This window comes from Rhinoderma darwinii, chromosome 1, assembly GCF_050947455.1.
Source record: "Rhinoderma darwinii isolate aRhiDar2 chromosome 1, aRhiDar2.hap1, whole genome shotgun sequence".
NCBI classification, from domain to species: domain Eukaryota; kingdom Metazoa; phylum Chordata; class Amphibia; order Anura; family Rhinodermatidae; genus Rhinoderma; species Rhinoderma darwinii.
The window spans coordinates 363510566-363784884 of NC_134687.1; the positions used below are offsets into that span (position 1 = coordinate 363510566).

Genomic DNA, 274319 nt, shown 5'->3' on the forward strand with positions numbered 1-274319 from the left:
TTACAAACGCGTGGGTTTGATGAAACATTTTGGGGATGTATCAAGCACCAATGAGAAAAAAAAGAACTCACAATTCATTCATTTTTTTTTCCTGTGTTCATTGATACCCTATATAGGACCTTTTTGTATTGAGGCACACGGTGAGGCCCGGAAGTGAAGGTGTACCATGAGCCTCTTCAAGGCCTAGTTTTTGCTTGGGTGATTTTGGGCCACCATGGTGGTATTCATCTAGGGGTATAATGATTTTTTGTTTTGTTTTATATATCCAATTGGTGCACAAGTGGACAATTTTTAAATGAAGGTGACATAAAATTTAAGATGAAGTTTATATGGACATCCTGAAAATGGCATGAAAAAAATTAGTAGTCCACTGAAGAATGGTAAATTCTGAAACATTCTTTCATGCAAAGCCCTGGTTTGGAGGGGCAAGTGCTGCATTGATATATTGTATCCTTTCGGATACCCCTCTTCGCGCACACGCGACATCGTTTTTGTGGATGGCTCTTTTTTTCGGTTGGGGGGACTTCACTGGGGAAGTGCTGGCCAGGGACAATTCTATTTGCCTCACTTCCTGAAGCCCTGCTACTCGCTCCTTCCTCTTGGTCTTTAAAAATTAATTTTTTAATTACTTTTTCAAGGTACTCGAGGTACCTAGAACGATTGCCAGCACTTCGGTACAAAATAAAAGAATTGAGGAGGGCCATTTCAATTAAATATACGGACAGTTTTTTGTACCATACTTTCGTCTTTCGCATGGCACAGTATGGCTTCATTAGTTGATCTCCCAAATCCACCCCTCCCATATGCTTGTTGTAGGCCTGTATGCATACAGGCTTTGAAACAGTGGTGCTTGTTCCACGCACTGAAACTGGGCTTGTGGTGTTGCCATGCATGGTGGAGAGCATGAGGACCTCTTTTTTGTCCCTGAATTTTACCAGGAGCACATTTTCATCATATCGTGCCCTGGTTTCGCCAACTGACAGTTTCTCAGCAAGAAAAGGCTTTGGGAGGTATTTTAGATTCCTGCGAGCAGTGCCACAGGCCATTGTTTTCCTTTCAACAAGGCACTTAAAAAGCGGAACGCTGGTATAAAAGTTGTCGAGGTATAGGTGGTACCCCTTATCCATCAGAGGATGCAGCAGGTCCCACACTATTTTACCGTTTGTGCCAAGAACTGGGGGGCACTCTGGGGGACTAATCTGTTTGTCTTTCCCCTCGTACACACGAAAGGAGTGTGTGTATCCAGACTGGCTCTCGGACAGTTTATATATTTTTATGCCATATCTGGCTCTTTTGTTTGGCAAGTATTGTCGGAAATGAAGCCGTCCTTTGAAATGGACTAACGATTCATCAATGGCTATGTTTTTTTCAGGAACATAAACTTCTGCAAAAACCAAATTAAAATATGTGATGATGGGCCTAATTTTGAACAGCCTATCAAAATTTGGATGATCCGGGGGGGGGCACTGCTCATTGTCAGCAAAGTGCAAAAACTTTAAAAGGGCCTCAAAACGTTTTCGCGGCATCACAGCACGGAATACAGGTGTATCGTACAAAATATCTGTGGACCAATACGATTTGATGGTGGGCTTTTTTACAAGGCCCATGTGGAGCAAGAGCCCCCAGAAGGTTGCAATTTCATTTGCATTGGTTGGGTGCCAAGCTTGGGTTCTGGCATAATGGGATGTCGGATTTTTGCCTAAGAATTGTTGTGCATATAAATTTGTTTGCACAACCATTAGGTCAACTAAAGTATCCGAAAAAAAACATTTAAAAAAATCTATTTCCTGAAAGTCAGTTGGATTTATTTTTATGCCAGGGGCAGAGGTAAACGCAGGAATTTCAGGTGTGTAAGAGGTAGGCGGTAGCCATATGGGGGTCACTGGTGCTGGGGTCACTGGTGCTGGGGTCACTTGTGCTGGGCTCATTCGGATCACTAGCCCTGCTTCGTTTCTGAGGGGGTTCCTCATCACTGGAGGAGGATAACACAAACTCAGATCCACCCTCACTGGCGCTATCTGTATCTGAACATAAAATGGCATATGCCTCCTCCACGCTAAATAGACGAGACATTACGGGTGTGTAATAACACTGCACTAACCCTGACGTGCAAAACTAAATTCCTGAACAGTATTGGCAAGGAAACTGTGACGTGCAAAAGTAGCACACAAAATTACTACTAAATTACTAAAACTTTTTTTGTATTTTTTATATTTTTTTTATGAAGAACTAAAGGATAGGGCAGTAAAGAGGGCTGATGGGCACTAAAGGGGGCTAATATACTGATGGGCACTAAAGAAAAGTATTATATAGGTTTGATTGTTACTAGGGAGGACTGATGGGCACTATAATGAGCAGCAAAGGGGGCTGGTGGGCACTAAAGATTGCTGGTGGGCACTAAAATGGCTGATGGGTACTAAAGATGGCTGGTGGGCACTGGAGAGGGCTGCTGGGCACTAAAGGGGGCTAATATACTGATGGGCACTAAAGAAGCGTATTATATAGGTTTGATTGTTACTAGGGAGGACTGATGGGCACTATAATGAGCAGCAAAGGGGGCTGGTGGGCACTAAAGATTGCTGGTGGGCACTAAAATGGCTGGTGGGTACTAAAGCTGGCTGGTGGGCACTGGAGAGGGCTGCTGGGCCCTAATGGGCACTAAAGAATATTATTAGTTATATTCTGAGGGATGATGGGCACTATAAAGGGCAGATGGGAACTATAAAGGGCAGATGGGCACTATAAAGGGCAGATGGGCACTAAAAACGCTGTTTTTCCACTGTTTTCAACTGTAGTTCTGTCACTCTCCGATCTCCTCACAGTTCTCACAGAAATGAGGAGATCAGAGACGCTGACAGGAGCTTTCTCCGGTTTCCTACATCATAGATAGCTGTCATTGGTCAGTCTCTAAAGACTGACCAATCACAGCAATCGCCGACATCGGGGCATGCAGATCTGTCCCCAGCACGGCAACAGAGGCGGTCAGCTATCACTGACAGCTGCCGCCATGTCGCTATCACTTTGTGATTTCACAGAGTGACAGTTTGATCCTTCGACGTAATAGTACGGCGAAGGTACGCTGGCATATGCGGCCAGCGACGTACTATTACGGCGAAGGTACGCAAGGGGTTAAGCAGGCCACAGGTTTCAAGCAATATGGGAAAGAAAAAGGATCTCTCTGCTGCTGAAAAGCGTGAAATAGTGCAATACCTTGGACAAGGTATGAAAACATTGGATATTTCAAGAAAACTTAAGCGTGATCATCGTACTGTGAAAAGATTTGTGGCTGATTCAGAGCACAGACGGGTTCGTTCAGATAAAGGCATAATGAGGAAGGTTTCTGCCAGACTAATAGGATTAGGAGAACAGCTGCTAAAATGCCATTGCAAAGCAGCAAACAGGTATTTGAAGCCACTGGTGCCTCTGGAGTCCTGCGAACCTCAAGGTGTAGGATCCTCCAGAGGTTTGTAGGTGTGCATAAAGCTATTATTCGGCCACCCCTAAACAATGCTCACAAGCATAAACGGTTGCAGTGGGCTCAGAAATACATGAAGACTAATTTTCAAACCGTTTTGTTTACTGATGAGTGCCGTGCAACCCTGGATGGTCCAGATGGGTGGAGTAGTGGATGGTTGGTGAATGGCCACCATGTCCCAACAAGGCTGCGACATCAGCAAGGAGGTGGCGGAGTCATGTTTTGGGCTGGAATCATGGGGAGAGAGCTGGTAGACCCCTTTAGGGTCCCTGACGGTGTGAAAATGACCTCTGCAAAGTACGTAGAGTTTGACGGACCACTTTCTTCCTTGGTACAAAAAGAAGAACCGTGCGTTCCGTAGCAAAATTATCTTAATGCATGACAATGCACCATCTCATGCTGCAAAGAATACCTCTGTGTCATTGGCTGCTATGGGCATAAAAGGAGAGAAACTCATGATGTGGCCCCCATGTTCCCCTGACCTCAACCCTTTTGAGAACCTTTGGAGCATCCTCAAGCAAAATATCTGAGGGTGGGAGGCAATTCACATAAAAATAGAAGCTCTGGGAGGCTATTCTGACATCCTGCAAAGATATTCAATCAGAAACTGTCCAAATACTCACAAATTCAATGGATGCAAGAATTGTGAAGGTGATCTCAAAGAAGGGGTCCTATGTTAACATGTAACTTGGCCTGTTCAGTTTTTTTTTTGATTGAAAGAGCTTTTGATTTCTGTAAATATGTCGTCCTGATGCTGCAAATTCAACAAATTACCATTTTAGTTCTCTTTACAACCTTTAAAATGTTTTGATCTCTGTTGTGCATAATAATGTGAAACAGTGCATTTTGAGTTTTTTACTTCTAAAAAAAAATCTGTTATCATTAGGAGATTTGTTCAATAAAATTTGCATTATACTCCAACGGTTGATGGCTTTAAGATAATACTGACTGTCATTTGCATCGACTATTTAGGAAAATCAGCGAAAAATAACATTTGCATAATAATTTGGAACGCGGTGCGTACACTGCAGTCTGATGTGGGAGCCTGAGAATATTGAGGGGGGGGGAGGGAAGCGGAGGGGTAAGTAAATGTTTCTATAGAGGAAAAAAGTAGGATCCAGCGATGTGTATATATAAATAGGGAAACTCTGTTTCCACTTTATTGATCACGAACAATAAAAGGTGAACACAGGAGAGATGACAAGGTGGTTGAATTGGCAAATGAAAGGAAGCCTACGCGTTTCGAGCACAGTCTGTGCTCTTATTCATGGCTGATTCATGACAAATATTCAGGGGACTGTTAGGCTGCTGATGGCATCTATGATTCACCGCCGTGAGCCGTAATAAAGATGAGGCCACTCAGGATGCTCTGCCTCTGGAAGTCCCATCTCTTCCCAATTTTGATAAAACCGGGATAGACTACCCCCACCATGCTTCTTCTGTTGTCATTGTTGGTGAGTCTTGTTTTTTGGGTCATTCTGAGGCCTGAAAAGGAAGCCTTTGTTGTTCATAGAAAACTTTGAGGCCTTGAAATCCCTTCGATTTTTTTTTTGTTTTTTTTATTCATCCTCCTGGGACGAAAGGATTCAGTTTGTTTTCCTTGACTAGCCCTTTTTCCTGTCTGAGGCCTTTTCTAATTAATCGTGTAGCGGGGGGGGGGTCTAAACACAAAAATAGCCAGAACAGGGAATGGAGCATAGCCTCCCATTTAAGCCTATTTCCTCCGTCCAAGTCTTCAACCAGATAGCCCTCTTAGCTGAATTTGATAGGCTACCGATCTAGCAGAGAGGCTGGACAGAATCTACCGAGGCCTCAGCCCGAAATTCTGCAGCCTTTGATAGAACCGGGAGGGCACAAAGGATCTGCTCTCTGGAGGTTTTATCTCTGATACGTAGATCTAACTATGTAAGCCAGATTTTTAAAGATCTTCCCACACAAGTGGCTGCAATACCTGGCTTAAAAGCTCCCGTAGAAGCTTCCCAAGTTATTTTTAGATAGTAATGTGCCTTCCTATCCATGGGGTCAGAAAGGGAAACTAGATACTCCAAAAGGTAAAAGCATTCCTTCTTGAAATTTTGGCAACTGGAGCATCAAGTCTAGGGGTACTATCCCAATCTTTACAGATCTCCTCCTCAAAAGGATATTTCCTCTTTCAAAACTTGGGATACTAATCTTTCTGTCAGGGTTCTTCCATTCCCGTTTAATGAGACTTGCTATATTTTTATGAATAGGAAACGTTCTTTGCTTTCTAGGCCCTAAACCAGGGTATCAAACTCCATTTTCACCGAGGGCCACATCAGCCTTAGGGTATGTGCACACGGTAGCAGGCTTTTACGTATGAAATGGCACTGTTTTCAGGAGAAAACAGCTGCCTCGATTCAGACGTAATTGCTCCTCCTCGCATTTTGCGAGGCTTCTCTGACAGCCGTGAATTTTGAGCTGTGCTTCATTGAGTTCAATGAAGAACGGCTCAAATTACGTCTGAAAGAAGTGTCCTGCACTTCTTTTGACGAGGCTGTATTTTTACGCGCCGTCGTTTGACAGCTGTCAAACGACGAAGCGTAAATGACAGGTTGTCTGCACAGTACGTCGGCAAACCCATTCAAATGAATGGGCAGATGTTTGCCGACGTATTGTAGCCTTATTTTCAGACGTAAAACGAGGCATAATACGCCTCGTTTACGTCTGAAAATAGGTCGTGTGAACCCAGCCTAAGGATTGCCTTTAAAGGGCTGATTGTAATTGTAAGACTGTATAAATGGAACAGCTCGCTTAGGCTTTGTTCACATCTGCGTCAGGGCTCCGTTCCGACGTTCTGTGAGTTTTCTGTCGGAACCGAGCCCTGGCTGATAGAAACGGAAACCTATGGCTTCCGTTTCTATCACCATTGATTTTAATTGGGACATGATACGGTGCCAATAGTTTTCGTTTGTCTCAGTTATGCAAGGGTTCCGTAGTTTTGACGGAATCAATAACGTAGTCTATAATGGTGTTGATTCAGTCAAAACTATGGGATCCTTGCACAACGGAGACAAATGAAAACCTATGGTTTCCGTTTGTGTAAGTCAGGGCTTCGTTCTGACGGAAAGCTCAGTTGGAACAGAGTACTGATGCAGATGTGAATGAAGCCTTAACTGTTAGGGTATGTGCACACACACTAATTACGTCCGTAATTGACGGATGTATTTCGGCCGCAAGTCCCGGACCGAACACCGTGCAGGGAGCCGGGCTCCTAGCATCATACTTATGTACGACGCTAGGAGTCCCTGCCTCGCTGCAGGACAACTGTCCCGTACTGAAAACATGATTACAGTACAGGACAGTTGTCCTGCAGCGAGGCAGGGACTCCTAGCATCGTACATAACTATGATGCTAGGAGCCCGGCTCCCTGCACTGTGTTCCGTCCGGGACTTACGGCCGAAATACGTCCGTCAATTACGGACGTAATTAGTGTGTGCGCACATACCCTTAAGCAGTAGTTACATTTGCAGTTTTACAATTACAATTAGCCCTTTGCAGACAACCATAAGGCTGAAACATATTGTTAAATAACCTGGGACGCCATATCACATACCATCCTCATCCATTGATCATGTTCTGAAAATAACAACAAACCCAAAACAAAATGCAATTACAACTATTCAAAGTAAGGTTTTTAAAAATGCTTACCTGTTTTGTTTTCTGTCCGGATGTCTGACACCAGTTTCCCGTGTTCAGTGTGTCAATGTCTGGTTTTAGGTCTTGTGCAGTAGCAGTCCGTAAAACAGTGTGGAGTTTGTCATCGGTGATGTGTGATCTGTGCTTAGTCTTGTTTAGATTCATTATTGAAATGTCTTCACACAGATAGGTGCTCTTAAACATGGACAGAGCACAGCCACCATGAAGTCGGAGCTGTGGCATCAAAGCAGAAGGCAGTAGATAAAAAAAAAAACAAAAAAAAACGAGGACTTTTACTAACATCCTCGAACTTTGCTCTCAGGCCACTATGTCTTTGAATATCAATTAACTCCATCTGAAGGTGATGGGGGTGCACGGTCTACATCAACAATGATAGGATTGGCAAAGCTTGAGTGCTGTGCTCTAAAGTTAGAGACGTGTCGATTAAACTCCTTAATTAACTAGCTCACTTTGATAGCAAACTGAAAGCATGAAAAAGCACCGGGAACTGAGGTGGAGATGCTCTGACAAATAGGAAAGTGGGCAAGATTGCCTTGATCGAGTTGGGACTGCCATAGGTGAAGTTTACACTGGAAAGCTGTGATCATGTCAGACTTGTGATGACTTGTTTGCGTCCCTACAGCCTCTCATTCAGTTGGGTGAAATGCTTGGTTATATCACATAACATAGCACAATCACATAGCCAGTTTGGATCTTACAGTTCAGGCAAGGGTTTTCCTTTATTTTGCATGAAAAGTGCAATTTCTTCCCTAAGCTCAAAAAATAGTTTGAGGACTGTGCTCCTGCTCAGCCACCTTAGGGTATGTTCACACGGCAGCGTCCGTAACGGCTGAAATTACGGGGATGTTTTCAGGAGAAAACATCCCCGTAATTTCAGCCGTAACGGCATCTGCAGGCGCTTGAACGCCGCGTCCATTACAGACGTAATTGGCGCTGCTTTTCATTGTAGTCCATGAATAACGGCTCCAATTACGCCCCAAGTGACAGGTCACTTCTTTGACGCGGGCGTCTATTTACGCGCCGTCTTTTGAAAGCGACGCGTAAATAAATGCCTCCTGTGAACAGACAAACGTCAGCCCCTTGCTTTCAATGGGCAGATGTTTGTCAACGCTATCGAGGCGCATTTTTCGGACGTAATTCGGGGCAAAAACGCCCGAATTACGTCCGTAATTAGTGTGTGTGAACATACCCTAACTTCTGTATGGTATGTGACGTCTTCATGCTCAGAGTCCATCTCCTGCAAAAAAAACAGCTCAAACTGCTGATGATTCAAGCTACGCGCCCGAACGAAGTTCACTGTTTTCGTGACTGTGGTGATAATATAATCTAGTTCCAGAACCTTTCCACACAGCTTCTTTGTGGATAATGCAATGATACGTTAGAATAGATGTGGCAGTTACTGTTTTGCATGTTCTCCTTCTTTTCTCCACACACTGCAGGTGCACCATCGGTAGTTAGCCCCACCAACTTTTCCCAGGGTAATTTATGTTTACTTATAGACTTCTCGACTGCATTAAAAACATCCTTCTCTGTTGTCATCCCATGCATGGCAGCTACATCCAAGAGCTCCTCAGTGGCAAAGAAGTCCGCCTTAACGCCACTTCTAAAAAAAAAATGGATAGATGTGCTGTATTAGTGTTTTCTGTGCTTTCCTCAACAGCTAATGAAAAAGTCATGTAACGGTGTGCGTCTTCCGGCAGCTGTGTTGTTAGATTTCCTGCTAGTTCCTTAACTCGGTTTTGCGATGGGGTTTCTTGACAAACTGCCATTTTTAAAAGTCTGTATCTGATCAGGATACACCTGCTCACACACCTTCAGCATGCACTGCTTCAAAAATGCACTATTAAAAAACACTTTTTTTCTTATTTTTTTTCAGCCACAATAAAGCTAGCTTCCACTGCTGCATCATTTTTGGCTGTAGCTTTTGTGAACATATTCTGCTGTAATTGCAGTCAGCCTTTTAATTCTTGGACAACTTGTTGTTTGGTTTCTTTAGGCTAAGTTTTGCATACATAGCTCCGTGTTTGGTCTCAAAAAGCTGACACTGCCTCATAATGCAAAAGACATACCAGATTTTCTCCTTGAAGCACAAACATGTATTCGCTTTCCCATCTTTCATTAAATTGCCTTCCTTCTGCATTAATTTTTCTCTTTGTGGACATTTTGGGATTCAAACTGTTCCACCAGAGATGTTATGGTGCGCCACCTAGGTAAAAGACCAAGATGTCCTTTAGGACCAGGTTAGATAAAAGACAGGCCCTTCCACCTCTTCAGCACTGAGCTGTGTCCCAGTTTTCATACATGGAGCCTCAGGTTATTGGATTCTGTAGAATTCCTGTATCCAGGGGTGGGTTCCGGCCGGTTCTCCCTAACCGGTTGTTAAAATGACAGCCGGTTCGCAGAACCGGGTGAAGCGGAAAGCCGAGACCGGTCCTCTGCACTCAATTGTATCCGTGTCCTTAGGACGCGGATACAATTGAGTTGACTAGCGCTGCCCTGGCGAGGCACATGATGCCTTGCCATTCGGCGCTTTAGTGATGATGCAGTCAGGGCGATGACTATGAGGTCATCGCGCCACTGCATCTTTCCGATGGAGGACGGATGTCGCTGGAGGATGGTGCGGCAACGGGACAGGTAAGAAAATCCGTTTTTTTCCTTCTACTGTGGGCACTATAGGGGACTATACAGGGAACACGAACTACAGAAGACTATATAGGGAACTAACTACAGGGCAATATATAGGGAACAATAACAACAGGGGACTATATAGGGAACAGTATGTACAGAGCTTGGTTCTGGAGTTATATTCATCATAACAACCAAGCTCATACACATATACAGCAACAGAACCAAGCTCAGAACACAAAATATATATAAAATATATATTATTTTTCTCTCTCTCGCTCTCTCTCCTACCTAGTCCTCCTCAATTAATTAGTATATCAAAAAGTTTAATTTATTTCAGTAATTCAATTCAAAAAGTGAAATTCATATGTTATCTGGATTGGTCTATTTCAACAGTTAATGAAAACCCAAAATTTAGAAACTCAGAAAATTGGAATATTAAATAAGCCCAATTTCAAAAATGTATTTTAATACCGAAATTTCGTCCTACTGAGAAGTCTGTCCAGTATCTGACCTCAATACATGGTCGGGGCTCAGGCTCTGCATGAATTACTGCATCAATGCGGCATGGCATGGAGGTGATCAGCCTATGGCACTGCTGAGCTGTTATGTAAACCTAGGTTGCTTTATCACTGACTCACAAAATAAATTTTGCATTTCATTTGGAAATCTCAGTCCCAGAGTCATTTTCCAGCAGGACTTGGCACCTGCCCACACTGCCAAAAGTACCAATACCTGGTTTAATAACCACAGTATCACTGCGCTTGATTGCCCAGCAAACTTGCCGACCTAAACCCCATAGAGAATCTATAGAGAATCTATGGAGTATTGTCAAGAGGAAAACAAGACACCAGACCCAACAATGCAGACGAGCTGAAGGCCGCTATCATATCAACCTGGGCTTCCATAACACCTCAGCAGTGCCACAGGCTGGTCACCTCCATGTCACGCTGCATTGATGCAGTAGTTCATGCAAAAGGAGCCCCGACCAAGTATTGAGAGCAGATACTGGACATACTTTTTAGAACATTATAATATTATATGAGTCACTTAAATTTTGGGTTTTCATTAAAGAGGCTCTGTCACCAGATTTTGCAACCCCTATCTGCTATTGCAGCAGATAGGCGCTGCAATGTAGATTACAGTAACGTTTTTATTTTTAAAAAACGAGCATTTTTGGCCAAGTTATGACCATTTTCGTATTTATGCAAATGAGGCTTGCAAAAGTCCAAGTGGGCGTGTTTAAAGTAAAAGTCCAAGTGGGCGTGTATTATGTGCGTACATCGGGGCGTGTTTACTACTTTTACTAGCTGGGCTTTCTGATGAGAAGTATCATCCACTTCTCTTCAGAAGGCCCAGCTTTTGGCAGTGCAGATCTGTGACGTCACTCACAGGTCCTGCATCGTGTCGGCACCAGAGGCTACAGTTGATTCTGCATCAGCATTTGCAGGTAAGTAGCTACATCGACTTACCTGCAAACGCCGATGCTGCTGCAGAATCAACTGTAGCCTCTGGTGCCGATGTGTCCTCGCTCGTCTGACACGATGCAGGACCTGTGAGTGACGACACAGCGTGATCTCTCGAGAACACGGCTGTGTCTGCACTGCCAGAAGCTGGGCGTTCTGAAGAGAAGTGGATGATACTTCTATGCACAACACCCAGCTAGTAAAAGTAGTAAACACGCCCCGATGTACGCACATAATACACGCCCAGTTGTACTTTTACTTTTCAACACGCCCAGTTGTACTTTTGCAAGCCTCATTTGCATAAATACGAAAATGGTCATAACTTGGCCAAAAATGCTCGTTTTTTTAAAAATAAAAACGTTACTGTAATCTACATTGCAGCGCCTATCTGTTGCAATAGCAGATAGGGGCTGCAAAATCTGGTGACAGAGCCTCTTTAACTGTTCCCATAATCATCAACATTACAAGAAAAAAATTCTGGAAATAGATCACTCTGTGTGTAATGAATAATATATGAGTTTCACTTTTTTAATTGAATTACTGAAATCAATTAACTTTTGATGATATTCTAATTCATTGAGAAGAACTAGTGTATATACTGAGACTTGTTCTGGTGTCGTATATATGTACCGAGCTTGCTCCTGGCACCGTATCTGTGCATTAGCCGAGAGAGTTGTTGCGTCTTACTGCGCACGGTCTTCCACCCTTCTCATGTGCACAGCCTAACTAAATGTGCTGAGCACGCTTAAGATATTGAATGTGCGCATATACGTCTATACGTAATGGGTGAGTTTAATAATGAGCGTCGGTAGGTATGTTAGCTTATGTAATTATATACATAGTGTGGCAATCCACACTAAAGCATTCTGGACAGGAAATGTCTTTATTTAGAATCCACTTTAATGTAGGGGTAATTGGAATATCGTAGTTGTTTTATTTTATTATTAGAATAATTTTCAATGGCGCGATGCAACGCAAAACACTGTGGACCCCCAACCCCCCCCCCCCCCGCGGCGCGTATGTCTTTGTCTGCAAAACAGGTAACCTGTTAAAAATTTGAATCCCACCCCTGCCTGTATCTGAACTTACATACAAACGGGTACGATCTCATGTAGCAGAAGCTGCACGGCCAAGATACAATCTCGATGTGGGAGTAAACATTGCAGACGTTGATGACAGCAGTGCGCTGCAGCTCCACCTCCACCTCATGGTGTGGAGGAGAGGACGGGGGCTGCTGCGTCACAGTGGATTGGGGGAAGACTGTGCTGCCGTGCGCAGGGACTCCTGTCAAACTTAGAAGTCCTTCTGTTGTGGCACTGCATGTAAAAGCCAGATTCGGATTTGTACATGCAGCGGAATTCGCGGGCCACATAAAATGAGGTGGCGGCCCAGATTCTGCTTGCGGGCCTTATGTTTGACATGTGTGCCCTAAACCCTCAAACGTTATGTCCTGGACATGGTTGCTCTTACAGTTTTAACCCCTTAACACTCAGCGACGTACTATTCCGTCACGCTGACCGCCCCATTCGCGCTCAGTGACGGAATAGTACGTCGCGGGAGTAACGGCCATTTCGGCCATCTTCCTGACACATACAGGAGCTGTGACAGCTGCTGTCTTGTACAGCGGTTGCCGCAGCTCCTACAGCGGGGACCGATCGCTGTGTCCCCTCTGATTAACCCCTTAAAAGCCACGTTCAATAGCGATCGCGGCTTTTTAGGGGTTAAGTAACCATCGCCCGCCTGCTACATGATAGTGGCCGGCGATGGGGACTATGGCAACCGGACACCTAACAATGGCGTCTGGCTATGCCATCGACCGAAGCCTAGTGGGTCCTGACAAAGTCAGGACCCACTATGCTTGCTGTCAGTGAGTAGCTGACAGCTCTAATACACTGCACTACGCATGTAGTGCAGTGTATTAGAATTGCAATCAGGGCCTCCTGCCCTAGTGGGACAAAGTAATAAAGTTAAAAAAAAAAGATGTGTAAAAATAAGAAAATAAAAGTTTTTAACCCCTTCCCGACATTTGCCGTACATGTACGCCGAATGTTTGGGACCGGCTCAGAAGCTGAGCCGGTCCCATCATCACCGGATCTCAGCTGTATCTTACAGCTGACATCCGGCTGTAACGGCGGGGACCGAAATTAGCTTCGATCCCCGCCATTAACCCCTTAAGTGCAGCGCTCAAACGCGATCGCTGCACTTAAGGTGTTTGCAGCTCATCGGAACCCCAGTAATGAAATTGCCGGGGTTCCGGTGGCTGCAATGGCAACCGGAGGCCTAATACTGGCCTCCCGGTCTGCCTAGCACCGAAGCCGGTCAAGATCCGCCCGGCGGCGGAGCCTGATCGGCTTCCGTAGCTGCCGGCAAGATGGCGCCGGGTCAGGAGCTGATCCGGCGTCATCAGCGGTGGAAGTCAGCTGTACTGTACAGCTGACATCCACCTGTAACGGCAGGAACCGGAGCTAGCTCCGATCTCTGCCATTAACCCCTTCGATGCAGCAATCGAAAGCGATTGCTGCATCGTAGCGGTTACTAGCAGATCGCCAGCCCTGACAGGCAATCAGGACTGGCGACTGCTGTTATGGCAACAGGAGACACAATTGTCTCCTGCTCTGCCATTACGGAAGCCGATTTAGGCCCCGCCGGGAGGCGAAGCCTAATCGGCTTGCTGTCAGTGAATGACTGACAGATCTAATACATTGCACTACATAGGTAGTGCAATGTATTAGAAAAAAAAAAATCTGACCGTTGGACCTTCAAGTCCCCTAGTGGGACTTGAGAAAAAGTGTAAAAAAAGTGTAAAAAAAAGTGCAAATAATGAAAGTTTGAAAACAATAAAAGTTTCAAGTAATCAAATAAAACACAACCCCCCTTTTACTCTTATCAAGTCCTTTATTATTGAAAAATAATAATAAACCATATGTATTTGGTATCGCCGCGACCGTAACGACCTGAGGTATCAAAATATTATATTATTTATTGCACGCGGTGAACAGCGTAAAAAAAACCTTAAAAAACGTTACCATAGTTTCTGTTTTTTAGTCACTTTGATCACTTTTTATTCTAACATTTGTAGGGCAAAGTGATCGCATGTATCCAAAAATGGTACCTATAAAAACTATAGCTCGTCCCGCAAAAAACAAGCCCTCATACACCTCCGTCGACAAAAAAATGAAAAAGTTATGGTTCTCACAACTTGGCGACAGAAAAAATACATTCTTTTTACAAAAGTAATTTTATTGTGAAAAAAGTTGTAAAACATAAAAAAGTGCTATAAATTAGGTATCGCCGGAATCGTACTGACCCGCAGAATAAAGTTAACATGTAGTTTATAATGCGTGGTGAACGCTGTATAAAAAAAAAAAAAAAAAAAAAGCTGTGCCAGAATTGCTTTTTTTTGTTTACCTGGCATCCCAAAAAATAAGATAAAAGGTGATCAAAAAGTTGCATGTACCCCAAAATGGTACCAATAATAACTACAGCTCATCCCGCAACAAACCAGCCCTCATACCGCTACGTCTATGAAAAATAAAATTAGTTATGGCTCCAATAAGTCAGGAAATAAAAAAATATGCCCAAACATATCCGCTGGAAGCGACGGTGCCCGTATTATACCAGGACAACACTTCCTAGCAAAATTCCCCAAACTACAAAGGCGCGGAGTGTGGACCAAAAGGGGGATAATAAAGGACGCCATATATCAGTGCGACACCGGCCTGTGCAGAAAGGATTGCCTCACAGCGTAACACACATCTATGGATTATTTTATTGTTTTTTTTTACCCCATTATTATACCACCTGACTATGCCCCTTATTTACTCCGCCCGGCTTACATGTACCCCCACATTATAAACGGAAACACCAGTAAGACTCCAAACAAAACTACTACCAAGCAACATCCACGCTCCAAAAGCCAAATGGCGTTTCCTCCCATCTGAACCCTACAGCGGCCCAAACAGCAGTTTCCTTCCACATATATGGCACAGTCATACCCGGGAGAACCCTTTTAGCAATTTTTGGGGTGTGTGTCTCCAGTGGCATAAGCTGGGCACGACATATTTGCCACTGAATGGCATATCTAGGGAAAAATATAAATTTTTAATTTGCACCATCCACAGCGCATTCATTTATGGAAAAGACCTGTGGGGTGAAAATGCTCACTACACCCCTTAATAAATGCCTTGAAGGGTGCAGTTTCCATAATAGGGGTTTATTTTTATTATTTCACATCTGAGCCTCTGCAGTTGTGAACCAATACTTTGTAAATCGCCAAATTAGGCCTCAATTTGACATGGTACGCTTTCACTCCTGAGCCTGGTCGACTGTCCAGGCAAGAGATTAGGGCCACATGTAGGGTGTTTCTAAAACCAGGAAACCCAGCATAATAATTAGAGAGCTGTCTTGTTATGGTGGCACAAGCCGGGCACCACATATTGTCCACATATCTGTGGAAAAAATCCCATTTTCACTCTGCAACATCGAGTTCACACTAATTTCTACAAAACACCTGCAGGGTTAACATGCTCACTACACCCCTAGGTAAATGCATTGAGGGGTGTAGTTTCCAAAATTGGGTCACTTCTGGGGGGTTTACACTGTTTTGGGCCCACAGGTGCCCAGAAACCAATCCAGCAACATCTGCACTCCAAATGGCGGTCCTTCCCTTCTGAGCACTGCCGTGTGCCCAAACAGCAGTTTATGACCACATATGGGGTATTGCCGTACTCGGTAGAAATTGCTTTACAAATGTTGGGTTCTTTTTTTTTTCCTTTATTTGTTGCGAAAATGAAAACATTTGCGCTAAAGCTACGTCTTATTGAAGAAAAAGGATTGTTTTTATTTTCACTGCCCAATTCTAATAAATTCTATGAAACATCTGTGGGGTCAAAATGCTCACTACGCCCCTAGATGAATTCCTCAAGAGGTGTAGTTTCCTAAATGGTGTCACTTTTTGGGCGTTTTCATTGTTTTTTCCCCTCAGGGGCTTTGCAAATGTGACATGGCTGCCGCAAACCATTCCTGCTCAATGTGATCTCCAAAAGCCAAATAGCGCTCTTTCCCTTCTAAGCCAAGCCGTGTCTCCAAACAGCCGTTTATTACCACATGTGGGGCATTGTTTTACTCGGGAGAAATTGCTTTACAAATTTTGTGGTGCTTTTTCTCCTTTAGTCCTTGTGGAAATGAGTAAAAATAAGCTAAACCTACATTTTCTTTGAAAAAAATTTAGATTGTCATTTTCAGGGCCTATTTCCAATAATTTATGCAAAAAACCTGTTGGGTCAAAACGCTCACTATACCCCTAGATAATTTCCTCAATGGGTGTAGTTTCCAAAATGGGGTCACTTGTGGGGGGTTTCCACTGTTTTGTCCCCTCAGGGGCTTTGTAAATGTGACATGGCCTCCGCAAACCATTCCTGCTAAACTTGAGCTCCAAAAGCCAAATAGCGCTCTTTCCCTTCTCAGCCCTGCCGTGTCTCCAAACAACCGTTTATTACCACATGTGGGGTATTGTTTTACTCGGGAGAAATTGCTTTACAAATTTTACGGTGCTTTTTCTGCTTTAGTCCTTGTGGAAATGAGAAAAAAAAATCGCTAAACCTACATTTTCTTTGAAGAAATGTTGATTTTAATTTTCACGGCCTACTTCCAATAATTTCTGTAAAAAAACTGTGCGGTCAAAATGCTCACTCTACCCTTAGATCATTTCCTCAATGGGTGTAGTTTCCCAGATGGGGTCACTTTTGGGGGATTTTGACTGTTTTGGCACTGCAAGAGCCCTTCAAACCTGACATGGTGCCTAAAATTTATTCTAACAAAAATAAGGCCCCAAAATCCACTAGGTGTTCCTTTGCTTCTGAGGCCGGTGCTTCAGTCCAGTAGCACACTAGGGCCACATGTGGGATATTTCCTAAAACTGCAGAAACTGGGCAACAAATATTGAGTTGCATTTATCTGGTAAAACCTTCTGTGTTATAAAAAAAAATTGTACTAAATATTTATTTCTGCAAAAAAATATGAAATTTGTAAATTTCACCTCTACTTTGCTTTAATTCCTGTGACATGTGTAAAGGGTTAAGACATTTTCTAAATGCTGTTTTGAATACTTTGAGGGGTGAAGTTTTTAAAATGGGGTGACTTTTTGGGGGTTTCTAATATATAAGGCCCTCAAAGCCACTTCACAACTGAACTGGCCCCTGTAAAAATGGCCTTTTGAAATTTTCTTGAAAATGTGAGAAATTGCTGCTAAAGTTCTAAGCCTTGTGAGGTCATAGAAAAATAAAAGGATGTTCAAAAAACGATGCCAATCTAAAGTAGACATGTGGGGGATGTTAATTAGCAACAATTTTGTGTGGTATAACTGCCTGTCTTACAAGCAGATACATTTAAATTGGGAAAAATGCTAATTTTTGCAATTTTTCGCAAAATTTTGGTGTTTTTCACAATTAAATACTGAACATATCGAGCAAATTTTGCCAGTAACTTAAAGTCCAATGTGTCACGAGAAAACAATCTCAGAATCGCTTGGATAGGTGAAAGCATTCCGGAGTTATTACCACATAAAGTGACACATGTCAGATTTGAAAAATGAGGCCCGGTCAGGAAGGTCAAAAGTGGCTAAAGAGGGAAGGGGTTAAAAGTAATAAGGGAAAAAAATATGAACAAACAAACTATACATAATTGGTATCGCCGCGGGCGTAACGGCCTGAACTACAAAATTATTTTGTTATTTATCCCGCGCGGTGAACACCGTAAAAGAAAATAATAATAAACCGTACCAGAATCACAATTGTTTGGTCACTTCACCTCTCAAAAAATGTAATAAAGAGATCAAAGTCGCATGTACCTAAAAATGGTGCTGATCGAAACTACAGTTCATTACGCAAAAAATAAGTCCTCGCACGGCTTTCTTGATGGAAAAATAAAAAAGTTCTGGCTCTTAGAATATGGCAACACAAAAAGTAAAATGATTGTTTACAAGTATTTTTATTGTGCAAAACGCCATAAGACATAAAAAAAACTATAAACATATGGTATCGCCGTAATTGTATCGCCCCGCAGAATAAAGAGAATATGTCATTTATAGCGCACGGTAAACGCTGTAAAAAAAAAAATAGAATAAAAAAACAATAGTAGAATTGCTGTTTTTTATTCACCACGACACCTAAAAATAGAATAAAAACTGATTAAAAAGCCGAATGCACCCCAAGAAAACTACAATAACTTCCTCAAGGGGTCTAGTTTCCAAAATGGGGTCACTTTTGGGGGGTTTCCACTGTTTTGGCACCACAAGACCTCTTCAAACCGGACATGTCCCTAATAAAAAGGAGACCTCAAAATCCACTAGGTGGTCCTTTGCTTCGGAGGCCGGTGCTTCAGTCCATTAGTGCATTAGGGCCACATGTGGGATATTTCTCAAAACTGAATAATCTGGGCAATAAATATTGAGTTGCGTTTCTCTGGTAAAACCTTTTGTGTTATAGAAAAATGGTATAAAAAGGATTTTCTGACCAAAAAAAATTAATATGTAAATTTCACCTCTACTTTGCTCTAAATTCCAGTGAAACACCTAAAGGGTTCATAAAGTATTCACAACAGCATTTAGAAAGTTTAAGGGGTCTAGTTTCTAAAATGGGGTGTTTCATAGGGGTTTCTAATATATAGGCCCCTCAAAGCAACTTCAGAACTGAATCCTAAAAAAATTAATAAATTAGGCAATACTTCGCTTCTTAATTTATACTGATAATGAGCAGTGCCCACCCCAAGCTGACCCCAGTTTTGACCGTTTGTATAAACGGAGACCCCCTATTAGACCATTTCAGTGCCCGGTTTTGCCAAGCATACACCCCGAGAATTATATTTCTATTGAGGAGTCCTTGGTACATTTTAAAGGGAGGCTTCAATTCCGCCAGTACCTGCCAGGTAAGAGGGCAAGGTATGGCATGAAGCTGTATAAGCGGTGCATCAGCGTATACCTACAAATTTAGGATATATGAAGGAAAGGACACCAGTATTCAGCCCCCAGAATGCCCCCACCCCCTTACTGGGAGTTAATGCAAAAATTGTGTGGGATTTGGTGTAATCCTGGAATTTCAAGAAGGTGGTTATCAAGAAACTCATTTTTAGGGACCAAGAAGGGGGGCACCCAGTACTTTTGGAAGCGAGGCCACACGCATCGTACCAGGGCAACACTTTCCATGACAAGTTCCCCAAACTGGCAAGAAGGGAAAAAGTCAAAAGAGGTGCGAAGTCTGCTATAAGAGGGGGATAAGGGAGGACACAATATATCAATGTGACACGTGTCCCGCAAAACTAAGGCTCTGTATGAGTGTTTTAAAATGTATCATACATCCCTTGATTTTTAATCTACCCCAGTTTCTTAGCCTGATGCACTCCGAACAGCTTAGCCCCCCTCGTCTTTCCCTTCTGAGCCCTGCTGCGTGCCAAGGCAGCTGATAACAGCCACATTGAAGGTATTGCCATACCCGGGAGAACCCACATTACAGTTTATGGGGTGTATGTCTCCAGTCAAAATGCTCACTACATCTCTAGATGAATGCCTTAAGGGGTGTAGTTTTTAAAACGGGTCACTGCTTGGGGGTTTCAACTGTACTGGTACCTCAGGGGCTTCTGCATACATGACTTCGCACCAGAAAATCCCCAGTAGGCTAAATGGTGGTCCTTTCCTTCTGAGCCCTCCCATGGGCCCAAACGGCAGTTTATCACCACAAATGTGATATTGCCGCACTCAGGACAAATTGGGCAACAAAATTAGTTTTTTTGTTCCCTGTGAAAATAAGAAATTTTGATGAAAAATTACATCTTATAGGAAAAAATTTAATTTTTTTAATTTCACAGCCCAATTCAAATACGTGCTGTGTAAAAACTGTTGGGTCAAAATGGTAACAACAACCATAAATTAATTGTTTGAGGGCTGTAGTTTCCGAAATGGGGCTACTTTTGGGGGATTCCTACTGTTTTGGCACTTCAACACCTCTTCAAACCTGGCATGCTGCCTAAAATATATTCTAATAAAAAAAGAGACGTCAAAATGTACTAAGTCCTTCTTTGCTTCTGGGGCTTGTGTTTTAGTCCACGAGCGCACTAGAGACACATGTGGGACATTTCTAAAAAACTGCAGAATCTGGACAATACATATTTAGTAGTGTTTCTCTGGTAAAACCTTCTGTGTTAAAAAATGTTCTGTAATACAATTGAAATTCAGCAAGAAAAATGAAATTTGCAAATATCACCTCTACTTTTCTTTAATTCTTGTGAAATGCCTAAAGGGTTAAATAAACTTTCTAAATGGTGTTTTGAATACTTTGAGGGGTCTAGTTTTCAAAATGGGGTGTTTTATGGGGGTTTCTAATACATAGGCCCCTCAAAGCCACTTCGGAACCGAACAGGTACCTTAAAAAAAAAAAAAAAAAAAAAGGCTTTGGAAATTTTCTTAAAAATATGAGAAATTGCTGTTTATGTTCTAAGCCTTGTAACATCCAAGAAAAATAAAACTATGTTCAAAAACCAATGCCAATCTAAAGTAGACATATGGGAAATGTGAACTAGTAACGATTTGGCTGGGTTCACACGACCTATTTTCAGACATAATGGAGGCGTTTTACGCCTCGAATTACGTCTGAAAAAACGTCTCCAATACGTCGGCAAACATCTGCCCATTACTTTCAATGGGCTTTACGATGTACTGTGCCGACGACCTGTCATTTTACGTGTCGCTGTCAAAAGACGGAGCGTAAAATTACAGCCTCATCAAAAGAAGTGCAGGACACTTCTTGAGACGTTTTTGGAGCCATTTTCTCAGACTCCAATGAAAACAGCTCCAAAAACTACCGTAAAAAACGCAGCGAAAAACGCGAGTAGCTCAAAAAACATCTGAAAATCAGGGGCTGTTTTCCCTTGAAAACAGCTTCGTATTTTGAGATGTTTTTGACTCTGCGTGTGCACATACCCTCTTGGGTGGTATAACAATCTGTATTACAAGCAGATGCATTTAAATTCTGAAAAATGCTATTTTTTTATAAATTTTCTCTAAATTTTGCAATTTTTCACCAATAAACACTGAATATATCGTCCAAATTTTACCACTAACATAAAGCCCAATGTGTCACGAGAAAATCTCAGAATCGCTTGGATAGCTTTAAGCATTCCGACGTTATTTCCACATAAAGTGAAATATGTCAGATTTGAAAAATGGGCTCTGAGCCTTAAGGCCCAAACTAGGCTGCGTCCTTAAGGGGTTAAAGAGCTAATCCACGTCCTCCGCTAAAAACAGACACCCCCACCCCTCTTCAGAGAAATTTTCTCTTAGGGACTTAAAGGAATTCCTAACTTCGGCCCTTACGATATCTTTTATGCTAGATGGCAAGCTTGTAGATTCTTCAGTGAATTTTATGTAAACAATTCTGACAGTCTTTTATTGTAGGCAGCTTCTAACTTCTTGTTACAAACAGCACATTCTTTATTGCAGGTTTTATCCAATTTCTTCCTGGGGCCCTCTAGCGTTCAAGAAAAGGTACAATATTAGCCAAAGGTTCATGGTCTTACCATATGCAAGTCCTGCGGCCATCTACAAGTACCAGAGTAGATCTCGTGGCATTCAAGCGGCCAACGCATCCTGCTGCTTCTCCTGGCTTTCCCATCATGGAAGGATGTAGTTCCATGTTCTCTAGAGCTAAATAGGCCCTGGATTGGCTGGGAGGCCCCCTGGCTTGGATGCTGTAAGCCCCTCCTCCCCACTATGGCTGTCAGAACCACCACTTCCTGGGACGTAGGGCGCGTCACCCTGCCCAATGTTACACACCACAGCGACCAGAAGTCGTCACAGAGTGGGCCTGAAGCTGCCAAGCGCTGGGTCATGCGGTCCAGCTCCACACCAGGGAACAGAGCATGACAAAGGTAGACCGCTCTCCCTCCACAGGAGATCTCAGCTCGTGAGATCAAAAGCCACCTCCAAGGAGGGAAGTGGTGGCCGGGAGAAGAGGGAGTAACCGCCCAGAGACTCAAACCTTCAGAGCTCCCCTAGGGAGAACAGGTAAGAACCTGCTAGGGGGGTCTGCTACCCAGAGAGAATGGGATGTCTCACCATGCACTGCTTCAAAAATGCACCCTCTGAAAAACACTTTTTTCATGATTTTTTTTTTCCAGCCACAATAAAGCTAGCTTTCACTGCTGCAACACATCAGAGAACATATATGGCATAAGTTCTAATAAACTTAAAGAAATTGGGATGGGGGGGCAGGGCATGCACACCTGTCTGCAAAAGAAAGCCTTTTGAAGTAATCTCCCATTAACGGAGCCTGCTGGAGGCAGGTTTTTGCAGGAGGACCAGGGCTCTATGGATTATGGGGGATCTGGAAGATAGTAGATGCATACAAAAAGTATGGTGGGATTGCCATGTAGAATTCCTTCAAGGATGATGTGCCTACCCTGTGGGTTCTAGAAAGATCAACAACATCAAGAACACAGAAACGAACAACACAACAGGTCTTGTAATTCCCATGAATAAAATGTACTGGATCGGAGCAGCTGTCAGCAGGAGGTGTACATGCTGAAAGAAAGGTAATCCAAAACGTCAAGCAGCAGGAGTCCTACCTCTGCAGCACTTTGTAAGAGCAAAATTAAAAAAAATTGATTCATGAAGCAATATCATGATATAGGCCTAGCAGCAAACCAGGGAAGAATTACTCTTGGGGACATACTACCATGTGGAGAGCAAGAATTTGAGCGCTAGGATGGGAGTCTACACCTCTTATTTACGGTGATGGAGGAAGGGACGGACACTTCCCAGTCCATAATCTTGGGACAGGCTACATTCACATGACTGTGAAAAACGGCCATGCGATGGCGGTTTTTAGAACAATGACGTTTTATGGGTGTATTCACATGGCCTATTTTTTTTTTTTTTTTTTTTTTTAAACAGCCTGTGAATACTAGAATCACAAAAAAAAAAAAAGACACCTTTTCTAATAGTTTGGGCGTAACTAATAGGCTGTATGCCAGCATGGTGCACTACATGTAATCATCTGACTGGCACACTTGTAGAAGCTATATCTGTGTAATGAGAATACTAAGCAGCCACCCCCCTCTTGAATAGTAGGGGTGAGAGCGCCGGTCCCATCAGTATTTTTGCACCTGTGCAATCTCCCTCGATGTAGCATTGTAGTGTCTGCGCCTTCATGTGAATTGGTGCATGCATCTGCCATTGTGAGTAAGTTTGGCTTTTTTCAGTGATTTTAAATTAATATTGCTCAGTTTTGTGATTTGCCTGTGAATACTAGCCATCAAAAAATAGGACATGTCCTATTTTTGGCCATTTTCACAGCCAGACGGCCCCCCATAGAATTTAATGGATCCGTTTTTACCGGCTGTTTTTTAGGACTCAATCCTTGTGACGTACAGTAAAAACTGATCCTGGCCCAGGACAGTGACGTCATGGGATTCACCTGGAGTAGAATCCCAGTCTAGCTCATTGCAGATGCTCTGGCCGGGCATCCCGCTCCTGGAGAAGCCCCTGGCGTCACTATCCATGCATGAACAGTGACGTCAGGGGTACTCCTGGAGCGCAATCCCAGCCAGGCGTTGCCGACACTCTGGCCGGGGATTCCGCTCCTAGAGGGAGCTACAGTGGCAATATCTACAGAGGGGTGGTAGTACTGCTATCTTCAGGGGGAGCTGAAAGTGCTCCATGCTCGGCAGGGCGACCGCTGTGTTATACAGCCGACACCTCACTCCAGCAGGCGGAATCAAAGTTCAATTTGATTCCGCCCGTTTAACACCTTAAATGCCGTGGTCAATAGTGACCGCACCATTTAAATGGTTAGAATCAGGGGGGCACCCCCTCAAACACGCTATCTACATATGTAAATTGACAACTGGGTGTTAGCATTCCCACTATCAAAAAGGTGTGCTACCCAATCCAACACTGTTTACAGTATCAGACTGCGTAGGGACACACCCTGTTGACAAGGGAAATCATAACATCTATTTATTCATACATTTTCAGGAGGAATAACAGAGGTGCTACAGATTTATTTCATAGGGAAAAAAAGAGCAATATCGATTTATGTCGAAAAAAGACAGAGAGATGCAGCTGCAGTTTCTCTCTTGCCCCTCCTCTGTAAAGCTACATGTACAAGGAGTCAAAGTGAAGAGACCGTTACGTTTAAAAATAAATAAATATGAATTAAAAAAAAAAAAGCTTTCAACACTCCACAATATTGCGCTGTACTTTGCCACACCAAAAATCTGCAGCAAATCACCCGTGACCCTACAGCTGCTGAGTGATTGTGACTATGGGATATTGATAAAGGCTGCCTCACATTAAAAAGGGTCCATGTGGGGATAGATACCATCTTCCTGAATGTTTGAATATGATGTGCTCTCTACGAGCAAAACCAAGAAAAGATGGTGAAACCAGGGTTAAACCGTAATAACCACAAGTCAAATATGTATGTAAAAGCAAGTTCCGATAGCTTTATTACTTTAATAATTTATTGCACTTATTTGAATTAGTGTGTGACAGAATTGTGCATTGAGCAATGTAACAAACTCCAGGAGATGTTTGTCCCTAGACTGTAAGAAAACGCATAAATGTGTCTGGAAGATGCCCCTTTTATTTGAATACCATTTTGGGTTAAGAAAAAATAAATAAAAATTAAACACAGGTTTCAGAACTATTTTCCACTTAAAAATATAGTCCATATTTTTTTACATAGCTCTTACATGACATTTACTGGGGTTCTGAAACCACTAATTGTTGTAATTACATTAAAACCTGCACCCCAAATAACTGTACAAAATTTGTTGTTTTTTTTATTTTGTGTGTCCTGTGACTTAATTTCTCTTGACCGCTCCATTGGCTTAATATCACTGCACAAAGTGGCACGTACAAACACAACCCGACAGAAATCCGATGTGTAGTCAAATTGTTGTTAAAGAGAACCTTTCACCTGCCCGTACATGTGCAGCTGAGTGCAGCATGTAATAGGCAGGGCTTGAAAAACCCTGCGGCACTTTTACATTTTTTTCTACCCTACCCCGTTATTTAGATATTGGTGCCGTTATATTTGGCGCCCGATATTTAAATAACCCCCTGAACGGTCAATGGGGCGTGTACTGGCAAGAGCGCGTGTAACATCGCTGTGACACTGTCCAATCAGCTACGGACAGTGTAACAGCAAGAGCTGGAGAGAGGAGAACATATGCTTGCGCACGCACTCACTCTTCAGTTCCCGGCAGACAAGGACAAGACTGATCTCTTGCGAGAGATCAGTCTTGTACTTGTCTGCCGAACTGGAAAGGGGGCACGTCACTGCTACGGACAGTGCAAGAGCCTGCTATGGACAGAGCAGTGCAGTGCAAGAGCTGGAGAGAGGAGAGCGTGCATGCGTAGCAGTGACATGCCCCTTGCCAGTTCGGCAGACAAGTACTAGACTGTGTGATCTCTCGCCAGAGCTCAGTCTCGTCCTTGTCTGCCAAGAGCTGAAGAGAACTGGTCTTAGCTTTCTCCTCTCCCCAGCTCTCGCTGTAACATGGTCCATAGCTGATTGGACAGTGTCACAGCCATGTTACACGCCCCCTTGCCGTGAAACACCCCATTTGACAGTTCAGGGGGTTATTTTAATATCGGGCACCAAATATAACGGCACCGAAATCTAAATAACAGAGAAGGGTAGAAAAAAAATAAATGTAAAAGTGCCCCAGGGTTTGTGCAGCCCTGCCCATTACATGCTGAACTCAGCTGCACATGTATGGGGAGGTGAAAGGTTCTTTTTAAGTGTGATGGCATCCACACAACTTATGGGCGTATGGTCATCTTTTAGCTGTTCAAAATAGCCCCAATTTCAGCCTGAGCAGCCCCAACTAGAGGGCATACACATGACCTTATTCAAGATCAGTGTGATACAGGTCCTGACTACAGTGGTAATGCATTCTCATGAAGGCATGCATCCATCAGAGGTCATATGCTGTACCATATTCGCCTCTAGAAGTACTGCTTCAGTGCTAATCTTGAGGGCAATATGTGGTAACAGAAAACTGAACATCTGTAAGTGACATGGCCTTTGGCTGCGTTCACACTATTGGATGGCTCGGTTAACCTGTTCGGACGTATTTTTTCCCCACATGGTTTTGGGGGCATCTATATTCTCCCGGCTTCCATTCCATTGAGAAATGAAAGGGGAAACTGACCCTTCCTATACTAATGTGAATTCACCTATATGTGAGCATATAAGTACAGTGATCCCTATATCTGGGAAAATTACATTAGCATCAACTGTTACTTGTAAATGAATCCTAGCAACCAATTCCTTATTTCAGGTTATTATAGTCCCTTGTATAAAGTGTAGTATAAATCTGCACAATCCTGTGAGATCTGTCTAACAGCTTAGTAGTTAAGGCTTATGATGGTGGATACAGTATCCCAAGTGTGCCTGCCCAAGGTAGAATACCTTATTTTTATTTATTTTTTTAATTATTATAGGGGATCTACCATATTCCTTGCAATCCTTTTTCAAATAAGATACAGTTATTTTGAGCATTTTTTACATTTTAGGTAGACTCCAGTATGAGGAGGACTAGATATGTTCATATCAGAGCCAGCTCCCCCAGAGTCATTGTGAAACCTGTGTTGTTACAATCACCCTTTATCTTCCACCACATTCAGATGTTGCTAGAAACATTTGGTCCACATAATAATCAAATAGATCTATTATAAAAATAAACATGTATGTCTTGTATAAAATAATATGTATGCTTTTTTTCCTCCTCGTTACAACTGCACAGTACAAACAGACAGATTTTTATATCGTAATACTGTAATGTAAAGATATCAGCCTTAGCTTTCAAAATTTGGGGACATCAACAATGAGAAGAAATGGAGGTTTGACATGGAGGTTTGACAAAGTCCACATGTACTTTGTTTTCCATCCAAACACACACTTTTTGGAAGGTAAAATAAAAGGTCAAACATAATAAAATGGTCAAAAACACATTTTTGTCTATAGTTGAAATTAACGTTGCAGATATTATGAAATATAATTGCTGACTTTATTTACAAAAAAAACCATGTTCAAGTGAATTATTGTACAAAGGTAATAAATAAAAACCTTATTGTACCGTATTTTAAAAATAAGCTAGACAACAGAAAGATTTGTTCTGGGGTCAGTCACAGTAGTTGAAATGCTGATTCTGTAGATGCACAGTGTAGTGGATGAACTGATATTATAGAGCATCGTGTCCATTGCAAAGTGCAAAAAAATGGCTTTCCAGCTACTGACAGGCTGGCGCTGACGGACCTGCAACTTTTAATCTTACAAATTTATAATAATCTTTATAATGTTTAGAGAAGTATTCACAAAAAATACACATTATTTACACTGTCATATCAAACTTTTTTAGATGTATGATGGAAAGATCATAGCACCCCAATGTTCGGCAATGTCGAAATCTGCTCCGCTGATCCAGCAAAGTGGATAACACAGGTCAGATTATGTATTCCAAAAGCCTACACGTAACTTCTATCTTACTCCTCCCAAAAACGAAGGAGACCCAAACATTAAAATTGATACTCCTGCAGTTGTTGGGTTATGAGAAGATTAAATAAATAGTTGGATAAAGCCGATACTCTGTAACAGCCACAACTGGGAAATAGCCGATGGAACCACATAATAAGTAAGATTAAAATAGGGATTACACCGTCACACCAATGGGTAATTTATAATCCCGATTCTCTAGTGGAGGTCTCCTTGCGGTGCTTCTACACACACTTGTAGTACATTTATCCTCTTACCATATAGCTCAGGACAGTTTTTTGTCCAGGATATCGAAGCAATTGATTCCAAATGGACAATGCCATGAGTTCTTATTAAGAAGACTAAAAATGTATTTAAGTAAAAAAAAAAATATATATAATAATAATATACAAACAAAAACACAAACATAAGGCTTCAAATTTGCTGAGTGATGGTTTCTTGGAAACCACTGAGAAAAAGTCCTTTCACACCCATTAAAACGGTCAGCTATATGACCCGCCACATGTAATAGATTCAGTCTATAACACTGTTATGATTTCAGCCTGAACAGCTCTCGGCATTAAGCGATAATACAGTCATAACTTCCCTCTTGAAGAGCTTCGTCTTGCTCTTGTCTCGACACATTCTCCTCGTGTCTGCTGACGTTACAGCTGCCCGTGTCACTTTGAGGGCTGGCACTGTGGCTGGAGGAGCTGCGGCTGTCCTCTGCCCTGGGGCTGGATTGCTCTGCGACCTTTGAGATGACTGTGGGCTGAAAAGCTTCAGGTTGCGCTTGTTCCACTGTAACTTCACTCAGCTTCTGAAGTTGAGGTTTTATTAGGTTTAGTAATGGCTTGTATCCAGGGCTGCAGAATAATAGATATTGTAACTTGAAATAATACTCACATAAGGCATATAAACACAGTAGACAAGTAAAGCCTGGATGAGAGGATGGAAATGTTATTTAGAGATTATGAGATTAGCTGCATGGACATGTAAAACGGCCGCCATCAGCATCTACTGTTCGTAAAAAGTAGCAGATCATAAAGGTTACCTAGTTTTTACATTTATATAGACGTACACCTTAACATTTTTTTAAATTTTAAATTTAATTTTTTTTATCAGTCCAAGTAACAGGACATCAACTTTTGATTTGTGAAGCTCAAGTTTCGCACTATAAAACCCCCCCTTGGCAAGCCATAAAATCTTAGTGATCTCGCGGGCACAGGAGTTGTGTCGCAAGATCACCCGCGGAGGCACAGTTGTGGTTATCTGCTCCGACAACTGGAGAAAGCCCCCTTCCTCCTTTGTTTACACCCAGTATTGATCGCAGCAACATTTACAGAGGTTAAAACGGCTCACGGATCACCATAACTGTATTGAAAGATGCATTAACCCCTTAAAGGGGTTGTCCGAGATACCATCATATTTAAAAATAAAATTTCATACATTTACCCTTATACAGACATAAATAAAGCAGTATTTAAAAAAAAAAATCCACTTCCCACATATCTTCTTTGAATTTAGCGCCGTTTGTTTACATGCACTCCAGGTCCGGTTTGTTGATGTTTCCTTCTGATAAAACGTTTTTTCCCTGCATGCATTGCAGGCTGTAATGAGCGTGCATGTACAGCCTACCAAGAGTTCATGTGAGCTGTCCTTGCTTGTCCCCGCTGACATCCACTTTGCGCTGTGAGGAGTAGTAATTTTTTTGGCACCCCAACACCTCCGTAAAGGTCATCCCCCACCTCCATAGGAGGTCACACTCCCCCTCTCCCCACCTGTACGTAGCGCTATTGTACCTCACCGAAGGAGCGGAATCCCACTGTGGTCGTGGATTCCGCTCCTGGACGCTTCGCTTGATGTCTCTGTCCATATATGGACAGAGACATCAAGCGATCCGTTCTGGACCGGAATCACCGGCCACAGTGGCGCTATGTACATAAAGGCGGGGGGGTGTCTACAAATGAATGTAGTTCTAAAACAAATAAATGTGCCGGTGCTGACATTATACCTCGTAGACCGGGATAGTCATACGCTGGTGCCGTCCTTGTTCACTGTGAACACGCACAGGCGCACTCACAGTGAACAACTACATAGGCTGCGCGGGGACTAAAGAACAAGCAACAGCAGAAACGACACATCATCAGTGACGGGTCGTATACCATCCGAGGTCTCTCTGGTCCGAGACCATGTGATCAGTATACGACACGACAGTGGAGGAGGCAAAAAACGTCACGTCGGAGCTCATGTGATGAGCAGGAAAAAAGCAGCCGGAGTGGAGAACAGAAGCAAGATTGCAAGGGTAAGTATATTATGAAATTGTAAATATCTGCAATGTGGTTTTAAATGTAAAAAAATAAATCAAAAAAATCTCGGACAACCCCTTTAAGGACCAGATTATATTGGGCCTTAAATAATAATTGTGGTAAAACCCCTTTTATCACTTATCCACAGGATAGGTGATAAATGTATGATCACTGGGAGCCCCCCACGATCTCTAAAACAGGGGTCCCGACCCCGTCCCTCCTCACTGCACAATCGCAGTGAGGAGAACTTTAAAATCGAGCGGCCCCGCACATTCAAAGTCTATGGGAATAATAGCAACAGCCGAGTGCTGAACTCAGCTGCCTCAGTCAGCCCCATAGATATTGAATGGAGCGGCAGGGACCCCCGTTCTACTAATCGGTGTGTCCCCTCGAGATTATACATGGATCCTGTGGATAGTTGATAAAGGCGTTTTCCCTCAATTAACATTTAAGGACTAAGCATTTTTTTAATTAATTTTTTACACTTTTCATTGTCCCATTCCAAGAGCCAGAACTTTATTTTTTGGTCAATGTAGATGGCTTGTTTTTTTGTGGGCAGAGGTGTACAATTTTGGGGTACATATAATTATTAGCTTTTATAAAATTTTCTTCTTTGGGGTGGGGGTGAAAAAAACCTAGCAATTCCACCATAGCTTTTTTGGCATCTTTGTTCCGCCGTTTACCGTACACTAAAAATAAAAAGTTACCTTTATTCTACAGTTTGGTATAAGTAAGGCAACACCCAATTATAGTTTTAAGTTTTAGTACGTTTCCAGAAAAAAAAAAAAAAAAGGCTATTTTAATGGAAGAAAAAAAAAAAAAAGTTATTTTTGTGTTTTGATGGCTTTCCGAGAGCCATAGTTTTTTTTTATTTCGTTTTCCGTCTATGTAGTAGTACGAGGGCTTAATTTTTTATGGTAGGGGTTGTAATTGATATTGGTACCATTTCGAGGTAAATACAATTTATTAATTTTAATTTAAAAAAATTGGGGGATGCAAGCATTATCGCATGTCAGTATTACACTGACAAACAACAAAAATAGGCCATGCCTCTGGTATGGGCTACTAGGCAGATACTTATGGCCGACCTGGGGACTTTTTAGGTTGCCATGGTAACCCATCAAAACCCTGCGATCGTGTCGATGGGCTGGCAGAGGAATCCCCCTCACTTTATCAATAGCGACCGGTACATTTAATGGTTTAAACGGTCAGGTTCGGGTTTCTCTGATCCTGGCCATTACACTGAGAGTCTAGCTGTCAATCACCACCGGGCTCCACTGTAGCTTATGGTGCCTCAATGTAAGGCAATTCATGATGTACAGTTACGCCATTGTGCGTTAAGGGATTTAGGCACAGCAAACAATGACATACATAAGGGTGCGTCAAAGGGTTAAGGTGCAATGTAAGACCATAAACCGGTTTTGCAATTATGACCAATTAAGAGGTTTGACGGATGGTTATGTTTTTAAACAAGTGTTTATAGCCACTAGCATTCACATGCGGGCAGGAAGGTGATTGGTAATGGGACACCCTCAAGAGTTTACAGGTTGGGAAAAAAGATATATTTTTTTAAAGTGTTCAAACTCACCAGTTATTAGTGGCCCAGGCATCCACAGCCTGTATTCCGTTCTTCATGCCCTGTAACATCTCTTCGGCAACTTCAGGGCATTGCAAAAAGTTCAACACTTGGTTAATGACTGAAGAATCTCGCAGTATAAGACCAATAATCACACACCACTCCAGGCAGCCTGCCTCCATGAAAACATGCAACAGGTAACTGTAGAGAAAAAAAACCCAACATGTTAAATCACATGCAGCTCTACATCAATGCCCACTTAACCTTACCGCGCTATGAAAAGTTAATCCTAGTGTTCACAATATAGTGATCATAGGAAACTAAAAACATTCATATACACAATATGGGTGAAATGACTCACAGTATACATGTGTGTGCCTCTATCATCCCCTTTATATAAAACACTTAAAATAAATCCTTTGTGACTTAAATTTTTACATAACTAACACATACCGTAGTTGGACTTGAGATTTGTGAGGTCCCTTATTGGCCAGTTCCATTGAAATATGTTCTAGTTCGGACTGTGTCAGACTTAGGGTGGAGAAGTTCTCATCCACCATCGTCCAGTCCCCATCCACCATGGAACTTGTTTCAGTGAGGTCAGTTGCTGAACCAATGCTACATTCATCGCCTAGAAATACAACATTCAAAGAAAGAAAACAATTATAGTCTGCAACAAGTTAAAATATGGAGGGGATTTGATCCAATACACACTTGAGGATTAAAGCTAAGGAGCTCTGGGATGTGTATTAAACAAAAGTTTCTCTGTCCTGTAAATTTGGCACTCAATTTCTCATATGTGCTCCTGTACATTTACAATGCATCATTGGTACATGACAGTCCAAGACATAGCATATAATATGCGATCTTTGTTGTTAATCAGACACTTGTCGTTTTCTCCGCTTAGACTTCCACTTCCAACGTGTTAAGACTTCTGACCGTCATGAAGTTCTGCGCTAGAATTCTGGAACGGTTAGACTAGAAGACAAGAGTATGAAAGGAACATTTGTATGTATACCTTTATTTAATAAAGGAAAAAGGAGTGCATCCTGTGTGTGCAGACTGTGAGACGAGGCCGTGTCCATTTCTCGATGAGCGGCTCCAATACTACCCATCCAAGTGTGACTTCGAGGAACGCTTGGAACATCACTATCCACATCCAAAAAGTTCTCAGTAGACTGGGACTTCAGGATCTGCTCTCCAATCACTGCATAGAATAGCAACAGGACAATAGTTTTGTCTTTAAAATTCCAGACTAAAAATGTGTGTTTACCCCAGGCTGACTATTTGTATGGAGCAAAAAACATCTTATAAGGGAAAAATGATAGTAGTCCCTGCATCCAAAAAGCACATTGGAACATTCAGTTCAGGATCAGTCATATCAAACCATGCTTTCCACATGTTAACAACAAAAACAACTTTTTTGGGAGTAGTCTGCAAGTTTTCGCTGTCAGAAGACTGGCATTATTGCGTAAAAACTGATTTTTCTGCGTAAAATTAAGACTTTTGCCAATCCTCTGTAAAATCTTGAATGGAGTAGCTCAATCATTATTATGTTTTTTTTTTTAGGAATTAACATATCTAATTTCCACTTGAGCTGTGAAGGCAAGACTGGGGAACCAAAATAACTTTTGGATGATGCTTGGTAAAGAATAGAGGTCATACCCTTATAGTTATTGAACCTAGTTATTATATTAATCGTGGCACCAACCAGATACACCAATCTAATTTTTGTTATTAGTAGCCATAAAAGGCACGTCTAAACTGGTAATGTTGAAATAATGCATTATTTGGTAAATTAAATGTTTTTCGTAACATATAAAATGTTTTCATTTCACCCTCACGAATAATATGCACAGCCAATTTGATAATATACTATAAAACCTTTACTTAAAGGGGTTATCCCATGAATCATGTTCATACCCAAATCCAGAAATTATGTTAATAGCTGTTTTAGGCAATGTTTTCAGACTGAAAAATTTGAGGCTGACCCTCAGGTTTCTACCAGAGATTGGCAGTTTCATCTGCAGCTAATCTGCGCGTGACTACCAAACATGGTTTTCGACATGTTACTTTTTCTGCAGTGTGGAAGTCAGCACAGAACGCGTGAAAACTTCTGTCATCTGCACACAACATTAAATTAACTTGTATTTGTTTTATGATAAAAACACGCTTAATTTTTTTGCTGCCCTGTGTCCCCCCTGGTGCTGCTGGGGGAGGGGCTCTGAGCTGAATCAGTCTCCTTTCCGCTCTGGTAGCCCACAATATAGTCCCTTCTTACTTTCCCTGCAGATAAGTAACATGGGATCCAGAAAAGTGAAGATATATACTGTGTGACATCCATAGTATGAACTCCCTTACTCTTTTTTTTATTTCATTACATTTTCCTTGGTTTCTGAGTGGGCATTTCAAGGGTTCATATCAGATGTCAGGATATAGAGATTTACAGTCCTAACAAGCTGAGAAAAAGATGAAGTCTTCTCATCTATACTGCCATGCTACTGCAGAGGCTCTGCTCCTTCCTGGACAACTATGGCAGAAATCTATTCCTATTGGCTACACTGCAGTGAACAGTGGAGCCTTATGTAGAGACCTGACTGAGGGGAGAGTGACTGAGCATGTGTGTCCACCAGCACTCGGCGCATTAGGTGGACGTGCGCATTGCTATATGTCTTGTATGTAAATAAATGTCAGAACTCTTCGCTGGATAATTATTATGTTTTTTTTTTTTGGAAACCTCATGTAAATGGCAAACAATGTTAATTATTTTATGACCTATACAATGATTATTATATGTAATGGTGGAAAAAAACATTATAAAATTATACCTCCAGCTACAGATCAAAAAAAGCCATTGTCAAAAAATGTGCTGCATATCTTTTTCATGCCATTTGGCGTTTATATTTTATCTTCTTCACAACATAAAATATGATTTTCACCAGTAAGCAAGACTGCATCTGAAATTTATCCTGGGAGGGTCCTAGAATAGCCCTTAAAAAATCATAGGAAACAAACTCTAAAGGGGCAGATTTACCGAGGCTGGCATTTCATACGCCAGTCATAGTTATCTGCTTATTAATACATTTATTGCATCTTCCAGCGGGACATGCGGCGCAAGGAACTCTGCCTTGTGCCATCCATTCACCTTCCCCTATCATTGCACATAAAATAAAAAATAATTACACTCAACCTCGCCGCTCTTCTCCTCTCTGGCTCCCTCAGTGCACACCGGCTTATACAATGTCCTAACTCCGGGCAGCGCCAGGGCCTTATATGCGACACAGCACTCAACTTCATCAGCGTTGCTTCACACACAAAGTCCTGACACGGATGTCCGGCGCCAGCACCGTGTATGAGCCACCACACCCGGAGGATAAAAGGGAGCATTCATTTTTTTCAATTATTTTTTATTTAATTGACCGGTGAGGGGTGGGGGAGCAAGGTTCAGTGCCCAGCCCGGGCCTCTACCTTGCTACATCTGACAGAGTGAAATCTATGCCAGCTAGGACATGGCGTAGATTTCCCCTTTAATTTACGCCAGTTTTCTGGTGTAAATTATAATAAATTTGTTGCCTGCTGTGACCCTGCAAATTTTGTCAAGCCACTCCCCCTTTCCACAAAAGTGACAAGGACAGTGGAAAAAAAAAAAAAACACAATTTTTGGGCCCCTTTTGCAACCTTTCTATGCCAACGTTTTATAAATTCCCCACTAAGAGTTTGTAGCCAAGTACAGCAAACACACCTGTCCGGAACTTGCCATTCTTAAATGGAGAGCTAATGGAAGAGACTGGTATTACTGGAAAAGGCCAAAGGAAATCCTTATGAAGCTTCTTCAAGGCAGTAACAAAATCTTCCACCCGTGCGGCCCGTGTGCGCTCCTTGCATAGCCAGCCTATGAGTTCAAATCCGAGCTGAGCAGAGAAACAGCCAAGGTCTTTCAGCCGGATTTCTTCCAGCAGTCGCCGAGCATGCCGCCACAACATCATGTCAATGTACATGTTCTCTGCGCAATCACTGTCTTTACTCCACCTAAACACAGACAAGAAGATACTCACAGCAAATAAACCACCATCAAGTCACCAAAGCAACCTCCGCTTTACATAGCATCTGTATTTATACATATATTTGATGCAGGAGTTTGTCCAGAATGGTTTCATGTATGTCTTAATATCATCAAGGGGAAATTCTGGGTATCGTCACTGCCCAATAAGAAAATGCATACCTTCCCGTAAAATATTCCACAAATCAAGTCTTTATGGATGCTCATGGCACCTGACTGACAGAAATGTCTACTTATATAATAAAATAGTTATGTAAAAACATGTAATAAGTAACAGTAATAAGAACAACCAGTTCCAAGGTGTTTATTGAATATCCCCTCACAATGCTCATGAAGCTTATGGAAAAAGTTCCAGAAAACGGCATTGTAAGCGTATAGTCTGACGATATGTTAGGAGTAAGCCGGTGATATAGAGTCTGGTTTGGAGATGTCAAGAATTCGGTTTATACTCACCGTTTACCAGCAGGGCCAGAAGGCATGCTCAGCGTTTTCTGAAGGCTAAACTTGCCAACAGGAAGATTCTCAGCACATTGGGACAAACTTATGCTGCGGTTTCTAAAAAATTCAAAACCACCGGCAGAGGTCGGCTCCTGGACAAAAACACAGACGACATCAAAAACTATTTTTCTTTCACATGTAAGAGAAACCAGCATGTTCACTCACAATCACATATAAAACATATATGCAGCTTTGACCGATACTAATAGAGACAGACAATTTATTGAAACGATGGTTGTCAGAGTAATGCGGCAATCTACAATGTGCCAACGACATCCATTACAACCAGCGGAAAACTTGGAAACATAGGAAAAATATATGTACTACAGAGTAACAGGCTAAATAGATGTATGGAAAAAAAAATGTAGATAGGGATTCCTGGTACCCCCTTGCAGAAGTTTATATGGTTTCCTTTATTTATACATTCTGACACACAAAACAGAATTTCAAGAGGCTATTATCAAATCCTAACTGTTATTATTATAGTTAATATAGATGGCCAGTGATGTGACAATATAGATGGCCAGTGATGTGACAATATAGATGGCCAGTGATGTGACAATATAGATGGCCAGTGATGTGACAATATAGATGGCCAGTGATGTGACAATATAGATGGCCAGTGATGTGACAATATAGATGGCCAGTGATGTGACAATATAGATGGCCAGTGATGTGACAATATAGATGGCCAGTGATGTGACAATATAGATGGCCAGTGATGTGACAATATAGATGGCCAGTGATGTGACAATATAGATGGCCAGTGATGTGACAATATAGATGGCCAGTGATGTGACAATATAGATGGCCAGTGATGTGACAATATAGATGGCCAGTGATGTGACAATATAGATGGCCAGTGATGTGACAATATAGATGGCCAGTGATGTGACAATATAGATGGCCAGTGATGTGACAATATAGATGGCCAGTGATGTGACAATATAGATGGCCAGTGATGTGACAAGTGGAAGCGTCAATGGAAAACAAACTATATGGTTACACAATCTTGGGTGAAGTAATAAGGAAATTCCAGTACATTATTGCCTTTTTTGTGGATAAGATTTTAGTCAAAAACTCACAAAATTATAAACTTGAAAAAAAATGTGATGTGTTGGAATTTTCTTTTCGCCGTACCTAACCATTGTGTAACCATGAAGTAGAATTACTATGAGGTCTCCAGTCTCATAAGGCCCTGCTCACACAGAGTTTCTGCAGGCAGAAAATTCTGCCTCAAAATTCCGTTTGGAATCTTGAGGCAGATTTTGATCTGCCTGCACGCCATTTGCTGCATCTTTTGCTCGCGCAAATTGAGTGCCACGGGCAAAAACGCCATGAAATACGCTTTCTCTGCCTCCCATTGATGTCAATGGGAGGTCAGAGACGTAAACGCCCGAAGATGGGGCATGTCGCTTCTTTTTCCCGCAAGCGTTTTTTTCCGCTGGCGGAAAAAAACAGCCTCCGCCGCCCATTGAAATCAATGGGAGGCATTTTTGGACGTTTTTGGCGCTTTTTCCGACGCGGTTTCCACGTAAAAAAAAAAAACTGTGTGAACAGGGCCTAACAGTTCCTACTGACAACACTATCAACCTAGGGCTTCAAGCAAAAAGGCATATAATTCTTTAAATTATACAGATAATCAAAATTGAGCCTTAGGTGCGGTGTGTGATCACTTGTAATAAGGGACAATTCTGGTAATTATTGTCTCGATTAATATCATCCTGACATAATAGTCAAGTCTTTGTGTAAAAAGATTGCAGAAGAAATGAGTGCTTTAAACGGATGTCCCAAGTAATGTTTACCTGCGAAGTGGGAGTCGCTGGAGGGGTGTCACATTCACCTGATCCGATAGCCTTCAGAAACCGTATCATGTGCCTGCAAAGATCCCACTTGCCCTGCTCCAATGCAGTGTTAAATAGGAGAGTTGCATGCTGTCTGCTTACCGCTGCTGCCTCCATGTTCTGTAACAAGACATAGATACTTTGATTTCAACTAGTAATCGTAAACAAAAACTAATATCTATAGTATGTCAATTTATAGTATAAACAGATTAAAAGTTTTCATTCCCCCTCCTGACATAAAAAAAATTACAAAATGTTTTTTTCCCCCATGCAGCTATGATATAAGAAATCCTGCATGCAGACTTAATTGGTCCAACTGAAATGCATGCTCAGATATCCAACGCACTTGCACAATTTTTCTAGTGCCAGAGGTTCACTGATAAACACCCCCCCCCCCCCCAACGGCCCAATTATTAATATTAAAAAAGAAGAGATAAAAAAAATTATATATATATATATATATATATATATATATATATATATATATATATATATATATTTCTGGGATTCAAGAATTTTCAGATTTCAACAGTATATAATGTATAAGCTAATAAAGGAGTTGTATACTACATATATATGGCTACCTGGAGGATGATGAGATAAGAAGCAGCTGTGTCAAGGTCCTGAGCCATTAGGCACTCCTCAAATAAGTCCTTAGGGTTGCCTACAGCAGCAAACAGGTAATTCCAAAGGGCATACTCTGTCTTCCGAGCACAATGCACCACTGTCTGAAGAAAGAGGGGGAATTCCGTGATGAATTTAGCCACGGTGGGGAGAAGTGGGTCGGGAATGGGTTCCCGTGAGGTAGCTTCTTCTTCCAATACTTCATGGAGCATGAGTTCTAGCACATGTGGGAAATAAGGTAAAGAGGCACAAGAGTGGGCTAAGAGCAAAGCTTGCTCTCCTAAATTCCTGACTAACAGCTGTCTTAGGATGTGGTGGAGGTAGATCTGGGAGGTCCTCTCTACAATACAGTAAGGGAACTGAACCTCCAAATGTTCAGCAGGAGAGCCAAGGTTGTTCAAACAGTCATAAGCCACAGTTTCATTAATGGCTCCAAGAACCAGAGCATCTTCAAACAGAACTGCAAGTGGGTAGATGTTGATGTGAAAAGGCAGCATTATCCGTCTGGACAGGAAGGAATGTGGTTTACGATGATCTCTGGGGAACAAAGGAAGCCAAACCTTCATGCCTGCTCCACCACAGCTAAGCCACAATGCCTCCAGCAGATGCCGCTTTTGCTTGTTGGCCCGACAGGTGCTCCAGACATTTTCCACAGACTGTGCTAGAACCACCGGAGCACAAAATGGCAGCTTAAATAAAAGGAAAAAAACATTAAAACAGATAACTCAACATTCGTAAATCTTGCAATTCAGGTCCAGTCTACTGATACTTTAGCACACCAGAACGAATATAGAGGAAAAAAAACAAAACTATTCCATTGGAATTTCCAGTATTGCTTACAAGATTTTTTTTCTTTTATTACAAAAAAAAATAAAAAAAAGTTATCTACAATCACATGGGTAAATTATTCGATGTAGACACACTATCGATAAATAGTTTGTTTTAAAGTAAAGAGAAGTCAGGAAAATAATTAATTAGCCAATGCCGGAAAGATCTCCAGGATGTACATCTAAGTCACAATGTGGGAAATTAAGTCACATACACGACAAACATGTCTGTCCGAATGCAATAAGGGATTAAGGCCCTGCTCACATCTGCGTTCACTATTCCATTGTTCTGCCCCATCAGAAGAATGAAAATGCTGGAAGCGACAGTTCTGTTTAACAAAGGAGACACCGGCACTCAATGAAACCCATAGACTTTGGCTCCGATCGTTTCCCGCCTGAATGTCCGTGATTTTACCAGAAACCATAGCGGAGCATGCTGCGATAAGGTTTCCGGTAATCTCTGCCAGATCTGCGACGCAGGCCCCTAACGAAGCCTCCAATGCAGAGGTGAACAGAGCCGGAGACATTTGTCTATCACATTTTACAACTGCTTCTCATACCAAATATATCGAATATTATTTCAGGCAGTTAAATTATGTAGTAAATCTAGCTAAACACAGGATCAGAACTACAAATTCAGGTCTTAAAGCCAAAACACAAGAAGGTAAGATGATAGCGTGGATCATAAATAAAAGATTTATATAAAGTATATATATATTTCGCTACAATCCCATAAATGTAGACAAATCTCCAACATTTACCATCTCTACAAAAAATGTTCCAACTTTAGATGCTAAACCATAAATGCTGCATAGGGTGCGAAGCACTTGTTTATACAAAGTCTGTATTGCTAGATTACCTTCATTTGATCATAAAAATGCCATAACTTATTTGCATGATGTGGAGGACTAGAGGATACAAATGGATCAATGTACATAGCAGGTCCATACATTACTACATGGACACGTGTATACCAAGTTTTGACACATAAGCCACATGACATGCACATGATGCGGATTTTCCACAGCTTAAGGCCTTATTCACACAAACGTGTGAGTTTTGCGCGCGCAAAAAAAGGCAGCATTTTACGCGCGTCGCAGTTGCGTGTGTCATAAGTGTTTGCTGCGTGATTTTCACGCATATGCCATCTTTATGACATGCGGTTTTGATGTTTAGAAAAAGAAATAAAGGAAGTGCTTTTATTTTTTCCTACATTTCTTTATCTACTGTTGCGCGAATCACGCGCGTCACAAGGAAGTGCTTCCGTGTGCTGCGCACGATTTTCACGCACCCATTGACTTCAAATGGGTGCGTGATGCGTGAAAAACGGCCAAGTATAGGACATGTCGGGAGTTTTACGCAGCGGACATACGATGCGTGAAAATCACGGACAGTCTGCATGGCCCCATAGACTAGCATAGGTCCGTGCGAAGCGCATGATTTTCAGGCGCGTATCACAGCCGTGAAACACGGTCGTGTGAATAAGGTCTAATACAGTACAAGCAACGTTGTGGAAATTTTCTGCATGTAAATTGACCTGAGGTGCGGTTTTTAAAATCTGCATCATGTCAATTTATCTTGCAATTCTGAGACAGAAATGCATCTGAAAGAATATGACAAAAAAAAAGAAACACACTAAAATCCACGGCATAAAATCTGCACCTGCTTCCGTATCAAAATGTGAAATCCACACCAAAATCTGCATAAGGAGGACAGATTTTACCGGTGTTTTTCTTCGGATTGGATGTGGAAAATTCTGCAATGTGTGCATGTAGCCTTAGTGAGACAAATTTGTTAACTATAGAGCTTCTTTAAACTTGAATTGCTTACTTACAAGTTTTCGCTGCTGTGTGTTGGCATCTTTTTCACGGATTTGAGGACCTGACCGATCCCGTTGTAACATTATTAGCTGGCCTGCTAGATTCAACATAATGCTTTCTGCATCACACGCCTAAAAGGATAAATAGATCTTAGCAATTTTTTAATTAACCTTAGGCTCTGTTCACATCTGCATCCTGGTTTCCTATATAATGTGCCAGATTAGTAATATAACGGATACCACCGGCAGCCAACTGCAATGACTTTTAAAGAGGTCCGTAGGGGGGGGCGTGGCCTAGCGGTGAATGTGAGGACGACGCGTGTGACCTGAGCTCCTGCTGTATTCATCCTGTCAGTCCTATATATCCCGCTGAATTCGGGGAAAACGTTATCCCCTGTGACTTACCTAGATCTGGAGGTGGCGGTGCACGAGTGCCCCGCCGTAATAACACGCTCGAAGAAGCAGAAATCGCCGCCAGCGAATCCCAGGTCCCGCTCTCGAGATGGCGCCGGCGAGAAGGATGGCCGGACTAGAGGCCTCAGGCAGGAAGCAGCAGAGAAGCTGGAGAGGTTCGCCCGCATGCCGAGAGCAGGGGGTGCGGCTGCACTGCAGAGAACATCGGCTGGTGATCAGGCAGCTGGAGGCTCCTCGTATGGATCAAGGTACTCACCTTTGGCAGGGGACATGAGGAGGAGGAGGAAATGTGCAGTGCCATGCGGGATCAGCCAGGTGCTGGAGGGCAAAGTGGAGCAAGGAAGGGGGAACCCTCATTACAGGACATTTTTGCTGCAGTGAAGCAGAATTCCATGGTCCTCACTGCCTTATCATGCCACATGGGTGGATTGAAGGAGGACATTTTGTTGCTCAGAAATGATCTGCAAAAAGTAGCGGAACGCACCACTGCTGTGGAAGGGAGAGTATCAGAAATGGAGGATGCTATTCCTAACATAAGGCTGGATGTACAAGCGCATTCTCAGGCGGTGGCTGCATTACTGGCAAAGACGGATATGGGAGAACCAGCTGAGACGGCACAACGTTCGCCTAGTGGGGGTTCCGGAACGAGTGGAGGGCACGAATCCGGATGACTTCTTTGAAAAATGGCTGATCGACACATTTGGCAGAGAGGAGTTGACTCCTTTATTCGCAGTGGAGAGAGAGCACAGAGTGCCGACCAGACCCGGTCCTCCGGGGAGACCGCCGAGACCCGTTCTCATAAAGATTCTACACTACAAGGATAGAGATAAGATTCTGAGGAAAGCGAGAGAACGTCAAGATATCTCCTTCAATGGGGTGAGAGTGTCCTTCTTCCCTGATTTCTCTATGGAAATGCAACGGAAAAGATCGCAGTTTATGGCTATAAAGAGGCGCCTCAGGGCGTTGCAAGTGCAATACTCCATGATGTATCCTGCCCGCCTAAGAGTGATGACCCTGGGAATGACTTCCTTTTTCCTTATATGTTGAAGGGGTGGCTGTTTATTTGCAAAGGGCAGTGGGGGTAATGGTCAGTTGAGTATGATGAGTGGATTGCAAGCTATGGTATCGCTGATTGTGCGGTGGGCGGTGTTGACCTGCCGATGCCTGTCGTTATGGGCTATGACAGATTTATTGGGGTTGCTACAGGGGGGGGGGGGGCAACTCAGCCGGTCGGATATTCAAGCTTACGGATACAGGGTATGATGTATTGGGTTATGTTGATGGGATCACTAATTGTCTGTCCTGGAATGTTCGAGGCTTGCGTGACTCCAGGAAAAGGCAGGCGGTATTTGAGTTTATTAAGCAGCAGGAGGCACGTGTGATTGGACTACAGGAGACGCATAGGACTAGGGACTCGGCTTCCATGATACATAGGGCTTGGATAGGCCATAGTTTTCATTCCTACCACACTACTTATTCCAGGGGGGTGAGTCTTCTCATACATCGGGCGGTACCATTTATTTGTCATGATTCCTTCCAGGATCGGGAGGGGCGGTATGTTGGGGTACACTGTTCTCTCTATCATTGGGAATGTATGTTGGTGGTGTTGTATGTTCCTCCTCCCTTTTCAAGTAGGTGTATTAAGAAAGTAGTGGAAGAATGGTCTAGATTCCCAGAGGTGCCTTTACTTTTGATGGGGGATTTTAATGCTGTAATGCATACTGGTATGGATAAATTTGGCACGGTAGGGGGAGGGATAACAGCGTTTGGTCATCTGGTTGCTGAAATGGGTTGGCGGAATATATGGAGGAATAAGCATCCAAGTCAGTTTCAGTACTCTTGTGCTTCTTCAACATATCAGTCTCTCTCCAGGATTGACTTAGTCTTGTGCTCGCCTACAGCGGTGCCCTTTGTGGCCCAGATAGAGTACCTACAGAGAGCTTTATCGGATCATTCTCCTTTGTTAATGAAGGTAGTGATGGAGGGGAGGACAGGGCGGGGTCAGGGGTGCTGGAAGCTCAATGCCTTTTGGCTCAAGTTGATAGATAATAAACAGATTCTAGACCTAATAAAGGAATATTTTAAGTTCAACTCGGGTACAGTGCCGCAGGAGATACTGTGGGACGAGATGAAGGCTTGGTTGAGAGGGGTGTTCATCCAGCACATTTCGGCAGTAAAAACCAGGTCTAGACAGTTAGGGGACGCGCTGTTGGAAAGGGTGTCGGAGACAGAACGGTTACATATCGCGGATAATACACCGGACACTATGAAGCATTGGGTAAAGGCACAGAGGTCGTTAAAGCAGCACTTGTTGGAGAGGGCGGATAACAAACGGATGTCTTTGAAACACCAATATTATGAGGAGGGGGAGACCACAGGACAGTTGTTGGCCAGAATGGCACAGGCCCAGAGGGAGAATAATTATATACATGCCATTAGGGGGAGGGGGGAAGGCCAGAGACTGATACAGGAAGGATATTGAAAGTCTTTCAGCAGTTTTATTCCGATTTATATGCCTCAAGAGCAGAGCACACAACACAACAGTTGGAGGAGTATTTAGGGGAGATTTGTCTTCCCAGGTTGGGAGGGGAGGAGAGACTGACATTGGAGGAGCCTATCTCTCTGGAGGAGCTCCAGGCAGTGAAAAGGCTCCAGGGCCGGATGGTCTTCCGGTGGAGGTTTTTAAGGAATATGGGGAGGAACTCACACCTCAGCTACTGGTTACTCTGCTGGAAAGTTTTGATAGGGGGAGGCTCCCGGATTCAATGTATGAAGCTACTATAGTGGTTCTGCCTAAGGAGGGTAAGGATCTTCAGCTGCAGGGCTCATATAGACCAGTGTCCCTATTGACGGCTGATATTAAAATCATAGCGAAGGTCTTGGTGCTTCGACTTTCTAGAGTAGTGGCTGGGGTGGTACATGGAGACCAGGCCGGCTTTATGCCATCTAAGTCGACGGCGGTGAATCTGAGACGGCTGTTCTTGAATTTGCAGGTTCTTCCGGATAATCCTGGGGGGAGAGCCATTCTTCCCTTAGATGCTGCTAAAGCGTTCGATTGCGTGGAGTGGGGCTATTTGTGGTCAGTTCTGGAAAAAATGGGATTCGGTCCTAATTTTATAAAATGGGTAAGGTTGTTATATGTAGCCCCGACTGCAAGACTAAGGGTGAATGGGGCCTTCTCTGATCGGTTTGCGCTGGATGTCCCTTGTCACCTTTATTTGCGCTGGCGGTGGAACCACTGGCGTGTGCAGTACGCCAACACAAAGACATACAGGGGTTGAGATATGGGGGAATGGAGGAGCGAATTGCATTATACGCGGATGATATGCTGTTGTTCATGGCGGATACCGAGCACACCCTACCGTTAGTTATGGCCCTGATCAAACGTTTTGGGAAATATTCGGGATTACTTATTAATTGGTCGAAATCGGCTCTTATGTTCATGGATCCGGGGGTTATCCAGAATGGGGAGGGGGACGCTGTGATACCGGTGGTCATGGAGTTTAAATATCTGGGGGTTCAGGTGACGGCGAAAGTGCAGGATTATATGTCCCTTAATGTGGTGCCAATGAGAACAACGATAAAGGCCAAAGTGGAGGCTTGGAACAAGCTCCCACTCTCTGCTCTGGGTAGGACTAATTTGATCAAAATGATCCTTATGCCTCAAGTGCTGTACGTCATCCATAATTCCCCGGTATGGATCCCCAAATATTGGTTTAGGAGGCTGCATAACCTTTTTAGAGACCTGGTGTGGAAGCGGGGTGTGTCCAGGATTAAACTGGAGAAGCTACAATTGCCTAAGGATGAGGGGGGCTTGGCTCTGCTCAATGCGTGGGTGTATTACTTAGCTGCCCAGTGTCAGCATTTTTGGGGGTGGGAGCGGGAGGAAACCCGGGGGTCCTGTGCGCGTATTCTATCATATCTGGAGGGGGGGGGGCATGCTTGAGGAGAATCTGCTGGCAGGACTGGAAGCACGCAGTTATAAGAGGTTGGCGAGTACTCAACCCACCCTGCTTCGCATACATAAGGTGTGGTGGCAATGTAAGCACTTGTTGGAGATAGGGGATTGTACTAAATATACTCCACTCTGGCGGAATCCATATCTGTGGGAACTGTGCAAATTGGAAGGGATGCAGGGGTGGGAGCAGCGAGGCATTATCAGACTGATTCAGTTGTAGGAGGGGGACATACTCAAATCCTTTCAGCAATTAAGGTATGGGTTTCAGTTGGATTCCCACATGTTCTATCAGTACCTGCAGATTCGGCATGCTGTGCAGACACAAGCTGCTAGTGTAGACATGACGATTCATGCAACGGGAGTGTTGGAACATATTGCGAAAGCAGTTACGTCAAGGTGGTTAATCTCATTGGTCTATCGCAGGTTACTGTCGGAACATCTGGGATATCTTATGGCACCAGTCAAAGCTAAAAATGGGAAAGAGATGTGGGTCCTATTCCTAAGGACCACTGGGAGGTTGTCTTGGCGACATCATGTACTCGGTCTATTAATGTAGCGCAGCGGAGGTCCCAATTATTTCTGATACATAGGGTGTATAGGACCCCCTGGGTTCCGGAAAGGATGCGATTACGGGTGGATGCCATGTGCCCTAGATGTCCGGCAGAAAAGGCAGACATCTTTCACATGTTTTGGGCCTGCGGGATTTTGTGGACCTTATGGAAAGAAATGTCAGAGTTACTGGGCCGAGTGTTTGAGGTGCAGATTTCGTTGGATCCCGTGGTAATGCTGCTGGGGTATGTTGGTGATCTGGAGGGGGATAGGTTGTCCTGTTTGGCAATTGTGAAAATATTATACCAGGTTAGGAAGGGAATGGCAAAACACTGGCTAGATGCGGAACCACCCTCGAAGCAAGAAATTATAGGTGCGCTTAACTTTCAGGTTCTGATGGAATATAGGATATATTCCAAGAGGGGGTCCAGGAACAAGTTTGAAAAACAATGGGCTAGGTGGATTGATCACTCTGGGTGTGCTTCCTCGGAACTCCTGGCGCTCCGCGCGGTTGTTTCAGTCTAAATGGTCCTGAGGTTCCAGGGAATACTACTGGCACATGGGGCACTGGAGCAGGGGTGGCGGGGTCCCACATTCGGGAATGGTGGTACTGATGGGGGTGTGCATATAGGGAGTTGGAGGGGGACGGGGAGTGGAACTGGGGAGGAGAAGGAGATAGGGTATGGAAGCCTGTAACGAGTCGGCCGGCTGGGGTTTGCGTGGGGAGGGGGGAGTTGTGGAAAGGGGATTGTTTTGTTGAAAATACACGCTTGGGTCTTTGATGCTCTGTTTTCACAGCTTATCAGATTGTATAATGATCTGTACTGATGTGGAGTTTGTTTAATAAACTTGAACTCATTAAAAAAAAAAGGAGGTCCGTAGGGTTCCGCCATGCTGTTGTTTATTTTGACAGGATGAATAGCGCTGCGTGCAGCACTATTCTTCCTGTCAAAATCGGAAAGAATCTGCGATGAAGGCTCCAAACAACATCCCAATCAGATGTGAACAGAGCCTTAATTTTGCTTTATATTTGTATTAAAAGAAAAAGTTCCCAAAAAGAACAGAAATACACAGCACAGGTTTTATTTCTGATAAGAAAGCATAGGTACTGCACCTGTTGGGGCATTTTTAGTGAGATGCCGGTCTCTGTCCTCACAGACGTTAGAGTAACGGATACCACAAGTGAAGGATGGGGAATGTACCGAGACATGGACACTTCTTGAAGGACTTGTAAACAGACCAAAGGATGAGGACTGCAGCAATAAAACCAAACAAAAAATTATGATGGCCCTAAAAATTAGGCACAATATATAGCAAAAAGATATATAAATGTGATCGAACATTATACATGCGCATACATATCACACACACATTTATCTTTGTAAATATTTCAGTTTAGTAGACAAGGGATAGGAAAGCCAGTAGTATTAACCTCCTTTTGGGAGTTTTCTGAATTACAAATACCACAAAACACACAGTATTAGGGTCAGTTCACACAGAGTTTTCTCACACTTTGACGTGGAAACCGCCAAAAATGTCTCCCATTGATTTCAATGGGAGGCAGAGGCGTTTCTTTCCCGCGGTCAGTTCTTCGGGCGTTTACATCTCTGACCTCCCATTGACATCAATGGGAGGCAGAGAAAGCGTAATATTGCGGGGTAGTTTGCCTGCGACGCTCAATGGCCGCAGGAGAAAAACGCAGCGAAAATGGGAGTGCAGGCAGAGCAAAATCTGCCTCAAAATTCCAAACGGAATTTTGAGGCAGATTTTCTGCCTGCAAAAAACTCTGTGTGAACCCAGCCGTAGAAACCTGATTTGATGAAACTTTTTCTTTAAACAACTCACCCTTCAGATTTTCTTTCAATACTGTAGAGGCAGAAAGAACAGTCAGCACGAAAAATGATCAACATATCTCTGAACACGCTAAGAAGCAATGTATCCAGCTGCACTTTGGTCACATGTGCAAAAGCATTGTCTAGGTTGGACGTACGAAGATAAAGCCGTAGCTGGGAAGAAAAAAAAAAAAAAAGGCAGTTAAAAAAATCTTGGGAGGGTAAGAATTTTTACAATGGAGACGGAAAGAAAAACTTACTATATAAAACTTAAGCAGTGAAGATACTAAGTTGTAGCTTTATTTTATGGATTTGTAAACAATACGCACCTCCTCTTGGCGATCATTTAAATTATAACATGCCAGAACAATGAAGTCATTCCACCAAGCCAGGCCTCCCGTCACCATCATGTTCTGTTCCTGAAAACATATGGTATATGGGATTACTGCTCGTAGCCCAACACCTCTATCAGCCAGAGTGGAGAGTCACTCCAAAGGGTTGTTCACCCTCTGGAGGACTATTACACTGTAAACAATTCCTTAGAATGACCACCATGTAATACCACACAACCAAACAAAATGTGTGACCAGCCGCAGGCTGTCGCACTAGTGGTGATCAGCTGACTGACAGCAGGCCCTCATTTAGAAGGGGTTGACCAAATTAGTGCCAAATACAGGATCAAATGCGGCTTTCCTAACCACGCAGGGTCCAATCCCGTCCTTTACACTAAATATACGGCTCCTGCACAGAGCCATGCTACTTTATTTTTCTTCTAGTGGATTTTAATTCTTTTAGTGCTCTTACTTGAGTGATATTCCCAAACAGCTTCCATTTCTTAGTAAGCAAAGAGTAGTGTGCAAATCCACATTTTCCAGAAACCGCAACATTTTGGCCAATCTGGTCTATGGCAGAATACTGTAAAAAATGTAAATAGTTTTAACTTACAGCACAAATAATAATATAAAAAAACACACCATGCAAAGATTTAAGTATAGTAATATGCATAACGGATGAAGAACTTGTCTTATGTACAGGTCAGTCGGGAGTACAAGCAATTGCTTAATGGACACAATAGCAAACAGAAGTTCTTCCATGCCCAAAATACGTATTCATTAATGTTAACAAACCATCTGTCTTCAGAGGCAGACCGTGCATGTGAAAGGGGGTAAAATATTATGGGACTCCATTTTGTAAGCGTATAAGACTCCATCTTGTATGAAAGAATCCATTTTGTATTTTGAAGAGGCACCTGCTTTTTTCAGAAAGTACACTCATGCTAGGATTGTTTGAACAATTCTATGTTTTTGTTCCGTAGTTTATGTTTAGTCTTTCTCGTTAACCCCTTAACGCTCCATGACCTACTATTAGGTCATGCTAACTGTAGCGTTCGCGCTCAGTGACCTAATAGTAGGTCATGGAGTAAACACGGCGCCGTTCGCGCGGGGCGCGTTCATGAGCTGTGATAGCTGCTGTTTCCGACAGCAGACTATCACTGCTCAATGTGCCGGGACCGATCGCGGAGCTCCCCCGCCGATTAACCCCTCAGAAGCCGCGTTCAATAGCGATCGCGGCTTCTTAGGGGTTAATCCGCCATCGCCGGCCTGCTATGCGATAGCGGCCGGCAATGGTGACTATGGCAACCGGACACCAAACAATGGCGTCCGGCTATGCCATAGACGGAAGCCTAGTGGGTCCTGACAACGTCAGGACCCACTATGCTTGCTGTCAGTGAGTAGCTGACAGTTCTAATACACTGCACTACGCATGTAGTGCAGTGTATTAGAATAGCGATCAGAGCCTCCTGCCCTCAAGTCCCCTAGTGGGACAAAGTAATAAAGTTAAAAAAAAGTTAAAAAAAGATGTGTAAAAATAAGAAAATAAAAGATTTAAAAGTAATAAAAGTAAAAGTCCCCCTTTTTTCCCTTATCAGTCCTTTATTATTAATAAAAATATATAAACAAACAAATAAACTATACATAATTGGTATCGCCGCGTCCATAACGGCCTGAAGTACAAAATTATTTTGTTATTTATTCCGCACGGTGAACGCCGTAAAAAAAAATATTAATAAACCGTATCACAATCACAATTGTTTGGTCACTTCACCTCCCAAAAAATGGAATAAAAAGAGATCAAAAAGTCGCATGTACCTAAAAATGGTACTGATCGAAACTACAGTTCGTTACGCAAAAAATAAGTCCTCGCACGGCTTTATTGATTGAAAAATAAAAACGTTCTGGCTCTTAGAATAAGGTAACACAAAAAGTGAATGATTGTTTACAAAACGTATTTTATTGTGCAAACGCCATAAGACATAAAAAAAAACTATAAACATCTGGTATCGCCGTAATCGTATCGCCCCGCAGAATAAAGTGAATGTGTCATTTATAGCGCACGGTGAACGCTGTAAAAAAAAACGAAAAGAAAACAATAGTAGAATTGCTGTTTTTTAGTCACCACGCCACCTAAAAATAGAATAAAAACTGATCAAAAAGTCGCATGCACCCCAAGAAAACTACAATGAATTCCTCAAGGGGTCTAGTTTCCAAAATGGGGTCACTTTTGGGGGGTTTCCAATGTTTCGGCACATCAAGACCTCTTCAAACCCGACATGGTGCCTAATAAAAAAGAGGACTCAAAATCCACTAGGTGCTCCTTTGCTTCGGAGGCCGGTGCTTCAGTCCATTACCGCCCGAGGGCCACATGTGGGATATTTCTCTAAACTGCAGAATCTGGGCAATACGTATTAAGTTGCGTTTCTCTGATAAATCCTTTTGTGTTATAGAAAACAAAATGGTATAAAAAGGATTTTCTGACAAAAAAAAAAAAAAAGTTAATTTCACCTCTACTTTGCTCTAAATTTCTGTGAAACACCTAAAGTGTTCATAAACTTTCTAAATGCTGTTGTGAATACTTTGAGGGGTCTAGTTTCTAAAATGGGGTGTTTGATAGGGGTGTCTAATATATGGGCCCCTCAAAGCAACTTCAGAACTGAACTGGAACCTAAAAAAATAAATAAATGAGGCAATACTTCGCTTCTTACATTATACTGATAATGAGCCGTGCCCACCCCGAGATGACCCCAGTTTTGACGGTCTAATAGGGGTCTCAGTTTATATAAACGGTTTCAGTGCCCGGTTTTCCCAAGCATACACCCCCGAGAAGTGTATTTCTATTGATGAGTCCCTGGTACATTTTAAAGGGAGGGTTCAATTCCGCCAGTACCTGCCGGGTAAGAGGGCAAGGTATGGCGTGAAGATGTATAAGCTGCGAGAGTGCATCAGGGTATACCTACAGGTTTAGGATATATGAAGGAAAGGCCACCCCCAAACCAGACTGCATCCTGGACTACAATAGGTACATGGGAGGGATGGACTTGTCAAATCAAGTCCTGAAGCCCTACAGCGCCATGCGGTGTGGTATAAGAAGCTGGCCGGGCACATCATACAGATGGCTTTGTACAATGCGTACGTGGTACGTCGATGTGCAGGCCAGAGGGGAACTTTCCTGGAATTTCAAGATCTAATCTTTAGGGACCAGGAAGGGGGGGCACCCAGTACTTCTGGAAGCGAGGCCACACGCATCGTACCAGGGCAACACTTTCCAGGAGAAGTTCCCCAAACCGGTGGAAAGGGAAAGAGTCAAAAGAGGTGCAGAGTCTGCTATAAGAGGGGGATAAGGAAGAACACAATATACCAATGTGACACGTGTCCCGAAAAACCAGGGCTCTGTATAAAAGATAGTTTTAAAATGTATCATACATCCCTTGATTTTTAATTTACCCTGATGCACTCCGCACAGCTTACCCCCCTCATCTTTCCCTTCTGAGCCCTGCCGTATGCCCAGGCAGCTGATAACAGCCACATGTAGGGTATTGCCGTACCCAGGAGAACCCACATTACAATTTAAGGGGTGTATATCTCCGGTGGCGCATGCTGGGCACACTATATCGGACACTGAAATGGCATATATATATATATATATATATATATATATATAAAATTGCAAATCTCACTCTGCACCATCTGCTGCGCATTATCTTTTACACAGTATGTCACGAACACCACTCCCGGCACACGTGACTTGGATGCTACTGTAAAGGGGAACTCCCCTTGTCCACTCTCACTATTACACACACCTATCGCAACAGGCTAATAACGAGTTAAAGCGCACCCCAAAACCAGTTCACACATCCACACAAAACGCTGCCACCACTTGCCGTATTAGGCCGACAAGAGCCTCCTCCTGGTAACGCACACGTTCACCCAGGCACACACTGAATCTAAATAGCATTCAACAGATTATGCTTTTCCTCTTCGAAGTTGTGGGTAGGTTTAGAGCAGCAAGGAACAAACTTATTAATTTTAAGGTTTAATATACGAAAGTACAGTGCTTACAAAAAAGGTTACAAAAATGATGTAAATAAAATGACATACGTATAAGCAAAACAGTTACAAAATAAAAGGGAATAAAGCAAAAGAATAACAGACCTCTTACGTATTGGATAGGTTAGAGATCCCGCTGAGGAGAACAGCTTGAAGGTGGACAGAACTGCAATGTGGTCGCATCTCCTGTGGTCTGACACTGTGTATTTCTTGGTATGCCACTATAAAGGGTCCAAACAAGACCCCTCACCCCTCCTCCTGGTCAGGTGGAAGGAGGATGGCTAATTACATGCAAAACAGGGAAAGTTGTCGGACACAATTCTAATCGGTCATAACTCTTTATATGAATCTCGTAGCGAGATACCATGTCCGACAAGTTCCCGGGCATATTTTAACCAACCCTGGCATACCAAACACGACTATGAAATATTAATAATTGTAACCAACATTCAGTTCTGGGGTTTCTCATGGCCGAGAATCCCTGCGCTTGAGACCCAAGGAGCGTCTGAGGTCCTGGATCATATACACCTAGCTGGGTTATATACAATATGAATTATGACAGGGGGGGCTTTGAAGGATTATATTTCTTTTGTCCCATACAGCCATTTCTGTAGACATGTGGGTACTGGAGTCTCTCTGTCTGGCTTCCAAAGTATTGATTAGATTAGCACCCAGGTGTGATGGGAGCCCCACAGAGACAAAGTTGGTCCTTGTGTTGTCATGCAAACTAATTTGATTATGTCTCTGGAAAAGGACATCCTGATTATCCCCCCCACCGTCAGGGACATTTACCTGATGCATGGGTTTTAAAACATAACTCATGACACCTCTCCCTTTTATAGATGGCATGGGAGATTTATTCACAACCTGAAAATAAGGAATATTACATCCCCCAAGGACTGGTTTATCACACCTCCCCCTTTATGATGTGCCCTGGGAAATTGACTTACAGGTCATTTCCCAAGCACATCCCCTTGGCGGGATAACCCATCTGCGTTCCCATGTTCACTTCCCTTCTTATGCTGGATCGTAAAGTCATACTGCTGTAGAGCTAGGCTCCACCGCAGTAATTTGCTATGTCAGTTCCCATTTTAGGCCAATAAAAGTTATGAGCAAGCCTGGCTTTTGTCTTCTGTACCCCTAAATGTCCAGCTAAGGGGATCTCATGGGCAACCCTCATTAATTGTTCACGAAACTGGTGGGGTACTATGAGCTGTTGCTCTGTTAACCATGCCTGTTGGTGATCACAGGGAATAGTCTCCCTATACAGCCTGCCTTGATCCCAGAAGATCCTCTCCTTGTCAGATTCGTCAGGTGTTTTTCCAGCAAGGTCCCTTAGCTTGTCTAAGCTGGCATCATCATGTAAAGCGGCCTGGAACTCTTGGCTCTGGGTGGCTAGGAGGGAAGTAAAAGCGACAGCCTCGCTGGGCTCCTCTGTGGCACTTTCTGGGCTGTTAGCTGGCAGACAGATATCTAAGTTATGGCTATTTTGACTGCGGGTCACGGCTGATATGTAAGTCCGCTTCTGGCTAACTAGGGTCTGGGGGTCAATCTGAGTATATACCATATTACCGTTATCAGGACATATCTCTAGAGCATCACTGGTTATATGACTATTACCGATTACCTTAGTAGCATCCCCCAATAGTATGGCATTACATGGTTCCACATGGTCACATAGCACATTAACATCATTAGACAGTTCTACATGGCAGGGTTCAGAAAGATCAAGAGGGGAACATATTACCTTATCATCAACATCACACATTTCAACAGAGCTTGCGGGGTCATCAGCAACATCTGATGCAACATACTGAGATACTAACCGTCCCAGGTCAGTACCTAATAAGACATTCGTGGGAATATTTTCAGACACCCCCACTTCTTTTAACCCCCTCCCTGTACCCCAATCAAGGTACACCCGTGCCATGGGCAAAGCGGGGTGGACTCCCCCAATCCCTGTGACAGTCAGGGTTTTTCCAGGAATAATGTCCTCCATAGACACAAGTTCGGGACGGACCAGAGTCATCTCAGCGCCGGTGTCTCTCAGCCCCACAGTGACGGTATTGCCCACAGTAACCGACTGTAGATTGTCACTGGGTTTCCCCTGAATCCCACCCACACACAAAACAGCTGGAGAGGACCCAGGTGGCTTGGGCAGGGGGGCATTCTTCTTTTTCTCAGGGCAGGTAGTGCTGAGGTGGCCCAATTTGTTACACACAAAACACCTGCGGGAATCAAATGCAGGCCTGGTGGGGGGAACAGGGCCAGGACCCCCTGAGGGTCGGTTGGCAAAAGAAAATGTGTTTGTAGTTGGCTTACCCCCTTTCCAGTTGGCAATAGAAGGTTTCCGCACTGCTGGTTCCCGGTTGGCAAGATAGGCATCCGCAATGTGTGCTGCCTGGGCCGCATCCTTGGGCTCTCGGTCCAATACAAACTGTCGCACTTCCACAGGGCAAATGTGCAGCAATTGATCTTTAATAATCAGATCCTCCAGGCCCTCAAAGGTAGTGATGGAAAACCCTCGGATCCACTGCTGGAGGTTGATTCTCAGGCCATCTACCACATCCGAGTAGCTGTCATTAGGTCCACGTTGTAAAGTCCGGAATCTTTTGCGGTACACCTCTGGGGTGAGGTTATATTTCCGGATCAAAGCTTGTTTGATGGCATCATAATCCCCATCCTGGTCTAGGGGAAGAGCTGCAAACACTTCCAAGGCTTTGCCCTTTAACCCTGGGGTTAGGTACCTGGCCCATTGCTCACTGGGTAACTGGTACTGTCTGCAAGCCTTTTCAAATCCTCTTAGGAAAGTGTCCAGGTCCCCATCCTTTTCCATAACAGGAAAGTGCTCCAGACGGGGTTTAAAGGTGGTTATTGTATCCCTGGACTCTCTGTTCTGTGGTGTAAAAGTGTGCAATTGGAGTCGTGCTAACTCCAGCTGGTACTCTCGCTCCGCCTGGCGCTCTGCCTGGCGCTCTGCCGCCTCTCGCTCTGCCTGGCGCTCCGCAAACTCTCGCTCTGCTTGGCGTTCTTGTAAAATAAGCTGCATACGCATTTGGGGGTCACATTCACTCATCTGTTGAAGAATTAGGGGCAAACAAGAGTCCACTCCACTCCGAGAACTGCTGCTGCTGGCACCCTCTGGGTCTGCCAGTTCCGGAGCCATATCCATTGCTTGATCCCCATGTGCTGTATAGGTCCCTGGCTCAGGTACCACATGGCGTTGGTGCTTGGCATCATCCTCTACCAACGCCCGGATCAGCATTTCTTTTGTTTTGTCAGTCCCATCCAGACCTCTCTGCTCACAAAGGCTGATCAAAACGGCTTTGTCTTGCTTCTTGTAAGTAGCTGCCATCTTAGCAGTTACTTGCCAAATAAAAATAGAAAAGAAAAACAAGAAGGGAGGGGAACTGTATGCAAGTATGTCTTAATTAATAAAAAAAAATAAGCACTGAGTTTGTCCTTATAGACCGGTGAGCTCCTCGCAAGGATTCTGCCAGTCCTTAAGTGCAAGGGTTAATTACTTAATCCAGGCACTTAATGCTCTAATAAAAAATAAAATTATCCCACCGCTGCCACCACTCTGTCACGAACACCACTCCCGGCACACGTGACTTGGATGCTACTGTAAAGGGGAACTCCCCTTGTCCACTCTCACTATTACACACACCTATCGCAACAGGCTAATAACGAGTTAAAGCGCACCCCAAAACCAGTTCACACATCCACACAAAACGCTGCCACCACTTGCCGTATTAGGCCGACAAGAGCCTCCTCCTGGTAACGCACACGTTCACCCAGGCACACACTGAATCTAAATAGCATTCAACAGATTATGCTTTTCCTCTTCGAAGTTGTGGGTAGGTTTAGAGCAGCAAGGAACAAACTTATTAATTTTAAGGTTTAATATACGAAAGTACAGTGCTTACAAAAAAGGTTACAAAAATGATGTAAATAAAATGACATACGTATAAGCAAAACAGTTACAAAATAAAAGGGAATAAAGCAAAAGAATAACAGACCTCTTACGTATTGGATAGGTTAGAGATCCCGCTGAGGAGAACAGCTTGAAGGTGGACAGAACTGCAATGTGGTCGCATCTCCTGTGGTCTGACACTGTGTATTTCTTGGTATGCCACTATAAAGGGTCCAAACAAGACCCCTCACCCCTCCTCCTGGTCAGGTGGAAGGAGGATGGCTAATTACATGCAAAACAGGGAAAGTTGTCGGACACAATTCTAATCGGTCATAACTCTTTATATGAATCTCGTAGCGAGATACCATGTCCGACAAGTTCCCGGGCATATTTTAACCAACCCTGGCATACCAAACACGACTATGAAATATTAATAATTGTAACCAACATTCAGTTCTGGGGTTTCTCATGGCCGAGAATCCCTGCGCTTGAGACCCAAGGAGCGTCTGAGGTCCTGGATCATATACACCTAGCTGGGTTATATACAATATGAATTATGACAGGGGGGGCTTTGAAGGATTATATTTCTTTTGTCCCATACAGCCATTTCTGTAGACATGTGGGTACTGGAGTCTCTCTGTCTGGCTTCCAAAGTATTGATTAGATTAGCACCCAGGTGTGATGGGAGCCCCACAGAGACAAAGTTGGTCCTTGTGTTGTCATGCAAACTAATTTGATTATGTCTCTGGAAAAGGACATCCTGATTATCCCCCCCACCGTCAGGGACATTTACCTGATGCATGGGTTTTAAAACATAACTCATGACACCTCTCCCTTGTATAGATGGCATGGGAGATTTATTCACAACCTGAAAATAAGGAATATTACATCCCCCAAGGACTGGTTTATCACACAGTACCTGTGGGGTCAAAATGCTCACTACACCTCTAGATGAATGTCTTAAGGGGTGTAGTTTTTAAAATGGGGTCACTTCTCGGGGGTTTCAACTCTACTGGTACCTCAGGGGCTTCTGCATACATGACTTAACACCAGAAAAGCTCCAGTAGGCCAAATGGTAGTCCTTTCCTTCTGAGCCCTCCCATGGGCCCAAACGGCAGTTTATCACCACAAATGGGGTATTACCGCACTAAGGACAAATTGGGCAACAAAATGGGGTATGTTGTTCCTTGTGAAAATAAGAAATTTTGATCAAAAATGACATCTTATTGGAAAAAATATAATTTTTTTCATTTCACAGCCCAATTCAAATAGGTGCTGTGAAAAAACTGTGCGGTCAAAATGATAACAAAAACCATAAATTAATTCCTTGAGGGGTGTAGTTTCCAAAATGGGGTCACTTCTGGTGGGTTTCCATTGCTTTGATACCTTTGGGGCTCTGCAAATGCAACATGGCACCCGAAAACCAATCCAGCAAAATCTGGACTCCAACAAACACATAGCGCTCCTTTCCGTCTGAGCCCTCCCATGGGCTCAAACGGCACTTTATCACCACAAATGGGGTATTGCCGCACTAAGGACAAATTGGGCAACAAAATGGGGTATGTTGTTCCCTGTGAAAATAAGAAATTTTGATCAAAAATGACATCTTATTGGAAAAAATATAATTTTTTTCATTTCACAGCCCAATTCAAATAGGTGCTGTGAAAAAACTGTGCGGTCAAAATAACAAAAACCATAAATGAATTCCTTGAGGGGTGTAATTTCCAAAATGGGGTCACTTCTGGTGGGTTTCCATTGTTTTGATACCTCAACGCCTCTTCAAACCTGGCATGCTGCCTAAAATATATTCTAATAAAAAAGAGGCCTCAAAATGCACTAGGTGCTTCTTTGCTTCTAGGGCTTGTGTTTTAGTCCACGAGCGCACTAGAGCCACATGTGGGACATTTCTAAAAACTGCCGAATCTGGACAATACATATTTAGTAGTGTTTCTCTGGTAAAACCTTCAGTGTTACACGAAAAAAATTGAATAAAATTGAAATTCAGCAGAAAAAATGAAATTTGCAAATTTCATTTCCACATTGCTTTAATTCCTGTGAAATGCCTGAAGGGTTAAAAAACTTTCTATATGCTGTTTTGAATACTTTGAGGGGTCTAGTTTTTAAAATGGGGTGTTTTATGGGGGTTTCTAATACATAGGCCCCTCAAAGCCACTTCAGAACTGAACTGGTACCTTCAAAAAAAGGCTTTTGAAATTTTCTTAAGAATATGAGAAATTACTGTTTATGTTCTAAGCCTTGTAACGTCCAAGAAAAATAAAAGAATGTTCAAAAAACGATGCCAATCTAAAGTAGACATATGGGAAATGTGAACTAGTAACTATTTTGGGTGGTATAACCGTCTGTTTTTCAAGCAGATGCATTTAAATTCTGAAAAATGCTATTTTTTGTAAATTTTCTCTAAATTTTGCAATTTTTCACAAATAAAGACTGAATATATCGACCAAATTTTACCACGAACATGAAGCCCAAAGTGTCACGAGAAAACAATCTCAGAATCGCTTGGATAGGTTTAAGCATTCCGACGTTATTACCACATAAAGTGAAATATGTCAGATTTGAAAAATGGGCTCTGAGCCTTAAGGCCCAAACTAGGCTGCGTCCTTAAGGGGTTAAGGAGAATACAGATAAATATTTACCCGTTTTATTACAAAAAAGACATATGCCGACCACTACCATCTGGGAACATGGTTTTGTTTACTACAGGTGTGGGTCGTGATGACCCACCCATCAGTCGGGTGACGTAACATGTTATGGGAAATTCTGTTCTTACACAGGCCTTACTTGTTAGTGATTGGTTCAGCCAATAGCGTACAATGGGGAGATGGTTTTGCTGAACCAGAGTCAATGTCACATTGTGAACGATTGGCTGAAGCCAAGCCTACTCCCTTTTCGAAAGATATTACTGTAACACATTTAACAATAAAATCCAGAGAAGTATTTTTGTGTATACAAGCATTGACTGTCTTACTTCTCTCCGATATAACTTATGGATCTGGATAAGTGTACTAGTGGGAGTCAGTTGATACACCCATCTAAAACCCTCAGTCTAATATATTTTGGCCAGGATTGCGTCACAGTGACAGTGCAGGTGAACAACACATAGCTAAGAGCAACTAAACATTAGGGTTTTAACCAAAGCCTAACTCCAGTATTGCGGTGTACGGATTACAAAAGACGTAATATGGACAATTATTTTGCTATGTTGAAGAATAACTCTGAATTAGAGAGTCTGGAGGGGCTTATGCTAGCTCATGAAACAAACCGTCATGTAGAAATCTGGCATAAAGCCATCACCCCCTGGTTTTCGTCTTGCTGGTGTAAGATTCACACGTTGCATAAAAATCAGACATTTTTACGCATCTCAAATCTGAGGCTTACCTTCGGGTTTCTGCCGTGGATAAGCAGCAAATCTGCAAGAGGAATAGCCCCATTGTCATTTAATGGGGATAATCCCCTCCTTTTCCATGCAGAATCCAGGGAAGCAAGTAGCATGCTGATTTTTTTTCTGCGGGGCACACAGAAATCCGCACAAAAAAAATTCTCTAGCATGTGAATAGGGTTGTGGAAACCCCGTTCACATACATGTGATGGGGATTCTCATAAGATTTGACGCAGATTTTAGCGCAGAAACCGTACCGAAATTTGCGTTGAATCCGACATGGGTGAACGGTGCCTAATTGGAATGTGTGAATAGCAGTCAGAGAAATAGGGGGAAGGTTCCTATTGTCTACAAATCAGAGACACTACAGCCTAATAAGAAGGCCAAAAAGACTGTATGCTTGTTCGGCCCACAGCTATTTTGGAATTCAACATGCTAAACCTTTGTTTCTTTCAACAGTTGCCATTGGAGAACAGTTGTTAGGCCCCCATACACATTATATTGTCTGCGTACTTGCCAATAATAATCTAATGTATATGGGCAGTTGAAGTTTCACCACTTTCCACAGAGTAAGATCCGACTACTTTATTAATTAATAAATTTGTCGCATAGTCAGCTGTCCGCGTGCCACTGAATAAAAGCTACACCAGCCTGGAGCTGGCATAGATTTCCGATATAATTGATGCCAGTTTCTGGCGTAAATTATAGTAAATGTGTTGGGCCGCAGGTTGTCACGCCCACTTTTTATGTGTGCCAAGAGTGGTGGAAACAACCTAAAAGTTGCACATTTTGAGGAAAACGGACGTAGAAATGTTCACTTTCCCCTATTATACTTATAGTTTAGGAGGGGGAGATAAAATGGATGCCCCAAGGAACAAAAAAGACAAGGATAATTTAATAATAGTATCAAACATGAGAAAAAGATCATGGTAAGCTAGGATTTTTTAAGTTGTGTTCCAGGCATTGGGAAAAAAGAACAAATTACTCACCCTAATTGGCCAATTGCTCTCAAGGTAGGTGCTGTGTATCTGAGAGAAAAAAAAAAAAAGATGATTGTATTACAATAAAAAAAATAAACCTTTTTATTGAAAGTTTGATGGGTAATGGTCCAACGCCCAAGATCCCAAACATTCAGCAGAACGAAGGGGCCATGGAGTAGCCAAAGTGTCGAACATTCGAGGGTGGCTGTGCTTGGTACTGCAGGTCCGTCTCATATTCTGATCGACTGGAGTCTCGGGTTTGAAACCACCACCGATTAAACATAGATGACCTACCCCTATATACAAATAGCAGAAAAGGGAAGCAGCACCACTCCATACGTTGTGAAAAATCAAGTGATTTTATTCCAGAGATGCAACGTTTTGGCTAACATTAAACCTTTGTTAGCCGAAACGTTGCATCTCTGGATTACAAGCACTTGATTTTTCACAACATATGGAGTGGTGCTGCTTCCCTTCTCTGCTATTGGTCTATTGTTGAGGCCCTAAAGGGCAGGACCTCTTGGAAAGCGTGCACTAGGATTTAAAGAGTACCTGACACCTGCCCAAAAAAACTAAATCTCAGTTAGATTGCAAGCGCCTCACAGTTTATGACATTTCTTTCTTCTAGCCCCCACCGTTCGAGATATCGGGGCCGTTCGATCAGGTGTCCGAAATGTAAATGAGGCCTTTGATTGTCAAGTGGGCGGTTATCCCTTATCAAGTGACTGGTGTTATCCGCTCACTTGACAGTCAAAGGCCTCATTTGCATATCGGGCACCAAAGCCAACGGCACAGATATCTCCGCAACGGAGGTGGCTAGAATAAAATAAAAAAAGCGTCAGAATCACAGAATCTGCGAGGCACCTGCAATATTACTGAGATGTCAGCTGCAGTTTTTTGGGCAGGTGACAGGTTCTCTTTAACTTACTCTTTGGTCTGGAGTGCTGTTCTAATCTATGTTTTCTACCCCAATATAGGCACATCAATATTTAACTCCTGGAAAACCCCTAACATAAAAAAAATAATAGTAAAAACACCATTAACTGAAGAAACACCAAACCACAAATCTGACAAGTCTAACACGTGGCACCTTACCTGTAAATATAGCCCCACTAGGAAGAAACTAAAATTCAGGATCATAAAAGTTTATACAGTACTTTCTACCTATATACACCAAACATTCTATAATTTATTTGAACAATCCCTGCTCTTTTATATCATCTTATAGAAAGGTTAACCGAAGTTTAGTACATAGGTCCAGGTAGGTAAGCTGGCAGCTTTTGTAGATTTCATGACATAACTATAGATACCTATTGCGGATTTGATCATATCTAACAAACAGATTCAAGCCAGTGGCGTTTTGGCGCAGTTGTTGCATGCGGTTTGCTTTGGATTCTAAAAAAGAGAGAAAGGGTTCTCCGGGATATATAGTTTTTTATTTTTTATTTAGACCTCTTACTCTTGAGGAATAAGAGGGCTTTGCAATATGAGGTTTATTGAAATGACCCCCTCCCTATGGGACCTACTGACCAATGGAAACATTGCAGCGACACTCAGGTCTGTACATGCCCCCCCCTTCAGGTTGTGCAATGTACAGGACACTTTTTTCTGCAGCTGTAGCACATATGTGACATGGCTGCAGCAGAGAATGCCTCTATGTGCAATGTATAGACTTTGCAGTAGTGCAATGTTTATGTGGGAGCCAGTTTTGGGCATTTTTTTGCTAAACATTATATTGCAGAATTAACCCCTTAGATGCTGCGGTCAATAGCAAACACAGCATCTAAGCCATTAGAAAGAGAGGAGCGACCCCCCGTCCATCACTGCCTCAGAACTTTAAAAAAATTCCCAGCTTTCCCCAAAAGCAAAATTTACATAACTGGTATTGCCGCATCCATAAAAATCTGAACTACTACGATATAACATTATTTAAAGAGGCTCTGTCACCACATTAGAAGTGTCCTATCTCTTACATAATGTGATTGGTGCTGTAAACGTTGGATTACAGCAGTGGTTTTTATTTAGATGAACTATAAATTTTGACCAAGTTATGACCTATTTTAGATTTATGCAAATGACTTTCTTAATAGGCAACGGGGTGTGTTTTTACTTTTTGACCAAGTGGGCGTTGTAAAGAGAAGTGTATGACGCTGACCAATCAGCGTCATACACTTCTCCATTCATGTACTCACACATCGTTATCTGTTACTTACTCACACATTAACGTTACTGAAGTGCCTTGGGAGTGAATAGACATCACCTCCAGCCAGGACGCGATGTCTATTCACAATCCCGACACATCAGTAACGTTTGTGTGAGACTTAAAGCACAGCACATCGAGATCACGTTGTGCTGTCATTTACAGCGTGATCTCGCGAGATCACGCTTGCGGTCATTAAGTCCCACACAAACGTTACCGAAGTGTCGGGATTGTGAAAAGACATCGCGTCTTGGCTGGAGGTGATGTCTATTTACTCTCAAGGCACTTCAGTAACGTTAATGTGTGAGTAAGTGACAGATCACGATGTGTGAGTACATGAATGGAGAGAAGTGTATGACGCGGATTGGTCAGCGTCATACACTTCTCTTTACAACACCCACTTGGTGAAAAAGTAAAAACACGCCCCATTGTCTATTAAGAAAGTCATTAGCATAAATCGAGAGTAGGTCATAACTTCGTCAAAATTTATGGTTTTTCTAAATAAAAAACTACTGTGATCTACATTATAGCGCCGATCACATTATGTAAGAGATAGGGCACTTATAATGTGGTGACAGAGCCTCTTTTACCTGCACGGTGAACGCAGTAAAAAAAATAAAATGTAAAAAAAAACAAAAACTTTTTTTGGTCACCTCATCGGTGTACCCCAAAAACAGTACCATTAAAAACTAGCACTCATCCCGCAAAAATAAGCCCTCACACCACTCAATCGAAGGAAAAAATAAAGTTATGTCTACAGAAAACAAAACAGGATTTTTGCACTTACTAGTAAAATTCCTCGCTCGTTGAATTTCACTGGGGACACAGAAGGGCAGAAGCCTGATGCCACACCGCCCAGGAGGCCCCAACTGCCCTAGTAGAATGAGCAGTGACCCGGAAGAGAGCTTCACTACCCTTTGTACAGTAGACCTTTTTAACGGCCAACCGTATCCAGCTAGAAATGGTGGCCTTTGAAGCCGGGCCACCCTCACGAAGGCCCTCAGGAACAATAGGGAGTCAGACTTCTGGAAGAGCCCTTCAAATCTACATTGCAGCTAAAGTCCTAATGACATCCAAGCAACGTAAGGCACGTTCTTGTGGATGAGAAGGTTTAGAAGAAAACGAAGGAAGGACAAACCGTAAATGGAGATTTGCAGGACAAGGTTGCCAGCTCAGAAACTCTACGGATAGAGGTGATCGCTACAAGGAAAACTACCTTCCAGGATAAGATCGTGAGAGACTTGCCGCAAAGGTTTGAAGGGTGCAGCCTGGAGAGCATCACGGACCAGATTGAGATCACAAAGTTCCAGAGGCGTCTGATAAGGAGGAGCACAATGTGCGACTCCCTGCAAAAAAGTCTTAATTGTAGCACGGAAAGCCAAAATGCATTAGAAAAGAATAGATAGGGGTGAATCCTGCCCTTTTAGAGTAGCCAATATGAGTCCCTGATCTAAACCCACTTGGAGGAAAGACAGAATTTTTTAGGATGGAAAAACGGAGGGGGTGGAACTGATGGGATACACACCACCTAAAATAAGCCAACCAAGTACAACGGTAAACCCTTCGGGATTGAGTCTTCCTGGCCTTAATCATGGTCTGAATGACCAGATCAGAGAAACCTTTGAACTTCAAAACCGCAGTTTCAATAGCCAAGCCGTCAAATACAGCAAAGGTAAAGCAGAGTGGAACATTGGACCTTGGGAAAGGATGTTGTGCTGCAGAGGAAGCGGCTGCGGGGTGTCTGCTAACAGGAGCAAGACATCCGTGTACCAAGCTCTGCGAGGCCAGTCTGGGGCCACCAGAATGGCTGGGGTTCCTGCATCCTTAACCCTTTTCAGCACTCGAGGCAGGAGTGGAAGGGGCAAGAAAAGATAGAGGTTGAAGGACAACCAGGGAAGGACCAGAGCGTCGGCTCCTTTAGCCTTGGGGTCCCTGGTTAGGGTGACCAAGTCCGGGCACTTGTGATTGAGGCGAGAGGCAAAGAGATCTACGTCTGGGAAGCACCAGCGAATATAAATGCGGTGCAAGATCTCTGAAGGGTCAGACAATTGGGACGCTAACTGCTGAGGAAGGTGTTGTAAGGCATTAAGGGGTAATATGCTCTCTAATCATGAGAGCTGCGGAGTTCTGTAGTGGTTTAGGCAGAGGGTATTGAACACAGACTGGATCAGCCTGCCCGCATGGAAACTTAGTATTGCACCACGTACACGCAAAGTGTGCTACAATGGGGGGGGGGGGGTGTCTTAGGAGCTTATCCCTTTGAAGACATATTATGAGCCTTTTACAAACAACATTATAGCCAATGGCTATTCTACCAGACCACCTAGGTGCTGTGCCCCCCGTGGAGCAGGAATATTTCCAGTGCTGTATGACTTCTGTACACTGCTTCACTGTACCAAGGAGTTTATTACCAGTGATCGAGTGAAGAAAAAAACCCTCCCCATCAGCCAAAACCCACACGCTGGCTGGACATGTGACTCAGGTCTCGTCTTGCGACCAATCAGAATGCGGAAACTGCGCGGGAAGATGGTGGGGCGGGGAGGACATCGGGAGGGAGAGCGGGCGGGAACGCGAGGGGTGTGGCCAGCTTGCGGCCTAGCAGAGAACCAAAGACCAGGGCTAAATTAATGATTCCGCCGGTGGAACGCCGTGGTTTGTTCTGCAAGGCCAGTCTGAAGAAAACAGAAGATAATGCTGAAGAATGTATGTAAAGCTCCATGCATATGACCGTAAAAAAATCTCTAATTGCGGACCATAATACAGTGCGCAATTACGAACCTGCCCGGTTCTATTGGACGCGGACACCTTTCCGTATCGCTACGGATAGGTGTCCGTGCCGGGAATCATGGAGCATGTCCTACTTTTCGCTTTTTACGGGCCATGCTCCCATATGGGAGCACGGCCTGAAAATGCGGCCCACAAACGCGGGCACGGACGGCCGTCGACTGCATTTTCGTAATTAAAGGCACGGCCGTGTGCATGAGGCCTTAGAAAACACCTCAGAATTTAAAAAAAGCCTCTATATAGAATGCCGCAAGCCCGCTGACATCGTCTCATTTGCTCCACCACCACAGCAACCCCCAAGTGGGGACACTTACCGGACAGTCGTGTTCATGGCACAGCCTTTCACCTCTTCTGAAAAACGCACACACACACGTAGTGTGGCTGTCCGGCATTCTCGACCGCCGTTGTGGTAATAATAGCTTACTGGGCGACCAAGACAGGAGGAACATCCACCATAGAGGTGGGCATCCACTGAAGTAGGAAGAGTATGCGCCAGAATGGCGGGCATCCACTGAAACAGTGGGAATTCCTTCTGCCCAGTGCCCGCAGGGGAGTCACGAAGTAGAACACATGAGGTACTCTCACCCTGCACCTGAAAAGAGAAAAAAAAAAACAAAAAAACAAAAACAAAAATAAAAATAAAAAAATCTTGCAGAATTGCCTGCAAAAATCACCCCAAAAAGGACCCCATTTTGGAAACTACACTCTTGAGGAATTAATCTAGGGGTGTAATGAGCATTTTGACCCCACAGGTGTGTCACAGATTTTATTAGAATTTGGACATGAAAATGAAAAAATTTATTTTTTCCAATAAAATAGTTTTAGCTAAAAAAAAAAAAAAAAAAAGGCCCCCCCCCCCCCCCCAACATTTGTAAAGCGACTTCTCCAGAGTACGGAAATACGCCATACGTGTTCCTAAAATGCTGTTTGGGCACATGGCAGGGCTCAGAATTGCAGGAGCACCATTTGGCTTTTGAGCACAAATTTTGCTGGAATATTTTAGGAGCGCCATGTTGTGTTTGCAGAGCCCCTGAGGTACCAGTACAGTTGAAACCCCCAAGAAGTGACCCCATTTTGGAAACTACAGCCCTCAAGGAATTTATCTAGGGGTGTAGTGAGCATTTTGACCCCACAGGAGTTTTCCAGAATTTGATGCAAAGTACAAATTTTTCACAGTTACGAAATTTCAGTACCCCATATGCTGTGCCCAGATTTTGTTATTGAGATACTTCCACCATAAATTGTTACGCAGGTTCCCCAGAGTACGGCAATACCCCACATGTGGCCATTGTCTGCTGCCTGGGCACATGGCAGGGCTCAGAATGGAAGGAGCACCAGTTAGACTTTTGGAGCTTCGATTTTGCTGGAATGGTTTATAGTATAAAAATTTGTATAACATTTATACTGACAAGTCTATATAACTTTGTATAAGTTTGCATAAAATTTGGATGAAAAAAGTCACTGATTAGCCACAGGAATCCAAGACTAAAATATGTGCAGCTGTGTTCAGATGGTCTTTCCGGGTACGGCCTAAGCACACGGCAGGGCTAAGAAGAAATTTTATTAGAAAGTTTGGATAAAATTTTGGAGAGAAAATCCTGGATTAAAAATCAGTCATAGCAATGTCACTGATTAGCCAGAGGGATGCAGGACTGATATTTGTGCAGCTGAGTTCAGGTGGTCTTTCTGGGTACGGCCTAGGCACGCGGCAGGGCTAAGAAGGGAAAAAGTGGCATGCGGTATAATATTACTATAGCTGTGCGAAGTACATTAGGGTAAATATAGAAGGCGGTTCAAAAACCAGATCAGAATTTCAGCGACGTATGTTTTTTTTCTTTCTAAATACTCCTTCGTGCACAGTCCTGGCTTCTCGGGGCACGTGTTGCACTGATGGATGGTATATTTTCTTATGCCGTTTTTAACGCATACCTTGCACCGTTTTTGGCTCTTTCCCATCGTAACATTTTGGGGAACTTCACTGGGGAAATGTTGCCCCGGCACAATGCGTGTGTAATGTCGGTGGCTGCAGGCTGTCAGCTCCAACCTCCCCCTGACAGCCGCAGCCACGCGTCGGCAAGCGCTGGCCCTAGCCTCCTCCTCAGGAGACGCCAGCGCTTGCGTCCACTTACCTCTGCCGGATCACGTAGGTTGAGCGCACGCACCGGACCTCATGGATGAACTTTGACCCGTGAGTACCCTGGACTATAAGAGGGGTCCAGCCCCCTAGTTCTATGCCTGAGCGTTGTTGTGTTCCCTAGTTTGTCTGTGATGGCATCCTAGTGTGTTTCCTGTTCCAGTCCCTGCCCCTGTACCTATACTTGTTTCCAGTTCCTGTTCCTAGCAATCCATACCTTCCTGGTCTAGCACTGTGCTGTGCCTAAGTCATGCCGTGCTGCATCCACGTCTGACCTGCTTCACCTCGCCTGATGTCCGCCTGCTACCTAAGTCCCAGCCGAGCCTGCCCTGCTGCTGTCTGAGCTGCCATAGGTACCTATAGAACTATAGACATTCACATGCTCCCTGTTGGCCAGCTGCCTTACCGCCAAGGCGGTATGGCCCAGTAGGTCCACAGACCCTTCGTGACAGCGTGCGGCCTCGCTTCCAGAAGTACTGGGTTCCTCCACTTCCTGATCTCCAAATATAAGGGACTTTATTACCACTTCTTGAAATTCCAGGAAAGTTTCCCACTGGCCTGAAGATCTGAATAGCACGTAAGCATTATACAATGCTATTTGCATGATGTGCACGGCCAGTTTATTGTACCACACCCCTGATTTCTGCATGGCATTGTATGGCTGCAGCACTTGATCTGAGAGATCAATCCTTCCCATGTATTTACTGTAGTCAAGAATGCAATTGGGGTTGAGGGTCTCTGTACTGGTACCTCGTACAGGGACGGGGGTTCTGCCATGGCCATGGATGGTTGTCAATATATAAGGACAAGATCTCTCTTGTCCTTATAATTGACACACAATAGGTTGTCGCTGCATTGTTCCCTACTCTCACCTCTTATGAGTTTTTTGGCCGAGCAGCGACTTAGCGAATTGTGCCGCATGCCACTGTGCTTCTGAAAGCGAGGCTCTTGAAAAGTATTACGCTGGTATAGTAATTAGCTAGGTAGAGGTTGTAGCCCTTGTCCAGCAGTGGATGCACCAGATCCCACACTATCTTGCAGTTAACTTCCATGAAGGGGGGAGGGGGCATTCTGGGTGATGAATAGTGGTGTCCTTGCCTTCAATTATTTTAAATTTGTAGGTGTACCCTGATGTAGCTTCGCACAGCTTGTACATCTTCACGCCATACCTTGCCCTCTTATTCGGCAGGTACTGGCGGAATCAAAGCCTTCCTTTAAAATGAACTAGGGACTCGTCAACAGCAATGCACTTCTCGGGGGTGTATACCTGGGCAAATTTGGCACTGAAATGGTCTAATAGGGGTCTAATTTGAAATAGGCGGTCAAAGCTGGGGTCATTTGGGGTGGGCACTGTGTATTATCGCAATAATGCAAAAACCTGAACATTTTCTCAAAACGAGTCCTGGCCATCGCCATGCGGTACATGGGGGTGTGGTACAGTATATCTGTGCTCCAGTCTGTTTTTATGGATGGCTTTTTCAGAAGCCCCATACTGAGCACAATACCCCAGAACTTCCTCATTTCCATGGTGTCTACAGGGGTCCACCTTTTGGGCTTGGCGTAACTAGATGAGGCATTCCGGGCGATAAACTGTTGGGCATATAGGATAGTTAGGGTCACCATTAAGTCAATACATTAGTTAGTGAAAAACTTTTGAAACGGCAAGGTTACAGGAAATATACTTTTTTAAATGAATCCCTGGGGTGCCCGTAAACCCAGGGACCTGGGGCTTGTAGTTCTCGGGGATTTGGGTCCACTACTCTCGGGGGCTGGTGTAGTAGACGACCGTGGGGTGACGTCTTGACGGTTCTTCATCCTCACTTGATGAGGAAGAGGAGAGGTAGAAGAGGGTTTCTGTGTCACTCCCAGACTCGCTGTCCGAAGCAATGGTGGCATATGCCTCCTCAGCCGTAAATACTCTATGGGCCATTATGCGCTTTATCAAATAGGTATCTTGTGCAAAATCCTACCTAACTAACCTCTTAATTAAAAAAAATATATAAAACTCCAAAAAAAATATGTCTTTTTTTATATAACAAAAGAAAAAAAATCAAGTGCTCGGAAAAAAAGTAGAGCAAGGCTTGTATTAGGCAGTCTGTTATGGCGAGGTCACTGATCCACCAGGGGTCACAGAAGGAGTTGGAGTCACTAGCAAAACCTACCTAACTAAACGCCTATATGTATTTTTTTGAGTTTTATATTTTTTTGTATTTTTTTTTAAGTTTTTTATTTTTTTAGAACAAAAGAAAAAAAAAAAAAAAGCTCTGATCAAAAGTCAATGATCAAAACACAGGACAGCAATACTCGCCCCAGGTGTTTACAAAATAAGTGATGTTATATATTATAAATGGCAAAAAAGTAGGAGAAAAAAAAAAAAACATCCTGTAGCAAGGGTTTTAAACAGTGATCAGCAACTTATTCAGTTACTGATCAACTACAACAACAAAAATTACAGCACAGTGAAAGTAATCACCAGGGAGAGTGATCAGGGGGTAGTGGTGTATATATATATATATATATATATATATATATATATATATATTTATTTTACATACACACCTCTCGACACAACCGCTCTGCTCCCTCTCAAGAACTGCAATGAGGGGCAGAGCAGAATCATAATGAAAAAAGCCACCAGTGTAATATGATTGGTCTGTCACGACAGACCAAATCATAGCAATTGCTGACGAGGGACCAGTCTGATTGGTCCCTCGGTGACCTATAGTGATTGGCTGCTGTCCGTGACAGCAGCCAATCCGTTGTCTTCACTCCCCCCGAGGCCCGATCGCCACCTCCAACATGGCGACGGTCAGTAATGACTGACCTGTCGCGATGATCGCCGATGAGGGACCGCTGCGATGGGTCCTTCAGCGTTAAGCAGTGATAGTCTGCTGTCCAGGACAGCAGCCATCACTGCTCTAAACCGGTGTCTGGAGACACAGGTGCCTGTTAACCACATCACGTTATAGGCCGTCAGTTTGAGTTAACAGGACAACACCTGTGACTGACTATTACGTCACATAGCGGGAAGGGGGTCAAAGGAAAAAAAAAATCCAAAAAAAATAAAAACAAACAACTTGTCCCGGAAAAAACAAGCCCTCATACGGCTACATCAATGGAAAATGTAAAAAAAAAAAAGTGGGGAGGGAAAAACGATAATGAAAATCAGAAAAATGGCTGCGGATGCAAAGGGTAATGTATGGATATTTCTTTGGCCGGATATATTCCCACCTGTAAGTGATATTTCCCTGTTTACTTATTTATAGTGGAAAAAGTTTCTCTTCAGAAGGGCTATTAGAGAGGCCAAGAGCATTTATAATTTATGGCATGCAGCTGTCATTGAGAGGTGAGAAGATGGAATAAGTGATGTCAAGCTTTTTCAACAATCCCGGCCTTGATATAGCCAAGCTGCACCTCCACTGATCATTTTAAAAAGTAAAGAATGAAAACACAAATGGGAAATATATCTGCAAAAGTATATACCTTTCCATCTGACAGTTAAAGCGTATCTCTACTGTTGCTGAGACTTTCAAAATTCCCTACAGCTTTGCGGATACCCATCAGCAGACGACAGGCTGTTTTGTGGCAGTTTGTGGTCTACATCACATGAACAGTCTATCTAGAATTTCCACAACTGTCCTACTGTATATCTGGATCCAATATCTGCTATTTAAAGTGAAGCACCGCTGTTGGAATTTCTTGAATATATTACAGAACTGAATTACTAGCAACTGCCTTATTAACGAATACTTAATTCAAGATAAATCTATCAATTACAAAAAAAAAAAGTGAATAAACTTGCATTACAAATAATTTTATGAGACAAAGTTGCTCTTTACACTGAGGGATGCATATGAAACCTGGTCTATGTTTTCACCATAACCAAAAATCGACAAAATCTTACGAAAACTGTGAAAGGCAAAGCTGCTGAAACATTTTTTGCCATTAGACTCAAAAGATAAAACCCACTACCTTCAGCTCTATGTAAACACACGTCACAAGTTTGCTTTTCACTCAAGCTGAATTTTACACATTGCTTCAGTAGACGCTTCTAGACTGGCCCAGGCCTAGACAATGTTCTGACACAACAACTATGAATCAACATTAGAAAAATGTATTGCAACGCAAACTCTTTCATATGCAGTTTGTCACCCAGAGCTGTGCTCCACGGATCGACTCTAGCTAAAAGGCTTTATTTCACACTAGGGGCATTGTAATGGGGCATGAAAAAACCCCACGATAGGAACGCTAGAATGCTGCAAGCTCCAGTTAGATAACATGTAAACAGCACTGTCAAAAATGTTAACTTCAAACATCCCCTAGTCTTCTAAACTTCATACATGTCTGAACACATAAATGCTAAGAAAGACAGGGGAAGGACAGAACAAGTATAGCTGAATTCATACATTTACATACAACTTAGCAGCGTTCATTACAACTCATCAAATGGAAATAGACACACAATGGCAATCGCCCGAACTTTGAAACTGATCCCAGCAATCAATGGTGTTCACCATGCTGTGAATTCACTAGAATGGAAAAAAACTTCCATTTTCTACGTTCTTTGGCGAGTGCTGCAACTTCTTCCCTCATTAGACTTTATTAAAACTCAGTGTTCCACAATTTATAACATTTAATCCTAATACACTTTCCCTCTCGGAGGTCAGTCATTAGGATCAATACTATATTTCAAAAACGTGATATGTCAGAATGATACTAGACACAATGATTTATTTATTTCGTCACATTCCCACTGGCTCAGAAGTTTACATATACCCAGTTGACTGTGCCTTTAAATAGGTTGGAAAATTCCAGAATATGATGTCATGGCTGTAGCTTCCGATAAGTTAATTGACATAGTTTCAGGTAATAGGAGATGTACATGTGACAGAAGTTTAGGGTCAAGGTATCAGTAAGAGAATAGTGGACCGCCACAAGGCTTGTACATCCTTGGGGACAATTTCAAAATACCTGAAGGTACCATGTTCATCTATTAAAAATTATAATATGCAAGTTTAAAGCACCATGGAATCACCCAACCATCATACTGTTCAAGGAAGGAGACGGTTCTTAGTTCTAGGGATGAACATACTGTGATGCGAAAATACAAATCAATCCAAGAACAACAGCAAATGACCTTGTGAAAATACTGGAGAAAACCGGTACAAAAGTATCTATATCCACAGTTAAACGTGTCTCATACGGACATGACCTGAAAAGGCCACTAAGCAAGGTAGAAGCCACTACTCCAAAACCACCATAAGAAAGGTTGAAGTTCGATTTGCACATATGGACAAAGATCTTACTTTTTGGAAATGTTTTCTGGTCTGATGAAACCAAAATGACGATCGCTATGTATGGTGGAAAGAGGGGGAGGCTTGCAAGCCAAAGTACACCATCCCAAGAGTCAGGCGGTTGAAGCGTCAGGTTGTCGGAGTGCTTTGCTGCAGGAGGGACTGGTGCAGTTCATAAAATAGATGGCATTATGGAGGAAGGAAAATTACATGGAGATTTTGAAGCAACATCTCAAAACAGTTAGAAAGTTAAAGCTTGGGCACAATTGAGTCTTCTAAATGCACAATGACCCAAAGCATACTTCCAAAGTTGTAGCAAAATAGCTTAAAGAGGCTCTGTCACCAGATTATAAATGCCCCATCTCCTACATAATCTGATCGGCGCTGTAATGTAGATAACTGTGGTTTTTATTTTGAAAAACTATCATTTTTGAGCAAGTTATGAACAATTTTAGATTTATGCAAATTAGTTTCTTAATGCCCAACTGGGCGTTTTTTAACTGTTGACCAAGTGGGCGATGTACAGAGAAGTGTATTACACTGACCAATCAGCGTCATATACTTCTCTCCATTTAAGTCCATCTGTATTCACAGCACAGCGTAATCTCGCGAGTGCTGTGTGAGTAAGTCCCACAGAAACTTTACCGAAGTATCGGGAATGTGAATAGACATCGCGTCCTGGCTGGAGGCAATGTCTATTCACTCTCAAGACACTTCGGTAAAGTTACTGTGGGTGTATGTGACAGCATAGCGTGATCTCGCTGTGCTGTGAATACAGATGGACATGAATGGAGGGAAGTGTATGACGCGGATTGGTCAGCATCATACACTTCTCTTTACAACGCCCAATTGGTCAAAAGTTAAAAAACGCCCAGTTGGACATTAAGAAACTAATTAGCATAAATCTAAAATTGTTCATTACTTGGTCAAAAATGATCGTTTTTCAACATAAAAACCACTGTTATCTACATTACAGCGCTGATCAGATTATGTAGGAGATAGGGCACTTATAATCTGGGGATAGAGCCTCTTTAAGTACAACAAAGTGAAGGTAATGGAGTGGCCATCGGAAAGCCCTGACCTCACTCGAAAAAAATTTTTATAGGCAGAACTGAAGATGCGTGTGCGAGCAAGTAGGCCTACAAACCTGACTCCGTTACACCAGTTGTGTCCAGAGGAATGAGCTAAAATTCAAGCAGCTTATTGTGAGGGGCGACTCCAAAATGTTTAACCCAAGTTAGACAATTTAAAGGCAATGCTATTAAATACTGACCACAATTATGTAAACTTCTGAGCCACTGGGAATGTGATGAAAGAAATGAAAGCTCAAATAAATCATTGTCTCTAGTATTCTGACATTTCACATTCTGGAAATATAGTAGTGATCCTATCGGACCTAAGAGAGGGAATATGTACTAGAAGTAAACGTCAGGAATGGTGAAAACCTGATGACTTCAACTGTACTAATCAAAATAGCACACAAAGAAGAAAGCGGCCCATACAAATGACATTAAAATTGGTCAAACACAAATTTTGGCCGACAACTATTGTGCATGGGGGCAGCCCGACAGTTACCCAACAGAAGATATTGGATTTCAAGATGCCCAATCCTTTGTTCAACAGGGAGATAAGCTGCAGTCAGGGGGTTAATAGCACATTAAATATCCAGACAGATTTCCCTACATGGAGCTGCAACAGAACAAATGTACGGCACAGCTATTTTTGTAGGGATCTGCGGTCTTTGGCACACACAAGAAGTTGAAAAATAATTTCTATCCTTATTTCAAACAAAAGTACCTGAACAACGTGCCAGTGTCTATGTCCCAATAAAGTGCTTAAGCCCTGAGAATCTACATTTCCTACAGGGAATTGACTTCTGTCACGTATAGACTTGTTCTCAGGATGTGATGAGGAGCTTCTAACACGTTGTGTCCGAGTTGCATCCCCGCAGTTCAAGTACAAGCGATCTTCTCCTTGAAGCAATACTTGCTCTTGGTTGCTCTGCAAGAGAGTAAGATTGTACTTTAATAAAAGAAAAACTTTGTGAGAATTTGCTATGTATAGATTACAAAATACAAACCAGATATAGGACTGCTGGAAATATTTAGGGAAATGCTGCAATTTTAGTGCAACAGTGATAGGTGAAGCTATGGAACAAACGCTCTTGCAATTGTGGTACAGCTAAAAAACTCATTAAGAAATGGGATGCTGCTATGTATGCGAATGTTGTGAGAAAAACCGTGAATTGTAGCTTGCCCCTTATGTACATTAAGCAGTACACTAAATAGCCCAGTTTAGTGATGCTTGCAGTATTTTTATACTGAGGTTTTTGTTCTTTCTATACATGTGCTGTCTTCCAAAAAGAAAAGTTGAATACTGCATCGGATGCAAGTCAATAGACACTGAAAAATCTGATCTGTGTATACAGTTCTGAGAAACCTCCGTACAAGTACAGCATAAAATACAGGCCAATCAATGGGGGAAAAAAATGAATTGGAACCTATGAGTTCCTGAGGCCTTATTCACACAGCACAGATGTCGCCTCATTGATTTCGATGGGAATCCGGGTGTCCGCTTAGACATTGCTGAAATTGTGACATGCCACTTATTAATGTGGAATTCGCCCAGAAAATTTAGCGAATTCCTACATATATGTGGATTAGCCATATTGAATGCAAATCTGAGGCAGAAATCGACAAGCACAAGCAGATTTCTGATGCAGATTTCCCTTGAAATACACATCAGATTTTTCTACCTCTAATAAGAGACTTGTGAACATCAAAGTGCACTGGGTGCTAGAGAATTTTAGTTGTCCTGCAATTCTTTGCTTTTGCTGTTGGGGTGCTGCAGGGAAAGCAAACAATTTTCATTGTGATACCCCCTATGAAACTAGCTGTTCTGTAATCAGCTTGACTCCAATATGTTGCAAAAATTTTGTAGTTCAACCAGAGGTTTTTTTTCTGCTCGAAGTAGAGGTAATGATAAAGCAGAATAGGCAGATTTTATACTGGCTATGGATATTAAAAACAATTGTTGTTAACAGCAGTCCTTAAGAATACATTTGAAGGCTATGTAAACTTTTATTTTAGGAAATGGATGTGTTGTGTTAGGTGTTTTTAAACATGTTTCAAATTGATATTTAAAAATGTCTTTGTCTTTTGCGATGCATCTTCTATGTATGCACTATACATAGAAGCTGTATAGTGCCGCTATAAGCCAAATCAGTTAGTCGGAATGACTATTTCATGAACGTATAGGTGATCAGTATTAGGCTACATTTACACGAGTGTGACAGATTTACACGCATAAAAACGCGCATAAATCTGTCAGTGTGCGCTTTTGCATTAGTGTGCTTTGTGTGTGGCATGTACTTTTCACACACTTGCAAGCGCTTTTTTTTTTCTTCAATGTAATAGATGCGTGAAACATGGACAGCACATGGATGTGTGTCCGTGTGCTGTCTGTAGTTTTCACGCACCCATGGACTACAGTGGACGACTAGGGGTGTGAAAACGCACTAATATTGGACATACAGTGAGCTTCAAGCAACGGACACTCGCTGTGTGAATTGCCCCATTGAAATCAATGGGTCCGTGTGCGGTGTGTTGTTTCAACGCACAGCACACGGACGAGAATCACGCTCTTCTGAATGAGCCCTTAGGGTTAACCGGTTATCAGACACAAACAAAAGCTGCTGTCAGCTGAGCCGCTGGTCCAGCAGACTGGCTGGGCTTACAGCGGCGCTATGCAGCTTCTATAAATAGTGCATACATAGAAGCTGCTTCGCAAAAAGAGGAAAAACATTTGTAATAAATGTAAATTTGAAACAGGTTAAAAAAACACAACAAATACATTTGCTAAAAAAATTGTAAAAAAAACAAAAAACAAAAAAACAAACAGATAAACACAAGAAAAGACAAAAAAAAAATAAATAAAAGCTACAGAAATGTTTACATAGCCTTTACACAAAAAGAAAGACACCAGACATTAGCCACAAACTTCAAATTAAATTCAAGACAAATTAGCGAAATAAATGTTGAGGTCATATCACATGAGACGGCAAGCGTCACAGAAGCTCAAATCACTTACCATGCATGGGTTCACAGTAAGAGCACTCTTAATAAACTGAAATTGCAGTATTCCAGACTGCTTGGGTACAGTTTTGTCACTTGCTGCATGTCCGATGCAATCTGATGCAATTGCCCATAAGTGATAGCCTTCAGGTCCCCAGCTCTGCAACAAACAAGAAACTTAAAGCGTACCCTATGATTTCACTTATTTTAATCTAAGTAGTTACAAACAACATCTCCTTATACTGGCTCCTGTCATATCTCAGACCCTGGACATAGGTTTGCAAGCACCACCTTAAAATAACCTCATCCTCCTTTAGAGACAATTTGTTTCAATCCAAAGTTTCCACTCGGATCACAAAGACAGAATTTTCGGTGGTGGATAAATAACGGGTCCTATAGGATTTAAAGGGGTTTTCCAGTCCGTAAAAATTGATGGCCTCTCCTCAGGACAGGCCATCAATAGCTGATCACTCTCGGTCCGACTGCCGGGACCACCGCCGATCAGCAGTCGGACCCCGAGCGATCCGCTATTGATGGCCTATCATGAGGAGAGGTCATCAATTTTTAGGGACTGCAATACCCCTTTAAGGCTTCGTTCACATCTGCGTCAGGGCTCCGTTCCGACAGAGCTTTCTGTCGGAACGGAGCCCTGATTGACACAAACGGAAACCATAGGTGGATCCTATTGATTTCAATAATGACGGATCCGTTGCCAATGGTTTCCGTTTGTCTCTGTTGTGCAAGGGTTCCGTCTCTTTGACGGAATCGATACCGTAGTTGGCTGCGCTATTCATTCCGTCAAAACGACGAAACTCTTGCACAACAGAGACAAACTGAAACCATTGGCACCGGCTCCGTCACCATTGAAATCAGTGGTGATGGAAACTTATGGTTTTCGTTTGTGTCAGTCAGGGTCCCGTTCTGACGAAAAGCTCAGATGGAACGTCAGAACGGGACCCTGGTGCAGATGTGAACAAAACCGAAGTATTTTTTTATTTTTTGTAAGCGAAAAAAAATAATATAAAGTGTTTTTTTTTTTTTTTAATATAGATACGGACCCCCACATTCTCCCACTCCAAATATAGGAGAACAAAAGCAGACATTTCCTTATCACATGGAAGAATAGATTTGAAGATATCTCTACGTTAACGTATCTACAGAGGTTATGTTGGTCAACTTTTCTTAGGGGACAAGATATCATTTACTCTGAACTTCTCACTCCTCATGATAAGTTTCATTGTAGGACTAGATGAGAATTTGAGATTAGGATGGAGTAAAGGCCCTTTTACATGGGCCAAACGAGTGTTCAAAGAACGCTCGATCCCGATCATTGCCCTGTGCAAACAGGGCAACAATCAGCCGACGAACGAGCAAACTCTCGTTTATCGGCTGATTGTATCGTATATGCAGCAGAAAATATTACCGTTGTCAGCAGCACATCTCCATATGTAAACATGATAGAAATGTATGGGGATGAGCGATAGTAGTAACGAGCGCTCGTCCCCAGGCATAGCTCCTTGTGAAAGGAGCAAACGAACGCCGATCAACGAGCTGACTCGTTGAACGGCACTCGTTTACACGGCTCACGTCACGTCGGGCCGTGTAAGAGGACCCTCAGAACTAGAGAGATGGCATACCTGATATCCAAATGATCTATTAACGGTCTATCCTTAAAGGGGTTATCTGGGATCCAAAAGTTGCATTGCAATAATTTATTTATGTGAAACAAAGCAACTTCCCAATATACTTTAATTTAAAATTCTGTACTAAACGGTGCAGTTCAAAACTCACGAATTGTTCCCGGAAGTGCTGGAGCTTTTCCAAAAATGATGACGCTCCGACACTGCCCCTCGTGACTGAGGGCTTGCTTCATGTGCTGTTCGTGAACATGATCGCAAGGGGCTGTCACATCGCTTGAGTTCCGAGCAGAGCAACAGCTAGCGCTTTGCTCGGGACTCCAGATCTGCCCCCAACGTCCATATTTGGTCAATTCAGGATCTTCCTATCGCTGGAGTTCACGAGCAGAGCATCAGCTGAAGCTCTGCCCGGGGACTCCAGCACTTCTGCCAACGTCACTGTCCATATATGGAAAATGACGTCGGCAGCAGTACTGGAGTCCCCAAGCAGAGCATCAGCTGATGCTTTGCCTGGAGACTCCAGCACTTCTGCCCACATCGCGGTCACTGTCCATATATGGACAGTGACGTCGGGAGCAGGCCTGGAGTCCCCAGGCAGAGCATCAGCTGATGCTCTGTTTCGGGACTCCAGTACTGATGCCGACGTCACTGTCCATATACGGACAGTGACCGCAATGTGGGCAGAAGTGCTGGAGTCTCCAAGCAGAGCATCAGCCGATGCTCTGCTCGGGGACTCCAGTACTGCTGCCAACGTCACTGTCCATATATGGACAGTGACTTCTGCAAAAGTTCTGTAGTCCCCGGGCAGAGCATCAGCTAATGCTCTGCTCGGTGACTCCAGCGATAGGAAGATCCTGAATTGACAAAATATGGACGTTAGGAGCAGTGCTGGAGTCCCGAGCAAAGCGCTAGCGGATGCTCTGCTCGGGACTCAAGCAATAGGCAATGTCACAGCCCCTTGGGTTATGTTCACGAATAGCACATGAAGCAAGCCCTCAGTCACGAAGGGCCGTGTCGGAGCGTCATCATTTTTAGAAAAGCTCCAGTATTTCCTGGAACAATTCAGGAGGTTTGAACTGCACGATTTAGTACAGAATTTTAAATTAAAGTATATTGGTAAGTTACTTTGTTTCACATAAATACATGCAACTTTTGGATCCCGGATAACCCCTTTAAACACAGGACAATAAAATCGGGCAAAAAAGTGATCATATGAACGCTCGTTCCTGATCATTGCCCTGTGTAAAACAGGGCAAAGACCGGACAATGAACGAGCAAACGCTCGTTCAATCGGCAGCTTATACATTTTATGCAGCACAAAATATTATCCTTGCTGACATAATGGAAACGCATGGACAAGCGATGGTAGTAAGGATCGCTCGTCCCCATACATTACTTATTATAGTACCTTGTGAAAGGAGAAAACGAGCACCCATCAACGAGCTGTCTCGTTGATCGGTGCTCATTTTTATGACCCTCAGCACTTTTAAGGTGCTACGGGAGAAAACTAGGGTTTCTATTTATGTTATTTGTCATATGGGTGAAATATAGCATTAACAAGTTTTGTTCGCATCTGTATTATATCATATCAGACAACACACTTGTACTTGCTAGTACTGTATTTATTACCAAAATTACCTGTTTGAAAAACAATAAAAATTAAGTGAACACTAAATAGTTACAACATTTGTCTCTCTTAATGTCATATCTTTGGAGGACTGTTCTTTTTTTCTGATACAGAGCTCAAAATCTATTGCTTTTATTCATTCAGCCACTAGGGGCGCTTCCTGAAACTCCCAGTGCGTGTGACCAGCAATTTGACAAACGTGGTAGTGATCCACATATCCATCTTATTAAAACCATCTTAAACAAGTGGAGATCTTGCAATGTCACAAACAGACGATGTAGTCTGATGCTAATCATTAATCGAAACGTGTTCATGCCACACTAGCAAATCGCTCAATCTTGAACAATCACAAACAAAAACATGAAATAATTTGGAGCAGAACTGTACGTGTCAATGGAAAACACATGTGAGACCTACATAGATATCTCTAATATGTCGTAAAATAGAATTTTGAGTGGAAAAACAAAATAGAGAAAAAAAATATGTAAAAAGTATAATAAAAAAAATAATATATGGAGGAATCCTAAGCAGAACACATTCTAATAAGTGATGCATACTTACCATTGAGCTGATTTTTAAAGTCTCTTTCTTTGTGCCATCTGCTCTGTATCTAAAAAGACAGTGATTTGATGTTAAAAGGAGACTCCACTTAAAATGCAGAATTTCCCTATTTCCTTCCACAATACAGAACTGTACGATGTAATATAAGGCGGGATTCACACGACCAGGTCGGGTCCGAGCCCGAGTGCCGGCCGGTAAAATCGGCCATTCTGCCCGGCCGGTTGGCATAAAGTTATGCATCCGTGCCGGGCCGGGCAGATCCGGACAGTGACATCAGCGGCAACTCCTGAAGGGGAATCCCCATGTGTTCGGGGATTCCGCTTCAGGAGTTTCCCCTGATGTCACTGCCCAGATATGGACAGAGACATCAAGCGCTCTGTCCAGGAGCGGAATCCCCGAACACACGGGGATTCCGCTCCTTCAAGGAGCTAAAGTGCGGCTAGCACATAGCAGAGCGGGGAGATACCTCCCCGCTCTGCTATAGTGGCGTCGCTACAGTAGTAGCAGCCGCAGCTGCTGCTGCTACTAGCGGCGCCATCAAAGGTGTCGCCGGGCCAGGGCGCTTTTAAAACAAGCAGGAGAAGGGAGCCAGCGCAGCGCTCCCTTCCACCTGCTGTACACCCCGGCCCTGCCACACCGTGTACAGCGATGCCATTCGTCAGAATGGCATCAACTCCTCCTCCTCACATGCACTCTGCGCTGTGAGGAGGAGGAGATAGAGCGCAAGAGCCGGAAAACCCGGCCGTCACTCGGGACACATCCCGGTGATGGCCGGGTATTACCCGGCCCCATAGACTTCTATGGGAGCCGGGCGGCCGGGTACCCGAGCGAAAATAGAGCATGTCCTATTTTTTGACGGGCGGTTTTCCCGGCCGTCAAAAAATCGGTCGTGTGAATAGCCCCATTAGGGGTCTATTATTCCTAATGCAGCCGGGTGCCGGCCGATTTATGAACGGCCGGCACCCGGCCGGGAAACCCTGCCGTGTGAATGAGGCCTAACAAGCGGATGAATGTCCATTCTGTAACTGCTGAATATACATTTCAGAATGAGAACCTGATCTTAATAATAGGTACTTGTGAGGACAAATGTATTAGTAGATAAGCTTAGGTAAGACAATGCAGGGAGAAGCAGCCTGTGATTACTTACGCAAAGTCTCCTCCAAGAGTACAAATCAGATGTGCCCCAAATACGCTCCACAGGGAAAGTCCTCCACATTCCCAAGTCACCATGACAACGCTATAATCAGGTGACCATCGTATCAGCTTCACCGATCCAGTCTTGTTCCAGATATCTAATGTTACCAGATAAAACAAGTACATTCCAGGATTTCTATGGTGGTTCCAGACAAACCATGTACATAATTATGTAGAAGAGAAATAAAAAATTATACCTGCTACAAGCCTTTGCTGCCAACGCACATACTATTTTTTGGATTTTAAATCTATAAGGCCCTGTTCACATCACGTTTGTGATGTAGGTTTACAGTGTACTTAGGCAAAACTCCCGATGTACACTTTAAAACGTGCTCATAGGGCTCCAGAAGAGTGTCCGTCGAGCTGGTATTGACATCAGTATAATGGAACAAAAAAAACTATATGGAATTGCTTAGCGGTATACACTATTCCAGTTAACAGAATTCTGGGGGGTGGGGGGGGGGATGACCGTATTCCACGCAGTACATTGTTTTTTTTTAGATTTTAAATGGGAGTCTATGTGTGAGGTATGCAGCTTTATGGCATCCGTCAAAGGCCTCCATCGGACAGATACGTCTCCTCAGAGCCCAGCAGCAGAGAGTAGTGGGCAATGTTATAGACAGGAGGGGGCCATTGTGGAGAGGCAGCAGAGGTCGGCTCCTGTTCTGGTAGTCTCTGCAGAGAAGCTTGTTTGTGTTCATATGGGGGGATGTTATGTGTGTAAGGGGATGGCAGCTTTCTGTTGTATGAATATTGCCATGGGCCATATATGCCATCTCCCCATATCTCCCCCCATGTGTGGAAATGAGAGAGGAGGGGAGGGAGCTGCACTACTGTAGTTCCCCCTCCTACCCTGAACCTCCACTTGCCCAGCTGCAGCTCTCCCTTCACCTTTCTCCTCCTCATCCCTCAGTTTAATGCCTCCTCTCTCCATCCCCTGCCAAACAGGCTGGAGTAGTTGGCCGTTTGCTCACAGCAGCATCAAAATGGTGGTCTCAAACTGCTTTTTTATCTTTGCCAGCAACAACTGTCCATATATTGGAATTTGGACAGTTACTTTAATAGAGTTTCCCCAGGCGGAAATGAATGAAGCTCCAGTGACGTAACTGTTCATATATGATTAGAGCTTCCCCAGTGGAAATAAAAAAAAGCAGCAGAAGAGTCTCCAAAAGGAATAGTTTCTCAGATTCTGCCTGCGGATACTGGCCACATGCTAACACACAAAGACTCAGCCCTATAGATCAGCCGGCCGAGTCACTGCAGAGAGGCAGGGAGTCAGGGAGTCAGGCCAAGGTACATGGGATGGGAGATATTTGGCAAAGTATTAAGGGGGATGAGCTGTATAGAGGAAAAAAAAAAAGCTTATCCCAGTGTATGCCTTAACATTATGTGAACAGAGCCTCACACACCATCCCATCATGCTATTTTTCAGGTTCTACAAAATATATTTTATTTTACTTTTTGTTTTTTTTTAATATTTAATAAAAAAAAAAATAGCAAGTTCCTAAAAGAAACCAACTTCTTTTAAAAATAGTGTACACAGAGTGAAGAATTATTCTGGTCTTACCTGGGTACTGCTTAGGAGTGAGCTCCAATTTATGAGAAAGCTGCATAGCGCCAGTTGTGTTGTCTATCGTGTATACAAGTACAGAGCTGCTAGGGAGATGAAAACAAAAAGGCACAGTGGGTTAGGACTTTCTAAATAACCGGGACAAATTACAGCTAGCCATTTACTTTTAGAGAGAGCCATTATCCTGGTTCACCCACATACATGCATGATTGACACACAGAGAAAACATAGGATCTGACAGGTTAAAAACGAAAGATCTGCTCATTTCTATTAACCTGGCCATAGACACGAGATAAAAGGTCAGCCAAAAAGACAAAAGGGTTTGACCATTTTCCGCAAAAACATTCTTTCATCCAAGCAATAATCGATCTGTTGAAGTTTCCATCTCTTGTTTGCTAGTTCGATAAAATGTTAAGGCTTGTGATAGGTGCAGCCAGTCAAGAACTGACCGGAGGTTATAAAAAGGTTTCTTTCCCCCTCTATCTTTACTTCCTACTGCAGTTGACAATCCGACAATCTTTGAAACGATGGCTAGATACGTGCTAAATACACACGTTATTAACATATGTACCCGCAACTCTATGAAATGCTGTCGAAAAGGGGACCATTACTTTTTCACATGATAGAGGCATTTAGACATTTTTTTTGCATAAATCAAAAAAATGTCATAACTTGCTCAATAATAAAAAACAACAAAAACTAGTGATCTACATCAAAGCGCCTATTAGATTAGGTAGGAGATAGGCAAGTTATAAACTGGTGACAGAGCCTATTTAACTAGTGGCATAATTTTACTTCATGGATTTGAGCGCAACAAATCTACTATAAAATCGGTATGTTTTCCATGCGGATTTGGATGCAGATTTGCTACGGACTGCTGCGGATTTCACCCACAGAAACCATCTGACTTTTACAGAGTATTTCTTGCAGTCAAATACGTTAAGTAAAATTACGCCAAGTGTGAATCCCCCTTATAACAAAGAAGGCGGCTTGTCGCCTCTGGAGCTTGAACCTTTTTTTTTTTCCTCCTTTCTGTGCGAAAGACCTGCTCTAGTGTTAATATCCTGGCTACACTTTCTCTACAAGTCATAGCATAAACAGACTACATCTTCCATATAATACAACAGTAAATAATGTAGTTAATAGGCTATAAAGGTCTGATGGAGGACCTATAGGTCTCAGAGTTCAATTTAGCACAAGACATGTGTTATGATTTCAGATTTATTTATTATGATTTATGTATCATCAATAAATGGAATTGGTTAAATCAGGTTTCGAATAGAAACAGAATTAAACATTTTTGTTTTCCACAATTTGCACATGAAAAAACAAACACAGCCCTTGCAATATGACAGTTTTAGCACTGGCTACTAGAGCAGTCACAATAGGCTGACACTTCTTGTTTTTTGTAGCTCGCTTGTTAGTGTAGCTGTATAGTATATAGTGGTCCTGCAGTGCAGAGGAATGGCGGCTCGGGACCCCCGTTCTAGTAATTGGTGGGGGTCCAAACGATGAAACATTTATCACCTATCCTTTGGATCAGAGATAAATGTCCTTCGTGGGATTACCCCTTTAAGCATATTCTATCTATATAAAGCCTGATACTTACTTGCCACATCCAAATGCCATTAATCTGTATTTATTGTTTACTGCCACACAGGTTCCATCGAAAACATCCTGTGCCCAAACCCCATGAATCTGCTGTTGGCAGAAAAAAATATTGCTTTACTACATGCTAAAAAGAATCGGATCATTTTACACAGCAAGCAAACTCTACAAATCAGTAAAATACATTGGAGTTTGTTACCACAGGGAAACACAGTTGTCTAGTCAGTTGAGGGAATCTATTTTCTGAATTGATGCACTAGCACCAGAAAGTGAAATGAGACTTGAACAAGGAGATCATACATGGATAGTAGGAGACGCGCACAGAAAGTCATCAATCTGATAGTGTGACCATCTACAAATGCACAAGAGACTATTGCCATACAAAACGGAATTCTGCAGATTTAAATGTAACAAGAGCGTTTTTATGCTAAACACATTGCAATAGTTGACGTCCTAAATGAAATGCTGCCCTTCAGCTCTACTTATATGCCTTGTTTTAGGAACAATTCCCTTGTTGATAAATATTAGACATATTATATATAAATCTATGTTGCAATGCTTTCCAATGACATTTTTCTAGCAAAAAAAAAGTAACTCAGATCTTCTGCTGTTCGGCCCCCTGCATTTGCGGGCCGTGCTCCCATTAGAAAAGTATGGGAGCTCGGCTCGTAAAAATCAAAAAATAGGACATGTCCTATTTTTTACGGATCATTTCTACGGCCCGGACACTTTCCCGTAAATATACAGGAAGGGGTCTGTGGGCAATAGAAATGAATGGGTCTGTACTTTGATCCGCAATTACGGTCTATAATTGTGGCTCAAAATTACGGCTGAGTGCATGCGGCCTTAGTAAGTAGATTTGTGTAAATGCAGACTACTAGTGTACAGAGTCTATACTTTTTATATACAAACTATGAGCTATGCACTTCAGCATAGGCACTATTGTGTATATGGATCTTCCGTATGGGGCACTGTAATGAGTACTCTGTGGCAATGTTACAGTACTGTGCAAAATCTAGAGGACCAACCTTTGGTTTATTTAATGCCCAGTCCAAACAACCACTATATAGTAATTATTATATTTGTAATTTTTTTTTAACAAAAAAAAAAAAGTACATATTTAACCCCTTGCGTACCTTCGACGTAATAGTACGTCGCTGGCCGCTTATTCCAGCGTACCTTCGACGTACTATTACAGCGCAGGAATAAACTGTCACTATGTGAAATCACATAGTGACAGAACAGCGGCGGCAGCTGTCATTGACAGCTAACCGTCTCTGCTACCGGCCTGGGGACCAATTAGCAGTCCCCAATGCCGGTGATTGCTGTGATTGTTCAGTCTCTGAAGACTGACCAATCACAGCCGTCTGTGACGTCGTCTGCAGGAGAAAGCTCCTGTCACTTTCTCTGATCTCCTCACTTCTGTGAGATACGTGAGGAGATCAGAGAAAGCGGTGTAAAAAAACAAAACACTATTTTTATTAACCCCTTCCCGAAAATGGGCGTATAGTAACGCCCTGAGGATGAAGCGGGCACAGGAGCTGTGCTCGCTCCATCTTCATCAGATGTCGGCTGTAATATACAGCCGACATCCCACTGCAACTACAGCGATCACTGTCCTCTCCGATCGCTGTCGTTTAACCCCTTAAATGCCGCTGTCAATAGCGACAGCGGCATTTAAGTGATTGATACAGAGGGAGGGGGCTCCCTCTGCACCCCATTGCCCCCCCCACGAAAAATCGCGGGGTTCTGATGGTTGCAATGGCAACCAGGAAGCCTAGCAACGGCTTCCTGGTTGCCAGGTACGGGAGCCTATTAGGTCCTGCCCAAGGCAGGACGTAATAGGCTCAACTGTCAGTTGTAAAGTGACAGTTACAATACATCAGTACATACAGAAGTAGTGCAGTGTATTGTATAGGGGATCAGAAGATCAGATCTTCCAGTCCCCTAGTATGTGTAAAATAAAAAGTTAAAAAAAAGTTAAAAAAAAGTTTTAGATAAATAAATACAAGTTTTACGTAATAAAAACAATAATCGCCTTGTTTCCCTGATCAAGCCCTTTATAATTAGAAAAAAAATGAAAAAAAAAAGACAAAAACTAGACATAATAGGTATTGCCGCGTTCAAATCGGCCTGACCTAAAAAAATATCATATTATTTATCCCGCACGGTGAACACCGTAAAAAAAATACCATAAAAAACAATGGCAGAATTTCCTTTTTTGGTCACGTTGTTTCCAAAAAAATGGAATAAAAAGTGATCAAAAAGTCGCGCGTAGCGAAACATGGTACCAATAAAAACGACAGTGTGTCACGCAAAAAATTTATGTACTCCGCCCAGCTTACATATGCCCCCACATTATAAGCTGAAACACCAGTAAAACACTAAACAAAACTACTACCAAGCAAAATCTGCGCTCCAAAAGCCAAATGGCGCTCCTTCTGGGCCTGGCAGTGTGCCCAAACAGCGGTTTATGACCACATATGGGGTATTACCGTACTCTGGAGAACCGCTTAACAATTTATGGGGCGTATGTCTCCAGTGGTGCAAGCTGGGCACAACGCATTGGGCACTGAAATAGCATATATGTGGAAAATGTCAATTTTCAATCTGCAACATCCAATGTGCACTAATTTCTGAAAAACCTTTGGGGGTCAAAATGCTCACTACACTTCTAGATGAATTCCTTGAGGGGTGTAGTTTCCTAAATGGGGTCACTTCTCGGGAGTTTTCACTGTACTCGTACCTTAGCGCAATGCAACATGGCGTCAAAAACAAATTTTGTAAAATCTCCACTCCAAAAACGAAATTGCACTTTTTCCGTTTAGACCCTTGCCGTATGTCCAAATAGCCGTTTACAACCACATATGGGGTATTTCCGTAATCAGGAGAAATTGTGTAACACATTTTGGGGTGTCTTTTCTCCTGTATTCCTTGTGGAAATGAAAAATTCTGAGCTAAAGCTACAGGTTATTGGAAAAAAAAAATGTTTTCATTTTCACGGACCAATTCTAATAAAATCTATAAAACACCTGAGGGCTCAAAATGATCACTACACCTCTAATTTAATTCTTTCAGGGGTATAGTCTCCAAATTGGGATCACATCTGGGGAATTTCTACTGTACTGGTACTTCAGGGACTCTGCAAATGCGACATGGCCCCCAGAAACCAATTCAGCAAAATCTGAGCTGCAAAATCCAAATGGTGCTCCGTCCCTTCTGAGCCCTGCCATGGGTCCAAACAGCAGTTTATTACCACATAATGGGGTATTTCCGTAATCAGGAGAAATTGCTTTACAAATGTTGAGGTGCTTTTTCTCCTTTATTCCTTATAAAAATTAGAAAATTCTGTGTTTTTTCCAAAAAAAAAGTCTCTTTTCATCTTCACAGACTAATTCCAATAAATTCAGCAAAAAACCTGTGGGGTCAAAATGATAACTATACCACTAGAAAAATTCCTTGAGGGGTATAGTTTCCAAAATGGGGTCACTTTTGGGGGGATTCCACTGTTTAGGTCCCTCCAGTGTGTTGCAAACGTGACACGGCACTGAAAACTATTCCAGTAAAATCAGAGCTCCAAAATCCAAATGGGGGTCCTTCCCTTCTGAGCCCTGCTGTGGGTCCAAACAGCAGTTTATTACCACATATGGGGTATTTCCGTAATCGCGAGAAATTGCTTTACAAATGTTGGGGTGCTTTCTCTCCTTTATTTCTTGCAAAAATTAGAAATTTTTACGTTTTTCCAGAAAAAAAGTAGATTTTCATTTTCACAGACTAACTCCAGAAAATATAGCAAAATACCTGTGGGGTCAAAATGCTAACTATACCCCTAGATAAATTCCCTGAGGGGTGTAGTTTAAAAAATGGGGGTCACTTTTGGGGGTTTCCACTGTTTTGGCACCACAAGACCTCTTCAAACCTGACATGGTGCCTAAAATATATTCTGAAAAAAGGAGGCCCCAAAATCCAAGAGGTGCTCCTTTGCTTCTGAGGCCTGTGTTTCAGTCCATTAGCGCACTAGGGCCACATGTGGGATATTTCTAAAAACTGCAGAATCTGGGCAATAAATATTGAGTTGCGTTTCTCTGGTAAAACCTTCTGTGGTACAGAAGAAAATGTATTACATATGAATTTTGTAAAAAAAAAATGAAATTTGAAAATTTCAGCTCTACTTTCCTTCAATTCCTGTAAAACGCCTAAAGGGTTGAAACACTTTCTGAATGCTGTTTTGGATACTTTGAGGGGTGCAGTTTTCAAAATGGGGTGTTTTATGGGGGTTTCTAATATATAGGGCACTCAAAACCACTTCAGAACTGAACTCGTCCCTGAAAAAAAATCGCTTTTTGAAATTTTCTTAAAAATATGAGAAATTGCTGCTAAAGTTCTAAGCCTTGTGAGGTCATAGAAAAATAAAAGGATGTTCAAAAAACGATGCAAACATAAAGTAGACATATGGGAGATGTTAATTGGTAACTATTTTGTGTGGTATTACCATCTGTTTTACAAGCAGATGCATTTAAAATTGGAAAAATCATAATTCCTTCATATTTTCGCTAAATGTTGGTGTTTTTCACAAATAAGCAATGAATTTATCGACCAAATTTTTCCACTAAACTAAAGTACAATATGTTACGAGAAAACAATCTCAGAATCAATTGGATAGGTAAAAGCATTCCGGAGTTATTACCACATAAAGTGATACATGTCAGATTTGAAAAAAATGGGTCTGGTCCTCAAGGCCAAAATGAGCTGGGTACTCAAGGGGTTAAAACCGGAAAAATAAATAAAACAAAAGCCTCCATCAATAAGTATCATATAAAATGTATTGGTGTTTAACCCCTTTGCTGCTGTGACCAGTTTCACACTTGACATGTAATCATAAAACCTGAATATTTAATTTACAAAAGATCCTATTATACCACCGTACACCATACCCATATTTTCTGAAATTAGACACCAGGCGCATTGTGGAAACATAACCCAGCCCTTTACACTTATGTACGCCTTTATGCAATTTTACATCAAAACTTAACGTCGTGTAAAAATACATACAAATTCATGATTGTGGCTAAAATTCGGACTCAAGCAGAGCCTGGAGACACACAACACCTTCCAAAAATAAAAAGTTCAGGATGGGCAGAGATCAAGAAGCTACAAAAGTGGGCGAGCACACTAAACATATACGGAGGAGTGCAAAACCGTTGCCCTATAAAATATAACTAAATATTGGCAAAAAGAACGGAATTGGACATCCAGCGAATAAAAAATAAAACAAAAAACAACATTTTATTTAAACCAGAAAACGATCAAACATTGTAACCAAAAATACATACAGCAATCCATAATAAGATCTAACATAAGGTGTGTAGAAGCACCCAAAAAAGATATGACGTGTCAGACTAAACAGAAAAGAAGATACATATAGATACTCCACATCAAGTATCCACTACAATGAAGCACATACCCAGCTAAAATTTAGGTCTGAATATCTGTACAGGTGCGGCAGCGGGTCACACACCAAGAAAACCGAGCCCCACGTATATTGCCGGAAAGAACTCGGCTTTTACGTTGTGTAAAAAATGCATACAAATTCATGATTGTGGCTGCAATTCTGAGCTAAGCAGAGCCCGGAGACTCAACACTTTCTAATAATAAAAGTTCCGGATGCGCAGAGACCATACATGCCACTTATGTCTACACACACATATCAAATCACCAGAACTGAAGAAATCAAATCTCTGCGATTCAGATGTAGGTAAATACCTAAGTTACGGAGTCAGTACATGGTCCGATTAGATGTGCAACTGCTCCTCTTCGTACCCCTGTAGTAGGGGAAAAAAAAAAAAAAAAAGACCCCCTAAATGTGACAAAGCACATATCCTCTCTAATTGGTAAGGGGGTCATAACATGAAGAAATGTTCCTGTATCACCCCTTGGGAGCGAGATTACAATAACAAGCTGTGATCTTTCTTCCCAATGTCACCGAGGCAAAAAAACAAACAAAAAACACGACGCATAATTTATCATGCCGCTCCTTGACTTCAAACAAGTGCTGCTCCCCAAATATTGCAACTAGAGCTTTGAGCCTGGTATCATTTGAAAGCTCAGATTCTGTGCTTCAATATACCCAGATCTAAGCTCCAATCCACCAAAGTTAAGGGCCAGGCAACTCCATGTTTTGGATGGTGAGTGTCCGATATTAAAAAAAAAAAAAAAAAAAATTGAACTGAGTATGTGTTGTATGTAAGCAGTGGTGGGGGATTAGTACAAGTTTGGAGAATTAGCACATGGAGTTAATAATTTCTTTGTGACTGAAGGTGTCAAATACATTTTAATATGTTACCTTCTGAAAAATATTTGACTTACAAAAATTGATTCTACAGAAAGATAATGTTCCCAAGCACACACCTGCGAAGATCACTTCTGCTGACCAAACAAAGACGTTCGTTTGAAGATCAGTACAATGGACAGGACGCCACCGAGCTCAGACTTCAACATCATTGAATGGGTTTGTGAATACTGCACCCAAATTTAGACACTGAACTTTGGTGAGGTTTACAAGTATCAACGTAAATATATCTGTAGATTTAGGCTGCGCTCACACCGTTGTCTGGCTTTTCATTGTTCTTCTTCATCAGAGGAGCAGTACAATGGAAATCCCAGAAGCGGCGCTACGGTAGCACGATGAACACTACCGGCGGCCAACGGTTTTACTGGAAATCTTAGTGCAGCACGCTGCACTTTTGTTTCTGATATTTTCGGGTGGATCTGCAACGAAAGCCCCTACCAGAGCCTCCAAAGTAGATGTGAACTAGGCCTTATGTCTCCCAAAAAAGAATGGAAGCTGCAATAAAAGGAAAGGGTGGACACACAAAATACTAAAGATTGATATTACATTTAGTTGTTGAGGCCTTGTGTAATCTTCTACTAAATATTGGTTTTCCTTTTCATTTGCTGACACTGAAGAACTGATAATTCATACTTTCTTGGCCACTTCGGCGTTAGGGTTCCGTTGATGGGTTCAGTCAGAACTTTCCATCGGAGAAACCCATCAACGGAAAGGCCAACTGAAACCATAGCTTCCGTTTGCATTACCATTGATTTCAATGGTAATGCTCCGTTGCAAATGGTTTAGGTTTGTCTCCGTTCCATAAGGTTTCAGGTTTTTTTGGTGGAATCAATAGTGCAGTCGAGTATCAAGGGTATTAAAGACATGAAAAGGAGGTATCTGACTTCTGCATAGTACCGTATATGGATACCATAATGCGTCTCATCTGGAACAGTCTGGTTTGTGGCACCATTTATTAGGAACTATATACCATAAATCCTAATGGATACAATTTGGACTCATGCATCTGCTTACATCTGCTGTACTGGACACTGGTGTGATGAATCCAACACGACCATCGTTAAAAACAACAGCAAACCCATCGAGAGTTACACAGTACTCCATATCCCGGATGTGGACACCATCAAAGTCTAAGAATGAACCTGCTGGGGAGAAAATAAAACAATGATACACAGTACAAGTTTATTTGAGGTCTTATACTGGTAAATAATACTGTTGGCTTTTCTGCTTTAGTTAAATTGGTTGTCCAGGATAAGAAAAACATGGCTGTTTTCTTCCAAAAACAGCACCACACTTGTCCACAGGTTGTTTGTGGTATTGCATCACAGCCTGATTCACTTCAATGGAGCGGAGCTGCAACACCAAACAATTTATGGACAGGAGATGGGCTGTTTCTGAAAGAAAGGAGCCAAGCTCTCATCCTGGACAACCCCTTTAACATCCAACACAGCTGAAATTTTTCAATTGTACAGTCTTTTTTAATATTCACTGCAACCTCTACTAAAGAAAAACAAAAAAACCTTCAAAATTACAAAGAAAAAAAAAAAAGTAGGTAAGCAGCAAAAAAAAATAATTTGATGGGTGCAAGCTGCTGGAACCTCAAATCGTGAGCTGAAACAAATAGTAATCACAAGAAACAGCAACACTCCAAACACAGAGAAAATTTGTGGTTACTTTATTTGCGCGTTGGCCATATTTCAAGCTTCACTTTAAAATATTTCATTTTTTTTTACAGGTACAGCTATTTTTTGCTACAAACAATTAATTTAGGCACAATGAAAATTAAAAAAAGGATTGGGATTTATCAGATTTTATCAGCCAGAAATGTATTTCGATGAATCGAGCATGAATGCAGTTTTGTGCAGTTTGGAATTAAACTGAAATATATTTTTTTTGTTCTTCCTTACTGGTCTGTAAATTTTAGTGAGCAATTTCCAAAAGATAGAATGCCAGCTGTAGAGTTGGATAACCATGTGTTCTAGGAAAATATATACTTTAATTACTGGGTACGGTTTTGCATCTTTACGGATATACGTGTAAGACGTCCCTCTTTGAGCAGATATAAAGCTTCTGTTTCCATGTCCTTCCTCGGTTTGTAAATGTAATGAAGAATAATGCATATTAAGGCTATGTACACTGTTGACATCGTGGTGTGGTTTTTTTTTTAAATTTGTGCATCACACACAGCCTTAATGTGCATTATTCTTCATTACATTTACAAACCGAGATGTAGAATTGCAGGGAAGGGATAAGGAAAAGTAGTGCGATCTAGTAGAATATGAAAAACAACAAATACTTTATTAATAAATTATTTTAAAACAAAAAAAAAACAACAACATTCATCATTTAACATTGTTAAGTGCCAATGTCCCCTAACTTGGCACTGAAGACAAATATGTCTTAGATGGACAGACTACGTGTGAAAATGAATTGGTAGCCTGAGCCTGAATAGGGCAAATAACCAGTGAATTATATATATGGGCTTGAACTGCCTGCCATATAGTACTAACCTACTACTGAGCAGTCTGTAGAACGGCTTTGTAATAGGTGTGAGTTAGAAAGACAACATATTGTGTCTCTCACAAGGGGCTATGCATATGACCTTAAACCCAAAGGGAAATGACCAGTTGTGCCTTAAGAAAATGCATAGGGCACAAGTCTCCATGTACTAAATACTAAAGGTTCCTTCATCGGGCTGTGGGGGAACCCGTAAGATTAACAATGACGGCGTGATTGTGAGTTACCAAACTATGCCATGTTTGTCTCTATACAAACCTATTCACATGCGGCGTTACTCACAATCACGCCGTCATTGTTAATCTTACGGGTTCCCCCACAGCCCGATGAAGGAACCTTTAGTATTTAGTACATGGAGACTTGTGCCCTATGCATTTTCTTAAGGCACAACTGGTCATTTCCCTTTGGGTTTAAGGGCATATGCATAGCCCCTTGTGAGAGACACAATATGTTGTCTTTCTAACTCACACTTATTACAAAGCCGTTCTACAGACTGCTCAGTAGTAGGTTAGTACTATATGGCAGGCAGTTCAAGCCCATATATATAATTCACTGGTTATTTGCCCTATTCAGGCTCAGGCTACCAATTCATTTTCACACGAAAACATATATGTCCATCTAAGACATATATTTGTCTTCAGTGCCAAGTTAGGGGACATTGGCACTTAACAACATTCATCATTTAACATTGTTGTTTTTAAAAAAACAACACATTTATTAATAAAGTATTTGTTGTTTTTCATATTCTACTAGATCACACTACTTTTCCTTATCCCTTCCCTGCAATTATACATATCAATATTTTGGTGGTGTACACCTAGTGTGAACTCTTTGCTCGAATTATTCATTAAATTATAAAAGGGCAACATTGAAATATATATTTCTGATTTACAAACCGAGGAAGCGCATGGAAACAGAAACTTTATATCTGCTCAAACAGGGACATCTTACATGTATATCTGAAAAGAAGTAAACCGTACCAAGTAACTAATGTATTTCTTTTCCTAGAACACACGGTTATCCAAATCTACAGCTGGCATTCTATCTTTTGGAAATTGCTCACTAAAATTTACAGACCAGTAAGGAAGAACAAAAAAAATATATAGATTTCAAGCTTGGTCCAAGAAATGCACAGGAATTGCAGTTAAACTCACGCGTATACGGAAATTGGGAGGTCAGGAGCGGTATTTTCATCAGAGTAGACACTCTAGACTGGGGAACCACCAGTGTATAGTGAGCACTGCTGGGGCTATCAAGACCCATAACAGTTCTTAGTGTGAACAGATCACAGTACAGAGAAACACTGGGCTATAAGAAGGATCAACTAGAAAGAAGGGCTGTCTTCTGGAGGACGAGAAAATCCGCCCAAGTGACAGAGTTTTGCTTTCTGCCCCTAACAGCATCCAGCTCCTCTCTCCCTGTAGAAGCAGTCAGACTGCTCCCGCCGGGCATAGACTGGCAGCACGGTACGCTTCTCCTGCATAAGGCTGTACGCATCATTGCAAAACTACATGGAAATACAGGAGGTTATTTGCCACAATCTCGGAGAAACTGTACAACGAAAGTATTTACATGCGGTTTTGCCACTTAGCAGTAATGGTGCAGCTTCTTCTGTGTGAATGTGCCTCTTACTACTAGAGGAAGGCGGCAATTTTTACTATTCGCTCCCCCTGCACAATGGACAGAAGTGCTGCAGATTTTTCTTGTGGATTTGCACATGGAAAATCTGCAGCAGATTAGTCCCAGCCATGTGGATGAGATGTGACCCAAATCTCATCCACATACTGTAGAAAATTATCCAAAACGGAAATCAGAAAAAGCTGCCGACTTGAAAAATCGTTATAGATGTTAACTGCAGATTTCACCCTTTTCAACGTTGAAGGGGTGAAATCCGCAGTGAATCTGCAGCAAAATCCACACGCAAAACATGCAGATTTTGCGGTGAAAAAAATCTGCAATGAGTGAGTGAATGAGTGAGTGAGTGTGTTTGTACCCTTAGAGGCAAGTGAAATGTAAGGCAAGGCCCTCACATCCCTAGTTGCAGTGAGGACACAGCCTAAGGCCCTGTTCACACAAAGGTTATTTTTACGCAAATTATGATGCAGAAACCGCGCCAAAGAACAGCTGAAAATCGCCCCCCATTGACTTCAATTGTCTGCAGAGGAGTTTCTTTTTCTTTGATTCCGCCTCTGACCTCCCACTGAAAATCAATGGGAGGCACAAAAAAACCCACGGCACTGGTTTCTGAGCATTTTTCGCTGTGCTTTTTACCCGGTCCTTGCATTAGCTTCATTGGCCGCGGGTGAAAAACACTGAAAAAAAAAGGCCTGCAAAAATCTGTGTGAACAGGGCCTTACAGCGTATTATCGCTGGATCCTAACTTTTGAAGTTGGTTCCGAGCCACCTGGTTAAGATATGTCCAGTCAGTATCTAGCATGAATAAGCGTTCACATGTTGCAGTAGTGTGCCGCGAAGCCAAAAACTGCACGCGTTTTACCACAAATTGCCGTGGTTTGTGATGCGGTTATTGGCCGTGTATTTTTTAAAAGGTGAAATACATGTTTTGAACCCAGACCAAAAGTCTCAGGCAAATGGATGTATTATTTAACCGGTTCCTGACCGCTGGCTGTGTCTTTTTTGACCTTTGAGGGATAGACTACAATAATAAAATAAAAAAAGTTAACTTAGAATAAAGTGCAAAAATATTAAATAAATACACATAAAATACCCACCCCAAAAAAAGTTTCCCCCCACCAATCTATGTCGTAACACTAGCCTTGAGTCAATTACCCTAAAATAGACATGTAATATATTAAAATTTACGGTAGACAAGGACGATCATAAATAAAAGGCCTATTTTGGGATAAAGAATACATGCCACTTGGGTGGCATGACCCACTTGAATTATGCAATGGACAACAGAAATGGTCATTAGGTTACCTACCATTCAAGTATTCCTGTGGTTAATGCATTATTTATTTCATTCTAATTATTTTTATTTTTTTTAAAAGGTCTTGAAAACCTAGGGGGGTCACAGTACCTCTGGATGGCTGCAAATCAACTGAAAACGGGATGGTAGCCAAGTTGATAGCTTTCCTTCCATTTGTCATGCCTTCCCAGTGAATGAGGTGAAGCAAGCAATCCTCTGTGGCCACCAGAAGGTCGTTCATCATGGACTGGATACTAGAGAAGAGAACCATACATTGAACGGATGAGGATTAAAAAGCAGTTCATATTTTGACACATTTTTCTTTTAATTCTATTGTGCCAATATTGCATTCTATGTATACCTTGTTATTGGAGCCTGTAAATCCAGAACCTTCTTGGTCTCTAGATTTAATGCTGGAGCACATTGTTCCTCCTTGTAACGAGGTATCGTCTTCACATGAGAGCTTCCTCTATTAAGAAAGAACAGGAAAAAAAAATATTTAGCTATGGTATTGTATAATAAACATGGACTGGATTACATTAGATTCATTTTCATTAAAGGGGTATTCAGGTTCCAGCAAAATAAAAGGAAGGCTGTGTTCACACATGGCAGTCGAAATGCATTTTTTTTTGCTGCAATTTTTGCATTATGGTGGAAAAACCTACACAAAAAATGCTGAGTTGACAATGACATGTAAACAGAGCCTTATTATTTGTCTAATGAACAGTTATACAATATTCAAATATATCTTCTGTATCAATTGCTTACAGCCTTTAAGATCTTAGCCAATAAAAACTTTCATTAAAAAAAAAAACTGATACAAATCAGTCCTGGTCACGTGATGGACATACAGGAGAACAGCTTGTTAAAATACACAGTTCTGATCACTGTACTGTAACCAGTCCAGCAGCTGTGTGTCAAAAAATCCACTGAAAATAAACAATAAAGTTCCCTACTGAATGGCAGCAAGCAGAGATCTTGAAAACTGGGAAAAATAGCTACATCAAGACAGGCACTTGATAAAATTCCAGTGTCTGCACATAAAAAAAAAAAATCTCCTAAAAGTCAGTTCAAAAAAGTTTTATTAATGAGAAAACAAATACACACTATATCGTGGTAAAAACTAACGCAGTGTTGACCACACCTCAACGTCTGAATATACCAGAACGCTAGTAAGAAAAGGATTGGCAGCAAAATCAGCTAATTCGTTTTCTGTTACAATAACCTCAAGGAGCGGCATTGACTAGTTTTGCTGACATTTTTGTAATTGCGTTAAAAACTGTGGCAGGTTAAAAAAAATTCTATGCGGAAATTCTGCAGCATTGACAGTAGCAACAAAGTGGATGAGATTTAGAACATGTCATGCCACATGCTGCGGAAATGAATGCAGCGGAAAACGTAACAAATTGACCTGCGGTGCGGAATTGGATTCCGCAGCACGTCAATTTATGCAGCGTTTTTGTTGATTTTCTGTTGCGGGTTTTGAATTCAAATGGGGATGCAAAACCCGCAATAGAAAGTTAAGTGTTGCGACTTTTGTTGCATAATCGCAGCGTTTAAGCCGCAAAAACCGCAACTCCGGAAAACCAAAAAATAATTTGGCCTCTTAGGACGACGTTTCGGCAAATGTGACCTCTGCAGCCAATCACAGGCTGAAGCATCACATAGCCTGCTACTTCATCGTAGAAGGCCAGACAACGCGCAGAGAAGACAGAGGGGGTAAGTATGAGCGCTTTCTTTCCACAACGGAAACACTGTTCGAAAAACCGTACCACATTGAGATTTTTCGGACTGAATGTACTGCGGGTTCCAGGTCAGACACGCTTCATGATTTTTACTCCTTCTCCTGAGGTGGAGCTACCTCCCAGCCTCTGACGCTGTCCTATCAGCATGAAGCTGCTTCACACAGTGAGAGAGCCTGGGGCTGGAGGGGAGGGGATCACTTCAAACAGCCATATCTCAGGCTGTGGACCACCTAGAACAGCGGTGGAATATGAAAGAGGAGATTCTGATCTTTCATGACACAAGGATCGCAGTTCTAGCTGTGACACAACCGGAGATATGGCCAGTTGAATACACAGTCTGGAATGGAAGCTGCGTACTATAATATCAGGCTGTGGACCACCTAGAACAGCGGTGGAATATGAAAGAGGAGATTCTAATCCTTCATATGACACCAGGATCGCAGTTCTAGCTGTGACACAACCGGAGATATCGCCAGTTGAATACACAGTCGGGAATGAAAGCTGTATATTATAATATCAGGCTGTGTTGCTTGGCAGGCAAGGGGGAGAAGCTGTATGACGATTGGACAGCGTCATACAAAAATCATTACATTGCCCAGAGGGAAAAGAGTTACCTCCTATTTGGCTATTGGAGCCACATTAGCATATTTAGAAAAATGCTCATAACTTAAGATATTTGCACACTTGGGGTCAGTTCAGACGTAGTGTAAATACTGCGAATTTTCCGCAACGGAATTAGTTGCAGAAAATCCGCAGCATAATACAGTAGCAGAAAAGTGGAGGAGACCGAACAAATCTCATCCACACGCTGCGTAAATACGGAGCAGAAAAAAAAAGCTCAGAATTTGACCTGGAGTGCAGGTTTTTTCCCATTGAATTTAATGGGGAGGTAAAGTCAGCAACAAATAGCAGATCTTACTTTTTCTGCGGCGAAGTCACAGCTATTCCACCACAAAAAACGCAACTCAGGAAAAAAAAAATCATCATCATACTTACCGAGAAGTCTGTTTCTTCCTCCAGGCCGGCCTCCTGGGATGACTTTTCATCCCATGTGACCGCCGCTGCAGCCAATCACTGGCTGCAGCGGTCTCCTGAAATAAAACGTCAGCCCAGGAGGCCAGCCTGCATCCCAGGTTTGGTGAACTCAGCCTTAGAGTGGATCGATCAACATACTATGATACTCAGAGAAGCATTGTATGGAGATTGGCTAACAGTGGAGCAAACCTAACAGTACAACACATTTTTACACCGTTTGGGCTAACAGCAGCTACCAAAAATGACAGAGCATTCCTAGCTCCCCCCGCCTCTCTCAGCTTCCTTTCGACTTGCTCACCAGTGACTGAAGGCTACAGTGTATCTGCATGGGGGGGGGGGGGGGTATTCCCTCAAATACAGCAGACTCAACTACAGTCTGCTGTATTCTTTGCTTTCTGAACAATTTTTCAATGCCATTTGGGCGAATAGTGTAGAGGACCTGTCTCCATATTATGCTTCCCCTAAGACTCTTATATTTTCTTTAAAGATCTAAATTAAAATTAAACATAAGACACATAAAAATATTGGTAGAAAAGGAACAGGACTGCATTCATTGGTTGGCCATTTACACTGCATAACACTACAGTCCTGAACAAAAGTTTTGAGACTGACAAAATTTGGTTTTCAAAAAGTTTGCTGCTTCAGTTTTTATATTGGTCCCATCATCAATAACTTCAAGGAGAGATGTTCAATTCCAGTGAAGGCTTCAGGGCACCCAAGAAAGTCCAGCAAGTGCCAGGACCGTCTCCTAAAGAGGATTCAGCTACGGGATCGGTTCAATACCAGTGCAGAGCTTGCTCAGGAACGGTATCAGGCAGGTGTCAGTATATCTGCACGCACAGTGAGGCGAAGGCTTTTGGTGTCAAGAAGGGCAGCAAAGAAGCCACTTCTCTCCAAGAAAAACCATCAAGGGCAGGCTTACCTGCAGGAAGTACAGGGATTGGACTGGGGTAAAGTTATTTTCTCTGATTAAGCCCCCTTCAGACTGTTTGGGACATCTGAAAGAATGGTTGTCCGGAGAAGGAAAGGTGAGCGCTACCATGAGTCCTGTGTCATGCCAACAGTAAAGCATCCGGAGACCATTTGTTTGTGGAGTTTCTTTTCACCCAGGGAGTGGGCGCTCTGTTCATAACCAAAATTGTCACTTCCAAGAATAAAGAATAGTATCTAAACATCCAACAAGAGCAACTTCTCCCAACAATCCAGGAGCAATTTGGTGATGAACAATGCTTATCCAGCATAAAGGAGAACCATGTCACAAGGAAAAAGTGATAACTAAGTGGCTCGGTGAACAAAACATTGTAATTTTTGGTCCTTGGCCAGGAAATTCCCCAGATCTCAATACCATTGAGAACCTGTGGTCAATCCTCAAAAAGCGGGTGGACAAATTTACACAGAAATTGTGATAAACTCCAAGCACTGATTAGGCAAGAATGGGTTGCCATCAGTCAGGAGTTGGCCCAGAAGCTGATATCCAGCATGCCACGGGGAATTGCAGAGGTCTTGAAAAAGAAGGATCAACTCTGTAAATATTAAGTCTTCACATAAATGGGAAGCATTGGTCAATAAAAGTTTAACGTATGAAATGCTTATAATTGTACATCTGCATACCATCTGACTAAAGGATCTAAAAACACAGAAGCAGCAAACTTTGTGAAAACCAAAATGTGTGTCAGTCTCAGAACTTTAGGCCAGGACTGTACAGAAATGTAAACGTTTTGGCATCTGATGATCAGCTCACCGGCGGGGGATCTGTCTAGAGAAGCCGGGTCTTCCTAGATTGACAACCCCTTTAAATGCAGCAACTAAATTTATATATAGGTGATTGTAAATCAAGGCATGAGAAAATGAAAGACAACGTAGACTGTATTCGATTCTTTAGGGTTACATATATAAAACAGTCAACTATCATTGCGTCGTCTACACACACACTGTAAAACCCACTATGGGAAAGTTCTCAGAGATCCTGCCACAAAACGTAACATATTTCCCCAAGTCTATTTTTTTCTGTTTGAATTGCTATGACCTTTAAACAACAAATATGTGTTGCCAGCAGAGGCAGGGAGGAATGTTCAGCCGGCACTGCCACATCAGCAGCAGCTGCGCTCCATACTTATCGGAAACACACCAGCAGCACAGAGTGTGTAGAGGTCTCATATACTCAAATTACTAAAGGAAATACTGACAGTCAGGTGGTTTGGAACTGCGGAAAAATATTCCTCACCTGTTGTCAAAGTATTCTCACGGATGTAAAGCCCGAACCACTGCATTTCTAAATGACAGACTAGTTACTTGTATGCAAAGTACGCAAAGAGGAAGCACTTGCCAATGGCAAGTAAATAAACTTCTGAAGCATCCAGGTGTTGACCCCTGGCCACAGAAAGTAGCGAAAGATTTAAATGTGAACCTGACAAGGCGGCCAATAATATCTATGAAGAAGCTTTTAATAGCTGGTTTATGTTTGGTTTCCTATCTGCTCCCTCCATTATTACGCTTTGCGCAGTTCTTTTACACATTATTATGCATCAGAAACGGGGGAACAAAATGGGATTAGAACTATCTTTGTTTCAGTTCCTCACCATTTTCTAGATCTCTACTGCTGTTCATGAATTGAAGCTTTCTTTATTTTCTCATTTAAAAGGCTGAAAACCTATCCAGACCTCATCCTACATTCACACAGCTGAAGTTTGTTACAATGTATCAGTGCAAGTTCGGCTGGGTTTACCCTGTGCTTTGCTGCATTTTTTTACATCCGTTTTTTTGTTTTTGTAGATAAACTCCCATTGAGAAACATGGGAGTTATCAACCAAAAAAAAACCGCACGTTAACACCTTGCCGACATTCGTCACATGGATGCGTCATGGAAAGCCAGTGCTTCCCGCAATTTGCCGTATCCATACAACAAATGGAGACGGGGTTACAGTGTAAAAGTTAAACGTTACAAAGTAAAGATGGCTGCTGTTCAGAACACAATGACAATGCCATGGGGGGTGGCTCGTGGAGCCTTGTCCTACATATGGGCCTAGTAAAAAAAACAAAGATTAGGCAATACTGGAGTGTGGACATTTTATTCAACACCCCATCATACCGCATGGCAATGACCCGGACAAGTTTTGAAAGAATTCTGAAATTTTTGCATTATAATGATAATGCACAGTGCCTGCCCCGTGGTGACCCCAGATATGACCGCCCATTAAAAATCAGGCCAATGATTGATTATTTCTGCACCAAATTTCAAGAAGCTTACACACCCGAAAATAACATTGCAATAGACGAGTCGCTTGTACATTTTCAGGGGAGACTAAAATTCCGCCAATAGCTGCCAAGCAAGAGGGCGAGGTATGGAATTAAAATGTACAAGCTGTGCGAGAGTAGCTCAGGGTACGCCTACGTTAGTGGGAAAACCGTGTGGGATTTGGTGCACCCACTGCTGGACCAGGGTTATCACCTTTACGTGGATAACTTCTACACCAGCATCCCATTATTTAAATGCCTCTCCACCAGAAATACTGTAGCATGTGGCACCGTGCGCAAAAATCAGAGAGGCCCCTCTAAAAATCTGATTGGGCAAACCCTGAGAAAGGGAGAAAGCAGGTCACTAAATAGTGAGAACATATTGCTGGTTAAGTAGAAGGACAAGAGGGATGTCCTTATGTTGACCACAATACACGGTAGCGGCAGCACCCTTGTCCCTGTCCGAGGTAGCACTGCAATGACCCCCAAGTCAGATTGCATCCTGGGCTACAATAAGTACATGGGAGGGATTGATCTTTCTGATCAAGTCCTTGTGGGAATGAAAAAAAATTAGCTAAACCTACATTTTATTGGAAATTTTTTTGTAGATTTTCATCTTCACGGCCTACTTTCAATAATTTCTGAAAAAAAACTGGGGTCAAAACGCTCACTATACCCCTAGATCAATTTCCTCAAGGGGTGTAGTTTCCAAACCAGGGCCACATGTGAGATATTTCTAAAAACTGCAGAATCTGGGCAATTAACATGGAGTTAGTTGCGTTTCCCTGGTAAAACCTTCTGTGTTACAAAAAAAAATAAATAATCTGCAAAGAAAATAAATATGAAATTTGTAAACTTCACCTTTACTTTGCTTTAATTCCTGTGAAATGTCTAAAGGGTTAAAAAACTTAATTGTAAATATGGTTTTGAATACTTTGAGGGGTCTATTTTTTAAAATGGGGGGACTTATTGGGGGTTTCTAATATATAAGGCCCTCAAAGCCACTTCACAACTGAACTGGCCCCTGAAAATATAGCCTTTTGAAATTTTCTTGAAAATGTGAGAAATTGCTGCTAAAGTTCTAAGCCTTGTAACGTCCTAGAAAAATAAGAGGATGATCAAAAAAAATTATGCCAACATAAAGAAGCCATATGGGGGATGTTAATTAGCAACTATTTTGTGTGTTATAACTGCCTGTCTTACAAGCAGATCCATTTAAAGAGACTCTGTCACCACATTATAAGTGGCCTATCTTGTACATAATGTGGTCGGCGCTGTAATGTAGATTACAGCAGAGTTTTTCATTTAGAAAAACTATCATTTTGGACGGAGTTATGACCTATATTAGCTTTATGCTAATGAGTTTCTTAATGGACAACTGGGCGCATTTTACTTTTTGACCAAGTGGGCGTTGTACAGAGGAGTGTATGACGCTGACCAATCAGCATCATACACTTCTCTCCATTAATTTATACAGCACATAGCGATATAGCTATATCGCTATGTGCAGCCACATAAACACACAATAACGTTACTGCAGTGTCCTGACAATGAATATACATTACCTCCAGCCAGGACGCGATGTCTATTCAGAATCCTGACCACTTCTCTGCATGTCTGATTTACAGCACAGCGAGATCTCGCTGTAAATGACAGTTTACAGCGTAATCTCACGAGACTACGCCTACTATGCTGTAAATCACAGACGTGCAGAGAAGTGTCAGGATTCTGAATACACATCCTGTCCTGGCTGGAGGTAATGTATATTCATTATCAGGACACTGCAGTAATAATAGTGTTTGTGTATGTGGCTGCACATAGCGATATAACTATATTGCTATGTGCAGAGTAAATGAATGGAGAGAAGTGTATGGCACTGATTGGTCAGCGTTATACACTTCTCTCCACAACGCCCACTTGGTCAAAAAGTAAAAAAAACACACTCAGTTGTCCATTGAGAAACTCATTAGCGTAAACCTAAAATAGGTCATAACTCCGTCAAAAATGATCGTTTTTCGAAATAAAAAAAAACCACTTCTGTAATCTACATTACAGTGCCGATCACATTATGTACAATATAGGCCACTTATAATGTGGTGACAGAGCCTCTTTAAATTTAGAAAAATGCTAATTTTTTAAATTTTTCATTACATTTTGATGTTTTTTACAATGAAATACTGAATGTATCGAGCAAAGTTTGCCAGTAACATAAAGTCCAATGTGTCACGAGATAATCTCAGAATCGATTGGATAGGTAAAAGCATTCCGACGTTATTACCACATAAAGTGAAACATGTCAGATTTGAAATATGAGGCTCTGTCAGGAAGGTCAAAAGTGGCCAAATAGGGAAGGGGCTAAAAACGCATGTTAAAAATGCATCAATGCACAGGGTGAACCCAGGCTAAGGGGTGAGCTCGCACTGAGTCTTTTGGCTATGATTTTGATGTGGAAACTGCATCGGGGTCAGCGCCAAACCCCCCCCCCCCCCCATTGATTCCAATGGGAGGCAGAGCCTTTTTTTTTTCCCCCAGGGGCGTCTATGGCCACTTACGGGGAAAACAAAAAAAAGGGGGAGGGCATGCTCTCTTTGAGCTCCCATTGAAATCAAAGGAAGACAGAAAAACCCTGCGTCTCGTTTTAACCATTTTTGGCAGCGGTTCTTGCATTAGATTCAACAGCTTAATAAAATAATAGGCGGGCAAGAAATTCATAAAACTTTTTTCGGCTGGAGTGTATCCGCCCTGTGCAAGGGAATTTGGGGCGAAAAACCACACCAAACTGTGGTGTGGTGTGGTTTTTCACCCAGAATGTCCGCTGCGGCAAACTGCAGCATTAGCTGTCCTGCTAGCAGGCCGGCCTTCTGGGATGACGTTTCATCCCAGAAAACCGCTACAGCCTGTGATTGGCTGAAGCGGCAATCACATGGGATAAAGCGTGATCCCAGGAGGCCGACCCTTAGACATCATCCAGGCCAGCCTCCTGGTATGAGGTTTCATCCCATGTGACCGCTGATACAGCCCGTGATTCACTTCTGGGTAAGCATGAGATTTTTTTTTTCCCCCCCGAGTTGCGTTTTTTGCAGCAGAATCGCTGCGAGCCCACCGCAGAAAAACGCAACAACTGCTATTGGTTGCGGGATTTACCTCCCCATTGAATTTAATGCGGAAAAACCGCAACAAATAAGCTGGGTTTTCCCGAATACAATGGACATGCTGCGGAATAAAATTCTGCACCGCAGATCAATTGGAGCGTTTTTTCCCGCTCTGTATTTACGCAGCGTGTGGATGAGATTTTTTTTATCTCATCCACTTTGCTGCTTATTTGCTGCAGATTTTTTGCACTAATTCGGAGGCGGAAAAAACGCAGTATTTACGCAACGTGTGAACTGACCCTTGCAGACAAATTCTCCAGCAAATCTGCACTGAGGGCACACAGCCTAAGGGCTTATTCAGACAAACGTGATATACGTCCGTGCAACGCGCGTGATTTTCACGCGCCTCGCACGGACCTATATTAGTCTATGGGGCCGTGCAGACAGTCCGTGATTTTTACGCAGCGTGAGTCCGCCGTGTAAAACTCACAACATGTCCTATATTTATACATGTCCTATGTTTTTCGCGCCTCACGCACCCATTGAAGTCAATGGGTGTGTGAAAATCACGCGCAGCACACGGAAGCACTTCCGTGGGACGCGCGTGATTCGCGCAACAGTAGTCAAAAGTATGAATGAAAACAGAAAAGCACCACGTGCTTTTCTGTTTACAAACATACAGAGTGTCATCATGATGGCGGCTGCGCGAAAAGCACGCAGCCACGCATAATATGGTAATGACACGGAGCTGGTAAGTGCGCTTTTGCGCACGCAAAACGCTGCGTTTTTGCGTGTGCAAAACGCACATGCTCGTGTGAATCCGGCCTAAAGCTGCACACCGTTGCTGTCAGGTGTGACCTTACCCTTAGGCCTCTTTCACACGGCAGTATTTTGGTCAGTAGTTTGTAAGCTAAAACCGGGAGTGGAACCTACACAGACAAAAATTGGAATGGAAATTTACACCACTTCTGTGTTTTAGACCCATTATTGGATTGTAATAAAGACATTCACCTTTAATGGCATAAATCAGCCCTTCCTTCTTACACCATGTCAGTGTCCAGGAGCTACAATACGTAGCCCAGAGGCAGTCATCCAAGCTACCTGAAAAACGCTTCCCTTTCACGAAAAGGAAATGCACACTGATGTGAACGAAAGTGAAATGTTCTTACAGATCAGATGCTTGGAGATGTTCTTTCAAAACCAGTTCAACACCTGAGCAGCTGTAGAAGGTATCTGCCTCACTGCAAACATTGATAGCATTATAGTCAATGGCCAACTATGCAGCCTCCAGAAAAAGCAGAGCAGAGCCAAAAAAGGTAACAAAAAGTGGCAAGTTCTAGCAATAGGTGGTGGTCGGTAAGGACTTTTACCAGGGAAGCTTGTAAGACCCCCACCGAGCGGCCATTAATGGCATATGCTAGCGATGTTTCGGCGAAGACAGCCCTTTAAAAAAAGTGATAAACCTCAAAATATACCTACAATAAATTTTCTTAAACAGATTACGGAAGTAATGTAAAATGGCCAAAAAACCTGGAGCCCTTATCTGAACTTTGATTTCCATGGTACCCTATAGTCCAGTAGAACAACATGGAGTCTTGGTGTTTTGTCTGTAATACAAAGACCATAGTAAGGCCTCGTGCACACGACCACATTGGTTTTGCGGTCCGCAAAATCACAGGTCCAACGCAGTCCATTGGACCGCAAAAGACCTTGGTAGTGCATCAGTGTGTCAACAGGATCCACTACAGTTCACCAGTTCAGTGAAGCCGCAAATCCAGATCATGAAAAGAGTTGTCCTGAGTTTTTGCGTTCCGGCTTCACGGCCCAAGCACAGTTCCGTGAAACCCACGGTCATGTGCATGGGACCATAAAAATGAATAAGTCTAACTTATCCGCAAAAATGCGGAGAAATTGAGGACGCAAATGCAGTCGTGTGCATGTGTCCTAAGGCTTTGTTCCCATGCCCGTGGTCAATTCAAGTGAGCAATGTATATTTTTCACCAGAAAGGAGTCGGCTATAGAGAAAGCAGAAAAAAGGCTTTCCCAAAAAGGTAGGTTTGGAAAAGGTTTTCCCGCTTTCCTCTGAAAGAAGCCAATACAATTTTGCCATAAAATATACAGCATTCATATGGCTGACAGGGGCAGAACCGGTAGGAACACTAGCTAATGTTCCTCTTATTAACATTCACAATTTATGGACTATAGACTTCAGTTATACCATGACTTTTACCCAAAAGGTGCAACGAACAATGCACACCACCTTCTTCTGAAAATCGCTCTCCTATAAATGTCTGCATGCTTGGTGCCCCCTGTGTGACCGAATTTAGAACTTCTAGAATCCGACTGGTTGTTATATGCAACACCTATTGTTTCTGCACATTATGGATATTTTATAAGAACATCCAGGAGAGAGAGAGCACATGAACAGGGCCGGCGTTAAGGGAGGGGGCACAATTCCCAGGGCCCCCTGCGGCAGAACTACCACTATAGCACCTATAGCGGCTGATACGGGGCCCGCAGCACATAACATTTATGGGCCGGTCAGCACGAGCCCCCTCATGCCCGGATCGCTAGCACAGGGGGCCCCCAGTGCTAGCGACTGCCACAGTCAATTGTATATGCATCCGCAGATACAATTAAAAGGGAAGGTGTCATGAATTTTTTTTATTTTATCATATTTCTTTTAATATATTAACATACATTTTATTTATTTGTGTTCTCATGTTCTACTTTTTCTTCTCTATGGGGGCTGCCATTTTTTTTAATCTCTGTATGTGTCGATTAACGACACATACAGAGATGGAATACGGCACATACAACCCCATGGAGAATGCGAACGGGAGCCGTTCCATTCACAGAAGCGTACGCCGTCTGTGTGGGAACGGCGCATGCACTGCTCCCACACAGACCAAAACGAAGCTAGTTCGCAGAGCGAAATCCGGCGCCATTTTCATGTGGACCAGAAGCCGCTGCTGGACAGTCAGATGACGACTTCCGGCCATATGTTCAGGCGCAAGGAATAGGAGCGTAGACAAGCGGAAGCAGCGGCAGCAGGTAATTTATGTTCGTGTATGTGATGTGTGTATTATGTTCGTGTGATACTGTCTGCTGAGCACTGTATCTAATCCTCCTACACTGTGCAGTCGCTCAGAAAATGGCGGCACACAGTGTAGGAGGTTTGAAGATTCAAACGCTTCCTTCTCCTGGCACTAGCCAGAAGAAGGGAGGGGGGGGGGGAATTGTGTGAGGACACTAGAGAGTGTGTCCACACCAAATTTGCAGCATAAATCAATGAGGTTGCTTTATGACAGACCATGCTGCAATTTTGGGAACTGTTCCAGCTAGTGCCCAGCACATGGAAGTGTTATAAATTAAAATCTAATTTATAATATTTCCAGACTTGTGAAAAAAAATTAAAACAATATGTAAATCACTTAAATAATAATTGTTTAAACTGGAAAAAAAAATAAAAAATTCTAGCGACACATTCCCTTTAAATACTATGGCGGAGCAGCTCCCTGCTCTGCCATTCACTAGGATACAGACCATAAGACACTGGGCGTCACACGCCGGCCAACGCAAATGTTCCGTCTCGGCATCTCAAAGCGGTGGAGCAGCTCCATCCGTCGCGGGAACGGGTGCTACGAGAGTACATATTTTTTTTTGTTGTGGGGCTGTGTATGGCACGATCTACAGGGGTCATTATTACTGTGTGGGGCAAGGTTACGGATGGAGCATTTTTATTGTGTCGAGCACGAAGGGATCATTAATACCATCTGGGGAACTGTGGATTACGAGTTTGTTTAGAGGATGGGGAATAGGTGGGGAGGATGCTGGAAAAGCAAGAAACCAACATGTCTGCGTGTCAAATTCTGCAGCGACGAGTTGTGGCTGGAATAAGAAGACAGTGGTCTGGACCGGATGTAGAAAAAAAAAAAAAAGGAAAGTGAACGACTCTAAATCAGAGAAAACACCACCTGTGAGTCATTGGATATAAATGTCCTGTAATCACTTATATTGTCTGCAGAGCTCGTGTGTATATCTGCCATTTGCCACTATATGGTCACTATACGGTGGTAATATTGGTCTTTGTTCACTATGTGGTTATGGCATGGCGGTATTATTTGGACCTTATAATATTTGCCTTAGTGAGTTGTGTTCAGTAACAGTATACAGGTAATATGTGATCTGGTGTAGTGGTATGATTTAATAAACGTATAGGTATATAGATAATTTTTGTGTGCGAGAGGGGGGACGTATGCTTGCAACACTCCTGGACATGCTAGAAATCAGCGATGCAGTTGTCTGCACATAGACTTCTGAATTGACTATTATTGATACAATAATTCATCATTTGGGACCCCACTTTTAACTTTGCCTAAAACCGGCACTGCACATGAGTGCATATCACTCAAAACAATCTTGGTCACCCAGAGGATTCCCCCTCGACCAAACATACCCGGATAGACATAGGTTTGCCAGCAGATCCTCACAATTTCAACAAGATCTGTAGGCAATCTAAAGTCTATAGAGACTAGCCAGCCATCTATCATCTAAAGCGCCAGCTCAATGGTAACATTTGTTTAGCCGACATCTATTTCTCCTTACCCAATCCTAAAAATGCATGCTCTGCTGAATGTGAATGTTTATTTTAATAGGGAGAGGATAATAAATCACTGCCAGGGCACCCCTGACTTCAGATTATCTTCCGTGGAAACAAGGGATTCTTCTTTACCCTGCCACAAGAATACCCCCATACAAATTAGATAGTTAGCTGATCATGCTGAAAACGGCGAGTTAAACTGGATTTTATCAAAGGCTTTGTTCACATCTGTGTTGGAGGCTCCATTAGGGGCCTCCGGCGCAGATCCGGCAGAGATTACCGGAGAAAATAGTGCAGCATGCTGCGCGATTGTCTCCGGTAAAACTACGGACACCCTGACGAAACCCATTCAAGTCAATGGGTTCTGTCGGCGGCATCAGTCGTGCAATGGAACCATTGCCTCTGTTATTCCCTTGTTCTGCTCCTCTGATGGAGCAGAACAACGGAACACACAAACGCAGGTGTGAACCAAGCCCAACATTTAAAGCCAACTTCAGGAAAGCTCATCAAATATGCCAAGTAAAACAATTAAATTTTCATACGCTGTAATCAAAATACCATCTCTCTACAACCAAAAACGTTTGCTTATGTGGATCAGCAAGCCATTTAAAATATGAATTATTGGCTCTCTAAAATATATGCCATATTTCTACATCTTACTGTCCGCAAGGGAGGGCAGCGGCAGGTTGTTTGTATTCTCTGCAGTGCCTCTGCGGTGAAGAACTTCTGCTAATAAAGAAAGTATTTTAATAACATAACACATTAGGCAAAAACACTCGTGCAGTTTTGATGCAGTTTTTTTTTGTCAAATACAGGAGATGCAGCAGTCTTTTTTTTTTTTTTCTACCTTCCCCTTCTTTTGGATTACAAAACTGACCCAAAACTTGTGTGTGATTCTGGCCTTAGGGAATTGCTGGTACATTCCAGTGTTCTAGAGACAAACTGATTTGCGGCTGAACATTGTTACTTTATGTACATTTTGCGTAAACTCTCTAATTTCCTCTTGCGAAGACAAAAGGTCTAGACCAGGGGTCTCAAACTCGGTCAGATAAGTGGGCCACATACAGAAAAAATGTGAAGTTGACAGGCCGCATTACTTTCAAGTTTGATACAATACAAAATTAGTTAGTTATTTGAACTACAATAACTATACTATAACGATACTACATTACTATAATAACACTAGTACACAAATACTACATTACTAGAATACTAGATTACTAGAAGAATAATACTACATTACTATAATACTAGATTACTAGAACAATAATACTACATTCCTATAATACTAGATTACTAGAACAATACTACTAGATTACTATAAGAATACTACATTACTTAAATAATAGCGCTAGTTTTAAACTTAACGGAAATTTGACAAATTTCTCCACATGCTTATTTCAACAATCCAGTTTTACAGTTAAGTGTCGCTAAATGCAGTCCGGCGGCTCAGTTGGAAGACACACAAATGTCAAGATTAGGCAGCCCCTTTTTAGATCGTGCCACAGTGCCCTCGGTAGATCATGCCAAACCCCCCCTAGATAATGCCAGTGTCCTCTGTAGATACTGCCACACACACACACACACACATAGCTGCTGCCACAGTGTAGATCATGCCCTCTGTAGATCATGCCACCGTGCCCTCTGTAGATCATGCCACACACCCCTAGATAATACCACAAACCCCTAGATAATGCCAAAAACACCTAGATAATGCCAGTGTCCTCTGTAGATACTGCCACACACACACACACACCCGTAGATGCTGCCACACACACACACACACACACACACACGTAGATGATGCCACACACACACCCTCTGTGGATCGTGCCACACACACACCCTCTGTGGATCGTGCCACACACACACCCTCTGTGGATCGTGCCACACACACACACACACACCCTTTGAGGATCGTGCCACACACACACACCCTTTGAGGATCGTGCCACACACACACACCCTTTGTGGATCGTGCCACACACACCCCCTTTGTAGATCGTGCCCACACACACCCCCTTTGTAGATCGTGCCACACACACCCCCTTTGTAGATCGTGCCACACACACACCCTTTGTAGATCGTGCCACACACAACCCCTTTGTAGATAGCTTCATTGGTGCTCCGTCTAAGAGTGGAATCCCCGGTCAGAGCGTTGCCGCCGCTTTGGCCAAGGATTCCTCTGCTCCTCGGACGTCAGGGGCAACCCCAGAGCCGGTGTCCCAGAGCGGAGCACTAGTATAGGCTCTGCTCCGTAACTCTGGGGAAGCCACCGACATCACTGTTCAAATATGGACAGAGATGTCAGGGGCAACCCCAGAGCTGGAGTCCCGGGCAGAGCGCTAGTAGCGCTCCAACTGGGACTCCAGTTGTGCACCTGACATCACTGTCCAGTTCTGAGGAAGCCCTAGACATCGCTGTCCATATGTGGACATCGATGTCAGGGGATACCATAGAGTCCCGGAACAGTGCCTATACTAGCGCTCTGCCAGGGACTCCGCTCTTGGGAAGACCCTGACAACACTGTCCATATATGGACAACGGTGTCAGGGAATTCCACAGAGTCCCGGAGCAGAGCCTATACTAACGGCTGTGTGTCCCGCGAGCCGAAGGTGACAGCCTCAGGGGCTGCGTGCTTGAGACCCCTGGTCTTGAGGAAATACTATACATCTCTTCAGACTATTGCGTTTCAACACATAACCTGTCATTTCCAACACTGGAAAAACGAAGAACTTAAAAATTAGGCCTCATGCACATGACCGTGCATTACGGTCCACATAACCTCTGCAATTGCAGATAGTATAGGACACATTCTATTCTATGGGCCAATGCACACGACCGTGGTTTCCACGGTCCGTGAATTGGCCAGGAGCCTGGAAAGCAAAAGAATAGGACAAGTTATTTTACGGGCCGCATTTGCGGTACGGGCTACTTAGAGTCCGTGCACATGCAGATGATACTCCGCGGCCGCCCGTGCCCGTAATCACGGGATGTGCAAACGGCTACAGCTGTGTGCACGAGGCCTTATACTGCCCCAAAGTAAAAAGCAAACAAAAAACATACACACATACAGGAATACTCCAAAATGTTCTAAACTTTACAATCAATTATGTATTTTTAATTTAGGTCTTAAATATAATGTAGAATATTGCTTGGTTTCTGAATAAAGGTTCACTAAAAAGGTATGCATTTCTTTTAAACTATAGTGGCTGATCCACAAATTTTGAAGCAGGGCAGTTTTTTTTTATTTTTCGGAAGAAATCCAATCAAATATTTTTGCTGGTGTTCCAGGCTTTAGGAGGGTTTAAACGTCAAATCGATGTAAAAAAAATATATATATGTTTGAAAAACAGCCAGAAAGGTGCTCTCCTTGGTATAAAAAAATAATAAAAAAAAAGGACTATATAAAATACTATACTATTTTTAGCCAAAGTGGTGTATAGCATTTGTAGAAAAGGCATGTACAAATCTGTGTCGGAGGCTCAGTTAGGAGCTTCCGTCACAGATCCGGTTCAAAATATCAGAAGCAATAATCAGTGATCGTGTGTGATCTATATATATTTTCATTCCACAGTCTGACTCTGTTCGCAGCATTTGCACTACACATATATACATATATCTGCAGCATTTGCAGTAGAGTGTTTGATACTACATACAGAAACATAAAAAATGTTTTTTTTTACACAGACACTCAAAAATTATCTATAAATACCACCAATCAGCCAATTTGACATAGGAGCCAATGCTTACTGGCTCACTGTGCCCACGCCTGACTCACTTTACACTGCCCATTGGTTCCATGCTGTCCGCTCAGCAGAAGACTTAAAAGAAGAAGTACATAAGCGGTTATGAGAACCTCTGCTTATTGCTTATTTTGACTTTCGTCAGTGCGGGACCATCGAACAAGATTTCAGATATATAATTAAAAATACGCCTAAGACTGAACTCAGAGTGTAGGATGGGTCAGATTTGCCACTGTAAGGAAGAGGGGATTATTCATGGAAGAAAAGTAAAAACACATTCATCTTCTGTAGTGACAGCCTATTGGCTGGTCTCTGCAGCTTGTGACTGGATGCAGTGGTCACATGGGACAAAAGGTCATCCCAGCAGGCTGGCATAGCAGACCAGCCAATATGAGCACACAAGAGTCGCTACCGGGGAGGAAAGTATGTGGTGTTTTTTTTGTTTTGTTTTTTAATCCTTTGTCCACAGTGCCAAACCCGGCCAAAAATATGCACCACAAACTTTATTTGGTACGGGCTTTCTAGCAGAAATTCCCTGTGGAATCCGGGTCGGATTTTCTGCGAAGTTTTAGACCCGTATGTATTTACCCTTACAGGTGTCAACGATGGCTGCAGAGGAGTTATTCTGACCTCTTTTTAACCCTAAGAATAAGGGATTTTGAATAAATGTATTTAAAAAAAAAAAAAAATTTTTTTTTTAAATCCCTCCCTACTTGCGGCATGCACAGAGGCGAGTCTCTGCATGTAAACATTGCAGTGGCGCTCAGTCTGTACATTTAGAGTGATCAGTGGAGGTACGAACCCCACTGAGAAGTACGAAAAGGCTATGCTGCAGTACCAGGCACGGCCAAATTAACAGACAATCCACTGAATGGTCCAAGGTGCTAAGGCTAGGCCATCAATGTTTTTCCCTGGAAAACTACCGTAACTCTATAAACAAGAAAACATAGGCCAAAAACGAGTTATGCAGTTCAGACAGTAAGCGTAAAACTAGCCAGAACCTGTGAATCTAGAATATTAGATCGCGGTCTAAGATACATAAATCTACTCATGAGAACAGAATTAAAACCAGAAAATGGAATCTAAGAAGGTATTCACCGTTCCTGTTAGAACTTGTATTTGTCCTACACAAAAAGACTAAAAATTATTCAAAAAAAAAAAAAAAAAAAAAAGCTGAAAGATGTACAAAAGAAGATGTTAATGAATGTAACCAACATAAATGCCTGAAGGAACGCGAAGAAAGCTGTTGAGGCCTATTCAGCAGAGACATGAAAACGTTCTTGCCATTAAAATCAGCAGATGAGACCATCAGGGACAGGCAGAAAGACATGCACAGACCGAACAGAGTTCTTTGCAAAACATGTTATACGGTTTTTAACTACTTCCTGCTTTATTTCTCAGACTATATGCATACATCTTCACAACGATCACATTAAAATGGTATAAGTTAAAGGCTATGGACCCCTTTTATGCTGAATTGCTTATTTTTAATTTGCATCCTAAACGCAAAATTAAGCAACTTTCTAAATAGCCTTCTCCATTCCCTTTCTTTACCTGCTCCTATACATATCAGGCACTTTGTTTTACGGTTAGCCACTCCGTTCTAGGCCGCCATTGGATCTCGATTCTAACCATTCAAATCCCACAGCGTCTGCTGGAAGGGACCGGATGTCAGTCTCCATGCAAGTCTATGAGACTCACATCAAGGCTCTAAGACTTGCATTGAGAGACTGACTTACAGTCCCTACAGCAGATGCTATATGATTTAGGAAGTCAGAATGGGGATCATCCAACATTGGCCGGGAACAGAGCGGCTAACCATAAAACAGTGCCCAGTAAGGAATTACCTTTCACCTAATCACAAATTTTGCCAGAATGCTTCATCAACCCTTGCTACTTCATTGGTGTATAATTTCCTTGGTATTTTTGATGGAAAAATAAAACCAATATTGAACAATAAATACGTTTTTCTAAAAATAATTATCTGCCATTTTGCTGCTGTAGAGTCTGTGGAACTCCTTTACCTATCAGATTCAGATTGTCCTGCGGTTTCTGACAGCACACTGCTCCTGGCTGTGTCACTCTCTCTGCTCTCTCCCTCCTGTCTGTCAGTGTTAGAGATAGCAGCAGCGAGGAGGTGGAGTTTGTAAATGGCAGATCAGAGTGCAGATGGTAGAAAAGCACCCAAGTGTTCAGAAAGGTGAGATCATACAAGCTGTATTAAGTCAGAGTGAAGCTAGGGAGGAAAGAACACACTGCATTCTGTAGGGGGCGGAGATCATTCCAACTGTGTAGCACCCAGACTCAGCAGTGGGAGGAGGATCACACACTCCTCAGGATCCGTTTCTGCCACCACTAGGAAGAGGAGATCACTTATGGGCAGTAGAAGGAGATAACAGTATAGGGATGGATATGTTCTGATACATGAGAGCTAGTGAAGGCAGCAGCAACCTGGAGTGACAGAACTCACATCCAGCTTGTACTACAGGGAGGGACACAGCAGAAAAGTCTGAAACTAGGAGCAGATTTTAAACTCCATATCAGGATGTCTAAAATTGAATGAAGGAATGACGATTGTAGTCCGAAACGGCAACAATTTCTTTTCTAACTAAGGCCTCATTCAGACGAGCGTGTAACTAGTCAGTGTGACAGCCGTTAAAACAACGGCCGTAACACGGGTACAAGTATTTCAATGGGGCCATTAACATGGCCGTGGTTTCAATGGAGCATGTGAAAGGTCCGTAGAAGAATAGGACATGTCCTATTTTCTTGCGTTTTCACGCATCCCTCCATGGACTCTAGTCTATGAGGGATCCGTGATAACACGTCCCGCACGGGTGCAACTCGGACATGAAAAACATCACTTTTTCACGTCCGAGGTTGCACACTCTTCTATCTTCAAAGTTGTCAAAAGCCATGTTATCAAATCAGGTGGTAAAGACAGACCACCTGCATGCTTGTCTCAAAACCAACTTTCAAGATAGTGCAAGAAGCCTACAGATACAATAAAATATATGGCTTAAAGAGGCTCTGTCACCAGATTTTGCAACCCCTATCTGCTATTGAAGCAGATAGGCGCTGCAATGTAGATTACAGTAACGTTTTTATTTTTAAAAAAACGAGCATTTTTGGCCAAGTTATGACCATTTTTGTAGTTATGCAAATGAGGCTTGCAAAAGTCCAAGTGGGTGTGTTTAAAAGTAAAAGTCCAAGTGGGCGTGTATTATGTGCATACATCGGGGCGTTTTTACTACTTTTACTAGCTGGGCGTTCTGACGAGAAGTATCATCCACTTCTCTTCAGAACGCCCAGCACCGGCAGTGCAGATCTGTGACGTCACTCACAAGTCCTGCATCGTGTCGGACACATCGGCACCAGAGGCTTCAGTTGATTCTGCAGCAGCATCGGCGTTAGCAGGTAAGTCGATGTAGCTACTTACCTGCAAACGCTGATGCTGCTGCAGAATCAACTGTAGCCTCTGGTGCCGATGTGTCCTCGCTCGTCTGACACGATGCAGGACCTGTGAGTGACGTCACAGCGTGATCAGGCAGAAGCTGGGCGTTCTGAAGAGAAGTGGATGATACTTCTCATGAGAAAGCCCAGCTAGTAAAAGTATTAAAAACGCCCCGATGTACGCACATAATACACGCCCACTTGGACTTTTACTTTTAAACACCCCCACTTGGACTTTTGCAAGCCTCATTTGCATAACTACAAAAATGGTCATAACTTGGCCAAAAATGCTCGTTTTTTAAAAATAAAAACGTTACTGTAATCTACATTGAAGCGCCTATCTGCTGCAATGGCAGATAGGGGCTGCAAAATCTGGTGACAGAGCCTCTTTAAGACGGATACTACCGTTATCTATACTATTGTTATGATAATCTGGTCTACATTGTAAATCTCAGAATTGTTCTTTGGTATGCGCTTCTTCATTCTTCTCTACACAAACACAATCCTCCCCCTCTGTTTGCAGTAGTCACAACAGCATGAAAGAGAGTGCAGAGAAGAGTAGAGTAGAAAATACTAAGATTGTGTCTGCGGGTGGGGGAGTGAACCCTATGTGCCCAGCACAAGAAAGCCAACAGTCTGAGTAATCGGCCTAAGAGATAAACCATACATAGACAAGGAATGCAATAAATACAGTACTGTAGTTGGACAAATTTCTGTTTGTAAAGTGTTTTAGTAACAATTCAAGGTTCATGTTTTCAAAATACTGATGTAACATAAAAAAGGGTAATGCCTCATGCACACAAACGTAATTTTTTCCTCCCGTAAATACTGGTCCTTGGTCACACGTATTCGACCCGTATTGCACCAGTATTTACGGACCCGTGCCCGTAAATACGGGTCCGGTGTCACCAGTATTCCACCCGTATTTATGGGCACGATTTCAAAAGCAAAATTGCACTGCACTAATCGGCAGCCCCTTCTCTCCATCAGTGCAGGATAGAGAAGGGGCAGCCCTTTCCGTAGTAAAAGAAATTCATACTTACCCGGCCGTTGTCTTGGTGATGCGTCCATCTTTCGACATCCAGCCCGACCTCCCTGGATGACGCGGCAATCCATGTGCCAGCTGCAGCGTGTGATTGGCTGCAACGGTCACATGGGCTGAAACGTCATCCCAGGAGGTCGGACTGGAGGAAGAGGCAGGGAGTTCTGGGTAAGTATGAACGTCTATTTTTTTTTACACGTTGCTCTATATTGTGATCGGAAGTCACTGTCCAGGGTGCTGAAAGAGTTACTGCCGATCGTTTAACTTTCAGCACCCTGGGCAGTGACTATCCCCTGACGTCGCCTAGCAACGCTCTCGTAAGTACGGGTGCACACACGTAGTCACCCGTAATTACGGGAGCCCCATAGACTTCTATGGGCCTGCCCGTGCCGTTATTACGGCCTGAAATAGGACATGTTCTATATTTTTCAACGGCACGGGCACCTTCCCGTAAGCATACGGGGAGGTACCCGTGGCCAATAGAAGTCTAAGGGCCTGTAATTACGGGCCGCAATTACGGCCAGTGATTACGTGCGTTTTTACGTTCGTGTGCATGGGCCTAAATCTCTGATTTCTGCTGGAGATTCTCTGGCAAATTCACAACAGATTTTTCGGAAGGTAAAATGCATTGTGTGCACATGGCCTTACAGCCTCTTGGTCATTTGAAAACTTCCAGCGTTCTGTTCTTGCAACAAGCTGCACTTTTCAAACCACTGCAAGCATAAAAAAAGGTCACTAGCACAGGGGACGGAAATGCTGCAGATTTGCGCACAGAAAAATCTGTCAGATTACAGCTCCAGCCATCTGGATGAGATATGAACAAATCTTACCCACATGCTGCAAAACATATTCCGTTCCTTAAATCAGAGCATGCTGCGGATTTTGTTGTGGATTTGCAGAGGAAAAAAACAAAAAACAAATCTGCAACCTAAGGGTATCCACAAACGTAGCGGATTTGTTGCGGACAACGCAAAATATGCACGCGTTATGTGCGGATTTCACGGCTTCTACATTGAAAAGGGTGAAATCCGCAGGTAACATCCAGAAGTGAATGAGCATGTGGCAGATTTGAAAATCCAGCGCATGCTCTGAATTGGAGCGGAAAACGTTCGGCAGTCAGAAAACAAAATAAAAATACATGTATATCTAACCACATGCGCGCACAGATGTACTAGGTTTATATTTATTGAACAGATTAAAAACAGATTATGAATACATAAAAAAGAAACAAACAACTTACTTTGGATACACAGGTTCATATAAATACTTGTCTTCAGCAACAGGTACAATGTCAAAGAATAGAATGTATCCCTTGGCAGTCTGGAAAAACAGAAATAAAGATGTAACACTCACATAACAGCTTCAATTCTATAGATAATATGGGCAAGTTATAAAAACACTAGAGCAAAAAGAAAATTAGGAGTTGCCCAGAGAAACCAGATTCCCGCTCGAATTTTCCAAAGGGCATCTTAAAAAAATGGAAGCTGGAGTCTGGCCGGCTGTGAAGGCAAAACATCTACTCAACACCATTCCTACTTTTGATAAAATGTCAAATGTACCATGTAGTCTAGGCATTTCTTAGATTAACCTCACGTGAATTCAGAAGTGCGGTGTTCCTTTTGCAATTGAATCCTTGTACTGATCATCAAAACGTGTAAATTGATCCTATACAAAATACATTATACACCATAAATAGTTACTGTGGCCTAGAGGGAGCAGGGCTGTGGGGCTAAAAGTACAAATACTACTAGGGAATCAGTCAGCTAAAATAAAACATAAATTAAAATAAAAATAAAGCATCAAAACGTTTTTTTGGGGGGGGGGGGAACATACATTTGTTCACAGGCCTTTTTCCCTGCCAGGCTCTCCAACATGGTACAGACACCACAAAAAAATGAAGAAGCTACCTTGGATCACGCAAATATATCTTCTGTCCTAAGTGGTAAACTGTCCTGCTGAATGAATATAACATGGAGTCATGCATACAGAGGATAAACCTTTTTAGTGCGGTGTTTATAGAGAAAGTGAATGCAGGAAGGAGCACACATTGCAGTCATTCTATGACAGCCGCTATATACTCGGGTCAGCTCAGAAGGAGCGATCTGTAGAGGCTTCTGCCAGGTTCATGATGCTTGATAGAATCCCCGACAAAATAAAGTTCCATGCATTTGGTGGTCACTAGAGTAGATTTTCTAGACACCATGGCGACCTGGTTATGTCCAGGCTTGTGTTAGGCCAAGTTCACACTTAGCGGTAGTGATGCAGCACAAAGTCACATTAATATGGCTTCCGCCACTGAAGCAGTAGTTCTAAGAAATATTCCTAGAACGTGTAAAACAGAAAATTATTATTTTTTTCCCCTCAATTTAGTGAATAGGGAAGAAAAACACAATACGCATTTAAGGCATTGGGCATGTTGCCATTATGAAAAAACAAATGCAGTATGTCCACAAAACACTTGGCTCTGGGCCACATTGTTTCTTATTTTTAAAATTCTGATTGAAATGTGGTGTGGAACAGCATTGGGCAGACTGCACAACAAACTCCAAGTGTGAATTAGGCCTTAAAACAACAGAGGGGGGGGGGGGGGAATAAAAAAAAAAAAAGGTCTGCTTACCACAGCAACCAGTCATGTTCCATCACCACTTACAAAAAAATAGTGGAGACGGAGTAATAAAGCCACATTTGGTCTTAGATCATTTTTTAAATGAGTCCCATGATGCATATGAATCAGGTTATCAAGAATAACTTCAGAATAAAGAAAAATAAAAAAAATAATAATAATAAATTTTTCCCTCAAAACTAGGATTTAAGAACATCACGGATCAGAGTCAGGACTAATGGATTCAGAATGACATTCATGTTCTCCCAGTGTTTAGCATTTATACAGCCGTGCGCTTCTAATAGGGAGCTATTCTCTAAATCATTCACGGCTTCTTGTTCTCAGTTCCGCAAGCTGTGACAAACCAAACACATTGAAGGAACAGAGGAAACAGTCAGCATTAAAATACAGATGCAAGCTAAAAGATGCTGCTCTGTTATCATAATGTACTAGTTCCCGGGACAAGCATGAGAACTATAGTATTGTACACTGTTAAACACAAAAGTCATCACATCTGCTTAAAAGAGGAACAGAAATTTCGGAACATGAACCATAATAACCTAGGGTTGTTTTGCTCTAGCTTGCAATGAATTACTCAAATAGGATTACCATCAATAAGACGGATTTACTAAAACTAGACATGCTTTGTAATGGCTACCAGAAGGAGTCTTCACAACAGTATATGAATGTATATATTGCAATAATTCAATACACTAGGAGCCGGCCTGACCACCCCAGGAGACTATTTAGCATTTCTTAGTGGCCAGGCCATATAAACTCATCAATATCAAAAAGAATGCATTGGCTACCTAGGGAAAGTCCAGCCCCGCCATATAAATATACTGTCTGTGTGCTTTACATTCAAAGCAGATTCAAAAACGCAAAATAAACTGAACATTGCATAATAATCAATTGATCAAACCTTTGTAGATGCAAATATCTACTTAATAAAACGGAAGGTCACATAAAACATTTTACTTGAAAAAAAAAAAAAAGCTACTGTATATATATTCAATATAAAGTGAAGGAAATAAGTATTTGATCCCTTGCTGATTTTGTAAGTTTGCCCACTGTCAAAGCCATGAACAGTCTAGAATTTTTAGGCTAGGTTAATTTTACCAGTGAGAGATAGATTATATTAAAAAAAAAAAACAGAAAAATCACAGAGAAATAAGTATTTGATCCCCTACCAACCATTCAGAGTTCAGCCTCCTCCAGACCAGTTACACGCTCCACATCAACTTGGTGCCTGCATTAAAGACAGCGGTCTTACATGGTCACCTGTATAAAAGACTCCTGTCCACAGACTCAATTAATCAGTCTGACTCTAACCTTTACAACATGGGCAGGACCAAAGAGCTTTCTAAGGATGTCAGGGACAAGATCATAGACCTGCACAAGGCTGGAATGGGCTACAAGACCATAAGTAAGACGCTGGGTGAGAAGGAGACAACTGTTGGTGCAATAGTAAGAAAATGGAAGACATACAAAATGACTGTCAATCGACATCGATCTGGGGCTCCATGCAAAATCTCACCTCGTGGGGTATCCTTGATCCTGAGGAAGGTGAGAGCTCAGCCGAAAACTACACGGGGGGAACTTGTTAATGATCTCAAGGCAGCTGGGACCACAGTCACCAAGAAAACCATTGGTAACACATTATGCCGTAATGGATTAAAATCCTGCAGTGCCCGCAAGGTCCCCCTGCTCAAGAAGGCACATGTACAGGCCCGTCTGAAGTTTGCAAATGAACGTCTGGATGATTCTGAGAGTTTTTGGGAGAAGGTGCTGTGGTCAAATGAGACTAAAATTGAGCCCTTTGGCATTAACTCTACTCGCCGTGTTTGGAGGAAGAGAAATGCTGCCTATGACCCAAAGAACACCGTCCCCACTGTCAAGCATGGAGGTGGAAACATTATGTTTTGGGGGTGTTTCTCTGCTAAGGGCACAGGACTACTTCACCACATCAATGGGGGAATGGATGGAGCCATGTACCATCAAATCCTGAGTGACAACCTCCTTTCTTCCACCAGGACATTAAAAATGGCTCGTGGCTGGGTCTTCCAGCACGACAATGACCCGAAACATACAGCCAAGGCAACAAAGGAGTGGCTCAAAAAGAAGCACATTAAGGTCATGGAGTGGCCTAGCCAGTCTCCAGACCTTAACCCCATCGAAAACTTATGGAGGGAGCTGAAGATCCGAGTTGCCAAGCGACAGCCTCGAAATCTTAATGATTTACAGATCTGCAAAGAGGAGTGGGCCAAAATTCCATCTAACATGTGTGCAAACCTCATCATCAACTACAAAAAACGTCTGACTGCTGTGCTTGCCAACAAGGGTTTTGCCACCAAGTATTAAGTCTTGTTTGCCAAAGGGATCAAATACTTATTTCTCTGTGCACAATGCAAATAAATATATATAATTGTGACATGTGATTTTCAGTTTTTTTTTTTTTTAAATATATAATCTATCTCTCACTGGTAAAATTAACCTAGCCTAAAAATTCTAGACTGTTCATATCTTTGACAGTGGGCAAACTTACAAAATCAGCAAGGGATCAAATACTTATTTCCTTCACTGTAAGATCAAGACAGGTCCACTGGGCTATTATACCAAACCGCAAAATTATTGTGTTTTTGTGCCTGTTCAGCGTATGTGCCGGGAAAGCTCCCAGCTCATACGCCGAACGTATCCATAGACCCCCAATCACCTGACTATGCAGTGGTTCGTACTGATCAAAAGTGGTCCAAGGACGGACAACAGATGAACCGGCGACAGGGTTATGTGCGCCCAACGCTCTGTGTGGGGAGTGAAGGCTAGCTCGTAGCACAAGTTGCTGAAAGAGTTAATGCTGGCTACGATAGGTGTCAGAACACCTGTTGCATTGAAACAATTGTATTCATGGTTATACAAACGCCATTATTTTTTGCACCATCTGGAATAATAGCTGGTGTAACAAGGAGTTAAACATGCAAAACCTCCCAGACGGTTCTCAGATATTTTGTCTGGGAATGTCAGTCTATTCTTCCAGCATTCCACTTCTACACACTCCCAAGGGACTCCTCAAATGTTTCCACTTGTAGGCGCACAAACTTTCTATTCACACGAATAAAATATATGTTATGAAGGCTCAAAATGAAGCAGCAGGTAAGAGGGGGGGGGGGCATTTGTATCAAAAGTGGTGTTTAGAAGACCCCTTACTTCTGCCAGCGATTGCCATTTGTAAAATACAGTATAGCATGAAGTGTCACGTTTATGACAACAGAATCTCTGTTAACACTGGCAGGTTTGCCAGTCAGTCAGGATTTCCACTATTCGTGTGGTCAAAAATACTGGAACCCTGAAGAAACCCCATTGTGAAAGTCAATGGGGTTTGTCAGGGTTTGTCTGTGTCCACTTGCAAACAGATCCATCCAGTCATGGCTCCATCGTAAGCACAAGCCATTCTGTTAGTGTGAACAATGTTCAAAAGTGTGAAAAAAAAGCCTTCACTAGCATGTCGTGCACGAGCAGAATTATTCTATGGAATAATTATGGACAGTGACCTCAGGAGCGTGAAAGGGATTAGGAATGTTTCAAAGAGAACATTTTGCGTGGACTCAGTCTTTATGGTTGGCGTCCATTTTGGATCGTTGGAATCCATCTTGTGGCCTGAAGGAGCCATTTTGAGTGAGATCAATGAGTCATGTCGCTTTAAGGGTATGTTCACACGATAGCAGGCATTTACGGCTGAAATGACAGCCTGTTTTCAGAAGGACACAGCTGCGTCGTTTCAGCCGTAAATGCTCCTCCTCGTAATATACGAGGCGTCTGTGACGCTCGTATATCTTGAGCTGCTCTTCATTGAGTTCAATGAAGAACGGCTCAAATTACGTTGCAAAGAAGTGTCCTGCACTTCTTTGCCGAGGCAGTCAATTTACGCGTTGTCGTTTGACAGCTGTCAAACGACGACGCGTAAATTACAGGTTGTCTGCACAGTACGTCGGCAAACCCATTCAAATGAATGGACAGATGTTTGCCGACGTTTTGCAGCCCTATTTTCAGACGTAAAACGAGGCATAATACGCCTCATTTACGTCTGAAAATAGGTCGTGTGAACCCAGCCTAAAGGCTATGACATCAATGTCATCATTGTCTGAAACTATTCTATGTTATTTGTTCTTGAGATGAATGTTCATATTTAGGCCTCATTCACACGGCAGGGTTTCCCGGCCGGGTGCCGGCCGTTCATAAATCGGCCGGCACCCGGCTGCATTAGGAATGATAGACCCCTAATGGGGCTATTCACACGACCGATTTTTTGACGGCCGGGAAATCCGGCCGTCAAAAAATAGGACATGCTCTATCTTTGCCCGGGCACCCGGCCGCCCGGCTCCCATAGAAGTCTATGGGGCCGGGTATTACACGGCCATCACCGGAATGTGTTCCGAGTGATGGCCGTTTTTCCCGGCGCTTGCGCTCTATCTCCTCCTCCTCACAGCGCAGAGTGCATGTGAGGAGGAGGAGTTGATGCCATTCTGACGAATGGCATCGCTGTACACTGTGTTGCAGGGCCGGGGTGTACAGCAGGTGGAGGGAGCGCTGCGCTGGCTCCCTTCCCCTGCTTGTTAAAAGCACCCTGGCTCGGCGACACCTTCGATGGCGCCGCTAGTAGCAGCAGCTGCGGCTGCTACTACTGCAGCGACGCCACTATAGCAGAGCAGGGAGGTATCTCCCCGCTCTGCTATGTGCTAGCCGCACTTAAGCTCCTTAAAGGAGCGGAATCCCCGTGTGTTCGGGGATTCCGCTCCTGGACAGAGCGCTTGATGTCTCTGTCCATATCTGGGCAGTGACATCAGGGGAAACTCCTGAAGCGGAATCCCCGAACACATGGGGATTCCCGTTCAGGAGCTGCCGCTGATGTCACTGTCCGGATCTGCCCGGCCCGGCACGGATGCATAACTTTATGCAAACCGGCCGGGCAGAATGGCCGATTTTACCGGCCGGCACTCGGGCTCGGGAACGACCCGGTCGTGTGAATCCCGCCTTAGTCTCTCTCTAGTATGGAGAATACAGATGAATATTGACTTATTTTTGTGTGATAAAGAGCCACTCAACCTTTCAAGTCTATGGAGAAAGATCATGTTTTACTATAAGGTAGGGGGTAGTCTGACTCCTAGCATCTATGACGTGGTATATTTTGGAAACACCAAAAGTTCCGGAATACCCTCATAACTTTTGAACGGCTCGAGGTAGGGGGTTGAAATTTGGTGGGATTTAATGGGGTCGTAACATCTAACAGTTAAAGCCCAAAAAAAAAAAAAAAAAAAACATCCCAAGATATTGAACGTTAAATTTATCATCTTCATTATCGGCTACTGCCGATGTTCGCATTACCCAAAATGTACCGCGCGGAGGTCACATATACATCTCATCGGGGTGCTAGATTAATGCGAGTCCCCTTGCCTCCCATGAAAAAAACAGCTCCAAAAACATCCCAAGAACTGACCGGCACTTCTTATTCACAGACTTTTTTTTACGCAGCCGTTTTTCAAACGCTGTTTTTCCCATTTAAATCAATGGTCAGTTGTTTGGAGGCATTCTGCTTCAGATTTTTCGGACGTTTAGGGCCCGAAAAACGGCCATGTGAACATACCCTCGCTGTATTAAATCAAATGTTCGAAATGATGTCCTTCAACAACTTGACAGTGTCCTAAGCCTCCGGCAGGGCTTAAAGAGGCTCTGTCACCAGATTTTGCAACCCCTATCTGCTATTGCAGCAGATAGGCGCTGCAATGTAGATTACAGTAACGTTTTTATTTTTTAAAAACGAGCATTTTTGGCCAAGTTATGACCATTTTCGTATTTATGCAAATGAGGCTTGCAAAAGTACAACTGGGCGTGTATTAGGTGCGTACATCGGGGCGTTTTTACTACTTTTACTAGCTGGGTGTTGTGCATAGAAGTATCATCCACTTCTCTTCAGAACGCCCAGCTTCTGACAGTGCACAGACACAGCGTGCTCGAGAGATCACGCTGTGTCGTCACTCACAGGTCCTGCATCGTGTCAGACGAGCGAGGACACATCGGCACCAGAGGCTACAGATGATTCTGCAGCAGCATCGGCGTTTGCGGGTAAATCGATGTAGCTACTTACCTGCAAATGCTGATGCTGCTGCAGAATCAACTGTAGCCTCTGGTGCCGACACGATGCAGGACCTGTGAGTGACGTCACAGATCTGCACTGCCAGAAGCTGGGCGTTGTGAAGAGAAGTGGATGATACTTCTCATCAGAACGCCCAGCTAGTAAAAGTAGTAAACACGCCGCGATGTACGCACATAATACACGCCCAGTTGTACTTTTACTTTTCAACACGCCCAGTTGTACTTTTACTTTTCAACACGCCCAGTTGTACTTTTACTTTTCAACACGCCCAGTTGTACTTTTGCAAGCCTCATTTGCATAAATACGAAAATGGTCATAACTTGGCCAAAAATGCTCGTTTTTTAAAAATAAAAACGTTACTGTAATCTACATTGCAGCGCCTATCTGCTGCAATAGCAGATAGGGGTTGCAAAATCTGGTGACAGAGCCTCTTTAATAGAGGCCTGTCAGAATCACGATATACTGCAATACATCACGATCGCTGGTTGAAGTCCCCTAGGGGGGACTAATAAAAAAAGTAAAAATGAGTTAGTTTTTTTTTTGTGTAAAAAAATGTAAATTAAAGAGTTTAAAAAAAAAAAAAAAAAACCTTTTCCCATTTATCCTGGTTTAACCCGCACGGTGAACGCCGTAAAAAAAATAAAAAAATTTAAGAATTCTAAAAACGCCAATCTCTCTATTTTTTGGTCACCTAATCTCCCACAAAAAAAATGAAATACAAAGTGATCAAAACGTCGCATTTACACCAAAATGGTATTATTAAAAACTACAGCTTATCCCGCAAAAAATAAGCCTTCATACCATTTAAAAATCAACGAAAAAAAAAAAAAAAAAAGTTATGGCTCTCAGGATTTGGCGACACAAAATACATTTTCCTTTTTACACTTCGGTTTTTACTTGTAAAAGTAGTAAAATATATATAAAAAAACAAAACTATATATATATATATATATATATATATATTTATTTGGTATTGCTGTAAATCGTATTGACCCACAGAAGTTAATATGTTGTTTTAATTGCATAGTGAATTCTGTAAAAACGGCGCACAAAAAACCATGGAGGAATTTGCTGGGTTTTTTTTTCATTTTCTACCCCACAAATATTTTTTTTCCCATTTCCTAGTACATTATATGGCAAAATAAATGGTTCTACGAAAAACAGGTCCAGTTGAAAATCTGATGATCAAATTGTGTCATTGTATCGCAAAATTCAACTCTTCTGTCATATCATCTTCGGATAGTTCCTGAACTAGACGTACTTTATAAGGATGATAATGATGCCTCTTCAAAATTCAACGGACTGATGTGGCGCTGATATCATTTTGTTGTGCTCCACGAGACAGATGTATGAGGATTACCATGTACAGTGAGCAGAACATCTAAAGCTTTTTCATCATTACTAGCATGTTTGGGTCTTCCGGATCTTGGTGGGTCTTCAATTGAACCGGTTATTTAGAAACGATGAACAGATCTTTTAACAGTTGACAATGAAATTGGATCACAGATAGGATAAGTGGCATTGAATAAAGCCGCTACTTCTCGATAGGATTTTTTTTCTTCGTCATGCCATCTCAACATCAATAAAGTGATGGCCATGGCGCGGGGTGTGGACCCACTGGGCTGTACCGCGTAGCGGGATAGCAGCTGGCCAAATAGGTACAAAACAATGTCTATAGTCCAGAACGGGTACCTGAGGCAGTGTAGACAGTAGCGGAGACACAACTTGACTTTCACCGTAGATGGCACAGTAGATACGATAGCACGGGATACAGGGTACAGGCAGCAGAAACAGGTAACACTGGGAGACCATTCGCAAGACAAACTTTAGGTATACAAAAACGCTCAGGCAAAGAACACGTGGGCAGAGCCCTTTTTATAGTCCAGAAGCATTCTGGGCTAATTACTGATAGACAGCTGGACGCGTACTGGCCCTTTAAGGCCATGCACACGCGTGCGCCCTGCGGGAACCAGTCACAGAACCCGGAAGCGAGTGTCGCCGTCTCCCTGGAGGGAGATGCTGCCGGGAACACAGACGTCCATGGCCGGAGCCGTCAGATGGTAAGTCTGAACGACGGTCCACAGCCATGGACGTTACAGTGATCCTTTCCATTTCGGTCAAATACATTTTGTGATAGGACAATAGAAATATACAAAAATGAAAATTACTCTCCGAATTAGCGCTCTGAAATTCACAAGCGACTACCAAAATGTGTACACATGAAATCATGTTACAAATCATAGACAAGGTCCATTTTGTATTGCCAAGGTCGATTGTAATACGACGTTATTTAAAGTCACCTTGATGTGACATTTCCAAGCTCACACATTTAGAATTTTACCCGCACGGTAGATTTTGGGCAATGCTAACTAGGGGGAGGGGTTAATTGCTCTCAGGTGAAATAAATTAGCCTGCAACACGCACTCTGAGCTAGCTGAATTAAGTGGAGTTATAAAACCAGAGTTAAAAAAAAAAGTTAAAGCCCCTGTAAGTACTCTTTTTACTTTTTCAATTGTTCATTGTTTTTTTTGTAATTGGGATAATGGACAGCAAGATTGGAGGTTTTCTTCAGTGCACAGTTTGCCATATGTATGCACGACCAGAGCCGGAGTTCCAGGGTGAATATCTCTGTAGCAGATGTGAGCATGTTGGTCACCTGAAAGCTCGCATTAGAGATCTGGAGGAGAAAAATGCAACACTGAGGAGGATAGACAATCTTGAGCGGAGCATGCTGCTGACAGAATAAGCAGTTAGTGGGGTAGATCTGGAGGGTGAAGACCTGTGGTTTCTGTTGGTTTCAGTCAGGGCTCCGTTCTGCCGGGAAGCTCCAACGGAACGTCAGAACAGAGCCCTGACGCAGATGTGAACGAAGCAAGTCGTGCTTCAAAATGGAGCTTAAAGAGGCTCTGTCACCAGATTTTGCAACCCCTATCTGCTATTGCAGCAGATCGGCGCTGCAATGTAGATTACAGTAACGTTTTTATTTTTTAAAAACGAGCATTTTTGGCCAAGTTATGACCATTTTTGTAGTTATGCAAATGAGGCTTGCAAAAGTCCAAGTGGGCGTGTTTAAAAGTAAAAGTCCAAGTGGGCGTGTATTATGTGCGTACATCGGGGCGTTTTTAATACTTTTACTAGCTGGGCGCTCTGATGAGAAGTATCATCCACTTCTCTTCAGAACGCCCAGCTTCTGGCAGTGCAGATCTGTGACGTCACTCACAGGTCCTGCATCGTGTTGGACACATCGGCACCAGAGGCTTCAGTTGATTCTGCAGCAGCATCGGCGTTAGCAGGTAAGTCGATGTAGCTACTTACCTGCAAACGCCGATGCTGCTGCAGAATCATCTGTAGCCTCTGGTGCCGATGTGTCCCCGCTCGTCTGACACGATGCAGGACCTGTGAGTGACGTCACAGCGTGATCTCTCGAGAACACGCTGTGTCTGACCACTGCCAGAAGCTGGGCGTTCTGAAGAGAAGTGGATGTTACTTCTCATCAGAACGGCCAGCTAGTAAAAGTATTAAAAACGCCCCGATGTACGCACATAATACACGCCCACTTGGACTTTTACTTTAAACACACCCACTTGGACTTTTGCAAGCCTCATTTGCATAACTACAAAAATGGTCATAACTTGGCCAAAAATGCTCGTTTTTTAAAAATAAAAACGTTACTGTAATCTACATTGCAGCGCCTATCTGCTGCAATAGCCGATAGGGGCTGCAAAATCTGGTGACAGAGCCTCTTTAAAAAGTGGCAGGGTAGAGTTTACTAACGCAATCCATGCTGACAACGTAGGAACCTTAGGATACTTCCAATTCAGGAGTATAGTTTTTTTGCCATAAAATAAGGAGGAGCATAATAGGAGATCTAACGGCCACAATAGGTATAAGTTCTTCAACCAGCAATAAAAAGACAAAGTCGGACTCAAAAGTTTAAGTTCCAGAAATTCTAACACTTCAATTCAGAAAGCATTAATAATTGGACACTCCCAAAACATATGCAAAAAGAAGCCATCAGCTCCCTGGCAACGAGGACAGACAGGAGTAGATATACGTGCCATCCGAAATAATTTGGAAGGCCTGTAATAGATTTGGTGAAAATGTTTTAATTGGATAAGGCGGTCTCCTGCAGATATTAAGGGGCCTGTTAGAGCGGATAGCATTTCCTTAGGGTTGTCCGTAGATACAGAGGAAAAAGTCTGAGGCCAGCGGTCCAAGGCTCTATCAAGTTTATTGGAAGATACCTTTAACAACGGTCTATAGAAACACAGATAACGGTTCAGTGAACGTCTCCTGTGTCACCCAATTCTCCACTGGGGATGTACATAATCTAGCATTATATCCAGCAAATTGTGACCAAAAAGCATGTCTGAGCTGGAAATACCGGAACCGGAGATGGGTCGGGATCTGATGCTTAGTCCTAAGTTGTGTAAAAGGTAGCCACCTCATCTTCTACCACCACATCCTCCAAAGTAAGCATACCCAGATTTGCCCACTCACCAGGAAGCGGGTTATACCAGAGTGTTGTCCTAGGCGACCACGACTGCTCCTCGGAGTTAAAGAGCAGCATTGATCTCTGCCAGACCTTCAGTGTAGTCTGCAATGGAGTCGTAAGTGCCCTGGGGGAGGGGAGCCTCCTATAGATATAGATATAAAGCCCTGGAGAAGTCTATGAACCAAGGAGGGAGGCTTCCAGCTCAGTACAGGGATTAAAATGTCTATGGGTAAACCACTGACAAACATATACCATTTGGCTAGCAAGGAAGTGGAGCTATAAATTTGGGAGGGTCAGCCCACCCTGCTCAGTAGGTAGTTGTAGTGTACCCAGGCCAATTCTAGGAGTATCGCCTGCCCAAATAAAAGATCTGCGATCCTTATCAATAATAGAGTACAATGACAAAGGCAGCCATCCTGGAGAATTGTGGAATAAACAAATTAATTCTGCCCGCGACTGAGAGGGAGGCGTTTCCATCTATCAAAGTTCACCCTGAGTCGCTGCACCAGTGGAATAACATGGTCAGGTATAAAATTACCAATATTAGAATTGATTACTATAACCAGATAAGTGATTTTGTCTGCCTATTGCATCAGGGAAGGAAGTACAACACTCCTAGCCATATTATCTATTGCCATTACCAGAGATTTGGACCAATTCACACGGAGCCCAGAGAAGGAGGAAAATACGTCGATCAAAGACATTAGTGCCTGCAGAGATGGACCCGGATCATTGATGAATGGACGTGCATCATCTGCATAGAGGGAGACACGCTCCTCCCTCTCCCCCACCCTAAAGCCCTTTATATCAGGAGAGGCTCTTATAGCAAGTGCTAGTGGCTCAATGGCCAGTACAAAAGGGGAAGGAGACAGCGGGCAACCATAGCAACTGATCCTTGAAAAACAGACAGCACACGGATGTCGAACGCGTTTGTCACGTACCCATAGACTTTAAAGGGCGAGTCCGGTCCACAAAAACAGACCAGAATATGGAATGCTGTGAGTTTCTTGCAACGGACAAAAGCTACGCGAAGAGAGAAAAAAAAAAGTGTGAATAGCCCCATTGAGTTGCATGGGTCAGTGCTCTGCCTGTTAAAACAGACAACACACGGACGAGAAATATGGAAGGGATGTGACTGCAGGATCTGACTACACTGGGTTTGCTTGCCGTCTGTTACCAAAGAGAAACATAGGTCTGCATAGGAGCTGTAGACACAAAATAGGAAATGTGTAATGAAGACTAATTTGCAAAAGTTACTTAATTTTTCCATTTAGATGCAGTAAAAAATAAATAAAAAATTGGTTGCGAAGGTGAATCTCTCTTTAAGAAACACCAGAAGATAAAGAGTGTTGGTACCACTTATCATGACTGTTCCAAAAATCCATTGCAAATGACAAGTACAGTCACAAATATCTCGGCAGTATAATGTGAACAATTATTACTACCCCATGTTTGATTTTCAGAGGAGTTTTCAGGGCTTTGGATTTTGCCTGTACTACATTGCCACTTATTTTTTATTACCCAACACGCAAATTGGTGTCAGGTTCATTTTGAACAAGAATTGTGACCATCCATGTAAAACAAATATTGTTTGATCTGCAGCCCAAATATCTGGCAGCATACCGGTTATGCTGTACTCCGTGACCTTTCAGTGGCTTTCCAGATTTACTAGATTATATCTTGGTGAGATTTCAAAGTGATTAGGGCCTGTTCACATCAGCATTGCCTTTGCGGTGAGGGGTTCCGGAGGTTTCCGTCATGTTAACCCCTCAACGGAAAGGCAAACGGAAACCTTAGCTTCCGTTTGCATTACCATTGATCTCAATGGTGACGGAAATGTTGCTAAAGGTTTCCGTTTGTCACCATTTTGACAGGGTTCTGTTTTGACGGAATCAATAGCGTAGTCAACTGGTTCCTCCGACAAAGCTCAGACGGAACCCCTCAACATAAAGGCAATGCTGATGTGAACAGGCCCTTAAACAGGAACGTAAAGGACATGTCAGCCTGTAAAGGATAGAAGCCTAATGTGGCTATAAACCAGTATACTGGATCAGTCTGTTTCAAGTTTCTTTTTTTTTTCCTGGCTCCTTCCTTGAATAACAGGAAACCAGTTCATGGAAAGAAATCTGAAACCCTCTATTTTTCAGCTCCTCAAGTTAAGCAGCTGTTGCTGAGGTAAAGTCTGTAGGACTCTTAATTATAATAGTTAGGATATCCCTTGATAGTGTTTTATTAGAGTCCACCTTCGCAAGTCTATTACTCTTCAGCTTTTCAGGGATGCATCATTCATTTACGTGATCAGCTTAAAAGCTTTACTAAATAGAGAAATGCACAGCTAACTAAACAAACAACGGAACGAAGAAGCCAGATATAGGATTCACTAATGCCTAGTCAAATACAGGGTAAGAGTACATTTACAGAAAGTGACTCTAGCCGCACACAATCACGAGCTTTGGATTTTATCTATATAGTCTCTGCACTGGAGCTACAAAAGAATGGTTTCAGCAGATACTCTGCAGGATCATGCTGTATAAAAATCTAGTTCCAGTGTAAAGCTGGATATACGTTTTCTGAACGACTTGTTGTTCACGATTGGCCTGTGGAGGTTGTCCACTTTTAGCAAATTATTGTAATCTTTTGCATAATTAAAAGTTATACAATTTTCCAATACAGTTTCTGCATTAAATTTGTCATGGTTTTCAAGATCTCTGCTTGTTGTTCTTCAGTAGGAACATTCATTGCTTACTTCCAGTGGATAACATGTGGTCCATGGTCATGTGATGGACACACAGGTACTGGGATCGTTAGTAGACACAGTTCTAATACACATACTGTAACTATCCCAGGACCTGTGAGATCACCACATGACCCTGGAAAGAGGAAAGGCATAAGCCAGTGGCGTAGCTATAGGGGTTGCAGCGGTCGCAATTGCGACCGGGCCCCGAAGCCAGGGGGGCCTGCCACCCCCCATCAATAAAAAGTTACTATAGTAACTGGGGCCGCGGGCCCCTGTTACGATCGTAACTGACGGTACTTACCCGCCTGGTTCCGGAGCACAGCGGAGGTCCTGACGTCACAGCGCTGTGCGCAGCACGTCACAACGGTATGCGCCGCGCACAACATCCCGACCCTGGATAGAGTCAGGACAGGACGTCCGCTGCGGCTGAAAAGGAGGGTAAGATTAATATCCCTGTCTGCTGAAGCTGATCGGTGGGGGTCCGACTCCCGGGACCCTGCCAATCAGCTGTTTTGAAGGGGCCGCAGCGCTTGTATGAGAGCTGCTTCCCCTTCATTCTGGTCACTTACTCACACTTACGATGTAGCAGGCTTAGAGGACCCATGAGACAGGATCACAGATTGTGTGATGCGGTCTGCTGGGCCCTGTATCTAAGCCAATTACATTGTATGCTTAGGTACAGGGCCCATGTGTGATCCTGTCTGATGGGCCCTGTATAAGCCTACCACACGGTAGGCTTATATACAGGGCCCCAGCAGACAGTAATCTTATACTGTATAAGATTACATACAAGGCTCCAGACGACAGTAATCTTATACAGTATAAGATTACGGTCTGCCGGACCCTGTATCTAAGCCTACCTTGTAGTAGGCGGTTAGATACAGGGCCCAACAGACAGTATCACACATGGGCCCCTTATTTAAGCCTACCATATGTGTTACTAATCGTTTTGTTTTTTACAGGTTCAGTCAGTGGACTACGTCGGATTCGAGGACTACTTCGATGACGGCTTTTTTTTTTTATTATCAATAAAATGGTTAATGAGGGTTGTGTGTTTTTTTTTTTTATTTCAATAGAAAAATTATTTTATGTCTTTTTTTTTTAAACTTTATTACTACCGCCTTAGTAATGGCCGCTAGCTGATTGACAACATCCATTACGAAGGCGTGGCTTAGTGTTAGCCGGTGCAGAGGCGAACACTAACCCCCCCATTAACACCCAGGTACCCACAGCCACCAGGGGTGCCGGGTACGATCCAGTACTTGACCATCTGTAGTGATGGTCGGATACTGGGGCAGCTGCGGGCTGGTAGGCTGGGAAAGGCCAGAAACAGCCCCCCCCCCCCCCAGTAATGCTAGCCTGCTGCGGCTTTATTGTATCTGGCTGGTTATGAAAAACCCACATCATTTAAAAAATAAAAAAATAAAAAAAATTGGAAAGAACCATGTGGGGTCCCCTCCCAATTTTCATAACCAGCCAGATACAACATAGCAGCAGTAGGCAGCATTGCCAGGGTGGGAAGGGCCACTGTTTTTGGCCTTCCCCCGCCTAATACTACCAGCCTGCGGCTGCCCCAGTGCCCGACCATCACTGCAGATGGTCGGGTACTGGTTTGTACCCGCCTCTTCCCAGTACCCCTGGTGGCTTTGGGTACCGGGGTAATGAGGGTTAGTGTTAGCCTCTGCACCAGAATAACATTAAGCCCCGCCTTAGTAATGGACGTTGTCAATCAGCCAGCAGGTCTATGTCTATGGGACCCCTATCTGTAGACTATGAGGGACAAGACTTTGTGGTTTAAAGTTTATTCTCCGGGGTCCAAACGTTTGCAGCTCAGAAAGTCAGTTACTTGATTTAATTTATTTCAATTTGTATTTTTTATCTAATCCTGAACTTTATTATTCTTTATTTTTTTATTTTTCATTCTTATTTCTGGAGCACCTACCCACAAACAATAATATAGTCTCCATCAGATTCTGAAATAAATCTGTATTGTACCTTTTTAGTGAATGGTTGACACTTTTTTTAACCCCTTAATGACCAGCCTATTTTGGACCTTAATGACCAAGCAATTTTTAACGTTTTTCAATCGTCGCATTCCAAGAGCTATAACCTTCTTATTTTTGCGTCGACATAGCTGTATAAGGTCTTGTTTTTTGCGGGACAAGTTGTATTTTTTAATAGCACCATTTTTAGGTACATATTATTTATTGATTAGCTTTTATTAACTTTTTTGGGGGGGGGGAGGGGGGATAGAAAAAAATCTGAAATTTCGCCACTCTTTTTTTGCGTCCTAAATCTACGCCGTTTACCGTGTGGTATAAATAACACAATAAATTTATTCAGCGGGTTGTTACGATTGCAACGATACCAAATTTGTATAGTTTTTGTATGTTTTACTACTTTTACACAGTAAAAACGCTTTATTTGTTTTTGTGTCTCCATATTTGAAGAGCCGTAACGTTTTTATTTTTTCGCCGATGCAGCCGAATGAGGGCTTTTTTTTTGCGGGACGACTTGTAGTTTTTATTGGTACCATTTTGGAGTAGATGCGACTTTTTGATCACTTTTTATTACATTTTTTTAAAGTCAGTATTCACAGAAAACAGCAATTTTTCCATCGTTCATTATTTTTTTTTACAGCGTTTACAGTGCGGGTTAAATAATGTAATAGATTTATAGTCGGGGTCGTTACGGACGCGGCGATACCAAATATGTGTAACTTTTTAACTTTATTTTGTTTTTTTAATAGTAAAGCATTTTGTAAGGGGAAAAGCTGGGTTTTTCATTTTTTTTCTAATTAACTTTATTAAACTTTTTTTTCACTTTTTTACTAGTCCCACTAGGGGACTATAATATGCGATTCTGCGATCGCATTTATAATACACTGCAATACTTTTGTATTGCAGTGTATTACTGCCTGTCCGTTTAACACGGACAGGCATCTGCTAGGTCATGCCTGCGGCATGATCTAGCAGGCATTCACTCCAGGCAGACCTGGGGGCCTTTATTAGACCCCCGGCTGCCATTAGAGACACAGACACTCGGCGATCGTATCGCCGGGTGTCGGTGGGAGAGAGAGGGAGCTCCCTCCCTCTCTCCAAAACCACTCAGATGCGGTGCTCGCTATTGAGCACCGCATCTGAGGGGTTAAACGTGTGAGATAGATACTAATATCGATCTCACACGGCAGAGCAGGGACGCTCCCAGCCCTCAGCTACCTCTGGCAGCTGAGAGCAGGGAGATTTGACAGCTCCCTGCTCTGTTTACTTATTCCGATGCCGCGACGTAAAAAGTCTATGGCATCGGAATAAGGCCCGTTAGTGACCGACGTAGAAACACGATGGGCCGGTCACTAACGGGTTAAATTTAGTTTTTATTGATGTTTTTAATATGACAAACAGAGAATGTATGCATCGGTTTAGCCAACATGGCTACAAAAGCAGTATTACTCTTAATTAACATTATAAAGCATACAATGCAACATATGAAAACGAAGAATAAGGAACAAAGAAAATAACATTCATGGCTGCTTACACATGTAGTTAGACAGAGAAAAAGGATTGTATGTCCTATAATCAGGCACCTAAAATTATACAAATGGTCAGGTCGGTAGATTCTCACATCAAGAGTGAAAGGCCATGAAGAGAACATGGGGAAACAGGTCTCTCCAGAGCTTATAATATGTTGGCTCGTATAGTTATACATGAGAATCACATAAATAAATAGATCCGCATTTAACCCCTTCCCTCTTTAGCCACTTTTGACCTTCCTGACAGAGCCTCATTTTTCAAATCTGACATGTGTCACTTTATGTGGTAATAACTCCGGAATGCTTTCACCTATCCAAGCGATTCTGAGATTGTTTTCTCGTGACACATTGGACTTTATGTTACTGGCAAAATTTGCTCGATATGTTCAGTATTTAATTGTGAAAAACACCAAAATTTAGCGAAAAATTGCAAAAATTAGCATTTTTCTCAATTTAAATGTATCTGCTTGTAAGACCGGCAGTTATAATACACAAAATTGTTGCTAATTAACATCCCCCATATGTCTACTTTAGATTGGCATCGTTTTTTGAACATCCTTTTATTTTTCTATGACCTCACAAGGCTTAGAACTTTAGCAGCAATTTCTCACATTTTCAAGAAAATTTCAAAAGGCTATTTTTACAGGGGCCAGTTCAGTTGTGAAGTGGTTTTGAGGGCCTTATATATTAGAAACCCCAAAAAAGTCACCCCATTTTAAAAACTTCACCCCTCAAAGTCTTCAAAACAGCATTTAGAAAATGTCTTAACCCTTTAAACATTTCACAGGAATTAAAGCAAAGTAGAGGTGAAATTTACAAATTTCATATTTTTCTGCAGAAATACATTTTTAATACAATTTTTTTTATAACACAGAAGGTTTTACCAGAGAAATGCAACTCAATATTTGTTGCCCAGTTTTTGCAGTTTTAGGAAATATCCCACATGTGGCCGTAGCGTGCTACTGGACTGAAACACCGGCCTCAGAAGCAAAGGAGCACCTAGTGGATTTTGGGGCCTTATTTTTGTTAGAATATATTTTAGGCACCATGTCAGGTTTGAAGGGCTCTTGCGGTGCCAAAACAGTCAAAATCCCCCAAAAGTGACCCCATCTGGGAAACTAGACACCTCAAGGAAATTATCTAGGGGTGTAGTGAGCATTTTCACCGCACAGGTTTTTTACAGAAATTATTGGAAGTAGGCCGTGAAAATTAAAATCAACATTTCTTCAAAGAAAATGTAGGTTTAGCGATTTTTTTTCTCATTTCCACAAGGACTAAAGGAGAAAAAGCACCGCAAAATTTGTAAAGCAATTTCTCCCGAGTAAAACAATACCTCACATGTGGTAATAAACGGTTGTTTGGAGACACGGCGTGGCTGAGAAGGGAAAGAGCGCCATTTGGCTTTTGGAGTTCACATTTAGCAGGAATGGTTTGCGGAGGCCATGTCACATTTACAAAGCCCCTGAGGGGACAAAACAGTGAAAACCCCAAACAAGTGACCCCATTTTGGAAACTATACCCCTTGAGGAAATTATCTAGGGGTATAGTGAGCATTTTGACCCCACAGGTTTTTTGCAGAAATTTTTGCAAGTAGGCCCTGAAAATAATAATCTACATTTTTTCAAAGAAAATGTAGGTTTAGCTAATTTTTTCTCATTTCCAGAAGGACTAAAGGAGAAAAAGCACCACAAAATTTGTAAAGCAATTTCTCCCGAGTAAAACAATACCCCACATGTGGTAATAAACGGCTGTTTGGACACACGGCAGGGCTTAGAAGGGAAAGAGCACTATTTGACTTTTTGAGATCACATTTAGCAGGAATGATTTGCGGAGGCCAGGTCACATTTGCAAAGCCCCTGAGGGGACAAAACAATGAAAACGCCCAAAAAGGGACTCCATTTAGGAAACTACACCTCTTGAAGAATGCATCTAGGGGTGTAGTGAGCATTTTGACCCCACAGATGTTTCATAGAATTTATTAGAATTAGGCAGTGAAAATAAAAACAGTCCTTTTTCTTCAATAAGACGTAGCTTTAGCGCAAATTTTTTCATTTTCTCAACAAATAAAGGAAAAAAAGAACCCAACATTTGTAAAGCTATTTCTCCCGAGTACGGCAATACCCCATATGTGGTCATAAACTGCTGTTTGGGCAAACGGCAGGGCTCAGAAGGGAAGGACCGCCATTTGGAGTGCAGATGTTGCTGGATTGGTTTCTGGGCACCTGTGGGCCCAAAACAGTGGAAACCCCCCAGAAGTGACCCCATTTTGTAAACTACACCCCTCAATGCATTTACCAAGGGGTGTAGTAAGCATTTTAACCCTGCAGGTGTTTTGTAGAAATTAGTGTGCGCTCAATGTTGCAGAGTGAAAATGGGATTTTTTTCCATAGATATGCCAATATGTGGTGCCCGGCTTGTGCCACCATAACAAGACAGCTCTCTAATTATTATGCGGTGTTTCCCGGTTTTAGAAACACCCTACATGTGGCCCTAATCTTTTGTCTGGACATATGACAGGGCTCAGAAGTGAAGAGTACCATGCGGAGTGGAGGCCTAATTTGGCGATTTACAAAGTATTGGTTCACAACTGCAGAGGCTCAGATGTGAAATAATAAAAAGAAACCCCTGAGAAGTGACCCCATTATGGAAACTGCACCCCTCAAGGCATTTATTAAGGGGTGTAGTGAGCATTTTCACCCCACAGGTCTTTTCCATAAATGAATGCGCTGCGGATGGTGCAAATTAAAAATTTATATTTTTCCCTAGATATGCCATTCAGTGGCAAATATGTCATGCCCAGCTTATGACGCTGGAGACACACACCACAAAAATTGTTAAAAGGGTTCTCACGGGTATGACGGTGCCATATATGTTGAAGGAAACTGCTGTTTGGGCACGCTGTAGGGTTCAGGGCCGAGGGAGCACCATTTGGCTTTTGGAGAGCGGATTTTGCTTGGTACTATATTTGTTTGAGTATTGCTGGTGTTTTATAATGTGGGGGTACATGTAAGCGGGGCGGAGTATATAAGGGGCATAGTCAGGTGGTATAAAAAAATAAAAATAATCCATAGATGTGTGTTACGCTGTGAAGCAATCCTTTCTGCACAGGCCGGTGTCGCACTGATAAATGGTGTCATTTCTTATCCCCCTTTTGGTCCACACTCCGCGCCTTTGTAGTTTGGGGAATTTTGCTGGGAAAGTATTATCCTGGTATAATACGGGCACCGTCGCTTCCATCGGATATGATTGGGCCCTCCCTTCCTGGTTCCCTAATTTTAGGTCCTTGATAAATCGCCTCTTGAAACAGAAGAAATGTTCTCCTCGGGCACAACTGCATATTTTTTTATTTCCTGACTTATTGGAGCCATAACTAATTTTATTTTTCATAGACGTAGCGGTATGAGGGCTGGTTTGTTGCGGGACGAGCTGTAGTTATTATTGGTACCATTTTGGGGTACATGTGACTTTTTGATCACCTTTTATCCTATTTTTTGGGATGCCAGGTAAACCAAAAAACGCAATTCTGGCACAGCTTTTTTTGGTTTTTTTTTATACAGAGTTCACCACGCATTATAAACTACATGTTACCTTTATTCTGCGGGTCAGTACGATTCCGGCGATACCTCATTTATAGAACTTTTTTATGTTTTACAACTTTTTGCACAATAAAATTACTTTTGTAAAAAGAATGTATTTTTTCTGTCGCCAAGTTGTGAGAACCATAACGTTTTAATTTTTTTGTCGACGGAGTTGTATGAGGGCTTGTTTTTTGCGGGACGAGCTATAGTTTTTATAGGTACCATTTTTGGATACGTGCGACTTTTTGATCACTTTTTATTGTAATATTTGTAGGGCAAAGTGACTAAAAAACAGAAACTCTGGTAACGTTTTTTACGGGTTTTTTTTACGCTGTTCACCGCGTGCAATAAATAATATAATATTTTGATACCTCCGGTCGTTACGGTCGTGGCGATACCAAATACATATGGTTTATTATTATTTTTCAATAATAAAGGACTTGATAAGAGTAAAAGGGGGATTGTGTGTTATTTGATTACTTGAAACTTTTATTGTTTTCAAACTTTTATTTTTTGCACTTTTTTTTACACTTTTTTATACTTTTTTTACACTTTTTCTCAAGTCCCACTAGGGGACTTGAAGGTCCAACGGTCAGATTTTTTTTTTTCTAATACATTGCACTACCTATGTAGTGCAATGTATTAGATCTGTCAGTCATTCACTGACAGCAAGCCGTTTAGGCTTCGCCTCCCGGCGGGGCCTAAATCGGCTTCCGTAATGGCAGAGCAGGAGACCATTGTGTCTCCTGTTGCCATAACAGCAGTCGCCAGTCCCGATTGCCTGTCAGGGCTGGCGATCTGCTTGTAACCACTACGATGCAGCAATCGCTTTCGATTGCTGCATCGAAGGGGTTAATGGCAGGGATCGGAGCTAGCTCCGGTTCCTGCCGTTACAGGTGGATGTCAGCTGTACAGTACAGCTGACTTCCACCGCTGATGACGCCGGATCAGCTCCTGACCCGGCGCCATCTTGCCGGCAGCTACGGAAGCCGATCAGGCTCCGCCGCCGGGCGGATCTTGACCGGCTTCGGTGCTAGGCAGACCGGGAGGCCAGTATTAGGCCTCCGGTTGCCATTGCAGCCACCGGAACCCCGGCAATTTCATTACTGGGGTTCCGATGAGCTGCAAACACCTTAAGTGCAGCGATCGCGTTTGAGCGCTGCACTTAAGGGGTTAATGGCGGGGATCGAAGCTAATTTCGGTCCCCGCCGTTACAGTCGGATGTCAGCTGTAAGATACAGCTGAGATCCGGTGATGATGGGACCGGCTCAGCTTCTGAGCCGGTGCCAAACGTTTGACGTACATGTACGGCAAGATGCGGGAAGTCAGTACTTTCCATGACGTACATGTACGTCAAATGTCGGGAAGGGGTTAATTACACAGAATTACATATATAAACGGAGGGCGAAACATTTAAGTTGAGGTAATAGCGGGCACAGAAGCTCCCGATGTCACAAAGTCAAACCATGTGGACCAATGACTTGTAAATTTGCCTACAGAATTAAGCCGAATCGCCACCATTTTTTCCATGGTGTAGTCAAAATTAACCAGATTAATCAGCTCTGCTACCGTCAGGGGAACATGGGATTTCCATGTCCATGGTTGACTCTTTTTAATGTAATGCCTTCAAGTATGAATAAGTCGTTAACAATTTAGAATATGACTATATTTTTTGATCTTTGAAATGATTTTTAATAGTTTAGACGTACTTATGTGATTGCATTTTTTACCAACTATAACTACAATATTTAAAATAAATCTAAATATCTATTTTAACATTCCCGATCTGCAAGTATTAACTTATTCTTGATTCTGTGGGACAAATATTGGTATATATTGTTGCATGTACCGACATGATAAATTAGTGTAAAAACAATGTTGCTTTGTAATGGTCGTCTCTTTCGATTTACATAATAAGTAGCATTACCTACCCTAATTGGACACTATATAAGTTGTACATACCTGGAAGGTGATGACGGCTGATGACGTCCCGGTGGGGGATGAAACGCGTTAGCCAATGAAATTTCTCTAATTGACATGTGCATGCCTGACGTTAATGGTGGCGATTCGGCTTAATTCTGTAGGCAAATTTACAAGTCATTGGTCCACATGGTTTGACTTTGTGACATCAGGAGCTTCTGTGCCCGCTATTACCTCAACTTAAATGTTTCGCCCTCCGTTTATATATGTAATTCTGTGTAATTAAATGCGGACCTATTTATTTATGTGATTCTCATGTATAACTATACGAGCCAACATATTATAAGCTCTGGAGAGACCTGTTTCCCCATGTTCTCTTCATGGCCTTTCACTCTTGATGTGAGAATCTACCGACCTGACCATTTGTATAATTTTAGGTGCCTGATTATAGGACATACAATCCTTTTTCTCTGTCTAACTACAAGTGTAAGCAGCCATGAATGTTATTTTCTTTGTTCCTTATTCTTCGTTTTCATATGTTGCATTGTATGCTTTATAATGTTAATTAAGAGTAATACTGCTTTTGTAGCCATGTTGGCTAAACCGATGCATACATTCTCTGTTTATGTCATAGCAAAAACTTCAATAAAAACTAAATTAAAAAAAAAAAAAAAAAAAAGTCAACCATTCACTAAAAAAGTACAATACAGATTTATTTCAGAATTTGATGGAGACTATTATTGTTTGTGGGTAGGTGCTCCAGAAATAAGAATGAAAAATAATAAAAATAAATAATAAAGTTCAGGATTAGATAAAAAATAAATTTAAATAAATTAAATATTTAATAAATAATATTAGACAAAAATGAAAAAAATAAATAAATATAATTAATAAAAAAATAAAAGAAAGAGAGAGAGAGAGAGAGAGAGAGAGAGAGAGAGAGAGAGAGAGAGAGAGAGAGAGAGAGAGAGAGAGAGAGAGAGAGAGAGAGAGAGAGAGAGAGAGAGAGAGAGAGAGAGAGAGAGAGAGAGAGAGAGAGAGAGAGAGAGAGAGAGAGAGAGAGAGAGAGAGAGAGAGAGAGAGAGAGAGAGAGAGAGAGAGAGAAAGAAAAGAAAAGGAAAAAGAAAAAATAAGAATAGAAGGAAGAAAAAGGCCACTTGGCTTTTTGAGAAGAAATAGCCGGGAGTAATGGCCCAGCCCTCTGATGGCTCTAGCGGTCAATGAAGAGACCACTAGAGCGGTCACTCGGAGCAGAGGGGGCGGGGCTGGCAGCGTGCAGTGCAGAAGCACTTGCACAGCAAGCACCTGCTTTAGACGCAAAACATAGTTTTGATGGTCATGCAACTTGCAGGACCGAGGCAAAAGGTAGGATTACAATGACTCAAAATTCTGACAGATTCCCTTTAAACGATAAAGGGGACGCAGCACCCCAGGGGTCTAAACCTCACCAATGAAATATTGATGGCCTATCTGAGGCAAAAGCTCTTTAAAGAGGTTGTCCTCAGTATAGGCCATTAATAGCTGATTGGCGGAGAGTCGGACCCCGACCCATCAGTTATTGATGCCCTATCCTGAGAAAAGACCATCAACTTTTAGGGACTGGACACTTGTCCGTCAGTCTCAAAGACTTTCCGCAAGCTTCTTAAATGAACAACCTTCGGCCCAATTTCACGTCCGGTTACGCGCGTGAAAATAACGCACGTCACACGGACCTATGCAAGTCAATGGGGCCATTCAGATATTGTGTTTTTCACGCTGCGTGAAACTCACTCCATGTCCTATTCTTGTGCGTTTTTTGCGCATTACGCACCTATTGCAGTCAATGGGTGCGTGAAAATCACAGACAGCACATCAGTGTGCTGTGTCTGATTCACGCAACAGTTGCTAAAGAAATGATGAGAAAGAAAACCACCTCCTTCAGTTTATTTTGCGGACGTAAAAAACGTATGACATACGGATGACATACGCGCGTAAAAAACTCAGACAAGCACCATACACGGATGTCACACAGAACTGCAACGTAGGAAAAACGTGCGCAAAATGGACACGTTCATGTGAATAAGGCCTTAGGTTGGTCTCCACCCCACTGATTGCAAGAGGATGGGTTTAGGTTGCTTGGTCTCCCACTGCAGACAGCGTTAGGGCTTTTTCTCACACAGGTTTTTTTTTTGTTTCTTTAACTCATGCAAAAATGCTTGCAGTTTTAAAGATTTTTTTTAACATGCGTTTTTATAGATTGTGACATTTTGTACAGTCATACCTTCAGCATGCTGCATTTTAATAAAAACTCCAGCCCCCCTGAAAAGCTACTAAAAGCGCTACAAACCACATGGGGTTCGTGCTGCAGCATATTGCCCCGGAGCCACAGACAACATTTTGCTGCAGATATATGTAGCTCACAGAGAATTTAGAATTTTAAATATTTGCAAAAATCCAGAAAACCTTTAAAGAAGAAGTGGAAAAGTGTATTTTTTGCTTATGTTTTAGTGTTTCTTTCAGTACTGCATACAAAAATACAGCTTTCATACCTTATAAATACAACAGACAAAAGTTTTTTTACACATGATCTCGACCTACAATATAAAAAGACCTACATTTTCCACAAATGTTACCCTGAAACAGTATAAATCACCCATAACTTTAGTTTAAATAAGGCACCCCTTCTGAGCTCTGTGACTGTCTTTAGGACTAAAAAATTATTTTGCAACAAACACGGACCTGCTTGAAAACGAGGACAATATATATTGAATAACTTCAATTTAAAATCTACCATCCTTAACAGGAAATGTACAAAGGAAAGACACTGTCAGTTTCTTTACTTGTTACAAATGGGTCAAGTGGAAAGAGAAGATGAGAGCGTCTGACCCATGTGAGACACTGGGGGGATCCAGTCAGCGATGTACATCAGTAGTCACCACTTCAGTTTTTTTTAGTCATTACTACCATGCTAATTAAACGGTCTCTTTAATCGGTTCAGGATCGGGCTATTTTCAGCCTTCAGGACCAGACAGTTTAACGAATGTTTTTTATTCGTTAGGCTAGCGATGTGATTTGTGCAAGGTTTTTTTTCATAGACAATGCAGGTTTCTTCTTCTTTTTTTTTTTTTTTTAAATCATTTTTATACCTTTGTGCTATTTTAGAATTTTCAGGCTTCTAGTTTCAAAATACATAAAACAAAATACTTTTTTTTTACTTTTCAGCTAGTTTTTTTTCTGGTAAGACTATAGTTTTACCCTAAAATAGACATTTTCTTTGTGATAGTCATGGTCTACCGTAAATTTTACATGTCTATCTTAGGGTAATTCGGTCACTAGCATTATGCCAATGATTGGCGTGGGGAACGCTTTTTTTTTTTTGGGCTTGGTATTTTATGTGTATTTACACTTTAATTTTTTATTCTGTCCCTCAAAAGGTCAGAAGAGTCCTTTGGGGACTTTAATTATTTTTTTTTTCACTGTAACTTGGGCTGCATAGCAACACCAATTACAGGGGAAAATCAGCCCTCTTAGGCCCACTTCACACTGAGTTTTTTTGACACGTTTGACGTGGAAACCGCGTCAAAAATGCCTCCCATTGATTTCAATGGGAGGCACACCCTTTATTCCCCCACGAGCGGTAAATAACGCTTGCGGGTAAAAAGAAGCGACATGCCCTATCTTCGGGCGTTTACGCCTCTGACCTCCCATTGACATCAATGGGAGGCAGAGAAAGCGTATTTCGCTGCGTTTTTGCCTGTGGCGCTTAATGGGCGCGAGCGAAAAACACCACGAAAAACGCGGCACACGGCGTGCAGGCAGATCAAAATCTGCCTCAAAATTCCAAACGGAACTGAGGCAGAATTTTATGCCTGCAAAAATCTGTGTGTGAACTGTGTGACCATTGTTACTAATAGGGCTGTGCTGGGTCTACTTAGAGTAGTCTTTTTTTTTTTTGTAACCTAAATAAAATATTTGTATTCCCTTTGTGTGCATGGCTGCTTTCTCAACACACCGCTTCTTTCGTTGCGGCTTTTCAACATATCCCATTGGTAGACTTACTGTAACAACAATAACGTTGCTGTCCGGCCTCCATTCTGACTGCTTGTAAGCTCCAAACTGGGCCGCTGCCTTTGCAGACTCCTTGTAACTGGCTATTAATACACTCGGCTGAAATACAAAAGAAAACAACATTAGAAGACGAGACAGGCAGCCCTAGAGCTGTATTCTCAATTAACTGTGCATAGTGGTGTTTTTTCAGAAAATGAAACACAAATCAGGTTTTTTATTTTTTTTTAACAAATGGTTAAGGATTTCATTTTTTTGTTGCGATCCACATAAAATAGAAATATTCATATTTTCACATTGGCCACTAGAGCATTCAAAATAGGATGAAGCTTCTTGTTTTCTGTAGCTCACTTGTCAGCTTTGCTGTATAAACTAGTAGAGAATGAGCAGAGTCACCTCATCATTAGGAGGGTGGAGAAAATAAAGAGGCTCTGTCACCACATTATAAGTGCCCTATCTCCTACATAATGTGATCGGCGCTGTAATGTAGATAACAGCAGTGGTTTTTTTATTTAGAAAAACAATCAATTTTGACGGAGTTATGACCAATTTTAGATTTATGCTAATGACTTTCTTAATAGACAACGGGACGTGTTTTTACTTTTTGACCAAGTGGGCGTTGTAAAGAGAAGTGTATGACGCTGACCAATAAGCGTCATACACTTCTCTCCATTTATGTACTCACACATCGTTGGGCGGAGTACATCAGGGCATATGTAAGCTGTGCAGAGCACATCAGGGTATATGTAAGCTGTGAGGAGTACATCAGGGTATATGTAAGCTGGGCGGAGTGCATCAGGGTATATGTAAGCTGGGCGGAGTGCATCAGGGTATATGTAAGCTGGGCGGAGTGCATCAGGGTATATGTAAGCTGGGCGGAGTGCATCAGGGTATATGTAAGCTGGGCGGAGTGCATCAGGGTATATGTAAGCTGGGCGGAGTGCATCAGGGTATATATATGTAAGCTGGGCGGAGTGCATCAGGGTATATATATGTAAGCTGGGCGGAGTGCATCAGGGTATATGTAAGCTGGGCGGAGCGCATCAGGGTATATGTAAGCTGGGCGGAGTGCATCAGGGTATATGTAAGCTGGGCGGAGTGTATCAGGGTATATGTAAACTGCGCGGAGTACATCAGGGTATATGTAGGCTGGGCGGAGTACATCAGGGTATATGTAAGCTGGGCGGAGTACATCAGGGTATATGTAAGCTGGGCGGAGTACATCAGGGTATATGTAAGCTGTGCGGAGTACATCAGGGTATATGTAAGCTGTGCGGAGTACATCAGGGTATATGTAAGCTGTGCGGAGTACATCAGGGTATATGTAAGCTGTGCGGAGTACATCAGGGTATATGTAATCAGTGCGGAGTACATCAGGGTATATGTAATCAGTGCGGAGTACATCAGGGTATATGTAAGCTGTGCGGAGTGCATCAGGGCATATGTAAGTTGGGCGGAGTACATCAGGGTATATGTAAGCTGTGCGGTGTACATAAGGATATATGTAATATGTGAGGAGTACATCAGGGTATATGTAAGCTGTGCGGAGTACATCAGGGTATATGTAAGCTGTGCGGAGTACATCAGGGTATATGTAAGCTGTGCGGAGTACATCAGGGTATATGTAAGTTGGGCGGAGTACATCATGGTATATGTAAGTTGGGCGGAGTACATCATGGTATATGTAAGCTGTGCAGAGTACATGTAAGTTGTGCGGAGTACATCAGGGTATATGTAAGCTGTGCAGAGTACATCAGGGTATATGTAAGCTGTGCGGTGTACATAAGGATATATGTAATATGTGAGGAGTACATCAGGGTATATGTAAGCTGTGCGGAGTACATCAGGGTATATGTAAGCTGTGCGGAGTACATCAGGGTATATGTAAGCTGTGCGGAGTACATCAGGGTATATGTAAGTTGGGCGGAGTACATCATGGTATATGTAAGTTGGGCGGAGTACATCATGGTATATGTAAGCTGTGCAGAGTACATGTAAGTTGTGCGGAGTACATCAGGGTATATGTAAGCTGTGCAGAGTACATCAGGGTATATGTAAGCTGGGTAGAGTACATCAGGGCATAATAGGATGATGTAATAATGGGGTGAATGAATAATCCATGGATTGGTGTGGTACACTTTGAACCAATCCTTTATGCACAGGCCGGGTTTTTAGGGTATAATTCAAAATATCTGCACTCCAGTATTGCCTAATCTTGGACTTCTTCACTAGCCCTATAAGCAGCACAAGGTCCTAATCTCCACTGCATCTACGGGGTCCACACGTGGGATCTAGTAAAGGTTGATGTGGGGCATTTAGCGAAAAAAGACTGTACCTAAAAAATTTGTCTGGGCCGTCATTTAGCATCATTGCGTTTTGAGAGACATAACGTGTTATTTTTAATGGTTCCATTTTGGGGTACATGCAATTTTTTTTTTATCCCCATTTATTTCATTTTTTTGGGAGATAAGGAAACCCAAAAACAGCAATTCCAGTCTGGTTTCTTCTTTTTTTACAGTGTTCACCGTGCAGTATAAAGAACATGTTAACTTTATTCTGCGGGTCGATACGATTACAGCGACACCAAATTTACATCGTTTTTTTTACGTTTTACTACTTTCCCCACAATAAAAAATCATGTTTTAGTGTCGACATATTCTGACAGCCAAAACTTTTTTATTTTTCAGTTGATATCGCTGTGGGAGGGCTTGTTTAATGCGTGACGAACTGTGGGGTACCATTTTGGGTTACTTGCGACAATTTGATCACTTTTATTACATGTCTTTTGAGAACAACAGTCTTGAGGCATTACACAGCTTTTTTGACTGAAAAATAAAAAAAAGCTGTGGCTCTAAGAATATGGCGAAACAAAAAATAAAAGGATTTAAAAAATAAACATTTTATTGTACAAACACTGCAAAAGCAAAAAATAACTATGTACATCAGGTATCGTCACAATCGTATCGACGCGCAGAATAAAGTTAAATTGGCATTTATAGCACACAGTGAACGCCGTTAGAAATAAGAATAAAAACCATTGTCAGAAATGCTGGTTTTTGGTCACCTTGCTTGCCAAAAAATGGAATAAAAAAACAAAAATGATCAAAAAATAATTGTGTGTACCCCAAAATGGTACCGATGAAAACTACAGATTGTCCCGCAACAAATAAACCCTCACACCGCTCCGTTGGGGAAAAAATAAAGAAGCTATGGCTCTCAGAACATGGCGACAAGTTGTGCAGCGTTCCAAAATCAGATAAGATCGGGCGCCATTTATCAGTGTGACACCAGCCACATATCTATGGAGTATTATTTATTTACCGCTTTATTATACCCTCTTATGATGTCCTGATGTTCTCCGCACAGATTACATATGCCCCACATTATAAACGAAGACACCAATAAAACCCTAAGGGTATGTGCACACACAAAAATCCAAAACGTCTGAAAATACGGAGCCGTTTTCAAGGGAAAACAGCTCCTCATTTCCATACGTTTTTTTATTCAAAGTCATGTTTTTCATGGGGTTTTTAACGGACGTTTTCGGAGCCGTTTTTTCTATAGAGTCTGTGAAAAACGGCTCCAAAAACTACTGAACAAAACGCCGTATTTCCCATTGAAATCAATGGGCAGATGTTTGGAGGCGTTCTGCATCCGACTTTTCAGCCGTTTTCCGGGCCGTTTACGGCCCGAAAAATGGCCGAAAATAGCCCGTGTGAACATACCCTAAACAGAACTGCCAAGCTAAATCTGCACTCCAAAAGCCAAATGGCGCTCCCTCCCTTCTGAACCTTACAGAGTGAATAAACAGCAGTTTACATCCACATATATGGCATCGCCATACCCGGGACAACCCGCCTAACATTTTATGAGGCTTTTGTCTTCAGTGGCACAAACTCAGCACCACATGTCGCGCACTTAAATGGCATATCAGTGGAAAATTGCAATTTTCACTTCGCACCATCTGCTGCGCATTAATTTCAAATGAACAAAACACCTGTGGGGTCAAAATGCTCACTACACTACACCCCTTAAAATGCCTTAAGGGGTGTAATTTCCAAAATAGGGGTCACTACTTGGGGGTTTGTTTTACTATTTGACCTCAGAGCCCTGTAATTGTGGGCCAATGGTGTGAAAATCACCAAAATAGACCTCAAAACGCACATGCTGCTCTTCACTTCTGAGTGCCAGGCAAATGATAAATGCCTTGAGGGGTGTAGTTTCTAATTTGGGGTCACTTCTTGGGGGCTTGATATTCATTTTCACAGCCGAATTCCACTAAATTCTGCAAACAGCCTGTGCGGTCTAAATGCCCACTATACCCCTAGATAAATCCATTGAGGGGTGTAGTTTGCCAAATGGTGTATTTTTTGGGGGTGTTTCCACTGTTTTGGCACCACAAGACCTCAGCAAACCTGACATGGTGCCTAAAATATATTCTAATAAAATGTAGGCCCCAAAATCCACTAGGCGCTCCTTTGCTTCTGAGGCCGGTGCTTCAGACCATTACCACACTAGGGTCACATGTGGGATATTTCCTAAAACTGCAGAATCTGGGCAATAAATAATAAGTGGAGTTTCTCGAGTAAAACCTTCTGTCTTACAGAAAATGTTGTTTTTACATTTCCCCTCTACTTTGCTTTAATTCCTGTTAAACACCAAAAGGGTTAAGAAACTTTCCAAATGCTGTTTTGAATACTTTGAGGGGTGCATTTTTTTTTTAAAATGGGGTGATTTATGGGGGATTTCTAATATATAAGGCCCTCAAAGCCACTTCAGAACTGATCTGGCCCCTGTAAAAATAGCCTTTTGACATTTTCTTGAAAATGTGAGAAATTGCTGCTAAAGTTCTAAGCCTTGTAACGTCCTAGAAAAAGAAAAGGATGTTCAAAAAACGAAGCAAATATAAAGTAGACATACGGGGGATGTTAACTATTAACTATTTTGTGTGGTATTACTATTGGTTTTACAAGTAGATGCATTTAAATTTAGAAAAATGCTAATTTTTGCAAATTCTCTTGGTATTTTTCACAAATAAACACTGAATGTATCGACCAAATTTTAAAACTAACTTAAAAGTACAATGTGTCACGAAAAGCCAATCTCAGAATCGCTTGAAAAAATAAAAGCTTTCCAAAGTTATCACATAAAGTGACATGTCTGATTTTAAAAAAATGGCCTGGTCCATTAGGCTCGGTCACCAGATTTTGCAACCCCTATCTCCTATTGCAGCAGATAGGCGCTGCAATGTAGATAAGAGTAACGTTTTGTTTTTTTTTAAAACGAGCATTTTTGGCCAAGTTATGACCATTTTTATATTTATGTAAATGAGGCTTTCTAAAGTACAACTGGGCGTGTATTATGTTCGTAAATCGGGGCGTTTTTACTTCTTTTACTAGCTGGGCGTTCTGACGAGAAGTATCATCCACTTCTCTCCATAACGCCCAGCTTCTGGCAGTGCAAAGACACAAAGCGTGTTCTCGAGAGATCACGCTGTGACGTCACTCACTTCCTGCCCCAGGTCCTGCATCGTGTCGGCACCAGAGGCTACAGTTGATTCTGTAGCAGCATCGGCGTTTGCAGGTAAATCGATGTAGCTACTTACCTGCAAACACCGATGCTGCTGCAGAATCAACTGTAGCCTCTGGTGCCGATGTGCCCTCGCTGGTCCGACACTATGCAGGACCTGGGGAAGTGACGTCACAGCGTGATCTCTCGAGAACACGCTGTGTCTGTGCACTGCCAGAAGCTGGGTGTTAACGAAGAGAAGTGGATGATGCTGATTCGTCAGAAAGCCCAGCTAATAAAAGAAGTAAAAACGCCCAGATGTACGCACATAATACACGCCCAGTTGTACTTTTACTTTTCAAAACGCCCAGTTGTACTTTAGAAAGCCTCATTTACATAAATATAAAAATGGTCATAACTTGGCCAAAAATGCTCGTTTTTAAAAAAAAAACAAAAAAACACGTTACTCTTATCTCCATTGCAGCGCCGATCTGCTGCAATAGGAGATAGGGGTTTGCAAAACCTATAAAACCAGCAATACCTGGTGGCAGTGGGTGAAAAATAATTTCTATATAACCCATAATTATCTTCTTAGTCGGCACTGTAGCTTTAGTATTCCGTTTTCTAGTGTTCCCACACCGTATGCTAATGAGCAGAAAAGAGTCAGATCTTCGTTTGAAAAGAGTCAAATCTTTGTTTGAAAAGTCATATCTTCATTCCTCAAGTCTTTCCGAGTTTACTCCGCCTCCTTACTTTTGATTGACCGCTCCTCGCCTTCCCCAGCACACAAAATCCTGCGCTTGTGCATTGATGTCCTCTTCTGGTGTGTGCGCACAACAGGACGCCGGATTATTACGATAAAAGGCGCAAAATGTTCGCAGACCGTTATTTACACTGGGAGAAGGAGTTTAGGAGAGGGGATAACGGCAATGAACTTTTGATAGCAACGGCCAGTGAGGGATATGTGAAGTTCAATAGGTGAAATGCTGATGACAGGTTCCCTTTAAGGGGTTAAGGCTGAATGCACACGTTGCTTGTAACATGTGGATTTCCTGCGCATATTTTCATGCGGCAAATCCGCAGCATAACAGTACTGGCAAAGTAAATGAGATTTCAAGAAATCTCATCTACATGGTGCAAATTTTTCTACGTGTAAATTATCCTGCGCTGCGTATTATAAAATTTGCAGCACGTCAATTTAACCTGCGTTTCCGCTTACGAATTGTATCTGACCAGTTTTAAAGAAAAACGCACCAAAGTAAGCAGCATAAAACCGCACCTATTTCCGCAAACTGTAAATACCGCGCCTAAAAACACATTAAAAAAAGCTGCACCATTGGGAGTGGGTTAGCTGCGGAATTACGTGTACACCCGTGCAGTTTTGGTGTGGATTTTCCACATCCAATTACTCAACGTGTGCACGTAGTCTACGGCTGGGTTCACACGACCTATTTTCAGGCGTAAACGAGGCGTATTATGCCTCGTTTTACGCCTGAAAATACGGCTCCAATACGTCGGCAAACATCTGCCCATTCATTTGAATGGGTTTGCCGACGTACTGTGCCGACGACCTGACATTTACGCGTCGTCGTTTGACAGCTGTCAAACGACGACGCGTAAAAATACAGCCTCGTCAAAGAAGTGCAGGACACTTCTTTGGACGTAATTTGAGCCGTTTTTCATTGAATTCAATGAAGAGCAGCTCTAAATTACGTCCGTTAATGAGTCCTCGCAGAATGCGAGGACGAGCAACTACGGAGCGATTTTCTCCTGAAAACGGCTCCGTAATTTCAGGCGTAATGGTCGATATCGTGTGCACATACCCTAAGACAAGAACTTATTGCCAATGGTGCAACCTTTTTTTTTTTTTTTTTATGAAACTAGAGACTGTGTAAGATGCCAACCAAAGACGGATGGCTAAAAAAAACTTGATCTGATGCGTTGGATATTCTGGTAGTTGTCGGGTGCAGTTGCTGGCAATACTTGGAAAGTGGTTTGCGCCAAACTACAGACGTGCACCCAGTCACAAGCCCAGGTCAGAGCTCAATCGTTAATTTGCCGCTTAAAGAGGCTCTGTCACCAGATTTTGCAACCCCTATCTGCTATTGCAGCAGATAGGCGCTGCAATGTAGATTACAGTAACGTTTTTATTTTTAAAAAACGAGCATTTTTGGTCAAGTTATGACCATTTTTGTAGTTATGCAAATGAGGCTTGCAAAAGTCCAAGTGGGCGTGTTTAAAAGTAAAAGTCCAAGTGGGCGTGTATTATGTGCGTACATCGGGGCGTTTTTAATACTTTTACTAGCTGGGCGCTCTGAAGAGAAGTATCATCCACTTCTCTTCACAACGCCCAGCTTCTGACAGTGCAGATCTGTGACGTCACTCACAGGTCCTGCATCGTGTCAGACGAGCGAGGACACATCGGCACCAGAGGCTACAGATGATTCTGCAGCAGCATCGGCGTTTGCAGGTAAGTCGATGTAGCTACTTACCTGCAAATGCTGATGCTGCTGCAGAATCAACTGTAGCCTCTGGTGCCGACACGATGCAGGACCTGTGAGTGACGTCACAGTGCTGCACTGCCAGAAGCTGGGCGTTGTGAAGAGAAGTGGATGATACTTCTCATCACAACGCCCAGCTAGTAAAAGTAGTAAACACGCCCCGATGTACGCACATAATACACGCCCACTTGTACTTTTACTGTAAACACGCCCAGTTATACTTTTGCAAGCCTCATTTGCATAAATACGAAAATGGTCATAACTTGGCCAAAAATGCTCGTTTTTTAAAAATAAAAACGTTACTGTAATCTACATTGCAGCGCCTATCTGCTGCAATAGCAGATAGGGGCTGCAAAATCTGGTGACAGAGCCTCTTTAATAGTATGGTATGGTCGTGCACAGAGAGATCATTCATGGTTATTCTGTGAAGGTGAAGTCATCCAGAAGACAGACATCTGAAATCTCTAGTATATGATCAATTATATGTGAACAGGTCCACTTATAAAGAGTGAGCCTGTACCGGAGGTCCATGTTTTTACAGGAGTTGTCCGGTTTGTTTACCCTTTTAACATGTAACAGGTCCCCTGACGATGAGGTGATTATGGGACCCCCTGTCTGGACCTCCATGATCAGCGGTTATGGCTGCAAGTGGCCGCCGTATTCTTATTGCTTTTACAGTGAAGCTTCATGTAGACATATAGCTTTACATAGCACCCATTTCTGTAAAGGTGGTCATACATATACACGTTCTGACGTTCCGTCTGAGCTTCCCGTCAGAATGGGACTCTGACTGAAACCATAGGTTTCCGTTTGCATCACCATTGATTTCAATGGCGACGGATCCGGTGCCAAAGGTTTCAGTTTGTTTCTGTTGTGCAAGGGTTCCGCCATTTTGACGGAATGAAAACTGTAGTCGACTGCTATTGAAATCAATGGTGATGGAAACAGAAACCTATGGCTTCCGTTTGTTTCAGTCAGGGTCCCGTTCTGACGGGAAGCTCAGACGGAACGTCAGAACGGGACCCTGACGTAGATGTGAATGAAGCGCCTTAGATAAAAGTCAGCTGAACCTGTAGATTTCAGCAGGAACGGGGAAAGATCTAATGTGCATCAGGGCAGCCGGTGGCTACAGTCACAGGAACGTAGTCCACCTCGGACGTGGAAAACTGCCATTTTCCACGTCCGAGGTGGACCCGTGCGGGATGCGTGGTCATGGATCCCCCACAAACTACAGTCTATGGAGGGATGTGTGACACCCAGCAAAATAGGATATGTCCTACTTTTCAACGGAGCGACAACGGTCGTGTGAACGGCCTCATTTAAATGCATGGGTCCGTGTGGCGGCTGTTTTAACTGCCGTCACACGGACGAGATTCACGTTCGTGTGAATGAGCCCTGGCAGTCCCCCAGAAGATAAGCCGCTGCAAATCCCACTACAAAAGTACATGAACAGACAATTCATGCTAAAGTGGTTTTATTTGGATAAAAGATAAGAAACTACGACACAATCATAAAAACTGCCATCAAATTGCCATTATTGTGAGAGGCTAAATGAATGGGTCAGGCAGAGTAGAAATGATAGGGAAGTGCACGTACAGAATACAGCCATCTGAATTATAGCTGAAAACATGCGCAATCCTACCACAGAAACATGAGAATTTCAATGTTGTACAAATACCTTCAATCATTAAAAACAAAGTGGAAAAATAAATACTACTTACAAAGCATGACCTCATAAGGCTGAGTTCACACAGAGTTTTTTGACGAGTTCTTTGATGCGGAAACCGCGCCAAAAAAACGGCCCGAAAATGCCTTTCATTGATTTCAATGGGAGGCGGAGGCGTCTTTTTCCCGCAAGCGGTAAAACCACCTGGCGGGAAAAAGAAGCGACATGCCCTATCTTCGGGCGTTTACGCCTCTGACCTCCCATTGACTTCAATGGGAGGCAGAGAAAGCGTATTTCGCGTTGTTTTATGCCCGCGGCGCTCAATGGCCGCGAGCGAAAAACGCACCGAAAATCGGTGTGCAGGGAGAGGAAAATCTGCCTCAAACTTCCAAACGGAATTTTGAGGCAGAAATTCCACCTGCAAAAAACTGGGTGAACATAGCCTAAAACCGGTGAATAGTCATGGCGTCCGCATAGTTTATATGGTGAACGCATGAGTTTCATTCCATTTGCAAAGCAGCAACAATCAACAACAAGATTCCAGAAGCACCTGCGTAGTTCATTCAGCTACCAAGTCTAGCAAGGAGTAGACATCGACTTCCAGTCAGACTCTTTGCCATGGCCACAGTCATTCCTATGCAGGCCAAAATTTACAGTAAACCGCGACTTTGGCAGGACCCAATGTATAAAGCTGCAGTAAGTCACAAGAACTAAGTCATTGCATGCAATCCAACATCTGGCCTGACACACACAATGTCAGACCTTGGGAAAAACCAGCTTTACAGGAGCAACGGCTGGGAAGTTTTCTAATGAAGCTGAAAAAAAGCCGCGGTGGTGATCAGCTCAGGCATTTAGCCGCTGAAAGAAACAGATAAGGAATGTTACAGCTGGAGAACAAACCCAGCAAGCCCAAGGCCAAAGCAGACGTGGTAAGATTGTCGTCATCTATAGTACTCAAAATCTGCACAGAAAACACCTTGAATTCATGGAAGGGCTCATGCGCACAGACGTGTGCCAGCTCGGTTTTGTACAAAGCCATAATAGGGCTTCCCCAGAGGTACATGTTCGACAAACTTCTGACATGTCATAGGGACGTGTCAGAAGTTTGTATTGGTGGGGGTCCGAGCACTGAGACCCCCACTAATCTCTAGAACAAAGCAGCTGAAGCGCTCGTGTGAGCGTTCAGCTGCTTCGTGTCTGTTCGGCTAGTTCCGGAAAACCGATGTATCGGAGTACGGGCTCATAGACGTTGTATTGAGTCCGTACACCGATACATTTATTTCCGGAAAAATCCGAACAGACACGAAGCAGCTGAGCGCTCACACGAGTGTTTCAGCTGCTTCGTTTTAGAGATTGGTGGGGGTCTCTGTGCTCGGACCCCCACCAATCCAAACTTCTGACATGTCACAATGACATGTCAGAAGATTGCCGAACGTTTAGCTACACTTTAAGGGAACCGGTCACATTGAAAATTCTGTACAATCTGCAGATATCAGGTTATAGAGCAGAAGGAGCTGAGCAGATATATATAGTTTTATAGGAAAATATTCAGTGTATTTTAGGATTTTAAATCCCTGCTCATTCTGGGCTTAAGAGTCCAGTGGGCGGTCCTACTCAGTGATTGTCAGCTATCTCAGTATTCACACTCACACAGGTATGGCTGTCAATCACGGTTTAGGACTGTCCACTGAACTTCGAAGACCAGAATAAGGACTCCTGCTCATGACCGGAGTTTTTATCCGAAATTATGGATCCGTATTTGCTGATAAAACACTGGCCCATTCATTTCTATCAGCCACGGACACCTTCCCGTATATTTACGGGTGTGTGTCCTGGTCGTAGAAATGACCCGCAAAAAAATATAGGACAGGTCCTATTTTTCACATTTACAGACTGTGCTCCTATACTTATTACTCTGAGCACGGTCCACAAATGCGGGTGACACTCCGCGGCCTGCCCGTGCAGTATTTACGGACCTTAAATACTGCACGTGCATGAGACCTAAGTAGGGAGGGCGCGCACACGCTCTCTGCAGAACGACCACAGTGTGATCTCGCAAGAGAGATCACACAGCACAAGCCGCCCTGACTGTTTGTAGCGGATTGGACAGTGTCAGAGCGATTAGTAACCCCCCCCCCCCCCTGCCATTTAGAAATAAAGAAACGCCCCATTGACCGTTCATGGGGTTATATACATATCGGACACCAAATATAAAACGGCACCAATATCTAAACAACAGAGGAGGATAGATTTTTTTTTTTTTAAAGTGAGACAATTTTTGTGCAGCCCTGCCGATTACATGCTGCACATGTGAAAAGTTCTCTTGAACATCTTCCATAATCCAAACCTCCAACTCCCGTCCCCTAGACCAGTCGTCTGGAATGCGCCTCCCTGGTCAATCAGATTACTTCCAAATATCCAAAGTTGTAAGCGTCTCCTGAGAACACATCTTTTTAGACAGGCCGAACACATTCCCTAATCTGACTCCTTTCATTGGCCCCCCTTTTACATTAGTCATCAGAACCTGACCCCTTTATTCAGCAGTATCCCCCATACTATTTGCACCCTAATGCACTTCATATCGGTCATACACTGATGCTGGCTGGTGACCGGCTCATGCAGCTTTATGTGAACTACTCCATATGTATAAAGGATGGCTGGAACTTTTTACATTTTGTGTCTCCCCCTATTTCCTCATAGATTGCAAGCTTTTTGTAAACGGGTCCTTACTTCTATCGTTTGACGCGTTTATTCATTTTGTCACTATGTAATGTCTGACATGGTCTGTACACGGTCCCTCTGAATTATAAAGTGCTGTGGAATATGTTGGCGCCAAAGAGGATGATTAGGATTATTATTATTATTATGTGCATATGGAGATTGGCTGACAAGTAACGTCTCTCTGCGGTCCAGTGCATAGTTATACGTCCTGCATTTATTTCTACCTGTATAAGCGGTGTCTTTGAACATTAGATGATTTTATTCTTCCTGTACACTGAAGACGCTCCCGTCCCCTACAGTCAGGTCCAGAAGGATTTGGACAGTGACACAATTTTCATCATTTAGCCTTTGTACACCACCAAAATGGACTTGAAACAAAGCAATGAAGATGTGAGTGGAGACTCCGTGCATGTCCAGGAGGAGCTCAAATAGAAAGAATTGACATTTTATTCCTGGGAAAAGACACGGCTCACCGCTCAACGTATTTTCACATCTAGGCTGCCTTTTGTGCACAAGTACTGTAAACACTTATAATACTAGGAAATTGGACACATTCTTTATAGTTTGCACCTGAGATTCCATGTCAGATTGCGATTAGCGGACTCTGATATATTTCCAACAATAACTTGTACCAGAATGATGGGAAGGAAAAAAAACAACACAGTATGGAGAAGACAGAGGGAGGGCTCATGATCTGAGGAGTAGAACAACTATCAAACATGGTGGAGACCGTGTTATGGCATAGGCATGTTTTGCTGTGATAGTAGCAGGAGGCGTTCTGTATCGTACACAGCGAGACTTTCTAATCAGATTTAGTGAAATTCAGCAAAACCGATCGTACGGCACTTCACAGCACAGATGATTAATGGCCCAAAACATAGCACCAAAGCAACCCAAGAGCTTATTACAGGCAAAGAAATAGAATATTCTTTAATGGCCGAGTCAGTCACATGAGCTTAACCGGAATGAGAATATGTTTCACTTAGTGAAGGCAAAAAATACCCACAAGTGTCGCAGAAGCCGAAAGCGGTAGCAGTAAAGGCCTGGCAAAGCCTCTCAGAGGATATAAACTCTGCCCTTGGAGATATTCATAGGTTCCAGACTTCAGGCAGCCATTGACATATTAAAAACAATCCTAAGGCTGGATTCACACGAGTATGTTCGGTCTGTAAAGGACGGAACGTATTTCGGCCGGAAGTCCCGGACCGAACACACTGCAGGGAGCCAGGCTCCTAGCATCATACTTATGTACGACGCTAGGAGTCCCTGCCTCTCCGTGGAAATACTGTCCCGTACTGAAAACATGATTACAGTACGGGACAGTTGTCCGGCAGCGAGGCAGGGACTCCTAGCGTCGTACATAACTATGATGCTAGGAGCCCGGCTCCCTGCACTGTGTTCGGTCCGGGACTTGCGGCCGAAATATGTTCCGTCCTTTACGGATGTAACATGCTCGTGTGAAGCCAGCCTAATATTCATAATTATGTTAGTTTGGCCAATTACGGTTGAGCCTATGGAGGGCCTAAACGACTGCAACGCCTAAACGGTTAATACAATAGTTTTGTTAAACCCCTTAAATTGAAGCTGGAAGTCTACACATTAGGTCACATCTTCATTGCTTTGTTTGAAATCCATTGTAGTGGTGTGCAGAGGCTGAACTGTGGAAATCATGTCACTGTCCAAATACTTCTGGGCTCGAAGGTACACGGAAAGTGATTCCCCAGCTTCTAGCAGGACCTGCTGTATCAGTACTGTACTCCCTTGCTCTGCCGCAAGCCTTTCTGAAAATGTTCAGACACCTCCTCAGTCACAGAAAAAATATATAAAATCCATTTACAGTTTAATACTAGACAAAAAAAAAAAAACTGGAAAAAAAGGGAGAAGTAGCAGTAGCTCTCCCTCGGTGTGTCAGGTAGAACGTCTCCTGTGATGGTGGTCAAATTGTATACGACAGTAAAAAAGAAAAATGTACATTTACAGAAACCAGCAGAGGAAAGAAAGACCAAAAAAAAAGCAGGTGACACAACAATTCTGGCCGCACGACATCGAATACACAACTACAGCTGCCTAGGAAACGATTGTGACTTTATATAGTGACATGGATGACACGTTAACCTCATAAAAAAAATCTATGTAAATCTTTCTGGTGATTCTTAGAACCGGAGAAGATTGAAATAAAAAGCAAACAAAAAAACAATACACAACAACAACAAGAATCCATATTTTTTAGTATCTGAATGGCTGTTAACAGGGAGCAATAGATTGCATTGAGGAAGAGATTTTACATTTGGCTACTGATGAGCTGTTCAATACAGTCAGACATGTGAACACTGACATATAAACAGACGTCATCTAACAGCTGGATACAACTGATGTCATTAGTCGTAATGAGTGGACACAATTGTTTCATATTAATAAAGCGCTGCATTCATGACCATGCGAACAAGTGGGACTGCCACCAGCATGTTCTACGCACCTCCTAAACAATAGGATTCAACTTATCCGTTTTACATGCAAAATAATATTGTTAAGCAGTTTTAGGATTTGTGTCAATATGTAGCCATCACAAATGAAGATTTTTATAATAAACAAATATTACTACCATTACTATACCCATCAGGACTTATTAGCTAAATATAGTAGTCTCAGCAATTCACTGCATTTACCATTGATACGTTTATTTCTATTGAAGCCTAAAACAAGTGCGGAGGGAAAAAGAGAACATCCCATAAGGATTCTCTGTACAATCCATTAAAAGTAAGTAAAAGCACTGGCCAGGTCATCTTATAAATGGCAGATCTAGGAACCGTCACTAGATCCCAGGGAGAAGCAGCAGCTGTAACGCGACGTGTGAACACTGGTAACATGCAATAATAGGGAGTCAGTGATATAACAAGTAGGGACACTCACCCTGCTGTTCCATATACTGAGCTGAGTGTGGGACAACACTGCCAAGAACAGGCGCTGCGGGTCTGGCTGGATATGAAAGGGCTTCTCCACACTTTTCAAGGGGCACAGCAGCCTCTTGGGCCAACCGCTGAGAAAATACATGACGCCTGTCAATGCACAGTCCGGCGCACAGGGGCGAACATCACTCCGTACTCTTCCGCCGGATTAACCCCGGTACAAACAGCCCCCGGCAAACCATCTATACGGTATGTACCGGAAACGACGAACACCCGTACTGTAACCCCCGCAATACACTTCCCTGCGGAACTCCACCCATCGAAGCTCTCCCAACCAATGAGCGTAGGGTGATAGCAAAGCCAATCACTAGGCGGCTCTCATGATTAGCAGTCGGCAGGAACACGAGCTATGATTGGGTGGTTGCTTTTGTAAATGCTGGAAGCATGGTCTGGGAGAGTTTGAGGCAAAAGTTCCGAGCGGACGTCAGAAGGGAACACGGGCGCGATGAAGGTGCCCATTGTGCGTCTTTTATTAGTGACAGGGGAGGGGAAGATGAGGTGATTTACCTTCTGGCGGGGAACTCTTAGGACAGTAGAGTGAAAGAATAGTTTTGTGTAATGATTATATGTTTATAGGAAAGCTATTTATATGTGTGAAGAATGTCCCTGACTATAAGGGTATGTTCACACGGCAGCGTCTGTTACGGCTGAAATTACGGGGCTATTTTCAGGAGAAAACGGCTCCGTAATTTCAGCCGTCATGGCATGTTGAGGCGCTTTTTCGCTGCGTCAATTACGGACGTAAATGGAGCTGTTTTTCCATGGAGTCAATGGAAAACGGCTCCATTTAACGCCTGAAGAAGTGACAGGTACTTCTTTGACGCGGCCGTCTATTTACGCCCCGCCTTTTGACAGCGGGGCGTAAAAAAAATGACCGTCGGAACAGAACATCGTAAGACCCATTCAAATGAATGGGCAGATGTTTGCCGACGCTATCGAGCCGCATTTTCGGACGTAAATCGAGGCGGAAAATGCCAGAATTACGTCCGTAAATAAGCCGTGTGAACATAACCTAAGGCATTCCTTCTCAAGAAGCAGAAATCCCGGCCCACAGGTTCTTCTGGCACAAACGGCACGGTGGGAACTCCCGCGGAGGTCGAGCTCCCCGGCCCAGTTATTGACTGCTGAAACTTGTACGCTGCTGTTTAACCACCTAAAGGGAAGGTGTCATGATTTTTTTTTTTATTATTATTATTTTGCTTTTAATAAAATGTAAACAAAAAAATTATTTATTAGTGTTGTGACTAAACTTTTTACTGTGCTTTTACTTCTCTATGGGGGCTGCCATTTTTTTTTCATCTCTGTATGTGTCGATTAACGACACATACAGAGATGGAATACGGCACATACAGCCCCATATAGAATGCCAACAGGAGCTGTTCCATTCTCAGAAGGGTACGCCGTCTGCATGCGCCGCTCCCACACAGACCAAAACTAAGCTCATTCGTAGATCGAAATCCGGCGCCGTTTTCATGTAGACCAGAAGATGCTGCCGGACAGTCAGATGGTGGCTTCCGGCCATATGTTCAACGAAGGCGCAAGAGGCGGCGGCGGGAGCAGGTAATTTTGTGTATGTTATGTGTGTATTATGTTTGTGTGATACTGTCTGCTGAGCACTGTATCTAATCCTCCTACCCTTTGCAGTTGCTCAGAAAATGGTGGCACACAGTGTAGGAGGTTTGAAGATTCAAACCCTTCCTTCTCCTGGCACTAGCCAGAATAAGGGAGGGGGGATTGTGTGAGGACACTAGAGCGAGTGTGTCTACCCCAAATTTGCAGCATAAAGCAATGAGGTTGCTTTACCACATTGACCATGCTGCAATTTTGGGAACTGCTCCCTCTAGTGGCCAGCACATGGAAATGTTATAAATTTGAATCTAATTTTATAATATTTCCTGATTGTTTTAATTTTTTCACAAATGTGTAATCACTTAAATACTAATTGTTTAACTGGAAGAAAAAAAATTCTAGCGACATTCCCTTTAAGGCCGTTTTTTGAATTCTCCTTTTTTAACTCCCCGCCTTCCAAGAGCCATAACGTTTTTATTTTTCCGTCAATAGAGCGGTGTGATGTCTTATAATTTGTGGGAGGAGTTGTAGTTTCTATTTGTAGCATTTAAAGTTCCATATAATGTACTGGGAAACTGAAAAAAATATTATTTGTGGGCTGAAATTGGGAAAAACCCTCTATCCCTCCATTATTTTTTGGGCTCCGTTTTTACATCTTTACATCTCCTATTGCAGCAGATCGGCGCTGCAATGTAGATAACAGTAACGTTTTTATTTTTAAAAACGAGCATTTTTGGCCAAGTTATGACCATTTTTATATTTATGCAAATGAGCCTTTCTTAAGTACAACTGGGCGTGTTTAAAGTTATGTCCAAGTGGGCGTGTATTGTGTGTGTACATCTGGGTGTGTTTACTTGCTTTACTAGCTGGGTGTTGTGAATGGAAGTGTATGATGCTGACGAATCAGCATCATCCACTTCTCTTCACAACGCCCAGCTTCTGGCAGTGCAGACACACAGTGTGTCCTCGCTCATCCAACGCGATGAAGTTCCTGTGGGAGGAAGTGAGTGACGTCACAGCGTGATCTCGCGAGAACACACTGTGTGTCTGTGCACTGCCAGAAGCTGGGTGGTAACGAAGAGAAGTGGATGATGCGGATTCGTCAGCATCATTCACTTCTATTCACAACGCCGAGCTAGTAAAACAAGTAAAAACGCCCAGATGTACATATACAATACACGCCCAGTTGGACATAACTTTAAACACGCCCAGTTGTACTTAAAGGCTCATTTGCATAAATATAAAAATGGTCATAACTTGGCCAAAAATGCTTGTTTTTGAAAAAAACTAAAAACTTTACTGTTCTCTACATTGCAGTGCCGATCTGCTGCAATAGGAGATAGGGGTTTGAAAATCTGGTGACAGCCTCTTTAATTAAGTTACCTACTACTTTTTATTATTTTTTTGCTGTATTTTTTTTTTATTCCACATGGTGGGAAGTATTAACCCCTTTCCCTCCGCAGCCATTTTTTTGGATTTTCACTTTTGTTTCCCCCCCCCCCCCACCTTCCAAAAGCCATAATTCTCTTATTTTTCCATCAATATTGGCGTATGAGGGCTTGTTTTTTGCGGGACGAGTTGTAGATTTTCACCGCACCATTTTTTTGTACCATATAATTTATTTGGAAACGAAAAAAAAAAAATACATGTGGGGTGGAATAGGAAAAAAACAGTGATTCCTCAACATTTTGGGTGGTTTTGCTTTTACGCCGTTTTGCTTTTACGGATTTTTTTCCATAGATATACCAATATGTGGTGCCCAGCTTGTGCCACCATAACAAGACAGCTCTCTAATTATTATGCTGTTTCCCAGTTTTAGAATCACCCTACATGTGGCCCTAATCTTTTTCCTGGACATTCGACAGTGCTCAGGAGTAAAAGAGTACCATGCAAAATTGAGGCCTAATTTGGCGACTTACAAAGTATTGGTTCACAATTGCAGAGGCTCTGAAGTGAAATAATAAAAAGAACCCCCTGAGAAGTGACCACATTTTAGAAACGACACACTTCAAGGCATTTATTAAGGGGTGTAGTGAGCACTTTCACCCCACAGGTCTTTTCCATAAATTAATGCGCTGCGGATGGTGCACAGTAAAAATTAAAAATTTTCGCCAGATATGCCAATTCAGTGGCAAATATGTCATGCCCAGCTTTTGCCACTGGAGACAATCCCCCCCCCCCCCCCCCCCAAAAAAAATTGTTAGTAGGGTTCTCCCGGGTATGGCGATTCCATATATGTGGAAGTAAACTGCTGTTTGGGCACAATGTGGGGCTCAGAAGGGAGGGAGCACGATTTGGCTTTTGAAGCGTAGATTTTGTTTGGTAGTAGTTTTGTTTAGAGTTTTACTTGTCTTTCAGTTTAGAATGTGGGGGGAATATGTGAGCTGGGCAGATTACATCAGGGGCATAGTCAGGTGGTATAATAGTGGGGTAAACAATAAAATAATCCATAGATGTGTGTTACGCTGTGAAGCAATCCTTTCTACACAGGCCGGTGTCGCACTAATAAATGGGGTCCTTTCTTATCCCCCTTTTGGTCCACACTTGGCACCTTTGCAGTTTGGGGAATTTTGCTGGGAAGTGCTGGTATAATACGGGCGCCCTCACTTCCAGCAGATATGTTTGGGCCCTCCCCTTCCTGGTTCCCTAATTATAGGGCCCCGATAAATCACTTCTTGAAACAAGAAACGTTCCCCTCTGATCTGCACAACCGCATATTTTTATTTCCTGACTTATTGGAGCCTTAACTCATTTTGTTTTTTCATAGATGTAGTGGTATGAGGGCTGTTTTGTTGTGGGACGAGCGGTAGTTATTATTGGTACCATTTTGGGGTAACTTTTTTTGATCACTTGTCCTATTTTTTGGGAGACAAGGTGACCAAAAAACAGCAATTCTGGCATAGTTGTTTTTTAGCTTTTTTTTATTATACAGCGTTCACCACTTGTTATAAACTACATGTTAACTTTATTCTGTGGGTCAGTACGATTCCGGCGATACCTAATTTATAGCACTTTTTCATGTTTTGCAACTTTTTGCACAATAAAATTACTTTTGTAAAGAGAATGTATTTTTTTCTGTCGCCAAGTTGTGAGAACATTACTTTTTAATTTTGTCGTCGACAGTGCTGTATGAGGGCTTGTTTTTTGCGAGATGAGCTATAGTTTTTATAGGTAGCCTTTTTGGATACATGCGACTTTTTGATCAGTTTTTATTAATTTTTGTAGGGCAATGTGACCAAAAAACACAAATTCTGGCTTTTTTTTTTTTTTTTACGCCGTTCACTGCGTGGAATAAATAACATATTTTTATAGTCTAGGCCGTTACGGTCACGGCGATACCAGATATGTATGGTTTATTTATTTTTTCAATAATAAAGGACGATTGTGTTTTATTTTATTACTTTGAAAAATGTATTATATTTTTGACCCTTTTTTTTTTTTTTTTTTTTTTTTTTTTTTACACTTTTCTTTAGTCCCACTAGGGGGTTTGAAGGTCCAACTGTCAGAATTTTTTTCTAACACATTGCACTACCTATGTAGTGCAATGTATTAGATCTGTCAGTCATTCACTGACAGCAAGCCGATTAGGTTTCAGCTCTGGGCAGGGCCTAATCGGCTTCCGTAATGGCAGACAGGAGGCCATTGTTATGTCTCCTGTTGCCATAGTAGCAGTCGGCAACCGTGCGATTGCAGGGCACAGCTGCCGATCTGCTAACAACCACAAAGATGCAGCGATCGCTTCATCTAAGGGGTTAATGGCAGGGATCAGCGCTAGCTCCGGTTCCTGCCATTACAGGGGAATGTCAGCTGTAAACGTACAGCTGACATCCATCACTGATGACGCCGGCTCATCTCCTAAGCCGGCACCGTCTTGCCGGCCTCTACGGAAGGCTTTCAGGCCCCGCCTCTAGGCGGGGGCTGCAAGTTTTCCATGCTAGGCAGACCGGGAGGCCACTATTAAGCCTTCGATTTTCCATTGCAGCCACTGACACCACAGCGATTTCATTGCTGGGGTGTCTGAGTTGCAAACACCTTAAATGCAGCGATCGCTTTTGACCGCTGCATTTAAGGGGTTAATGGCGGGGATTGAAGCTAACTTCGGTCCCCGCCATTAGAGCAGGGTGTCAGCTGTATCTTACAGGCTGTCCACTTCTGAGCCGGTGCCATGCATTTGTCGTAAGTATACAACATTGTGCGGGAAGCACAGGCTTTCCGTGACTTATATTGACTAAATGTCGGGAAGGGGTTAACTGGTTCCCGACCGCTGGCTGTATTTTTACGGTCAGGGTCCTTAAAACCCGAGCCATAGACTTTTTACGGCTCTGGTTTTAATTTGCTGCCCACGCGATCGGGCAGCTGAATGTCGGGTCTCCGGCTGTCAGTGACTGCCGGGGACCCTGAGGAGAAGATAGGAGCAGCTTTCGCTGCTTCTGTCTTCTCAAGTCTTTTTACACAGCGCTCAATGAACGTTGTGTATAGGAATAGAGGCAGCAGCAGCGGCGCTGTCTCTATTCCTCCCGGTGATCATGTGACAGGTCACATGATCGCCGGGTGCCGTTAGTGACAGACTGCGGCTGGGTCTTACTAGACCTAGCACAGCCCTACCAGTGACAATCACTATGAGAGGGCTGATTAGTTACAGTGGAAAAACATGGTGTAAAAAGAAAAAAATATATAAAGTTCCCCAAAGTTCTTTGTTGTGCTTTGAGGGACAGACCATAGTAATAAAAAAAATAGTAAAGTAAAAAAAAAACAAACGTACCCCCCCCCCCCCCCCCCCCGTAAATCATTGTTGTAATGCTAGCGCTGACCCAATTACCCTAATATAGACATGTAATATATTAAAATTTACGGTAAACAATGACTATTACAAATAAAAGGTCTATTTTAGGGTAAAACTGTTATTACAAAAAACGTAAAAAAGCTTATTTTTTTACTATTTTCAAACTTTATGAATAAATATTCTAAAATGGCAAACAAGGTGTGTAAAAACGATAAAAAAAGAAACCTGCATTGTCTACGGAAAAAAACGTTGCAAAAATCACGTTGTTAGCCCAACAAATAAAAAAGTTATAGCCATTTAACTAACACGTGCTAAAAATGGCTAAACGGTGTCTGGTCCTGAAGGCTCAAAATAGCCCGGTCCTGAACTGGATAAAGACAGTTTGTATGTTTCTAAGTTTGTAAGTTTATCTTTGACCTTGGTTCCCATATGAGGTTTAGAAAGAAGGAACGGGAGGGAGCGAGATGAGAGGGAGACATGCTCAAATATGCATGTGAGTGTCTCCCCCATCTTACAAGAATGATTTTGCCAAGAAAGATAGGCCACCTGCAAACCTTGATGTGTGAAGAATTACATTAATGCATTGAAATATTCTCATTGGCTGAATCAGAGTTATTATCCTATCGTAAATGATTGGCTGAAATCAAGCCTACACCTTTTCTGAAATCATATTATTATACTTGTTTAGAGTATTTTGAGCATATCAGCAGCGTCTGTGTGTTATCCCTCTCCGATATATCAATAAAACATGATTTGAAACTGGATAAATCACTGGACGGGTGGGTATCGGTTGACATACCCAATACAAATTTCAGTCTAATATATCTTGGCCCATGATTGCGTTAACACAAATTTATAGCACTTTTTTTTATGTTTTACAACTTTTTGCACAATAAAATTACTTTTGTTAAGAGTATTTTTTTCTGTCGCCAAGTTGTGAGAACCATAACGTTTTTAGTCAACAGAGCTGTATGAAGGCTTGTTTTTTGCGAGCTATAGTTTTTATATGAATACTGGGAAGACCCCAGCAGTTGGCAGGCACGTAATGGATACAAAAAGGAACTAAGTGTACCAAGGTACACTGAAAGCCAATTTCCCAACTGCTGACTGATATTATTAAAAAATAACTTTTAATGATTTTACCCAAGGGGGGGCTAAATTCATTGTTTTAAACAGCCCATTTGTCTAGCAAATCCAGCACACGAATCCAATTTTGAATTTAACTTGAATCCGTCCCAGTACGGCAGTCTGCAGCTATCCAGCTGTCATATCTGTCACTGGACAATTTCTAGCACTCTGTGCTCTGTCTGGCAATACATGCAGACGGAGTGTAAACTGAGCGTGTGTGGCAGCAATATCGGCTATAACTTTTAAATTGTTCGTATACAGTGTTTATGTCCACCAGGACATTCTTAGTGGTAAAATCATTAAAAGTTATTTTTTAATAATATCAGTCAGCAGTTGGGAAATTGGCTTTCAGTGTACCTTGGTACACTTAGTTCCTTTTTGTATCTATAGTTTTTATAGGTACCATTTTTGGATACGTGCGACTTTTTGATCACTTTTTATTCCAATATTTGTAGGGCAAAGCGACCAAAAACCAGAAATTCTGGTATAGTTTTTACAGGTTTTGTTTTTTGTTTTTTTTTACGCCGTTCACTGGTGGAATAAATAACATAATATTTTTAAAGTTCAGGCCGTTACGGTCGTGGCGATACCAAATATGTATGGTTTATTTATTTAAAATAAAGGACTTGATAAGGGAAAAGGGCGATTGTATTTTATTTTGTTACTTGAAACTTTTATGTTTTACAACTTTTTTCAGTTTTTGTTTTTTTCCCACTTTTTTTTCTAAGTCCCACTTGAAGGTCCAACTGTCTTTTTTTTTTTTTTTTTTTTCTTTCCTTATACATTGCACTACCTACCGCTTTTCATCGCTGCATCTAAGGGGTTAATGGCAGGTCGTTACAGGTGGATGTCAGCTGTAACATACAGCGGATATCCACCGCTGATGACGCCGGCTCAGCTCCTGAACCAGCTCCATCTTGCCGTCGGCTACAAAACAGCTTCCATGCTAGGCAGACCAGGAGGCCAGTATTAGGCCTCCGGTTGCCATTGCAGCCACCGGAACCCTGGCAATTTCATTGCTGGGGTGCCGATGAGCTGCAAACTCCTTAAATGCAGCGATCGCTTTTGACTGCTGCATTTAAGGGGTTAACGGCGGGGTTCAAAGCTAATTTTGGACCCTGCCATTACAGCCGGATGTTGGCTGTAATACACCACTGACATCCGGCTATGATGGCACAGACCCCCGCTTCTGAGCCAGTGCCATCCGTTTCTCGTATGGATACGGCAAAATGCAGGAAGCACTGGCTTTCCATGACGTAGCTATACGGCAAATGTCGGGAAGGGGTTAAATAAAGATGCAAAACACAATACTGCCGTGTGATAGAGGCCTATGGATGATTTTCATCAGTATTGGGGTATGTTCACATGGCTTATTCTCGGCCGTTTATTGGGGCCGAAAAATCAGAGGCAGAACGCCTTCAAACATCTGCCAATTGATTTCAATGCGAAATATGGCGTACTGTTCCGACGGGGCACTTTTTTACGCGCCTGTTTTGTAAAATGCCGGCGAAAAAGTGCATATCACTTCTGGAGCCGTTTTTCATTGACTATAGAAAAACAGCTAAAAAAAACGCCACAAAAAAGGCTAGTTGCTTAACCCCTTAATGACCGCCTATACGTGTTTTCACGGCCGCCATTAAGGGTACTTATGCCAGAGCACCGCCTTTTTCACAGCGGTGATTTGGCATAAGATAGCGCCCCCGGGAGGCGCTTAAACTCCATGTACTCATCTACGGAGGTAGCTGAGGCCTCGGAGCACAGACTGAGGACCGTTTTATCCGGGCCCCGGTCAAGTGATCGCTGTTCACCGAATAACGGCGATCACTGTAAAAACAGCAGCGGTTAGTTCTCGTTCTTCTCACAGAATATATTCTGTGAGAGAAATGGTAAAAATAAGGTCCACATGTGGGGTATTGCCGTACTCGGGAGAAATTGCTTTACAAATGTTGGGGTGCTTTTTCCTCCTTTATCCTTTGTGAAATTTTAAAAATTCAGCATTTTAGTGGAAATAATGTTGATATTCATTTTCACGGCCTAATTCTAATAAATTCTGAAATAGACCTGTGGGGTCTAAATGCTCACTATACCCCTAGATAGATTTCTTAAGGGGTGTAGTTTCCCAAATAGGGTCACTTTTGTGTGGTTTCCACTGTTTTGGTTTCTCAGGGGCTTTGCAAATTCTACATGGCACCCGTAAACCATTTCAGCTAAATTAGAGCTCCAAAAGCCAAATAGCGCTCCTTCCCTTCTAAGGCTGGGTTCACACGACCTATTTTCAGACGTAAACGAGGCGTATTATGCCTCGTTTTACGTCTGAAAATAGGGCTACATTACGTCGGCAAACATCTGCCCATTCATTTGAATGGGTTTGCCGACGTACTCTGCAGACAACCTGTCATTTACGCGTCGTCGTTTGACAGCTGTCAAACGACGACGCGTAAAAATACAGCCTCGTCAAAAGAAGTGCAGGACACTTCTTTCAGACGTAATTTGAGCCGTTCTTCATTGAACTCAATGAAGCACAGCTCAAAATTTACGGCTGTCAGAGAAGCCTCGCAAAATGCGAGGAGGAGCATTTACGTCTGAAACGAGGCAGCTGTATTCTCCTGAAAAGTCTGTCTTTTCAGACGTAAAAGCCTGCTACCGTGTGCACATACCCTAAGGGTATGTTCACACGCACTGTTTTCAGACGTAATTCGGGCATTTTACACCTCGAATTACGCCTGAAAAAACGTCTCCATTACGCCTACAAACATCTGCCCATTGCTTACAATGGGTTTTACGATATTCTGCTCCCACGAGGTGTAATTTTACGCATTGCTGTCAAAAGACGGCGCGTAAAGACACGCCCGCATCAAAGAAGTGCATGTCACTTCTTGACGTTTTTGGAGCCGTTTTTCATTGATTCCATTGAAAAACTGCTCCAATAACGTCCGTAAAATATACGCCGCGAAAAACGCGAGTTGTTAAAAAAAAAAAAACTTCTGAAAATCAGGAGCTGTTTTCAGGCGTAAAACAGCTCCGGAATTTCAGACTTATTTTGCTACTGCGTGTGAACATACCCTAAGCCCCACTGTGGGTCCAAACAGCAGTTTATTACCACATATGGCATATTTACGTAATCGGGAGAAATTGTTTTACATATGTTGGGGTGCTTTTTCTCCTTTATTCCTTGTAAAAATTAAAAATGTCTACGTTTTTTTTCAGAAGAAAAATGGATTTTTACCTTTACAGACTAATTCCAATGAATTCGGCAAAACAACTGTGGAGTCAAAATGCTAACTTTACCCCTAGAAAAACTCCAAAATAGGGTCACTTTTGGGGGGTTTCAACTATTTTTTGCTCCTTCCAGTGCATTGTAAACGTGACACGGCACTAAAAACTATTCCAGCAAAATCAGAAATCCAAAATCCAAATGGTGCTCCTTCTCTTCTGAGCCCTGCTGTGGGTCCAAACAGCAGTTTATTACCACATATGGGGTATTTCTATAATCGGGAGAATTTGCTTTACATATGTTAGGGTGTTTTTTCTCCATTATTCCTTGTAAAAATTAAAACTTTGTACAGAAAAAAAGTAGATTTTTATCTTCACATACTAATTCAAATAAATTTAGCAAAAAAACTGGTTTCAAAATGCTAACTATACCCCTAGATAAATTCCTTGAGGGGTGTAGTTTGCAAAATGGGGTAACTTTTGGGGGTCTTTATTGTTTTGGCACCACCAGACCTCTTCAAACCTGACATGATGCCTAAAATATATTCTAAAAAAATAATTAGGCCCCAAAACCCACTAGGTGCTCCTTTGCTTCTGAGGCCTGTGTTTCTGTCCAGTAGCGCACTAGGACCACATGTGGGATATTTAGTAAAAACTAGAATCTGGGCAATAAATATTGAGTTGCGTTTCTCGGTTAAAACCTTCTGTGGTACAGAAAAAAATGTATTACAAATGAAAAAAAAATTTTATTTGTAAATTTCACCTCTACATTGCTTTAATTCCTGTGAAACACCTAAAGGGTTAAAACACTTTCTGAATGCTGTTTTGAATACTTTGATGGGTGCCGTTTTCAAAAATGGGGTGATTTATGGGGATTTTCTAATATATAAGGCCCTCAAAGCCACTTCAGAACTGAACTGCTCCCTGTAAAAATAGCCTTTTGAAATTTTCTTGAAAATGTGAGAAATTGCTGCTAAAGTTCTAAGCCTTGTAACGTCCTAGAAAAATAAAAGGACGTTCACATAAGACATATTGGAAATATAAACTAGTAACTATTTTGTGTTGTGTTACTATCCTTTTTACAAGCAGATACATTTACATTTAGAAAAATGCAAAGTTTTGCAAATTTTCTTCAAATCTTGGTGTTTTTATACAAATAAAAATTGAATTTATCGACCAAGTACAATATGTCACGAGAAAACAATCTCAGAATCACTTGGATAGGTAAAAATCTGCTTCGTCCTGAAGGCCAAAACTGGCTCAGTCCTGAAGGGGTTAAAAAACAGCTCCATATTTTCAGCCATTTTTAGGTTAAGCGTGTGAACATACCCGAAGGGTATGTTCACACATCCTATTTTCAGGTTTTTTTGCGCCGTAAACTCCCTGAAAAACGTCTGAAAATACGGAGGCTGAACGCCTCCAAACATCTGCCCATGGATTTCAATGGAAAAAAAATGCATTTCGTTCCAACTAGGCATTCTTTCACGCGGCCGTTTGAGAAAAAAGTACCGTAAAAAGATGTGCTTGTCACTTCTTGAGCGGTTTTTGGAGCCGTTTTTCATTGTCTCAATAGAAACCAGCTCCAAAAACGGGCGTAAAACACGCATCAAAAAACGCCTGATGCATAAAAAACGGCTGAAAATCGGGGTCAGTTTTCGCTTCAAAACAGCTCCATATTTTACAGCCATTTTTTGTTGAGTCTGAACATAGCCTTAGGGTATGTTCACACGCTAAACTAAAAACGACCGTAAGATACGGAGCTATTTTCAAGGGAAAACCGCCTCTGATTTTCAGCCGTTTTTAAAGCATCAAGCATTTTTACAGACGTTTTGTAGCTATTTTTCTATTGAGACAATGAAAAACGGCTCAAGAATTGACATGCACTTCTTTTTACGGGATGTTTTTTTACGCGCCGCTTTCTCAAACGGCCACGTAAAAAACCGCCCTGTCGGGTCGAAACGCCGTTTCTACCGTCGAAATGGGATTGGGCAGATATTTGAAGGCGTTTAGCCTCCGTACTTTTCCAAAAAACGGCTGAAAATAAGCCGTTTGAACATACCCTGATTTTCAGCCATTTGGAAGCTGAAAATGAAGCTTCTTTTAGGGTATGTGCGCACACAAAATCAAAAATGTCTGAAAATACGGAGCTGTTTTTAAGGGAAAACAGCTCCTGATTTTCAGCTGTTTTTTAAGCCCTGTTTTTTAAGTCAGATCTTGGAGCTATTTTTCTATAGAGTAAATGAAAAATGGCTCAAGAAGTGACATGCACTTCTTTTTCGCTGACTTTTTTTTTCCGTGACAGTTTTTCAAAACGGCCACATAAAAAAATGCCCCATCGGAACAGAACGCTGTTTTTCCCATTGAAATCAATGGGCAGATATTTGGAGGCGTTCTGCTTCAGAACAAACGGCCGAAAATAAGCCATGTGAACATACCCTTCATTTGAATCTTCTTATGAGGCGTTTTTCATAGTGTTCAATGGAAAATCGGCTCCAAAAAACACCTCAAGTGACATGCTACTTTTTACAAAGCGTTTTTTAAAACCGCACCATAAAGACACCTCGTATGACCTAAATGCCGTTTTTCCCCATTGATTTCAATGGGCAGTTATTTGAAGGTATTCAGCTGCCATTTTTTTCAAGCATATTTTGGGGTAATTATGCCCTGAAATACAACTGACAAAAAAACAGCGTGTGAACATACCCTTAGGCTGGATTAACACGAGCGTGTGTGTTTTTTTTTGCGTGCAAAAAACGCTGTGTTTTGCGCGCACAAAAGGCACTTAACAGCTCCGTGTGTCAGCAGCGTATGATGCGTGGCTGCGTGCTTTTCGCGCAGCCGCCATCATTGACACTGTATGTTTGTAAACAGAAAAGAACGTGGTGCTTTTCTGTTTTCATTCATACTTTCTACTGCTCTTGCGTGAAGTGCTTCCGTGTGCTGCGCATGATTTTCACGCACCCATTGACTTCAATAGGTGCGTGATGCGCGAGAAACGTACAAATATAGGACATGTCGTGAGTTTTACGCAGCGGAAGCACGCTGCGTGAAAATCACGGACATTCTGCACGACCCCATAGACTAACATAGGTCCGTGCGAGGCGTGTGACAATCACGCGCGTTGCACGGACCTATTATACGTTAGTCTAAATAAGCCCTTAGGCTATGTTCACACGGCAAACCAAAAACGGTCGTCAAATTTTGCGTTTTTTGCGGCAAAAATCTGCACCAACGTTTTTCCAGCTCATATTGCTGCTGAAACGCTGTAAAAACTGCAACAAAACAAATCTGTTGCAAAATTTCTGCTCCCCATTGAAGTCTATGGGCAAAACAGGCAGCATCTTTGCAACAGAAACCGCAGTATTAATTGACGTGCTGCGGAATAGAAAGTCGTACTGCAGTACATTTTCCACTTTTCTGCATTTTTTTTTTTCCAGCAGCTTGGGCATTAGATTGACTAGATCTCATTCACTTTGCTGCTACTGTAGATGCTGCGGAATTTCCGCACACAATTTCATTGGGGAAATTCCGCAGCGTTTACACTACGTGCGAACCCAGTCTTAGGGTGTTTCAAAACATTACATAATATGTTCAACAAAGAAGGGAAGCTAAAGCATACAGAAAGTTGTAGTAAAAAACAAAATCTGAAACCCACTCTTATGAATACGTCGGTATTTCCATCTATCCTGTAATACTGTCCATAAATACGAATCTGTACAAAAGGAGGGAGATTGCAAATGATGTCATCAACATGTTGCCTAGCAATGCTTCCGTAAATACGGATGGTTTACGGATGCACATCAGTTACCGTCCATATTTACGGAAGCTCTCAGGGACTTCTATGGGAGAGTCCTTGCCGTAATTACTGTCAAGAATAGGACCGGTTCTATAATTTTTTTCAGCAGACACCCAGCAGTAAAAATACTGAAAGGTGTCCGTGGCCAATAGAAATGAATGGGTCCGTAATTACTGATGAAAAATACAGTCGTGTGCATGGAGCCTCTGGGTAGGAACACACACTGTGTAAACACTGCGGAATTTCCGCAACTGATTAATTGCGGAAAATCCGCAGCGTATTACAGTAGCAGCAGTGTGGGTGAGATTTCACCAAATCTCGTCCCCACACAGTGGGGGAAAAAGCCGCCTAAAAAAACGCACATATTGACGTGTGGTTTCTTCAGCCGCAGCATGTAAATTAACACTGCAGAATCGCTGCTCTTCTGTTTTGGATTTTCCCCATAGAATTCAATTAGGTGCTTAACCCCTTAATGACCGCCGATACGTCTTTTTACGGCGGTCATTAGTGGGCTTTATTCTAGAGCGCCGCCAAACTACGTCGCTGCATTAGAATAAAGTAAACAGAGCAGGGAGCCGTGAAATCTCCCTGCTCTTAGCTGCCAGAAGCAGCTGAGGGCTGGGGGCGTCCCTGCTCTGCCGGGTGAGATCGATATTAGTATCGATCTCACCTGTTTAACCCTTCAGATGCGGTGCACAATAGCGAGCACCGCATCTGAATGGTTTTGGAGAGAGGGAGGGAGCTCCCTCTCATCTCACTGACACCCGGCGATAAAATCGCCGAGTGTCTGTGTCTTCTATGGCAGCCGGGGGTCTAATAAAGACCCCCAGGTCTGCCTGCAGCGAATGCCTGCTAGATCATGCCGCAGGCATGACCTAGCAGATGCCTGTCCGTTTTAAACGGACAGGCAGTAATACACTGCAATACAAAAGTATTGCAGTGTATTATAATAGCGATCGGAGGATAGGGAAGTCCCCTAGTGGGACTAGTAAAAAAGTAAAAAAAAGTTTAATAAAGTTAATTTAAAAAAAAAGTGAAAAAAAAAAAATGAAAAACCCAGCTTTTCCCCTTACAAAATGCTTTACTATTAAAAAAAAACTACAATAAAGCAAAAAAGTTACACATATTTGGTATCGCCGTGTCCGTAACGACCCCGACTATAAAGCTGTTACATTATTTAACCCGCACTGTGAACGCCGTAAAAAATAAAATAAAAAACAATGGAAAAATTGCTGTTTTCTGTTAATCCTGACTTAAAAAAATGTGATAGAAAGTGATCAAAAAGTCGCATCTACTCTCAAATGGTACCAATAAAAACTGCAAGTCGTCCCGCAAAAAACAAGACCTTATACAGCTATGCCGACGCAAAAATAAAAAAGTTACAGCTCTTCGAATGTGACAATGGAAAAATCTAAAAAATGGCTTGGACATTAGGGCCCAGAATGCCAGCAGGGGGAAGGGGTTAAAGCCGCAACAAAGTAGTGTGTGTTGTGACATTTGTGGAGGAATCGCAGCGATTCTGCCGCAAAAATTGCAAGTAAGCAAGTAAGAAAACAAAAAGTTATACTTACCCAGTGTTCCCTGCTCCTACTCCAGTCCGGCCTCCTGGGATGACGTTTCATCCCATGTGACCGCTGCAGCGGTCACATGGCCTGCAACGTCATCCCAGGAGGCAGGACCACACACAGATGAGAGGGAGGGGGTAAGTATGAAAGTTTTTTGTTTTTATTTCCGGCGCTACTTTCTCCAAGGAAATTGCGGCCAAATAAACGCACCACAACTGATTTTAGGAATGCATTACCTGCGGTGTTAGGGCGGATGCGCTGTGCAGCTTGACGCCCTGAACACGCCGTGTGTCACGTTAAGTTCGTGGACCCACTGGGCAGCTGGCCAACAGGGCGCAGGTTACAGTCTATAGTTCGTATAGGGTCCGTGTCGCAGCTCGGACAGTAGCAAGGCAGGCTCGCCTGGGACTAGGCAGCGGGTAGACGACAGGCGTAGATACAGCACAGCATGGCACTTGACCAGGATAGCACGGGATACAGGAACAGGGAACACTGTAAGGGTATGTTCACACGAGGGCGTCCGTAACGGCTGAAATTACGGGGATGTTTCAGCCTGAAAACATCCCCGTAATTTCAGCCGTAACGGCATGTGCAGGCGCTTGAACGCCGCGTCCATTACGGCCGTAATTAGCGCTGCTATTCATTGGAGTCAATGAATAACGGCTCCAATTACGGCCAAAGAAGTGACAGGTCACTTCTTTGACGCGGGCGTCTATTTACGCGCCGTCTTTTGACAGCAGCGCGTAAATTACGCCTCGTGTGAACAGACAAACGTCTGCCCATTGCTTTCAATGGGCAGATGTTTGTCAACGCTATTGAGGCGCTATTTTCAGACGTAATTGTGGTCAAAAATGCCCGAATTACGTCCGTAAATAGGCCGTGTGAACATACCCTCACTGGAAAACACCAGGAGACCATTTGCTTAGACAAACTAGGATATGACAAATAACGCTCAGGCAAGAATCAGAAGGGCAGAGGTCTTCTTAAAGTCCAGGAAATCATGTGAGCTGATGATGATTGTTTTCACCCTAAGGGACACAGCGGACCGGAGCGGAAGAGAGCGCTGGATTCTCATAGGAAGGAGATGGGGACCAGCACTCATAGATCCATGGCTGCGGGCGTCAGGAGGTACGTAAACTGGACGGCCATGGACGCTACACAGTGTGTGTTCCCTAAAAATCCATAGAAAAGTATAGTGCAATGCTTATGTGTTTTACAACACCCTAGTTAGGGTATGTTCACATGGGCTATTTTCATCCGTTTTTCGGGTCGTAAATGCGGGGTAAAACAGCGTTCCGTTCCCACGGAGCGTTTTAAAAAAAAAAACGCCTTGGAAAAATAAGTGCATTTCACTTCTGGAGCTTTTTTTGGAACCGTTTTTTATTAACTCAATAGAAAAACAGCCATAAAAAACACAAGTTGCTTAAAAAACTTCTGAAAATCAGGGGCTGTTTTCCCCTGTATTTACAGCCGTTTTTTGTTAAGCGTGTAAACATACCCTTACACGTGGTGTGGCTTTTCAAGCCCTCCACTTGCTCTTTTCTCCTAAGGGTATGTTCACACGGCCGTTTTTCAGCCGAAAAATCGGAAGCAGAACGCCTCCAAACATCTGCCCATTCATTTCAATGGGAAAACGGCGGTCTGTTCCGACGGAGCGTTTTTCGCTGCGTTTTTTTTCCCCTTAAAAGACGGCAGCGAAAAAGTGCAGGCCACTTCTTGGAACGTTTTTGGAGTCGTTTTTCATTGACTATAGAAAACCGCTCCAAAAACGGCCGTAAAAAACGCAACAAAAATCGCGAGTGGCTCAAAAAACGTCTGATCTGAACCTCCTAGATCTGATTGGCATTTGTCAAGGCCTTCCCAAGCATAAATTGTTTATATCTGCAACCTTGAGAGGACAATGTTTGCTGGAGGTTGCTGACGGAGCTCTGTTCGATGTCTGGATTTCTTGGCCATAGAGACCATTTCACCAAAGAATATACTATTATTAAAACACAAGTATTTCATCCTCAGCGACCTCCTGAATGCTCCGAAATGCAAGTAAACATTGCAGCTCACTCCATACTCTGTCAGTCTGTACGTTACATGTCGTGCAGCGGTCATGTGCCTTGTCATGTGACCATTGTGATGAATGGATTTGGCAGTGGTAAGACTACTGGAGGTGGGGAGCTCGCTTCTAACTTTGCTATGGGGCCCAATGAATATCCTTTGCTCTCCTGTCCATGCTCTTCTGGGTTGGGAACCTTCAGGGAGGTGTAACGACAGCCATGTTGGTTGTCTCCTGACTTTCCTAGATATACACTCCTCAACATTGAAATTGCAACACTGAGAAGGGCAAGCCGTAAGGTTATGCAAATCGAGGAGGTAGCAGGTGTCGCTGAGATCTTCAAATGATCACATTATGCTCCAATCTGTGGCATGTGGGAGGGGCATAAAAGCCAAATTGAAAGCAAAGGTTTTTTTTTTAGCCACACCTCAAAAAACGGATGTTCATGGTGTTTGTCGAAGTGCCAGTTATCGCCACTTGTCTCAAACGGAGAGGGACATAATTCTTGAACTAAGACTCCTCCAAACCGATGTATTTTTCTCCCTCAGGGAAAGATCCAGCCTTTGATAGAAAGGGTCTCGGTCCTCCTTTTGGATAATTTGACTTCTTTCAGATGAGCTATGTCGGTCCTAGGCCTTTTAACCTCCTGTACCCCAGTCATAATGTGGGCTCAGTTCAGGTCCAGACCTCTGCAGAGGGACATATTCGAAAAGTGGGAAGCAAGCACTCACTAGATTGCTCCTTTCCTCGGTAGCCCGACACTCGCTCAGGTGGTAGATGAAGGTAGAGAACCTCAGGAAGGGTGTTTCATGGGAAATGTCCCCAACCCTGAACATTACAACAGATGCCAGTCCTTGGGGGTGGGGTGCCCATGGCGAATCCTTCTGCCTTCAGGGTCAGTGGGATCCTCAAACCTCCATAAGATCTTCCAACTACAGGGAGCTGGAGGCAGTACTTCAGGCAATAAAAGACACTATTCCTATACTTTCGGAAAAAGGGTAAAGGTTCTTTCAGACAACTTGACTACAGTAGCATACATAAACCATCAGGGAGGTACGAGATCAGGGCTTCTGATGAAGTTAGCTACAGAGATCTTTTCCCTAGCTGAGCTACATCTATCGTCCCTTTCAGCTGTCCATCTAAGGGGAAGGGACAATCGGGTGGCAGACTTCTTGACCAGAAGACAAGTGCTGCAGTCAGTGGTCCCTGAATCAGGAAGTCTTCCAGATGATTGTGGCCAGGTGGGGGAATCCTTCCAAAGACCTGTTCGCTACCAGGGAGAACAAGAAGTGACCCAGATTATCTTCCCTAGATCCCAGGGAATATACAGTATCGGTAGATGCTCTCTCCCAGAGTTGGAGCCTGGAACAGGGTTATGCCTCCAACCCCCCCCCCCCCTCTGATCCTTTTTAAGAAGATATTATCAATATAAATGCTTAGGTTAGGAAGGAGGTTTGTTTGTACCGGTGAAACTTATTTTATGTAAATTAGTTTTTTGGCGCTGATTTTGACATGGAAACCAGGTCGGAATCAGCTCCAAGAAATGCCCCAAATCGCCCCCCCCCCCCCCCCATTGATTTTAATGGGAGGCAGTCGGTTTTGTTTTTTTCAGCCTCCGACCTCTCAAGTCAACAGGAGGCTAAAATAATGTGCGGCGCTCGTTTGTAGCGTTTATTTTGGTTTTTGCATTCAATTCAACGGCTGCAGGCAAAAAATGCTGAAAAAAAATCTGGCTCAAAATTCCTGTCTGACTGTCAAAAAACTCTGTTTGAACAAGGCCAAAGACCTTGAAGTTTCTCATGTTACTGTGACTGCAAATCTAGTCCTAATCATCAGCCCTCTTCCACCTTTATTCTTGAGCGGGTGTATTCAGGTGTTGTGGTTAACGTGTGTTTTTTTTACCATGAGTTGATTTGTTTTTCGACCTGGTTGGGTTTTTTCAGATACGTGTTTTTTTTGTTTGTTTTTTTTTTGCAGTTTTAGGCTGGGTTCACACGAGCACATTAACGTCCGTAATGGACGGACATATTTCGGCCGGAAGTCCCGGACCGAACTCAGTGCAGGGAGCCGGGCTCCTAGCATCATAGTTATGTACAATGCTAGGAGTCCCTGCCTCTCTGCAGGACAACTGTCCCGTACTGTAATCATGTTTTCAGTACGGTACAGTAGTTCCACGGAGAGGCAGGGACTCCTAGCGTCGTACATAACTATGATGCTAGGAGCCCGGCTCCCTGCACTGAGTTCGGTTCGGGACTTCCGGCCGAAATACGTCCGTCCATTACGGACGTTAATGTGCTCGTGTGAACCCAACCTAAACGTCTGAATAGACCCTTAGGTTTGGTTCACATTATGCGTTTTTGTTTGCTTGATGTACTCCCATTGAGAGACGTGGAAGTTTATCTTCCAAAAGAAAAAAATGCACGTTAAAAGCACACCGAAAAGGCACATTATGAACCCAGCATTAAAGCGTACCTAACTTTTCAGGTGACTTTTCAGAATAAGCTGTCATATGTGTGTGCATAAAGGAATAACACTATTTCTAGCCATTATATGACTTGTATATGGCATTATTTTTTTAGCAGTTTTCCCCTCTGCACACTCTATCTCTAATTGGCAGTTTTCTAAAGTAGTGGGTGGAACCTAACGGCTACCATGTCTTCTATACACTGCACAAACACAGAAGAGGAGAGTCCTGATCTGATATCTCTATCTATCACATACATATAGAAGCTGCAGTAGCATGGAGGAGATTATACAACAGTAATGAGCAGGGTAGCTGTAAATCCAGCACTGGGGGATATAGAAATCTTACCAGCAGCTGATGTCTCCTCTCTCTGCTCCCTCCTTCTCCCCCTCCTCTCCCCATAGGCTTTTATAGACTCTGTCTCTTCTTTCTTTTTTCTTTTTTTTCTTTTTTTCTTTTTTCTTTCTCGCCCCCACTTCCTGCAGTCCGTCTGCTCTGTAACAAGAGAAGGATTTTGCTGACAACCGGGATTGTTCAGAAGAATACAGGGAGGGAGACACCTAGTGGCAGTTTCTTCACACAGAATTTGCATGTATAAAACAAAATTCTAACAGGAAGTACATTACAAAGATATATATATATATATATATATATATATATCTCAGGTATACAATTAGATTAGAAGAAATTGCTTACCAATTAAGGTATATTCAGACATTGGCGTTAAAGCTCAGTTAAAAACGCATTTTAAAACTCCGAAAACTGCAAGTTTTCCAAGTACTATGACTGCAAAAAAAGCTCAAATCATCACCCCTTCACCCCTTCACCTTCATTCTTGACCGCATCGAAAAAAAACACATCGAAAAACGCTACCGGATCGAAAATCGCATTAATACATGCGATTTTCGATCCGGTAGCGTTTTTCGATGTGTTTTTTTTCGATGCGGTTTTAACCTCTGAATACACTCTTAGGCTGGGTTCACACTGCAGTTTTAACATGCATTTTTTTTATTGATAAGCTTCCTTGTCTCTCAATGGGAGATAATCTACCAAAACAAAAAAAATGCATGTTAAAAACGCACGAAAATGCACAATGTAAACCCAGTCTTAAAGTGTACCTAAATTTTCGGGTGACTTTTCAGAATAAACTGTTAAGTGTGCACATAAGGAAATAATTCTATTTCTGACCATTATATAACTTGTATTCTGGAGAAGAGACACTAACCGAGTGGGACGCTGGTTTAGAAATTATCCACATAGGTAATAACCCTGATCCAGCAGTGGGTGCACCAAATCTCACACTATTTTTTTTCACTTACCAGGAAGGGGGGGGGGGGGCATTCTGGGGGGTTCAACTTGGGGTTCTCCGTGAACTTTAAACCTCGCACTGCTAATATACTGGGCAGGAGTTTGCCGAATTTGTCTCAGGAAATGGACTTCTCGGGGGTGTATGCTTTTCAAAATTGAACAACCTAAACAAACCTCACACCAAAACAATGGCGTATACAAGGGTCCCTCAATATAGCAGACAACCTAAAAGCGAACCAAAAAAAGGGACATGACCCTTAAAGAAATAGTATACTGATGATATAAAAGAGTACAAAAGTCTTTATTAAATATATTGAACAATGACCTAATCTGATACAGGATAAAAGAGGAACCATACACGGAAAAAAGTACAGCAGGGTCAGATGAAACAGACCATGGACAAACCGAGTCAACCATCCAAGGATAACTAAAAACACACACACAAATAACCCACCAGAAGGAGTCTACAGGGCGAAACGCGCGTCGAGGCGTTCACTCATTCATCCACTTTGGAACTTTTTGCACCGCTCTCCATTATGTCCCAGGGTATGTGCTGGCCTTCTGTCCTTACATAATTTATGCATTACGATCAGCTATGGTTACTTTGTCTCTTGGCCATCTGTGCCTTCATGTTCTAATAGGGCTCTTCCAGTCTACTTAGACATTACTTCTCACTAGTTAGGCAGCATTTTGATTACATGTGGGTTTGGCTATTTTGTGCTCACGTTTACTCTCCTTCTGGTGGGTTATTTGAGTGTGTGTTTTTAGTTATCCTTGGATGGTTGACTCTGTTTGTCCATGGTCTGTTCCATCTGACCCTGCTGTACTTTTTTCCGTGTATGGTTCCTCTTTTATGCTGTATTATGTCATTGTTCAATATATTTAATAAAGACTTTTGTACTCTTGTATATCATTAGTATACTATTTCTTTAAGGGTCATGTCCCTTTTTTTGTGTATTCTTTTCCTACCTGGTGCTAAAATGATTAAGGATTGGCCTTATTTTAAATATGTTTGTCCTATGTGGGGTCATCTTGGAGTGAGCACTGTGCATTCTCCGTATTTACTGCATACCGTGTCCAGGACATGCGGTAATTCCGGGGTTGTACAAAATAGCCACGCTCCAGTATTCCCTAATCTTTAGCTGCTTTGCTAGCCCCATATACAGCACAAGGCCCCACAACGTCATTACTGGTGCATCTACAGGGGTCTACCTGTGGGGTCTACCAAATGATGACGTGGGGTGTATAAAGTAGTCTGGGCCCCCACCATCATTGCGTTCCAAATTAAAATTTTTCCTTCGACGTAGCTATTTTTTAATAGCTTAATTTCAGGGGAACATATAATGTATTGAAAAACTTTTATTAACCTTTTCTTTGAGCAATGAACAAAAAAACCAGCAATCCTAAAACATTGGGTCGATGACCTATGTACGCTAAGAGGAAGACTTAAAAAAAATTCACTCTTCTACTCTTAAGTAAATGTCAACATCATATATAACATGTGTATGTGGGTGCTTGTGAAGGGAATCTGTTGTCGAACACGGATTCCTCGAAGTTTGAGGATATGTGAATGACTGTGTCTATGCTCATTTAACCCCTTAATGACCGGGCCTGAAAAGACCTTAATGACCAGCTCAATTTTTCTGTTTTTGCCTCTCTGCCTTTCAGCAGCCATAACTTTTTTTTATTTTTTCATTGACGTGGCTGTATGAGGCCTTGTTTTATGCGAGAGAAATAGTATTTTTTTTTCCCCCACAGTTTGGGGTTAAAAAGAAAAATTTTTTTACGGCGTCAATATACGAAAAAGCGATTCTCGGCATAGTTTTTCTTGTTTATTTTTTATCCCTTTCACGCTAAATAACCCATTATATTAATTCTTCAGGTTATTACGGTCGTGTAGATACCTGATATGTGTAGGTTTTTTGTTTTTATTTAGTGTAGGGGCAATAAAATGTATTTTATGCAAAATAAAGACTCTTTTTGGGACTTTTTTTTTAGTTATTTATTTTTGTTAGTTTTTTTTTTTTAAATCCCATCAATGGATAACTTTTATTTGTAACTTTTTTTTTTTTTTTTACTTGTAATGTATTAGCATACTCCTGTATGCTAATGAATTACGCTGTGTCACTATGACACAGGCTGCTGATCGGGCAGCACATAGTGTGCCCGAACAGCAGGCAAACTGAACAGACAGCCCTGGGGTCCTTTGTAGGTCCCCAGGGCTGACTGCAGAGGGATTCCCTGGTGTTTGATCGCATCACCGGTATCCCGGTGATGCAATCAAAGAGGGGAATTCCCTTTGATCATGCCGCGGGTTAAACAGCTGGAGTCCGAATGTTTTCCGACCCCAGCTGTGTTCAGGAGGCTGCTCTAAGATCAGGAGCTGTAAGTTGCAGCTCCTGCTTAGAGGATGAGCGCTCATGAGCCTCAGCTGCAGCGACGCCAAAAGTCGTCCCTGTAGACTAAGCACCTGCACCGCCTGACGTCAAAAGACAGTGGACGGTCAGGAAGGAGTTGACACTACTTTGTTGAAAATGTTATCGGGTTCCTGCGAGGATTGCACACTATGTACCATACTACCCCTCTTTTTGCTTCAGAGGCTTTATTGATCCCGATGACTAGCTCAATATTTGGTGGTCGTGCCCCAGACTGGTTTGATTTTTGTCTGATATTTATTGTATTATACATAGTTTATTTAATGTTGTCTTACACCAACATCCCTGATTCGCTCTCTTGCATTATGAGGTTAAAACTCTAAGTCACCTCCAGTTTTGGCTCCATACCTTAATATTCCAGCAGAAAAAATGCGACATAGATAATTTCAAAACCACAAAAAAGGCCATACTTACTAAGTGGGTGGGTGAAAACCCGTTCCCAGCAGGACGCAGACAGGTCAAAAAATGCTGCAGAAGGAGGGTGCATTAAATAGTGATAGCCACTCCCACTAGTCTTGGGGGGAGTGGCGAACTAAGTGCTCACAAGTGTGTGATAAATGAATGTCAGTGTTGGTGTAGTGCCAAGGTGTGAATGTATGGTAAAAAAGAAAAGTGTATGTATGGAAGTGTCAGAAATGTGTGATAGTGTAATAAGAAATAAATGTGTGATGAATGGGGGTCAGTGCTGTGAATATTACATGGGGTGTCAGTACTAAGTGTAATACGTGGAGGGACAATGTGCTGGTCGTCAGTCATGGCATATCTTGCCGAATCACAGCCCATTTGTAACGCCGCTACGGTTAGCTAAGGTGGGCTGCTCTGCATGCCAAGCCAAACGCCAGCACATCATGCCCTCCCAGCATATAAGACCTGGCTGCGTCCTGAAAAAAAGTATACATAGTAAACATATCCATGAAACATGGGGTATTCGTTGTTATTTTGGCCAAAATACGCAAAGCTCGCAACCCAATGTCCAGGGTCCCCAGTGTCTTGCGAGTCCCTAACTAGAACTTTTCGTTCCTAATTCACAAACACCAGCAGAAAAAATGGGACATAGATAACTTCAAAACCACAAAATGCTGGGAGGGCATGATGTGCTGGCGTTTGGCTTGGCATGCAGAGCAGCCTGCCTTAGCTAACCGTAGCGGCGTTACAAATGGTCTGTGATTCCTCAAGATATGCTATGCCTGACGACCAGCACATTGTCCCTCCACGTATTACACTTAGTACTGACACCCCATGTACTATTCACAGCACTAACCCCCATTCATCACACATTTATTCATCACACATTTATTTCTTATTACACTATCACACATTTCTGACACTTCCATACATACACTTTTCTTTTTTACCATACATTCACACCTTGGCACTACACCAACACTGACATTCATTTATCACACACTTGTGAGCACTTAGTTCGCCACTCCCCCTAAGACTAGTGGGAGTGGCTATCACTATTTAATGCACCCTCCTTCTGCAGCATTTTTTGACCTGTCTGCGTCCTGCTGGGAACGGGTTTTCACCCACCCACTTAGTAAGTATAGCCTTTTTTGTGGTTTTGAAGATACCTTAAGGCCCTGTTCACACAGAGTTTTTTGACGAGTTTTTTGGGGCAGAAACCACACCAAAAAACTCCTCAAAAACCGCCCGAAAATGCCTCCCATTGATTTCAATGGGAGGCAGACGAGTTTTTTTTCCACGAGTAAAAAAAACTCGTCGTGGTAAAAAGAAGCAACATGACCCATCTTGAGGCGGTTTCCTCCTCCAAAACCCCATTTCAATGAGTCAGAAAGAGGAAAAAAAAACCTCGACGAGTGTTTTGACGAGTTTTTGTAAAACCACTGTGCAAAAACCTACTGGAGCAGTTTTTGCAGGAGGAATTTTCCTCCTGCAAAAAACTCCGTGTGAACACAGCCTATATTCCTAGCTCCTAAACGGACTATTGCTTACTCATGGAAAAAGTTAAAGGGTTTATCCCACAAATAATATTGTTTATTTACATAAAGCAACAAATTCTAAACAAATTTAGTATTTAACCCCTTAACGACCGGCGTGTAATCTTTTTATGTCGGCTGTTCGGGGTAGTTTTTCTGAAGCGCCGCCTTTTCACGTCTGCTCTTCAGAAGAAGTTTTCCTGCATCGGGTGGGGTGATCCTGAAGCTCAGGGTGTTAACAGCCTTGGGCTTCAGGGCATCGATTGGAGACCACTAGTAGTGGTCTCCGGTCATGTTTAACCCCTCAGATGCAGCGGTCTATAGTGACCGCCGCATCTGAGTAGCTTTAGAGGGAGGGGTCTCCCTCTCTCTCCCCATCGATACCCCGTGGTGCCGATGGCTTTTATGGCAGCCTGGAGGCCTAACTAAGGCCCCCCAGGTATGCCTTTAGTAAATGCCTGTTAGGCACTGACAGGTGGTAATACACTGCAATACAGAAATATTGCAGTGTATTATAAAAGCGATCAATAGATCGCATAGTACAGTCCCCTAGTGGGACTAAAAAAAAAGTTTCATAAAGTTTGAAACAAATAAAAGTCCAAGTAAAAAAAAAAAAATCAAAAACCCACTTTTCCCCTTAAAAAATACTTTATTATGTGTAACTTTTTACTTTTTTCATATTTGTTATCGCCACGTCCGTAACGACCCCAACTATAAAACGATTGGATCATGTAACCCGCAATGTGAACGCCGTTGCTGTTTTCTGTTCTTCCTGCCTTCAAAATTTTTTATAAAAAGTCGCATGTACTCCAAAATAATACCAATAAAAACTACAAGTCGTCCTGCAAAAAAAAAAAATGCCCTCATAAAGCTGTCAGGAGGGGGCGGAGCTAGCGGCCGGACTGCATGGGCATGTGCTGCTGAGCTCTGTAGATCCACCGACCTCTAACAGAAGCTTTTGATAGCCTGGCACTCCTAGCAATGGTGAAGTACGGAGGGGGAAAGCCCAGAGATCATACTGGATCTCAAAGACCAGCTGGATCGCAAGGCGACTTGGACAAATTTGTTAAAACACGGCCGGCAGTGGCAGCGGCTAGCGGATCCAAGATGGCGCCTGCCTCACCTGCACGTGGAGCAGAGCAGCATGCTGAAACATCGGAGGGGGAGAGTGGAGCAGAGAAGACTATGGAGACCGGAGAACTTGCTCTTTCCAGGGCCTTCTTCAAGCGGGTGCTTCATAAAGCCCTAGAACCGATAGTACAAGAGCTATCTAATATAAAGGAGGAATTTAAACATATTGGCCAGAGAGTGGAAATGATGGAAACGACACAAGCGGCCATATTGGAATATAATGCAGCAGCTTCCCAGAGTTTCTCGGTGTGCCAAATCATTTAAACACCCTATATATTGCCTTGGAAGATCAAGAAAATAGGGGTAGGAGGAATAACATTGGCTTCCTTCTGATGCCATATTAGATAGGGTGCAGCATATTTGTCGTATGGCAGTTGACTCAGACTCCCCTCCTATCCTTATTATAGAAAGGGAACACAGGGCGCTCTGCCCAAAGCCGAAAACCTCTGATCCCCCCTTATGATGTAATTTGTTGCTTTCTCAACTTTAGAGACAAGGACTTAGTTCTGTCAGGAGCCAGAGAGCATGCTCCGCTTGTGTTCAATGGTGCATCTATTGCTTTGTTCCAAGATTTGGCCTCCATAACTTTGCAGAAAAGGAGAATGATGAAGCCACTTACGGATTGGCTTAAGAATAAGAAAATAGCTTATTGCTGGACATTTCCATATGGGATCTCTTTGATTTACCATGGTCGAAGGTTTTTCGATTTCTAAATTTCAGTACTCGCATCAAGTGTTTCACCATTTGGATATCGCGCCGCTTCCTATTGAAAACTGGGACGTTGTCCGGGATTTAACCGCTCTCTCTGCTGTGATTCCTATTGCTCCTTGGGAATCGATGGTCTCCCCGAAGCAACAGCGGTCGAAGAAGCGAGCCGGCCGCCTGCCTCCGAAACGACTGATCCGTGAGGAGACTTGAAGAGATAGCTACATGCTCAGAGGAATTTCTTCGTCAAACTTGTTAAGGCCTTATTTGCTAGACTTCACTTTGTTCTCATTCCTGGCTTTTGTTCATAGATACGTAACTATTGCACTTGTTCCTGTGTATGTGTCTAAGCTAGTTCAGATATATATAAGGCTTTCTGATTTGTATTAACCATCGCTACCTAACTCCTCACTTATTTACCTTGATATATAGTACTGTTATTCATATGGTGGGTGTCATTGAGTAGTGGCGATAGAATGGTATATAGACTAACCACTATCTCTATTGAGTGAGCTTTCAGAGGTACGGTGGAAGAACCGTTTGGACACAAACCCCCCCCCCCCCCTTTTTTTTTTTTCTCCTTCTCTTAGGGATAATATTAGTCCTTCGTGGATGTAGCTTCCCAGGTAACAAACTGTGTGTAGGTCTGACATTCCGACTACTGGAGGAAGAGCTTGTTCTGTTACACTAATTACATGGCTCATTTAACGGTTGCTTCTTACAATGTTAAAGAGGCTCTGTCACCAGATTTTGCAACCCCTATCTCCTATTGCAGCAGATCGGCGCTGCAATGGAGATAAGAGTAACGTTTTTATTTTTTAAAAACGAGCATTTTTGGCCAAGTTATGACCATTTTTATATTTATGTAAATGAGGCTTTCTAAAGTACAACTGGGCGTGTATTGTGTTCGTTACATCTGGGCGTTTTTACTTCTTTTACTAGCTGGGCGTTGTGTATAGAAGTATCATCCACTTCTCTACACAACGCCCAGCTTCTGGCAGTGCACAGACACAGCATGTTCGAGAGATCGCGCTGTGACGTCACTCACTTCCTGCCCCAGGTCCTGCATCGTGTCGGACGAGCGAGGACACATCGGCACCAGAGGCTACAGTTGATTCTGCAGCAGCATCAGCGTTTTGCAGGTAAGTATCGACTGTGTCTGTGCACTGCCAGAAGCTGGGCGTTGTGTAGAGAAGTGGATGATACTTCTATACACAACACCCAACTAGTAAAAGAAGTAAAAACGCCCAGATGTAACGAACACAATACACGCCCAGTTGTACTTTAGAAAGCCTCATTTACATAAATACAAAAATGCTCATAACTTGGCCAAAAATGCTCGTTTTAAAAAAAATAAATAAAAACGTTACTCTTATCTCCATTGCAGCGCCGATCTGCTGCAATAGGAGATAGGGGTTGCAAAATCTGGTGACAGAGCCTCTTTAAGGGGTTTCATTCTCCGTCCAAGCAATGGCAGATTCTCTCACTGCTGAAAAAACGACATTGCTCAATTGCATTTCTACAGGAAACACACTTTAAATTTAATCTACCCTAACTTGTCTTATTCATGTTACCCCACGTGGTTCCATAATGGCTCAGATAGCGCGGCAGCGAGAGGTGTTATTATTGGGTTTCAGAGAGGGGTGCCCTTCTCCTACATTGCACATGCGCAGGATCCAGATGGCAGATATTTATTTCTTAAAGGGAAAATTGGGTCACAACTCTTTACATTTGCAAATATTTATGCTCCTAATCTTGACCAAATTTCTTGGTTACTAGACATGCTTACTGAATTAGAATCGTTTTAAGGAGGGGGTTGTGGTTATGGGAGGTGATCTGAATGTGACATTAAACCCCTCGGTAGATTCCTCTTCTAAGCAATCCTCTATCTCTTAGGGCCTGTTCACAACACCGTTCGCTTTCTGTTCTGAGGTTCACCCGACGGAAACCTTTGACGGAACCCCGGAACGGAAAGCGAACGGTGATGTGAACAGGCCCTTACAGAGCCTTGGGTAACTTGAAACGAGCTTTGCATAACTCACAATTTGTAGATGCATGGAGAAGGTTATTACCCTCAGCTGTTGATTATACCTTCTACTCAGCTGCTCATAAGTCATATCATCGTCTTGACTATATATTTATATCTCAGGAACATTTACAATATTGTTCTGCAGCTACTATAGGGGTCCAGCTGCATTCAGATCACTCCCCTGTGTTTCTGTCCTTTCAAATACCTAATGACTTGCAAAGGTCTCCAAAATGGCGCACGAATGAGATGCTTTTAGGGTTGGAAGACAATAAAAAACACCTTCTTTATTGGAGGAATATTTTCAATTAAATGATACCCGTAAGGTGTCGCTGCAGGTCCTTTGGGACACTCATAAGGCGTACATTCGGGGACATCTTATTTGCTTGGGAGCGAGGGTTAAAAAAGATAGGGACAAACAGATAGCACTGCTGACGGCTCAGAAACAGAAGTTAGAGGGTCTGCATAAAAAAATCATTAGCATCACTGCAACAGACAGTTACAGGCTCTTAGGATTGAATTGAAGGATATTTTGAACTCTGAATTTCTGTAAAATACTATTTACACTCTCAACAGAAGTTCTTTGCTCACGGTGACAGCCTCTAAATTCATGATGCAGAGACTCAGGAAAAGGCCTGCTCAGAGTTTTATTCCCCTGATTAAGACATCGCATGGGCGCATGATCTCCTCTTCGAAAGATATTGCAGAACAGACTTTTCTACACTGAATTGTATAATTTGGAATCACACTCTGACGCTAATACCCTTTTAGATAGACAACGGAAGACTGATGCGTTTCTTGCGTCTTTAGATTTACCATCTCTCACTGTGGAGCAGTCTGAATTTTTAGCTAGCCTGTTTACAATATCGGAGCCAGGAGCAGCCATTAAAAGCACACCTAAAGGGAAGAGTCCGGGGCCTGATGGATTTCCTATTACATATTACTCTACCTTTTGAATCTATATTACTCCCTCACCTTTTTTCTATTTGTAATTCAGCATTTCTGGGGTGCCCCTTTATTACGTCGGACACACGCTTATATCTCATTGATCCCAAAGGAAGGGAAAGATTTATCGATTTGTTCTAATTATAGGCCCATTTCATTACTTAAAGAGGCTCTGCCACCACATTATAAGTGCCCTATATTGTACATGATGTGATCGGCGCTGTAATGTAGATTACAGCAGTGTTTTTATTTAGAAAAACGATAATTTTTGACGTAGTTATGACCTATATTAACTTTATGCTAATTAGTTTCTCAATGGACAACTGGGCGTGTTTTACTTTATGACCAAGTGGGCGTTGTACAGAGGAGTGTATGACGCTGACCAATCAGCGTCATACACGTCTTTCCATTTACACTGCATATAGCTATGTGCAGTCACATAAACACACTATAACACTACTCATGTGTCATGACAATGAATATGCATTACCTCCAGCCAGGACGTGATGTGTATTCCTTCTCCTGACCACTTCTGTAGCGTCTCTGTGAGGCACAGCACAGAGAGATCTCGCTGTGAATGACAGCTTAAAGCGTACTCTCGCGAGACTACGCCTGCTATGCTGTAACTCGCAGACGCTACAGAAGTGGTCAGGAGAATGAATACACATCACGTCCTGGCTGGAGGTAATGTATATTCATTGTCATTACACGTGAGTAGCGTTATAGTGTGTTTACATAGCGATATCGCTATATGCAGTGTAAATGGAAAGAAGTGTATGACGCTGATTGGTCAGCGTCATACACTTCTCTCCACAACGCCCACTTGGTCATATAGTAAAACACGCCCAGTTGTCCATTGAGAAACTTATTAGCATAAAGCTAATATAGGTCATAACTCCGTTGTCATGTCCGTGGCTGCGTGCTGTCCGCTCCGTTCTTCCCCTGACAGCCGCAACCACGAGTCGGCAAGCGCTGGCCCCAGCCTGCTCCTCAGGAGAAGCCAGTGCTCGCGTCTACTCACCAATGCCGGATCCCGTAGCGTGCTCGTTCCCGCTCTTAAAGGGGCAGCGCGCGCACTGGACCTCGTTCCTGAACTTTGACCCGTGAGTACTCTGGACTATAAGAGGGGTCCAGCCCCCTAGTTCTATGCCTGAGCTTTGTTGTTGTATCCCTAGTCTGTCTTGCAAATGGCCACCTAGTGTTTCCTGCTCCCAGTGTTTCCTGTTCCTGTATCCTGATCTAGTGCTGTGCTTTCTGTAGCCGTGCTGTGCTGTATTCTACGCTTGACCTGCTTCTCCACACCTGACGCCCACCTGCTGCCAAGTTCCTGCTACCCAGCCTTGCCACTGTCCGAGCTGCCACAGGTACCCTATACGAACTATAGACTCTGAACTGCGTCCTGTTGGCCAGCTGCCATACCGCCAAGACGATACGGCCCAGTGGGTCCATGAACCCCTCGTGACAGTAAGCTCAGGCCATGGACCCTGCTGGTCGATCCAAGACCATGACGACGTCACAGGAGATGCGGGCGGATTTGCTGGATCTCCAGTCTCGACAGGACCAACTCCTCCAAGCTTTGAACACTCTTGTTCGTCAGCAGGAAGCAAGAGCTGCCGTTCCGCCTACTATACCTCCTGGCAGTGTTGATCCACAGACTACACCTCCTGGCAGTGTCGACCCGCGTTTTTCTTTGCCACTTCCGGACTGCTAGGATGGAGATGCAGGTTCCTGCCGTGAATTTTTGAACCAGTGCCAGATCTATTTCGGCCTGTGTTCTAGGACATTTTCATCTGACGGCGCAAGGGTCGCTTTCATCATCTCTCTCCTCACTGGCAAGGCTCTTGCATGGGCAAACCCTATCTGGGAGAGACAAGGACCGGAGACCTGTGACTTCCAACCCTTTCTCTGGACTTTTCGCATGGTGTTTGAGGTGCCTGGATGGGCCTCATCTGCAGTGGCTGCCTTGATATAATCTACGCCAAGGAGACACCTCCATGAGTGAGTACGCCATACACTTCTGCACCCTGGCGGGAGAACTGTTGTGGAACAATGAGGCACCGGTGGCTGCATTCTGGAATGGACTGTCTCCTAAGATTAAGGATGAACTTGCTGCTCGAGACCTGCTATCTACCCTGGATGACCTCATCCTTCTGTCCGCCCGGATTGATATGCGGATCCGAGAAAGCCTCCAAGAGGTTCGTCGGGAGGGAGACCCTCCTAGTCTGGGACCTACTTTGCAGCAACCCCTGCTGTGCTCAAATGTTGATCCTCCTAAGGAGAGACAACGCAGACGCACTTCGAGACTTTGTCTTTATTGCGGCCTCTGTGGTTATCTTGTGCGCCTGTGTCCCCTAAAGTCCCAAAGGCTAGGGTTGCTAGGAGTGACAACCCTTGGGTAAAAAAGGACTTTCGTACAAATTGTCCATACCAGCGACCGTAGTGTCCGGCGAGAGAATGCATCAGGTCTCTGCATATCTGGACTTGGGATCCGCTGATAATTTCATCCGTAGAGACCTGGTGGACCTTCTTCAGTTGCTTACCACCCCTATGGAGAGCCCGTTGACAATTGCTTCTGTAGATGGTCTACCCCTGCCAGACCCAGTTATTGCTGTGACCAAACCACTGAGGTTCCAAGTAGGGGCTCTCCACTCTGAACTGCTGTCGTTCTATGTCCTACCCAGAGCCGTTGTTCCTGTGTTGCTGGGCCTGCCTTGGCTCCAATTGCATGCCCCAGTCCTGGACTGGAACTCTGGAGAGATTCTCCAGTGGGGCCCCGAGTGTCACAATCGTCGCCTGGGACAGATTTGTTTGGCGCAGTCTCCTCTGCCTCAGTCACTGGCATTTTGCTTAATTTGCGGACGTCTTCAGCAAGAAAGAGGCGGAGACACTGCCTCCACATTGGGCGTATATGACTGTCCTATCGAGCTGGTTCCTGGTGCTTCCCTTCCCCGTGGCAGGGTATATCCTCTCTCTCTGCCAGAGACTCTTTCTATGTCCGCCTATGTTAGAGAGAACTTGGAGCGGGGCTTCATACACAAATCTTCCTCTCAAAAAGGATGGTTCTCTTCGTCCCTGTATAGACTACCGGGGTCTCAACCAGATCATGGTGAAAAATAAGTATCCATTGCCATTGATCTCAGAATTATTTGACTGTATATGTGGTGCCAAGATCTTTTCCAAGTTAGACCTGCGGGGGGATTACAACCTAATCCGGATTCACCAGGGTGACGAATGGAAGACTGCATTTAACAACCGGGAGGGACACTATGAATATCTAGTAATTCCCTTCGGCCTGTGTAATGCTCCCGCGGTCTTCCAGGAGTTTGTGAATGATGTTTTCCGTGACGTCCTCTATGTTTGTGTAGTAGTCTATCTTGATGACATCTTAATTTTTTTTTCTCCATATCCTATGACTCATCGGAAACATGTCCGTCAAGTCTTGCTGCGGTTAAGGGACAATCATCTGTACGCCAAATTGGAGAAGTGCATATTTGAGAGAGATGCTCTACCCTTCCTGGGCTACATCATTTCGAATAGAGGTCTCAAGATGGATCCTGAAAAGGTAAAGTCCGTCCTGGAATTGCCACGTCCTCAAGGCTTGAGGGCCATACAGCGCTTTCTGGGATTCGCCAATTTTTACAGACAGTTCATCCCAAACTTCTCTTCACTAACATCTCCTATCTCTAACCTCACCAAGAAGGGCATGAACGGCAAGGTGTGGACTCCTGAGGCAGAGTCCGCATTCAATACCCTGAAGAGTGCCTTCAAGCCAGTCTCTATCCTCCATCATCCAGACGTTTCCCTACAGTTCTCGTTGGAGGTGGACGCGTCCTCTGTCGGTGCTGGTGGACTCCAGTTCCAGAGAGGTTTCAAGGGCAAGTCTAGGGTATGTGGATATTTCTCTAAGCTCTTCTCTTCCGCAGAACGCAACTACTCGATTGCGGATCGGGAGTTACTGGCCATCAAATTGGCCCTGGAGGAGTGGAGACATCTACTAGAGGGCGCAACTCACCCCATCCTGATTTTTACTGACCACAAGAACCTTACCTGCCTCCAGACAGCCCAACGGCTGAATCCTCGTCAGGCCAGCTGGTCACTGTTCTTTGCCAGGTACCAGTTTGAGCTACATTATCGCCCGGCTGACAAGAATGTGAGGGCCGATGCCTTGTCCAGGTCTTTTGAGACGGAAGACACTATGGAGATGCCCCAGAACATTATCGACCCGTCCTGTATTGTTTCAGTCAATCCACTGCAAGTTGGGGACATCCCTCCAGGGAGAACTTTTGTGCGCATGGCTGACCGAAGGAGAGTCCTCCGCTCGGGACATGCCTCTAGACTGGCAGGTCACGCGGTGATCCGTAAAACCCGGGATTTGATTGCCCGTCATTTCTGGTGACCCACGCTGCCCAAAGATATAATGGACTTTGTTCCCTCCTGCTCTGTGTGTGCAGCTAACAAGGTCGCTCACTCCAGACCCGCTGGCCTGCTCCAGCCATTGCCTGTGCCCGATGCTCCCTGGCAGCATATAGCTATGGACTTTATTACGGACCTGCCTCTCTCTGCCGGATGCAGCACTGTCTGGGTGGTGGTGGATCGATTTTCAAAAATGGCCCACTTCTTTCCTCTGACCGGTGTTCCGTCTGCTCCTCAACTGGCCAAACTGTTTATCCAACACATCTTCCGCCTGCACGGCTTGCCGCCGCATATTGTGTCTGATCGGGGGGGGGGGGGGTTCAGTTCACCTCGAGGTTCTGGAGAGCCCTCTGCGGACTTCTAGGTGTGAAGTTGGACTTTTCCTCGGCCTACCATGCTCAGTCCAATGGACAGGTCGAGAGGATCAATCAAATCTTGGAGAACTACCTGCGTCAGTTCGTCTCTAGTCAACATGATGACTGGGTACAGTTGCTTCCGTAGGCTGAATTCTCCTACAACAATCATACCAGCCAATCCACAAGGAACACTCCGTTCTTCATAGTCCTTGGCCAACACCAACGAATACCTCTCCCGGTTCCTGATTCATCCAAGTTACCAGCTGCTGACGCGGCCTTTAGGGACTTTCTACAAATTTGGCGGCAGACTCGATCCTCCATCCTGCTGGCAGTTGACCGTATGAAATGGAGGGCGGACACAAGGAGAAGAGAACCACCTCCGTTTCTTCCTGCCACAAAGGTCTGGCTGTCCTCCAGGAACATTCGACTAATAGTACCGTCATGCAAGTTTGCTCCCAGGTTCCTCAGACCATTCGAGATCCTACAAAAAAATCAACCCTGTCGCCTTTAAGTTCGGCTGCCTCCTACCCTCAAGATCCCCAACTCCTTCCATGTATCCCTCCTGAAGCCAGTGGTCCTAAACCGCTACACCAAGACTCCTAGCCCTGTGGTTGTCGCCAGCGGCCCTTCAGACACCTTTGAGGTTCAAGAGATCCCGGACACCAAAAGAGTGAGGAAAGACCTTTTATTTGGTGGATTGGAAGGGATTTGGTCCTCAAGAGAGATCTTGGGAGCCAGAGGAGTACCTCAATTCCCCTGCTCTTCTGAAAATGTTTCTCTCTCTCGCTCTGGTCCCAATAAGAGGGGGATACTGTCATGTCCGTGGCTGCGGGCTGTCAGCTCTGTTCTTCCTGACAGCCGCAGCCACGAGTCGGCAAGCGCTGGCCCCAGCTTCCTCCTCAGGAGAAGCCAGAGCTCGCGTCTACTCACCAATGCCGGATCCCGTAGGGTGCGCACGCATGCTCGTGCCCGCTCTTAAAGGTTTAGCGCGCGCACCGGACCTCGTTCCTGAACTTTGACCTGTGAGTACTCTGGACTATAAGAGGGGTCCAGCCCCCTAGTTCTGTGCCTGAGCTTTGTTGTTGTATCCCTGGTCTGACTTGCAAATGGCCCCCTAGTGTTTCCTGCTCCCAGTGTTTCCTGTTCCTGTATCCTGATCTAGTGCCGTGCTTGCTGTAGCCGTGCTGTGCTGTATTGTACGTCTGATCTGCATCTCCACACCTGATGCCCAACTGCTGCCAAGTTCCTGCCTAGCCAGCCTTTTTACTGTCCGAGCTGCCACCGTTACCCTACACGAACTATAGACTCTGACCTGCGTCCTGTTGGCCAGCTGCCATACCGCCAGGGTGGTACGGCCCAGTGGGTCCACGAACCCCTCGTGACATCCGTCAAAAATGATAGTTTTTCTAAATAGAAAACACTGCTGTAATCTACATTACAGCGCCGATCACATCAAGTAAAATATAGGCCACTTGTAATGTGGTGACAGAGCCTCTTTAATATAGATTTGAAATTGATGGCTAAAATGATAGCAAATAGATTGTCCAATATCCTTCGTAAATTGATCCACTCTGATCAAGTCAGCTTTACAAAAAATAGAGAGGGGAAGGATAACACAGCCAGGGTCCTCCATTTACTATATCTTGCACGACAACGCAAAAAACCACTGGTACTTTTGGGAACAGACACCGAAAAGGCTTTTGACCGGGTTAGTTGGGGCTACATGAAGAAGGTTCTCCACAAGTTCAATTTTCCATCTGCCTTAAAGAGGCTCTGTCACAAGATTTTCAAACCCCTATCTCCTATTGCAGCTGATCGGCGCTGCAATGTAGATAACAGTAAAATTTTTCTTTTTCAAAAACGAGCATTTTTGGCCAAGTTATGAGCATTTTTATATTTTTATTCAAATGAGCCTTTCTTATGGACAACTGGGCGTTTTTAATCTTATTTCCAACTGGGCGTGTATTGTGTTCGTTACATCTGGGTGTGTTTACTTGTTTTACTAGCTGGGTGTTGTGAATGGAAGTGTATGATGCTGACTAATCGGCATCATCCACTTCTCTTCGTTACCACCCAGCTTCTGGCAGTTCACAGACACACAGCGTGTCCTCGCGAGATCACGCTGTGACGTCGCTCACTTCCTCCCACAGGAACTTCATCGTGTCGGACGAGCGAGGACACGCTGTGTGTCTGTGCACTGCCAGAAGCTGGGTGGTAACGAAGAGAAGTGGATGATGCTGATTCGTCAGCATCATACACTTCCATTCACAACACCCAGCTAGTAAAACAAGTAAACACACCCAGATGTAACGAACACAATACACGCCCAGTTGGAAATAAGATTAAAAACGCCCAGTTGTCCATAAGAAAGGCTCATTTGCATAAATATAGAAAATGCTCATAACTTGGCCAAAAATGCTCGTTTTTTAAAAATAAAAACGTTACTGTTATCTACATTGCAGCGCCGATCAGCTGCAATAGGAGATAGGGGTTTGAAAATCTGGTGACAGATCCTCTTTAATATCTGCTATATTTGCAATGTATGATACTCCTTCGGCTTCTCTGTCCGTTAATGGTTTATTGTCGTCACCTTTTCAGATTTCTAACGGCACAAGGCAAGGCTGCCCACTCTTACCGATGCCATTTGTACTGGTGATGGAGACTCTACTGCAGGCCATTCGTTGCCATCCTATTATTAAAGGGAATGTGTCGCTAGAATTTTTTTTTATTTTCAGTTAAACAATTCGTATTTAAGTGATTATACATTGTTTTAATTTTTTCACAAGTCAGGAAATATTATAAGTTAGAATATAATTTATAATATTTCCATGTGCTGGCCACTAGAGGGAGCAGTTCCTAAAATTGCAGCATGGTCAATGTGGTAAAGCAACCTCATTGATTTATGTTGCAAATTTGGGGTGGACACACTCTCTCTAGTGTCCTCACACAATCCCCCCTCCCTTATTCTGGCTAGTGCCAGGAGAAGGAGGGGTTTGAATCTTCAAACCTCCTACACTGTGTGCCGCCATTTTCTGAGAGACTGCACAGTGTAGGAGAATTAGATACAGTGCTCAGCAGACAGTATAACACAAACAATACACAAATCACATACACGAACATAAATTACCTTCTGCTGCCGTCTCCGCTCCTATTCCTTCGCTTACTTGAACATATGGCCAGAAGTTGTCATCTTACTGTCTGGCAGCGGCTTCGGGTCCGCATAAAAATGGCACCGGATTTCGCTCTGCGAACGAGCTTCGTTTTGGTCTGTGTGGGAGCGGCGCATGTGCCGTTCCCACATAGACGGCGTACGCTTCAGAGAATGGAACGGGTACCGTTCGCATTCTCTATGGGGTTGTATGTGCCGTATTCCATCTCTGTATGTGTCGTTAATCGACACATACAGAGATGAGAAAAAAGGCAGCCCCAATAGAGAAGTAAAAATAAGAACAAAGTAAAAAGTAGAACATGAGAACACAGATAGATAAAATTTATGTTAATATATTAAAAGCAATATAATAAAATAATTAATGACACCTTCCCTTTAAGGGGCTTAGTGTGGAGGGTAGGGAACACAAGGTGGCAGCATATGCTGATGATTTGTTGGTGTTAACAACTAATCCAGATGTGGCTCTCCCCCCAAATCCAAAAGTTATTTCTTGATTTTGGTAGCTTATCTAACTTTAAAGTAAATCCTAGTAAGTCGCAGGCTGCTGGCTTTAATCTTCCGACTCATATTGTCACAAAAATAGCTGCAAATTCTCCTTTTGAGCTCCTCAACAACTAACATATTTGGGGGTTAAGATAGATGGGGATTTATCACTTTTGTATCGACTGAACTATATCCCAATGTTGAAAACCTTAGGCTGGGTTCACACAACCTATTTTCAGACGTAAACGAGGCGTATTATGCCTCGTTTTACGCCTGAAAATAAGGCTACAATACGTCGCCAAACATCTGCCCATTCATTTGAATGGGTTTGCCGACGTACTGTGCAGACGACCTGTCATTTACGCATCGTTGTTTGACAGCTGTCAAACGACGACGAGTAAATTGACTGCCTCGGCAAAGAAGTGCAGGACACTTCTTTGCAACGTAATTTGAGCCGTTCTTCATTGAAGTCAATGAAGAGCAGCTCAAGATTTACGAGCGTCAAAGACGCCTCGCATAATGCGAGGTGGAGCTTTTACGTCTGAAACGACGCAGCTGTTTTCTCCTGAAAACAGTCTGTCTTTTCAGACGTAAAAGACAGTTCACGTGTACACATACCCTTACAATCCGCTATTCAGAAATTAGATGTTCCATTCCTTTCATGATTCGGGAGGAAAAATATTGTCATGTCACTGATAATGCCTAAATTGACTTACCTGCTTCAAGTTTTGCCTATTGTAGTCCCAAAGTAATTTTTTCATTCCATAAGATGGTTGATGTCTTGCTTTATATGGCAAGGCAAAAAAGCGAGAATAGCGAGATCATTACTTTCTGCTCCTAAAGGCATAGGACTTCCTGACCCGGAAAGATACTCCAGGGCGGTTCATCTTGCTCGTATTGTGGATTGGGTCAGGGCTCCTGTCCATAAGACATGGTTAGCGATAGAGGAGCAGATGGTACCCATGACATTTAGGGTATGTGCACACACACTAATTACGTCCGTAATTGACGGACGTATTTCGGCCGCAAGTCCCGGACCGAACACAGTGCAGGGAGCCGGGCTCCTAGCATCATACTTATGTACGATGCTAGGAGTCCCTGCCTCGCTGCAGGACAACTGTCACGTACTGAAAACATGATTACAGTACGGGACAGTTGTCCTGCAGCGAGGCAGAGACTCCTAGCATCGTACAGAAGTATGATGCTAGGAGCCCGGCTCCCTGCACTGTGTTCCATTCGGGACTTGCGGCCGAAATACGTCCGTCAATTACGGACGTAATTAGTGTGTGTGCACATACCCTTAGAGCGTTGCTATTTGTGCCTCCACAACAACTTGAAGACAGGCCCATTACTAATCCAATCACCAATGTTACTTAGTTGGCTTGGCGCTGGTTCATCCGCTCAGATAATTCTCACTTTTATCCATCCCCCCTACTGCAGATACGGGATCTGGTGGAGAGCGCTCCCCTGACACAGAGATGGTACCCCGAGACAGACTAGGTCTTCGACGATGCCTGTCACGGACTTGCTAGATCCTCAGGGCCAGCCTTTGTCCTTAGCTGACTTAGCTCGGAAGTTAGGTATATCACTGTTGCATCTTCCTATTCTGGTTTATTTAAAGAACAACATGGTTAAGATAAGTGAATTAGCACTTTTTAGGCGGGCTTCCCCGTGGTTTGAAACCATCCTTACAAATCCATTATACCAAAGTAAAGTCATCTCTGTGTTATATAAGAGGTTGTCATATTCGTCTGTAGTCTCCACCCTAAGATTCGTGCAGCAGTGGGAGTCAGATATTGGAGAAACATTTACTGAGCAAGAAGTTTCGCTGCTTTTACGCACTCCGCATAAAGCGTCGAGATGTGTAAGAATTCAGGAGAATGGCTACAAAATTCTATCAAGGTGGTATAAGACACCGGATAAAATTGTTCGCTTTGCTCCAGGCACTGCCATTGTATGTTGGAGATGTTTGGAGGAAATGGGTTCTTACTACCATATTTGGTGGTCGTGCAAGAAGATACAGTCTTGGTGGAAGGAGATTTTCGAGAAATGTAAATTTGTTTGTGGTACTGATTTTGTGCCCCATCCAAAATTGGCTTTGCTTGCCATTTTTCCCTGGGAAATTGGGGATGAAGTCAACACTTCTATTTAGGGCAGATTCAGACGAACGTTGCGTTTTTGCGCGCGCAAACAACGTGGCGTTTTGCGCGCGCAAAAAACATTTGACAGCTGCGTGTGTCATCCGTGTATGATGCGCGGCTGCGTGATTTTCGCGCAGCCGCCATCATAGAGATAAGGCTAGTCGACGCCGGTCACTGTCCAAGGTGCTGAAAGAGCTAACTGATCGGCAGTAACTCTTTCAGCACCCTCGACAGTGAATGCCGAACACAATATCGAGAAACCTGTTAAAAAAAAAAAAGAAAAAGTTCGTACTTACCGAGAACTTCCCTCCCGGCCGTTGCCTTGGTGACGCATCCTTGGTGACGCGCCTCTCGACATCGGCCCCACCTCCCTGGATGACGCGGCAGTCCATGTGACCGCTGCAGCCTGTGCTTGGCCTGTGATTAGCTGGAGCTGTCACTTGGACTGAATTGTCATCCCGGGAGGTCAGACTGGAGGAAGAAGCCGGGAGTTATCGGTAAGTCAGAACTTCGTTTTTTTTTTTTACAGGTTCATGTTTATTGGGATCGCTAGTCACTGTCCATGGTGCTGAAACAGTTTGATAGCGGCCTTCAGCTCGTCAGCATTGTTGGATCTGGTGTCTCTTCCTCTTGACAATACAGTGATACTGTGGTTATTAAACCAGGTATTGGTACTTTTGGCAGTGTGGGCATGTGCCAAGTCCTGCTGGAAAATGAAATATGCATCTCCATGAAGCTTGTCAGCAGAAGGAAGCAAGGAGCATATGGAACTGCAAAAAGAGCTAACGGTGCAGCAGGACCACCACGTATGGTGCATGGTACCTATGGTGCCACAATCCCTGAAACCGAGTGAGAAGACTGAAGGATATGCCGCTTGGAGGCACAAAAAAAAATGACAGTCGGCACAGAACATCGTAAGACCCATTCAAATGAATGGGCAGATGTTTGCCGACGCTTTTGAGCCGCATTTTCGGACATAATTCAGGGCTAAAACGCCTGAATTACGTCCGTAAATAGTGTGTGTGAACCCAGCCTTTTAGTAAAAAAGACATGAAATGAAAGTTTCTACAGCAAATCCATTGTGTGGATAAGCCCTTAGGCTACATTCACACGTTGCACATTTTGCTGTGGAAAATACAAGAAATTCGCAGGTAAAAGTTTTTTAAGTTTTCATGAGTAAATCGGTGCGTTTTCATGCTATGGGTTTTGGTGCGTTTTTCCTTAGAGCTAGGCAGATGCAATTTGCAAGTGGAGATGAAGTGACATGCTGCAGATTTTAAAATACACACCGCAGGTCAATTTACGTGCCGAAAAACGGCACGTAATACACCTTGAGCCTTAGACCTTCGCTGGGAGGTGGACTAAATATAGTTTTGATATAAGAGGTCTTACATCCGCTTGTCTTCATGTAGGAAATCGTTAAGACATGTAAGTTTGAGTCATCCACCAAGCAAATGAAGAGACATCCAACCCAGGTGAAAAAGACTCGCTACAAAAAAGGGGGTGAAGTCGTGAAACAGCAGACTGTAATTTCAACTTAAATCGTACCATCCTCCACAGTAGTATAGAATAAGGATTGATTGAGTCTTAACTTTTTTTGGGATCGGCTTTGTACTTCGTAATAGAGCCGTCCAGGAAATAGGAGCAAAGAACTCCGATTCCACCGGAACTCATTAAGGCGCCACGGTAGGATTATGAATTAACATTAGTTGTGCCAACCTGGGCTGTCCTATAATATTTAGCTAAATTAGGAAGCAACAGCCCCCCAACGCTCTTGTGTTAAAACGTTGTAGACCCTTTTATGCATGGCCGTCTTCCATCCCATATAAAGTGGGTGAGGTCACGTTGAAATGTTTGAAGTTCAATAAAGCATTTTTAATGGAGAATTTTTTTTTTATTTTTTTTTATATACAGATTTTTTTGTTAAACATTTTATTTACCATTTTTCTCACAAGGAGACTAGGTTATGTGATAACTTATATAATGTATAATGCTGAAAGGTATCCTATCATACAAAATTAGACTACCCAGGATATTTGTGCCAAGCTGGAATAACAGCACTTTTCTCGCACAATCACTATTCAGAGTCTAAGTCACTAGTATGGTGAAAATGACTACTGCATTCTGGGGCGTTTTCTCACAAAAGATTGTCTGTTAGGCCTTATTCAGACGAGCGCATTATATGTCCGTGTGCTGTCCGTTAAAAAAACGGACAGCACACAGACCTATGCAGTTCAATGGGGCTATTCACACATCTGTGGTTTTTCACACAGCATGTGTCCGTTGCGTGAAACTCACTGCATGTCCTATTCTGATTTGTTTTTGCGGACCACGTTGCCCATTGAACTCAGTGGGTGCATGAAAAACACGGACCGCACACAGATGACATCTGTGTGCTGTCCGTATTTTTCACGCACCAGTTGCTAAAGAAATGATGAGAAAAAACAAATAAACAGGAACACTGATCTCAAACTGAATCGCATGAAATACGGTCTTAGTGTGTTGCACACACATCTTTATTTCTGACCTGAGAAAGGGGTCCTCTGTACACCGAAATGCATTGTCTGTAACTAAAACAAGTAATTTTCACCATACGAGTGACTTAGATTCTGAATAGGGATTGCACCAGAAAAGTGCTGTTATTGCAGCTTGGAACGAATATCCTGGCTGGTCGAATTTTGGATAACTTGCAGACCCCTAGCGAAGTGGGCACCATTTGCAAAGGGGATTTTGGCACTGGCAGCAGCCCTAAACTTGTACAAACCTAAATATAGTGTTGTGCCTACAAATTATCACAACATTACAAGGTGAGCCTTGACATCAACTGTATCACAAGTAATATGTTGTGAACGTACTTCTTTTATTCATCCCATATTCTACAGGTATCTATTAGGCAGGGCCGAATTGGTATACTAAAATGCCAGACCTGAGGGGCCATGTTAACGCATGTCGCCAAGGGGTCAAAAGCCCTGTGTTTGCCCCTGAAAGCAGAGCAAATCGAGTGTTTCAAACAATATTTATTTTAGGCTATGTTCACACATATATAATTTTTACAACACTATAATTAAATATAATTTAATATTAAAATACTTGTTCCTACTCCAGCCCACCAAGTCTCCTAATGACATAAAAAAAAGTTATAAAATATAGTCGCAAATAAATTTTTTAATAAACATGATTTTAAAAATAAAATAAACTTTATTTAGCAAACTAAACAGTACTAACGTATACATATTTAGCATCTTCATAGTGATAGCTACTCGTATAATATAGTAAACATAATAAAGATCAGTGATCAGTTTAAAAATGTAAATAAAAAAAATTATTAATCTAAATGAAACGTTAATTTTCATTAGCCAAAATTATACATAAAATACTCATACAGCTACTCTGATTTAAAAGAGACAAAAACAAGAAAATGCTTCTGTACCTTAACATCAAAATTGACTTCAGGAAAGTGTGTGTCAATTTTAGTTGAAAATTAATACAGAAGATAAAACACTAGATGGCGCCATTAAATAAAAAATGTTCGTGTTTATTTTGAAGCAGTATGTTCGCTACGTTAGCTTTATCATTCTTAGGCCAGGTTCCCACGGGTTGGATACGCTGCGTAAAAACTGCACAGCGTATCCAACCTGGAACTTGCACCTTCCGTCTGAAAAACCGCACCACATTGTGGTGAAGTTTTCCTAACAAAATTTCCGCGGAGAAATGCAGCACTGGGGTAAAAAAAAAACCTGTTCATACTTACCCTCTCCCACTTTTCTGCACATACTCCGACCTCCTAAAATGACGTTGCAGGCCATGTGACGCTGCATCATGTGATTGGCTGCATCAGTCACATGGGATGAAACATCATCATAGGAGGCTGGACTGCAGAAGGAATCAGGGCGTCCTGGGTAAGTATGATTTTTTTTTTTTTTTTTCCTGTGTTGCGATTTTTGCAGCGAATCACTGTGATTCCACCGAAAAAGTTGCAACATTTGGCTTTCTGTTGCAGGTTTTCCATCCCCATTGAATTCAATAGGGAAAAACCGCAACAGAAAATCAACGAAAACAAAGGCAAAAATTGACATGCTGCAAAATTAAATTGCGCACTGCAGGTCAATTTATTAACGTTTACACTGGTTTTTTACCTCAGAGTGGGCAAAAGATTTTCTAAATCTCATCCACTTTGCTGTTACTGTAAATGCTGCAGAATATCCACGTAGAATTCCATTGCAGAAATTCTGCAGCGTTAATGCTACGTGGGAACCTGGCATTAGACGGGCTATGTCAAGGGAAAAATAAAAACGTTATAGCTTTTGGAAGGCGGGGAGGAAAAAAAAAATAAAATCCGAATATTGGCTAGGTCTATATGGGTTAAAAGGCAAAAATTATTTTCTAATAAAAGGGGTTTTATTGTGTAAAAGTAGTAAAACATAAAAAATCTATATACATTTGGTATCGCCGTGTTCATAACGACCCGTTGAAAAAGTTATTATATGGCAAAATTTTGATTTTTTTTTTTTTTTTTTTTCCATTACCCCCCCCCCCCCAAAAAAAATAAAAAAATAAAAGTTAATCCATAAATTATATGTACCCCAAAATGTTGCTAATAAAAAGTACAACTTGTCCTGCAAAAAAACAAGTCCTTATACAGCTATGTCGATGCAAAAATAAAAAAGTTATTGCTGTTTAAATTCGACGATTGAAAGAAAAAATTGCTTGGTCATTAAAGGCTGAACAGACTTCGCCTCCAGCCGCTGCAGATTCTGATAAACGTCCTGGCACGGCTGGAGGCGATGTGTGTTCAGTCTTCCGTCGCTCCGGTGAAGGACTTGTGGGAGGACGTCACGTCACAGGGTGATCTCGCGAGATCACGCTGTGCTGTGAAACTACCTCGGCATGAATGAAGAGAAGTGTATGACGCTGATTGGTCAGCGTCATACACTTTTCTTTACAACGCCCACTTGGTGAAAAGTAAAAAAAACACCCAGTTGGGCATTTAGAACAAATTAGCATAAAACGAAAAATTATCATAACTTGGTCAAAAATAAACGTTTTAAAAAACAAACAAAAAAACTTATCTACATTAAAGCGCTTATTAGATTAAGTAGGAGATAGGGCAGTTATAAACTGGTAACAGAGCCTCTTTAAGGCCTAAAATAGGCTGATCACTAATGGGTTAAATAGGTTTCTTTTGCTTTACTAGTGTCAAAACTGTACTTGGTGTTTTCCTGAAACTAATATGAGAACATGTTTGTTGTGAAAACATAAGCAGAAGCAAAAAGTATGTAACTTAGGAAATACTGAAAATAGAGCTGCTCCTAGAATATTTCACTTCTGCAAATCAATAATGGGATATCCCTCAGACCATGTTCACACGCCATATGTTTGAGGCAGAAAAATACGATTTCAAGAGAAAACTGCCTCTGGAGCGGATTTTTAAAGTGTTTTTGATTTTTGCAAGTTTTTCTGAAGCGTATTTTGAACGGATTTGGATGCGTATTATTTTCTAAGCATTTTTTTTAGTAGTATCAATGGAAAATCAGCTTGTAAAACTTTTCAAGAAGTGACGCCACTTCTTTTTTTTAAAGTGTTTTTTTATGAGCCAGTTTTTAATAACAGCAGTGTATTTCCAGTTGAAACCAGTGGAAAGTTCTTTGCGATTTTACGCTCCAAAATATGCCTGAAAATACGCTGTGTGAGCATGCCCTAAAGCACTCAAAATCTGATTATCCAGGGTTGGTTGCAGTTAATTCCTAATATCTAGTTCCACCTATATAATTCTGTTAGATATTTAGTAGGGCAGTCATACTGGGTGTGAGGGGACTAGAAGATACTACCGATTACATGTGTGGACGTAAATAAAGGCATATATATATATATATATATATATATATATATATATAAAAAAAAAATCGAGCAAAAAAGCAGCACTCGATAGCAAAAAATGAAATTTATTCACCCAACACAGCAACGTTTCACTTCCTCCATGGAAGCATTTTCAAGCAATTAGTGAAAAGCACACACAGGTATATATAGGGAGCACAAAGCTCAATTAACAAATCATCTAAATAGCAGCAATTATACACTTCATATTGAAAAAAATACCCCGTGTAACAAAATATTACATATATGTGTACAAGAGTCAAACATTGACAAATGGTATGAAGAACTTTAAAATTCCAACGAGTGTCATACGTGCCTATAAAATAGTGTAATGCATTAATTGCATATTGATTAATAATCACATTATAATACACAATAGCTGGCACTCACCAATCTGGAGAAACAAGGACATCCTGAACAGAACATGTGTGGAATTAAAATTTCCGGCGTTACAAACACCGAACTGCACATGCCCCAACTCTATCTGTCCATTGGGTAAGGCTATCACATGTGATCTAGTCGATAAATGTCAGTAAAGTCAGTTAAAATATAACTTTTATTATGTATCAAACAGACAGACAACACTAAAGAGTTAAAATTATATCAAGAGACGGCGAGTGTGTGTCAAGGAGTCAGTGTGCATGTACCCAGTACAACGCTGGACGCAGTGGGAGAGACTGATTCGGCAGCTGCAGACTGCCGTGCATAGAAACAGTACCCCACGGGTATAGGCAATGACTAGACCGTCAATGATGGATTAAGATGGCGTTAGCCCCCCCGACATGTTTCGCTGCAGAAGCAGCGTCCTCAGGGGATAACACGGGGCTAATGAGCGCGCGTTTGAAAAACTGCTCCCTATAAAGGCTCGTGTATATGACGTCCGCATGACGTGTCGCGGCAAACACCCTCCTCTGGGCCAATCAGATAATCACAAATGACAAGCCCCCACGCCAAAATGAGTGGCATGGCAGCAAGCCAATAGGACGCCGTGGTCAGGCATCCAATCACCACGAGAGCTGGGCGCAAGCGCACACCAGTCAAAACGGGTGATAGTCATTTAGAGAACTAAATATACGAGGAGACTGACAACAAGGGCAGCCAGTGAAGAATGCAGAACGGCTCCCAATCAAAATATATAAATCCAAACGAGTGGATACCGCTAAGAGCCTCAAACGATAGTGACAATAAATGTCAAGTACCATATAAAACAGTATAAACGTCATGATAACCACAGGGAGAGCATAAATCCAGCTGCACAACGTAGCATGCAGAGTCAATGCACACAAGTGCATGATACTATATATACATACATACGTCCAGTGGACAGAACCAAAAATAAGAGAGCAGGGATCAAAGCAAGTCGTGTGTTGTGTCAAATAACAGCATCAATGATAATTAAAGTGCTTATCAAGCATTAGTAGAGTATAACTAGATATACATCAAAACTGTATATGTGGTGATCAGTGTATCACATAACTGTCAGACCGACAGAAATATCACAAGAAAAAGTATGTTCAGCAGGAACGATTAATTCAGCAAAAAAGGTTTCGCAAAAAGGTTTATGACAACAGAAGAAGAGGGTTCAGTACCTCCTACAGAAAAGCCATGAAGGTGAACCCCTCATTTAGGCCATTAGGACTCAGAGAACTGAGCCTATGTATCCATCGTGCCTCCTCCTGCAGTAGCCTCCTATCTAAGTTACCGGCCCTGGGTCCAAGTTTCAACTGCGTAATGCCCCAAAATTGAAGGACCCTGGAGTCGCTCCCATGGAAAGATCTCACGTGTCTAGAAATAGAGGTGTCCTCTTTCATATTAATACTGCTAACATGTCTAGAAATTCTTCTCCTGAGTTGCTGGATGGTCTTGCCAACATACAGTTTGGGGCAAGGGCATCTGGCGACATATACAACGCCAGTAGTTTGACAGTTAATAAAGTGTTTGATGGAAAATTGACAACCATTTAGGGGGTTGGTAAAACACTTGGTCTTGGGCATATATGTGCAGAAGGAGCACCTACCACAGGGGAAGGATCCCACCGTGGGGGCTGAAAGCCATGTATCACGAGGAATAAGTGGTCTAGAGTAATGACTCCGCGTGAGAAACTCACGAAGGTTCCTACCGCGTCGAAAAGTCACATTTGGAATGTCAGAAATAGCATCCGCTAAGTCAGGATCAGACCGCAGAATAGCCCAATGCTTCCCTAAAATCTTAGATATCTGAGTGGAACAGGTGTCAAAGTTGCCAATACACCTAATTTTGGAACCTACAGATCTTTCCTCAGCATTAGTTTTTCTGCCATAAAGCAGTTCCTCTCTAGGAGTGGCCTTGGCTCTGGCATAAGCTCGATGTAGGATTTTTTTGGGGTAGCCTCTTGCCAAAAATTTGTGGAAGAGGGCATCACATTCTAATTTGAAAGTGTGTTCCTCGGAACAGTTCCTTCTGGCCCTGAGGTACTGACCAATAGGTATCCCCCTCTTAAGTGCTGGCGGGTGAAAGCTACCATATTGTAAGAAACTATTGGTAGCAGTCTTTTTTCTAAAGACATTAGTGTGGACACCGCCACCAGAATCCAGAGAGATCTGAAGATCAAGAAAATCAATGGTGTTTTTGTGTATGTGGTGAGTGAATTTCATGCCAATATCATTGTGATTAAGTATATCCATGAAATCATGAAAGAGTGTAGTGTCACCATCCCAGAAGACCAGTATATCATCAATATACCTCCCCCAGAATAGTATATGACACGTGAAAAAAAGTAAATCTTCATTAAAAATTAAAGTGTCCTCCCACCACCCTAGAAATAAATTTGCATAAGTGGGTGCACAAACTGTGCCCATTGCTGTGCCCTTTACCTGGTGGTAGAATTTACCGTCAAATAAAAAATAATTGTGAGTTAATAGAAATTTAAGAAGTGAAAGTATCAGAGTGTTGTGTGCCTGGAATTGTATTCCCTTGGTATTCAAAAAATACTGGACCGCCTGTAAACCCAAATCATGCTTGATATTAGTGTAAAGTGATTCTACATCAATAGTGGCGATTAAGGTAGTGTCAGTGACATTGATCCCCTGGATTCTGGTGAGGGTGTCCTTGGTGTCTCTCAGGAAAGAGGGTAAGGCCTTAACAAAAGGTGCCAACATTTCGTCAACATATGTGCTGATGCCCTGTGTCAGGTTGTCGTTTCCAGAGACAATGGGTCTCCCAGGAACTGGTCTTGTAACCTTGTGAATCTTTGGGAGTGCATAGAAAGTTGAAATAGTCGGAGTGGAATTGTACAAGAATTTAAATTCGTCTGAAGTGATAAGTTGTCCAGACTTAGCATCATCCAATAGGGAGCATAGCTCAGATGTAAAAAGATTTGTAGGGTTCCTTTCAAGGATGACATATGTAGATCTATCATCAAGTAATTTGTGGACCATGGATGTGTAATAAGTACGATCCATGACAACAATATTACCACCCTTGTCTGAGGATTTTATAATAATTTCATCGTTATTACACAGTGTGTCTAGTGCATCCTGTTCCATTTTATTCAAATTATGATTAATGCCATGTTTGTTGGCTTTGAGTTTCCCCAATTCGGAGCTCACCAGTTTAACAAAGACATCGATATGTGCGTATTGTGCAAAGGGAGGGGTCATCCTAGATCGAGGTCTTAAAGAAGAGAAAGGGCCAGTAGCTGAGCTGATGCGATGTTCGTTTTCATCAGACAAGTCCTCAAGGGCCTGTAGGGTCCTGCGTTCACTAAAGTCCATTTGATGTTCATCATTGGTCTTGGTCTTAAAATATTTATGCAATGCCAGCTTCCTGGCAAAAAGATGAATGTCCTTAACCCAAGAGAACTCATCAAAGGCAAATGTAGGGGTATAAGAGAGACCTCTCCGTAAAAGCGACTCCTGATGGGGGCTTAACTGTACAGAAGAAAGATTGTAAATCTGTAAATCATCTAAGGTGTCAGTAACAGATGTTATTTCGGTTGGTTCCATGGGGTGTGATGTGTCCCTAAAAAAGGAAAGGCATTCGGGGGACCACTCATCAGGGAGCTCGTGGCCGATGTAGATATAGGGTTTCTCCCCAGAACGTCTACACTTGAAATTGTCCCCATGATGTTTGGGGTTGATGGAACATTTGTGGTCATAGTCGTGAAGGAGGGACGAGCCAGAGAGGAGACTGATGGTGTAAAAGAGGTAGAGGAAATAGAATGTTGTCCACTGCGGGGAGAACATGGTGCAGAGAATTTTTGAGATGCAATGGGTGCTCTCTTGGAAGGATTGTATTTGTTGCCTCTAGTTTTACGTTTTGCTCCCAACCTATTGTCATCAGAAGATGGTCTTGAGTCGTCTGTTCCAGATACGTCAGACTCTGAAATGTCCCCTGGTCTGTATGTACGGTTAGGGAAAGAAGCAGCTGGAGTACGAGAGCGATAGGTATACACCTGCCCTGTGTCAAAATCCCTGCGATCACGTATATATTTTCGGTGTTTTCTTTCCTTTATCTCTTTTTGTAGATATTCTATATTTTTTTGTAATTTAAGCTCACACTCTGCAAACTCAGGAGTTGAACTGAATGTTCGTATTTCTACAATTTCTTTCTCCAATTGTGTGCTTATTGTGCTAAAGTCTCTTTTTTCAAACTCCAGCAGATAGTGTAACATACGAGATGAACAGTCACTCAAAATCTGCTCCCATCCCTTCCTAAAAGTGTCATCATTACGGTATGAATTTGGAATAATATTGATGCGCAGTCCCCTATAGATGATTTTCTGTTGGATGTATGTTTCTAGGCTGGTTATCTCCCAGCAGGAACGGACATATTGTTTATAAGTTTTCTGTAAATCTCTAAAGGCTGACTGCACATCACACTTATTCAGAGGAATATTTTCAGTGGAAAAGACAAAAGCCGCATCCGATGATAAAACATCAGGATTTAGCTCTCTGGACAAGAAACCAGCCATAGCAGATAGGAAACAGCGGAGAAGAACCTTTGATTATGCTGAAAATGGCTAGAAGATAGTCAAAAAACTACTGATGTATATCATAGAGTGAAGTACCAGAGTACCACGTCACAGGGTCAAATATACGGGTGATTAACCCAATTCAATATGAAAGGGCAAAAAGGAGACCCTCTAGTGGCTGGCAGGGATAATTAGACAATGAAGAGAAATGTGCCAGGGCACAGAGTCCCAATTTCCCAGCCACCAGTCGACTAGTCGATAAATGTCAGTAAAGTCAGTTAAAATATAACTTTTATTATGTATCAAACAGACAGACAACACTAAAGAGTTAAAATTATATCAAGAGACGGCCAGTGTGTGTCAAGGAGTCAGTATGCATGTACCCAGTACAACGCTGGACGCAGTGGGAGAGACTGATTCGGCAGCTGCAGACTGCCGTGCATAGAAACAGTACCCCACGGGTATAGGCAATGACTAGACCGTCAATGATGGATTAAGATGGCGTTAGCCCCCCCGACATGTTTCGCTGCAGAAGCAGCGTCCTCAGGGGATAACACGGGGCTAATGAGCGCGCGTTTGAAAAACTGCTCCCTATAAAGGCTCGTGTATATGACGTCCGCATGACGTGTCGCGGCAAACACCCTCCTCTGGGCCAATCAGATAATCACAAATGACAAGCCCCCACGCCAAGGTTAGACTAGGATAGACTCCCTATGGTTTCCACATTCAGTGTATGCAGTCCTAATGTGGCAAATATTATCAGAAAACATTGGGGAATTCTGAGTAACTACTATGATAAAGTGATAGAATTTCAATCCCCTCCTTTATTTTCATACAGAAGACCCCCGCAATTTAAGGGACAGATTGGTCGTGACGGATGTCAGTACAAGGAATGTTCAGGGCAGAGGTAGACAACAGGACTCGACACGGAACGGTTGTTTTCCCTGCCTGTCCTGTGATAGTTGTGCGCTTATTCTCAAAGGCAGTTCTTTTTTGCATCCTACTACCGGTAGAGCTTATAAGATTACCTCCTACTATACATGCAGAAGTGACTATGTTATTTATGTTCTTCAATGTCCTTGTAATTTGATTTATGTGGGGGAGACCACAACTGAATGTAGACTGAGATTAAACAATCATAAGTCTAGCATACGTACAAAGAAGGTAGAACTCCCTGTAGCGAGACATTTTGTGGAAATGGGTCATAGTGTACAACAACTTAGATTTTGCATCATTGATAGGGTTCCCCCCCTCAAATGGGGAGGGAATAGGGAATTGATCCTTAAACAACGGGAGGTTCAGTGGATCAATAGACTAAATTCCCTCTACCCTAACGGTCTCAATATTGATTACCCCTTGAATGTATTCAAATAAGTATTTTATTACATCTAGGACATTGTGGTCCAGATGGTTTTGAGAGGTCATTCTCTTCATGTACAGCCTTTAGATTTGGCCTCTGCGGCGTTCCTTGGGGATTCCTTTGCCTAATGATATCTGTTCATGATCCCTTCACTACTCTAGATATTGTCTGATGTATAGGAATAGGAAAGCTATTATACTGTAATTTTTAATATACCTCTTCTTTCTTCTTTTTTATAGATTGAAGTCTCGATATTGATATTGGAAGACACTTGCCAACTGGAACAAGGAATTCTGTACACATGTGGCCTCTTTTTTTCTGTCATAGGAGAGTGTTATTGAATAAAAAAAATGTTCATTTAAATTTTTATTTAGATTTTTCTTTATCTATGTGAACTGCAATAATGTTGTTGATTTTGCACAGCTCCACGACATCTGCCATCTATGTTTGTTCAGTATCATTTGGGTTGCTTATTGACTCTTTTTATATATATATATACGTTTTGAGCCGTGAATGATAGCTCCGCAACGGGGGAGTTCTGATTCGAAGGTACAGGTTTTTGCTCATTTTCCAGAGATCCCTTAATAGGAGTAATACTACGCGCCTCTGTGTTGATGATAGATCATCGCATTGGTTGAGTATTTCTTCGTGGGACTTGAGTTCTGCACGCTATGCGAGCGGGCGTTCTCTTGTCTCTTGGGACATAAGGTATTCCAATTGAGCAAAACCTACCACTGTGCATCTTATACACAGTTTTCATACACTCCTTCTTGACTAGCGGAATGTGTTATTCACAACTTCATTAGAGGTATTTTAGTGGTATCTCCACCCTGTAAACTGTAGTTCTGGCATATTTGCCCTTAACAAACATGGCGTATTATGTTGCATTGACCCTAACACGACTGTGCGATTTGATGGGCCTCTGCTAGTGATGTAATCATGTCAGCTGTTGCGTCGCTGTGCATCGTCACGGCGAGTCAGATCACATGTGATAGCCTTACCCAATGGACAGATAGAGTTGGGGCATGTGCAGTTCGGTGTTTGTAACGCCGGAAATTTTAATTCCACACATGTTCTGTTCAGGATGTCCTTGTTTCTCCAGATTGGTGAGTGCCAGCTATTGTGTATTATAATGTGATTATTAATCAATATGCAATTAATGCATTACACTATTTTATAGGCACTTATGACACTCGTTGGAATTTTAAAGTTCTTCATACCATTTGTCAATGTTTGACTCTCTTGTACACATATATGTAATATTTTGTTACACTGTTACACGGGGTATTTTTTTCAATATGAAGTGTATAATTGCTGCTATTTAGATGATTTGTTAATTGAGCTTTGTGCTCCCTATATATACCTGTGTGTGCTTTTCACTAATTTCTTGAAAATGCTTCCATGGAGGAAGTGAAACGTTGCTGTGTTGGGTGAATAAATTTCATTTTTTGCTATTGAGTGCTGCTTCTTTGCTCGATTTTTTTTCCATATACCTTACTGGGAGAACGTCACTCCCTGTTATTTGAAGCTTAGCACCAGCTGTTTTTGTTTTTTTGCACAGTGCTGCTCCTATTATATGTTTCTTTCTATATATATATATATATATATATATAAAAGAATGTTAGGGATTGGTGGGAATAGAGTGTGACGGGGATCTGAATACATAATTTTACTTTCAATTGCCATCATGTTGAACTTCAGGGACCAAGGGTGGTGCAGCGCATTTCATAACCCCCGCCTTCGGTACCAGGAGAGCTTGTCCCATCCCTGCAGGATTGGATCCAAAAAAAGTAGAGGAAGTAAAAAATTCCCTTTTAGCATTTACGTCTGGTTAAAGCCTTTTTCACAGGAACGTGTAAAACGTCCATGTGACGGACGTTGGAACAACGGCCGTCACACGGACCTATATAATTCAATGGGGCAGTTCACATGGCCATTGTTTCAACGGAGCGTGTGAAGGGTCCATGAGAAAATAGGACATGTCCAATTTTTTTTGCGCTTCACGCATCCCTCCATAGACTTTAGTCTATGGGGGATGCGTGATAACGTGACCCGCAACGTACAGCACGGATGCACCTCGGACGTGAAAAACATATGCCTTTCTATGAAATCCGAGGCAAGCATAGGTACAGTAGTGTGCTCATGAAAGCAGTATTCCTCCATACAAAATAGAGCTGTAATACAGGCATGTGCATGAGCCTTAAAGGGGTTGTCCCAAGTTGACTCAAATATTTTTTTTTTTTATACATTCTAAGCAGGAAATGAATTTTAAAACATTTGCTGTTAAAAAAATTTAAAAATTCATTTCCTAAGTGCCTTTTTTCTACACTTGATAACTCAGCAAGTGCTGGTTATCTTTTCTAAAAAGGGGCGTGAGCGGCTCGATGTCAATCAAGCCGCTCTGCAGTCTGCGCTCTCCCGATGTTGCTAGATACTGTAGTTCTAGCAGCATCGGGAGAATGTTCGTCTCAAGCGGGCATGGTAAGCCCGATTGAGACGAACTTACCGTGAATGTCATCAACCCTACACTACACTACACTACACTACATTCACCCCATTTCGGCAAACAACTTCTCTCTCCCCCCCCCTGTCACTACATGTAATTTGTGTATCCGCCGCACCGGTGCTGCATCAGCACCCGGCGAACAACTAAAAATATGTAAAAAAAATAAACTCACCTAAGACGTTCTAACGGCGCTCTGAACGGTCCCGTCACTTGCCATCTTCCTTCTTCTTGGCGCCGCTCGCATTCATAGTAACAGTGCGTTGTGGCTCAGATGACGTAATCATATCATGCCCATGTGATTACGTCATCTGCGCCCACCGCTATGTTATTGTGAATGGGAGCAGTAAGAAGAAAAGTGACGGGACCGTTCAGCTCTTCGTGGGAACGTCTTAGGTGAGTTTATTTTTGTATGTATGGTGTCATGTATGTATGTATGTATGTGTATATGTGCATGTAGGTATGTTGTTATGTATGTATGTGTATGTATGTATGTTTTCTTGTATGTATGTCGTTATTAATGTATGTTGTCATGTTTGTATGTGTATATGTGCATGTATGTATGTTTTCATGTATGTATGTATGTATGTTTGCATGTATGTTTTCATGTATGTATATTTGCATGTATGTATGTTTTCTGGTATGTATGTTGGCATGTTTGTATGTGTATATGTGCATGTATGTTTGCCTGTATGTGTGTTTGTGTTTGCATGTATGTATGTTTGCTTGCTTGTATGTATGTTTGCTTGCTTGTATGTATGTTTGCTTGTATGTATGTTTGCTTGTATGTATGTTTGCTTGCATGTATGTATGTTGTCATGTATATATGTGCATGTTTGTATGTTGTCATGTATATATGTGCATGTTTGTATGTATGGTTGCATGCAAGTTTGCTTGTATGTATGTTTGCATGTATATATGTGCTTGCTTGCATGTATGTATGTTTGCATGTATGTATGTATGTATGTATGTATGTTTGATATACGTTTAAATTACTAAGATGTAATTATTCTGCCTGTATAAACGTTTAAAATAATTGTTTATTAACAAAATATTTATTAAAATTGGTAGGGCACAGAGTGCCAAAAGATCCAGGTACAGGCGTTGGCAACCAGATCAAGAGCGCAGACCGAGATGTATGTGACAAAAAGATAAATAATCAGCGAGCACCCATTCATGGATGCCTGATTATATCACAGGTGAAACGATCACATAAAAACTGACTCAGAGTGCTTGGCAAATATTGATGAGATCTGATTGCCACAGATTAGTTAACAGGCACACTCCCAACGCGTTTCTGCACCTTGTAGGGGAGCGTCCTCAGGGGTACGAGTTGCCTGAATTGATTAACGTACAGTTGCCTGTCAGCTGATATTCAGCTGTTCGTTTTAGTGTAACGGCGCATATGAGACATCTGATGGTGGTCTGACGCGCGCCGTGGAAACTCGGAAGTTTTATTCACCCAAGCCCAACCCATAGGGGCGTTGCGTAGTATCGGGCCGTCCAATGAAGGAATAAGGCGTGTGAGAACACACGCCCCTCCAGAGGGCGGATCCATAGTAACCACGCAGCCTATGAAAAAGATGCATAAAGCATCAGTGGTAACAAGGGGGAGCTAAAGGTGGCCAGAACATACAGCGCCGATACCAACGCTGGAATAAGCGCTATGTGTGCAAAACAGGTGATCTAGTGAGCAAAACAAAGCACAAAAGCCCACAAAGTAGTGTATCAATAGTCAGGATCGGACAAACTATGAATCATCAGATCCAATGTAGGTAAACAGTACAGGAGAGAACGCTGAAAGCGGTACAGGAACGAGCTCATAAGCACTCCCATTACATATCAATGAAAGAAACATGCAGAGATACAGTAGTTGGGCAAGGCAATTTATAAGAACGGAAGGTAGGATATAGACTCATTGAGGCCCAGTGGCTTGATGGTTTGCATCCTGAAAATCCACTGGGCCTCCTTCTGTAGAACACGTCTGTCCCAATTACCTCCCCTGGCAGAAATACTGACATGTTCTATACCTTGGAACTTAATAGAGGAGGGGTCTCCCTTGTGGTGGTCCCATACATGTCGAGAAACAGAGGTGTCAGCTTTATTCTGAATGTCACAAATATGGTCCCGAATCCTGCGTCTGAACTCCCTTATTGTCTTGCCGACATACTGCATGCCACATTGGCACGTAATCAGGTACACCACCCCCTTGGTGAGGCAGTTGATAAACGACCTATTGGAAAACGTGACTCCTGTCACAGTACTTTTGAATATTTTGCTTTTCCAAACAGAGCTACATGCTTTGCATCTACCACACTGGAATGACCCAGTGACGTTAGTCGAAAGCCAAGTGGTGACAGCAGGTGTCTTCAGATGGCTGTGTACCAATCTGTCCTTAAGATTACGGCCCCTCCGGAAAGTGATCTGAGGACGGTCCCCAACTAAACCACCTACGTCCGGGTCTGCTTTAAGGATGTCCCAGTATGAGGTAAGAATATTTCTAACCTCAGCGTGCGCAACATCGTAGGTACCAATTATCCTCATAACGTTGTCCTTCTCTGGAGATACTTTAGGGTTCAGTAGGGACTCCCTATTTGATGTAATAGCATGTTGGTATGCCGATTTCAAGACACCACTGGGATACCCTTTGTGCTCAAATCTCTTTCTCAGACCATTGGCCGACATTTGAAAGTCTGACAGTGTGGTACAGTTCCGCCTCGCTCTAATATACTGACCCTTTGGGATGCCCATCTTCAGGGGTTTAGGGTGACAACTATCCCATCTGAGAAGGCTATTGGTGGCCGTGCTTTTCCTAAAGATTTGTGTCTGGATATGTCCCTGGTTAGTCTTCTCTATTTGGATGTCAAGGAATGTGATATGATTATCCTTGATTTCAGAGGTAAAATAAAGACCCAGGTCATTGATGTTCAGAATAGAGACAAATTCTCCAAATTCTGCTGTTGTCCCAGACCACAGTATCAAAATGTCATCAATGAATCTTAACCATAACACAATGGAAGAGACATATTTCTCCATTCTATCACAAAACACAAATTCTCTCTCCCACCAGCCCAGATAGAGATTGGCATAGGTAGGAGCACATGGGCTACCCATGGCAACTCCTCTGAGCTGGTGAAAGAACTTATGTTCAAAGATGAAGAAGTTGTGCTCCAACACAAAACGCAACAGGATGAGCACAAACTGATTATGCACACCAAAATGAGCCCCTCTCTCATTGAGAAAATATTCAACAGCACCACATCCCAAAGAGTGAGGGATGGAGCTATAAAGGGCCTCTACATCAAGACTTGCCAAATGGACATTGGATTCAACTTTGATCCCTTCAAGCTTCCTGAGGACCTCCATTGTGTCACGCACATAGGACGGAAGTGCCGTCACGAAGGGCCTCAAAATCCTGTCCAAATAGATGCTAGCGTTCTGAGACACACTATCAATCCCAGAAACAATGGGTCTTCCTTTTAATGGACTAAGACCCTTGTGAATCTTGGGAAGACTGTAGAAAGTGGCTATCTGAGGACATTGTCCCACAATAAATGACAACTCTCGAGCATCAATGATCTTCGCTTGTTTAGCCTCCCCCACAATCTCTTTGAGTTCAGCCATGTATTTTGCAGTAGGATTGGCACTCAGGATGCTATAGCAGAGTCTGTCCTTCAGGATGTTATGACACATGGTGACATACTGCGCACGGTCCATCACAACAACATTACCCCCCTTGTCCGAGGGTTTAATTATGATCCCCGTGTCACTCTCCAGTGTCTTGAGTGCAAGTGTTTCATCCCGTGACAGATTAAAATATGGATGTTGATCTGCCACTAGTTTCTGCAGTTGATTTGTAACAACCGTGAGAAACACATCCAGCAGAGTGCTGTCATTGATTGGGGGATTGGTGGTTGAGGGAGCCCTCAGATCAGTGAAGGGGCCCTCACCCACTCCCCGTTGCCCCTCATCCAATAATTCCTGCAATACCCTGACATTTGCAAGATCTTCCTCCTGAATGCCAAGTTCAGCACATTGTCTTCTATCATGTGTACAAAAGAACTTCCTCCACTTCAATTTTCTAATAAATAAATTAAGGTCCTTCACCCAGGAAAAGAGATCAAAACGATTAGTGGGAATAAATGATAGACCCTTTTTCAGAACGACAGTCTCATAGTGCGATAAGGTTCTCCCAGACACATTGATAATTTGCATTTCCTCATCAACACAAGGAGCACCCAGCGTTAGTTGTCCCTGGGGTCCCTGTGTAGGTAGTCGAGGATGGGGTGGCTCTTGCCTAAAAAACCATCCCTAATGGGGGCTCTTCCCCTAGTTCTCCCTCTTGGGGTACCCCGGGAAAATGCTTTACCCTGGGTCCTATTATTCCGAGCTGTCCTAAGAGGATATCTCTGAGTGTCCGTATCTGATAGATCTGGTTCAGAGGAGGACAACTCAGTCTCTACCTCCTGATGCCCCAGTTGTTTCAGGCCAAACTCAAAAATTCTGCCCTCCTTAAAATCAGTTGTGTCACGAACGTATTGGAAATGCTTGCGTTCCTTAATATGTGCAGTGAATTTTTCTACAGTTTGTTGAAGAGTAGTTTCTCTTCTTTCAAATTCAGCAGTGCCAGAAAACTTCTGGGCAAGCTCAATACCGTCCCTCAATTCCTTGGAGCTACGTGAGAGCAGATTTTTTTCGTCTTCTAATAGAATACCCATAAATCTGAGAGACGAATCAATCGATTCTTTCTCCCATCTCTTGAGTAAATCCACTGACCGCAGTCTAGCTGCAGGGGTAAGTGAAATTCTAAGCCCTCTTGGGACAATGCTGTTCTTAAGATATGTCTCAATGGTCTGGACCTCCCACCATGATCTGATGTGATCCTTGTATGACTTGGTGAGCTGTTTAAATGTACCATTGATACTTAAATTGTGTGATTGTGGCAGTAATTCACTCTCAGAGAACACCTCTCTCGCATCACACATCCATCTTTCCACATTGATATCAGTTGTGAGAAAGCCTGCCATCCCCCTTAGAGAATGAGATTTAGAGAAATAGTACAAGAGATTACTGTGTAGAGGTATACGTTTAAATTACTAAGATGTAATTATTCTGCCTGTATAAACGTTTAAAATAATTGTTTATTAACAAAATATTTATTAAAATTGGTAGGGCACAGAGTGCCAAAAGATCCAGGTACAGGCGTTGGCAACCAGATCAAGAGCGCAGACCGAGATGTATGTGACAAAAAGATAAATAATCAGCGAGCACCCATTCATGGATGCCTGATTATATCACAGGTGAAACGATCACATAAAAACTGACTCAGAGTGCTTGGCAAATATTGATGAGATCTGATTGCCACAGATTAGTTAACAGGCACACTCCCAACGCGTTTCTGCACCTTGTAGGGGAGCGTCCTCAGGGGTACGAGTTGCCTGAATTGATTAACGTACAGTTGCCTGTCAGCTGATATTCAGCTGTTCGTTTTAGTGTAACGGCGCATATGAGACATCTGATGGTGGTCTGACGCGCGCCGTGGAAACTCGGAAGTTTTATTCACCCAAGCCCAACCCATAGGGGCGTTGCGTAGTATCGGGCCGTCCAATGAAGGAATAAGGCGTGTGAGAACACACGCCCCTCCAGAGGGCGGATCCATAGTAACCACGCAGCCTATGAAAAAGATGCATAAAGCATCAGTGGTAACAAGGGGGAGCTAAAGGTGGCCAGAACATACAGCGCCGATACCAACGCTGGAATAAGCGCTATGTGTGCAAAACAGGTGATCTAGTGAGCAAAACAAAGCACAAAAGCCCACAAAGTAGTGTATCAATAGTCAGGATCGGACAAACTATGAATCATCAGATCCAATGTAGGTAAACAGTACAGGAGAGAACGCTGAAAGCGGTACAGGAACGAGCTCATAAGCACTCCCATTACATATCAATGAAAGAAACATGCAGAGATACAGTAGTTGGGCAAGGCAATTTATAAGAACGGAAGGTAGGATATAGACTCATTGAGGCCCAGTGGCTTGATGGTTTGCATCCTGAAAATCCACTGGGCCTCCTTCTGTAGAACACGTCTGTCCCAATTACCTCCCCTGGCAGAAATACTGACATGTTCTATACCTTGGAACTTAATAGAGGAGGGGTCTCCCTTGTGGTGGTCCCATACATGTCGAGAAACAGAGGTGTCAGCTTTATTCTGAATGTCACAAATATGGTCCCGAATCCTGCGTCTGAACTCCCTTATTGTCTTGCCGACATACTGCATGCCACATTGGCACGTAATCAGGTACACCACCCCCTTGGTGAGGCAGTTGATAAACGACCTATTGGAAAACGTGACTCCTGTCACAGTACTTTTGAATATTTTGCTTTTCCAAACAGAGCTACATGCTTTGCATCTACCACACTGGAATGACCCAGTGACGTTAGTCGAAAGCCAAGTGGTGACAGCAGGTGTCTTCAGATGGCTGTGTACCAATCTGTCCTTAAGATTACGGCCCCTCCGGAAAGTGATCTGAGGACGGTCCCCAACTAAACCACCTACGTCCGGGTCTGCTTTAAGGATGTCCCAGTATGAGGTAAGAATATTTCTAACCTCAGCGTGCGCAACATCGTAGGTACCAATTATCCTCATAACGTTGTCCTTCTCTGGAGATACTTTAGGGTTCAGTAGGGACTCCCTATTTGATGTAATAGCATGTTGGTATGCCGATTTCAAGACACCACTGGGATACCCTTTGTGCTCAAATCTCTTTCTCAGACCATTGGCCGACATTTGAAAGTCTGACAGTGTGGTACAGTTCCGCCTCGCTCTAATATACTGACCCTTTGGGATGCCCATCTTCAGGGGTTTAGGGTGACAACTATCCCATCTGAGAAGGCTATTGGTGGCCGTGCTTTTCCTAAAGATTTGTGTCTGGATATGTCCCTGGTTAGTCTTCTCTATTTGGATGTCAAGGAATGTGATATGATTATCCTTGATTTCAGAGGTAAAATAAAGACCCAGGTCATTGATGTTCAGAATAGAGACAAATTCTCCAAATTCTGCTGTTGTCCCAGACCACAGTATCAAAATGTCATCAATGAATCTTAACCATAACACAATGGAAGAGACATATTTCTCCATTCTATCACAAAACACAAATTCTCTCTCCCACCAGCCCAGATAGAGATTGGCATAGGTAGGAGCACATGGGCTACCCATGGCAACTCCTCTGAGCTGGTGAAAGAACTTATGTTCAAAGATGAAGAAGTTGTGCTCCAACACAAAACGCAACAGGATGAGCACAAACTGATTATGCACACCAAAATGAGCCCCTCTCTCATTGAGAAAATATTCAACAGCACCACATCCCAAAGAGTGAGGGATGGAGCTATAAAGGGCCTCTACATCAAGACTTGCCAAATGGACATTGGATTCAACTTTGATCCCTTCAAGCTTCCTGAGGACCTCCATTGTGTCACGCACATAGGACGGAAGTGCCGTCACGAAGGGCCTCAAAATCCTGTCCAAATAGATGCTAGCGTTCTGAGACACACTATCAATCCCAGAAACAATGGGTCTTCCTTTTAATGGACTAAGACCCTTGTGAATCTTGGGAAGACTGTAGAAAGTGGCTATCTGAGGACATTGTCCCACAATAAATGACAACTCTCGAGCATCAATGATCTTCGCTTGTTTAGCCTCCCCCACAATCTCTTTGAGTTCAGCCATGTATTTTGCAGTAGGATTGGCACTCAGGATGCTATAGCAGAGTCTGTCCTTCAGGATGTTATGACACATGGTGACATACTGCGCACGGTCCATCACAACAACATTACCCCCCTTGTCCGAGGGTTTAATTATGATCCCCGTGTCACTCTCCAGTGTCTTGAGTGCAAGTGTTTCATCCCGTGACAGATTAAAATATGGATGTTGATCTGCCACTAGTTTCTGCAGTTGATTTGTAACAACCGTGAGAAACACATCCAGCAGAGTGCTGTCATTGATTGGGGGATTGGTGGTTGAGGGAGCCCTCAGATCAGTGAAGGGGCCCTCACCCACTCCCCGTTGCCCCTCATCCAATAATTCCTGCAATACCCTGACATTTGCAAGATCTTCCTCCTGAATGCCAAGTTCAGCACATTGTCTTCTATCATGTGTACAAAAGAACTTCCTCCACTTCAATTTTCTAATAAATAAATTAAGGTCCTTCACCCAGGAAAAGAGATCAAAACGATTAGTGGGAATAAATGATAGACCCTTTTTCAGAACGACAGTCTCATAGTGCGATAAGGTTCTCCCAGACACATTGATAATTTGCATTTCCTCATCAACACAAGGAGCACCCAGCGTTAGTTGTCCCTGGGGTCCCTGTGTAGGTAGTCGAGGATGGGGTGGCTCTTGCCTAAAAAACCATCCCTAATGGGGGCTCTTCCCCTAGTTCTCCCTCTTGGGGTACCCCGGGAAAATGCTTTACCCTGGGTCCTATTATTCCGAGCTGTCCTAAGAGGATATCTCTGAGTGTCCGTATCTGATAGATCTGGTTCAGAGGAGGACAACTCAGTCTCTACCTCCTGATGCCCCAGTTGTTTCAGGCCAAACTCAAAAATTCTGCCCTCCTTAAAATCAGTTGTGTCACGAACGTATTGGAAATGCTTGCGTTCCTTAATATGTGCAGTGAATTTTTCTACAGTTTGTTGAAGAGTAGTTTCTCTTCTTTCAAATTCAGCAGTGCCAGAAAACTTCTGGGCAAGCTCAATACCGTCCCTCAATTCCTTGGAGCTACGTGAGAGCAGATTTTTTTCGTCTTCTAATAGAATACCCATAAATCTGAGAGACGAATCAATCGATTCTTTCTCCCATCTCTTGAGTAAATCCACTGACCGCAGTCTAGCTGCAGGGGTAAGTGAAATTCTAAGCCCTCTTGGGACAATGCTGTTCTTAAGATATGTCTCAATGGTCTGGACCTCCCACCATGATCTGATGTGATCCTTGTATGACTTGGTGAGCTGTTTAAATGTACCATTGATACTTAAATTGTGTGATTGTGGCAGTAATTCACTCTCAGAGAACACCTCTCTCGCATCACACATCCATCTTTCCACATTGATATCAGTTGTGAGAAAGCCTGCCATCCCCCTTAGAGAATGAGATTTAGAGAAATAGTACAAGAGATTACTGTGTAGAGGTATACGTTTAAATTACTAAGATGTAATTATTCTGCCTGTATAAACGTTTAAAATAATTGTTTATTAACAAAATATTTATTAAAATTGGTAGGGCACAGAGTGCCAAAAGATCCAGGTACAGGCGTTGGCAACCAGATCAAGAGCGCAGACCGAGATGTATGTGACAAAAAGATAAATAATCAGCGAGCACCCATTCATGGATGCCTGATTATATCACAGGTGAAACGATCACATAAAAACTGACTCAGAGTGCTTGGCAAATATTGATGAGATCTGATTGCCACAGATTAGTTAACAGGCACACTCCCAACGCGTTTCTGCACCTTGTAGGGGAGCGTCCTCAGGGGTACGAGTTGCCTGAATTGATTAACGTACAGTTGCCTGTCAGCTGATATTCAGCTGTTCGTTTTAGTGTAACGGCGCATATGAGACATCTGATGGTGGTCTGACGCGCGCCGTGGAAACTCGGAAGTTTTATTCACCCAAGCCCAACCCATAGGGGCGTTGCGTAGTATCGGGCCGTCCAATGAAGGAATAAGGCGTGTGAGAACACACGCCCCTCCAGAGGGCGGATCCATAGTAACCACGCAGCCTATGAAAAAGATGCATAAAGCATCAGTGGTAACAAGGGGGAGCTAAAGGTGGCCAGAACATACAGCGCCGATACCAACGCTGGAATAAGCGCTATGTGTGCAAAACAGGTGATCTAGTGAGCAAAACAAAGCACAAAAGCCCACAAAGTAGTGTATCAATAGTCAGGATCGGACAAACTATGAATCATCAGATCCAATGTAGGTAAACAGTACAGGAGAGAACGCTGAAAGCGGTACAGGAACGAGCTCATAAGCACTCCCATTACATATCAATGAAAGAAACATGCAGAGATACAGTAGTTGGGCAAGGCAATTTATAAGAACGGAAGGTAGGATATAGACTCATTGAGGCCCAGTGGCTTGATGGTTTGCATCCTGAAAATCCACTGGGCCTCCTTCTGTAGAACACGTCTGTCCCAATTACCTCCCCTGGCAGAAATACTGACATGTTCTATACCTTGGAACTTAATAGAGGAGGGGTCTCCCTTGTGGTGGTCCCATACATGTCGAGAAACAGAGGTGTCAGCTTTATTCTGAATGTCACAAATATGGTCCCGAATCCTGCGTCTGAACTCCCTTATTGTCTTGCCGACATACTGCATGCCACATTGGCACGTAATCAGGTACACCACCCCCTTGGTGAGGCAGTTGATAAACGACCTATTGGAAAACGTGACTCCTGTCACAGTACTTTTGAATATTTTGCTTTTCCAAACAGAGCTACATGCTTTGCATCTACCACACTGGAATGACCCAGTGACGTTAGTCGAAAGCCAAGTGGTGACAGCAGGTGTCTTCAGATGGCTGTGTACCAATCTGTCCTTAAGATTACGGCCCCTCCGGAAAGTGATCTGAGGACGGTCCCCAACTAAACCACCTACGTCCGGGTCTGCTTTAAGGATGTCCCAGTATGAGGTAAGAATATTTCTAACCTCAGCGTGCGCAACATCGTAGGTACCAATTATCCTCATAACGTTGTCCTTCTCTGGAGATACTTTAGGGTTCAGTAGGGACTCCCTATTTGATGTAATAGCATGTTGGTATGCCGATTTCAAGACACCACTGGGATACCCTTTGTGCTCAAATCTCTTTCTCAGACCATTGGCCGACATTTGAAAGTCTGACAGTGTGGTACAGTTCCGCCTCGCTCTAATATACTGACCCTTTGGGATGCCCATCTTCAGGGGTTTAGGGTGACAACTATCCCATCTGAGAAGGCTATTGGTGGCCGTGCTTTTCCTAAAGATTTGTGTCTGGATATGTCCCTGGTTAGTCTTCTCTATTTGGATGTCAAGGAATGTGATATGATTATCCTTGATTTCAGAGGTAAAATAAAGACCCAGGTCATTGATGTTCAGAATAGAGACAAATTCTCCAAATTCTGCTGTTGTCCCAGACCACAGTATCAAAATGTCATCAATGAATCTTAACCATAACACAATGGAAGAGACATATTTCTCCATTCTATCACAAAACACAAATTCTCTCTCCCACCAGCCCAGATAGAGATTGGCATAGGTAGGAGCACATGGGCTACCCATGGCAACTCCTCTGAGCTGGTGAAAGAACTTATGTTCAAAGATGAAGAAGTTGTGCTCCAACACAAAACGCAACAGGATGAGCACAAACTGATTATGCACACCAAAATGAGCCCCTCTCTCATTGAGAAAATATTCAACAGCACCACATCCCAAAGAGTGAGGGATGGAGCTATAAAGGGCCTCTACATCAAGACTTGCCAAATGGACATTGGATTCAACTTTGATCCCTTCAAGCTTCCTGAGGACCTCCATTGTGTCACGCACATAGGACGGAAGTGCCGTCACGAAGGGCCTCAAAATCCTGTCCAAATAGATGCTAGCGTTCTGAGACACACTATCAATCCCAGAAACAATGGGTCTTCCTTTTAATGGACTAAGACCCTTGTGTGGACCTTCCCACCCTTGTAATGCTAGGCTGCTGCTGCTGTGTTGTATCTGGCTGGTTATAAAAGTGGGGGGGGGGACCCCCACGTCATTTTTTTTTATTATTTATATCAAAAAGACATGGGGTTCCACCCAATTTATCATAACCAGCCACAAACAACACAGTGTTATTAGCCTGGGAATGTACTAAACCAGTGGCCCCTCCCACCCGTGTAATGCCAGGCTGCTGCGGCCTTGTATATGGCTGGTTATTAAAAATGTGGGGGACCCAACGTCTATTGTTAAATTTAAAAAAAAAAAATACGTGGGGGTCCCCCCCTTTTTTATAACCAGCCCGATACAACACAGCAGCGGCAGCCTAGCATTACAAGGGTGGGAAGGTCCACTGTTTTTGGCCCTTCCCAGCCTCATAATACCAGCCTACGGCCGCCCCAGTACCCGACCATCACAACAGATGGTCGGGTACTGGATCGTACCAAGCTCTTCCCGGCACCCCTGGTGGTGGTGGGTACCGGGGTAATAATGGGTGGTTAGTGCTAGCCTCTGCACCGGCTAACACTAAGTACCGCCTTAATAATGGACGCTGTCAATCAGCCAACTGCCATTATCTAGGCACTAATAAAGTTTTAAAAAAAACACAGACAATTTTTTTTTATTGAAATAAGAAATCCCCAACAAAACCCTCGTTAACCATTTTATTAAAATTTGCAAAAAAACGTAGATCTACGCAGTAGTCCAACGAATCGAAGACGTAGTCCAATTGGTATATCAAAATCTGCAACAACATAAAAAAAAAGTTATCAATGTGAACAATACTTATACTCCCCTACACACACACACACACACACACACACACACAACCACACACAAACATACACAAACACATATAAACACACACCCATATATTACACAAACACACCCATATATACACAAACACACCCATATATACACAAACACACACACACAAACACAGATATACACTAACACACACACAAAAATATACACACACATACACAAACACCCATATATACACAAACACACCCACATATACACAAACGCCCACATATACAAAAACACACACAAACATATACACACAAACATATACACAAACACACACAAACATATGTACACAAACACCCATATGTACACAAACACACTGTGACAACTTGGGGACCACTTAGCTCATGGGATCGCCATCTCCCAGGTGAGATGGTTGGCACACATAGAAAGTTCACTCCAACTCCTTGAGAAAAAGGTTTAAAACAGCCGCAGCTAGCTTTATTGTCTTCACAACAGCAATCAGTGGTACAACAATAAACATACAAAATAAACCCTAGGCCGTCCAGCCTCTAACTAACATATTCAGTGTCCCTCACTATGTGACACTGAGCCTTGTGCCCAGCACCTCAAAACTTTCAGTTTTACCTCACACGGTGGTGACTCTCACAGGCTAGCATGCCTGTCTTCCCCAGACTGAGAGCCCTGTGTGGACAGCACACACCTGATATAAAGAGCCGTCTCAGGTGGAGAATAACTAGGCTCATCAGACAGCCCAAGCACCAGCAGAAAAAACCCTCTCTGCTGTACATGCTCCCTGGTTGCTTAAAACCTGAGTTTCTGCCCTGTCCAGTAGCTGCACTGCTACAACACACATATACTAAAACAAACACACACACACAAACCTATACACACAAACATATACACAAACACACCCATATATACACAAACACACCCACATATACAAAAACACACAAACATATACACACACAAACATACACATCTGCACAAACACCCATATATACACAAACACACACACACACACACACACACATATACACAAACACACAGATATACACTAACACACACACAAACAAATATACAAACAAACATACACACAAATACACCCATATATATATATATATATATATATATATACATACACACACACACACACAAACATATACACAAACACACCCATATATACACAAACACACAGATATACACAAACACTCACAGACACACACATATACTTACCTTTACTGGAGCGCAGACTTCTCCACGCGACGTGTGTCTTCCTCGGCATCTCCTGCGCATGCGCCGAGATGCGCGTTCACGAGTAAATGACATCCTCTGCTCAGGACGCAGAGGATGTCATTACGCATGCGCGGCCACCGCTAAAGGTAAATAGCGGTGGCCGGGAACCTAGGCAACGAGCAGGATACAAAGAGGGACTGACCGCAACTTCAATCAAGGATATCAAGAAAACGACATCGCTGGACGACGGACAGGTAATTAGAAAACTTATTAACTTTTCATGGGGAAGCTAACTAGCTACATTTATCAACTTGGGATAAACAGTTCACACAGGGCGGATACACTGCGTAATAGCACGCAGCGCATCCGCCCTGTGCGTCGCAGGGAATTCCGGACGAAATAGCGCACCAAACTGGTGCAGTTTTTCGGCCGGAATGTCCGCTGTGAAAAACTGCTACACTTAGCTAGCAGGCCAGCCTCCTGGGATGACTTCTCATCCCAGGAGACCGCTACAGCCTGTGATTGGCTGCAGCGGAGGTCACATGGGATGAAGCGTCATCCCAGGAGGATGAAACACAGACTCCTAGGTAAGTATAATATATTTTTTGTTTTCTGAGTTGCGTTTTTTACAACGGGATCGCTGCGAACCTGCCTCAAAAAATGGAACAACTGCTATTTGATGTAGGATTTACATCCCCATTGAATTAAATGGGGAAATCCTGCAACAAATAAGAAGCGATTATGTAAATACAATTGACTTGCTGCGGAATAAAACTCTGCACTGCAGGTCAATTTCTGAACAGTTTTTCCAGTATTTATGCAGCGTGTGGATGAGATTTGTTTTATCTCATCCACTTTGCTGTACTTTACTGCGGAAATCCGCAGTATTTACGCAACGTGAACTGGCTCTGAGGGCTTATTCAGACAAACGTGATATACGTCCGTGCAACGCGCGTGATTTTCACGCGCCTCGCACGTACCTATGTTCGTCAATGGGGCCGTTCAGACTGTCAGTGATTTTTACGCAGCGTGTGTCCGCTGCGTAAAACTCACGACATGTCCTATATTTGTTGGTTTCTCGCGCATGAAGCACCCATTGAAGTCAATGGGTGCGTGAAAATCACACGCAGCACACGGAAGCACTTCCGTGTGACGCGCGTGATTCGCGCAACCGCAGTAAAAACTATAAATGTAAACAGAAAAGCACCACGTTCTGTTTACAAACATACAGAGTGTCATAATGATGGCGGCTGCGCGAAAATCACGCAGGCATGCATCATACGCGGCTGGATCTTTTGCGCGCGCAAAACGCCGCGTTTTTTGCGCGCGCAAACCGCACCCGCTCGCGTTAATCCGGCCTGAGGGTCAGAATCCATGTCTTTTTATGTTGTTGCTTTAACCCCTTAATGACCAGCCTATTTTAGACGTTAATGACCAAGCCATTTGTTTACGTTTTTCCATCGTCTCATTCAAAGAGCTATACACTTTTTATTTTTGTGTCGACATAGCTGTATAAGGTCTTGTTTTTTGTGGGACAAGTTGTAATTTTTAATAGCACCATTTTGGGGTACATAGAATTTGTTGATTAACTTTTATTTACTTTTTTGGGGGGGGAATAAAAAAAAACAGCAATTTCGCCACACTTTTTTGCGCCCACTTTTTTGCGTGTGGTATAAATAACACAATAACTTTATTCAGCGGGTTGTTGCGATTGCAACGATACCAAATTTTTATAGTTTTTGTATATTTTACTACTTTTACACAGTGAAAACACTTTTTTTTTTTTCAAAATTATTTGTTTTTGTGTCTCCATATTTGAAGAGCCGTAATGTTTTTATTTTTCTGCCGATGCAATTGTAGGAGGGCTTTTTTTTTGCGGGACGACTTGTAGTTTTTATCGGTACCATTTTGGAGTAGATGCGACTTTTTGATCACTTTTTATCAAATTTTTTTTTAAGGCTGGATTCAAAGAAAACAGCAATTTTTGCATGTTTTTTGATTTTATTTTTTATGACGTTCACCGTGCGGGTTAAATGATGTAACAAGTTTATAGTTGGGGTCGTTACGAACGCGGCGATACCAAATATGTGTAACTTTTTTACTTTATTTTGTTTGTTAATAATAAAGCAGTTTGTAAGGGAAAAAGTGGGTTTTTCATTTTTTTTACATTTTTTTATTTTTTTTTCACTTTTTATTCAACTTTTTTGTAAACTTTTTTACTAGTCCAACTAGGGGACTTCACTATGCGATAATCCGATCGCATTTATAATACACTGCAATACTTTTGTATTGCAGTGTATTATGCCTGTCCGTGTAAAACAGACAGGCATCTGCTAGTTCATGCCTCCGGCATGATCTAGCAGGCATTCACCACAGGCAGACCTGGGGGCCTTTATTAGGCCCCCAGCTGGGGCGTAACTAGGAAAGACTGGGCCCCATAGCAAACTTTTAACTGGGGCCCCCCCTCCCCTGGGTGTCACACACCCCCCCCCCCCCTTGTAAATAGTGCCTTTTTTTACAGCCCCCCCTGTAGATAACGCCATACAGCCCCCTCTGTAGATAGCGCCATACAGCCCCCTCTGTAGATAGCGCCATACAGCCCCCTCTGTAGATAGCGCCATACAGCCCCCTCTGTAGATAGCGCCATATAGTCCCCCTCTGTAGATAGCGCCATACAGCCCCCTCTGTAGATAGCGCCATACAGCCCCCTCTGTAGATAACGCCATACAGCCCCCTCTGTAGATAACGCCATACAGCCTCCTCTGTAGATGGCGCCATACAGTCCCCCCTGTAGATATCTACAAAGGGGGCTGTATGGCGCTATCTACAGGGGGGCTGTATGGCACTATCTACAGGGGGGGCTGTATGGCGTTCCCTACAGGGGGGGTCTGTAGGGAACGCCATACAGCCCCCCCCTGTAGGGAACGCCATACAGCCCCCTGTAGGGAACGCCATACAGCCCCCCCTGTAGGGAACGCCATACAGCCCCCCCCTGTAGGGAACGCCATACAGCCCCCCCCCTGTGGATAGGGGATACATGTCTTTTGTTTAATGGCAGAGCGGGGAGATACCTCCCTGCTCTGCCGTAGTGTTCAGTGGCGTCCCGCTGTAGCAGCCGTAGCGGCTGCTAGCGGAGCCTCCGGCCATGGTGGGGGCCCGTGCCGGCGGGCGACACGGGCCCCCTCATGCCGCGGGCCCCGTAGCAGCCGCTACGGCTGCTATAGCGGTAGTTACGCCACTGGCCCCCGGCTGCCATTGGAGACACAGACACTCGCCGATCTTATTGCCGGGTGTCAGTTGGATGAGAGGGAGCTCCCTCCCTCTCTCCAAAACCACTCCGATGCGGTGCACGCTATTGTGCACCGCATCTGAGGGGTTAAACGGGTGAGATCGATACGAATATCGATCTCACCCGGTCGAGCAGGGACGCCCCCAGCCCTCAGCTACCTCTGGCAGCTGAGAGCAGGGAGATTTGACAGCTCCCTGCTCTGTTTACTTATTCTGATGCAGTGACGTAAAAAGTCTATTGCATCGGAATAAGGCCCGTTAGTGACCGACGTAGAAACACTATGGGCCGGTCACTAACGGATTAAAGTAGGTCCCGAGTCTGGATCAATATTTTGTTTATGTCCCTACAGTAAAGCTCCTGCACCTGCAATCTAGCAGGAGAGGATCGGGTGGCTGGCTGTCAAAGACAGCCAGTCTCTGAGGAGAAGAGAAATGCAACTTATTACCAATTCAGCCTTTTCTTTTGAAGTCTAAATAGAGATCGAGGGTCTGTTCTGTTCCGACGGGGCGTTTTTCTATTTACGCTGCCGTTTTGAAAAAATGGCGCATTAAATAAAGCCTTGTAAAAAGAAGTGCAGGTCACTTCTTGAACCGTTTTTGGAGCCATTTTTCATTGACTCTATAGAAAAACAGCTCCTAAAACGGCCGAAAAAAACGTGAGTTGGCTAAAAATTAGGAGCTGTTTTCCCTCCGTATTTTCAGACGTTTTTTAGTAAGCGTGTGAACATACCCTAAGGAGTGCTATGTAGTGAATAGAGGCAGCGGCAATGCCTGGTTCCCCTTGACATAACGGAGCTGCTGGGTCCCAGCAGACCCAGCTCAGCCAGTGACTAATGTCTCAACAGAGGACTGTATTCCCCTGTAATGGGCGCTCCTATGGCAGCTATACTATAATTTTAAAATATATATTTTGTTTCTTTATGTACATGTTACCCCTAATATTATTCTGGTAGCCCAAGAAAAAAAAAAAAGTTAAGTCCGTTAAACCATCACATGCACAAAATTGCTAAAAAGTGTCAGATAAATTTAATCCAGTTCTAAATGACCAAAGACAAAATCCTGATTGCCTGCAACTGACACTTGGGGTAGCCTACTGCATACAGATTTAGACAGCTCCCCTTAAACTCAGGGAGCATATTGCAAACAGATCCATATGCGCTAAATTCCCCATAGTGGTTACTGCAAGCTGCCTCAACTTTATCATTGCTTCAATAGCCATTTTTAGTTTTAGTCTTTCCCTCCCAACCTTCCAAAATCCATAACTTTTTTTTTAATATTTTCGTCTACATAGCTGTTTGAGGGTTTTTTTTTTGCAGGACAATATAATGTACTGGCAAGCCTTTAAAACTGATTTTGAGGGGTGGAATAGAAAAAAACAGCAATTCCTTCATTGTCTTTTGGGTTTAGTTTTTTGGTGCTCACAAAACTGTAAAAATGACATGTTAACTTTATTCTGCGGGTAAATACGAATATAGCGTTATCATATTTAGAGGTTTTTTTACCTTTTACTACTTTGACAAAATAAAAACAATTTGTAAAGGAGAAAATTAGTTTTGTTGCATATTCTGAGACCTATACTGCGTAAATTTTTTCATAAATGGAGTGGTCTGAGAGCTTGTGTGGGGCAAGCTGTAGTTTTAGGCGGAATTCACACGACAGGGTTTCCCGGCCGGGTGACGGCCGTTCATAAATCGGCCGTCACCCGGCTGCATTAGGAACAATAGACCCCTAATGGGGCTATTCACACGACCGATTTTTTGACGGGCCGGGAAAACCGGCCGTCAAAAAATGGGACATGCCCTATTTTCGGCCTGGTACCCGGCCGCCCGGCTCCCATAGAAGTCTATGGGGCCGGGTAATACACGGCCATCACCGGAATGTGTCCCGAGTGGTGGCCGGGTCTACCGTCGCTCGCACTCTCTCTCCTCCTCCTCACAGTGCAGAGTGCATGTGAGGAGGAAGAGGGTCTTTTTTTGCTCCCTGGCCGGGGATTCCGCTACAGAAGAAGTGAGTGACCAAACTGTCCATATATGGACACAGTGACATCACTCACTTCTGAAGCGGAATTCCCGACCTGTGGCAGGGAATTCCTCTCCAGGAGAAGTCAGTGACTACACTGTCCATATATGGACATTGAAGTCAGTGACTTCTCCTGGAAGGGGGGGGGGGAAGGGTGTAACCTACAGGGGGCTGGGTGGCATCACCTACAGGGGGCAGGGTGGCATCACCTACAGTGGGCAGGGTGGCATCACCTACAGGGGGCAGGGTGGCATCACCTACAAGGGGCAGGGTGGCATCACCTGCAGGGTGCTGGGTGGCATTACCTGCAGGGGGCTGGGTGGCATTATCTACAAAGGGCTGTGTAAAGGATCTGCCAGACACTGCTTCTGTGTCGACGCCCGTGGTTAGTCAGTCTGCACCTGCTCCAAAGTCTGGTCGAGTGACCCCTCCTTCTACCAATCAGGCTGGGAGGCTGAGGAGTGGGAGAGCCTATCACAGCCTGGCCAGACGGAGCTAGCTCCCGCCCTCTGTCTATTTATACCTTCACTTCCTGCTCCTCCAGTGCCTGTGATTCTGTTTGTTTCCTGGCTCTGCTGCGGCTGCTTGTACTTTTGTCCTCTGCTCCATATTGACCCTGGCTTACTGACTACTCTCCTTCTCTGCGTTTGGTACCTCGTACACTCCTGGTTTGACTCGGCTCGTTCACCACTCTTGTTGCTCACGGTGTTGCCGTGGGCAACTGCCCCGTTCCCCTAGCTTCTGTGTACCCTTGTCTGTTTGTCTGTCGTGCACATAGTGAGCGTAGGGACCGTCGCCCAGTTGTACGCTGTTGCCTAGGACGGGCCGTTGCAAGTAGGCAGGGACTGAGTGGCGGGTAGATTAGGGCTCACCTGTCTGTCTCCCTACCCTGTCATTACATAATCACAGGCCCATATACCTTTTCTACCCTGGTCCCTGACACTACTATGCACCCCCTTCAGACCCTGGCTCAGCAAATGCAGGGCCTCTCCCTACAGGTCCAAGCCCTGGCTCAGAGGGGCGACCAGCATTATGCTACCCTGGTAGTGCCCCCCGCCTCACCTCTTGAACCCCACCTCAAGTTGCCTGACCGGTTCTCAGGGGACCGGAAGACCTTTTTTCTCCTTTCGGGAGAGTTGGAAGATCTATTTCCGTCTAAAGCCCCACTCCTCAGGTCCTGAGAGCCACCGAGTGGGTATAATTATGTCCCGTCTCCAGGACGGGCCCCAAGAATGGGCCTTCTCCTTGGCTCCCAACGCCCCTGAACTTTCATCTGTTGACCTTTTTTTTTTCTGCTCTCGGGCTCATATATGACGAGACTGACAGGACTGCCTTTGCCGAGAGTCAGCTGGTGACCTTACGTCAGGGTAAGAGACCCGTTGAGGAGTACTGTTCGGACTTTAGGAAGTGGTGTGTAGCTTCTCGGTGGAATGACCCTGCCTTGCGGTGCCAGTTTAGATTGGGTCTGTCGAACGCCCTGAAGGACGTGTTAGTTAGCTATCCCTCTTCTGACTCTCTAGATCAGGTTATGGCTTTAGCGGTACGTCTTGACCGACGTCTCAGGGAACGACGACGAACGTTTTTGTGCCTCCTCCTCTGGCTCCCCCATGATGGCTCCCGAGGTTCCGTTGCTTCGTTCTTCCACGGAAAACTCGGATGAACCTATGCAACTCGGGGCCTCCGTGTCTCCCCAACAACGTAGAGAGTTCCGCAGGAAGAATGGTCTCTGCTTCTACTGTGGGGATGACAAGCATCAAGTGAACAACTGTCCTAGGCGTAAGAATAAGCAGCCGGAAAACTTCCACGCCTAAGTGACCATCGGGGAGGTCGCTTGGGTGTACAGGTATTTCCCGTAAATATGAAACCTAATAAGATCTTGCTTCCCTTTCAGGTATCTTTTGAGGGTAGGTCTTCCACCGGCAGTGCCTTCGTGGATTCAGGGTCTTCTGCTAATATTATGTCTGTGGAATTTGCTATGTCTCTAGTTATGCCATTGATTGATTTGCCTAAACCTGTCCTGGTAGTGGGTATCGACTCCACTCCACTTGCTAATGGTTATTTTACGCAGCATACCCCTGTTTTTTAACTCATTGGTGGCTCCATTCATTTGGAGCAGTGTTCTGTACTGGTTATGCAGGGATTATCGTCCGATTTGGTTTTATGCCTTCCCTGGTTGCAGATGCATAATCCCACGTTTAACTGGAATACTGGGGATCTTACCAAATGGGGTAATGAATGCATGACGTCATGTTTTTCTGTTAATTTTATCTCTCTCCCTGAGGAGGTGAACACTCTACCTGAGTTTATTCAGGACTTCGCTGATGTTTTTTCTAAAAAGGCCTCCGAAGTGTTACCTCCTCATAGAGAATTCGATTGCGCAATCGATTTGGTACCAGGAGCTAAGCTCCCTAAGGGTAGGATATTTAATCTCTCTTGTCCCGAACGTGAAGCCATGAGAGAGTATATCCAGGAATGCCTGGCCAAGGGTTACATTCCCCCTCTACTTCTCCGGTAGGTGCTGGCGGCTTCTTCGTAGGGAAGAAGGATGGTGGTCTTAGGCCGTGCATTGACTACCGAAACTTGAATAAGGTCACTGTAAGGAACCAGCATCCCCTTCCTTTGATTCCGGATCTCTTCAATCAGGTTCAGGGAGCCCAATGCTTCTCTAAGTTTGATCTACAGGGGGGCTTATAACCTTATCCGCATCAAAGAGGGGGATGAGTGGAAGACTGCGTTTAACACGCCCGAAGGTCATTTAGAATACCTCGTCATGCCCTTTGGGTTGTGTAATGCTCCCGCGGTCTTCCAGAATTTCATAAATGAGATCTTAAGAGACTACCTGGGGGTATTTCTTGTAGTGTACCTTGATGACATACTTGTCTTTTCCAAGGACTGGTCCTCCCACATTGAGCATGTCAGGAAGGTGCTCCAGGCCCTTTGGGAAAACAATCTGTTTGCTAAAACCGAAAAATGTGTGTTTGGGGTGCAGGAGATACCATTTTTGGGTCAAATCCTCACTCCTCATGAATTCCGCATGGATCCTGCCAAGGTTCAGGCTGAGGCGGAATGGGTCCAACCTGTCTCCCTGAAGGCGTTACAGTGCTTCCTGGGGTTTGCTAATTATTACAGGAGATTTATTGCTAACTTCTCGGTCATCGCTAAGCCTCTTACAGATCTCACTCGCAAAGGTGCTGATCTCCTCCACTGGCCTCCTGAGGCGGTCCAGGCTTTTGAGGTCCTTAAAGGGAATGTGTTGCCAGAAAAACATGTTTTGTTTTTTTTTAAATTAAACATTTAGTGTGTGGGTGATTAAACATTGTTCAAATTTTTTTTATTTTTTTCACGAGTCAGGAAATATTATAAATTAATTCTAATTTATAATATTACCCATTTCTGGTCACTAGATGGAGCTATACCCAAAATTGCAGCATTGCAAAATTGGGTAAAAAGCCCTCGCTCTAGTGAGCTCTCAGCATTCCCCCCTCCTTTATCCTGGCTAGTGCCGGGATAAACGAGGGCTTTGAACGGTGTAACCTCCTACACTGTGTGTCGCCATTTTTTGAGCTAACACACAGTGTAGTAGGTTTACATACAGTAGTAAACACACACAAACACGAACATACATTGAAATCTCTTACCTGCTCCTGCCGCCGCGGCTCTCTCCGGCCCGTCTGCTGCCGCTGGTGCAAGTGCACAAATCCGGAAGCCGCGACCGGAAGTAGTAATATTACTGTCCGGCCGCGACTTCCGGTCCACAGGAAAATGGCACCGGACGGCGCCAATTTCGAATAGGACTGTGTGGGAGCGGCGCATGCGCAGTTCCCACACAGACGCCGTACACTGAAGTCAATGGGACGGGAGCCGTTCGCAGTCCCTATGGGACTGTGGCTGCCGTATTCCATGTCTGTATGTGTCGTTAATCGACACATACAGAAATGGAACAAAAAATGGCAGCCCCCATAGGGAAGAAAAAGTGTAAAAATAAGAAAAAGTAAAACACAAACACACAAATAAATATAAACGTTTTTAATAAAGCACTAACATCTTTAACATATAAAAAAAATAATTTGTGATGACACTGTTCCTTTAAGAAGTGCTTTATCTCGGCCCCAGTGCTGATTCAGCCTAACCAAATGGAACCATTCATCGTGGAGGTTGACGTCTCCGAGGTGGGAGTGGGTGCTGTCTTGTCCCAGGGTACCAGGTCCCTCACCCATCTCCGTCCCTGTGCCTACTTCTCCAGGAAGTTCTCACCCACTGAGAGTAACTATGACATTGGCAACCGTGAACTCTAAGCCATTAAATGGGCATTTGAAGAGTGGCACCACTTCCTGGAGGGGGCTAGGCACCAGGTTACGGTCCTTACCGACCACAAGAATCTGGTTTTCCTAGAATCTGCCCCGAGGCTTAACCCGAGACCAGCTTGATGGGCATTATTTTTAACTAGATTCAACTTTTTGGTAACCTATAGGGCTGGGTCTAAAAATATTACAGCTGATGCACTGTCGCGTAGCTTCATGGCCAGCCCTCCTGCGGAGGAAGATCCTGCTTGTGTTTTGCCCCCAGGTATAATAATTTCCTCTGTTGATTCTGACTTCGTTTCCGAAATTGCGGCTGATCGAGGTTCAGCTCCCGGGAACCTTCCTGAGAACAAGCTGTTTGTTCCCCTGCAATTCCGGCTAAGGGTACTCAGGGAAAATCATGATTCTGCACTATCTGGCCATCCAGGCATCCTGGGTACCAAGCACCTCATTGCCAGAAACTATTGGTGGCCTGGGTTGCTTAAAGACATTAAGGCCTACGTCGCCGCTTGTGAAATTTGTGCTAGTTCCAAGACTCCCAGGTCCCGCCAGCGGGCTTGCTATGTTCTTTGCCCATTCCCCAGAGACCTTGAACCCATATCTCCATGGATTTTATCACCGATCTGCCTCAATCTCAAGGCAAGTCGGTGGTGTGGGTTGTAGTAGACCGCTTCAGTAAGATGTGTCACTTTGTGCTCCTCAAGAAACTACCCAATGCTAAGACGTTAGCTACTTTGTTTGTCAAGCACATCCTGCGTCTCCATGGGGTTCCTGTCAATATTGTTTCTGACAGAGGGGTACAATTTATTTCATTGTTTTGGAGAGCCTTCTGTAAAAAGTTGGAGATTGATCTGTCCTCCTCCTCGGCCTTCCATCCTGAAACTAATGGCCAAACTGAGAGGACTAATCAGTCTCTAGAACAATATTTAAGGTGTTTTATCTTTGACTGTCAATATGATTGGGTCTCCTTTATTTCCCTCGCTGAATTTTCCCTTAATAACCGGGTCAGTAACTCGTCAGGGGTCTCCCCCTTTTTCTGTAATTTTGGGTTTAATCCACGGCTCTCCTCCGTTTCACCTGGTGGTTCCAACAATCCTGAGGTAGATGTCGTTCATCGGGAACTGTGCACAGTCTGGGCCCAGGTTCAGAAGAACCTAGAGACATCCCAGAGCATACAAAAGACTCAGGCAGATAGAAGACGTTCTGCTAACGCCTTGTTTGTGGTCGGGGATCTGGTGTGGCTGTCTTCAAAAAAATTTCGCCTTAAAGTCCCGTCCAAAAAGTTTGCTCCCCGGTATATAGGGCCGTACAAGGTCATTGAAGTCCTTAACCCTGTCTCCTTCCGACTGGAGTTACCCCCGTCTTTTCGAATACACAACGTGTTTCATGCCTCCCTCCTGAAACGCTGCTCCCCGTCCTTGGCTCCCTCGAGGAAACCTCCGGTCCCTGTTCTCACCCCTGAAGGGGTAGAATTCGAGGTGGCCAAGATTGTGGACAGCAGGATGGTTAAAGGCTTTCTCCAGTACCTGGTCCATTGGAAAGGATACGGGCCTGAGGAGAGGACTTGGGTACCCGCTGGGGATGTTCACGCTGCAGTATTGCTCAGGAGGTTCCATCTTCGGTTCCCCAATAAGCCAGGGCCGCCTAGAAAGGGTCCAGTGGCCCCTCATAAAAGGGGGGGGGTACTGTAAAGGATCTGCCAGACACTGCTTCTGTGTCGACGCCCGTGGTTAGTCAGTCTGCACCTGCTCCTAAGTCTGGTCGAGTGACCCCCTCCTTCTACCAATCAGGCTGGGAGGCTGAGGAGTGGGAGAGGCTATCACAGCCTGGCCAGACGGAGCTAGCTCCCGCCCTCTGTCTATTTATACCTTCACTTCCTGCTCCTCCAGTGCCTGTGATTCTGTTTGTTTCCTGGCTCTGCTGCGGCTGCTTGTACTTTTGTCCTCTGCTCCATATTGACCCTGGCTTACTGACTACTCTCCTTCTCTGCGTTTGGTACCTCGTACACTCCTGGTTTGACTCGGCTCGTTCACCACTCTTGTTGCTCACGGTGTTGCCGTGGGCAACTGCCCCGTTCCCCTAGCTTCTGTGTACCCTTGTCTGTTTGTCTGTCGTGCACATAGTGAGCGTAGGGACCGTCGCCCAGTTGTACGCCGTCGCCTAGGACGGGCCGTTGCAAGTAGGCAGGGACTGAGTGGCGGGTAGATTAGGGCTCACCTGTCTGTCTCCCTACCCCGTCATTACAGGCTGTGTGTGGCAACAAATTTAAATGAAATTCATCCGATTTTAAAACGGACAGGGAAAAAAACGGATGCAAAACGGGTCAAAATCGGCAGTTAAAAACGGCAACATGGCCCGGAACGGAATCGGAACGCATGCAAAACGGATGCAAACCGGCCAGGAAAAACGGCCGATTTAATCGGCCGACACTCGGACCCTGTCGTGTGAATGAGGCCTAAGGGTATGTTCACACAGGCTATTTTCGGAAGTTAGAAATTCGGAAAGTGGTGTTCTGTTCTGACGGGGTGTTTTTTACGCACCCGTTTTTCAAAACGGCCACGTAAAAAAAACAGCTGCGAAAACAAGTGCATGTTACTTCAGCCATTTTTGGAGCCGTTTTTTATAAACTCTATAGAAAAACAGCTCCAAAACGGCCGTAAAAAACGCAGCGAAAATCGCGAGTGGCTTAAATAAGTCTGAAAACTAGGATTTATTTTCCCTTGAAAACATCTCCGTATTTTGAGAAGTTTTTTTTATTTTGTGTGTGCACATACCCTCATTGGTACCATTTTGAGGTACATATGACTTTTTGATCACTTTTTATTCCATTTTTGGGGGAGGTAAGGTGACCAAAAAACAGCAATTCTGTAATTTTTTTTTACTGCATTCCCCCTGAGGGTTGAATAATGTTATATTATAATATTTAGACTTTTACAGACGCGGCGATACCAATTATGTTTCTTATGTTGACTATTTTTTTTAGTTTTTTCTTTTTTTTTAAATTTCACCTAGGGTGTTGAACATGTGATCGTTAGGTCGCTAGAACAATCCACTGCAATACTTATATATTGCCGTGTATTGTGCTTTGAGGGTATGTTCACAAGGGGTATTTTCAGCCGTTTTTCGGGCCGGAAACGTCCCACAAAATGGCTAAAAATGCGGGGGCTGAACGCCTCCAAACATCTGCCCATTGATTTCAATGGGAAAAACGGCGTTCCGTTCCCACGGGGGGTTTTTTACACGGCCCTTTTTAAAAACCGGGGCATAATAAAACGCCCCGTAAAAAAGCAGTGCATGTCACTTCTTGAGACGTTTTTGGAGCCGTTTTTCATTGACTCAATAGAAAACCAGCTCCAAAAACGGCTGTAAAAAACGCCGCAATAAACGCAAGTTGCTTAAAAAACAGCTGAAAAACAGCTCTGTGTTTTCAGCTGGTTTTTTTTTTTAAGCGTCTGAACATAGCCTAAGTTTCCTCCTGTCAGTGTACCCAGACTGCCATGACAACTATCGGCAATCATGGAGGGGGCAATGAGTTGACTATTGACCCCGGCATCTAAGCGGTTAAATGGGCGTTAGTGCGAGGTAATATACAGCTGACACCCACGGCATTAACTCTATGGCTGTGTTGTGGTAAACAAGGGATTTGGAACTCTATCAGAAAAATTTAGCTGTGACTCCTATAAAGCCGGGATCACAGTGTAAATACTGTGGATTTTCCATAATGCATTTCTTTGCGGAAAATCTGCAGCATATTACAGTAGCAGCAAAGTGGATCAGATTTGCACAAATCTTATCCACACGCTGCCTAAAAAAACAGCCGAAAAACCGTTCACGTGTTAAACGCCCGTGGGATGGCCGTTGAAACAGCGGCCGTCCCACGGACCTATGTAATGCAATGTGGCCGTTCACACAGTCGTTGTTTCAACGAACCATGTGAAGGGTCCTATCTTTTCACGCATCACGCATCCCTCCATAGACTCTCAACTATGGGGGATGCGTGACATCACGTCCCGCAGCGCTGAGCACGGATGCACCTCGGATGTGAAAAATTGCAGTTTTTCACGTCCGAGATGCGCAGCGCTCGTGTGAATCAGGCCTCAATCTGCGGTGCAGTTTTTTTAATCAAGCAGCCTGTCAATTTGTGCTTTGGAATCGCTGCTTTTCTGTTGCAGGTAATCCCCATTGAATTCAATGGGGAGGTAAAACCCGCAAGAAATAACAGATGTTGCGTTTTTTGCAGCTGAAAAGCCACGACTCCGCTGCAAAAATCGCAACTCAGAAAAAAATGAAAATATCATACTAAGGGCTTATTCAGACGAACGGGATATACGTCCGTGCAACGCGCGTGATTTTCACGCGCGTCGCACGGACCTATATTAGTCTATGGGGCCGTGCAGACATGTGCGTGATTTTTACGCAGCGTTAGTCCGCTGCGTAAAAGTCACGACATGTCCGTTCTTTGGGCGTTTTTCGCGCATCACACACCCATTGAAGTCAATGGGTGCGTGAAAACCACGCATGCCACACGGAAGCACTTCCATGCGAACAGCGTGATTCGCGCAACAGCTGTCAAAAGGATGAATGAAAACCGAAAAGCACTACGTGCTTTTCTGTTTACAAACATCCAAATGGAGTGTCATAATGATGGCGGCTGCATGAAAACCACGCAGTCACGCATCATATGATGCTGCCACACGGAGCTGTCAAGTGCCTTTTGTGCAGGCAAAAAAACGCGTTTTTTGCGTGCGCAAAAGTCATCATTTACGCGAGTGTAATATACGCGCGTGCTTTTTACGCGTGTCGTACGCACCTATATTAGTCTACGGGGCAGTGCAGACAGTGCGTGAATTTTGCGCAGCGCGAGTGCGTTGCGTAAAACTCACGACATGTCCTTTCTTTGTGCGCTGTTCGCGCATCACGCAGACATTCAAGTCAATGGGTTCGTGAAAACCACGCATGCAGCACGGAAGCACTTCCGTGCGAACTGCGTGATTCGCGCAACAACTGTCAAACTCTAAATGTAAACAGAAAAGCACCACGTGCTTTTCTGTTTACAAACATCCAAACGGAGTGTCATAATGATGGCGGCTGCGCAAAAATCACGCAGCTGCGCGAAAATCACGCAGTCGCGCATCATACACTGATGACACACGAAGCTGTTAAGTGCCTTTTGCGCACGCAAAACGCCGCGTTTTTTGCGTGCGCAAAACGCACACGCTCGTGTAAATCAGGCCAAAGGCAGACGCTCGTGTGAATCCAGCCTAAGGCCTGATTTACACGAGCGTGTGCATTTTGCGCACGCAAAAAACGCGGCGTTTTGCGTGCGCAAAAGGCACTTAACAGCTCCGTGTGTCATCAGTGTATGATGCGCGGCTGCGAGATTTTCTCGCATCCGCCATCATTATGACACTCCCTTTGGATGTCTGTAGACAGAAAAGCACGTGGTGCTTTTCTGTTTACATTCAGAGTTTGACAGCTTTTGCGTGAATCACGCAGTTCGCACGGAAGTGCTTCCGTGCGGCATGCGTGGTTTTCACGCACCCATTGACTTCAATGGGTGCGTGATGCGCGAACAGCGCACAAAGATAGGACATGTCGTGAGTTTTTTTCCAGCGGACTCACGCTGAGCAAAACTCACGGACTGTCTGCACGCCCCCATAGACTAATATAGGTGCGTACGACACGCGTGAAAAGCACGCGCGTCGCACGCACGTATATCACGCTCGTGTAAACGAGGCCTAAGGCTGTATTTACAGTACATGGAACATTTTTGTCAGGGTTTTGTTTTTTACAAAAATGGCACAGTTTTGCCTCAGTGACAAGCTACAAAATCGTCAAAAAGCAGAAAAAAAACCCTGAAGAAAGTCTAATGTAAATACACCCTACGAGAATACGTACATGAACAGGTTTTTTTTTTTGGTTTTTTTACGGTTTTGTCTTTTTTTTGCCTCATGACAAAAAGCAGCAGTTTTGACAAAAAATTTGGAGAAAAACAGTACAGTACATGTAAGGGTATGTTCACACGGCCTATTTACGGACGTAATTCGGGCGTTTTTGCCCCGAATTATGTCCGAAAATAGCGCCTCAATAGCGCTGACAAACATCTGCCCATTTAAAGCAATGGGCAGACGTTTGTCTGTTCACACGAGGCGTAATTTACGCGCCGCTGTCAAATGACGGCGCGTAAATAGACGCCCGCGTCAAAGAAGTGACCTCTCACTTCTTTGGCCGTAATTGGAGCCGTTATTCATTGACTCCAATGAATAGCAGCGCCAATTACGGCCGTAATGGACGCGGCGTACAAGCGCCTGCACATGCCGGTACGGCTGAAATTACGGGGATGTTTTCAGGCTGAAACATCCCCATAATTTCAGCCGTAACGGACGCCCTCGTGTGAACATACCCTAAACATAATCTTTTTCGTTTGCAGTTTTGTACATTAATTTCTCCAGGTGTTTTTGAAGTTCTATAGTTCCTGGAGCATGCTGCGTTTTGTTGAAACTCCAAAAATCCAAACATTATGTATGTAGACTTTACAATATTTTATATATTAGACTTTTAACTAACTAGCGTTTTAGCCTAAAAAAAATGCTGTAAAAAACACCTCGTGAAACTGCTGCCAAATGCTTGGTGTAAAACTAGCTTGACGGAAACATTTAGGGTATGTTCACACGGGCTATTTTCAGCCGTAAACGTCCCGGGAAACGGCTGAAAAAAAGCAGTTCCGTTCAGACTGGGTGTTTTTTTACGCCTCATTTTCAAAAAAACGGCGAGTAAAAAGACGCCCCGTAAAAAAAAGTGCATGTCCCTTCTTGAGCCGTTTATCATTGACAATAGAAAAACAGCTCCAAAAACGGCCGTAAAAAACGCGAGTTTGATTAAAAAACGGCTGAAAATCAGGGGCTGTTTTCCCTTCAAAACAGCTCCGTATTTTCAGACGTATTTTGATAACCGTGTGAACAAACCCTGAGGGTACTGGCCCTTGTGAATACACCCTTAATGGGAAGTTCAGACCTGCGGATTTTCCGCAATGGATTTTTGTTTCGGAAAATCCACAGTATAAGGCCTTATTCACACGAACGTGTCCGTTTTGCGCACGTAAAAAACGCTGCGTTTTTCTTGCTTTGCAGTTCCGTGTGACATCCGTGTACAGTGCGTGTCTTTACATGAATATATCATCCGTATGTGGCGCGTTTTGTACATCCGCAAAATAAACTGAAGGAGGTGGTTTTTCTTCCTCATCATTTCTTTAGCAACTGTTGCATGAAAAACACATGGGACACGGATGTGCGTCCGTGTGCTGTCCGGGATTTTCACGCATCCATTGACTTCAATGGGTGCGTGATGCGCAAAAAACGCACAAGTATAGGACATGCAGTGAGTTTCATGCAGCGGACACACGCTGCGTGAAAAACACTGAATGGCCCCATTGAATTGCATAGCTCCGTGTGACGTCCGTTGTTTTAACGTGCGTAACACGGACGTGAAATATGCTAGTGTGAATAAGGCCTAATACAGTAGCTGCAAAGTGGATGAGATTGGTGCGTTTTGTTTAATCTGCAGCATGTCAATTGTACTTGCGTAATCGCTGCTTATGTGTTAAAGGTAAAAGCCGCAACAAAAAGCAGATGTTGCGTTTTTTTGCGGCGGAAAATCAGAGATTCCGCTGAAAAAAACACAACTCAGAAATAAAAAAAATCTTATACTTACCCAGAATTCTGCGTTTCTTCGTCCAGTCTGGACTCCTGGGATGACATTTCATCCCATGTGAATGCTGGGATGAAACGTCACCCCAGGAGGCCGGGCTGCAGGACGACAGAGGGAGGCGTCAGAAACTGCTGACCTGGTGATCTAGGCGAGGGAGAGGGAATTTTAAACTTGCCTATTTTCTCGGTCATGCAACTTGCAGTTTATCACCACTTCAGCCTTTTCTCTTGAAGTCTACATAGAGTTTAAAGAGACTCTGTCACCACATTATAAGTGTCCTATCTCTTACATAAGGAGATCGGCGCTATAATGTAGGTGACAGCAGTGCTTTTTATTTTTAAAAAAACGATCTATTTTCACCACGTTATTAGCAATTTTAGCTTTATGCTAATGAGTTTCTCAATGGACAACTGGGCGTGTTTTACTATTGACCAAGTGGGCGTTGTACAGAGGAGTGTATGACGCTGACCAATCCGCGACCAATCAGCATCATACACTTCTCTCCATTCATTTCCTCAGCACATAGGGATCCTTAGAAAACCAAAAGAGAAAGATTGACACTGAGAGATAAGGAAACAGTAAATATACAAAAACTTTATTGAACAATAATGGTACAAAATAAAAAGAATCCAAAAAACCACAGTAAAAACAAGGATCATAGGCTGGTAAAGGAAATCAAACCATGCGACTATGTGAGGAACAGGTAAATAAAGTGCATATGCGTCCTTTAAATGATGTATATAAATACCTGTAAAATAATGGTCTGTACACAAGATAATACAGTAGTGAACATCAATGTATATAGAGTGGTGCAGACTGTATAAATGTATTTAGATGGTTGAGTCATAATAAGGCAGCAGACGTAACTGCACCAGTAACAAATGACATGATAAAGTATCAAAGATCAAGAAAATATGTAACCCAAAATACAAAATACTAAAGATGTAAAGGATCTGCCAGGCACTGCTTCGGGGTTAATTCCCTCTTATTTGTGCCATTAAGTAGTAGCCACTTCACACTAACCTCCAATTCCAGCTGACTAAAATCTTTCACCCTAGGCAGGGCTGGTGTAATGGTGAACTTTCCTCCGTTGATTGTTTCTTTTCTGCCCTCGGACTTATTTATGACGAGACTGACAGAACTGCCTTTGCCGAGAGTCAGCTGGTGACCTTACGTCAGGGTAAGAGACCTGTTGAGGAGTATTGCTCTGACTTTAGGAAGTGGTGCGTAGCTTCTCGGTGGAATGACCCTGCCTTAAGGTGCCAGTTTAGGTTGGGTCTGTCGAATGCCCTGAAAGACCTGCTAGTTAGTTATCCCTCTTCTGACTCCTTAGACCAGGTTATGGCTTTAGTGGTACGACTTGACCGACGTCTCAGGGAACGACAACGTGAACGTTTATGTGTTTTTTCCTCCGACTCCCCCATGATGCCTCCCGAAGTCCCGTTGCTTCGTTTCTCCCCTAAAGACTCAGAAATACCTATGCAACTCGGGGCCTCCGTGTCCCCTCAACAACGTAGAGAATTCCGCAGGAAGAATGGTCTCTGCTTCTACTGTGGGGATGTCAAGCATCAAGTAAACAACTGTCCCAAGCGTAAGAATGCTGTCAGAGAGCTCCCGCGTCTAAGTGATCATCGGGGAGGTCACTTGGGCGCACAGGTATTTCCCGTAAATATGAAACGTACTAAGATATTGCTTCCCTTTCAGGTCTCTTTTGGTGGTAGGTCTGCTACCGGCAGTGCCTTCGTGGATTCAGGGTCCTCTACTAATATCATGTCTGTGGAATTTGCTATGTCTCTCGCTATGCCTCTGATTGATTTGCCTAAACCTGTTCCGGTAGTGGGTATCGACTCCACTCCTCTTGCTAATGGTTATTTTACACAGCATACCCCTGTTTTTGAACTCCTTGTTGGCTCCATGCATTTGGAGCAATGCTCTGTACTATTGATGCAGGGATTATCGTACGATTTGGTTCTAGGTCTTCCCTGGTTGCAGTTGCATAATCCTACGTTTGACTGGAATACTGGGGAGCTAACCAAATGGGGTAATGAATGTTGTACGTCATGTTTTTCTGTTAATTCTATTTCTCCCCCTAAGGAGGTGAATACGCTACCCGAGTTTGTTCAGGACTTCGCTGATGTTTTCTCTAAAGAGGCCTCCGAAGTATTACCGCCTCATAGAGAATACGATTGCGCTATCGAATTGGTACCAGGAGCTAAGCTTCCTAAGGGTAGGATATTTAACCTTTCTTGTCCCGAACGTGAAGCCATGAGGGAGTATATCCAGGAATCCCTGGCCAAGGGTTACATTCGTCCCTCTTCTTCTCCGGTAGGTGCTGGCTTCTTCTTCGTAGGGAAGAAGGATGGGGGTCTTAGGCCATGCATTGACTACCGTGGCCTGAATAAGGTCACGGTAAGGAACCAGTATCCCCTTCCTTTGATTCCTGATCTCTTTAATCAGGTTCAGGGGGCCCAATGGTTCTCTAAATTGGATCTACGGGGGGCGTATAACCTTATTCGCATCAAAGAGGGGGATGAGTGGAAGACTGCGTTTAACACGCCCGAAGGCCATTTCGAATACCTCGTCATGCCCTTTGGGTTGTGCAATGCCCCTGCGGTCTTCCAGAACTTCATAAATGAGATTTTGAGAAATTACCTGGGGATATTTCTTGTAGCGTACCTTGATGACATATTGGTGTTTTCCAGGGACTGGTCCTCCCACATAGAGCATGTCAGGAAAGTGCTCCAGGTCCTTCGAGAAAACAAACTGTTTGCCAAAATCGAAAAATGTGTATTTGGGGTACAGGAGATACCATTTTTAGGTCAAATCCTCACTCCTCATGAATTCCGCATGGACCCTGCCAAGGTTCAGGCTGTGGCTGAATGGGTCCAACCTGCCTCCCTGAAAGCGCTACAGTGTTTTTTGGGGTTCGCTAACTATTACAGGAGATTTATTGCTAACTTCTCGGTCGTCGCTAAGCCTCTTACGGACCTCACTCGCAAGGGTGCTGATGTCCTCCATTGGCCCCCTGAGGCCGTCCAGGCTTTTGAGACCCTCAAGAAGTGCTTTATCTCGGCCCCCGTGCTGGTTCAGCCCAACCAAAGGGAGCCATTTATTGTGGAGGTTGACGCGTCCGAGGTGGGAGTGGGGGCCGTCTTGTCCCAGGGTACCAGCTCCCTCACCCATCTCCGCCCCTGTGCTTACTTTTCTAGGAAGTTTTCGCCCACGGAGTGTAACTATGATATTGGCAACCGCGAACTTTTAGCCATTAAATGGGCATTTGAAGAGTGGCGCCACTTCCTGGAGGGGGCTAGGCACCAGGTAACGGTCCTTACCGACCACAAGAATCTGGTTTTCCTAGAATCTGCCCGGAGGCTAAACCCGAGACAAGCTCGATGGGCGTTGTTTTTTACCAGATTCAATTTTTTGGTTACCTATAGGGCCGGGTCTAAAAATATTAAGGCAGATGCACTGTCGCGTAGCTTCATGGCCAGCCCTCCTTCGGAGGAAGATCCTGTTTGTATTTTGCCTCCAGGTATAGTCATTTCCTCTATCGAGTCCGATTTAGTCTCTGAAATTGCTGCTGATCAAGGTTCAGCTCCTGGGAACCTTCCTGAGAACAAGCTGTTTGTTCCCCTGCAATTCCGGCTAAGGGTACTTAGGGAAAATCACGACTCCGCACTATCTGGCCATCCAGGCATCCTGGGTACCAAACACCTCATTACCAGAAATTATTGGTGGCCTGGTTTGCCTAAAGACGTTAAGGCCTACGTCGCCGCCTGTGAGGTTTGTGCCAGGTCCAAGACTCCCAGGTCCCGACCAGCGGGCTTACTGCGTTCGTTGCCCATTCCCCAGAGACCTTGGACACATATCTCCATGGATTTCATCACCGATTTGCCTCCATCCCAAGGCAAGTCGGTGGTGTGGGTGGTGGTAGACCGCTTCAGTAAAATGTGCCACTTTGTGCCCCTCAAGAAACTACCCAACGCCAAGACGTTGGCTACCTTGTTTATCAAACACATCCTGCGTCTCCATGGGGTCCCCGTCAATATTGTTTCTGACAGGGGGGTACAATTTGTTTCATTGTTTTGGAGAGCCTTCTGTAATAAGTTGGGGATTGATCTGTCCTTCTCCTCTGCTTTCCATCCTGAAACCAATGGCCAAACGGAGAGGACTAATCAGTCTCTAGAACAATACTTAAGATGTTTTGTCTCTGACTGTCAATTTGATTGGGTTTCTTTCATTCCCCTCGCCGAATTTTCCCTTAATAACCGGGTCAGTAACTCGTCAGGGGTCTCTCCCTTTTTCTGTAATTTTGGGTTTAATCCACGGTTCTCCTCCGTTTCACCTGGTTGTTCCAACAATCCCGAGGTGGAGGTCGTTCATCGGGATCTGTGCACAGTCTGGGCCCAGGTTCAGAAGAACCTAGAGGCGTCCCAGAGCATACAGAAGGCTCAGGCCGATAGAAGACGTTCTGCTAACCCCCTGTTTGTGGTCGGGGATCTGGTGTGGTTGTCATCCAGGAACTTGCGTCTCAAGGTTCCGTCCAAAAAGTTTGCTCCCCGGTTTATTGGGCCGTATAAGGTCATTGAGGTCCTCAGTCCTGTCTCTTTCCGGCTGGAGTTACCCCCGTCTTTTCGTATACACAACGTGTTTCATGCCTCCCTCCTGAAACGCTGCTCCCCGTCCTTGGCCCCCTCGAGGAAACCTCCTGTTCCCGTCCTCACCCCTGAGGGGGTGGAATTTGAGGTGGCCAGGATCGTGGACAGCAAGATGGTCCAAGGCTCCCTCCAGTACCTGGTCCATTGGAGAGGATACGGGCCCGAGGAGAGGACTTGGGTACCCGCCCGGGATGTTCACGCTGGGGCATTGGTCAGGAGGTTCCACCTGCGTTTCCCCAGTAAGCCAGGTCCACTTAGAAAGGGTCCGGTGGCCCCTCATAAAAGGGGGGGTACTGTAAAGGATCTGCCAGGCACTGCTTCGGGGTTAATTCCCAGAATTAATCAGTCAACACCTGAGTGTACATCCCTGAGACAGACACCAGCTTCCTCCACTCAGGCTGGCAGGCTTAGGAGTGGGAGAGCCTATCGCAACCTGGCCAGACTCAGCTAGCTCCCGCCCTCGGTCTATTTTAGCCTGCTCTTCCTGTCCACCTGTGCTTGTGAATTCTTTCCTTGAGGTTTCCTGGCCCAGCTACAGCTCCTGCTTCTTTTTGATCCTGCTCCATACAGACCCCGGCTTACCGACTACTCTTCTGCTTTTCGCTTTGTACCTCGCACTCTCCTGGCTTGACTCGGCTCGTTCACTACTCTGTTGCTCACGGTGTTTCCGCGAGCAACTGCCCATTTCCCTTGCTTGTATTCCCTTGTTTGTTTGTCGTGTTTGTCATGCACTTACTGAGCGCAGGGACCGCCGCCCAGTTGTACCCCGTCGCCTAGGGCGGGTCGTTGCAAGTAGGCAGGGACAGAGTGGCGGGTAGATTAGGGCTCACTTGTCCGTTTCCCTACCCCCCCCACCATTACAAAAGAAATGAATGAATGAACACTCACATACCCATGGTAATAGAACAGGATAAATGCAGCCAGAGTCCACCCCAACGCGCATTTTGGCGCTAATGCCTTCGTCTGGGGGTGGTGTAGGGTTGAGGTCAGAGGTCCTTTATTGAAAGTTTAAACCAATGAGCTGGAAGAGATGCAGCTGTAACACGATTACAGCTCATGTGTTGCTGTTGCCCTGTATAATTACAGGTCGCTGTCTCACTGTGGTCGGAATGAGGCAACCACGCCAGTGCCAGCGACGGAGAACCCGAACCGGAAACACGGGACCGAGTCAGCAAGACTCGGTCACGTGGATCAGGCAAGGCTCGCCGTGGATGACACCGACGGGGGCCGGACCCGAACCTCCAATGGGAGAGCGACACAGGGGAAACAATGTAATACATGAGGTATGTGGACGACATAGCAAGATTATACGCAATGTAGCACAAAGTGCAAAATGCAGAGTCTGGAATCACAACCAAAGTTTTATATATGAATTCAGTCGGGAACAATAGATATATATTTTGAGACAGCAAGATCGTAGTCGATGTATGCGGGTAGATATATAAGAAATGTATATTAAGAACAAATGTACACTGAAGTTTTGATTATGTATTAAAAAAACGCAATGTCGATAAAAAACGCGACACAGCCAATGTGACTAAGGCTTTATCAGTATTATGTGAAGTAACACATAAAAATGAAATAATAACTTCCCTACTGGATGAAGAAATTGAATGAAAACAGATGTGTTGGGACAAAAAATGTAAGACCAAGATAAATAATGAAAAACATACTTGGATAGAACAATGTGTGAATGAGGAAAGGATGAAGTAAAATCACAAGTGATGGAAACGTGAATGGTGCAAATATAATGACAAAAATATACAATTAATATTAATAGTGTAGAACAAACTAATGTTCATGATAGTGATTGGAAAGTATGATAAAAACATGGTGCAAAGATATGGGAATAATAATTTACAACGACTATTATAAAGTCTTGTGCATGGGGAGTGCAATAACGTAATGGATAAATAGTTGAAGTGACAAGAGAATATGAGTGTGAGGATGAAGAAAGAATAAGAACATGCATATGAAACCTCCTATAAGAATTATTATTAAAAAATCATGTCAGAGTCATAAGATAATACCCACATAGACATAAATATAGTCTAAAAAATACAATATGTAATAACCGCATAAAAGATTAACAGTAAACTGCAATGGCGTTAATGAGATGACCGAAAACAGACATCCTCATACGTCATTGTTAGGCAGGACTTGAAGTTGAAGTTGCTTGTCATCAGGTATAGTTGGTGTCCAAATAATGTAGGGGAATCCAGATAGAAAGGAACAAAGACCTCAAAAGTTAGGGTAAGTATATTGGTATACGTCTCATCTGTATAACGAGAAAAATATTTTAAAAACATGAAATAATAAAGTACAAATTTAAACACCCAACACCACTAAAAATAGGCAGGCAATCAGAGAAAGGCAGAGAACCCGGCAGTTTCATTGAGGCCTTTAGGCACCATCGTTTGGAGTCTCCAAATCCATTTGCATTCTTTTTGGAGGAGACGTTGCTTTAAATCTCCACCTCTCATATGCGTATTGATGTGGTCAATACCACATACTTTGAGTAATTTGGAGTCACATGCATGATGGGAAAGGAAATGTCTGGGAATTGTTTTTAAGGTTTCAATGTCAGTCACTTTTTTTGCATTATCAATATCTCTGACATGTTCTCTGGTTCTTATCCTGAGTTCTCGAGTGGTCATGCCAATGTAGATTTTTGGACAAGGGCATGTAGCATGGTATATCACTCCTTTTTGTTCTACATGTAATGGGCCAACAGATTTTAAATTGGCCTTCACCGCTAGAATCAGTAAAAGACTGAGATCTTAAAATATTGGGACAACTAAAGCAGTCGCCACACGGTTTGCATCCCCATTTTGGGCCCTTTGTATCAAAAACTTGCCCTGGTTTGGCTGGCGTCAAATAACTATGAACGATGGAATCACGAAGGTTAGGCGCTCTACGGGGTGCCATGGCTGGATAATTAGGTAATATTTTTTGTAGTGTGACATCAGTCAGAAGAACAGGCCAAAATTTTGACATGATATTGCACATTTCCACCCAACGTGAGTTGTATGTGGTCACAAATCTCACCTTTTGTTCTCGCTGATTTTTAACAGATGTTTTTAAAAGTTGATCTCTTGGGGTTCGTAGGGCTCGATGGTGCGCTTGACGGATATTCCGGTGACTATATCCTCGCTGAGTAAATCTGTCCTTTAATTCCTTGGAGCGGATTTGAAAATCCTCAACGGTTGAGCAGATTTTCTTCACACGGAGGAATTGACCCGTGGGAATTGCCTCAATGACATGGCGTGGATGTGATGAGGTTGCGTGCAACAGGGAATTGGTCGATGTGGCTTTGCGATACAAGTCGGTCTGCAAAAAAACATTAGGATCTTGTTTGATACAAATATCTAGAAAATCAATACTTTCTCGACTCCATTTAGATGTGAGTTTTATGTTGAGGTTATTCTGATTGAGTGTCCTAATGAACGAGGAAAGTTCATCAACAGTACCCTGCCAGATCAGGAAGATGTCATCGATGAACCGGGCCCAGAAAAGTACTAGATTCATCTATGGCATCCGATCCGACATAAAAAGGTCTCTCTCCCACAGCCCCAGAAAAAGGTTGGCATATGAGGGAGCGCATGCTGCCCCCATTGCCGTTCCCTGGAGCTGTAGGTAGAACGAGTTGTTGAAGGTAAAAAAATTATGTTTCAGGACAAAGTCCAATAACGTTAAAATTAAAAGGGACACCTCATTCTCAACACTACTCATACGTAAGAAACTCTCCACAGCGTGCAGTCCATCAGCATGGTGGATGCTCGTGTAGAGAGATTCAACATCACAGGTGACAAGGATGTGATCCGAGTCTAAATGTATCCCATCAATTTTTAATAGGAGGTCAGCTGAATCTCTAAGGTAGGATGGAAGACATTCAACGAGTGGCTTGAGGTGGAAGTCAATCCATTTGCAAATCTTTTCAGTTAGTCCCCCGGACCCTGAAATAATAGGCCTACCTGGAGGATTTTTGATGTCTTTGTGGATTTTTGGCAAAAGGTATAACGTTGGTATTGTTGGTTCAACAATGAACAAAGAATCTTTCAAAATGTTAGAGATGATTCCATTGTCATTGGCCCGTTGTAAGATCAGCATGAGTTCTGAACTAAAGGATGATAGAGGATTAAACGTCAGTTTTTTATAACATGCTGGATCTCTGAGTTGACGGTTGGCCTCATTCACATACATTTTACGGGGCCACAATACCACATTACCCCCTTTGTCTGCTGGTTTAATGACTGTGTCCTGCCATGATTTAATTAATTTTAAACTTTTTCTCTCATCTCTTGGCAAGTTGTCATTTTTAATTTTGCTGGAGATGGTAGCCCATTCGTTTGAAACTAGTTTGACAAATAGGTCTACAGCAGGACAGATGGTGAGGGGGGGGAATTTAGTTGATTTGCGCCTTATGCACTCGGGTACCTTACCTGTAGATGTAGTTTCATCCTCATTATATAGTGCTTCCAAGATTTTCAAAGTTTCCCTTTCTTGGGTGGTAGTGATTATGGTGTCTTCTTCTTTGAAGTACCACCTCTTAAAGATCAGGGATCTTCCAAACAGTTGTAGGTCTTTTATTGCTAGGAAGGGATCAAAAGAGGAAGCGGGCGAAAATGTCAAGCCTTTTTCCAATAAAGAGTAGTCACTTTCAGTTAAAGAATGATCAGTTAGGTTAATTACCTTTAGTCCTCGTTGGCCCGAAATAGGTTCATGTTCATCATATCTAGACGTGAACTATATAATGAGGATGAAACTACATCTACAGGTAAGGTACCCGAGTGCATAAGGCGCAAATCAACTAAATTCCCCCCCCCTCACCATCTGTCCTGCTGTAGACCTATTTGTCAAACTAGTTTCAAACGAATGGGCTACCATCTCCAGCAAAATTAAAAATGACAACTTGCCAAGAGATGAGAGAAAAAGTTTAAAATTAATTAAATCATGGCAGGACACAGTCATTAAACCAGCAGACAAAGGGGGTAATGTGGTATTGTGGCCCCGTAAAATGTATGTGAATGAGGCCAACCGTCAACTCAGAGATCCAGCATGTTATAAAAAACTGACGTTTAATCCTCTATCATCCTTTAGTTCAGAACTCATGCTGATCTTACAACGGGCCAATGACAATGGAATCATCTCTAACATTTTGAAAGATTCTTTGTTCATTGTTGAACCAACAATACCAACGTTATACCTTTTGCCAAAAATCCACAAAGACATCAAAAATCCTCCAGGTAGGCCTATTATTTCAGGGTCCGGGGGACTAACTGAAAAGATTTGCAAATGGATTGACTTCCACCTCAAGCCACTCGTTGAATGTCTTCCATCCTACCTTAGAGATTCAGCTGACCTCCTATTAAAAATTGATGGGATACATTTAGACTCGGATCACATCCTTGTCACCTGTGATGTTGAATCTCTCTACACGAGCATCCACCATGCTGATGGACTGCACGCTGTGGAGAGTTTCTTACGTATGAGTAGTGTTGAGAATGAGGTGTCCCTTTTAATTTTAACGTTATTGGACTTTGTCCTGAAACATAATTTTTTTACCTTCAACAACTCGTTCTACCTACAGCTGCAGGGAACGGCAATGGGGGCAGCATGCGCTCCCTCATATGCCAACCTTTTTCTGGGGCTGTGGGAGAGAGACCTTTTTATGTCGGATCGGATGCCATCGATGAATCGAGTACTTTTCTGGGCCCGGTTCATCGATGACATCTTCCTGATCTGGCAGGGTACTGTTGATGAACTTTCCTCGTTCATTAGGACACTCAATCAGAATAACCTCAACATAAAACTCACATCTAAATGGAGTCGAGAAAGTATTGATTTTCTAGATATTTGTATCAAACAAGATCCTAATGGTTTTTTGCAGACCGACTTGTATCGCAAAGCCACATCGACCAATTCCCTGTTGCACGCAACCTCATCACATCCACGCCATGTCATTGAGGCAATTCCCACGGGTCAATTCCTCCGTGTGAAGAAAATCTGCTCAACCGTTGAGGATTTTCAAATCCGCTCCAAGGAATTAAAGGACAGATTTACTCAGCGAGGATATAGTCACCGGAATATCCGTCAAGCGCACCATCGAGCCCTACGAACCCCAAGAGATCAACTTTTAAAAACATCTGTTAAAAATCAGCGAGAACAAAAGGTGAGATTTGTAACCACATACAACTCACGTTGGGTGGAAATGCGCAATATCATGTCAAAATTTTGGCCTGTTCTTCTGACTGATGTCACACTACAAAAAATATTACCTAATTATCCAGCCATGGCACCCCGTAGAGCGCCTAAGCTTCGTGATTCCATCGTTCATAGTTATTTGACGCCAGCCAAACCAGGGCAAGTTTTTGATACAAAGGGCCCAAAATGGGGATGCAAACCGTGTGGCGACTGCTTTAGTTGTCCCAATATTTTAAGATCTCAGTCTTTTACTGATTCTAGCGGTGAAGGCCAATTTAAAATCTGTTGGCCCATTACATGTAGAACAAAAAGGAGTGATATACCATGCTACATGCCCTTGTCCAAAAATCTACATTGGCATGACCACTCGAGAACTCAGGATAAGAACCAGAGAACATGTCAGAGATATTGATAATGCAAAAAAAGTGACTGACATTGAAACCTTAAAAACAATTCCCAGACATTTCCTTTCCCATCATGCATGTGACTCCAAATTACTCAAAGTATGTGGTATTGACCACATCAATACGCATATGAGAGGTGGAGATTTAAAGCAACGTCTCCTCCAAAAAGAATGCAAATGGATTTGGAGACTCCAAACGATGGTGCCTAAAGGCCTCAATGAAACTGCCGGGTTCTCTGCCTTTCTCTGATTGCCTGCCTATTTTTAGTGGTGTTGGGTGTTTAAATTTGTACTTTATTATTTCATGTTTTTAAAATATTTTTCTCGTTATACAGATGAGACGTATACCAATATACTTACCCTAACTTTTGAGGTCTTTGTTCCTTTCTATCTGGATTCCCCTACATTATTTGGACACCAACTATACCTGATGACAAGCAACTTCAACTTCAAGTCCTGCCTAACAATGACGTATGAGGATGTCTGTTTTCGGTCATCTCATTAACGCCATTGCAGTTTACTGTTAATCTTTTATGCGGTTATTACATATTGTATTTTTTAGACTATATTTATGTCTATGTGGGTATTATCTTATGACTCTGACATGATTTTTTAATAATAATTCTTATAGGAGGTTTCATATGCATGTTCTTATTCTTTCTTCATCCTCACACTCATATTCTCTTGTCACTTCAACTATTTATCCATTACGTTATTGCACTCCCCATGCACAAGACTTTATAATAGTCGTTGTAAATTATTATTCCCATATCTTTGCACCATGTTTTTATCATACTTTCCAATCACTATCATGAACATTAGTTTGTTCTACACTATTAATATTAATTGTATATTTTTGTCATTATATTTGCACCATTCACGTTTCCATCACTTGTGATTTTACTTCATCCTTTCCTCATTCACACATTGTTCTATCCAAGTATGTTTTTCATTATTTATCTTGGTCTTACATTTTTTGTCCCAACACATCTGTTTTCATTCAATTTCTTCATCCAGTAGGGAAGTTATTATTTCATTTTTATGTGTTACTTCACATAATACTGATAAAGCCTTAGTCACATTGGCTGTGTCGCGTTTTTTATCGACATTGCGTTTTTTTAATACATAATCAAAACTTCAGTGTACATTTGTTCTTAATATACATTTCTTATATATCTACCCGCATACATCGACTACGATCTTGCTGTCTCAAAATATATATCTATTGTTCCCGACTGAATTCATATATAAAACTTTGGTTGTGATTCCAGACTCTGCATTTTGCACTTTGTGCTACATTGCGTATAATCTTGCTATGTCGTCCACATACCTCATGTATTACATTGTTTCCCCTGTGTCGCTCTCCCATTGGAGGTTCGGGTCCGGCCCCCGTCGGTGTCATCCACGGCGAGCCTTGCCTGATCCACGTGACCGAGTCTTGCTGACTCGGTCCCGTGTTTCCGGTTCGGGTTCTCCGTCGCTGGCACTGGCGTGGTTGCCTCATTCCGACCACAGTGAGACAGCGACCTGTAATTATACAGCTGCATCTCTTCCAGCTCATTGGTTTAAACTTTCAATAAAGGACCTCTGACCTCAACCCTACACCACCCCCAGACGAAGGCATTAGCGCCGAAACGCGCGTTGGGGTGGACTCTGGCTGCATTTATCCTGTTCTATTACCATGGGTATGTGAGTGTTCATTCATTCATTTCTTTAGTATTTTGTATTTTGGGTTACATATTTTCTTGATCTTTGATACTTTATCATGTCATTTGTTACTGGTGCAGTTATGTCTGCTGCCTTATTATGACTCAACCATCTAAATACATTTATACAGTCTGCACCACTCTATATACATTGATGTTCACTACTGTATTATCTTGTGTACAGACCATTATTTTACAGGTATTTATATACATCATTTAAAGGACGCATATGCACTTTATTTACCTGTTCCTCACATAGTCGCATTGTTTGATTTCCTTTACCAGCCTATGATCCTTGTTTTTACTGTGGTTTTTTGGATTCTTTTTATTTTGTACCATTATTGTTCAATAAAGTTTTTGTATATTTACTGTTTCCTTATCTCTCAGTGTCAATCTTTCTCTTTTGGTTTTCTACTTGCATTTTTTGATGCTGTTAGGGTTTTACGCCCTGAAATCAACCCAGTGGTCCACACATATCTATATGTGCGACTTATCCTGGACCTCTGGGGTTATAGATTTCTGTTGCTCCTCCTTTTTTCTACATAGGGATCCTTTTAGATCGCTATGTGCTGTCTTATACCAACACATTAACGATACTGAAGTGTTTAGACAGTGAATAGACATTCCACGGGATGTCTATTCACAATCTCTGCACTTCGTTAATGTTTCTGTGGTAGTTACAGCAGAGGAAGCGTAATCTCGTTGTAACCTGTCATTTACAGCGTAATCTCGCGGGATTACGCTTGCTCTGCTGTAACTACCACAGAGTAACGAAGTGCAGAGATTGTGAATAGACATCCCGTGGAATGTCTATTCACTGTCTAAACACTTCAGTATCGTTAATGTGTTAGTATAAGGGCTTATTCAGACGAACGGGATATACGTCCGTCGCACGGACCTATATTAGTCTATGGGGCCGTGCAGACAGCTGCGTGATTTTTACGCAGCGTGAGTCCGCAGTGAAAAAGTCACACCATGTCCGTTCTTTGAGCGTATTTCGCTCATCACCCACCCATTGAAGTCAATGGGTGCGTGAAAATCACGCGCACCACACGGAAGCCCTTCCGTGGGACAAGTGTGATTCGCGCAACAGCTGTGAAAAGGATGAATGAAAACAGAAAAGCACCACGTGCTTTTCTGTTTACAAACATCCAGACGGAGTGTCATAATGATGGCGGCTGCGCGAAAAGCACGCAGCCGCGCATCATATGCTGATGCCACACGGAGCTGTTAAGTGCCTTTTGCGCAGGCAAAATGCCGCGTTTTTTGCGTGCGCAAAACGTACACGCTCGTGTGAATCCGGCCTAAGACAGAACATACTGATCTAAAAGGATCCCTATGTGCTGAGGAAATGAATGGAGAGAAGTGTATGATGCTGATTGGTCACTGATTGGTCAGCGTCATACACTCCTCTGTACAACACCGACTTGGTCAATAGTAAAACACGCCCAGTTGTCCATTGAGAAACTCATTCGCATAAATCTAAAATCGCTAATAACGTAGTGAAAATAGATAGTTTTTTTTAAAATAAAAAGCACTCCTATCACCTACATTATAGCGCCCATCTCCTTATGTAGGAGATAGGGCACTTATAATGTGGTGACGGAGTGCTATGTAGTGAATAGAGGCAGCGTGGTCACAAGTGCCACTCTCTGCTCTGAATGACGGCTCTAGCAGCCAATCAGGGAACCACTAGAGTCTTCACTCACAGCAGAGGGATGAGGCTTGCAGTGTGCAGTGTAGGAGTACTTGCACTTCAAGTCCCGTTTCGGTGACTATCAGCTTGCCGGGGAATCAAACTTTGGGAAAAGGGAAATTTAAAATGCCCTTCCTCTCCCCTATATGACCCTGTCACCAGATTTGAGATCTCAAAACTGCTGACAAGTTCCCTTTTAACCCCTTGGAGACTAGGCCAATTGTAAGATTTTAATTTCGTTTTTTCCTCCCCGCCTACAAGAAGCAATAACGTTTTTATTTTTCCGTTGACATAGCCGTATGAGGGCTTGTTTTTTGCAGGATGAGTTGTAGTTTTTCACGGCCTTATTTAATGTACTATATAATGTAGTGGCAAACAGAACAATTCTTTGTGGTTTGAAATGGGTAAAAAAATCTACCTTTTTGTTTTTTGGGTTTCGTATATACGACGTACATCTTGCGGTAAAAAACGTCATGTTGACTGCGGGTCGATACGATTACAGAGATACCAAATTTTTATCGTTTTTTTTATGTTTTACCACTTTTATAAAGACAAAACTATTTGTTTAAAAAAAATGTGTCGCCGTATTCTGAAAGCCATAACTTTTTTTTTTTTTTCTGTCGATTTGAGCAGTGTGAGGGCTTAGGTGTGACTTAGGGTATGTTCACACGACCTATTTTCAGACGTAATTCAGGCGTATTACGCCTCGAATTACGCCTGAAAAGACGGCTCCATAACGTCTGCAAACATCTGCCCATTGCTTGCAATGGGTTTTACGATGTTCTGTTCAGACGAGATGTAATTTTACGCGTCGCTGTCAAAAGACGGCGCATAAAAATATGCCTGTGTCAAAGAAGTGCAGGACACTTCTTGGGACGTTTTTGGAGCCGTTTTTCATTGACTCCAATGAAAAACAGCTCCAATTACGTCCGTAAAAGACGCCGCGAAAAACGCAAGTACTTGCAATTACGTCTGAAATTCAGGAGCTGTTTTCGCCTGAAAACAGCTCCGTAATTTCAGACGTATTTTGCGTTTGCGTGTGAACATACCCTAAGATGTGATCGATAACTGCTGGATACTGCGTATCAGAGACTGACCCACTGACCTGACGGATTTTGGTTTCAGAGCAGGATACAGCTTCTATGTATCCAGGATACATAGAAGCTGTATCTGAAAAAGTAGTTGTTCAAAACACTCTAATACACTGTTTTAGCAAAAAAAAATAAAAAAAAAAAGTCTTCAAAGGTGTACATATTCTTTAATAGGAGGACAGAGATATCAGACCTGGGGACCTCCTTCAGGTCTGAGGAAGGCCTCCAGGTCTGCCATAACAACCATCACCACCCCGAAATTATGTTACGGGGGAGGGGGGGCGATGGGCCGTCCCCTTATTTGAATGGCTTAGATGCTGTGGACGCTATTGACCGCGGCATCTGAGTGGTTAAACAGGCGGAATCGAAGTGATCTTCGATTCTGCCTGTTGCAGTCGGGTGTAGACTGTAACATACAACATACAGCTGACACACGCTCGGTATGGAGCGTGCTCAGCCCGTGATCGCACTCCATACCTCCCCACAGTGTATGTGACATATCTCCAATGGGTTAAAAACTATGTACGCCTTTTGCAAGCAATTTTTTTTAAAATTAAATTAATGTATTTTGTGTTTAAACAACTTTTCAAATCAGTTTAATACATTTTTTATTTTTATTTTTTTTTAAGATACAGATTCTATGTATCCTGTCTACAGAGAAGCTGCATTGTTCTGTCTCAGCCGATCCCATCAGTTCAGCTTAACTGATGGCTTAGCTGAGAGAGGGCCCTGCGTGTCTCTGACACACAGGATCCAGCTAGTAACGATCACATCTAAGTTATGGTAAATTCCCTATGAGTCCAAACCTCGTATGACTATATACTGTATTTTTCAGACTCTAAGATGCAGTTTTAAGCAAGAATAAATCTTGCTAAAAAGTCCCTGCATCTTATAGTAGGCAGTCAAGGGACCCGGCAGCGCCGGGCCCCCTGACTGCTTCTTACTTAACCCCTTCACGACCCATGATATGCACATCATGGAGCGGGGAGGGGATGATGTTTGGAGCGCGCTGAGCCCGCTCCATACACTGCAGGTGTCAGCTGACACGCTGCTCTAACGGCCGGGAACCGCGATGGCGCTGTTACTGGCCGTTTAACTAGTTAAATGCCGCGGTCAATAGCGGCCACTGCATTTATAATGGTCTTCCCATGACGGAAGGATATGTCATAAATGTTAGATAGATTGGGGTCCCATCTCTGGGACCCGCACCTATCTCTAAAACGAGGCCCCCTAAACCGCCGTTCTAGCTTACTCGGCTCTACTGTCTCCCGGCCACTTGCTGGTTAGGTGGTTGGGAGTTACCGAAACAGCCGAGTGTTCGCTGAGCTATGCTGTTTCCGTAACTCCCATACAAGTGAATGGGAGTTATGGAAACCGTGTAGAACCATGAGCTACACTTTTTTCGGAACTCGGTGTCTACGAAAACAGCGTACATGGTCGAGTTACGGAAACAGCGTAACTTGCTGAGCGACGCTGTTTCCTTAATTCCCATAGAACTGAATAGTAGATACGGAAACAGCGTAGCTCAGCAAGTTACGCTGTTTCCGTAACTCATCTATGTATTGCAGCGTATTGTACCAGAGATCTCATGATCGCTGGTTCAAGTCCACTAGGAGAACTAATAAAATGTGTACAAAAAAAGAAGTTTTTCAGGAGTGTAAAATGTAAAAAGAAAATAAATTGGTATCGCTGATGCGAATTATTACAATGAAGTCCGAACTATTACAATATAGCATTATTTGTCTCACACGGTGAACGAAGTAAAAACACTTTGGTCACTAAAAAGAATGAACTAAAATGTGATAAGAAAATCGTATATACCAGAAAATGGTTCTAACAAAAACTACAGATTGTCCCTCAAAATAAGCCCTCACACTGCTCAAACGATGAAAAATGATAAAAGTTATGGCTCTCAGAATGTGGTGAAACCGAACAAATAATTTTTAACCAATAGTTTTTTCTTTGTAGAAGTAGTAAAATATGAATTTTTTTTCCCCTATTGTCTAAAACCTGGGTGCGTCTTATAGTCAGGTGCACCTTATAGTCCGAAAAATACGGTAAATATGAACTTTCCAACAGACATTTTTATTTTGTGAAAGCGGACCTATACATTTCTGGAGCATTTCCAACTGTATTAGGGTATGTTCACACGATAGCAGGCATTTACGTCTGAAATGACAGACTGTTTTCAGGAGAAAACAGCTGCCTCGTTTCAGTCGTAAATGCTCCTCCTCGCATTCTGCGAGGCTTCTCTGACAGCCGTAAATTTTGAGCTGTGCTTCATTGAGTTCAATGAAGAACGGCTCAAATTACGTCTGAAAGAAGTGTCCTGCACTTCTTTGCCGAGGCAGTCATTTTACGCGTCGTCGTTTGACAGCTGTCAAACGACGACGCGTAAATGACAGGTCGTCTGCACAGTTTGTCGGCAAACCCATTCAAATGAATGGGCAGATGTTTGCCGACGTATTGTAGCCCTATTTTCAGACGTAAAACGAGGCATAATACGCCTCGTTTACGTCTGAAAATAGGTTGTGTGAACCCAGCCTTACAGATCTGTAGTTTAATACTTTATTTGCCTCAAATTTGCTTGAAACCATGGCAGGAAGTGTATAAAGACAACTACACATACAGATCTTTAGTGCAAGACCAAAAGATTTCTAAGGGTATGTTCACACGCTGTAGCAAAATACGTCTGACATTACGGAGCGTCTTTCGCTTGAAAACAGCTCCTGATTTTCAGACGGTTTTTAACAACTCGCGTTTTTCGAGGCGTATTTTACGGACGTTATTGGAGCTGTTTTTCAATGGAGTCAATGAAAAACTGCTCCAAAAACGTCCCAAGAAGTGACATGCACTTCTTTGACGCGAGCGTCTTTTTACGCGCCGTCTTTTGACAGCGACGTGTAAAAATACACCTCGTGGGAACAGAACATTGTAAGACCCATTGAAAGCAATGGGCAGATGTTTGTAGGCGTAATAGAGCCGTTTTTTCAGGCGTAATTCGAGGCGTAAAACGCCCGAATTACGTCTGAAAACAGTGCGTGTGAACATACCCTTAGAACTAGAGAAAACAGTTTGAGTTAGGTTTGGGAAATATGATGGGGCTGCTGATTTATTAAAAAAGTGCTCCACGCAATTTCAACACAATGAAAAATGACTAAATAATGATTTAACACAAACAAGTCCCTTCCTGAATTGGGGATAATTTTCTAAAGTTATGCAAGACCTTCCTAGAAATTATTTCTGTTTAGATACCGTTTCTGCTGTACATGCTGCTTAAAGAGGCTCTGTCAAGACCTGGGACAGGAAGGGACGTCACAGCGTGATCTCGCGAGGACACGCTGTGTGTCTGTGCACTGCCAGAAGCTGGGTGGTAACGAAGAGAAGTGGATGATGCTTATTCGTCAGCATCATACACTTCTATTCACAACGCCCAGCTAGTAAAAGAAGTAAAAACGCCCAGATGTACACACACAATACACGCCAACTTGTACTTTAACTTTAAACACGCCCAGTTGTACTTTAGAAAGCCTCATTTGCATAAATATAAAAATGGTCATAACTTGGCCAAAAATGCTCGTTTTTAAAAAAACCAAAAAACTTTACTCTTATCTACATTGCAGCGCCGATCTGCTGCAATAGGAGATAGGGGTTTAAAAATCTGGTGACAGAGCCTCTTTAAAGGGTTATCTTCCTATGCAACCCCTGCCTATATGCCCTATTATGGCACATATTTGTAAAGGCGTTGTCTCACGATTAAAGGGTCATAACACAAAGTGATGGCATATCACTAGTATGCACCTATACTTGGTGATTGGTTGAGGTCCGACTGCTGGGACCCCTACGATCGTGACAATGAAGTGGCCACAGTGCTACTTTGGCACAGCGTTCCCTTTATTATGCAGGGAATTGCAGCATGGCCCTATTCATTTGAATAGAGCAGTGTTGCAGTATTCTGAAGTGCGGGTGGCCATGAGCGGCGCTGTACAGGGAAAAATTGATGAGGGACACCGCGCTAAAGCCACCGCTCAGGCCCGTTCAATCTCCGGATTGGTGGGGGTCCCTATGTGTGATTGGAATAACCCTTAAAATCACAAAAATTTAATCATTGATGATAAATCACTTATATGGGGAGGGGTGGGGTACATCTAGATCAACATTGCAAAAGAATATGCAAAAGAGTTTGTCAAGATGGATTTATGTTTTTTGTACAGTAACCATGTACTATGTTACTTGGAGTGCTATCTGACACAGGATAATCCAATTACTTAACTTTAATACTCTGCCTAAAGTTCCGTTTAAGAAATATTAGCGTTTGCTGTAATGACCAACGATTATTTTTATGTTTATAAAAATGATTATTTGCACGATCAAAGAGCATTTTATAGCTTGTCCTTTAGTCGTTACAACTTTTCACATTAAGTGATTATCTTTTAAGATCTCTGTTCAAGTAAATAGGCCTTACGATCCATAATGACCTGAATGCTCTTCCAGGTAGGCCCATAATAGCTGGCAGTGAATCATTTTAACCCTAGCATTGTCCTCATTGACAGCGTTTCTTGTCCTTTATTACAGGCAAAGTGTATCTACACCGACACTGGGAAGAACATCCTTGACTTTCATAGATCCTTGACTTCTTTGTCGCATTTGATGTTACCAGCCTATACACCAGCATCAAACAGGAGGTAGGTATCGGGGGCGGATTAAGGCCCTGTTCACACAGTTTTTTGACTAGTTTTTTGACGCGGAAACCGCGCCAAAAAACTCCTCAAAAACCGCCCGAAAATGCCTCCCATTGATTTCAATGGGAGTTGGACGAGTTTTTTTTCCGCGAGTAAAAAAAAACGCGTCGCAATAAAAAGAAGCGTCATGACCCATCTTTAGGCGGTTTCCGCCTCCAAAACCCCATTTCAATCAATCAGAAAGAGGAAAAAAAAACCTCGACGAGTGTTTTGGCGAGTTTTTGTCAAACCACTGTGCAAAAACCTACTGGAGCAGTTTTTGCAGGAGGAATTTTCCTCCTGCAAAAAACTCCGTGTGAACACAGCCTAAGGGTACCATGGGTATCGGGGCAGTTCACAAATTGTGGGCCTCCCGAACTCTGAAGACACTGTACTGTATATTTGCAGATTTAGGTTTAGGCGGCCACAGATGTGGCACAGTTTTGAATTTGCTGTAAAAGCAGAACGAGCCATACAGAAGAGATAAAGCAGAATACTTTGAGACCTTAAAGTGTACAGGAGCTTTAAATTGTTTGTTTTGTGGTTTCCGTAAGAAAAATCTGCTGTGCTTTAATATAACCTTAACCCGTCGGTCATTAATGGGCTTTATTCCGATGCAATAGACTTTTTACATCACTGCATCAGAATAAGTAAACCGAGCAGGGAGCTGTCGAATCTCCCTGCTCTCAGTTACCACAGGTAGCTGAGGGCTGGGGGCGTCCCTGCTCGAACTTGTGAGATCGATATTCGTATCGATCTCACCCGTTTAACCCTTCAGATGCGGCGCTCAATAGCGTGTGCCGCATCTGATTTGTTATGGAGAGAGGGAGGGAGCTCCCTCTCATACCACCGGCACCCGGTGATAAAATCGCCGAGTGTCTGTGTCTCCGATGGCAGCCGGGGGCTTAATAAAGGCCCCCAGGTCTGCCTGTAGTGAATGCCTGCTAGATCATGCCTCTGGGAAGGTTTTTACTTTTTTACCAGCTGGGCGTTGTAAAGAGAAGTATATGACACTGACCAATCAGCGTCATACACTTCTCTCCATTCATTTTTAGCAGTACTCGCAACACAGCGTGATCTCGCGAGATCACGCTGTACAGTCACATACTACCACATTAACTTTACAGAAGTGTCTTGGGAGTGAATAGACATTGCCTCTAGCCAGGATGCGATGTCTATTCCCACTCTCGACACTTCGGTAAAGTTTCTGTGAATGACAGCACACGTGATCTCGCGAGATCACACTGTGCTGTGTGAGTAAGTCCCCAAGACACTTTACCGAAGTGTCGGGAGTGTGAATAGACATCGCATCCTGGCTGAAAGCGATGTCTATTCACTCTCAAGACACTTCGGTAAAGTTAATGTGGGAGTATGTGACTGCACAGCGTGATCTCATGAGATCACGCTCTGTTGCGAGTACTGCTAAAAATGAATGGAGAGAAGTGTATGACGCTGATTGGTCAGCGTCATACACTTCTCTTTACAACGCCCAGTTGGTAAAAAAGTAAAAACCTTCCCAGTTGTCTATTAAGAAAGTAATTAGCATAAAGCTAAAATAGGTCGTAACTCCGTCAAAAATGATAGTTTTTCTAAATAAAAAACACTGCTGTTATCTACATTACAGTGCCGATCACATTATGTAGGAGATAGGGCACTTATAATGTGGTGACAGAGCCTCTTTAACGTTTTAATTTCATTTTTATATTTTTTTTTTTGTGACATTTTCGTGCCTTTTTTCTATAATTTTTTTTCATAATAACAACAACAACAAACCACAGCAAACGCATCATAAAGGCCAGATGTGACTCTTAGGGGGGATTCACACGAACGTGTATTGGGTCCGTGCGGGCCGCGTGGTTTTCACGCGCCACGCACAGACCAATACAAGTCTATGGGGCAGTACAGACAGTCCGCGACATGCTCAATATCTCCGCGTATTTCGCGCATCACGCACCCATTGAAGTCAATGGGTGCGTGAAAACCACGCAGGTCGCACAGAAGCACTTCCGTGCGAACCGACTGAAACAGCACACCAGCTGTCAAAAGGATGAATGTAAACAGAAAAGCACCACGTGCTTTTCTGTTTCCAAACATCCAAACGGAGTGTCTTTGAGATGAGCGAACCCGGACAACCGAACCGAACTTCACCGGGTTCGGCCGAACTCGTTTTGGCCGAACCCGGCAAAAAAATTTAAGGTACGCGACGTCAGGAGATAGTCACTGTCCAGGGTGCTGAAAGAGTTAAACTGTTTCAGCACCATGGACAGTGACTTCCGATCCCAATATACATGAACCTGTAAAAAAAAAACGAAGTTCTGACTTACCGATAACTCCCGGCTTCTTCCTCCAGTCTGACCTCCCGGGATGACAATTCAGTCCAAGTGACAGCTCCAGCCAATCACAGGCCAAGCACAGGCTGCAGCGGTCACATGGACTGCCGCGTCATCCAGGGAGGTGGGGCCCGATGTCGAGAGGCGCGTCACCAAGGACGTGTCACCAAGGCAACGGCCGGGAGGGAAGTTCTCGGTAAGTACGAACTTTTTCTTTTTTTTTAACAGGTTTCTCGATATTGTGTTCGGCATTCACTGTCGAGGGTGCTGAAAGAGTTACTGCCGATCAGTTATCTCTTTCAGCACCTTGAACAGTGACGGGCGTCGACTAGTCTCATCTCTATGATGGCGGCTGCGCGAAAATCACGCAGCCGCGCATCATACACGGATGACACACGCAGCTGTCAAGTGGTTTTTGCGCGCGCAAAACGCCGCGTTGTTTGCGCGCGCAAAAACGCAACGTTCGTCTGAATCTGCCCTTATATTTTTACTTTTATTGGTTTTAGCTAACAAAAGTTGCAACACAGCACCATGTGCTATCAATGTT

At 43.2% G+C, this 274319-nt stretch overlaps 2 protein-coding genes across 4 annotated transcripts; both read right to left on the bottom strand.

Moving 5' to 3' along the window:
- Window positions 1-26004: 26004 nt before the first annotated feature.
- Window positions 26005-163872, bottom strand: RIC1 (RIC1 partner of RAB6A GEF complex). 3 transcript variants are annotated; one of them, XM_075827391.1, is made up of 26 exons: window positions 163554-163872; window positions 148242-148349; window positions 120435-120514; window positions 97606-97713; window positions 97356-97498; window positions 92813-92940; window positions 85451-85542; window positions 83839-83927; window positions 82225-82369; window positions 81078-81126; window positions 77269-77412; window positions 74977-75180; window positions 60777-60815; window positions 48891-49001; window positions 48416-48505; window positions 48100-48260; window positions 47369-47507; window positions 41349-41465; window positions 38648-39376; window positions 38025-38183; window positions 36175-36311; window positions 35404-35690; window positions 32680-32868; window positions 32115-32292; window positions 31674-31862; window positions 26005-28642 (listed from the first exon to the last, which is right to left on the bottom strand). In XM_075827391.1, exons 1-26 carry the CDS (start codon window positions 163692-163694, stop codon window positions 28357-28359), a joined length of 4242 nt encoding a protein of 1413 aa, XP_075683506.1. In that variant the 5' UTR covers window positions 163695-163872; the 3' UTR covers window positions 26005-28356. The 3 variants fall into 3 exon arrangements, with proteins under 3 accessions (XP_075683506.1, XP_075683496.1, XP_075683488.1); XM_075827381.1 differs by having other exon boundaries at window positions 83839-83924; window positions 92813-92943; XM_075827373.1 differs by having other exon boundaries at window positions 92813-92943.
- On the bottom strand, window positions 53523-55826 carry LOC142652014 (uncharacterized). The gene has a single exon (XM_075827359.1). The coding sequence runs from the start codon at window positions 55824-55826 to the stop codon at window positions 53523-53525; it is 2304 nt and encodes a 767-aa protein (XP_075683474.1).
- Window positions 163873-274319: the final 110447 nt, after the last annotated feature.

Excerpts from the sequence above, each read along its gene's own strand:
- LOC142652014 (XM_075827359.1), bottom strand. The coding sequence starts at position 55,826 with ATGGCAGCTACTTACAAGAAGCAAGACAAAGCCGTTTTGATCAGCCTT.
- RIC1 (XM_075827373.1), bottom strand. The coding sequence starts at position 163,694 with ATGTATTTTCTCAGCGGTTGGCCCAAGAGGCTGCTGTGCCCCTTGAAA. Across the intron at positions 81,127-82,224 it reads ACTCTTGGAGGAGACTTTGC|ATACAGAGCAGATGGCACAA; the intron begins GTAAGTAATCAC and ends CTGTCTTTTTAG. Across the intron at positions 36,312-38,024 it reads CAGCGACTCCCACTTCGCAG|GAGCCGACCTCTGCCGGTGG; the intron begins GTAAACATTACT and ends GTTTTTGTCCAG.